At 41.7% G+C, this 288,358-nt stretch overlaps 1 protein-coding gene and 1 long non-coding RNA gene across 6 annotated transcripts; both read right to left on the bottom strand.

Moving 5' to 3' along the window:
- Positions 1-8,326: 8,326 nt before the first annotated feature.
- KCNJ3 (potassium inwardly rectifying channel subfamily J member 3) lies at positions 8,327-199,701 on the bottom strand. 3 transcript variants are annotated; one of them, XM_054044564.1, is made up of 4 exons: positions 197,781-199,701; positions 185,435-185,651; positions 130,854-130,888; positions 15,602-15,664 (listed from the first exon to the last, which is right to left on the bottom strand). In XM_054044564.1, the coding sequence occupies exons 1-4, from the start codon at positions 198,465-198,467 to the stop codon at positions 15,659-15,661; spliced, it is 945 nt and encodes a 314-aa protein (XP_053900539.1). In that variant the 5' UTR covers positions 198,468-199,701; the 3' UTR covers positions 15,602-15,658. The 3 variants fall into 3 exon arrangements, with proteins under 3 accessions (XP_053900538.1, XP_053900539.1, XP_053900541.1); XM_054044563.1 differs by lacking the exon at positions 130,854-130,888 and having other exon boundaries at positions 8,327-15,664; XM_054044566.1 differs by lacking the exons at positions 15,602-15,664; positions 130,854-130,888 and adding an exon at positions 102,170-102,218.
- A 29,452-nt stretch (positions 199,702-229,153) lies between these two features.
- Positions 229,154-285,478, bottom strand: LOC128845062 (uncharacterized). 3 transcript variants are annotated; one of them, XR_008446608.1, is made up of 10 exons: positions 281,889-281,943; positions 279,900-279,971; positions 277,428-277,502; positions 266,586-266,654; positions 265,593-265,968; positions 261,216-261,402; positions 253,383-253,961; positions 246,851-247,164; positions 234,718-234,922; positions 229,154-230,171 (listed from the first exon to the last, which is right to left on the bottom strand). It is a non-coding gene; the product is annotated as an uncharacterized LOC128845062 (long non-coding RNA). The 3 variants fall into 3 exon arrangements; XR_008446609.1 differs by lacking the exons at positions 279,900-279,971; positions 281,889-281,943 and adding an exon at positions 285,341-285,478; XR_008446610.1 differs by lacking the exon at positions 234,718-234,922.
- Between the last annotated feature and the right edge of the window lie 2,880 nt (positions 285,479-288,358).

A 288,358-nucleotide genomic window follows, 5' to 3' on the forward strand; every position in this document is an offset into this window, starting at 1 on the left:
ATAAAATACAGTTTTTATAAGTCTTAAATTTTGCTCAAATAAAACATACAGGAATTCGTTAGCTTTGTTCTTTTATTAGCATATTTCTGTGATATTTAAAAAATATCGAGTGATAAAACAGGTTACCTGAAGTATGATATTAAGAAAAGGTCATTCTGCTTATATGAAGGGAACAATGACACATTGTTTGCTACAAATGGCTGACTGGTGAGGGTCAAAGGATGCCTGGCACCAAAAGTTTTAACTCACCTCTAGCAATCGATGATATTTAAGCAGGAACATTTATAAAATCAAGACCAGGACTCCTGTAAAACACAACAAGCCTGATTCAGAAAAACAGCATGCAGGAAAGTGTAAATTACAGAGTCCTGGTTCCCTGCACAAAGCCCATGTGAATGGGCAGAAAGTTCATAGAGAAGAAACAGGTGTTGGGAATAGTTTGGATGTTAGGGGAGGGGTAAAAACGTGACACCAAAATTGAAAGTTTGAGTGTTTGGAAAATGGAATTAACAATTTTGACAGGGAAAGTTGGGTGATCTGACAGGGCATTGGGCTTTAGGGTGCCTGCATGCATCCCACTCTGCCTATTACTGATCTGAGGCCATTTCAGACTGGGAGCTATAGTTGCAGGTCATTTGCTTGCTCCTAGTCATGTGTCCTACAAGAAATTGCATATAGGCCTTCCTGCATCTTAGGATGGGGAACCGAGAAGGCTCTCTACACCAGTCACGTGGAAAACTTTGAGAGGGAAACACCTCCAGGAGAACAGCTGGGGGAAGCGTCAGCCCTGGAAGAAGGGCTGTAAGGATGGTGAAGCCCTGGAAATACATGCTAAGAAATGAGGGGCAGTGATACTGTTCCATATTGTGATGTTCTGAATATTTTCAGTACAGCATGCCCAGGGAAGAGAACTGAAGCTGTGCCATTGTTTGGAGTGTGATTTCGCCTTCCCCAGCTGGTGAAAGGAAGAGGAAAGTGGTCTGAGTATTGACTTCAGTGGGCTTTGGGTCAACCCCCTGCCCCTCCCTGAGCATCTAGTACAATAATGTATAAAACATGTTTACAATGGGGAAGCTTACAGCCTTAAGGAATATATAAAAATAGTTATCTTGCATCCTGGTTTTATGGTTCCAGAGCTAGGTGTACCTTTGACTTCCCTCCCGGCATCCTTTCCAAGTGCCAGGCCTTCATCTGCACTTCTCTCTCAGTGGAATCCTGAGATTCACCCCACTTTTAGAATTAATCCCCAGGCTTCAATCCCTTGCTTACCAATTGTATCACCTCAGTATTTCCAACTGCCTTTGGACCCAGCCATATTCTTCACTCCAGGAAGTATGACCAGATTGAAAATGCAGTGACAGGGAACAGTTTGCTCAAAACAAAATATTATTTATCAATAGGAACTTAAACAGAGAGAAAAGGCTTAAAACAAGACCACAATATTAATAATATGTATTTAAGGATTATCTAAGCTTAAATTTACCTAATGCAGTTAGATAGCTTTGGTGCCCCCCACTCTGTTCTCCTTGCTATTGAGCTGCAAACCTTGTCTTCTCATAAGATCTGCTTTTTAACTGCTTTCAAACTCCTCGCACCTTGATTGGACCAACCATGGGCTGATTTCACATCAGCGGAGGTAAACCTCAAAGGAATTATAACATCCACATTTGAGTACTAGCCATTAGGACTGTCTACGGCCATTGATATTTGGTTCCTGCAAACTTAACTAAGCCTGATTTAATTCTCATTTATTCTTTTGCCAGAAATATAACCACCAGCAAGCCCACAGAGATAATTTTATGAATGTTATAAATCTAAGACAGATCGCTCCCATGTTCATCACAGGTGGGCACAATTGATTATCTTGCTAAGTCTAATATATATGCCTCAAAGTCTATTGCTCTATAATCTCTGAAGAATTTATGGTGTTTAGATACATCTTTTGTTTTGTCTGCATGTGACTACTTATTGTACACATTTTCTTTGTATTTCAGGTGTTCTTTTTAAATGTAACTTCCGATTTACTGCTGTATGATTATGGAGTTTAATACTTGTGTGTATATATTATTTGTAGGTGATAGGAAAAGAGACATTTAACAGAAAAATGTCTGAATATAAACCTTTGATTAAAAAAAATTACTTTCATTAGAAGCACAACTTAAAAGTTAACTGCTCATTCCATCATCGGAATCCCAGGAAAGCCTTCTTGTTAATAAAATTAAAGAGTATTAGAGTTATTTATATGGAGTCATCCTGCTGGTTATAAAGCCATACCATAATAGAGTAGGCTGGGCCTTTTCACCTCTTGATAGGAGATGATGCACAGATGTTTATCTTTGGAATAATAATTCAAGTTTATTTTCATAGCAATCATAGAGTACTTGGAAGTATTGTAAACTGATTAACAAAACCAGTATTGCACTTGTGTTAAATAGTACTTATAATCATACAAAAATTAGGCTGTCATAAAAGGATCAGTTTTCTCTTTCTTTTCTCTTCTTGAAGTGGAAATGTGAAATGCATAAACATAAGTTACCTTGAATCTATGAAAATTGTAATTTTGTTTATCATAAATAAATAGTGAATGTTTTTAAAAGCATGAGACTCTACCCGTCTTTCCCCGAATAATTGGTCTATGAACACAGGCAGTGCTTGGGGAAAAATCGGTATTATCAATGTAGCATTGACATGCTACTGGCCTCATGTGGAGCTCAATAGTGTCCCAGAAAGCTAAATCACCCCTTCACAGCCTAGAGGCAATCCTAATGCACCTCCCTGTTCTCCTAGACAGAATCAAACTCAGCCCTTATTTAAAAGTTGTTGGATTCTTTTCTACTCTACTCTCTGCATCATTCCATCCTCATACCAAATATGAGTGATTGTACACATTTATGTAAAAAAAGATTTGGATCTTAGAAATATTTTAAATATATTTTAACATCCGCATCCATAAGATGATCTCTTATTCAGAGTGCTCATTGAAACAAATATTAGATCTAAGGTCAAACATCTTTTCTAGGATAATTAAACAATTTTGAAAATTAGGGGCCCAGTACTGTTCCAACTGAAGCTAATGGAGCAGGATTGGGCCTATTACCTATGGTTTGGCTTACTATTTTACCAGGTTTTGTGGTTCACCTTCACTCCAATTTCCTTCACATTCACCTCCCAGGCTGTATTCTTCTGAAATAAATATTTTTAATCCTTCAGCATTTTCTAGTTTTTTTAAAAATCTGAATAAATGTCGCCAATTCACTTGGTAATGTACATGGCTGAGGAAATAGATTCCAACATGTCTTATGTTTTATGACACAAAATGACTGATACCATTCTGTAGCATCATGATATCTTTTTGTCAGACATCTGCCCATTTCAACAACGGATTTTGCTAAACAAATAATCTTGATAGGATCATTCAATGTGTTTTTTCACTTCATTCATAATGTTACTTCAAAGACTGTTTTCCAGTTCCACATATGTTTGCATTAGAAGCCTCAGCTCTAACATTTTTTCCTGAGGTAAATCTGAGCTGGGCAGATACCTATGAGACGTTACAAAGAAGCTCCACGACACACTGATCATCAGATCTTATCATGGTGATACAAATGAACTTTAATTGATTTTGTATTGGGAAATAACACCAGTAAATAAAATAATGAAATGGGTACATTCCATTCTTGGTATGCCCTGCTTTATACAGTTGATGATCTACCTCAGGAAGGCATAGATCGTAGTATACATGTTGTTCACATCGGCCAAGATTTCATCCTAAAATAATGTAAATTTTGACATTAGCTGCAACAGGGCCATGATTTCACCTATAGTAACTAAAAATTGGGATTCTTAAATTTGTTGTACCCATCATTAGTGCACTGTTATGGCTCAATGATTGCCTAGGAATTGACAAAATGGGAACTTTGAGTTTCTTATCCTTTAAAAAAAAACAAAACAAAAAAGCAGACTCCAATGCATGCGTTGTGCACATACCTCATCTATGTAACTACATCTGCCTACCTCTGTTACCATGATGTTTGTAAATCATGTTTGTCACACCCTCTTCTTGTCTCTTGTTCTACGGTGAGATCTTCAGGACTAGAACTGTTTCTTCCAACATGTTGGTAAAGAGTCCAGCACACTAGAACCCAAATCCTGATTGGTGCAGATGGACTCTAAATTAACACAAATAATAAGAAACTGAATCTAGGAGGACAATTCTTCAGTTAAATCAGAAGGGCAAAAAATAACAAAGAAAATGTTTTCCCATTGAAACCTGGCATATCATCACTAAGTTGGACATGTCTTCATGAACCCAATCATTTACATTGTGAATCAAGCAAATCCTTCAGATCAGCTTCCCAACATACACTTCTTGCTATCCAATTCCCATTTTATATAGATGGTTAAATATTTATAAAGAGGTTTGGATGAAAGCTTTACTAATGACAATAATTTAATTGACCAGTGACTCGGAGCAGGGATTCATCTTCATTTATAAAGCACTATTTGTGTCCATGGCAATTCACCCGCTGGATCTATTCCTGCTCCTACTAAACCCACTCAACGTTTTGTCACTTACTTCTGTGGGAGCAGATTGTAGTCACTGAAGCTACAGCAGAGATGTCTAGGGCCTGGTTTTCAAAAACGGGCAAGTGCAATTGCCACTTTCAGGGGCTTGTGTGTGCAACTATGTATCTAACTGACTAAATGAACAATTTTGTTTATATCCACAAATTATGAACATGTTCTCTATTTTGTTCAGGTTCCTATGCTGTATCTATCACCACAATATTTGTTTATTTTTGACGATCAGGCGGGCCTCAAATATTTGCAATTGCCCAATGGTGTTGGCTGTCTTAGAACGTAGTAGGGACAAATTCTACTTTCAGTACACCAGTGTGAATCCACAGGAACTCTACTGAATCTAGCTCAACTATTATTCTAGGGCAAGATGTGTCTTTTTATTTGTTCTGTAGTGCACAGTGCATGTTTCCAGTATTATGTAATTACTAATCGGTAAGTCATAACAGGAGTAGAAATAGCAATTTAAAGAAAAATACTTCAAGATGAAATTTAAATGTAAGAATCTCTAAAATAGCACAGTGTGTGAAAACATGGGTTTCTCCTGGAGTCAGTTCAATCTCAGAACACCACATGCACACTGGCAGCACATCAGATTCAGCTGTAAGAGATGGTTGAGGAAGTAAGTATTGCTGGTATGCTAAAAGAAGCTATGGATTATAGGATTCCATTTTCAGTTCAAAATGGACTGACAATGGGGAAAAATAATGTAAAGCAAGATTGTATATAAAATCAGTTTTATATACATAGCACTATGAATAAAAATCAAAGTATTAATACTATACTATATTTATAAATGGAGAAAGGAATTTAATCTTTCATTTATAGATATCTTCAGATACCTGGATTTCTCAGGTCATTGAGCACTTGGCCCTTAATGAAGCGTTATGGATTGAATTCAAAGTGTGAAGGTAAATCATGACAGTCAATCGATTTACACCAGGTGATTAATAAGGGGATGTCTGTAATAACACCAAACTGCTATATATTCTCAATTTCCCTTACAGTGAAACTTTTCACTTGCATCTTGCAGAACAAAAAAGATCCGGATTTTTGAGCTCCAAACTTGCCTGTTATATTTTGCTGTTAGGATTTTATCTTTAATTAAAAGATGTAAACAGAACTTAAATGTTAAGACAAAATTTCTATCTAAAGTATTTATTGCAAGTGTAATTTGAATCAGGGTAACATTTACAAAAAGCTCCTAACTGGCTTAGGAGTCTAGGTTCCACTTTCAAAAAGTGACTATGGGCCATTTTTTTAAAGATATTAAGGCACCGAATGACACATACAAGTGCTTGCAGTGGGATTTTCACTTTCCAGTTGCAAAACTCCCATTGACTGCAATGAAATTGGAATGTTACCTCCAGATTATACACTCAGACAGAAGTTCAGTTTCCTTCCAAAGAGTTCATGTTCATGGACATCCAGTGAAAAATTACCATTCCCTTCATGGTGTACGTAAATGTGTCATGCAAAATTTCTCACCCACTCTCTCTTTCGGTTTGCCCATAATTTCCACGCCCTACCCTCCAGACAAGGTTATACAAACATTACCTTTACTCTAGGACAAAGCCTCATTCAGACCCAAGGCATTTTCTAGCATCAAGGGGATGAAAACACAAATGAAGTTTAACATCAATGTTTGTTTGTTTTTTCCAAAGCATTGTGACTATAAATCCTTGATGCAAATTGGGTTTTTCCCATAATAATGTGAAGATGAAACAGCCTCTGCCTTAAATACAGAAGTTTAAGTCTTCCCACAATGTACCTCAGTACAATTGTCCTTATATATCCATGGCCCACAAATATTGCCCTCACCTGTAAAGGGAGAAAATTCAGAGAAATTCTTCACAAAATATCCAGGCAGCCAAGATCTGACATGGAAAAAGTGGATAGGGCTAGAGGAGGCAGGGGAACTGCAAAAAGTGGCATGTTTTCCCCCAAAACTGTGACCACAGGAAAACTTGGAGTTAATCCCACCTGATTCCATTTATTTGCATGTGCCAATGGCTGTAGTGCTGGAAGACCCCACAACTTCCTCCGTGAGGCAAGAATGTGTTATTAGTCCCATTGTACTATTGGGGAACTCAGGCTCAGAATGCTTACATTTTCAAAAGTGGCCACTGATTTTTGGAGGCATCTTGTGCCTGATTTTTCAGGGTTAGGGGAGTAGGCCACAGAAGCAGAACTCCCCACTTCTTTGTGCAGATGGGATGATAGTTAATCTAAAGAAATATAGGACCTAACAATGATACCTTCCCACATGGTATGAAATGTATTATCATTTATAGCAGCGTGAAGCTTAAAGTCTTAAAATTAAGAGACTGGTAGGTATTGCTGGTAGGTATTTTGGACAGCTCCATTTTGTCTCAATGTTCTATGATGGATCATCCACATTATCAAGTCCACTAAACTTCTATTTTATTAGGTTCCTGCTCTCATCCCTGCAAAAAGAGAGTTTGTGCACCACCAGGTTAAAACATCTGGGAATGATATCAGCAGGATTTTTCTGAACATTAGGGTATGCTCACTCAGAATAACTGAACTGTGTTATAACTGAAAAATTCTATTTATTAAGGCCCTCCACACTGATGCAATGGCTGGTAAATCATCTGCAGGTAAATAACATCTGAGGCTGCATTAGGAAGATATTTTTGGCTTGGGTAGCATGGCAAGCGAACAGCTTGGTAGGTTTTGTGACAGTGCAACTAAAGTCGGATTCACAGATCCCTTCATATCAAAACTAATTCTCTTTCCTGAACCAGCAAATTTAGATGACTTGGAAAAAAACCACTACGATATTATATAGTAATGTTTTTTTTTAAAAAACAATTACAATAGTGGTAAGAGGTGTTTTGGTTCATTAGTGTAGAATATTTTTATTAAAATGAAACGAATTCTAGAAACTAGTAGGTATATAAATCCATCTCAGAAGAGAAAATGAACTATGGAAATGTCTGACATTCAAAGACTTTGTTTAAAATGGACCTGTATTAATCAACAATATCTAAGTTAACTGAAACCACATCCTGTATCTTCCTAAGTAAACAGCTTTATGAAGAAGGGCTGCATATTAAAGAAAAGTCAATACGAATATATATCAGGAGTCCACTTTCAAAACTTCCAAAGAGTATTTGGCTATTACTAACACAGGCTTGGGGAAAGAGTTTTCCTCCCAGAAAAACCTTAAAAATTACATCACATGTGGGGGACAGGAAGTAGCTTTTAATAATGCTCTTAAAGAGACATGATACACCTATCTGTGCCAGAGACAAGAAAAAGCAAGGTGACAGCCTGTAGCTGGTTATGTTTAGAACTTAATTTTGATCTTGACTCGTATGAGGTGCCATAGAGGGACGCATGTGGGTACAGAAGGTCAGATTACCTGGAGGCAATATCATACAATTTACGAGTAATAACTACTACTGAGCATAGTGTTTCCTTAGAACTTATGACTGCCTGGAATTAATACTGTTATGGGCCATCAGTTCTTCGCAGCTGGTTAACATGATCATAATCCAATATCCACTGAAGTTAGTTGAAGTCTTTCCACTAAATTCAATAGGAGATGGATCAGGCCCAAAGCCCCCCAGAATGTCCTTTGCTGTGATCACTATTGCTTAAAAACTGAATCACTTGAAGTCCCGTTCTTGTTTCCTGATTTGAAGTGGACCTGCCATTTTTGTACAGTATATGCCAAAACATAAGGCTACCACCTCATCATTTAAATAATTGTACAAAAATCAAAACCCTGAATATTTATTCATTTGTTAAAAAATATACTTAGGGTACATTTGATAAATGACAAGTACACTATGACGTTTAAACCCAACAATTTTTGAAAGTTTAATATAGCTTTAGATAAAACTGAGCTTGCAGTATTAACGAATACAAGAGTTTGTAATTTTGTATAATCCAAATAAACTTGTACATTTATACAATTATAGATTGCATGCCAGAAAATGCAATTAGTGGATTCTAATTTGAATATATACAATTTACAATATAATTCAAGCATAAATTCAGCAGTAGAGAACACAGACCTGCTGTGCAGTCAGAAAGAAATACTTTTTTAGCTTAAGCACTAGGGCTGGGCAAAAACAAAAATGATGAAATGAGAGAAGTGGCTATGCTAACAGAAATTAAATATTAACCCAGAATAACTTCAATTTCTTAAAAAAAAATTACAAACTAATTTATTATTCATGTTTGTTTGCACTTATCAATATTTTAGTTTTAACATACATTATATTCCAGTACATGCCACAGGACTCAGCAGCCTTATTCGCAGCAGGGAAGGATGAATGTTTTATATAAAAAATTAGGTATTTTGAATTAATCATAACTGAATATTTATCAAAATATTTTGCAGCATCAAACATAACATAATAAGGACAGTACTTTCCAATTTCAAAGCATGATTTCTTCAGATTACTAAGGCCTGGTCTACACTACAAAGTTAGGTCAACTTAAGTCCACTTGTGTTGACCCTAGTTGTGCACGTGTCTAAACCAAAGCCTATCTCCTACCAACATAAGTGCCCATCAGACAGTACTACCTTCCTGAGTGTCAGAGAGCCACGGTTGGCCTACTTAGGTTGATGCAGTGCAAGTGTAAATACTGAATTACCTCTATTGATCCTAGCAGTCCTCCAGCAACTGTCTCACAATATGCATATCCCCGTAACAAATTTTGAACTCCACTGCCAACGGTCAGAGAGACTGGAATCCCTTAACCATCCCACCTCCGCATCAGCACCTCCCATGTGATTCTGAAATGACTCTTCCTGATTGCCTACCTTGGCAAGCACACCTACCAGCTCACCTTTGTTGTGTGCATCTGGCCATGCTGGCTCTGCACACAGATGCTACTAGACATGCTCCTACCTGGAGTAAACAAGTAGTCTTGGATCTCCTTGGCCTGTGGAGAGAAGAGACTGTAAAAGCTATGGAAATATAGACATCTATGTGCAAATTCCACTGGCGATACTGAAACTGCAGCACAACAGAGATGACCAGCAGTGCTGTGTGAAAATGAAGTAACTTTGCCAGGGATACCAGAAGGGGAGGGAGGCAACAAGAAATCTGATGCTGCCTTGTAGACCTGCCATTTTTAGAATGACCTGCAGGTCATACTTGGCAGTGACCCTGCCAGCACTCTGCATTCTGTTTTGCAGGAGCCTGAATGCAGACCTGTTGGAAGGAGAAGGGGAAAAACCATGCCACAAGCAGTTTGAATTTCCACCAAACTCAAACCAGTCCCACCATGTGAACGCATATGAGCTGACTGATGGGAAGGGAGTGTGGGTAAGTGTGTACAGGCATTATTCTTTATAATCATTTCCCTTTTCATTGTCAGTAATCTCATCTCCCTCCCATCTAGCTCTTCTTCCCCATTTAAAAAAGGGTGCCCATCTCATCAGCAACTGTAGAGAACAAAAACTGGTATAATGTTAGAAAAAAATGATAGAGAATAAATTCAGAAAGAGTATTATGGCAGTCTGATTACACAATTCAAATCAGATTATTGCCCTGTGCTCAGGCAGAGGTAGAACAAACAGAGGTAGAATCAGCATCTGCTTTTTTATTCTTTGGTTTGTCGGGCTGGGCAGGGGGTCATGCAGAGAACTTTGTTAATCTAAACAGGGATGTCCATAGAGAAACTCTGCGATCCTCTCCCAAACCTTTCTAGGGATGACAGCCTTTTTTCTTCACCCCCGATATGAGATTTTACCATGACACTCTGTGTTGCATTTGGCTGGCACCATTGCAATAAATAAGCTATCTGCGCAACATACGGGCCCAGGCAGTTTTGGGATGCCATTTGCAGTAGGGTTGTCTGTGCTGAGATAATCAGCCAAAGTTATCACTGCCGGTGAAAAAAACTGCCAATATTCACTGCACTTTGCCTATACCCACACCCAGGGGCACCTAGCATTTAAACCTTCCATGCAAAAGAATAACCCCACACCCCTACTCACCATGGCTTGAGCTGCAGAGCGGTGCTGTAGCGAGACGCTCCAAAACTTAAGTGAAAACTAACATTTCTTATTACAGAGAATAACATATGAGAGATTTTAGACTTATCATTCCCTTTCCATTGTGGTTATAAATCTAATGCAATATCGGTCTGTTTTAATCAGCAACCTCTGACCTGGTAGTCTCGAGAGGTGCCCCACTCCAGATCTGCTGAATATTTGATCCTGATCAGGAGGAGAAAGTAGCGGACTCGGAAGAATATGTTCTGCGAGATCTTCCAATCCTCTACAAACTCAGACTGAAAACACAGGGCTTGGAGAAGCCATATGACCGTGACAATGGAGAAAGACCAAGAATGGAGAAAGCAGGTTGCTGCAGGAGAAGGAAAAGGACCAAAAGGCATACTTGGAAATGCATCAGGACATGATGGGTTTACTCTGACAACAAACTTAGATGTTACAGAGCATTACTGACCTATATGCCCAGAGACCTCAGACTCAGTAGCTTTTCCAGTCCTTGGAAAACACCATGGTCTGATACCCACCCCCCCCCCACATAACAAGTGGCAATATGGTATACATCTTTACTGCTGCTACTCCACACTGGGGGAAAACCAGGAGAACCATGGCTACACATACACTGACCTGTGAAAACCACAGGATCAGCCACACTTAAAAGTATACCTTTCTGTTGATGTATTCACTGGCAAGATATACTGTCCGTCACCCCATCACTGTTTGGAAACCCAATTGCTGAAAGTCCAGCCACTATTTCCTGCACATTGCCAAGTCACAGTCCTGTGCAGCAGGACACACTTAATGGCCTTACACATTTGGATGACCGTGGCTCCCCCTGTGGATTTTTCAACTGCAACATGATTGCCAATGATTGATAGCAATCTGGTATTGCAAGTTTCCAGAATGCAATTGCCACTTGCTTCTCCACTGTCAATTCAGCTCTTATTTTGGTGTGTCTGCACTGGAGGGTTGGAGTGAGCTTGCCACAAAGATCCAGGAACATGGCCTTTTGCATCCAAAAGTTCCGCAGCCACTGCTAGTCATCCTAAACCTGCATTACGATGCAATCTCACCAATCAGTGCTAGTTTCTCAGGCCCAGACAGAGAGATTCACCATGTGGAGTTGCTCTGGATCTCCCTCCCTCCCCCAGCTATGTCTATCTGTATCCAGTTATTGTGCTTCAACATCTCTGCATCTTCCTCACTACATGACCAATTGTAGTACTCATTCAAGTTCTGCAAATACTGGAGAATTGTTCGTCTTGTATTAGCAAAGCTCATGAGAATTGTGCTGAGCTGTGCAGGGTCCAGGCTTTTGCCAGAGATGGCAGAGACGGGAAAGCAGTTTGCAGGACTGTGGAAGTTTTTAAAAATGGTGCAAAAATTATGGGATTGGGGCAAGCACTACAGGACGAAGACAGTGGCATGGTGGAAAATTGACCCCTAGTTCCCAGAAATCCCTGGTATTTCACAAAGCCCAGTAAAAATATCCCACAAGGCATTGCACCAGATGGTGCCATGGGGCATACTGGGATACCTACCTCTGGTGCACCCCATTTTATACTTGGGTGCTTGTGTTGGCACTGTGCATACTCACCACAAGTGTGCGTGTGCCCAAGTGTATTCAAAAGTCTGCAGCTGCACGCCAATCAAACTGTCATGTAGACACGACCTAAGTAATTTGTGGTTCACTTGCACTTTATCAATAATTCTAATTCTCATACCATTTGTATTCAGGTTCCACTAGCATAATTTATTTACTTTTTTAAAATATACTTGATATTCTGGCACAAATTTTCTCTCACGTTTCCCAAAAGCAAATGCTAAAGTTAAAGCAAATATCTTAAGGGTAAGATTTTTTTTTAAAAAGCCCAACTTCCACACTGCAGAAACTTACACAATGGAATAAGAGGTGCCAAAAATTGCTTTGACAGGACATTTTCAGACTTTTATGGCACAGATGTCAAATGTATTTTGTAAGAAAGCCTGTCGTAAAGTATCAACAACAAGGGGACAACTAAGCTGTCAGAATTAATCTTTTAACACATCACAATTTTGCTCACCAGGCATTTACAGCATGGTACTACTACACACCCCAAATAATGTGCAAAGGGCTGACAGTTTAGCCAAAGGTCTAACAAGCATGCAATGTAGATCACAGATCATTATAAACTCTGAAAAACTCGGTAAGTAAATGTGAAATCCATAAGTACACAATTGGCAGATGGTGAACAGTGCTGAGTACCTAGCAGTGTAGGTTCCCTATTTTTCATTCCTTGCAACCAATTACAAAATAAAATAAAATATTTTTTCCAGATATTGGTAGATCTACTATTATTATTACTTCTTTATACAGTCCTACAAATGTGCACTCTCTCACTTAAGATGGTCCAAAGCCTTTTGAGTCAGAACTGCCAATACATGATTGAAATCAGTTAACACCACACAGTTAACACCATAACAGTGTATGTTCTAAAAGTAAAAAGATTCTTGTTCACTGCGGTCCCGAACTACCATACTTTTGGATAATTACATAAAAATTACATCCCAAACTTTGATATCAGGATTAGTAGTAATTATTACTACACCTCTACCCCAATATAACATGACCCGCTATAACACGAATTTGGATATAACGTGGTAAAGCAGTGCTCCGGCGGATCAAAGCCAGTTCAATATAACGCGGTTTCACCTATAATGCGGTAAGATTTTTTGGTTCCCGAGGACAGCATTATATTGGGGTAGAGGTGTATTATTTTTGCTGTTGTCTTATTTAATTACCCTGTTTCCAAAAGTGCACCAGCTACACATTTATGGTCAAATTAATCACACTGACCCTTTTATGAACAGAATAGAGATGAGCCAAGATAGAAATTCTCACTGCCTGAAGATACCCAGAAAGCCAGACCTATTCCTGAAACTCCAAACCAGATGCAGGAACTGTGCCAAAGCACCACTTCTAGTAATGATATAGCATCAACAAATGAGTGTTTTCAGATGCTGTGATGTACACTATATAGAAGTTCAACTTTTAGTGGAAGAACTGGGACAACTCCAAATAGAGGATAGGTACCAAAATGCTACCTACCCATGGTTGGCTGGAGGTACCTATACTATGCCTACCAGGCTGGCTCATCTCTGCCAAGAGAATTTAGAATGAAGTGAAATGAAAAATAAAACAAGTTCAAAAATACATTTATGAAGAATTGACCTTTTGCACTTCAAAATACATCTAAATGTATTTTTATCACTTTAAAATATTATCACCATATAGAACGCAAGAGGGAAAAATTCCCCTAAAAGAGAGGGAAAAGTTGCCTAGATGGACTTAGTGGACAATAAGAGAGCATTAACATTTTTTTGGTGTTTCAGTAAAGGATTTAGCAATTTTTGAAAATTCAGAAAAATAATTCTGATTGTGAGATTCCAATTTGGTTGGAAAACTAAAGCAAAAGATCCTGCAGACTCTTACTCAAATGAGTAGTCCCTAATCAGACAAGTAGTCCCATTGATGCACAAGTAACAGTTTGCATGACTGGGTCCTAAATGTGGAGGGTGAAAACCCAGCCCCATTGAAGCTAATCAGTATTTCGCCTTTGATGTAATTGGGACAAAATTTCACCCAGAAAGTCTAAGTAGTTGATTTTACATTTTCCTATCAGATTGATACTACTTACATTAGAAAATCAAGCAAATGTGCCCATTTTGAATGTTTTGTTACACTAATATTATTAGTCATGAAACAAAATGATCTCATGATTTTATTTAAAATTTTGTACTTAAAACGGAAACTCTGTTTGAGATATTTTGCCCAGCCCTAAATAGTACAATTTTTTGCTAACACCTCTTATGAAGTACACTTTAAATTCTCCCAGCATTGTAATGGCAGGAAAAAAAACAAAGAAATTATTAAAGCAAATTATAAAATGGCAAATAATTTAAGGCTAAGAAATTTGGTGTTTGGAATTGACTAATGCTTATAGCCTTATTTTAAGAAAGAAAACATGCACCATAACTACTTTGTTTGAACAAAACATCACAATCTACATCAGAAAAAATAAATACACTTTAAATTAAATTATAACTTGCCCTGAAAGTTTCCTACGCATGTTTTACCTACTACTTACCCTTAAGAAATATAGGAGAGAATAACACCCCCCTTTACATATTTTCAGAATATACAATATAAATATAGTAAGAATCATGCCAGAAAACTATATGCAAAAATTGCACACTATTATTGCATGCTTGTTGTGATACTACATGCCAATTAATATTTGCTCTCCTATGACCTCAGTCAGGACTTCAGGTCTTTTAATCAGAACATTACACTTACAGTACATCATTATCTGGGAAGAACACTGCTGTCCCAGTTTGCATGTAGTGCTTAGGAAACTTTCACCTTTTAGCTACTATACTCTTTTCAGAGAGTTTGCTTTCCTGCCCAAATTGGATTGACTAATAATTCAAACTTTAAATAATATCTAAATGTCTATTCTTGTTATGTAAAGCGATCAGAATTCATTTTCCTCAATTTGGGTGGAAGTTTTCCCTCCATTCTAGCTCCTCCTCCTGACAATTTTTGAAGCTTTGGTGGCAAATCAGCCACAGACTGACTCATAGGATCTGACATCATCTTTGTAGTTTTAGATACCAGTTTCTCTTCTGAGTTGCCAGGAACTGAGCTTATTCGCTGAAGTTTCATAGGTAAATCCCCAATGCTGTAGGCCTTTTCAGAGGTTGTAGAACTCATCCTTAGTAGTTTTTTGGGAAAGTCTTCCCTTCCAGTCATTTTCTGCAGTTTTGAGGGTATCTTTGTACTAATGTCATCTAGACCATCTAGACATTCTACAGAATTATTCCTTTCTTTACTGTTACTTACAGCTGATCCTATTAAAGGGGAAGATATAAGAAGCATTTCTTCCTGTTCTTTCACACTGTAGGGCGTAGTAGGGACTTCAAATGTTGCATGGAACTGGGAATAGTCTACTTTAAAAAATCCTTCCTCTAAGGAAATCACAGGGAAAAAACGGTGACCCCAGAGAACTTCATCTTCGGTATACGAAGTTCGGGCTTGACATGTCATCCCTGCAACAAAAAAGGAAACAAAAGCCTTGATAAATTATTAAGAAATAAAATTACATAAATCAAATCTAACCTGATTTTGATTGTATAGAATCTTGATTTGTAATATGTCATATAAACATATGTTATACTTTTTTCATGCATTTAACACACCAGTGCTAATTAAACTCTGAAATCATTGACTAGCTATTTTGGAGATATGTTCCTGTATCAGAAAGATTGCTACATAGGCCTTTTTTGACACTTACCTGCACATTTTGCATATCCCCAATCAAATAATTCTCTTGAATCAAAATTACGGTCGTTGCCAATATAGAGCTGGTCAGAAAATGGGCGGAGGGGGGGGCGGCGGGAGGGTGTCACAAAAAAATATCGGAACAACCTCAGTTCTGTTTTTCATTAAATTTTTACTTTTGTCATTTAATAAATTTAAATCTATAGCTCATCAGTGAACAGAAAACAAATTTCACAAGCATTTTTTAATAAAAACAATCAATCAAATTTTGTAGCCTGCTCTTCTCCAATGGGAGTCATGTGTAAACAAGATTGCAGATCAGAACCTAACTTGGTACCAGCATATAGATTTACCACTGTGACAGGTACACCAAAATGACAGATAGATTAGGCAGAGCTCAAACCTAGAAATTAATTTCTGAGAGCTCAGAGAATAAGTAGTTATTTTTCTCCATATTAACGTGATACTTTTTTTTTTATTTTTTGATTGCATGCTTCTTATACAGACTCCTTTCCCTTGAAATGGTGTTGGCAGGGCAGCCCAGCACAGTGAGCTCTGGAATTAACATCCCATTGAGATGCCAGTTCATACCGGTTAGAGCTATTGTTTCTGGCTGTCTACAGATTCTTGGTTCACATTTTAAAAGTTTTCTTTGCAACCATGAGGGCTATCAAAAATTAAACCATAAATTCTGATATTATCACATGACTCCTCAATGTTGGGCCCTAAGCTTATAGTGCCTAATCCATAACCCAGCCCTGTATAGACCCCAAATATCTGGGCTTTATATCAGTAAAGTAAATGTGGTCGTTCATCAGGAGTTAAGTACAGCTGTAATAGGGTTACACATACACAGGCATGCAGCTCCTTTGGGAATGGGGATAGCAGTGTGGAATAAGCAGATAGCTCCTTCTCTCTCTTCCAATTACGTTATGTATTTAAATTTGGCAACCCATCTAGCAGGCAATTTAGGCACAATACAAGACCCATTTATTTTGTTTAGCACTTGACTGAGTTTTGTTCTTAGTTGTTTTTGCTCATTTCTGTTTTGATCTCTGTAACTGAAGTATGTAGCTGCCGGAGAAGTGGACACTAAACAAAAGAACAAACTGCACTAAACATTGTCGTTGTCCCAAAAATATTAGCAACCAGAGGGGCAGATAGCACTCGGAGTTTGGGTCATGACTGTTAATGTATACATGGGTTTTAAAGGTCCAGAAAAATACTGTGAGGAAAAAAAAAATCTCTCATGCTGCCAATCATTCTTATATTATTGCTTTATATTGACCTCAAAGGAGTGTACTTCAGTTACAATGATTGTTTATGTGGTGACTGTTGTTTCCAAATTTGTAGATAAAATAGTAATGTGGTTTAATGACCAATTATTTAGATTCGAAATTAGAAAGTGACAAACATTAATGTAACAATATTAAGCTGCCTCTTCAGGGTTGAAATGAATAGTACCAAATCTTGAGGGTTTAAAAGTTCTTGTTTACTCCCAACTCAGCATAAAAGAGACTTTGTTTATATTTTCAGGGAGCAGACCATCTGCAATGCAGAACTAGACACCGATTAGTCATCTTGCCATCCAAGGAACACAACCTTCTTTGGGAGCCAAGAACTCCCATGTTTTGCACTGACACAGAATGTGGCAGGTCATTTAGCTGCCCTTTGTCTTAAATCCCCCAGAGGTAAAATGAAGATAATACATTGCCTAAAAATGCTTACATTAACTACTAGATGTGAGGATTAATCAATTCACATTTGTAAGCACCTTGAAGATAGAGTATGCTAAATAAATGCTAAGTATTATTATTACTATTTCTATGTAACATTTTACAGACCATATTTTTAACATGTTCCCGTTGGTGTGTCACTTGCAAGAGTATATTGGCACGATCATATGCCCACACAGGTAATGGGTTTTGCATATGTAAATTCTACCAACTGCACACAAATGATAAAAACCATATTTTTCTTAAAGAAGTTTTATATCTATAATGTTTTTATAACATATTTTGATGTATTGGCATATCCAGCATGATATATAATGTTGTTAGATTTTTAAATGAATTAAAAAGAAAGTTAAACAACCCCCCCAAAACTAGCAAATTCTTAGTCTTTTCCCACAGAATTTATATTCTCACACACACACACACACACACACACACCGGAACTTAAATAAATACCTGCACACTTCTGAAATGCATATTTGGCCAGATTATTCATAAAAAATAATCCCAGTTTTGCAGAATTTGCTCTAATATTCACTTAATTTCAAACATTGCTATCACTGAATACTTGATGCACCTGCCCTGCTCATCCAATTACAAAATCCACACAACCCTTATTAATAGATTATTGTGTTTCAACTCTCCTACTTTACTTTGAGAACATTAACTCTCCACTCTGTATTTTAATTTTTTTTTAATTAATGGAGATGGCCTATCTCCTAGAACTGGAAGGGACCTTGAAAGGTCATGGAGTCCAGCCCCCTGCGTTCAGTAGCAGGACCAAGTACTGATTTTGCTCCAGATCCCTAAGTGGCCCCCTCAAGGATTGAACTCACAACCCTGGGTTTAGCTGGCCAATGCTCAAACCACTGAGCTATTCCCCCGGGAGGCCACAGAGAGAAGTGTGAAATAGTGAGCAACTAGCAGCATGGGCAGTGTAGGGCAACAACAAAGGGGGACTCACTCCTGGAACTGGTTCTCCAGTCCCTTTTCTGGGTTACCACTGTCCATTTGGTATCTCAACTGGAGTCCTGTACCTGGAGCATGAGAATGCTCAGAGCCACAGTATTCTAGTATGCATTTGTTCCACTCCATCTGCTTTTGCACAGAAGTAAAGAATTATTAGCAGCTGCATGTTTTATAACAAAGACCACATATGAGCCAAAAGAGATTCCAGGCATGGAAAACCAATTAGAGGAAGTATAAAAAGAGAAGCACAAGTCATGGCAAAAACTAAAAGATGCAAAATTGAATCGCGGCTGCTAGAGAGCATGGTCACTTATATGTTCATGGAAGAAAACTAGCCACAATTCAGTCAGCCCATACATATTAAATATTTGTAAGCATGACATATGGTACCTCAAAATATGTCCTGTAACCCCATTATTAGTGTATGGTTATATTTTATGCAAAGAATGCCTTGTAAGGTATCAGATAAAAGGTCATGATCTTCTAAAACTCATTGTTCTGTGAAAAAATGCAGATCATCATTATATATGGAGTTATGAGATTTTGCTATATGGTTATTATTGAAATATGTGGTAAATTTGGGAAACGCCCACAGCTAGCTCACCAGTGGCAACAAAGGAGGTGACCCGTACCCAGGTTGGTGTTAAACAACCATCACCAGCCATTGACCAGCAGGGGAACTATAAACAAGAGATTTACAATTCAATAAGAGACAGTTATGCAAGCCCCACACAATGGGGATTTGTGACTCAGCAAAGCTCACCAGGACATGCCTGGGCCAGTATTTTTCCAGGCCCATGAACTGAGAGTACAAAAAGGGGCCAGTGGCATCATGAGATCACTTCCCCCATCTACTCTGAAGGCAGCAAGAACACTGGGAAGACAGAGATTTTGAACTGATGAGATTGGGCCCAGGCTGAGAAGGGAATTCAGCCTGTGTATTAAGAACAGTAACCTGCCTGAAACATGCAGTGGGGCGAGAAAAGGATTTAGAATGTGTGTTTACTTTTTATTTCTTAGGTAACTATCTCTGACCTTTATGCCTACCACTTATAATCTATCTTTCTGTAGTCGGTAAACTTATTTTAATGTTTTATCTTTACCAGTGAGTGTGTCTAAAATGTCTGGGGAATTTGCTCAGATTACAAGGCTGGTGCATGTCCACTATGAAGCAGCAAACTAATTAATGAGCTTTGTCTTGAACAGTGTAAGAGGGTACATTTCTGGGGTGCAAGGCTGGGAACTGAGGGGAATTTGCTGGCATTTCCTTCTGTACAGTTGGTGAGTGGCTTAGAGAGCATTCATGCAACTTCACTGGCTGCGTCTCAGCCGGTGGCTGTGTGATAACAGCACCTGGAGGAGTTTGCTGCTTTTCACTGGCAAAGCATTGAGAGAGACCGCCCAGGCTGGAGAGTTAAGGGACTCAGTGGCCCCACAGTTCCGGGTTGTATGCCAGGGGGCTGGGCACAGTAAGGCAAAGAATTTTCTGGGACCCAGAAAGGTGGGGAAAATAGTTATCTGTTCAACAATGGCTAAATTTTGTTTTGTAATATTCACTTTTATGCACTGTACAGTACTATATGGTAATTCACTTTTACGTACGGAACTTTTGCTAATCTCAAAACATTTGTATTGGCTCCTGTTATAAGTTATAATCAAGTGTTTAAAAATGGGGTTCCTCCTCTAATGTTTTGCTGCTAATGTCAACCCAACGCCTGATGTCATGCCAATTCACATACCTGAAAATTTGAAATAAAATCAGTTTTCAACCATAATACACTTTTTAATCAGGAGATTTAGGAGAAATAGGTAGAATTGAGTGTAAGGAACAGGCTATATTTTCAACAGCTACATTTTCATATCAGTCATTGTAATTGATTCCAATGGTGGTTTGATTTGACTTTTTTTTTTATTTGCGGTAATCTGTAAACATAATTACATTCTAAATCTACCAACATGTTTTGCAACTCTTAATTGCAATTTTACACTATTTATTATTACAAACAGTAGGAATGGCTGATTTGTTTTGGGGAACATACACATACATGAGCATAAGTCCTTGTTTTAGACAGCAACAAAGGACAACACTCAAAAATCAGAAAAAGTTAAAAGAAGCCTTTGAAAGGTAAAACAAACAAACAAACAAAAACTATTGGCAGAATATAATCTTTGATAAAGCCTTACTGAATCCACCATTTTGCTGATGAACAGTCTTTCCTAGAAACGCATCTTTCATTTTCAAATTAATTAACTATAATAATGCAAACAGATATGTTTTAGTGCATCATACTAGTATTATTTTTCCAGTTTTGTTTAATTCTTTTCATGGTCATTTCCGCTTTTTATGAAATAACGTGAAAGAAAGCATGATATTGAAAAGTCCTGCTGTACAACAAATCTTCAACCATAGACATCTTCCACTAGGTAAGCTATTATTTATACGCAGTGAATTTCTAACTATGTCTCATGTATATAAATTAGACCTGTTTTCTTTTTATCCCAGGGCGTTTCAATTTTGTTATGAAGTTATTGTGGAAAAGAATCACATCACACAACAGATCATCACGAAATAAATTTTACCAGAGTGTTAATTATGTTGAGTATGTGGCCCATCTGTGTCCTTTATTATGCAGTTGTTCATTATCTATAGAGGCACAGCCAAAGAACAATCCCAATGACAACCTTCAACTTCAGCTTCTTTTTATCTCATGTTAGCTAGGGAACTCATTAGTAGATGGGTGTTTGTAGGCAATATATGGAAAATGAATACAGCAGCATTGGAAATTAGATCTATGATCACTGTAAGCAACATGGTTGTTTAGCTCTATTGACCTTTGTTTAGTGTAGTTAACAAATTACATAAAATGAAAAGATCTCTTTATAAAAAAAGAGATAATTGACAAGACACCCAAACTGTGGGCTTTGATGACGCGGTTCAAATTATATCTAATTCACTATGAAAGAGGCACCTTAGTGAGATGCAAAGTAGGAACAGCTCAAGGGTTACTGTCTAGTGTACACTGATGACTAGAAAATAGCACAAATAATACAGCATTAATTATAATTAATATAATATAATAATTATCGAGCAAATACGATAAGTCTTTGCACTGTCTTAGCATCGTTCATTCAAACATCCTAGAGAGCTTTAAAAAAAGAACATTAAACTCACTTAATCCTTAGTGTTTGGTTCTTTTTTAAAAATGACTTTGCAAACGTGGTACCACAGCTTACAGGTTTGGTTGCTATCACAGATAGTTATAACAAGTGTGTTTAACTTACAAGTACAGTTTCTCCTCACCTCCCCCCCAGCTGTCATCCCTGTAAACTCAAGCTGAGCTCTATGAGTTAAGCAGAATCTTTTCCATCTAGCAGATCACCACCAGTAATGATGATTCTGCAGGCTCTCAGTTACACCTGTGTAACTCCACTGCCATCAATAGCACTACACAAGGATAAATGAATGGAATCTAGGGTCAGACTGTGAGGCGGAATGGTACAAAGAGCCACACACTCATTTGTGCAGCCCACATAAGGACCATCCACAATTGTAGTCCTCAACAGATCACGCTCTTCATACGCTCAAAGGGTGCACCATGCCAAAGAGGGTGAGGAAAAGATAGGACAATGTCTCTGTCCCCTTTTGGAACCCACTTGCCAGAGGTGTGAGGAATATGTTGAACACTATTACCCTGGTTTAGGCGTATGTAGGCAGTTTCTCTCCTGTTGAAAATAACTTCATAAACGCCAACAGAAGAGCAGAAAAATCCTTACTTTTTTTTTTAAACGTGAAACACTGAAAATAAATTAGGGATTTGCATGTGAGAGAAACTGAACCAAGCTTTAACATACAGAATGGTTGTGTGCAGACAGTACCCTAAATCTTAAGGGACAGAGAGAAATCAACTGATTCTTGTGGTTCTGAATTTGTTGTTTGTTGGCTAGTTTAATTTTTTATTTGTTTTTAATAAAAATCTGAAATAAAAGTTCCTGCATGAAAGTAATCCACATAACTATGAGGGAGTTCTATCTTCTCACAGCAGACAGTTCACAGGTAGCAAACTGAGCTGCAGATAAGCAGAGAGCTAAAAGACTACATGCAGTATTCACTGATTTGTACTGGCAGAAAGACGATGATAAAAAAATGTGTAAGACTGTCATCTGATGGATATCTTGGCAAGCATGCATTTAATCTAATCACTTAACGTAATCTGTTTTGCAACACTTGAAAAAATTATATTTATTTCATTGCTTTAGGCTACAATTAACAAATGTTTATTGCCTATGACTAAGGAAAAAGTTTTCCCAACTTGATTGGACTATAGCTACTGAAGATACTGGATGCTGAAGAATTATGGGCTAAAAATTCATTAATGAATTTCCCCCTCAAGTATCTACAGCTGCAACCACTCAGGACTGTAACTGAGTAACTAAAAAGAACATTGTAACTGAAATATGTAAGTGACCCAATTATAACCAAATGCATTGTTTTTCAGAATTTCCTGGAGCTACATTTTTTCTTTGCAATCAGATGGCATTGAAGAAAGCTGTGGTGAGATGGCACAGAGGTTCTTCTCAATGGTTTCTTTTGTGCCATTATATTATGTAATTGTGCTATTGCACATTCTGTTCAGTTGCTTACATGGTGTGACAAAGTCTTATACCAGTACATAAAGTGGCCAGATGTAACTTAGGTAAATACAGTATAATTCCAGTTATCCCAATTCCTTTTATCTGAAAATCCTAGTTATCTGAATCCATCAGTGCGTCCCCCATGTAGCCCTACCTTAGTTAATCAGTGCTGTTCATTGGAATGCCTGGATATCTGAAACTTGTTGATGTCCCCCAGGCCATTTGGATAAATGGGAGTTTATTGTAGTGATTTTGTTAGACACTATTCTACAGGACAAGGAAAGCAATTATCATATGTAATAGAGAATCAAAAGCAACCGGTATTCAAATGTGCAAAAATGGTCAAATAATACATTTTGTAAACTAGCTTTAATAGACATCTTGTTCAATAGTACAAAATGTTTGAGTCTGTTCCCTCATGCAAAGTGTTAACAGTGTCACCAATGTGCAGAAATCTTGGCCAAAGAAATCATGTCATTGGGTTCCTGTACATGTATTAGCGTTCTTTGTGTGATAGCAGATCTCTAGACCTGAAGTCGTTTTATACTGAGATGGGGAATATCATCTCTGTGCTGAGAGCTGGCACATGCCCTGCGTATCATTTAATTCCCTCTTACTTGGGACTAATGTATGTGCAGTCGGCCTTGTGCTGGTCTACTGCACAGAGGTGAACTTCATTCATAATGAGAAAAGGCTCTAATAGTTTATGGACAACATGATGCAACTGGAATACAATATCCCGGGAGGTTCTGTGGCTCACAGCTTTAAAGAATACAGATACCTTGAACATAAAACATATTTCTCTTGCATTTGTACCCAAAAGGGAACACTGCAAAATGCCATTACTTTGAGTTTTAAACAACAGTTTTACATTGTTAATATTTGATCATCTGTTTGAATATTTATTGACATCAATTCTCCATCATATACAGCTCTATCTTTACATGTAGGGTAATGAAAAAGCCCAGCTAAATCATTTATCTCAATTCAGTTTTGCTGCTCTCTAAACTATGATAAAACTTGGTTTATACCTATTGTAAGGAAAAGTGTGTTAACAACAACAATGTGCAATCAGGTTACCATGAGAACAGACATATACTGTAACATCACAAGGAAATATCTGTTTATGAACATCTAGCCTCTAATAAAACAGAACAGTTTTAAGTGGTCTTGGTTTAATCATGTTTGAGGTCATTTTTATAGTTATAGACTAGTAAACATTTTTAATTGTTGCCTAAGGGAATAGTATAAATGCAATTTTTTCCAGTGTAACAAAATTAGTTCAATTTACTTTATTAAATTATAAGACTGCTAAAATACCCATCAAAGTCCAGTATCACAAATTCATTCTTGATAATCTTCTCCCCCCCACACACACTCTCCCTTCCAGGTGGACAAACCAATGAATGCTTCCTGAAGGCCCCAACTGTCAGCATGTTACAACCATTTAAGATGCACTCAGATACAATACAGGTGCTCAGACCCTATGGTGATGAGCACCAAATGCATATCCTCAATCGTCTCTTATTTTTCCGTGTTCCATTGTCATATATACATAGCTTTATGTTAATTACATACCAAGGCATAGTCCTGTTCCCACTGAAATCAACGAGACATGAATCAGTCACTAAGGATGTGGAGACATATAGAAGTGCTACCTCTCATTTCAGGAGGGTTAACTATTCTCTGAACCATACATACAAATCCCCTTGAATTCCATGGAAGTAGCATGCACACTCAAGAATTTATAAGGAGAATTTGACGTACAAAGTTCTATGTCCATTGTTAATATGGTTTAGATTTTCTTCAAGTTATATATGTTAAGAAATGTAGCCCGAATATTGCAATTAGTAGTCAATCTTGCATAAATTACTCTAGAATGTATAGCTTAAATTTACCAGTATATAACAGATTACTTAAAATTTGCATATGTCTGTGTTATCTTTATTATCCCCCAAAATAATAATAAAAACAAATGGCTCAGTAAAGTAGTCTGCATGCTGGATAAAACTATTCAGTGTGAAACGGTCACATCATATTATTTACAGTCTTTTAAAACTTTCTTGCATCACAACCAACAGCAGAACTGAGGATTGTATGGCCTAATTCTATCACTGGCCCGGTGTATTCTGTCATCGACAGATGTGATTTTTATTTAAAATGATGTTTTGTTTCAAAATAGAGGCAGTTTTTTTTGCATTATTTTTAAAATGGTAAAAAAAAAAATAAACATCCAAAATCATGACAAAATGAAGACCTGAAAATTAATTTCAGGTCAAATTAATTTTAATTAATTAATTTGTTTGGTTCAATTATTTGCTCAGCTATAGGACCAGGACCCGATTGTGCTAGGCACTGTACAAACACAGAACAAAGATGTTCCTATCCCAAAGAGCTTACAGAATAAGCCAAGACACAACAGATGGTGAGACAGATAGACTCATGAGCATAAGGAAACAATGAGACTCTAGTGGTCAGCACAACAGGCAGTGGTCTCGGTACACCAGCAGCATAACCACGGTTGTTATTTTTGGAGACATCACAGCAAAGGAGAGTTCTGAGGAGGGTTTTGAAGGTGGATAATGAGGTAGCTTTGTGGATGTTTATGGGGCGCTCCTCCCAAGCATGAGGGACAGCATGGGAGAGAGCAGGAAGATGCTTGTTTGAAAATTTAACAAGTAGATGATTGAGGCTGCTATCATGGGCTGATTGGTAGCCAGAGTCAACATCTCTATAGCAAATGAGAGATGTAGGGATTGACTGTTAAGGGCCTTGCAAGTAATAATCGCAGTCTGAGTAGCATGACAAGAGGTGTTAGTATTGAAGACCTACAAACAGTTTCAATTTTACTCTCAGAGCGGTCAGTTCCTTGTATATGTTTGCAAATAAGACAAATTACAAATAAAGGCCCTGATCCTGCAATATTTGTATATAAAGTACTTTTCCTCTTAATTTTTTCAGTTGCTCAGGTGCTGAGGTACTGTATATTCATTAGACAATTCCAGTATTGCCAAACTTCAGAGATCAAAAATCATGAAATTGGCCCAGAAATCATAAGACTTTTTGGGGGGCTTTGGTCTTTTGTATGTTTAAACTCCCCTGCCCATCCTCAGTATGTCAGTGTGTGACAATTAGTGTTGCCCATTCTCCCAAATTTACTGAGTAAGCTGATTGTGGGCCAGGCTGAAGGAGCTCTCACCCCCACATCTGCCTATTCCCTGCCCAGTAATTCATTCAGTCCCATCAGTTCAGCCCCCACCTCTCAGTCCTTCCCCTCAGTTCAGTCCACCTCCACCCTTAGCCTCACCTCCGCTCCTTCAAGAGGTTCTTCACCTCCCTCTCAAACACTTGGGCAAAAGTTGCAGCAGGATCCTCTTTCCCACCTTCCAGACTGGTGGGCGCAGCTCCAGAGTACTTCACCCCCTTCCCAGGCCACGTACTGCTGCTGGGAGTGGAAAAGGAGCAGTAGTGCTGTCCTGCCCCCATCGCTCACAGGAGGGGAGCTACCCTGAGCTGTTGGACTCTTTAGCTCCTTCTTGCCCCCACCTCTCATCACTCCAGTCCCAGTCAAAAAAATCTCATCACTGGAGAAGAAATCATAAGAGTTGGCAACACTACTTTGTTTACAACTTGTCATTACATTTAAATATATTGGAATTACTATTTTTCATTACCGTCAAAGCTTTCTTCTAGCCTCCTCCACTGACAGAAATTCAGATATTCTTTTTATAAGTCTACAGACTCAAGAGAGATTAAATAACATTGGTAACTCAGCAGTTGTTTAGAACAGACCTTTTCCTTTCTAAAGTCACAGGGAGTAAGCATACTATTTCACGGTTGTGTTACTTATATACATTTAAACTGCAAATAAACCATATCAGAAAATTTTCTACATTGCTTCAGAATTTCTCTTTGCTATGCACAGGAAACAACAAAATATCATGCAGAGAATATTCTGTGTTTTAATATTTTTATTTACTTAAAATATCCCTGTTATGCTGAAACAAAGACTATACTGACCATGTTAAAGCCAATGTGTGTGCCAGGTACTCTCAAACTCAATTGAATGACCCATGAAACCCCTTTAGTTAAACGGCTTCAGACAGTGAAGGCTATTACCTGAGGGACTAAATTTCATGGCTCAAATGGGGCTAACCCAGGCTGATTAGATTAACCGGGGCTAGAATAATAATTGTAGGCAAAATGCCAAGAGATGTAGCTGTGAGCATGACCCCTCGAGGAAGCAGAGACAGAGCTTCTTGGGCAGAGAGGTCAGTGGAGTGGCAGATTTAGGGATGTTTGAGCAAAGAAAATGCCTACTGTTTATATGTTTCTGTGGGGTTCAGGGAAACAGGACTTCGTGTGCATTTTTTGTAAACAATGAAGATTACATCAAAAATTTACCCGATTCCTTTCCCCAATATCTCATCCTGACAGAAATAACTCTACAAAGCCACCAATACTGATTAACCACTCAGGCCAAATACACAACATTGCCTATCTGAGCACATGTACAGAGTTAAATAAAATCCATATGAATTATAAACTAATGTCTATATCCAAAACTGTCCCAAACTGACACAATCTAAAAGTCTTCCACAAACTCACCCCTCCTTTGGGTTTAATATTGCAAGAACAGCAACCAGTATTTCTGTGCTATCAAATCTGACCCTGGATTCAACCTCTAGCCTGTGACCTAAACCCAAAATCCTAGACTAAGCCTTGGTCCAAATGAAAACTGCCCTGCTCATCTCTGGTAAAAAACTAATCATCTTTCTTAAAATAGAACACTTCATTGAGACTGTAACAATCCGCTGCCTCCTGAGATCCCCCTACTGTCTGGGCGAAATCGAAAGAGATAATTGCAGTGTCACTGTCCCAGGATTGTCTGTCTGTCTCAGGGATTCCCACGGCTCAGCCCTCTAGCTGGTTCTTTCTCTGAATTCAATACCCTTTCAGGGCACTGAAGTGCAGTTGTAACTGCTCAGGCCCTAAACTGCCTTTTCCCAGATGGCCTCTTCAGATTCCCCTCACCCAGTTCTACCTGAGCCAACAGCGAAGTCTTTCCAGGTTAAACACTCTCAAAACAGAAGTCCTCTTTGGCCTTGCCTTTCTCCTCCCTGTCTCTTCTTTAATCACACTCTTCTTTGCAGAGTAGCTGGTTCCAGGGCTTCTCCATGGAGTCCCTCAGTAGAACTCAAAACTGCAAACAAATCAGACACTTCTGAAATCTCTGCCCACTCTGAGCTTGAGCCTTCCATGTCTCTTGGGATCCACTTCAGTCCCCCATTCCTCTTCAGGAACACTGGTCCAGGGATGTGTCTCTGGGTCTGGCCCTTGTTCTAGGATCCTCTACAGGTGCTAATTCCACTGCTATAGCTGTTTCCCCCAATGCTTCTCCAGACCTCTCCTCTTATTTACAGACAGAGATCTCATTTTAGCCACATGACATCACTCATTACTAAGACTAAGATTTTGTCACGGTTATTTTTAGTAAAAGTCATGGACAGCCCATGGGCAATAAACAAAAATTCACAGAAGCCGTGACCTGTCTGTGACTTTTGCTGCTGCGGCTCCATGGATTCCTCCTCCTGTGGCTGGGAGCTGTGGGGTTTCCCCTCTGCCCATGACAGCTGGAAGCTGCAGGGCGGCCCACCTTCACCCACAGCAGCTGGGAGCTGCAGGGTGACCATATTTCATGAAGAGAAAATGGGACCTCCCCAGCCACTCTCCCGAGGCGTCCCTCTTCCCCCCACGCAAGGTTGTCGCCCATTGCTGGGCGGGCCCTCTCAGGAGTCTGTCACCTGTCGCTAGAACCTTGCAGGGAGCTCTGTCGCCTGCCAGGGCCCCACTGGCTGCCAGCTCCAAAGTCCCACAGCCCCTGGGGCTGAAGCAGAGAATGTCACAGAGGTCTCTGGAAGTCACGGATTCCGTAACTTCCATGACCTCCGTGACATAAATGTAGTCTTACTCATTACTACTTATTCTCCCTACTTAGGGTGATGAGGGAAGTTTCTCAGAGGTCAATTGAGGCCCATATCCCCTTAAAGGGATCACCCACCCTGTGACAGAGACAATGCCCTCCCCCAAAACAATAGTCTAAGCCTGATTCTTAAGATCAGTCAGTTGTAAGGGTCTGTATCAAGGAACTGAGATTAACAGAAATATATCTATAGTATTCAGGTTCAACCCGTTTAAGCATCCCCTTAGTCAAAGTTTCAATTAATTTACAATTCCAAGGAATATATCAAACTCCCTTTTTCATGCTGGGTAGGAAGGAGCTAGAATACTCTAACAACACAGGCCTACCTCAGCTACCAGTTTGCCTTTCTCCACAGTGGCAACCCACATTTATAGGATTGCTAACTCCATTCCATTGGATGGAGTGAAAGAAAAGTACCTTGTGACGTAACCACAGACACAAAAGGACAACTGATCATACTGTGATGCAAAGTCCAAGTTAGGAAGCTGACTCAGAGAGACTATCTTTCTTTGAAACTGAAGCCACAAACACTCTGATAACTGTAATGATCTCAGAGTTCCTTAAATAACAAATGAGAAAGGAATAAAACTTTTTGGTAAAGAAACCAGTTTAAATGTGAATTTATATTTTAAGTAGGGCTGTCAATTAATCACAGTTAACTCACGCAATTAACAAAAAATGTTCATCGTGATTAATCGCACTGTTAAATTTCAATTGGTATTCTATTGTTTATTAAATATTTTTGGATGTTTTTCTATCTTTTCAAATATATTTATTTCTATTACAACACAGAATACAAAGTGTGCAGTGCTCACATATTTTTATTACAAATATTTGCACTGTAAAAATGATAAACAAAAGAAATATTTTTCAATTCACCTCTTACAAAGTACTGTAGTGTAATCTCTTTATCGTGAAAGTGTAACTTACAAATGTAGATTTTTTTTGTTGCATAACTGCACTCAAAAACAAAACAATGTAAAACTTTAGAGCCTACAAGTCCACCCAGTCTTACTTCTTGTTCAGCCAATCACTAAGACAAACAGGTTTGTTTACATTCATGGAAAATACTGCTGCCTGCTTCTTATTTACATCTCCTGAAAGTGAGAACAGGTGTTCACATGGCACTTTTGTAGCCAGCACTGTAAGGTATTTACATGCCAGATATGCTAAACATTCGTATGCCCCTTCATGCTTTGGCCGCCATTCCAGAGGACATGCTTCCATGCTGATGATGCCCGTTAAAAAAATAATGCATTAATTAAATTTGTGACTGAACTCCTTGGAAGAGAATTGTATGTCTCTTGTTCTGTTTTACTTGCATTCTGCCTTCTATTTCATGTTATAGCAGTCTCGGATGGTGACCACCCAGCACATGTTTGTTTTAATAACACTTTCACAGCAGATTTGACAAAATGCAAAGAAGGTACCAATATGAGATTTCTAATAATAACTACAACACTTGAGCCAAGGTTTAAGATTCTGAAGTGTCATCCAAAATCTGAGAGGGACGAGGTGTGGAGCATGCTTTCAGAAGTCTTAAAAGAGCAACACTCCAATGCGGAAACTACAGAACCTGAACCACCAAAAAAGGCTGGCTATTCCCTATTACCTTACCACCTTCCAAGTGTTTAAATAAATAAATTTAAAATTTTAAATTAATGGAGATATCCTATCTCCTAGAAATGGAAGGGACCTTGAAAGGTCATCGAGTCCAGCCCCCTGCCTTCACTAGCAGGACCAAGTACTGATTTTGCCCCAGATCCCTAAGTGGCCCCCTTCAAGGATTGAATTCACAACCCTGGGTTTAGCAGGCCAATGCCCAAACCACCGAGCTATCCCTCCCACCTTTGCAGATGATTTCCTTAATTACTTGCTCCATTATCTTCCCTGACACAGAAGTTAAACTAACTGGTCTGTAGTTTCCTGGGTTGTTTTTATTTCCCTTTTTATAGATGGGCACGATATTTGCCCTTTTCCTGCCTCCCATGATTTTCCAAAGATAATAGCTAGTGGCTCAGATATCTCCTCTATTAGCTTGAGTATTCTAGGATGCATTTCATCAGGCCCTGGTGACTTGCAGGCATCTAACTTTTCTAAGTGATTTTTAACTTGTTCTTTTTTTATTTTATCTGCTAAACCTACCCCCTTCCCATTAGCATTCACTATGTTAGGCATTCCTTCAGACTTCTCGGAGAAGACCAACACAAAGAAGTCATTAAGCATCTCTGTCATTTCCAAGTTTCCTATTACTGTTTCTCCCTCCTCACTGAGCAGTGGCCCTACCCTGTCCTTGGTCTTCCTCTTACTTCTAATTTATTGATAAAAAGTCTTCTTGTTTCCCTTTATTCCTGTAGCTATTTTGTGCTCATTTTGTGCCTTCGCCTTTCTAATCTTGCCCCTGCATTCCTGTATTGATTGCCTATATTCATTCATCCTTTGTAATGTGTCCGAGTTTCCATTTTTTATGAGACTCCTTTTTATTTTTTAGATCATGCAAGATATCGTGGTTAAGCCAAGGTGGTCTTTTGCCACATTTTATAGCTTTTCTACCCAGCAGAATAGCTTGCTTTTGGGCCCTTAATACTGTCCCTTTGAAAAACTGCCAACGCCCCTCAGTTGTTTTTCCCCTCAGTCTTGATTCCCATGGGACCTTACCTATCAGCTCTCTGAGCTTACCAAAATCCGCCTTCCTGAAATCCATTGTCTCTATTTTGCTGTACTCCCTTCCTTAGAATTGTGAACTCTATGATTTCATGATCACTTTCACCCAAGCTGCCTTCCACTTTCAAATTCTCAATGAGTTCCTCCCTATTTGTTAAAATCAAATCTAGAACAGCTTCCCCCCAGTAGCTTTTTCAACCTTCTGAAATAAAAACTTGTCTGCAATGTAATCAAAAGAACTTATTGGATAGTCTGTGCCCTGCTGTGTTATTTTCCCAACGTATATCTGGATAGTTGAAGTCCCCCATCACCACCAAATCTTGGGCTTTGGATAATTTTGTTAGTTGTTTAAAAAAAGCCTCATCCACCTCTTCCACCTGGTTAGACCTGTAGTAGACTCCTAGCATGACATCATCCTTGTTTTTTACCCCTTTTAGCCTAACCCTGAGACTCTCAACGCTTCCATCTCCTATGTCCATCTCCACCTTAGTCCAAGAGTGTACATTTTTAATATATAAGGCAACATCTCCTCCCTTTCCCCCCTGTCTATCCTTCCCAAGCAAGATGACCCATCCATACCAACATTCCAATCACGTGTATTATCCCACCAAGTTTCGGTGATGCCAACAATGTCATAGTTGTATTTATTTATTAGCATTTCCAGTTTTTCCCGCTTATTACCCATACTTCTTGCATTTGTATATAGGCATCTAAGATACTGATTTGATCTTGCCTCCCAGTTTTGCCCTGACCCTCCTTTCTCTCTGCCAATATAGCCCACACTCCCTCTTATTTCCGACCCATCTCCCAGGTCTCCATGTTCTCCACTTACCTGTGATGGAAAATCTTCAACTGAATTCAGTAGCCAGTTCTTTATATTCACTCTTCTTACTATTAAGAACAACAACATTCCTGAAACCAAGAAGTCAATAGACAGAAGGTGCTCATCACCTCTCGAGATCAGGGCTGCAATATCGAAGTTTTCCTTCATGCTATTTCAAACCGTAATTATCCCTACTGGCACTACTTTGAACAGTTTCTTTCACCTTTGATGTTGACACCTTTCAGATATTTACAGACAGTTATGTCACATTTTAATCTGTTTATTTCCAATCTATACATATTCACTTCCCTTAATCTTTCCTAACCCGTCAACTCCTAGAAATCCTTTATCATGTACTAAATAATATAAGAGGAGCAGCCATGTTCACTTAGAAGTAAATCCAAGCTACCAGAACTAGACCCCCCCTCAGTCTTCTCTTCTCCAGACTAAACAAATCCAGTCCCCCCCCCCAATCTTCTCTCATAAGTCATGTGTTCTAGACCTTTGAGATCAAGTACATAAAAGGTTGTTAGCTTGTGATCCACTATGACACACAGATCCCTTTCTGCAGCACTTCTTCCTAGGCAGTCATTTCCCATTTTGTATGCGTGCAACTGTCCCCCCAACCTGGCTTTCTGAGAGTGGGAAATGAAGGCCATACACTCTGCAAATCCACACCTGGGTAGAGGCATTCATGGTTAGGCTCTCTGTCTGGATCAGGGGTTCTCAAACTGGGGGTTGGGACCCCTCAGGGGGTCGCGAGGTTATTACATGGGGAGGAGGGCGTGAGCTGTCAGCCTCCACCACAAACCCCGCTTTGCCTCCAGCATTTATAATGGTGTAAAATATATAAAAAAGTGTTTTCAATTTATTATGGGGGGTCACACTCAAGAGGCTTGCTATGTGAAAGGGGTCACCAGTACAAAAGTTTGAGAACCACTGGACTGGATACAGGTGCAGGCAGAGGAGACAGGAGCAGCGTTGGCACTGGCGATGCGACCTTTCCTAATCATAGCAATTGTGTGTGTACAACCCCTTCCTATGTCTGTTATCCTTACTTTGACAGAAGAGAGCCAGGATCTGCTTTTGAAAACCTTGACTCAAATTTATCACTGGTGTAACTCTATTTAATTAAAAGTAAATTCACTACAGATTAATTTAGTCCCTTGTGTCCAATCATATTGATCTTTTGTCCCTTTGTTCAGACTGGCACATAACACAGTAGTTAGTAACAGGGAAGTCATGCAGGAAAAAATATCATTCAATTGAACAGAATTTCCATTCACCGTTTTAATTTAAGAAAATAAAAAGAATTCTGGAAGACTAGTGTGGGGTTTTGACTAGCTTTTTTGCTTCATAGATGATTATGTTATTTACCTTCCCGGTAACATTTATGTATTTTTCTGTTATGTGCTTTATTTGTAAGAAACAATTTCATTACTGAATAATGCCTCTATTTGCCAAATTATAAATGATTAATTACAAATTATTACATCTAATGAGGTAGAACTTTTTGGCTTCAGAACAGAAGATCTATGAGTCTAGTCATGACTGAAAAACTGGATTTAATTACTTCAACCTCAGCCAGGCAGTAGACTGTCTAAGCCTTTATCTTCTTGTGTAGTTAGTTAAGATTTCATGGCATTTTGGCACCACTGAGATGCAGTATCTTATTTCCCAGGGGCACCGATAAGCAGAAAACAAGTTGGATTTTGCAAATATTCCAGCACAGCATATTAGAATTAGATTTCACATGACACTTTATACAAATAATTAAATAAAAATAGAAGAGGTAACTTTGACCAAAGTCTTGACAGTGTATCTATCCTAACTGCTTCTAAGTAAAATATGAGCTAAGTGCCTAATAGAAAAACAAGAGCTTCAAAATTATTTGAAAATTTAATAATCATTAGATTTTAAAATGACTGTAATAAAAGTGACTGCTAAGAAAATAACCTAAGAATCATTAAGATTATATGAGTTACCATGACCATGAATCATCATTTTTATGAGCAAATCTAAAAAGTTTTAAACTGTCTGTAAGTGGATCTAACTTCAGTGACTCTAATGGAGTGGCACCTACTTACCTGAGGTCTGATTTTTGGCTCAGCAACTTGTGCTAACTCTAGTTAGTACAAGTATATTAAATAGTGTATTAGGTGGGGTCACTACAGTGATGAGTATTTCACATGAACTGATCAGATATGATCCCAGATTAAAATGTCCAGAGACAAGTACTAAAAACCTAACCATGGAATCCTAAAGGTGGTTTGAAAAAAATCTTAATGCTTTCCCCTGGAAAGTATTTCTTAGGGGGAACATTTCTGCGAATGATATCACCATTCACTGTGCTGTCATTCAGCAAATACCTATTTTCAGATGCAGTACTTTCTTACAGTTGCAAAAGAATAAAAAAAGCAACATCCCAAAAGCTTGAATGGAGTCTCTTGGAATTTTGTCATTGACTTTGAAGGGGGTAGGATTATGCCAAAATTTGTAGATAAATTAAGTCAAAATGCTTGTCTTACTATGAGCCTTAAAACATTCCTGAATTCTGAAGTATCCACGTAGAGCTGAATCTATTCAATCAATCTCTAAAACTCATAATACATTATTATATGGATGGTATATGTATATCCCATTATTACTGAATTTAGCCAATATCTTATCATTCATTAACTGCCATTTCTGTTTTACTAATATGTACTACCTTTCATCAGAGTATCTCAAAAGACTTTACTAAGTTTTCTTTACCGAGATTACTTAGGCAGAAGAATACTCCTAATGAGGTAGGTATGCCCCATTTCACAGAGGAGTTTACCAATGTTCAGAGATATTAAGGGACCTGAGCAAGGCAAAACAGTGTGTTAGTAGTGAAATCTGGAATGAAAACTAGGAGTTCCAACTCCTACGCTTTGTACCACACTTTGCCCCCATGATACATTTCCCCCCCTCCCCTCCTTCAACTACCACTTTCAAGTATGCCTGTTTTGCTTCTCACCCCCACCCCCACTCCAGAGAGGTGCCACCAACATTTCAATTTCTATTTTTGGTGTTTCATTTATTAACCACAACCTCTGTTTCTCAGTGTACTTTCAGACTCAGCAATTGCTTTGCTTCAGCCAAGTAATAGGATTGAAATGCATCTAGTTACAAATGCTTGCCAGGTCCTCTTCTTGCACACTAAAGCCAACAACCAGAATTATCTGATCACATTCACATTCTCATACATTTTGAATTAATTAAAGCAGACCGAGTTTAGGCACTGAAGACTGAATTGTGAGATAAGCCAGGAAAAGGCATGCACTCGATTTTTTCTTTTTAAATTTCAGGTGTGAATCCTCACTGCTTGCAATGTCCTAAGATGACATATAAAATACTTCCTAGAAAATAAAACCCTACGATGGCCTATCATATCTACACACATGTACACGGGGAAATAATTGATTTAGAAAACAAAATTATGGAACTAGATAAAAAGCATATTATCACAGCAAATAGTAAAAGGGCAGGTGACTTATTTGGCCTAGATGGTAACTTTACCATCTGCGCTAAGTAAGCATAGCTGCACCCAGGAACAGAGTGGTGAATAAATTATTATAAGTCCTCCTGAATTCCTCCCTTGATGTGTAGAGGAGAGTGAGTTGCTTCTAGAGCTGTTTATTTCCCTCTGAGCATCCAGCCACGTCCTCTGGCTGGGGACTGAGCATGACATTGGGAAGGAGAGAGGCCAGAATCCCCTCCCTACTCACTCACTTGCATGGGAGTATTAGGTGAGCAAAAGTCATAAGCTGGACTGGGCTGAGCAGGGCAGCTAGGGTTAAAGTCCTGCATTGCCGGGTAATAGCCTTAACAATCTAGTCCTTTATTTGTAAGCCAAATACTATACTGAAATTAACAGACTAGATTCTGTGTTAAAGTATTTGACATTCAAACAATCTTGACCCAAAATCAGAACTCTCTCCTCTACACTCAAATACCACAATATCATCGACAGCAACTAATATTCTCATAGAGATCGATGTCCTTGCTGGACTCTATGGTGAGCTATGCCCTTTGCTTCCACCAGCTATGGCAGTATTCACTTGTATATATTTTGTTTTGTGTTATGTGGTGTTGGCCACAGAAAATAGAGACATTGTAAATAGAGGTAGAGAAATGTAAATTCAAAGTCCCTGATTACTCAGATGAATATGAAAATTTTCCATAACCAAGAGAACATTTTAATAGGTCAAAAACTTTTCACAGAGCTTGGTCTTCTAAATTTAGAATGGCAACCCATAGAAGGGGTTATTATGAAGCATATGCAATCTGTCTATCTAGCCAAGGAATTCTAAGGTGCTAGACAGTATCTAAACTGTAAAAGTTTTCCATTTATTTTGATGAAGTTTTGCTATTTCTAGCATTAATATTTTATCATAATATGTTATCCGAACATGCTGTGTATTAGATTGAGAATAATCAGAGCCAGCATGGTGAAGTACTTTGGGTTAAATTGTGGCTGCCCACCTAGGTGTGCTATACTTTGTTAAATGTATCATCTTGCTGTGCTTTCATTTTCATAACTTGATTCTTTTCAGTAGAACGGAGATAGATAACCCACCCTCACATTGATGGCTACCTACCGTATGCACTGATGGATAGTGTATGAATGTACTGATTACTACTGGAATAATTTTTCAACGTATTTACAACACAGACTTTTATATATGGGGAAGATTTAAGAAGTTTACTGAAATGTAAGGGACAAAAATCATTTTAAAGATAACAGAAGCTATCTGATAACTGTACCTAGTTATGGTATAGTGTCTTCTGTTATGTTCCACTTACTAGGAGGAGATGGAGAACAAACATCCAATGCAGTGCTTATACATATGAAACTCACCAAATCATATTATAATTATCTGCAATTCACTAATGAAACTTGCCTAAGGAAACAGCTGCACTCACTTATGCACTAGATTTTCATTTGAGATCCTTTTATACCAGATTTTTTCACTACAGCTGAACAGGTGGATTCAACCCTTTTCTGTTTATTGTAAAATAAAACAGTAGATAAATGATTTGTGAATTCTACTTAATTGGAGGCTACACCTATCTTTGAGCTTCATAAACCAGCAATCATGTTTTGCTTTTACTAGATTAACTAGCCTTCATTAAGGCCGAGTATTCATTTCTCTGTTATATGACAGGGAGCATTAGCTGTATTCACTACTATACTGCAGTTCTTTGCTGGTACTAAATATAATTTAAATTATATCACATGATATACAAAGTTGTTCTAATTCCCATATAACGCCAGACTTCTAAATGCTGTGAGAGCAAGATGAAAACACTGCACTAGCTCCTTTTTTGTTTGCCTTGTTTCCATCTACTGATATTTTTGTTAAAATCGTAGTTGGGAATTTGCGATGTATAGCAAAGGGTAACAAAGCCTTTTTATGTTGTTTTACTCCAAAGGGGTATGCATTTTATAAAATTAATAAATTGTTTTTATGCAAGAAGATTTATATGTAAGCTACATGGAGACTCAGTCCCTGTACCACTGCCAGGAGAGATGCAAAATAAAAATTACTATGATGAATAGGACATCAGGAATAATTAATAATAACTGTGATTTAAGTGAAAGCTATGAGAACCTGAAAAGACCTCCTTAGAACAGCTGATGTTTTATATGCAGGGAAAGGGGTGGTGGTAATGGAAAGACTCACATAGTGTGCAAGACTACTGACAGATTAAACATAAAATAGATCTGTCTACACCACAGAATTGCACCAATTAAACACTATATGTTCTATTGTTCTATGTACAGTTCAAACACAGAGTCAGGTTCCCTGCCCTGACGACCTTACTGAAGAAAGACACAACATGCAAGCGTAACAAACAGTAAGAGGGGAAGCAGTGAGGGAAAGCAATATAATGGTAACAAGATGCTTTTTCACAACTTGATGGTTATAAATCATTTGAATACCCTCCTCCCCCACTTCAATAAATAAATAAGTCAGCTACCCCCATTGTGACTCAACCTAGACATCATTGGTTGGCTGATTTCTTATAAAGGCAGAAGTAGATCTTGAGAAGAGGAGATCTGAAGGACAGAAGTAGTGGCCTTATGCCTATGGCAGCAAAAGTAAAAACAGCAAGTAATTTTATGAGATGCTGACAAACAAGTGAACAAGTCTGGCATCATTGGTGGACTGGTGGCATAAAGGCAAGGCACTATGAGACAAGACCAGGTAATATAGGTAGATGCAGGGTTGAGAACTGAGGACATGAAGCTTTATAAAAAGGCAATAATGAAAAACAAAGACTCAAGGATTCAGAGGCAGTGTTGATATATTTAGGGTGATAGATATTCTTGACAGAGTATTTGCATGGAGTGGAGAGCAGCAGTTTGGGAATCAGAATGACCAGGGAGTACAGGAATTAAGATATAAGGGCAGGTCTGGATAAGAATATTTGCAATCTAAGTTTTTGCACTGTGCCCAATTTATTACCATATTTGAGTTCTTTACAAAGAGATCATTGCCACAGTTGGCTAGTGGACAAATTTCCTCCCTGTTTCATCCCTTTCCCTTCTGACCATCGTCCTCTTTCTCTCCTTACCGCTATTCATCCACCTTCTATGTTCCTCATTGCTTCTTTTATTGTTCTGGGCAATACTTGTAAGTGAATTGCAGCTCACCAGTGGCCCACAGACCAAAACTTGAGAACTAGAGGATGAGGAAAAATGGGATGGTGTGGTGGGGCGATTACCCCACACCTAGAGAGACTGGGCTGCGGCAGGCCTAGGCGCCTGCGTAGACGCGTGGCCAATCAGGAGAGGGCTTACTGGGAGCCAATAAGAAGACAGATTGGAGCCAGCCAATCAGAGCCCGGCTTAGCCATATAAAAGGCTGCCCAGAGCAGGATCAGTCAGTCTGTCCCAGGCCTTCAGAGGGGAAGGTCTGTCTCTAGAGCTGGGAGGCCAGCACCACGGACAGCGCAGTGCAGGCCTGCCTGAGAGAGTGGGAGAAGGCCCTACTCCATAGCCTGCTAGGCGGCAGGCCTGGGAGGAGGAGGCCTAGCGTAGTGAAGGGCTGTTGGGGAGGCGGTCCAGAGGGGTAGTTAGAGGAGTAAGGAGTAGGAGGACAGTGAGACTGTCACACGAGGGCCTCTGGACCGGGACTCAGAGTAGTAGGCGGGCCTGAGTCCCCCCCCCCTTTTTCCCCCTTTGTTTGCTGTGCTACCCCATGCGCAGCCACGGGCCGCAGGGAGCGGCCGGTCAGAACCACACCAGATCCTAGACGGTGAGGATCGGACTTGAAGGTGTGGGGCTGTTGTTTACCCCCCCCCCCGGAAGGGGGTGTGATTGGACAGAGGGACACTGTCGGAGGGCAGTGTTCCAGAAGAGGACGCCGACGTCGGGAGCAACGCAAGTCCGTGCACCCCACAGAGGCGAGACGACAGGCGGAACGCCACCCAAAGAGGGCGCCCTACTGGCGCAAAACTAATTCCCCGAAGCGGCCAGGAGGAGGCGCCACAGCGGTGAGCTACCGACTCTGTCACACGTGGTGGAGAATGCGGGCATAGCGGTCCGCCCCTGATACGAGGGGCCAGCGCCAAGACTGCGGACTATTACCCAGAACAGTGTCTTGTGCAGACAGACGGTCGACCCAGATTGTGGGTACAGACCCGGACCCACCAAAGGGGTACAGAGTGAGGGGATTGAACCGGGAGTAACCCGCTGAACCCCAATATGGAGGCTGAGAAGTTACTAAAATGGCTGCTAGAGAAGCAGCAAGAGCAGTCGGCCCAGCAGCACCAGCAGCAGATGCAAATGCTGCAGCAGATGACCACTCAGCAGCAGCTGCTGATGACTCAGCACCAAGAGAATCAGCAGCAGCTCCTCCGAGAGTTGGCCACCCAGCAGCGGGTGCAGCAGGAACATTTGGTGCAACAGATGGCCGCACTGTTACGGCCGGCAGGAGGCACCCCTGCCGCCCCCATGGGAACCGGACTGGGGGATACCCCAGGGGCACTACCGATACGCCTCACCAAGATGGGGCCCGAGGATGACCCAGAGGCCTATCTGGTCACATTTGAACGGGTGGCAACTGCTGCCCGGTGGCCCTCAGAACAATGGGCCACGTTACTAGCCCCTTATTTGACGGGCCAGGCTCAGGCCGCATATCGGAGCCTCGACCCTCGGGAAGCCCTCGAGTACGCCCGAGTCAAGGCGGCCATCCTAGACCATACCGGCATTAGCCCAGAGACCTACCGACAGCGTCTCCGTAAAGAACAATATCCTCCAGGGGCCCGACCCCGCGCCGTGGCCCAACGCATCCGGGACCACTGCTGGAGATGGTTGGACCCAGAGGGCCTGACGGGACCCCAGGTGGCGGAGCTGGTAGCCTTAGAGCAGTTCACCCAGATCCTACCCCCGGGAGGGAGGGCCTGGGTGCGACGGCATCGACCGGCCACCCTCTCCGCAGCAGTAGCCTTAATGGAGGACTACTTATCCGCCGAGGGGGCAGAGGCACCACCCCGAGCAGCCGAGAGCCTTGGTCGCAAGGGCGGCGCAGAGAAGGGGAATCCTCGTGGGGCGGGAGCCTCTAGACCACTGGCAGGCAACAGCCATCGGCACCCGAGACCTTCCAACCCTGAACCCCGACCCAAGTTATTGCCGGTGGCGACTCGAAGGGAGCGACAGCCCCCGGAGCGAACAGGCCCCCCTGGAGGAGGCCCAAGCCCGGCCGAAACCCGAGAGAGGTGCTGGGGCTGCGGTCAAGAGGGACATTTCCGGCGAGATTGCCCTTTTATGGACTACGGGCAGGCCTGGATGGCCGGACAACGGGCACGGCAGAAGGGGGTAAGAAAATTGATAGTCCCGGTCCAGGTTGAAGGGAATCCCACCAATGCCCTCGTAGATTCGGGGTGTAGTCAGACCCTCATACGAGAGGGGCTGGTCCCGAACCTCAATCTTTCGGGGCCCCCGATCTACCTGCAGTGTGTGCATGGAGACATCCGCCAGTATCCCACAGCCTGGGTCAAGATGGGAGTAGGCGGCCGAGAGGAGGGTCTCCGAGTAGGAGTGGCCCCTAGGCTGGCCTACCCGGTGGTGTTGGGACGAGATTGGCCCGGCTTCGGAGAGGTCCTCCTAAGATATCAGCCACCCAAGCCCCGACCAGACAGGACTATAGCACCGGGAACGGGGCTGCTTGGGAGCAGGCTAAGGGATGACCCCGGCGAGGGGACCTCCTCGACGGCGGAGACCCCTGCGAGTTGTCCGGGAGACAGACCCCGTTCGGTGGAGGACGCCCGGGTAGAGTTAGAGCGCGACGGGGACTTCTTACGTGAGCAACGGGAAGACCCAACCTTAAGCCGAGCCTGGGAGCAAGCCACCAACCCTGTCATTGAGGGGGACGGGACGCAACGGATTCCGCAGGGCCCCCGCTTTGAGGTATGGCAGGATCGCCTGTACCGAATAGCGCAGGAACCCCAGACCCGGGAGACGTTCCGTCAGCTGTTGGTCCCCCGGAGACTGCGAGCCGGTCTCCTCCACTTAGCCCACGCGAACCCTTGGGCTGGACACCTCGGACGCGAGAAGACCCTACAGAGGGTGGCCCGCCGGTTTTTCTGGCCAGGCATCCACCGGGAAGTGGCAGACTTTTGCGCCTCGTGCCCAGAATGCCAGCAAGCCGGACCGAAAGGGGTAGCTCCTGCACCCCTGGTACCCATGCCAGTCGTGGGGGTACCCTTTGAACGGATCGGGATGGACCTCGTCGGCCCCCTTGAGCGAAGCAAGACAGGGAACCGCTTTATACTAGTAGTCGTGGACTACGCCACACGCTATCCTGAAGCCGTTCCCCTAAAGACAGCGACGGCACCGACCATCGCGGGTGAACTGGTAAAGATTTTCGCCCGGGTGGGGATACCCGGTGAAATATTGACAGACCAGGGCACCAATGTGTCCTCCAAGTTAATAGCTGAGCTATGTCGCCTCCTCCATATCCGGACCCTCCGGACATCAGTGTACCACCCGCAGACCGATGGCTTGGTAGAGCGGTTCAACGGTACACTAAAAGCCATGTTGCGGAAGTTTGTGGAGGAGGACCCCTCACATTGGGACACCTTGTTGCCGGCCCTGTTGTTCGCAATAAGAGAGGTACCACAGGCCTCGACGGGGTTCTCGCCCTTCGAGCTCCTATACGGCAGGCAGCCCAGAGGAATACTGGACCTCCTGAAGGAGGAGTGGGAAGCACAGGAAACACGGGTCCTTGGGACCACACAATACGTGCTACAGCTCCGGGAGCGACTCCAAACGTTAGGGGCCTTCGCCCGTGAAAACCTGGAACGGGCCCAGGCAGGTCAGGAGCGCCTTTATAATCGAAGGGCTAGAGGGAGGAAGTTCGCCCCAGGCGATAGGGTGTTGCTGTTACTGCCCTCTTCCGAGTCGAAGCTCCTGGCCAAATGGCAGGGTCCCTACGAAGTGATCCGACGAGTGGGACCAGTCGATTACGAGGTCAGACTACCTGGTCGACGCAAAGAGACCCGTATTTACCATATTAATCTCCTAAAGGCCTGGAAGACCCGGGAAGCCATGTTCATCGGCCCGTCCACCCCAGAGTCAGAACTTGGACCCCTAGCAGGAGATCTTCCCAACCCCGGACCGGCTGTGGTGGGGTCAGGCCTCAACCCCAGACAGAGAGGACAACTGCAACAGATGGTGGAGAAGTTCTCAGATGTATTATCGGCCCGCCCAGGCCGGACGACCCTAATGAGTCATCATATTGCCACAGACCCCGGGAAGAGAGTGACGGACAACCATCGACCGTTACCCAAGAAAATGTGGGACACCGTCCGGCGGGAGGTGGAGACTATGTTGGAGATGGGAGTGGTAGAAGAATCGACGAGTGAGTGGCGAAGCCCTATCGTCTTAGTACCGAAACCAGATGGGGCGACCCGGTTTTGCATCGACTTCAGAAAGGTCAACGTTATCTCTCGTTTTGATGCCTATCCAATGCCGAGAGTGGATGAACTGTTAGAGCGCCTCGGAGGAGCCAAGTACCTGTCAACTTTAGATTTAACTAAAGGATATTGGCAGATCACACTGACACCAAACTCCCGAGCGAAGACGGCCTTCCCTACGCCCTTCGGCCTCTTCCAGTTCGTAACCATGCCGTTCGGCTTGCACGGAGCAGCAGCCACGTTCCAACGCCTGATGAACAAGGTCCTCCAGCCCCACGACCAATACGCGGCGGCGTACATAGATGATATCGTGGTTTATAGCCTTGACTGGGAGAGCCATTTACACCACCTGGCAGCAGTGCTACAAGCCCTCAGAGCGGCCGGCCTAACAGCTAACCCGGCGAAATGTCACTTAGGCCAAGAAGAAGTGACCTACCTGGGATACACGGTAGGAGGGGGGAAACTAACACCCCTGATTAGCAAGGTACAAGCCCTCAGAGATGTACCCACCCCCACGACGAAGAAACAAGTGCGTCAGTTCTTGGGCTTAGCTGGGTACTATCGTCGTTTTGTACCAGACTTCGCATCCATAGCCGCCCCCCTGTCAGATCTAACGAAGAACTCCCAGCCTCGACAGGTACAGTGGACTACACAATGCGAGCGAGCCTTTAACACACTCAAGGAACGGCTCACTCAAGAACCAGTACTACGGCACCCCGACTTCACGAAAGAGTTTATACTCCAAACAGACGCTTCGGAAGTCGGCCTGGGCGCAGTACTCTCCCAGGAAGTAGACGGGGAGGAACATCCTGTACTGTATTTAAGTCGGAAGCTGTTCCCCCGAGAAAGACACTTCTCAACAATAGAGAAAGAGGCCTTGGCGGTACGGTGGGCTATCGACGCCCTCCGTTACTATCTGTTAGGGAATAGTTTTAAATTAATCACGGATCACGCCCCTTTGCGATGGATCCACAGCATGAAAGACACGAATGCTAGAATTATGCGGTGGTACCTCGCCCTCCAGCCTTACGACTTCCAGGTGCTCCACCGACCGGGTAAGGCCCATACTAACGCCGATTTCTTCTCCAGGCTAGGGGAGGAGGGCGAAGAATCGGATCAAGGAGGGGGATCCTTAGCGCAGGGGGTGGTCCGTGAGGGGGCTGTCAGGCTCCCCCCCAACTGCCGAGGCCCTAAACAGTTAGCCCTGACGGCAGAGGATCCGTCACGCTTGTACGGGGTGTGTCTCAAATGCACAGAGAGTGCGAGAGGAGGGAACATACCCCAGCCTAGGCAGACGGCCGTGGGAGGAGAACCCTTGCGGGAAGCCCTGGTGGAGGACCAGCCCACACTCCTGGAACCGCCGAGGACTGCGACTTCTCCAGGTCGAGAGGGAGCCTCACTCTGGGAGAGACCAGCCGAGGCGGTGAACCACGAGACCTGTGGAGAATCAGGAGACCCGTGGAACACTCCAGCAGTGGAGCAGATAGGAGGCAGCTTAAGGGACGAGACGGACTGGTACGTCGGACCCGGTAAGCCTCAGCGTGTTTCGGTGGGACCCCCCCGCTGAGACGGTGGATAAGCCGGGTTGCCCATAGGCAAAGACTAATTTCCGGAACTTTGGGGCCAGTAGGCCATAAGGCCCAGTGACAAGGGCTAAGTTTCTAGACTTTGAGCCGGTAAGCCGAGCCGCTGCGGGACAAAGATTGCTTTCCATGCTCTAGGCCATTAGGCCGGTTAGGATAACCCCCCCCCCCCCCGGAGGGTTCTTAAGGGGGAGGGTGTGTGGTGGGGCGATTACCCCACACCTAGAGAGACTGGGCTGCGGCAGGCCTAGGCGCCTGCGTAGACGCGCGGCCAATCAGGAGAGGGCTTACTGGGAGCCAATAAGAAGACAGATTGGAGCCAGCCAATCAGAGCCCGGCTTAGCCATATAAAAGGCTGCCCAGAGCAGGAGCAGTCAGTCTGTCCCAGGCCTTCAGAGGGGAAGGTCTGTCTCTAGAGCTGGGAGGCCAGCACCACGGACAGCGCAGTGCAGGCCTGCCTGAGAGAGTGGGAGAAGGCCCTACTCCATAGCCTGCTAGGCGGCAGGCCTGGGAGGAGGAGGCCTAGCGTAGTGAAGGGCTGTTGGGGAGGCGGTCCAGAGGGGTAGTTAGAGGAGTAAGGAGTAGGAGGACAGTGAGACTGTCACACGAGGGCCTCTGGACCGGGACTCAGAGTAGTGGGCGGGCCTGAGTCCCCCCCCCCCCCTTTTTCCCCCTTTGTTTGCTGTGCTACCCCACGCGCAGCCACGGGCCGCAGGGAGCAGCCGGTCAGAACCACACCAGATCCTAGACGGTGAGGATCGGACTTGAAGGTGTGGGGCTGTTGTTTACCCCCCCCCCGGAAGGGGGTGTGATTGGACAGAGGGACACTGTCGGAGGGCAGTGTTCCAGAAGAGGACGCCGACGTCGGGAGCAACGCAAGTCCGTGCACCCCACAGAGGCGAGACGACAGGCGGAACGCCACCCAAAGAGGGCGCCCTACTGGCGCAAAACTAATTCCCCGAAGCGGCCAGGAGGAGGCGCCACAGCGGTGAGCTACCGACTCTCTCACAGATGGACTTAAAGGATATTTTGGATGAATATCAGATCTATTAGGCTGTCAAATAATTTTCAAAAGTGGCAGAAACACAACTGCTTGAGTCACTTAAAACTGCAATGGCCAACACACTATATAATATTGAGAATTATCCTAGATAATACACAGATGACCTAACACATAGCTCATTTTGCTCTCTAATTGTTTGGGAAAATCCTCTTCACAGGACTTAGATTAAGTAAATGTGCTATGTGCTGGGGTGGGGGTGTCCGCAGGAAAAAGGATAAGAAATCCTCTCACAGATCACCAAGCCTCCATCATGGGGGTACACACATGAAGCCACAAGAAACAGATCCATTGGCCCTGACCATATCCCAAACTTCTCTCCAGTAGGGTGCACAGAGCTACTGTAAAGCTTTGTTCTGCTGCGCAGAGCGGGTCCATATACTGTATACTCACCACACTGCTTGCAGCAGAACTATACTGATTATATTGCATTACAAATTGTCTGTAACCCTTAGCTGGACTACAAGATTTAGGCCTCATCATTAGGAATCCCTCAAAGTCCAGGATGATTGTCTTCTATGGATTGTCAATTTTAAATTATCTGTGGGTCTGCTGATGGCTAATATGGCCTCATCTAGAGCCAGAGACTCTGCCACATTGCAGACATGCGTTTCTGATCAGGGTAGGTGAACCTGGGGTATTGGTTCGAGCCACAGAATGTTCTGGCACTTTGTAGTGGGGCAGCTGCCCCACTCCCTGAGAATTTAGGCTGCAGCAGGCCAGTGGGCCTCCGCAGACGCACAGCCAATAAGAGAAGGGCTTATTGGGAGCCAATCAGAGCCCAGATTGGAGGCAGCCAATCAGGGCCAGGCTCAGCCCTATAAAATGGCTGCTCAGTGAGGGAGCAGGCAGTCTATCCCAGGCCTTTGAGAGGGGAAGGTCTGTCTCCAGAGGTGGGAGACTAGCACCTGGGACAGTGCAGTGCTGGGCAGGCCCGGGGGAGCAGAAGGGAACTCCAGCCTGGTGTCTGCCAGGCTGAAGGCCCTGAGGGGAAGGGCCTAGCCGGTGCGAGGGGCTGAAGGGGAAGCGGCCCAGGGACGTGGACAGATGGAGGGAGAGAAGGAGGGCAGGATGGCTGCCACTAGAGGGTCCCTGGGTTGGGATCCAGAGTAGTGGGTGGGCCTGGGTCTCCCTCTTCCCCCTTGCCTTACAGCTGGCTGACGGGAGTGGCCATCTTGGGCTGCACCAACCCCCTGACAAGAGGGGTGTGACTTTGGAGGTGCAGTTGCCCACACTGGCCAGGGCGTAGAGAGACAGCTGATTGACCTGCCACTGGAAGGGGATGAGGATGGACTAAGGGGCACTGCCGGAGGGCAGTGGCTCGAAGAGGACACTGCAAGCTGGTGAGTGACACGGGCTCAAATGCCAACCAAGGGCGAGACAACAGGCGTGACACCACCGGGAGAGGGCGCTCCACTGGACTGAGCTAATTCCCAGAGACAACCAGCAGGAGGCGCCAGGTGGTGAGTCCCAACACCGTTACACACTTCCATTTCTCCATTACATGAAGTAGCATCTGATACTCGAAATGCTGAGTTCCCTGCCTCAAGTAGTTCCTCCACTGTTGTCGGTTCTGTGTTATACATTCCCACGAGTTGATATCAATGTTCCATTTTCTCATAGTGACCTTGAGGATGTCCCTGTAGTGTTTTTTCTGCCCTCCTGTAGCACGTTTATCTTGGCTGAGTTGAGAATAGGAGACTTGTTTTGACAGTCTGGTATCAGGCATCTGGACAACATAGCCTGCTCAGCATAGTTGATGATAAATAATCATCACCTTGATGCTCGTAATACTGGCTTGCAAGAGGACACTGATGTTAGTGCATCTCTCATCACCTTTGATTCAGAGAATCAAAGTATATAGAGTTGATGATACTTCTCCAGTGCTTTAAGATGTCTCCTGTATGTTGTCCACATTTCAGCCCCATACAGTAGGGTAGGGATCACCTACATACAGCTGTATGGACCATGAGTTTGGTTTTGATGTCGTAATCTTCAAACCCCTCTCTCAGACTTGCATGTTTGAGCCAGTACTGGATTTCTTTATCAATACCAGCTGTCTGTGAGAGGAGACTTCTAAGATATGGAACTTTCTCTACAGGGTTATCATGGATCTATATTGCTGGTGCTGGGAATTGTCCACCAGGAGCTTGCTGATAGAGGACCTTTGTCTTCTGTATTTTAAGTGTCAGTCCCATTTTCTGATATGCTTCAGCAAAGACACTGATAATCACCTGAAGTTCTTTTGCTGAGTGAGCACACACTACAGCGATGTCAGAATATTGAAGCTTGACAACTGAAGTCGGCAATGTTTTGATTCTGAATCAGAAGCAGCCTCCATTTGGTAGATTAGCTGCACTCCTACCAGGATCTTATCAGTGATCAAAATAGAGCATTGCAGCAAAGAGTATCGGGGCAATGACAGAGCCCTGCTTGATGCCTGTCAACCTTAAAAGGAGCTGTAGTAGGTCCATTACAAAGGATCACCACTTGCATGTCATCATGAATGAGATGAATTGTGACAAATTTCAGTGGCTTACTTCAGAAGGATTTTCCACAACACTTCCCTGTTAATGGAGTCAAAGGCTTCTGTGAGGTCAATTAACCCCAGGTATAATGGTGTGTGGTGTTCTCTACATTTTTCCTGCAGCTGATAAGCAGTGAAGATCATGTCATTAGTGCCTCTAGATGTTCTAAATCCACACTGATTCAGGAAAAAATGTCTTCGGCAAGATGAAGACGACGGTTCCGGAGAAGTGTTGCAAGGATCTTTCCTGCAGTTGCTCTACAACTTCCTCAAGATTTGGGCCTACAACATAGTTGTAGGATTCTATGAAATTCTGTAACTGCTTGGTAGCTCAGTTGAAAGATTTTAAATTCACTATTCATTTTGAGCTAATAAGGAATAGCACTGCGCTTTCAAGCTTGTTCTTCAGAATTCAGTGTCGATGAGAATCTAATTGACAGAGATCTTATCACTCTAGTGAAACCCCCTAAAAAACCCAATTACTATAATATTCATTATGTAGAATTCATACTAGACCCATATAGTCACTGCTGATCACAGAATCATAAAATCATAGAATATTAGGATTGGAAGTGACCTCAGGAGGTCATCTAGTCCAATCCCCTGCTCAAAACAGGACCAACACCAACTAAATCATCCCAGATATAGATATACTGTATTGAAATTTGAATCTAAATTCAGCATTACAGTGAGATACATTGATTTATGATTAATTACAATATTAGGGCTACTGAATGCCCTATGAATCTTTAGGATGAAAAAGGAACAATAGTTAAACCTAAAAACATGGGGAAACTATGGCAGTTTCCAGATTATCAGAAAAAATGTTTTTTTTTTAACTGCAGTGAGTAGATCATGTTTTATTTCTGCCTCTTCCCATGAATCAGTTTATCATGTCTCAGGCATGGCGCTGATGTGGCACAATGCCTCAGATAAAATGGCTTACTGTTTGAGAAAGAAAACCTTATTAGTTCTCTTTGGAATTTAAATCTTCAGCATACTGCTCATAGAAAGCCTTGCCTAGCCTAATCACTTTTTATTAATGAAATCTATAAGATGCTCTAATTTAATTTCCTACCACTTTTTAAGTGAATAAAGTGCAAAAAAAAAAATAGACACTGTTCATCAGAAAATAAAATACATACATTCAAATTCCTAACATTTAAACATCACAATATGCTGCTACACTTTATTTCCCATCATGCTGCATAACAAATTGAATCTTTTATTTTGCAGCTCAATTTAGATGCTTTGTTTATGCTCCAGTACTATGAATACATTCCTAGCTTGTTCAAATTACAGTGTTCTCCCAGGAATTCTCAGTTCTTAAAAAAACCTAGCAGTGACAGCCAAGATATTTTTGATCAAATATATTATTCTCTTTTTAAGACCATTTTAATCACTCACTAAATATAGCCATCATTTTGTGGGGCCTTGAAGATAGCTGGTCTTGATCCTTATTAGGGAAGTAACTAGCTATTATTAGTGTTTATTATAATACATTAACACCACGTGAACCATGGTGCCTAGGGCAGCCCTCACTGCCAAGGTCAGGGCAGGCTGCAAAAGGGAGAGCAGATACTCCCAAGTCTGGTGGGTAACACTGAAGTTAAACGCCCCAACCAGTGTCAAAGTGTTTCTGATCTCCCACCTGATCAAAAAGCAAAAAAGAAATCACATAGCCCCCTTTATTGCATTCCAGTTCTCTGGCTCCCAATCAGCACCTCGGTCCAGTACAGTGAGAAGTTATTTTAAAACTCTACTCACATATACAAAATGTTCTTCTGACCCCAAAGGGTCAGCCATGTTACCAGGTCAGTATCGGTTTGGATCTTACCCAAAATGCCACACTGCCAGCCAATCCTTTAGTATCTAAAACTAAAGGTTCTTTATAAAGAGAAGAAAAAACAAGAAGAGATGTTAAATAGTAATACAGTCACACACACAAAAAAATTCAAAGTCCATATATCAGGTTCTTAGCAGTATTGCTGAGTTTGCTGGCTTGAAAGTCCCTCTGGAATACATCCACAGCTTAGATGGGTCATTCAGTGCTTTGTTCAGAGCTTCAGTTTGTAGCAAAGTTCCTCCAGAGGTAAGAAGCAGAATTGAAGACAAAATGGAGAAGATGCAGCTGCCTTTTATAGTCTTTTGCCATGTGGCCTGTGCTTCCTTTGTTTCAAACAAAAAGCTGCCCAGCACATGGTTTGGAGGCCTTAGAGTTCTGTCCGTAGGCATGTCCCTGCGTGCCTTGCTGAGTCATAAGGTGTATCTGCTTTCTCTCAATGGGTCAATTGTATAGCTGATGGTCCTTAATGGGCCATCAAGCAGGCTAGGCAGAGCTGACACCCAAACTGTCTGGGGATGACACTCAAAAACACAAGTTTGAAATACAGACATACATATCTAAAACTTATCATACAAAGGTGATACAAACACGTAAGTGAGATTATCATATCTGGCAAGTTATACATTTTTGCAGATACCTTACATGGCATATCTGGCATAACTCATTACAATTTTACAATATTAATAATATCAAGTGCCCCCAGATTCCATACAGCATCACACACTGAATATTAGTAATAGTCAGAAAGCTCCAGTGCAGATTTAAGTACTGTTCCTACAAAAGAAAAACCCAGGATTGGTTATTACTAAGGCTACGTTATGTCACTGAAGTCATGGAATCCAGAGACCTCCGTGACATTCTCTGCTTCAGCCCCAAGGGCTGTGGGACTCTGGAGCTGACAGCCAGTAGGGCCCTGGCAGGATTCCAATGACAGGCAACAGCAGAGACAGGTGACAGACTCCTGAGGGGGCTCTCCTCGGGGTTCCAGAAATGAGCGAGAGCTTCACGCGCAGGGAGAGGGGGAGGAGAAGCCTCCCGTGAGCAGCTGGGAGTGTCCCATTTTCTCTTTGGGAAATATGGTCACCCTGCAGCTCCCAGCCATTGTGGGTGGAGGGGGGCCCCTCTGCAGCTTCCTGCTGACACAGGAAGAGGGGGAATGCCACAGCTCCCAGGCACCACAGTGGCGAAAGTCACAGACAAGTCATGGCTTCTGTGAATTTTTGTTTATTGCTGTGACTTGTCCATGACTTTTTTATTTAAAATAACCATGACAAAATCTTAGCCTTAGTTATTACTATCAGAGTTACCCTCACTTACCACTTAATGATCAACTGTAAAAAGAACACTCTATTTTCAGGACTGGCACTTTTCAGTAGCAGTTTCCTCACTTCTAAGAACATAGGACCATACTCTCTCAACTGGTGTAAACTGGCATAACATCATTGGCTTCAATGGAGCTACACCAATTTATTCCAGCTGAGGACCTGTCCCATCATTCCTCTTATGTAGAACGTATTAAACACAAATGTTGTTTTCTGGGCCATTTTATCGACTTCTCTGGTTTACCCCTCACCTTCCGTTTATAGGGTTGAGGTTCAAGGCTCCTTCAATCGCATACTTGAGCAGATATGTCTAAAGGCCCATTTGTCCCACTCCAATTTTTGCAGTTTCCCTACTACTGGTATGTTACTCAAATGAGTGGCAGCACCAGAGTGAAAAGTAGTTAATGTCCTGATCCATAAAGATCTTCATCATGGATCCCTCAGAGAAAGGGATCTTAGTTTCTTCCTGCTAGTACCAACGGTAGACTCACATTGTAAAAAGACAGAAAGCAACTAATGCCGAGGCCAGTGGAGGGGAAGGGAGAAAAAAAGGAACATGGAGAAGATGTAGCCATATGCCCGAGATCAGAAAAGAGGCACTATCAGATATATCCATATGCCAGATATCAGGCAGAAGTTACAACCCATGCTATCTTACATGATTTTTATTTTAACCGATAACTTCTTGGTTATACTCTGAACGTGCTGTTCTCTGATGCAGAATGCAGTCAACTATGGAGTGAGACAAAATTAAATGTTTTTCATATCTTGAATCACTCTCACCCAAATGATAATTATATCCAGAAGCATTAAGAGTGGATGTTTCTTTTTCATATACCACTCTAATAAAAATCTCTGAAAATATCTATTCTCATATTTTCAATACATTTTAAGATCATATTTTAAATGATAATGACATATTCCTGGCACTGTCCAAATAATAGTCTGACACATCCATGGCACCAGCACGATGTAATTTGTAAGGACTATGAAGTGCATATCTCTCTTTGACTGACAAACACATGCTATTTAAAAAGCTAACAAATCTGCACATTTTAATATGCAACATATTGATACTTTGGAGAGCTTAGACATTAAAAATAAATTCAGCTTCTTGACAGATTACCAGCAGCATTCATCCCTTTATTTTCCAGTCATTTAATGGCGCTATCATTAGGAATCATTGTATGTAGAGTAATAGGAGTTATAAATTATTTATCTCTACAATGCAGTTATATTACATAGCATAATATTTTCTTTCAAGGAAGGTCCACTCAGCTATGCCCCAAAGGAGTGTGATTTCAAAAGGACAGAATCCCTCAAAAAGGAGACTTTCATTGATCTAAAAGATTAAAACATACTGAATACAGTATGCTCCATTTTAAAAAAATATCAAAAAGATGACTGAATAAGTTATTGAAGCAGTGAAAAATAAATTATTATAAACCACCAAGATATGGAAGGCTTATAATTAGATGAATGGAAGGTCCAAGTCTCCCCAGAATTTTTATTTTTGTTTCGCGATATTTCTGTCCATAGCTCTTTTCTAGTATTAACTGCAAATGGACACAATAGCCAAAAGATGGCATGAACATAGGCATCATTTAGCATAAATTATAATGGATTTCCTCCCTCCTGCTTCCCAGACAGCCAATTACTATTTTTATTTATAATAGAACTAGAACTGCCAAAGTGTCATCATATATACAGAACAGAATTAATGATACAGTAACTTCTGAGCAGTGTTACATACATATAAGGTTTCTTCTCTTTAAGCTGTTGTATGTTCAATCACATAAGAAATCCAGAAGTAAAAGAAAAAGGGGTAAAAAAAATACATCTTTCAAATGTGGGCACGCTGTGTTCACTTACGTCACTTAGGAAAATAGTAATCGTGAGAGCTCAATAGCAAACAGCAAGACATAAGGTTATATTATGTGTTGCATTGTTTTTGTTGTAGTAAGGATTCATTCATTATTTATTTATTTTACTGGATTGCACATATGATCTAAGGGACTGCACCGACACTTATGCCAAAATAAATCCAAGCATAATTATTTAAGACAAGTAATGGAAAATAAAGCTGGAAAAGTTAATCTAATCTGCCATATTCCCCTGTGAATTGCAATGACTCTATGACTGTACAGTTATTTATAGTGCACACTGTGGCCACAGTGTAATCACTAGGAATACATGAACACAACTTTCTCCTTCCACTCAAAAAGCCCTCAGGCCTTTAACTGCTGAAAAAAGAAGACTTTCCATTAACTGAAGTGGTCATAGGTCTTATAGCTACATAGAATCACAGAAGATTAGGGTAGGAGGAAAACCTCAGGAGGTCATCTACTCCAACCCCCTGCTCAAAGCGACCAACCCCAACTAAATCATCCCAGCCATGGCTTTGTCAAGCCGGGCCTTCAAAACCTCTGAGGATGGAGAGTCCACCATCTCCCTAGGTAACCCATTCCAGTGCTTCACTACCCTCCTAGTGAAATAGTGTTTCCTAATATCCAACCTAGACATCCCACTCTGCAACTTGAGACCATTGCTCCTTGTTCAGTCATCAGCCACCACTGAGAACAACCTAGCTCCATCCTCTTTGGAACTCTCCTTCAGGTAGTTGAAGGCAAATCCCCCCTCACTCTTCTCTTCTGCAGACTAAATAAGACCAGTTCCCTCAGCCTCTCCACATAAGCCATGTGGCCCTGCCCCCTAATAATTTTTGTTGCCTTCCTTTGGACTCTCTCCAATTTGTCCAAATCCTTTCTGTAGTGGGGGGCCCAAAACTGGATGCAATACTCCAGATGTGGCCTCACCAAATAGAGAGGAATAATCACTTCCCTCAATCTGCTGACAATGCTCCTACTAATGCAGCTCAATATGCTGTTAGAACTTCTTGGAAATAAGGGCAGACTGCTGACTCATATCCTGCTTCTCGTCCACTGTAATCCCCAGGTATCATTAGAGGAGGTGTTGGAACAAATTGATAAACTAAACAGTAATAAGTCTCCAGGACCAGATGGTATTCACCCAAGAGTTCTGAAGGAACTCAAATGTGAAATTGCAGAACTACTAACTGTAGTCTGTAACCTATCATTTAAATCAGCTTCTGTACCATATGATTGGAGGATAGCTAATATGATGCCAATTTTTAAAAAGGGCTCCAGAGGTGATCCCGGCAATTACAGGCCGGTAAGCCTGACTTCAGTACCGGGCAAACTGGTTGAAACTATAGTAAAGAACAAATTGTCAGACACATAAATGAACATAATTTGTTGGGGAAGAGTCATAGTTTTTGTAAAGAGAAATCATGCCTCACCAATCCACTAGAATTCTTTGAGAGGGTCAACAATTATGTGGACAAGGGGGATCCAGTGGATGTAGTGTACTTAGATTTTCAGAAAGTCTTTGACAAGGTCCCTCACCAAAGGCTCTCAAGCAAAGTAAGCAGTCATGGGAGAAGAGGGAAGGTTCTCTCATGGATTGGCACCTGGTTAAAACAAAGGGTAGGAATAAATGGTCAGTTTTCAGAATGGAGAGAGGTAAATAGTGGAGTCCCCCAGAGGTCTGTACTGGGACCAGTCCTATTCAACATATACATAAATGATCTGGAAAAAGGCATAAATAGTGAGGTGGCAAAATTTGCAGATAATACAAAACTACTCGAGATAGTTCAGTCCCAGGCAGATTGTGAAGAGGTACAAAAGGATCTCTCAAAACTGGTTGACTGAGCAACAAAATGGCAGATAAAATTCAATGTTGATAAATGCAAAGTAATGAACATTGGAAAACATAATCCCAACTATACGTATAAAATGATGGGGTGTAAATTAGCTATTACCACTCAAGAAAGAGATCTTGGAGTCGCTGTGGATAGTTCTCTGAAAATATCCACTCAATGTGCAGCGGTAGTCAAAAAAGTGAACAATGTTGGGCATCATTAAAAAGAGAGAGACAGGAAATATCATATTGCCTCTATACAAATCCATGGTACGCCCACATCTTGAATATTGCATGCAGATGTGGTCGCTCCATCTCAAAAAAAGATATATTGGAATTGGAAAAGGTTCAGAAGAGGGCAACAAAAATGATTAGGGGGATGGAAAGGCTTCCATATGAGGAGAGATGAAGACTGGGACTTTTCAAGCTTGGAAAAGAGATGACTGGGGGGGAGGGGCGGCGGGATATGACAGAGGTCTATAAAATCGTGACTGGTGTGGAGAAAGTAAATAAGGAAGTGTTATTTACTCTTCATAACACAGGAACTAGGGGTCAGCAAATTAAATTAATAGGCAACAGGTTTAAAAACAAATAAAAGGAAGTACTTCTTCATCCAAAGCACAGTCAGCCAGTGGAACTCTTTGCCAGAGGATGTTGTAAAGGCCAAGACTATAACAGGGTTCAAAAAAGAACTAGGTAAGTTCATGGAGGATAGGTCTATCAATGGCTATTAGTCAGAATGGGCAGAGATGGTGTCCCTAGCCTCTGTTTGCCACAAGCTGGGAATGGGCGACGGGATGGATCACTTGATGATTACCTGTTCTGTTAATTTCCTCTGTGGCACTTGGCATTGGCCACCGTCAGAGGACAGGATACTGGGCTAGATGGACCTTTGGTCTGACCCAGTATGGCTGTTCTTATGACTCAAACACACTAAAGGGAAGAAAGGATGGAGCAGTGTTTCAAAATTCTTCTTCCACAGACACTGAAGCAGAAACCCAGGCTCACTCAGCATAATCCTTCCTCCCTATGAGAAGAGATCAGGGAGGTATTATCAGTTCTGGATTTTCTCCTCTGTGGGAGATGTAGCTTCTTGCCATTAGAGTGTGTCTGGCTCTGAAATGAGCCCAAGTAATCCGAAACAAACTTGATGTGAATAAAGATAAAGAAAAATACCAATATATTTAAGTATAACATATATAGAGGAAGAAAAGAATGTAGAAAGAAACATGAAGCATCCCAAGTATATAAATAGCACTAGCAACTCTGCTTCTGTATAGAAGAAGTAAAAATCTTTATGATGTGACAAATCATTTTTCTTCTCTTAAATTTTAGAGTTTTTTCACCCCCTGACTAAAACATCCTGTATTTAGTCTTTTCAGATAAGAGGAAACTGACATACTATTATATTCCATGCTTGTTTTTCCCTGAGAAAACCTAAAAGCTTTAGGCTTCAGGTTTTTCAAAGACAAGATTTCTCTGTAGATTGTACTGAGTTGCAATCTCAATGGAAACCGCTCCCTTTCAACCTGAGAAACTCTTGGGGAAATTAATGCAAATCTTCAAAGAAAAGTTACTGGGAAAAAATGTTACTCATGGAAGAGGTTGTAAGAAAAAATATGAATTGGTTTGAAATAAGGACTGGACAAACTCTTTGCAATAAAGTTTGAACCCACAAAATGTGATTTTAGGTTTTATTCTGAAACGTTGACAGCTTTGGCTGTCGTGCAAAATAATTAATTAAATATTTTACATTCAGAGGACCTCTGCACTGGGCCTCAAGTCCTCATTAAGGCCTGCTGCATTGCCTCTCTAAACCCAGGTTTGTACTACATCTTTTTCTCCATTTAAAAAGACTCTCATGCATGGTTTACCTGGTTATGAAAACTCTATGTAGTAAAACATGCTAGATAAGGCTCTGTCTGATCAATGGGACTAATTACAGTACCAAGCACTATGACAGAAAATGCTTGCAGGATTCAATCTGCTGCCAGACTAATGAGAAGGTGTTATAATACAGGGACATACCTCCTTGTGATAGCAAAATACTGCAAATGTACTCCAACTTTTTTTTTTTTTTTTTTAATTTGCAGGTGCTCTTGAATTGTGTACAATCTACATTGGCTATGAAAGACCATCACTATACCAGTAGCAAGTTCTGATTTTAGCAGTGAGCAGTTTTAAATTACCCTTGATCAATATCAGAATATCTGGAGGGAATAACCTAAATCACCATCTTAATTTAATATTGGAAGTGAACTCCCTTTAAACTTGAAGCCTCATAAATCATTTGTTTTCTTTGACTCCTCATAGGGAAGCTAAAGGAGTATGCAGTTCTCTGCTGCATGTCCTTTACTCTGCAACCAGTTTTTATTGGGACATTTAGTTGGCCAAATTGTGCTCTGCAGTTAATAGAGTTGCTTTGGATTTACACCAGTGAAGAGAACAAAATATGACTCATTACAGATTAGCAATGCCGCCAAAAATGCAGTACTTTTCTGTGCTTTTCCAGATTTTCCATCTGGAAGAGTTTTTGACCAGAAAATGCTGTTTCAGGTCAGTTAATTTATCAAGAACTTTGGACCAGATAAACACTTAGGGTGACCAGACATCCCAATAAAATTTAGGTGTTTGCCTCGTGTCCCACCGGCACAGCACTAGGCTTTTTTTCCTTCCCCCCTCCCCCCCCATCCACTGGCAGCACTTTTTTTCTTTTTGCGCTCCACTAGTGGACCCCCCCTCCCCATGTGTCCCGATATTTTCTTCCTCTCATCTGGTCACCCTATAAACACTTAACAGAAATTCATCACTCATACATTCAGAAGCGGAAATTAAAGAGAAGTTCTTTTAAAAAATCATGCACGAAAAATGTTTTAATTCTGAGGCAAGAAAAACGAAAATGAAAAACAGCCCTTTACGTTTGAATAAATCGATTCTTCAGTCATTCTATACACCTCTAACCACCCACTGGCCCGTATGTTGCTGGGACAATGAAATACATTGATTTTAATATACAGCTTTTTGTTGGATTTAAAACAATCTAATTTGAAGAAGTATTTCAAACAAGTGATCACCTTTCTGGGAATGACAGATTCTCTATTTACCTATATGTTGAAAATTGTGATTTGCTAGTACTGTGTAGCACTGCCACATATGTAACCCTTTTTTTCAGGTCAGAGAAAATTATAAATTTGCTTCTTAATTGCTTCGTTTCAGAGAAAGTTTTAAGCACAGGAATAAGGACAATCTGAGGTCTATTCCTGGCTCTGACACTAACTCCTTGTGAGCTTGAACAAGCTAAGGAAATTGAGAAAGAAAAGCTACCTGCAAAAAGAGGTATGATAGTACTTCTTCAATATACGGTTGTGGGGATTTAATTAGACAATGTTTTAAAAAAACTCTGAACATGAAAAACACTATGAAATTAGTATGTATTACTAGAAAATAATCTATCACTAGGTACAATAAACTGTGTCTGTAGAAGGTATTTTCCTTACCATGTACTTGTGTCCTACAATAAGCTTCCCTTATTTAGCGTAGACGGAAGCATTATTTATATCTTTGTAAGCCAAATTTCTCCACAGTATTGCCAACCTTAAGTGTCCAAAACATGAGTTACACCCCTGCCTCCCCCCAAAGAAAATCATGAGATTTACTTTAAAAAACAGCAGGAGTATTGATGTAGCTTTAGATTTGTTAACTCCCACCCCTAATTTGTATGTGGTCATTACAGGTTGAAAATTCAACATAAACAAGAATGCAAGTCTCTATCCTGGCTGGTATAAGGGGGAATCCACTGACCCTCTCCTCTCTCCAGTGGTGGTGAACTGCAATTTATTATTATTTATAGCAACAGTGTGTTAGTTGCCTCCCACTACAGAAAAGAGATGGTCCTTGTTTCAAGGTGTTTACAAATTAATTTAAGACAAGGCAGATAACAAAACAGTAAGAGGCAGAAGAGGAATGACAATGAGCTTGCACTTGGCAAAGGCTAAAAAAACAGAACAGAAAAATAAATGAGATATTTAAATTGGCAAGTCTTGGGTAGGCATGTGGGAGGGAAAGTTAGGGGCTTTGAGGATCGGCTTAGGAAGGGCAATTCCTGGGGAAGGGGAGACTTAAGAATTGTACAGATGGTTGTGGAAGAAGAGGACAAACAGGACACTGAGGTTAGCATTATTCTGATGGACTAAGTGATCAGGATTGGGAAGAGTAATAAAATTCGTCCCTACGCAGAGGGCCAGCATGTATTTATACCTAGCAAATAATCTAAAAGATTGTTCTAGTGTGAATTTACATTAAATGTCAGATACTGCATATATGAATTGGGTCATGTCCAACCTACAGAAGAAGGTATATTTTTACAGAAAGTTTATCAACCTGAGGTTGAAGGAAGCAGAGGACAAGGCTGACCTAGAATGAGGTTGGAAGATGAAATTTTGAGGGATTTAAGAAACCTAAATCAGTGGTTTTCAATCTTTCCAGATTACTGGACCCCTTTCAGGATTCTGATGCATCTTGTGTACTTCAAGTTTCACCTCACTTAAAAACTACTTGCTTACAAAATCAGCCATAAAAACACAAAAGCCCTACAGCACACTATTACTGAAAAATATGTTTACTTTCTTATTTTTACCATATAATTATAAAATAAATCAATTGGAAGATAAATATTGTACTTACGTTCACGTGTATAGTATATAGAGCAGTATAAACAAATCATTGTATAAAATTTTAGTTTGTACTGACTTTGCTAGTGCTTTTTATGTAGGCTGTTGTGAAACTAGGCAAATATCTAGATGAGTTGATGTACCCCCTGGAAGACCCTCCGTACCCCCAAGGGTACATGAATCCTTGGTTGAGAACCACTGGCCTAAATCCTCCCATTCCAACTCTTGCTGAAGGAAGACGACTTGCAAGGCACCATTCAAGATGGAAATCCATTTTACGTGCCACTAAGGCTACGTGTTAGTCACGAGTATTTTTAGTAAAAGTCATGGACAGGTCACGGGCAATAAACACAAATTCATGGCCTGTGACCTGTACTACACCTCTACCCTGATATAACGCAACCCGATCTAACACGAATTCAGATATAATGCGTCAAAGCAGTGCTCCGGGGGGGCAGGGCTGAGCACTCTGTTAGATATAATGCGGTTTCACCTATAACGCGGTAAGATTTTTTGGCTCCCGAGGACAGCATTATATCGAGGTAGGTGTATATACCCCTCACTAAATCTTGGGTGCTCTGGGGCGGGGGGCAGTCCAGGGGCACCGCGGGTGCTCTAGGGAAGGGGTGGCCCAGGACCCCGGTGGTGCTGGGGGCGGCCCCCACTGCTGCTGGTGGGGGGTTGGCGGGGCTGGCAGGCTCCCTATCTGGCACTGTGCGTCTCCCCAGAAGAGGCAACAAATTCCTCAGCTCCTATGCACAGGCGTGGTCATGGTGGCTCTGCATGCTGCCCCCACGCTAAACACTGGCTCCGCAGCTCCCATTGTCTGGGAACTCCTGAGCCCCCTCCCACATGCAAACTCCTGCTGGGGTAGGGGGGTGCGGTGGCCTGAAAAGTTGTTGCAGAAGTCATGGAGGTCCTGGAAAGTCACGGAATCCGTGACCTCAGTGACAGACTGGCAGCCCTAATCATAGCCATGTGAACCTGCTGCTGCTACTGCCACAAATATGTACAAGTAGTATGTATAACAAAGGATAGGCATAACTTTGTGTGGGAGGGTGGCACAATTGAGCTATGAAGGGGGAGGCATAGTAATAAAATTTCTATAGTTTTTGCCAGTAAATAACAATTTCAAAGATTTAATATACTTTGAGCCATTATCAGCCTGCACTCCAAAATAAAATGACAAGAATGCCTCTATTCTGATGATAGGTGCAATTCGCTATTTACCATTACCACAACAGACCTAAGAGAAATTTTACAAATCATACATTTACATGACTAGCAGACCAAAAGCCTTTGTATTCATGTCAGAATGAGTGCTTTTCCATTTTTTAAATAGCTTTAAAATAGGTGGAAAAAAGCCAGATGGATGCCACAGATACAAGACTAAGAATATTTATTGTACATACTGTTCATTGTTTGTGTTTTTTGGCAGCAAACTTTCTATAAAATAAAACCTCTGCCAACTTTGATTTATGTTTTATTCCCTTCCCCTTCACTATACTTTTTGTTTCCTTCTAAAGGTTGCCATATTCCCCCTCCCTGCACAGGGGGAAACTGGGGCATGGCTAAGACCCCAGCCAAAATTAGGGAAACTGAGGCACGGGATGTGTGCAGCCCGTGGGAGTCTGCACTCTATAACAGAGGACTCTTTACAGAAGGTGGTCATGGATATCACGGGACACCTCAGTCAAGACACTTGCAGTACACACTGAGGCAGGGCAGAGAGAGGAAGCTATCCCTGAGGAAGGAACATACTGTTAACCAAAAAGAGGGGAGATGGTTTCCTCAGATACACACAGTCCATGGGCAGAGCCAAACCCCTAGGAAGGCATGCCAAAGAGTGGGGGGATAAATCCCTTCCCCATCTGAGACCGGGTAATTGAAAGCTGGGTGTAACAGTTTGCTTAAGATCAGCTTTGCACGTGGTAGTGGGCCACCTGGATACACGTTTGTTTGAAGCAAAGAAGGAGTTTAAAAAAAGGATACAAGCCTGTTTCCTTTATTGCACATTGGCTGATAGGTGAAGAGTACTGCCAGCAAAACTAAATACAGAATGTTTCACCCCACCAGGCTCACTTGTCTGGAGAGAAGTTAGAGAAAGGCCAGTATCTCTGAACTGGCAGGATCACGGGCATTAGCTAGGAGGACTGAAGCATCCAAGATTATTTTGCATGAACTAAATGCTTGGTCATTTCAATTTCAAATCCTTGGAATGGGTGTTTTACACTTGGCAGTTGCCTGCCTCCTCAGTCCTGGCCAGACCCAATTTAGTGAGGAAAAATTAAGAGATGGAGATTTTACTGAGTGTTGGGCAATCCTTCAGTGCAATAGGGTTTCCTCGTAGGTAGGATGGGGTGCCAGACTCAGACTGAAAATTGAGCCGGGCTCATTGGATCCGTGAAGAGACAGGAACATAATCCTGTGGGAGCTATTTCCTGTCCGAGTGGTGGTGACTACCTACAACAGTGAAGCTAGGGGCAAAGGATTCAAGTCTGGCAGGGATATACATTGGTAATGGCCAGGTCTTCAAGTCACTCAGACTATGAGGTGGGTGGAATTTGAGAGTTGGTACAGGGACTCAATAAGGAACCATTCAGGTACAGTAAGATCTCAGGAAGCCTGGGTCTTTAGCAATAGAGCCCTGCACGGATACAAAAAGGTGCATCTGTATCCGATCCACGACCCGCAAAAATTGTCCGCAGATATCCACGGATACAAAGCAGATACCCATGGATTTGCAGGGCTCTTTTTAACAACCAATTTTGCCTTAATGAAAAAACCTAGACCATGGAACATTCACTGGTACACAGAGAGGGTGGGGGAATTTACTCCCCTTCACTCTCAGTAGGCTTGGAGAGGGGAACAAGCATGATGGATCATTAGTGGTAGTCTGAAGAGCAAGCCCACCCCACACTCACCCAAAAGCAGAGGCTCCTGTCTCACTGCGGGCATTATGACCTAGCACATGGGATTGCAGAGCCATTCAGGGTTGATCCAGCTGCCTCTCCATTATGATGGAGGCAGATGGGCAACCAGGCCCCATTTGAGCATGTGGTATTGCAACATTGTGCATCGGGGCGCGGTGCTAAGCAACTTGTGCACTGTGTCACAATGCTCAGAGAGGGGAACCAGGCACAGCTGCGCAGGACAGGAGCGCCTGCTGGGGGAAGGTGTTGCTCTCCAGGACTCTGGGGAAGGTGCCACTCGTATACTGAAAAGCTGCTGGATGGGGGGTTGCCCCACCCCCCATTAGTTCCACCCCACTGGTACTCCTAGACATTTTAAGTGAATAAAGTTGCAGCTTAATTAAACCACATCCATTGTTTCCTGTCTGTCTTTTGATGTGGCCAATGTTTTCTCACATCATACTGCTATGACCCCAGTCAGTCCAAAGAGACTTTCCACCACATGCTAGAGCGAAAATTTCCCCCTCTCCCCCATCTGCACAGAACATGAAGGCCACTGTACTACTAGATCCTCCATCCCACACCCATCCCCTGAGAATCCAATCTCTTCTAGCTGAGAGCGGCTGAAAGGTGGAAATGCATCAATTTATCTAATTTCTAGAATCTATGCACTGCAAAAACTAATTTTTTAGTATTCTATTAACTAAATACATATTAAAGATCCATGACTATAGAACTTTTGAGTTTTCACCTTTGTCCCAGAGGATCAGGGTGAAGGTCTGTGAAGTTGGTAGAAATTCTTGTAATCTTTAACAATTTCACTTACGTTAAAGATAAAAGGTAAAAAGTACTTTTTGCTTCCCTGCTTTCCCAACCCCCACAATTCTGAATAAATCAAAGGTTGCAGAGCTGATACCCTACAAGAATGATCAAAACTGAAAGTTACTGCATCTAAAGTGACAGTACCTTATACTGAAATATGCACGCAACTAAACTCATTTTGGATAATACAAATTATTATTGAGTTATTTTACTAATTTCATCTATCTTTAGTCAAGTCACAACATCCAACACAGACATGGCAACACACAGATTTAGAGATTCTCTTTTGTTTTATGGAGCATGAGCATAAGTGTTTTTTTCCCTGAGTTGGTCATTATAGCTCTGATCCCCCAGTACTGAATTCAACAGGAATATGTGAGTACAATTAATTGCACATTTAATTGTTTGTAGCATCAAACCCTGAAAAGTCTGTGTTAAATGATGCCCTTCTCTGTTTTAAAAAAAAAAAATAGCAGACACATATAGAAAGAAAGAACAGCAATGTACATTTTGCTACATCAGGACCTCAGATACACACAAAAAGAAAATTATCAACCACTAGTGGGCCCTGTTTTAAATAAAGTGCAACTTGCAAGAAAATACTGAAATCTGTCTAAAATGGTGTCGAATTTTTACCATCTCCTTTTCAAGTTTATCTAATGGCATAGTGTAAAAGTTGCGCTACTGATCTGTTTACCATACATATTTTGTCTGTTTTTCTTATTTTAAACACAGTCTGGTATAATGTGATGTAACTACACCTCTACCTCGATAGAGCGCTGTCCTCGGAGCCAAAAAAATCTTACTGCATTATAGGTGAAACTGTGTTATATTGAACTTGCTTTGATCCACTGGAGTGCGCAGCCCCGCCCCCCAGAGCACTGCTTTACCGCATTATATCCGAATTCATGTTATATTGGGTCACGTTATATCAAGGTAGCGGTGTATAATAGGACTCAATCCTCTAAGCCTGTACACACAATTTTACTCACCTGAGGCTCTCCTGACTGCTAAATGCCACAACTCCCCAGGTCACAAAAGTGTATAACAGAACTATATATATTTCATATAAAATGCAGGAAGAAAAGACCAAAAACTGAATACCGCAGAGATAGTTATGTGTACTACAAATAAGTAGTTTTTTTTAATATAGCATTTTCCATGCTAGTGCAATTTTGAGGCTCCTGGCATGAAAAAAAACCCACCTCTGGAAATATATGTTAAAGAAACACAAAATCCATCACAACATATTATTGATATTCAGGATTGAAAGATGTAACAAGGATTTAAATATCTGAGTTCCAGTTTACTTACAAGAAGAGAGTTCTGATTATTATTATTATTACTATGACGACTGCATTATCATAGTTATTTTAAACTGACATATCTTTAATTAAAAAACATTGAGTGAGTAATGATAGAGAGCCTGAATTCAGCAAAGGGAAATTACATGATAAAGAATTTTCTGCATCAGTTATGCTAGTTTAGAGATCAAGAAAAAAATATTTTTTGTACCAAACTGAAGATCACTCTTTTTAAATCTGCTCATTATTTAATCCTTGTCATGTAAAGTTGTGAAATCAGGGCCGGCTCCAGGTACCAGCCCAGCAAGGAGGTGCTTGAGGCGCCAACAGAGAGGGGCGGCACGTCCGGCTCTTCGGTGGCAAGTCCCTCACTCCCTCTCGGAGCAAAGGACCAGCCGCCGAATTGCCGCTGAAGAGTGAAGTGGCGGCAGTAGAGCTGATCGTGGCTTTTTTTTTTTTTTTTTGCTGCTGCTTGGGGCGGCAAAAACCCTGGAGCCGGCCCTGGTGAAAATGACTTACTTTTCTAATTACAGTAGAAATATTTACTAAATTAATATTTTAGGGATATGCAATACACATTTTCCACACACAAGATCAGTTACAATCAATGAAACTGAAAAAGCTGAAATTTCAATAGTGATCTTGAATAGCAAGAGATTAGGATATCAAAAATTCATATAGTAGTACAGGTCTGTCTCATCTTACGCGAGGGTTCCGTTCCACGGTTAGCGCGTAAAGCGAAAACCCCATTGAGTTCAATGGCAGGCAAAATTGCCCGCACTACAGGTATCGTATTAAAACTGTTTTTCTCTTTTTTTGTTTTTGCCGACCGCGTAAAGTTGAAATCGCGCATGTTAAATGTGCATAAGATGCGACAGACCTGTACAGTGTTTTGATTATATATGCACGCAATTATGTGTTCAAGGGGAAGGTAGCATCTTGTATTATGTTTTGAAAATCTCTTCACTCTGATGCAGACCCTGTGGAAGCATATATCCTCAAGACAGTGTATAACTGGTTGAATTCTTCTCACTGAGGTTAAAGTTCAACAATTATTGAAGTCAATGGACTTATACTAGGGATGAATTTGGCTAAAAATTATTAAAACAATATGGAACAAAAAAGCAGTAGCATATGCACTTATGACGACTTTTTCCTTCATAACAGAAATCTACAGACTATATTTTTCCAGCAATATCCAAATGTAAGCAAGCTTATTTATAGTGGCTAAAATATTGTTTAATATGAGTTTAGCATCTTTATCAGCCATTAATTAGTTCTGAAAATTCATCACTTATTCCTGTGCAAAATAATTCCTGCATAAAACAGAGACAGATCATAACTAATGTTTGATACTATTATTTTGACATTGTGCCATGTTAACTATTATATTAATATGCACACTTTCTCTAGAATACAGTATTATGAAGCAATTGTGCAAATCAATCTTCAAATTCATTGTTAAAGTAAAACATGCTGCTTTTATCATTTTACAGTATATTTTCTTCCATGAAATTCTGAGGTGAATAAAGCTTTAAAACACTGATTATAATAAACAATTAGAACCTTAGGAGGTTTGGAATTCTGGATGACATAAATCACACTAATAAACTCCATAGGCTTCAATGCGAGGAAGAGAATAGCTGATCATAATGTACTGTGCTTGTGAATCTGACTCTAAAAATAAATATCAAAAATCTTAATCTGAAATGCATAATTGTCTTCACAAGTTTATTTTTAAGGGATAAAATTAGATATTTTAAGGAAGTTCATGAACTCAATCACATACCATAATCACATACCAAGGAAAATTATAATAGCTCCTTTAATACATATTGCATTTAATTATTTAAACATAAGCCATAAGATTTCAATGTCTATTTTGTATATTTTTGCATTGCTTCAAATACGGTATTGAATTATAAATATTTAGTACAAGGCAACCTTTTAGCTCTCCAAAACTGTAAGATGGATTTCAACCCAAGAAACTAGCATTCAAAATCTGATATCCTGAACTAGAAATATAGAACCTGAAGTACTGTGCAACAAATCTCACTGTATTTAAGAACCATATATCAGTTTTTCTAATCTAGTTCGATGGCTTGCAGGCTATATACCCATGTCCAATATCTCTGGCTTCATAGTAACTGAGGACTGAATTTGGACTTGCATGTTTTCCCTCCTTCCTTAAGATGATAAACATTACAGATACTTAGAAATATTACTGATCATGCAAAACTTTAAGATTCTCAAGTTCACCTTCACAATTTAACCTAAGGATCCCAAAATAGTAATTTACATCTTGAAGGGAATATTCTATTATCTCCTGCTACAAGAGACCGATAAATGTCTGATCTTGAGTTTCCACTAGCTTTTCATCTGCAACTATTTCATCTGCATCTACCATATGTTCGGATGCTCTTTTTCTACTTAAACGGCATTCTTAACTACCAGTTCTATCATAACGAGCATCTCCCAATAGAGTACAGCTTGGGTCATGTTTTTAGACTTCATTCTCAGTACTTCACAGGGGATCCTTTGAACTGAACAAAGACTTTGCAGCATGGTATTCAGTCGTCTGATATTAATTGACAAAACTTCTTGAAAATACTATCAGGCACACAAGTTCTTCTAAGAAACTAATGCTCATAATGACTAAATTGGCTCAGGTTCTGTCAATTCTGGTCATGCTGGGTATTGGAAAATAAAGCACCATCACCAGATTGTAAGATGTTTGGGGAAGTAACAGTGCTCTCCTTTATATATGTACATTATGGGCATTGCCAGAAACAAAGCTTCCAGACAAAATGGAAGTGTACCTCATCCAAGGGGACTAATTTGATTTGTCAAACTTTCATAAAACTAGAGGATATGAACGGTTAGATGTGAAGCAGTAAGATTACTAGTAATTCTTTAAAAAAAAAAAAAAAAAGCAGTCCAGCTAATTTATACTAAATTGTTATGCAGTGTTTCCCAAGTTCAAATGCCAGTGCCTGGGCTGGTGACTCAGACTTTTGTGACTGGTAATCCCCTTTACTACTTTAATGAAGAGTCCCTGTATTGGTTTTGGTGTCCTATTGCCCCCTGCTAGTCAAGTGTGGGTGCTTGTTGCAAAGCTTGCGATATACTTTCCACTTACCTTTGAGTAACTGATATATTGCACATTAGGATCCACTCTTTTTATTTTGAGTGGGATGTCATGGAAGAGAAGGGTGTTGTCATTAAAATGATAGGTTCAGTATCTCGCCCTATAAATCACATTTGTGAGCAGTAATTTATATGAGCAACTCCATTGCCTATTTATGTTAGTAAATGCCCCCTGTTGGGAGTTGGGGGGAGGGGGAGGGTGTCACATTCTAGCTAACAGATTGCTAATGGGATATGTGTATTAAATGTAAATCCATTATATATTGTTAATGATTACACATACCCTAAAATTACACCAAACACATACCACCATTGTTATGGGTTCAGCTTTTCAAAAGTGTTCAGCATCCTAGGCTCTTCTTTAGACACCTACATTCGTGATCAGATTTTCAGAAGAAGCCAGCTCCCGTTTTTGACACTTACATGAATGTAATAGATTTTCAGAAGTCATCCATACCCATCAGTTCCCACTGAGAACAACAGTGGCTTGATCAGGAAATGTAGGAGAATGATAAATACATATGAATGGATTAAAAGCAGCAACAAGGCAACAATAGCATTGTTTCAGAGTAGCAGCTGTGTTCATCTGTATCCGCAAAAAGAACAGGAGGACTTGTGGCACCTTAGAGACTAACAAATTTATTTGAGCATAAGCTTTCGTGGGCTACAGCCCACTTCATCGGATGCATAGTTATTAGTGAAAATAATTTTTAAACAGTTTTAGCCACAAAAATGATTAAAGGTCTAGAAAACATGACCTATGAGGGGAGATGGAAAAAATGGTTTGGTTTTTGTCTGGAGAACAGAAGACTGAGGAGGGACATGATAACGGTTTTCAAGTACATAAAAGGTTGTTACACAGAGGAAGGAGAAAAATTGTTCTCCCTAACCTCTGAGGATAGGACAAGAAGAAATAGGCTTAAATTGCAGCAAGAACAGTTTAGGATGGACATTAGGAAAAGCTTCCTAACTGTCAGGGTGGTTAAGCACTGGAATAAATCGCCTAGGTGGGTTCTGGAATCTCCATCGGATCCTGTACTGAATCCAGTTTCTGCTGTGCCAGCGCATCCTTTGGAAGACTACTCAAACAAGTCTTCAATTATAGGGATCTGCAAGCAGCAGTAAACCAAGATCTTGGTTTACAAGGCAGTTATCATCCCCATTCTTCTCAATGGGTGAGAGGCCTGGGTAAACTAAAACATCTCAAGCGGTTGGAGTGGTTCCAGCAGCGCTGCCTCAGGAGGATTCTCAGGATCCGCTGAGAAGACTGACATACAAACATCAGCTCTCTCTCTGCAGCCAACATCAGCAGTATAGAAGTGCAGGTCACGAAACACCAACTTCGCTGGGCTGGCCACTGTGTACGTATGCCTGACACCCGCCTCACGAAGCAAGTACTCTTCTCTCAGTTAAGTCAGGGAAGAAGGGCTCATGGAGGGCAGCAGAAGCGCTTCAAAGACATATTGAACGTACTCCTTAAAAAGGGAGGAATCAATCCAACAAACTGGGAGGACTTGGCGCAGAACAGAATACAGTGGTGCCACACCACACACCAACCCACAGCTCACTTTGGGGAGAACAGACGTGCTCATGAGACAGAGAAGCGACAAAGGATGAAAGAAAGGGCATAACAGTTCAGCCAACAACTATGTTTCCTCCAAGATTACACCTGTTACTTCTGTGGGAAAATCTGCAGGGCACAAATTGGGCTAATCAGCCACCTAAAAACCCACCAATGACCCCCCTTGGCAGACATCATCCTCGCATTGAGGGACAGCTGAAGAAGAAAGAAGAAAAGTAATCTCCAGCATTGGAGATTTTTATGAGCAAGTTAGACAAACACCTGTTAGGGATGGTCTAGATAATACCGGTACTTAGTCCTGCCATGAGTGCAGGAGACTGGACTAGATGACCTCTTGAGGTCCCTTCCAGTCCTACAATTCCATGATCTGACAGGAGTCTGTATATCCTATTATAATGCATTAAATAAAGTACATTTAATTTCCAAAAGAAGAGAGATCTTTCCCACAAAATTGTATCTTTAATATTTCTAAAATGAAAAATAAAAATAAACACATTTGATTTTAACAGGAGATCTTGAACAGAATTTTCTTATCTTTAAATCAATAATTTTTACTGGTGTTTAATTTCCACAGCATGAATGACTGCACCAACCTTATAAAAATCTGTTTACATTATTTTAATTCATGATGATTGTGAACATTTCCTCATGGAAGCCTGCCTTACATGCCACACCACATACTTAGTGTAACTTGAGATGAATCAGCTTTTTGTTTCTTTGATCATGGCATTACATTTTCTTCTTTTACAAAATCAGCTAGATTACTTTAAAAGTCAACATGTGAGATGAGGTTTGGATCCGTGGGCATGCCTATTTGAAATGGTGCATGTGTAGCAATGACAATAAGAATGCTAAACCTGAAATATGGGCAAAAACCCCTAAAACACAAAAACAAAAAACCCACCAACCCTAGAAAAACACCTCTCACTTTTAGGCAAACAGTTTGCAAAGCCTGCCACTTCGGGAAGCAAGTCAACCAGGGCTTTGCATCCACATTAGGGCCGAAGGCTATCAGGGCCAGATCCACCAAGGTATTTGCACTCCTAACTGCCTCTTTAGGTGCCATTATTAAAATCACCGCCAAACTGACTAGATGCCTTAGTTTTCACCAGTAGGCAGCACAAAGCTGCTAAAGCCCTGGTGGCCTCAAAGTGGGGTTCTCAAATGAGGTATTCCCCTGCTTATCTTGCCAGCTTGGCCCTACCCTGTAGGTGTGCATTTCGCTCTTGGATAGCTTAGGTGGCTCCCTGCTCTTTTGCTAGTTTCTGAGGATCCCTTTCATAGACACTTAACTTTTCCCATACAATGCTCAAGGAGCCTTGCACTTAACTCAGGGCTGACGATTTCTGTAGGTGGCAGGGCACCTAGGGGTTAGGTGTTGCAATGTCTAAGTACCTTTGTGGATCTGGCCCCTAGTCCTTAGGGCACAGAGAGCAATGACGAAGGGATGAGACTGCTAATACAATTTCACAATTACACTTTCACTTGGGGTTTTCTCCCTTTCCAAATTCTCTATTCTCCTTTTCCAGATTTCTCACTGATACATTGAAGCATAAATCAGTGAGAATATGACTCAAAATGTTGTCATATTTTTATCAAATAAAATACGAATATACAAGTTTCAACTCTGCTGTAATTTTTCAAGTCTATTAATAAAGGAGGCAAAACCTATACATTCTCATCCTCCTTTTTGTGCCAACAGCTCCACATATATTTGAGTCCAAAAACAACAATGCATGCTATCTGAATTGAATTATCAATTTTGCAAGGCAGACTTAGGAGAAACTTAACTATATGAACATGGCTCAAACAGAAGATGAAGTTAAGATTTTTAAGGATACCTTTTAATATTAATATAAGTTGAACTGCTGTAACTTTTCTAAGAGCCACAGCTGAAACCTAGCAACCCAGTGGGACATAATTAGTAGTAGTTCTTGGTAGCTATGACTATAAAAAGTAGCATAATAAATTGCCCTATTATTTTGTGTTAGAACATGGAGTTCATTTCTCAGGATAAAATACTAGTTCCTACCCTAAGAAGAGAAGGAAACAGGCATATTTTCCAAGAAAAAAATAAACTAGAATGTTTTCTGTTGATTCTTCAAGAAAATAAATAGTTTTGGTTACAAGGTCTAATACACACACACTTCCTTGAAGAATAAACAGAAAGCTAATTGAATATAATAATTTAAAAACAATATTCAACTAGTACTGAGTTTTAGAGAAGATAAAAAGAATTGCATGAATTGGGTAATATGTAGATAGACTGAATTTGTGTTAGAATTTCTGCTGTGTAATGGGGAAGAGGGATAAGACGACAAACACAACATTGCTAAGTAATTTTCTATTGTATAATACTCCATTTCAACCACACCTTCAACCCACACCACCTGCAATATTCAGCATTTACTTTTAGGGTGAAACTGCATTTCACTTATTACCTTAAGGAGGACTTAAGGTATGCATAGGTCCTTTGCTAGAACTTTGAAAAGGGTGAACTTCATCTGTAATGGGGCTATGAGCTTGCCAGACCTCATAACTAAGCAAGGTAAATGTTGATCCATATTAGGAGGGAGGACCTTAAGGTAGGTTGCACAGGATATGGTGGTGCTGTTTCAGTAGGTGCCTTCTTTTCTTTGAATCCATAATTAAACCACCTGCGTGATTCTAAGTACTGTGCTACATTTTCAAAAGAGAAGTACAATCAAAGTCTTGATCACTTGTGGTCATTTAAGATGCTTTGAATTTAACATCTAATCTTGAAAAAAATACCACACAGTCTTAACCAATTCTGTTCTGGGCCTTTATATTCTCCCCCTCAAATTTAATCTCCTACCACCAGGATGAGATACAAAACATGAACCCACAAAGAGGGTAAATACAAATCTCACTCTCCTCTCCCTTTCCAGTGAGCTGGGCTTCTGCTTGGAAAGTTGTCCCAGTACATTCTCATTCTTCTCAATTATATTCTCAGGGCCAAACATTCAAACAGATCTCTATATTTGCTTTCATATATTTACCTTAAGCAAGCAAGGTATAGGTATGCTTAGCTTAGCTACCCGATTTCTACAGACAAATATGAGGCTTATTCATATACACCGCTGCACTGTCAAAATGTGTGGACTCCTGTATAGAGGTCCATTTAAAAAAAGACTAATAGTTTACAGTAAACCCCCAATTTCTAATGCGCCATATAGTTACTTTTAATTTCTCCAATACTCTGTCACCAAATATTTTTCATATTATGAAATCAAGGTTTTCCTGGTGCAAACCTGGACAGGGAAGAGCTGAGTCATGGGTTCTTTAACAATATTATTTTCTTTATGCAACCTCCTTCCCCATTATCATTAATTCATGCAAAGGGAGAACACAAAGTAACTTACTACAGTGCATGTAGGTGCAAAACTATTATAAGAGCCTGCATTTAAAAGACTCAGGGCATATGTATTTGTAATATTAATCATAGCCATAATGTTGCAATATACTAGAACTCCCTGAAACAAAGTGGCTAAAAAGTGATGGCCTGTATATTCATTATCTGCATTTGTATATGAATGTATGCAGAACAAATATGTGCAATTCAGATCTGTGGTCCATAAAAGGAACATGAAATGTGTGTGAGACCTAATGCATTCCACTTCCTATGGTGATAAGGACTAGACACGCCATGCACGGGTGATGTACTTATTGTTATTGTTTTACAGTGCCCAAAGGTATACTAGACAAAGAAAGACACAGGACATTGCACCAAAGAGCTGCCAATAGAAATTCAGACATGCAATGAACGACGAATAGGAGGGAGGAAATGGTGCAAGACAGGATGAGGATTACAGCAATCTCATTACATATGCACATATGTTGGATATAGTACTTTTTTCTCTTTTATAATACACATAATAAAGCAATAAGTTAGTGAAGTTCTTGACCCACAGCAGGCATCATTGAACAGGTCTCTGTTCAGAAGGGATTTAAAATGAGGAGTGTGTGATGGATTTTTAGTCCAGAATCAGTAAGTGTCTTTAAAAGTACTTAGAATGGGGTATGTGTCATAGTCAGACCAGAATAAGAAATCCCCTTATAACATATGGAGACTCTGTGCTCCATTTCAGAGGAAAGAAGCAACTTTTGTTAAATATATTCTCCGGGCACACATGCCACCTTTGTTAGGCAACGCAGTTTGTTGAGAAAGTGTCAGTGAGATAAATGGGTAGATGACAGTATGCTAATTATGTACTTCTTTTTGTAAGAAAGTCAATAAACAAATGACTGCTGTTGATTGCTGGCGAATGGGAGTAGCAAACAAGGGAGTTTTGTGAGGGAGTTTTCCAGGTGAAAGAGGAGAGACTACATAATGACTGGGGCAAGAGTGTCTATTTGTTTATTGTGTGTCTGCTTGCTTGCTTGCTGTGTGCTTGCTTGATTAAAGATTATAGTGGTCTGTTGTGGGGGCTGTATGATGAGCCAAGCAGCCTGCCAGGCTAGGCTGAGAGTTCACTAATGAGGACCTAGCCCGCCATCCTTTGATCCCTAACCCCTTTAGTGTCCCTTGACAAGGGGTTGGGGCTAAATCAGGGAGAACACAGGATTAAAGAGACAACTCCTAAGCAACCACAAGAGGTAGCGAACCCTGGAGTTTTGCAAGGGAGTGCAAGAGGCAGCTACACCTAACAACCATACTCTAAACTTAGGCCAATAATGCCCCCCCCCCCCCGCCCGCCAAAAAAACAAAAAAACCACCACCACCTCACAAGCCAGCAAGAATTAAAATAATGTAGGCAGGGTAAGGGTTATCCAGTCTATCACACTGAATGCAGCATGTACAATTACCTGCCTTGTGGACAAATGGCATGTGTGTACATCCAGTGCAAGCAGCTCAAAGACACAGCACCAGCTCTTGAGGCCAGAGTGGCTGAACTGGAGGAGTTAAGGGAGACAGAGAGGTAGATAAGGAAGACTTGCAGGGACAAAACAGAATGGTCCCACTCCCAGTGTGACAGCCTCTGTGTTATTAAGGAGGGTTAAAGTCCCAGCAAAGGAGAACATTAAGCTGGAGTGGAGGGAAAACAATCCCATAGCTGGGAGCCTCGTTCTAGATGATGTCATGATATCCTCTTGCACGGAGGATACCCCTCCCGGGGAGGTAGCCCCAGTTACTAGGAAGAGCCAGGTAAAAGTAATCAGAAACATCAATAGTTGGTATCAAGTATCAGAGGGGTAGCCGTGTTAGGCTGAATCTGTAAAAAGCAACAGAGGGTCCTGTGTCACCTTTGAGACTAACAGAAGTATTGGGAGCATAAGCTTTCGTGGGTAAGAACCTCACTTCTTCAGATGCAAGAAGTGAGGTTCTTACGGACGAAAGCTTATGCTCCCAATACTTCTGTTAGTCTCAAAGGTGACACAGGACCCTCTGTTGCTTTTTATCAATAGTTGGATTTGTGATGACTGGGAGAACCATGTGGTAAATTGCCTGCCAGGTGCAAAGGTTGTGGATCTCACGAGACATCTAGACAAACCTATGTGCAGCACCAGGGAGGTCGTGGTACATGTAGATATCAATTATGTAAGAAACTATAGGAGAGAGGTTCTGGAGGCCTAATTTAGGCTGCTAGGTAAGAGACCTTCATGGTAGGATTCTCGAGTTCTGCATGCAGGGCCAGTTAGACAGGCAGAACTGCAGGATCTCAATGCGTGGATGAGCCTATGGTGTAAGGAGTAGAGAGTTTAGATTTTTTAGGAACTGAGGAACCTTTTGGAAAAGCCCATACAGGAAGAATGGACTCCACCTAAACTAAAACAGAACCAGATTGCTGGCATTATAAAATTTAAAGAAAAGATTCTAGAAAACTTCCTAAACTAAAAGCTGTGGAAGAGCTGGTAGGTGCAGAGAAGCACATGGTTAAGGCCAAGACACCCTTTAAGGATAAATTTAATTAAGGAGGAACTCTATATCCTAGAAAAGAGGTTAAGAAAAAAGTTGGTAAAGTACAGGTAGGCGCAGGTGAGGAACAGTCAAACGTAAGAGAGTCCCATTTAAATATAACACATGAAGATAAGCAACTGAATATTGGCAAAGTATTCATGTACTTATATATAAACGCTAGAAGTCAAACACTGAAATAGATGAACTAGAGTGCACGGCATTAAATGAGGATATTGATATAATAGTCATCATGGAAACTTGAAGGAATGGAGGATAAAAAAATGGGACACAGTAATACCAGGGTACAAAATATATAGCGATGACAAAGTGGGTGACACTGATGAGGGACTGGCAGTATGTGTGAAAGAAAGCATAGAGTCAAATAAAGTAAAATTTTTAAATGACTCAAACTGTACTAGAGAATTTCTATGGATAGAAATTCCATGCTTGAACAATAAGAGTATAGCAGTAGGAATATACTACTAACCACCTCACCAGGACAGTGATGGCGATTGTAGCCCCTCTAACATTTCACACAGACAGAAAAAACTCAATAATAATGGGGGATTTCATTTCCTGGGTACATATCACCTCAGGAAAGGATGCAGAGATAAAATTTCTAGGCACCATAAATAACTGCATCTGGGAGCACCCACAAGGGGAAATCCAATTCTTGATTTAGTGCTAAGTGTAACACAGGATTTGGTCCAAGAGATAAATATAGCTAAACTGCTCAGTAATAGTGACTATAATGTAATTAAATTTAACTTCCTTGTAGGGGGAAAAATGCCAAAGAAACCCATCATATTATCATTTAACTTCAAAACGGAGAGCTACACAAAAATTAGGAAGCTAGTTCAACAGAAATTAAAAGGGACAGTCATCAGGATGAAGTGCCTTCAAACTGCATGGAGACTACTTAAAAATACCACAATAGAGGCTCAATTTAAATGTATACTGTAAATAAAAAAATAGTAAGAGAATAAAAAAAAGACACTGTTACACAGCAGAGTAAAAGAGATAGAGGCAAAAAAGCATCCTTTAACAAGTGGAAGTCAAATCCTAGTGAGGAAACTAGATAGCAGCATAAACTCTGGCAAGTCAAGGGTAAAAGTATAATACAGTAGGCCAAGAAAGTTAGTTGCTCTTGAGATTCTAAGGACATAAAATTGCTGCTATTTTTAAGTACATCAGAAGTAGGAAGCCTGTCAATCCGTAATTAGGGCCACTGGACAATTAAGGTGCTAAAGGAGCAACCAAAGAAGACAAGACCATTACAGAGAAGCTAAATAAATTATTCGCATTGGTCTTCTCTGCAGAAGATATGGCAGAGATCCCAACACCTGAGCCATTCTTTTTAGGTAACAAATCTGAGGAACTGTCCCAGACAGCGGTGTCAATGGAGGCGGTTTTAGAACAAATTGATAAATTAAACTGTAATAAGTCACCAGGACCAGATGGTATTCACTCAAAGCTCTGAAGGAACTCAACTATGAAATTGCAGAACTGTGGTATGTAACCTATTGCGTAAATCAGCCACTGTACCAGATGACTAGAGGGTAGCTAATGTAATGCCTATTTAAAAAAAAAAAAAAAAAAAAGAAAATCTCCAGAGGCGATCCAGGCAATTACAGGCCAGTACACCTAACTTCAGCATCAGGCAAACTGGCTCAAACTATAGCAAAGAACAAAATTATCAGACACAGATAAACACAATATGCTGGGGGAAGAGTCAATACAGCTTTTGAAAGGGAAATCATGCCTCACCAATTTATCCAGCATGATCCAGTGGATATAGTGTACTTGGAATTTCAGAAAGCCTTTGACAAAGTCCCTCACCAAAGGCTCTTAAGCAAAGTAAGTAGTCATGGGATAAGAGGGAAGGTCTTCTCGTGAATCAGTAACTGGCTGAAAGGCAGGAAACAAAGGGTAGGAATAAATGGTCAGTTTTCACAATGAAGAGAGGTAAATAGGAGGATTCCCAAAGGATCTATACTGGGACCAGTGCTGTTCAACATATTCATACATGATCTGGAAAAGGGGGTGAACAGTGAGGTGACAAAATTTGAAGACAATATAAAACTACTCAAAATAGATAAGTCCAAAGTTGACTGTGAAAAGTTACAAAGGGATGTCACTAGATTAGATGACTGGGCAACAAAATGGCAGATGAAATTCAATGTTGATAAGTGCATAGTAATGCACACTGTAAGAAGTAACCCTAGCTATAAATACAAAAATGGAGTCTAAATTAGCTGTTACCACTCAAGAAAGTGTTATTGGAGTCATCATGGATAGCTCCCTGAAAACATGTGCTCAATGTGCAGCGGCAGTCAAAAAAGCTAACAATGTTTGGAACCACTAGGAAAAGGGTAGATAAAACAGAAAGTAGCATAATACCACAATATACATCCATGGTATGCCCATACCTTGAATACTGCATGCAGTTCTGGTAACCTCATTTCAAAAAGCGATATATGAGAATATGAAAGGGTGCGGAGAAGGGCAATGAAAATTATTAGGGCTATGGAACAGATTCCATACGGAGACTGGGACTGCAGATTAGAAAAGAGATGACTAAGGGGGATATGATAGAGGTGTATAAAATCATGAATGGTGCTGAGAAAGTGAATAAGGAAGTGTTATTTACCGGTTCTCATAACACAAGAACTAGGGGACACCTGATGAAATTAACAAGCAGCAGATTTAAAACATAAGGAAGTACTTCTTCACACAATGCACAGTCAGTCAATATAACTCATTGCCATGGAATGTTGTGAAGGGCAGAAGAATATCTTGATTCAAAATAGAATTAGGTACATTCAAGGAGGATAGGTCCACTGATGGGCTATCAGGCAAGATGGTCAGGGATGCAACCCCGTGCTCTGGGTTTTCCTAGACCTCCAACTGCCAGAAACTGGGACTGGATGACAGGAGTCGGATCACTAGAAATTGCAGTATTCTGTTCATTCCCTCTGAAGCAGATTACTGGGCTAGATGGACTAGTGTGGTCTGACCCGGTATTGTCAATCTTATTGGTTCATGTTTTCAATGAAATAAGTCACTAATACTAACTCTACTAGTATATCCCATGCCACTACTCAGAATGCATCCACATTTGTGTATGTTGTAATGTCTTAACATTTATTATACATTTTATGTTGTCACTGTTTTGCCTCTTACTATAATTCAAACTGTAGTCTAAATGTATTTGCAAATATATTGTACTTTACAATCCTTAAAGTTACTTGAATCAAGAAACATTGTTCGAATACAAAATCTGCCTCCCTTTATAAGGTTCTCAACAAATCATTTATGTAGGTACTTGTTTTCAGCCAACAGGAAAAACACATCAATAAATATGTATTAGCAGCAACTCAAGTTACACATTATTGTACATTCTGAACAGAACATAGGATTTTTCAGTCTATATCCGATATACTGATCAAGGTCTGCTATAGCCATTAAGACAACATTACAATAAGATTTACTTAATTTTAAACATGTTTTAGTAGAAAATCTGCGATATTTCCATCACACTGTTTTCAGAAAAATATCTGTATATTTGCATACTGTATAACCCAAGTTGCATTAAAGAAATGCAATGCATAAAAGGTTTTGCAGTAAATCTACCCTTTTGGACAGATTGAGGCCGTCCTGAGATCATTTAAACTATGACAGTAATTTTAGTTATTTGTTCTAAAAGAAATGTGGCTTGATGATTTCAAGTCAGCCACAATTTGTACTGCTGCTGTGTGTTTTCATCACCAGACTAGCATTTTTTTTTTTAAGTGCATTACAATGGGCTCTATTTGGTAAAGAAATAATTGCTAGAAGCAGACTGATTTTATACCTTTCAAATTAGGACAAATGCTGGTTTACTTTAAAACCAAGTCCATGACTCACTCCCACTCTAAAGTAACATTGAGTTATTTCTTATTAGACAATACCATGCAAAGATGAGTAAGCTTACCATGGAACTGATGCTGCTTTCTGTGAAATCAATAGGATGATTTCAGTGGGAGTTGGATCAGGCCCTATGACAAGAGTCCCTTTTCCCCCTTCCTGCATATAGCTCACTGCTCTAAAGAAGACCTGCTTTTTGGCACAAATCTGAAGTGCTGATTTCTGCTTCACAAAGACTTCCTATTGAATAGAGCACTTTGCTAATATTTTATTTCTAATTCTGCAATTTTTTCAATGTGACATAACTGATACCACCTGAGACGAAGGGCAAGTCTACAATACAGCGCTATATCAGCGTAGCTGCATCGATGCAGCTGTGTCACTGTAGCATATATGGTGAAGATGCGCTATACCAATGGGAGCGCGCTCTCCTGTCCGCATAATTCTCCATCTTAGCGAGAAGTGGGAGCTATGTCAGCAGGAGAGAGTCTCTCGCTGACATAGCGCCAGTGTGGACAGCACAAAACTTGCATCACTCGGGGGGTGGAGGAGGCTTTTTCACACCACCGAGTGACACAAATTAGATCGACTTAAGTGGTAGTGTAGACCTTCCCTAAGAAATTCTGGTAAACAAACATACCAAGAAAATGATAAGGCTAAAGACAGTTAAGGTACCTGAGCAAGCAGACTATCATAACCTCAGTGACTACTCACTACATACATTTTTCATTGCTGTGTACCCATTTAAACACTCGTGAGATAAATTTCACATTGGGCCTGAAGCCAAACCACCTTTGGTTATGGTTCCATCAGATCTCACAAGTTAAACAGGGTAAGGCCAGGTCAATACTTGGTTTACTGAACTCCAAGAAAAACCTGCACATTTTTTAGATGAAATCACAAAACCAAGGTCCAGTCAATTGGTAACAGAAGACCACATTTTCCAAGCTTCTACATTGCACCAGTCCTTGTTCTTGGAAAAACCTGCATTTGTATACCCAAATCACAGAAGCTAACTAATTTACATACCCAAAATTAAGGTGCATATATAAGGCCAAGTTAAAGCCTCTTTGGAAATTTTGGCCTACAGATCGTATGGCAGTTTTTGCAATGGTTAGTATTATGGCCAAATTCAAAATCAAGTGATTGTTTTCTACTTACCTAAATTTTTCTCTTACTCTTCATTGCTAATCCTAAAATGTTACGTGCTGTTATTCTATGCTGTTAAACACCAACTTTATTACCCTGCCGGGTGAAGTAATGCTAAGTTGCCTATATTTTTCTCACAGATGTTATGAGGCTTAATTAATGTTTGTGAAGTGTTTTTAGATGCTTAGGTGAAAAGCACTACAGAAATGCAAAATATTTGTTACTCATCAACTCATGTTCAAAAGTAAGTTACACTCTGCATGGTTCCATATGAAGAATTCCATGCTACACTCCACACCCTGTAGAATTTGCATGGTATGACTTCTAGTGTCTCGGTCCTTGATCTCTCTCTCCTGCCTGTGCTTTATTGAGCCTGCCTGTGAACTCATTTACGCTATTTCATACACTCCTTTGGCTTCTGATTTACACAAGTTGTAAGATTAGAATCAGGTTTCTTGGTTCTAATAATCAGGCAAATGTGACTTATGACATCAGCGATAGGTGCTCTGTTCATTTAGGTTCTAATTCAGTCTCACTTACTAATGCTGACCAATATCTTTCTTCATAAGTAGTTAATGGGATGACCTGTAAGGGTGGCATTAACTTAAAAAAAAAATATATATATATATATATATATATATATATTTTTTTTTTTTCAAGATGGAAGATGTAACTAAAATCTAATGCAATTCTCAAATCTAAATACCTCTCCTGATCCTAGTGATTTGCTAAAAATAGCAGATATGTTTGCATACCTCAGTTTGAAAGCATATCCTGTTTACTTCCCTTTCAGCAAATAATCTCTTTCACAAGAGAAGAAGAGGACCTCCAACTCCTATCAAAGCACTGCAATGGGTGCAGAGTGGGAAAAGGAGATATGGTTCCAAAGTGGTTGTTAAATTTCCCTTCTTTTCCTTCTCAAATGATGACAGAACAAATTTCTTTGTTATTTCTGAACATCTCACTCTTGCTGTTGAATGACGTCGCTGCCTTCTATCTTCTTTACTTTTGCCTTGTGCAGGGCCGGCTCCAGGCACCTGCCAAGCAAGCTCGTGCTTGGGGCAGCAGATTCTAAGGGGCGGCTTCCCTCCAATCCTTTTTTTCCCCCCCGCTTCGCCGCTCTGCAGGTTTTTCTTGTATTTGGTTCGCCGCTCCAGCCACCCTGTAGGGGGCGGCAGCGCAGAGGAGGGGAGCATCCTGTTGGGAGCGGACTGCGCACTCCGTCTGCCCCAGCTGGTGCCAGGTCTGCAGCAAGCCCAGCAGGGCAGTCCGCATCCTTCCCTCCCTGACGACCGGAGCGGCACGGAGCCCTCCCGGCAGGCGGCGCAGCAGGAGGGGCCATGTGGTGAGCGTCCCAGCTGAAGGAAGCCCTGGCCACCTCCCTTCTCTCTCTCCCCCCCGCTCCCTCTCTCTCCCCCTGCTAGCCGGGACGTGCACTCCACTGCCCAGGGCACATCTGCAGCGCAGGGAGTCCCCCTGCACCCTGGCTCTGGCCGCCCCGCATGGTTTTTGTTTGTTTGTTTTTGCTTGGGGCCGCAAAAAAGCCAGAGCTGGCCCTGGCCTTGTGCCACTTAATGTGCAATGATATCACAAGCATAATCTCAAGCTATTTATGCCAAGAAAAGGGAGCTAAATTTTACTCCTTTGAAGTCTGAAATTTTAGTATAAAAGAACACCAAACACTTTTTGTAAGTAGGCCAGATCCATCAGAAATAGTTACAGAGTTCTGAAGCCTGTGAGTGCCAAGAGATATTATAGAAGGTCTCAATGTATACAAATCTCAGAACTTTATAAATTCACCCTGTCCTGGAGACAGGGAAAGTTGGTATTTTTAAAATGGGGACTTAGTGTTAAATCAATGAAATTCACCCTGTGTGCCAAGAAGCCATACAGAAAAAGTGAAGTGTTAGGCTCCAAGACCGTATGAAAAGATATTCATGAAGCAGTGATGAAGAGAATTACATAGAAGACTGCTTTAATGAATAACATGAGTAAAATTTAATAATAGTGGCAAGTACAAAAGAAGATACCAAGAAAAGATGTTGACCTACAGTAGCAAATGTTATAAACATTTGGAGAAGGGGTGTTTACTAATGTTAATAAGACACTAACAATAGCAAAGGTATGACTTCACTCACTTTAGATGACATTTTTAAACTTACATAATAAATTCAGGGAAGCCCAACTGAAGTCCTGGCTAGAATTCAATAGATGTCCAAAAATATATTTCTCTCCGTTTGTAATGAGCGAAATTTTGCCCCTGGATATACCTACATGGCCCTTCATTGCAAATATGATAGGAAAGACATTTCTCTTTGGTTAGTCCTGACTGTATGCCCTGTCTCCTGCATATCAGTGAAGTACTCACTGAATTTCTTGAGAGCCAGTGTATTTTCTTCCTTCTCAATTAAATACTAGAGCTGGTTTAATAAAATTATCATAATCAAATAAGAATGTTTAGCCAAACACACAAAATTAATCGAACAATGAATCTGAAGAATATTCAACCAGTTCTAACTATGAATTTATAATTATGTTTAAACACAATCAAATGCATTTTACCTTTTTCTGCTCTTGAATCCATTGAGTGAATCCATACATATACCTGTTGAGTGAATCCATACATATACCTATTTCTGCATAATATATTGTGTACCCAATAGACTAACAGATTTAACTAAAACTAGTAAAATAGAAACAATAGGAAGAAGGATTACCTTTATAACAGATATGCGGATACAATCTTAAGCAAAAGTTGGAAGCAATGATATTAATGTATGATGATAAATTAGAAGAGTTAACAATAAGTAATCCATTTATATGTCAATAGAATTTTTTTACACCACCACCAGAATCCCAATTTTTCAATTGTGACACTTGCGTTAAGATGGTTAATTCTACCTTTTGGTTCTTAAATTAGCACGCAGAAGCAATTTTCTGCTCTCCATTACATAGATGTAAATTTGATTTCAGCTTCCAAGATTTCAATAGTTATTCTGGATTTATACCAATGTAACAGCAGTACTTGACCGTATGTCTAATAGGATTGTTTGAGCATACAGGTCCCAATGTCAGCATCCAATGTGAACAGGTGCCCTAAGTTAGGCATCCAAGTTAGAAAATAGTGCCAATAATATTTACTGGTCATTTATGAAAATGTGCATTTCAAGGATTATCACAAGTGACCCTCAAAATACAGGTATAATTCCCCTATATAGGCTATGGTCCCCTAAAAAACCTACGAATGCTAATATCATGTTTTCTAAATCATGCTGCTCATCACTTAAACCCAAGAAAAATCTTTTGTGCGAGTGCCATGAATGCTGTTCAGTTGGCCTGTGTGCAGAGAGAGTCATGAACTGCTCAGCAAAGATCCAACTACCCCAAGAGCTCATTAAAAAGCAGTCCTGACTGACTGCAAAGACAGACTTGTTGCTGTTCAGTCCCCCTATGCCAGAAGAAGAGTGCTACAATTCAAGGCAGAGGGTAGGCTTATTGTGAAAACTGGAATTTTTAGAGGTGTTGGCAGGGAGATTGAGACCCCCCCCTCCATCCTGCAGGGGAAAAATGACATATTTCACATCATGCATAAATAGAATCAATTTACAGCAGCAACCAAAGACCCTACATTCTTGGGTTGCCTGAGGGCATTCACTCTGAGAACGTGTGTTTTGAGAAAAATTGGTGCAGCGAGGCACACAGATGAAAAAGCAAATAGGTTCCCTCCCCCCCAAAATGGTAACTTTCATGATAGCATTGAATTCTGAAATTAAGCACAGCAGGTAGAAAATCCTTGCATGGTTTCCATGAGATACTGCGCTTCTCTCTGCCAAAGCATAATTTTAAAGCCAGAGGATTTCCCCTCTGAAAAATACAAAAAAGCTCACCAGTATATATACAGCCTGTGCTATGTAGCTGGACTAATTATTAATGCACCGATTTAAACTTTATTTTGAAAATGGGAGTCTGAACTCCAGGACCTCCGGTCATCTTCAAAGAAATACAGAATCACATTACAAAAAGTATTCCCAAATGCTTCTAGATACAATAAACTTGCATTACAGCCAATTTAATCAATATGGTTTTGAAGGGCACATAGCCCCCAAGTTAAATCCTTCACAGCAGCAATAGGAATTACAATACTGATGTGAATTATGTTTCAACAGAAATATTACATTAAAGAGAAGATTTCAGCATTCTGGATGCATGTGAGAAAAGAAACAAGGTTACAAGAAAATTAAGGACTCTGGTATAGTTTTGAGAGCTTGAGATGGGGAGCTGGTGTAGCACATGAGTGGGGGCCCTACGAGGCATTAACCTTGCAGAGACATGGAGCCTCAAAGGACCAACAACTAAGACACTTCCTGTTAATCCTGGTCATACATGTATTTTAGATGATGCCTACACTCTTTCACTTAGTGAAGCCTCACAGATGGCCAGTGCTTGTCCCTAATTCTTTTCTCCAGCTCAGCTGGAAACAGAGTTTAAATATTTTTAGGATAAAATAAAGGGGGGGGGGGGAATCAGTGTAAGGAAACAAAAGCATCAAAGAGAAATCAATAATTGTAGATGCTCTGTCAGAGTAATCCAAGTCTAACTGAATCATGAGAAGAAGAACAGGAGTACTTGTGGCAAAGCTTATGCTCTAATAAATTTGTTAGTCTCTAAGGTGCCACAAGTACTCCTGTTCTTTTTGCGGATACAGACTAACACGGCTGCTACTCTGAAACATGAGAAGAAGAGTTGCTGCTTTGCTGGCCCAACATTATGAGTTTATTATAGTAACTGCATTTTTGGTTCAATGCCACAGCAAAATACAGGCCTCAGACAGGAAGAGCTGGTTGCAGGTTCCCGGACTGAATCTAAAGAGGTTAAGGACATCAGAGATAAGTTTAAAATCTATTAGGAAAGAAAGCCCAATGCCTAAACCGGTATCAACCCATACCAGGTTGACTAAAGGGAAGAAGAAGATCTTCTCTGCAGGTCAGCAATGAAGCTTTTACTTCAGAAAAAGGAAATTTGTCCATTTACAAGGTTTGTGTGTGGCACCTAGAGTGGAGCAGGCTAAGCATTGTAAATACTACATGACCTAATTTAGCCCAATATGCAATTATCTGTTTCTTCCCGGGGATAGTTAAGTGGAGAGTTATCTGCTGTTGAGCAGGAAATTATTGGCGAATTTTTATACTAGTTCAAATACTGTATCTATGTTATTTTTGAAATTCTTATTCTTAGGGAAGTATGACTTTTTATAAGTAAACATGCAGTATTATTTTTATTAATTACTAATGCATCCTAAGAACCTATACAATTAAACAAATGTTCAAAACATAGACAGTACTTAGAGATCTCCTTTCCTATTTTTTCACACCTTTGCTAATTATTCACTTTATTTTCTGCAAATTACCATAAATGACTAATTTTCTAAAGAAAGTAAAAGACAAAAAACAAAAAAATAGAGACATTACATCCAATGACAAAATCATGTATGCAGATCAGTTTAGACAAAATAAATTATTAGACCCCAGATTATACAAAATATACATTTTAAAACTGAGCAGAGAAAACATACAGAAACCCAAGAACCCAAAGTCACTCGAGGGCTGAATTTGGTTCCTATCTATAGAAATGCATTGACAAACAAAAAAAAAAAAAAAAAACACACACACACCACAAACCACACACAAAAACAACACCACACACTGGACACAAAAGTAGAATTTAAACGGTTACTTTGTTCCCAGCTAGGTTTGATTCACATTCAGCTGTCTACTTCCAGAGCCAGATAGTGGAGTGATACAACTCCTACCTGCCTAGAAAGTGCAACATCCCTACCGACTCTGATCCTTTATCAGTCAGAGGCCACTTCTTTGAAAAACAGTCAGGACACAAAGATTCTTTTTCAAACAAACATTCAGTCTTGCCATTAGTATGTTTAATTCTTCCAGTGAATGTTTGATTTTAATCACTCACTTTACTGGATCCACGTAATCTGTTCTCTGTGGCTCCTGAATGAAATAATTTCTCCCTAGGTACTTAGGAGCAATGGGAAATGATACTGACTGTACCCAACAGTGTTGTTCTGAATTGGGGGTAAATTTCAGAAGTACCTCAGGGCCTGTCAAGGCTAATTCCCCACTCTGGCACTTTGAGTGCAGAAAGTGGGGGGCCGCAATGATTCTAAAAATTAATACTGGCCATTTACAGCTTTTCTCTAACCTTGGATTGGTAGATGCTGCCACCACCCAAGTGCAAAACCCCTTTGAGAGCCCAGGAAGGCACACTTGGGAATTCCTTCCTGTGGGGTACCCTCAAGCCCTTTCACACACACCCCCTCTGGGGAAGAGCTGAGAAAGAAAAAATTAAAAGTAAATCAGTTGTTGCCACCAGCTAATTAAACAACATGTGCACAAACCTCTTAAGACACAAAAATCCAATTCTGTCCTTAAAAAGGTAAATTTTATTAATAAAAAACAAGAAAATAAATACATCTGGGAACTCAGGCTATTGCTAGATTTTAAAAGAGCAACTACAAGGATTAAGCTTTCTGGAGGTCCAGCTTAAAGTTACAAGCAAAACAAAAGCACCTGGGGTTAGCACAGAGGAATCCTCAAGCCATAACGAAATAAAAGGGACAAGCCTAATCGCGTCTTCCTAGACATTTCCTGATCTACTTACATATCTGGGATTTTAAATGAGTAGTTTCTAGGTATGATACTGATGATTTTTTTATACCTGGCCCAAGCTTCTTACAACATAGCTGCTGCCCTGTCCCCTCTCCCCAGGAGAACAGACAGACAGACAAAAGGGGAGTCTTTTCAATTTTAAAAAGTTCTAGCCTTCCCATTGGCTCTTTTGGCCAGGTGTGCACTCACTTCCTTTTACCTATGCATAACAGTGAGACTTAATCCTTTACAGGTAGAGCACTTAGAGAATAGCTACTAAGAGGGATTTTATAGCTACTGGCTGGCCGGGTGTTCATAAAAGGGAGCTTACTCCCCTCCCCCTTCATTTATTACAGGGCCAGATTTTCTACAATATTTAGATGCTTAAGATACAGACAGGTGCTTTTGAAAATCCCACTAGTCACCTGTGCAGGTTAGCCCTTAACTCCAATAGGTGAAATCTATCTGCACCTTTAGGTGCCTAAATACCTCTGAAAAAAATATAGGGCCATAAGTAACTTAGGAGCCTAAATCCCTTTTTTCTGAAGTAATTTGGATGCTTGAAGATGCAGATAGGGACTTAATAGAATTGTCAAGGCACCTGAATAAGTTAGGTGCTTACCTCCCATTGAGGTCATTTGTGCACTTTTGAAAATTTTATTCTGTGTGATTGTTTCCCTGACTCCCTACAGCTTTACACATTTCCTACAAATATGTACACAAATGCATCCATAAATGTATGCAAAATCTGCATGTGCTACTATGCTATATTTTACAATGATTTTGAATAAAACCTGGGATTTGTCAGTGCTAAAAGAGACCTCTATCTTTTCATCCATGTACTCAACTGCGAAAGTTATCTGAGCACATTAGACAATATTTGTTGCCTATGCATTTGCACACCTCAGATTGTTGAAAAAACAGGTTAATATTAGTATCTATATACATAATGGAATTATATAATTACTATTTACATTTGCATGTCCTTATATTATCTTTTGTTTCACAAATTCAATTTTTCTTCTTGAATGGGTTTAATCAGGAGACCCAATTCTATCATAGAGTACAAACATTGGATGTCACAGTACATCATGATACTTTGCTGGATATAGATTAAAGCATCTTTATGAGTGGGATAAATGGTTTCTAGAATCTGATCTAAATTGATTGGTCCAGACACAGCAATCTACTACTGTGAGTGTGGTCCTAACAGTGTAAAATTTCATTTTGGACAATGAGAACCTCCTTTAAAATTACTACATAAAACAAAATCATACAGCTGCACAGCCCTCCACTCATCTTTGCCATCCTAACACTTCATAATGTGCTGTCAGGTTGAGCTAGGACCCTCAACAGACTTCATATATGTAGTTACTACTCTGGTCCTCTCTATGTTCGCTGAGAACTGCTCCTTTCAATAAGCTTCTCTGCAGGTCTCTGAAGCTGTGTGTTCATGAGACAGAAAAAATAAAGTCTGTCGTAAATAGTAAACACACTTAAACATTTACACAACATCTTAGATATGCACCATGGTCTAATGATAACAGTGGGCATGGAGTGTGATCACAGCCCTGGGTAAAGACCAGAACGTAATTACTAATTAGCAGCTATCATGGTACTCACTAGAGGAAAAAATAGGAAGTAGGTCAAGGAAAAGATACAGCCATCCATCTCCAAATTGATGATATTAAATTTACAAAGTGCTGGGAACCATTTGCGGCACTGACACTTGTCTGGTTACTGCAAGTAAGGATCAGTCTGTGTTACATGACAAATATCACAAAGAAACTACAAAAAAAACTGTTGTATTATACAGTGTATGATGCAACAGAGAAGAATAATTTCACATAAACCAAACTAATTACAACTGGAAAGTTAGTTAAGACACCAAGTTTTGGCAACTTCTGATATGTACAGTCTTGCAGAAATTTGCCATTAAAAAGGCTATAGTCATTGATGACTTAAAAACAAAAAATATTAAACATGCCTGAGAATAAAACTGAAATCCTTCACTGCCAACAGAAAAACAGAATTTGAGAGCACATGCAGGAAATTCTTGCCTTTCACATACTGAAAGGATTCAACAAAATGTGGCAGTGTTCCTAAGTTTCCACAGTGTCTTTATATAATGGTCACATTACCAATGATGTACTCCTTTTAAGAATAAAAACTTAAGGCTGATGTTAATGTGTGGAGGAACAGCTTTAAATAAGTATTGAACCAAAATAAACTACAACTGTGAGCATTCTTTTTAAAATCTTTAAATATTTCTCATCTGAAGTTTGTCCTGAGTCTTATTCATTGACCTATAATTACTGTATCTACTTGTGGTGGTGTATTCTTTTTTTAAGAAGCCTCGGTAGACACTCAATGACAAGCAGAAAGTGAAGATACTATATAGCCTGCAGTTGTGCTAATTTGTCTGCTCTTTCTTTTGCAGTTGGCATCTAGTGCTTGAGGGAACTGTAGTGTGTCTATGTCCTCAGTTGATTATGTTGCATTTCAAGGCAGTATGACATTTTAAGGGAGTCACCGGCTAGGTCTTTGCAGAGCAAAAACAGGTGAGAAAAAGCCCATTTTCATTTCGCAAGAAAGAAATGCTAGTATAAAGTTACAACACACTGTTAATACTGTTCTGACATGGAGTTTTGAAGGGATAAATCCTTTCTGCAAAGCACAAAATGTGGAATCAGACCTTAAACTAGATCAAGCTCCATACGAGTACAAGTGAGAACTTAAGACTTAAGTGACTGGCAAATCTCCTGTTCAGGCACCTAGACAAGTCTTTGCAGGAAAGGCAGTTAAAAAAAAAAAAAGACCATCAAGCTTTTAGTTGGTGATACCCAGAAGTCCCACCAAACAAATCTTTATCAGCATTCTCAGAAAGTCACCAAATTCATATTATTTTGGACTAAGCCTAAGTTATTCTAACTGTCGAATATGCTTTTGTGAATAGCAAGCTTCATTATCTGAAAGTCATTATTATTTACTTTTTGGTGTTCTCAGGTTGATCTATTCAGTACTAATGAAGCATTTAATCTGAACTAGAAAACTTTTAGAATATAGCTTTAATTCTGGAAAATTCTGCAAATGAATTAATTACAGTATCAACATTCAACCATTTTTGCTGGAATCTATTGTTGTTTTTTCCTTTGAGCAATGAAGTCAGATTAATTGGATCTTATCTTGTTTTACTTGTATTTTTTTTTATTTACATAGGAGATGTGTAAAGGCATTGGACTCACCCCTGCAGCACCTCCTGCTGGTCATGTCAGGAAATTAGCTCTTTTCCAGCCTGGGCACCCTCTTCAGGCTGGTGTCCCCCCCAAACCCCGGTGCCTCTTTACCCTGGGGCTGCCCCCTGGCAATACCCCCACCAGTCTCTGTGGGTCTCCCCTCTCTGGGAAGCCCCCAACCCTCTAATCTCCACCTTGCCTCAGTCTGGGCTACTCCCAGTCATCATCAAGCCCCTGTTCCCTGGGGCAGACTGCAGTGTAAAAACCACTCAAGGGGCGAGGGTGTTCGGACCTGCTGCCTTCCTCTGCTTCCCAGTATCTCTATGGGCCTTGGACCAGGCCCTGCAGCCTGGGGAGTTGCCAGCCTGGAGCTCCCCTGGTTCTCCCCAGCCCTGCTTCACTGCCAGTACCCTTTCTGCAGACAGCCAGGCCCTGCTCTCTCCCAGCCTGGAGAGAGACTTCTCTTGGGCCTCTGGCTCTCAGCCTTATTACATAGGCCAGCTATGGCCTGATTGGGGCATGGCCCAGCTGCGGCCGCTTCCCCAATCGGCCCAGCTTAGTAGCTCTCAGCCACAACCTTCTCCCAAGGCTGACTTTAACCCTTTTTCACGGGAGTGGGGGAGCTGCCCCACTACAGCATAATATAGGTTTATAACTATGCACTGTTGCTCCTAGGGTAGAAAATAATAGAAGGGAGGGGGGAAAGCCTTTATGGAAGGCTGTACTTTTAGCATACTGTAGGTGAACAAAAATTGATGTTCAGCCATAAAGGCACAATATAAAAAATGTGTTTCTACAGATGCACATGATGCTTTACCACAGTAAATATGTTCTGCTAGCAGACCAGGTGACAGCTTATGCCAAGGCCCAAGCCTTACTGAACACTGGCAAATGCATAGTTGGAAACCTGCCTGGCTCACCTGTGTTTTAGCATTGTTAAAATAGATATTAGAGTTATAAGACTGTGTTTAGACTTTATGAAATGCTTATAGCATGGGGCATGTATTAATCTTACTTATAACACCTCTACACCACGTTATAAGGTGATATTAAATGTTTCTTCTAATCAGACAGTAGAACCCCAGAATTACAAACACCAGATTTATGAACTGACCAGTCAACCACATACCTCATTTGGAATCAGAAGTATGCAATCAGGCAGCAGCAGAAACCAAAAAAGCAAATAGAGTACAGTACTGTGTTAAACGTAGACTATTAAAAAAATAAAGGGAAAGCAGCATTTTTCATCTGCATAGTAAAGTTTCAAAGCTGTATAAAGTCAATGTTCAGTTATAAAATTTTCAAAGAACCACCATAATGTTTTGTTCAGAGTTATGAACATTTCAGAATTATAAACAACCTCCAGTCCCAAGGCGTCCATAACTCGGAGGTTCCACTGTAAAAGGATTTGCTCTAAAACCGTGAATTCCCACTGTCAGGAGAGAAGAATTACCATGTGTGAAATGCTAGTTTACCACAAGAGGTGTCATCTTCTCGCCAACAAAAGGTGGCCAGTAGACATCAGACAAGCCATTGTGGAACATCAGTGGACAAGAGACTCTGTTGATTGCTTCCCACACCCCCATGAAGGGGAGACGTGCACAGACACTCATCCCATCAACTTAAGCTCTGAGGAAAGGGAATAATAATCATCACTGTCAAGAAGAAATTGCTGTCCTTAGGCTGCTTCGACTTCAGGGAGAGGGCAAGATTTTAACCATAAGCAAGGGATCCCCACGATGTTTAGCTTGGGTTAGCCCTAAAGGACATATAGAGCTTGCACCTTATAGCAACTTTATTACCTTTCAGAACCTAAGACTGTAACTCATTTGTGTGTTTATGTTTACCTGCTTTAACCTTGTAAACATTTTTCTTAGTTAATAAATCTTTAGTTGGTTTATTATGGGATTGGCTACAAGTGTCTTTGGTTTGAGATCTGAGGTGCAGTTGACCTAGGGTTAAGTGACTGGTCCTTGGGACTGGGAGTAACCTGAATATTATGATGATTTTTTGTATAAGGGGCCATCTATAATGAACGCAAATCTGCACAGGTGGCAAGATAGACCAGAATAGCCAAGGGGACTCCATGTTAAGGCTGTTATAATGCCTGAAGAATTCACACTTGATACTAGGTTGGTGAAATCCAATTACAGACCCCACAACCAGTTTGGGGTTTGTGCCCTGGTTTATAACAGGCTGCCGTAAGGTTGGTACTCACATTCATGGTACTCATTACTCTAGACAGCTGGACAATATACACATCATTATTTTTGTCACTCGAAGCTAGAGAACTTCACAGAATCTAGGAAGACCTAACAAGACTAGGTAATTCAGCAGCACCAGTTAATTTGTCCCAGACCTAGCCAAAGTAGGCAACCCAGATCTGCAAGCTTTCTTTACCTCCTCAGCCCCAAAAAATCTCTCGGGGGCCCCATGCAGTACGCTGCATCTATTCAAGGAGCACCTCTCACTCTCCTTCTGGTCCCAGTGATCAGCTGGGCACTGGGAGAAGGAAGGTTAGACACACTGCTCAGCCAGGGTAGACTACACAAATCCCTTCCAGCTCCAGACAAACTGGCCAATGGGAGGTGAATATGAAGAATGGAACTAAATGAATAATAGCCCACGAAGAGAGTAGTAGATTTGTGAAACAAACTAGGAAGAAATACACTTAATGTTTTAATCACACTAGGATTAAGACCAGTTGACACGTATGCCATTCAGTGTTTTATGACTTTTATGACTACACTGAAAGTTTTTACTGTAAGAGGACTATTTCTTACAAACAAAAAGGTCTGATTTTGGGGTCTACATCATCAAGTGGAAAAACATGTAGAAAAAGCAAACCTACACAGAAAAGTATTTCTCGTTTCAGCGTGCTTGTGGAGGAGCAGTTGCCTTTGCACTTGTTCTTGGGCCTCCTTCCCCCAGCAGCATAGCGGTCACAGCCATACTGCCACTCCTTTCCTCTCTGCTCCTACTCCCAAACAGGGGGATGTCATAAAACAGGAGCAAAATATATAGAAAGTATTGATAAGGTCAACATTAATTCCTATAGGAATTCAATTTTAGATTTGCTGAGAGAATGCTGTGGCCAAGTAGCTGTCTCGGGCCATTCTCTTCAGACATGGTTCCTTTAAAACGCATAGACCCCACTGAGACAGAGGTGCCTCTGTTCATTCAGATGGAAACAATAATGTGTTGTTGTCGATGGCATTAGAGATGCTAGATCAAAATTACAGCTTTCATTCTCTTTGTGTCACGAAGCTTAAGGGAATTATATGACCCCTTTTCTTTAATGTTAGTGAGGAGATCCATTTCTGTATCTCTTTCTTCTGTTTAACCTCTCAAAGCTGTGGCACATGTAGGGAATACCTGAGTAACTTTCAAAAATTGTCACATGATCATTCATTAGTCTTTGTACCCTTCTTCTAACCTTTAACAGGAGCCATAAAAAGGGCTAGTGGAGTAGGTGTATAAATGGTAGACATGCTTTGCGTGTTTTAAAAATCCAAAAGCTCTTTACTGTGATGGTGATTCAGTCATAGAAAATGGCTGACTGAAGACATTATTAAATTTTTATCTTGAGATTACTTTTAGTGAAAATTTTATATTGTGTATTAAATATATATTGTATTAAAATAACTTGCCCCAGACATATATGAAAAGTGGATAGATTATGTCTTTCAAGGAGAAAGTAGCCTTTGGATTAATCAAATGCCCTGGGAAACATATTAGTATATTTTTAATGTAACTATTTTTTTCTAGCAAGGAGTTTAAATATAGCTCTAATGCTATTTCATCATGCAATGTTCAATTAACATTGAAACCAAAGGAGATAAGTCAATTTACACCATGTGAGAATCTAGCAAAATAAGAGAAATAAGAGCTATAGACAAGATTCCTGAGAGTTTCTCTAAATATAAATATATCCAAATTATGCTTTGGGATGTTATTCTTTTACCAGACACTTGAGAAGTATTTGATTAGATTAAGTTACTGCATAGGACACACGCTGTTGTGCTATCCTTGACTGTTTATTTCATTGTGGGATAATTCATCTTTCTTGTTACATTTGCAGTTTGAGTTAGAAGCCTAAAATTCAAATTTGTATGCAGCAATGAGGATTACATTTCCCACAGTGAAACAACACTGATTTTGTCTTGCATGATGAAATAGCATAGCTTTATATTTAATATTTCTTTTCAAGCAGGGAGACCCTAGGTACACATATGAAGTGGCTAGCCCATCCCACCAACCATGCAGATAGATATTTACCTAAAGTAGGTAGGTATATCTACCCAAGCTGGAAATTACATCTCCAGACCCAGTGTAGGCATATCTCAAAGGTATGTCTGCACTCCATACTCTTCAGCAAAGTATAGAGTACATACACTACATGCCCCCTTCCCCCCCCCCAGAACGGGTATAAATAGCTGTGTATATAGTGAGGCACTGCTTAGGCGAGTAAAGACATGCTTGAACTCTATGGGTATGTACCCTACATGCACAAGCAGTGCCTCCCCTATCCACATTACTGTTTTTAGCTGTGTAGTGACGGTTACCTCCCCGCTGCCAGAGCCTTCCCCCGCTGCAGGGAAAGGCTCCAGCGAATCCCTCAGGTGTGGAAAGGATCTGGCATGAAGGAGACAGCAGGGAAAGGCTTGTGTAGCTATACACCACACATGGAAGTGGCCTGCTTTTCACTGCAGCATGTAGCTACTCTTGCCCTACATGACACCACTAGAGGTGTGCAGTGTAGACATACCATAAGAGGAAATACTTTTTTTGTTTATAGTCTGGTAAAAGCCCTATTACCTGAGCACTGGAAAACAGACTGGACAAATCGTCAGATAATTTTATATGATGAACAAGCTGGCATTGGCACGGAAATGGACTAGATGATCTAACAGTTGACAATTATGCTTAACTTATCCATAACTTATCCATAATTCCAGTCAGACTGTTTTCATGTTGTATATCTAGGGTGAAGTCCTAGCCCCACTGAAATCAAGCCAAAATTCCTGTGACTGCAATAAGGCCAGCATTTCACCCATATAGCATATCCTAAGTTATCTTTGTCTTTAAAGAATCAATAGCCACATATATACCCTACCACTTAATCAACATAATATTTTACTTGATGTAAAATTATTTAATTAAAATCTGAATATAAAATATTGTGAAGAATAAAAAATGGCTTTTCAAAAAAATGCCTATGCAGAATCTTGCAACTTATTTAAATTCTAGTTAACAGATGCTCCTGAGTCTTTCAAACAGTGAAACTCACTTTAATCACATCAAATGAAGAAAAAAAAAGTGTTAAGGTAGGTAATTAAACATCAGTTTGCTTGACACTTCTCCAACCATTTAAGATAAACACAAAGGAAGCCAATACTGATTAAACATCTTTAAGTAATTCTTGATGCCTAGAAATGAAATATCTGAACAGTTTCTTTATGAGGAAAATTCCTGAAGGCAAAGGAGACACCACTTTAATAGTCGTCATAAAATATGGTTTGCAAACGATGTACTGAAAACAAAGGAAATAGTTGTTAGGAAGAAATAGGAGTTCATGTCATTACATGATCAATATTTCTATAAAAATATGATAAATCTCCAGTGCATGATGTTTGAAATAGGAATAGCTTTATGGACAGTTCTACAGTAGTTATACTTAAAATGTTTATACTATTTTTATTTTAGGGGGATAGGTACTCATAACTTAGGCAACTCCCAATCTGTAGAAAGGTCCTTAACAAATCCCAAATCTTAACAAGCAAAACTTTGGCACAGGAGGTTTTAAAAATCTGAACCTGCATCTGGACTCAAATTTCACAGCTGGCCTATATTTTTTATGATGAGCAAAAGCAAACTGGTGGATCTAAATACCTACAAACAATGTTGTGTTGAGTACTGAGGCTTTAGCAGACTCCATGCTGAGGCTCAGTCCTAAAGTGAAATCCTGGCCCCAGTAAAGTCAACAGCAAAACTCTCATTGGCTTCAAAGGGACAGGATTTCACATGTAGAATTCTATAAACAGCACTCCCATTTCATTCCCTCTTCAGGACTACATCCAGCTAGATATCCTCAATGTGCTAGGTTTATATTAAAACTATTTTTGGCAAAATGTGCTGTCTTGAAAAGCTAATTTTACTACAAAACAGACCTTTGCTTCTCTCAAGTGAAATCATTCTTGCGTACTATTGCCCCATAATGCAGACGCAATCAAGATTATAACATTCATAGTCTTCTTTATTAGTATGTTAAGTTTCCAGGAGTGAAAAACACTTACTGTAACTACTATAAATCATAAGAAAATGGGGATAGACATGTTTACAATAGTAATCTAACTTTTAAAATATAAATTTCCCATTGGGGGGGGGGGGTAATAAAAATTGAACTGCAAGGTCTTGACCAGGGAGTAGGCCCCTTTATAAATAAAGCAATTGATATACTCTCATTTTCAAAATTTCAGATCAAGGTTGCCCTTTGCTCTCAGTTACAAAACTAGAAAGTGTTTGCTAACGGATTTTTCTATTTCGTTTCAGCTGCATGTTCTGATTTGTTTATAAATAATTTTAATCTTATTTTCTGCCTTCCTATGCTCTTTTCTTCCATGTCAACAAAATTGGCAGGTACAAGATGAGATCTGTCAGCAAAATTTCCAGAAAAATCCATGTTATCCATCCAATGTTATCAATTAGAGGAGTGCATCAAATTCACACTCCAGGAACTGTCTAAAATCTTTCTTTTCCCCTAGAGGCATAAGAGAAAATGTACAAGGTAGAGTCAATGACACAATCCGCCATCCCAAGCATCTGAATTATTTAGAATCAATATGGATGAATTGAAATTGAATAATTATTTTGGGTTTGAGCCATTTCATTGGCTAAAGATTTAAAAAAAAAAATCAATCCAGTCTGTTTTTATGTAACTTACAAAAATCCATTTAGAATTTAAAAATTTAAATTATGATATTTAAATGAAATAAAATTTCTTTTTAAAAAATAAACATAGGTTGTCATAACTTTAATCTATGTTAAGGCCTATTACTAAAATCAAAATCATTTAAATGAAATATGCTGCATCAATGAGCACTCTTCAAATTTTAATAAGCTAAAGAGAGTGCTACTTTTTAAATTGTATATAAAATCAGGGGAAAACAACATCTTTAACTCTTGAGGTCAACTCGAGCTTTAATGATGTCCAGAATATCACTTGCACTAAGTAAATATCTATTATTTGCAGGCTTTACAATGGACGAAATACCAGTGTTTACCTTTCTCCAAAGGCAAGCAGTTTCAGTTTGTCAGGCTTTAATTTGTTTCGCTTTAATTACTTTTTGTTTCAGTGTAGCTATCAGATACTGAGAGAATATATTCTTTATTTGGACTAATTCATTCAAAGTTGGGAATTGAAAAAGCAGGAAAGCTTGTTTTCCTTTTCCAATCTATGAGAAAAATCCAGGAGGGAGAGGATGAGAGAGAACTGTAAAGTCTTGAGGGACATAGGGATGTCTGATTTCAATGGGAGTTAGACACCTAACCTGCTTAGGCACTTAATGACACAGATAAGAAATCAAAGGGACACAGGCCCCTAAGCTGCTTGGATGCTCTTGAAAATTCCAATAGGCACCTAACTACCTTTGGAAATCTGGCCCACAGTGACCAGAAACAATCCATCCATCCACCAACAAGAAGTGGGCAGCATGATCTCCTGCAAACGTAAACAAACTTGTTTGAGTGATTGGCTGAACAAGAAGTAGGACTAAGTGGACTTGCAGGCTGTAAAATTTTACATTGTTTTATTTTTGAATAGGTTTTTGGACATAATTCTACATTTGTAAGTTTAACTTTCATGATAAAGAGATTGCATTACAGTACTTGTATTACATGAATTGAAAAATACTATTTCTTTTGGTTTTTTACAGTGCAAATGTAATCAAAATAAATATAAACTAAGCACTGTACATGTCGTATTCTATGCTGTAACTGAAATCAATATATTTGAAAATGTAGAAAACAACCAAAAATATATTATATTCTATTATTGTTTAACAATGCAATTAATCACACGATTAAAAAATTAATCGCTTGACAGCCCTAGTTCAAAACAGAAACATCTTTCATTTTTCCTAAAGGTTTTACAATTTCCCAAAAATATTAAAAGAGTGTTCTAGAAAGGGTTACTGATTTTTTTTTGTTTACTAAAAACCTAATTAAAAAGTTATCTATATCAGTCAGTATCCATAGGTGCTGGAACTAGGGAGGGTAGGGGGTGCTGCCGAACCTCCTGACTTGAAGTGGGTTTAGTGTTTGGTTCAATGGCTCTCAAGACCCCCACTATACACATTTTTCCAATTCCAATATGTCAGTATCCTGTATATATCAATGCAGCATCCCACTGAGTAAGTAAGTGCCTGTCTGTTGGGTCAATGGATGATCTGTTTCCAGCAGCAGCCATCACTATAGTAACTATGAAGAATTGTGTCTAGTTGTATTTGTTATTAACGGCATGTGTCTTTGTGATCTAGGATATATTTACAATATTAAAACAGGTGCACAATCTAACATTTCAATTTATATTCAGTCTGGAGCTCCAGCTCAGCTGGTATCACAGCAGATCTGCTCCTTTTGACTTTAATTCTCCAAAAAATAATAGGAATAAATGCACTTACAGTATTGGGTGTACCCATACGGCATGGCTAATGAGAAGAGGATAATGGGGGGGCAGTTGTACCTGGGCCCTGAGCCTAGGCTATTCCCCAAAAACATATGTAAAAATAAAGTGAAATGGAAGAAGATGGGGCGCAGGGAACATGCTGCTCCAAGGTACAATTTTATCTTGTCAGTCCTAGCGGTTGTAACATCTTAGCTTTGTGAAAATGCCTTAATTACTAGAGAATACTTCACTCTGTGAGGACTGAGCACTTCACTACGAATGAAAACAATACTTGTGAATATCTTGGTATACAAAAGAAAAATAAACTTAACAAGGGAAAATAATGTTGATGTTTATTTGTTGCCTGTATCCTCATCTTCATATCCTCAAAATACGTCTTGTAGAAAGCAAGCACTGAGCGAGAGGAATGTCCTTGGAACAGGCAGAGCAAAGTTCACTAACTTATGGAGTTACATAGGTTAACAGCAGTGGGAGAACAGGTTTTCTAAGCATCTCAGATATTTTATGGACCAAGCATCATATGAAGCTTATATTTCAGTTCTGCCCAGGCGCTACTTATGCCTCCTTCAAACTTCTCTGTATTCTGGGATCAGCTGCTCATATTCATTGTAAAAGCCTTAGGGCTGCTCTAATTTACAGTGAACTGCCCTGGCCCCAAGAGCACTCAGACAGCTGAAACTAATTGGAAAGGAGCCACACCTGCTAGGAGTCCCATATACCAATGGTAAAAAAGGGCTTGGGGAGCCCATGGAGCCATTTTGCCTGCTGTATGCCAACCAGGGAAAAATCAGTCTACATCTGGGCTATTTTATGGTCGGATCTGCTGGCTTAACAGCTCGTTTATGCTACTTTGGCTGTAGGTCAAAGCACAGTCAGGCCCAATATATTTACAGGCTTCTGAGTGTAAAATTTGCTAGGCAATGGATGTTGGCTCCATAGCTTATCAGGAGAAAGGTTATGCATCAGAATTACCAGAACACCACAAAAATAAAATCTAGGTTGCTTGCAAATTCAAGTATATTCTCCCCAGAGAAGCCACTCCAGGCGTTGCACCTCATGCTGCAGAAACCCTAGAACTGCTAAAAGCAGTTGATGCAAAAAAGACTTACAAGCTTCAACACAAACACATACCAATTCCACATGGAGATATAGGCCTGGTCTACGCTAGGAGGGTTATGTCAAATTTAGCAGCGTTAATTTGAATTAACCCTGCACTCCACACAACGAAGCTATTTATTTAGACACAGAGGTCTCTTTAAATCGATTTCTGTACTTCTCCCAGACGAGGGGAGTAGCGCTAAATTCAACATGGCCATGTCGAATTAGGGTTAGTGTGGACGGAATTCGACGCTAATAGCTCCGGGAGCTATCCCACAGGGCACCACTCTGTTGACGCTCTGGACAGCAGTGCGAGCTCGGATGCTCTGACCAGCCACACAGGAAAAGCCCTGGGAAAATTTGAATTCCTCTTCCTGTCTGGCCAGTTTGAATCTCATTTCCTGTTTGGACATCGTGGTGAGCTCAGCAGCACTGGCAACGATGCAGAGTTCTCCAGCAGAGGTGACCATGCAATCGCAGAATAGAAAGAGGGCCCAAGCATGGACTGATCGGGAAGTCTTCGATCTGATCGCTGTGTGGGGCGATGAGTCCGTGCTTTCGGAGCTGCGATCGAAAAGACGGAATGCGAAGATCTAAGAGAAGATCTCAAAAGCCACGATGGAGAGAGGATACAGCCGGGATGCAACGCAGTGCCGCGTGAAAATCAAGGAGCTGAGACAAGCGTACCAGAAGACCAAAGAGTCAAACGGACGCTCCAGATCCCAGCCCCAGACATGCCGTTTCTACAAGGCATTGCATTCCATTCTAGGTGCGTCCGCCACCACTACCCCACCACTATCCGTGGACTCTGACGATGGGGTATTGTCGACGGCCGCTTCCTCGGAGCTGTTCGCGGACAGGGAAGATGAGGAAGGAGATGCAGTGGACAGCGCTTTCAACGCTGCTTTCCCCGACAGCCAGGATCTCTTCATCACCCCCACGGAGATCCCCTAACAACCCTCCCAAGGCAGTAACCCGGACCGTGAATCAAGGGAAGGATCAATAGGTAAGTGTTTTAAACATTTATTTTGAATAGAATAGGCATGGTATGTTAGCAATGGGTTTTTAATGATTAGTTGCCCTAGGCGCTTAACATTTTAGTCCTTGCCAGTGCAGCTACTGGAAAAGTTTGTTAACATGTCTGGGGATAGAGTAGAAATCCTCCTGGGACATCTCCACGAAGCTCTCCTGGAGGTAATGTGAAAGCCTTTGCATCAGGTTCCTGGGGAGAGCGGCCTTATTGCCTCCTCCATGGTAGGAAACTTTTCCGCGCCAGGCTAGCAGCAGGTACTCCGGTATCATTGCCTGGCAAAGCATGGCGGCATACGGCTCTGGTGTTTGCTGGCATTCACGCAGCATGTGGTCTTTCTCTGTCTCCGTAATCCTCATCAGAGTGATATCACTCATGGTGACCTGCTTTGAATTAGGGGAATTTTAGTATGGGGACTGATTGCCTGTTCCTTTAAATAACTGTAACCGGCGGTTTACAGCCAAGCAGTGGGGGCGGGGAGGCGAACCATTCATGCTGAGCGGTTCGCCGGCAGCGTGCAGGGATCTTTCCCGGGGACAGCCATGCGGTGGGGGCGGGGAGGCGAACCGTTTCTGCTGAGCAGTTCGCTGGCAGCATGCAGGGATCTTTCCTGGGGACAGCCGCGACGGGGGTAGGACAGGGGCAGAGTTCATGCTGGCCGGATTGCCGGCAGCAGGAACTGGCCAATGCTAGGAGCATTGCTTGGAACGTGAAAGGAGGGCACTGCTGTAAATTAAGCTTTAAGCAGCCAAAAGTCTACAGCTTACCATGGCCGCCTGCTAGCAGAATTCTGTTGTCCAGCCTCGCTTGTGTGATCTGTACAGCAAGACCCCAGGCACTCAACGTGAAGACAGAAAATTCGACCTTGTACTGAGTGCACATGTGATAGGTACTGTGCATGGTCTTGTTCACAGAGAAAGACTATATTCATTGTTTGCAAAAATGTAACTTTTTGAGGAATTCACTGCCTTTTTCCCACCCCACAGCTGCGAGTGTCTCCCAAGCTACCCCGGCATCCCCCTCCCAGAGGCTGGCGCAGATCAGGCGGCGAAAGAAAAGGACAAGTGACGAGATGTTTTCAGAAATTATGGTCTGTTCCCGAGCCGAGGCAGCACAGCAGACCCAGTAGAGGGAGAACATGTCGCAATACCAGCGATCACACAGCAAACGGGAGGACAGGTGGCGGCAGGAAGACCAGCAGGCGACTCAAACGCTGCTTGGACTAATGAGGGAGCAAACGGACACGCTCCGGCGCCTTGTAGATGTTCTGCAGGACCAGAGGCAGGAGGACAGAGCCCCGCTGCATTCTATCTCTAATCGCCCTCCCCAGCCACAAAGTCCCATTCCCCCCCTCACCCAAAGTCCCAAGAAGGAGGGGCGGCAGGGGCCATGAAAACAGTCACTCCACCCCTGCAGACTGCTCAAATTGCAGAAGGCTCTCATTCCCAAAGATTTGATACATCCTTTCCTTCCCTCCAAATGCACCTCACCCAAGCCCCGGTCCCAGTTTCATCCCCTAACTGTGTAGTTCTTAATAAAAATGTTTCTGTTAATTACTATTTCCGTCATGTTCTTTTAGAGGACAGTGTGTTTGGAGAGGACAGTCACCTTTACCAGGGTACAGACACGGGAGCAGGTTCAGCAGAAGGTCACACACACATTGCAGTCACTAGCACCCTGGTCAGTCTGGGAGGTGGTTTTCATGTTCTGTGTGGGGGAGCTATGTGAGTTTGTGGCAGGGGAGGGCGGTTACAGATCTTATGCAGCGGTCCTTAGCCTGGATGACAGAGCCATGCAGCAGGGGATCTGTAACCGCCCTCCCCTGCCACAAAGTCACATAGCCTCCACACACAGAGTCCTGAAAAGGAGCGGTGGCAGGCTCCATTGAAACAACCAGTCCACCACTGCAGACCGCTCTAGGAGCAGTGGCCTGTCATTCCTCGAGTTTAGAAGTGTCCTTTCCATCACTACACCCGCTCCCCACCACAGTCTGTGTCCCAGTTTCAACCCTTTACCGTGAAATCCTTAATAAATAAAACGGTGTTAATGAACAAAGTTTCATTTATTTTATTTTTAAAGGTTTGTTGGAAGGGGGGAAGGGGGTTGGTAACTGGAGTATACTCAACATTAACTGGGTAAAGAAACGGGGGCAGGTTCAGCTTCTGTTTAAAAAAACGTAATAGTCACAGGTTACCCTGGTCACTCTGGAACCTAGCTTTCAAAGCTTCCCGGATGCACAGCGCATCCCGCTGGGCTCTTCTAATCGCCCGGGTTTCTGGTTGGGCGTAATCAGCAGCCAGGCGATTTGCCTCAACCTTCCACCCCGCCATAAACGTCTCCCCCTTGCTCTCACAGAGATTGTGGAGCACACAGCAAGCTGCAATAACAATGGGGATATTGGTTTCGCTGAGATCAGAATGAGTCAGTAAGCTTCTCCATCTCCCCTTCAGACGTCCAAAAGCACACTCCACCACCATTCTGCACTTGCTCAGACAGTAGTTGAAGAGTTCTTTTTCCACTGTCCAGGGCGCCTGTATAGGGCTCCATGAGCCAGGGCATTAGCGGGTAGGCTGGGTCCCCAAGGATCACTATAGGCATCTCCACATCCCCAACAGTTATTTTGTGGCCCGGGAAATAAATACCTTCCTGCAGCCGTCTAAACAGACCAGAGTTCCTGAAAACACGAGCGTCATGAACCTTGCACGGCCATCCGACGTTGATGTTGGTAAAACGGCCCCTATGGTCCACCATGCTTGCAGCACCATTGAAAAGTAGCCCTTTCGGTTAATGTACTGGTTGGCCTGGTGGTCCGGTCCCAGGATAGGGATGTGAGTTCCATCTATAACCCCACCGCAGTTTGAGAAACCCATCGCAGCGAAGCCATCTATGATCACCTGCACGTTTCCCAGGGTCACTACCTTTGAGAGCAGAAGCTCAACGATTGAGTTGGCTACTTGCATCACAGCAACTTCCACGGTAAATTTGCCCACTCCAAATTGATTCACGACTGACCGTTAGCTGTCTGGCGTTGCAAGCTTCCAGAGGGCTATGGCCACTCACTTCTGGACAGTCAGGGCTGCTTGCATCCGGGTGTCCTTGCGTTTCAGGGCAGGGGACAGCAACTCACAAAGTTCCAGGAAAGTTCCCTTACGCATCCGAAAGTTTCACAGCCACTGTGATTCATCCCAGACCTGCAGCACTATGCAGTCCCACCACTCCGTGCTTGTTTCCCGGGCCCAGAATCGCCGTTCCACAGCATCAACATGACCCATTGCCACCATGATGTCCACGGCGCGGGGTCCCGTGCTTTGTGAGAGGTCTGTGCCCCTCTCAGACTTAATGTCCTCACCGCGCTGCAGTAGCCTCCTCGCCCGATTTCTCAGCATCTGCCTCTGAAAAAGGTGGATGATAAGGCACGAGGTGTTGACAACGGCCATAACTGCAGCGATGATCGCAGAGGGCTCCATGCTCGCGGTGCTGTAGCGTCCGCGCAGTCAATCACCAGAAAAGTGCGCGAACTGATTGCCTGCTGGCGCTTTCACGGAGGGAGGGAGAGAGTGAGGGTTGAATGATGACAGTTACCCAAAACCACCCTCGACACATTTTTTGCCCCAGCAGGCATTAGGGGCTCGACCCAGAATTCCAGTGGGCAGCGGGGACTGTGGGAACTGTGGGATAGCTACCCACAGTGCACCGCTTCCAATGTCGATGCTTGCCCCATTAGTGTGGACTCACAAAGTCGAATTACTGTCCTTAGTGTGGATACACACGTTCGACTTTGTAATATCGGTTCCACAAATTCGCTTTAAGTAAAATTGAACTACTCTCGTAGTGTAGACATACCCATAGATGAGCCCTAGTCACAAGCACAGCCTGACCAATTTTGCTTGTGTTTAATTACCCAAGAGTGAGAAACTCTTATCTTCTCCTGAATCACCCAGTTGCAGCTGCAGGATTCCTTTCTTCTGAAATAAGAGTATAAAAGGGTCTACTTTCCTACAAAATTGACAAATAGTACAGGGAAACTCCCTCAAGCAACAACAACAACAAAATATATCACTGACCAGGAGACTTTACCTCATTCTTACAGACTCTCCTTCCACTGCTAAGCCTCTGTGTCGTATACTCCAGGCAACCTCCCCCTGACTAACCTCAAGAACTGACATGTCAGACAGTTTGGGCATTGTGTTAGGACAGGGGTTCTCAAACTTCATTGCACCATGACCCCCTTCTGACATCAAAAATTACTACATGACCCCAGGAGGGGGACCAAAGCCTGAGCCGTCCAAAAACCCGCCACCACAGGCAGGGGAGGGCCAAAGCCAAAGCACAAGCCCCGCCACCCCAGGTGGGCAGAGAGGGGGCAAAGCTGAAGTCTAAGGGCTTCAGCTTCAGGCAGGGGGCCTGTAACCTGAGCCCCACCACCCAGGGCTTAAACCCTTGGGCTTTGGCACCAGGCGGTGAGGCTCAGGCTTCAGCGTTGGCCCCCAGCAAGTCTAACGCCAGCCCTGGCGACCCCATTAAAACAGGGTCGCGGCTCACTCTGGGGTCCCATCCCACAGTTTGAGAACCACTGTGTTAGGACATTAGTGGCAATGGACTCCCAAAACATGCTCAAAAAGGTCCCTCTAGAAAGCATTCTGAACTACCCATTCTCCATATATGGGAAAGATGCAATCACTGCATTCCACAGCTGCAGTAAAAAAAAAAAAATCACCAAGTTTTAAAACAGGGGCCACCATTTTTGACAGCCATACAGACTATAGTTACTGTGTCCTCTGCTAGCTGTACAGCTGCTATTCTCCATTCCCAGAGTTGTGCTCAGATCAATTGATGACACTGGTTCCTAAAAAACAAAAATGTTTTGGCAGGAGAATGTGTTATGTAACTTGATCGTTCTGTTTATTAAAAAAAGACAGCAGTGTCAATTTCAGCTGTATGTGACACAGGAAAAATCTTGAGGGTTATCAAGTGGGAAAATGACAGGATTATTAATGCAGTGTGGTATTTCTGAGCACTACAGACAGCAAGTAACTGATGAAAATAATAAAATAAAAATCTATATACAATTACTTGACACTGTCCCTTTTTGCAGGACTCATAAGAAACAACTATTCAGCTCTTTTTGCTGGCTCTTAAACAATGGTTATCAAATCAGTACCGTTCCTAGAACTGCACTGCTCTCAAAGATGCTGATTTACACCACAGGAAAGTACCAGGTTAATTTACTCCTGAGGGAATTCTGCGCCAAAAAAATAAAATTCTGTGCCAAAAATTAAAAAGTATGCACACGTTTTAGAATTCTGCAAAATTTATGTCAATAAATAAACGTGGCTCCAGCATGACAGTGCGGAGCACAGATCACTGGCTGCATTGAGGTGGGAGACCACCCTGAAGCCCTCACCTCCCCCAGTACAGAGACTCGGCAGTGAGGCTGCACTTGACCCTGACACAGTGCAAGAGCTGGGCCTGCACCAGAAACACTCCAGGCCCCTGTCCCTCTGCACCAGGTGTGGGTAGGGAGGCTCAGCCCAGCAGGATCCAAGTGTGGAGGGGATTAGTGTGGGGGGATCCAGGTGTGGGGTGAGAGGTTTGTGTGGGGGGCAATCTGAGTGCAGGTGGCTCAGTGGGAGATCTGGATGCACAGGGGCTCGTTGTGGTGGTCTGGGTGAAGGGGCAATGGGACTCCGCAGAGGATCCAGGTGAAGAGTGGTGGAGCTCAGGCGGAGGGGCTGGATGTGGGGAGATGGGGCTCACGGGGGGCGGTGTCTGGGTGTGGGGGCTCAGGTGCTGGGGGGAGTGGGGCTTGATGGGGTGGGGGTCCAGGTGCAGCTGGCTGGAGATCAGTGGGATGGGGGTCTGGAGGACTCATCGGAGGGGTCCAGGTGTAGCGGGGTAGGGCTTGCCATCATGAGGGTTCGATAGGCCTGCTTAACAGGGGAGCTCCAGCTGCTGCTGAGGGGGAGCCGCATGCTGGGCTCCCTCTTCCCCCCGCGATTCCCCTATCCCCCCTTTCTTCTCCATTCCCCTCCCCTCACTCCCACATGCCCCTGCCCTATTCCACCCACTTCCTTCCCCACTGCCTTTTCCCCCCACCCCCCCTTACCCAGCCCCACTGAGGGCACTCACTATTTCACAGAATAGAAAACAGGACGGCTTCCACACACAGAATGGGAACACGACTGGCATGAGGAACCAGGAGGCGGCATTCAGCTGCAGTCAGCCTCCTTCAGGTGGGCAGCTCTGTGCTTACAGAATGCGGGGGGGGAGGGGCAGTGGTATATAACCCCATGTGCCCCCCAACATGCCTCACCTCTGTTTGGAAGGGAGAAATCCCCTCCCCAAAACTGCGTCCATGGTCGTTGCCGCCCTCCCCCCAGGCGCAGTTTCCCTTTGCTTCCCTGCCATTTTCTGCAGGGAAACAGGAAATCTGCAGGGGTTCCCTGCCTTTCTTTTCTGAAAACATCGTCTCTTAGAAGAATTGGTCAGTTTGATAGTAAAACAACTAAGAAGCTGGTCTTTGCCTCAAAGTCATCTGAGATTTGAATTGTTTCCTCCTGTGTGATGGGCAGAGAGCCCTAAACAATGGTGGGTTGATTGTGTATCCTTCAGTGATTAACACCTCATTAGTTTTTGAGCTAAACAAATCACAAGTTCTCTATTGTTGCCTGGACTTCTTTTGGAATCTCAGAAGCAACCAACCAAGAGGCGCTCTGCATTATGACACTGATCTTGCAGTTAGGTCAGTAGCATCTAGTGCTGCCTGCAAAGTTGTCTTAGCAATTAATTATCACCACCAGCCATCCTGGGGCAGGATGAGCATGTGTATGTACTTTGTTTTACATTTTTATACTCACACTTTTGAGAGTATAAAAATGCTCATATCCTTTTGGTGGCACTTGATATCTATGGTCTGCTTGTTTCATCACAGCAGACCTCAAAGCCAGGGTCTGCCACAATCCTGCCTCACATCCCAGTCCCCACTTCTCTCCTCCAAATCCTCCCTGTAAGACTCCCTTATTTTTGTTATGAGTCCAGGCTACAGACAGACAGACACTCTTCCTACAGGGTCAATTGAACTACTGCCTACAAGATTCCTTTGTTTGTAGCACTAGGCATCCTAGGGGCCCTGATTTTCCTGTGAACCAAGCTGGTCCAGAGTTCTGATTTGCCCCACAGTCAGTAGGGTTGTGCTCACTGATGCCCATAACATTACCTGAATGTATTGGATGTTGAGTTCAAAAATTACAGATTAATCAATACTGTAGACAAGCAAACCTAGGGGAACTGTTAACCTCATATATGGTGGGGCCTACCTCCCAGCCTCTTGCTTCCTGGAAATTAAAGACTTGGAGTCTTGGAGCTGCATAGGCAATGAGCTGAGCCCTTATGTGTGGCATGTCACTCACACAGTTCACTTGTGACCCTCTGGCCAATTATGGAGTAGTATTGAAAGACTATGAAGCCCGGTTTTCCTTAACCAGGAGGTTCAGCTACCGGCCCTGAAGGGCTAAAGGGCAAGGGGGGAAGCCTCAGTGTTCCCACAGAAGGCAAATAAAGGGAAACCCAGTTAACAATTGACAGCAGCATTTTAGAACGCCTCCCCAGGTTTCACTTGAAGTGTTTCTAGACTTCAGCCGGGATCAAATTTAACTGCCATACTTGGCAAACTCAAAACCATTCAACCGTGACTACCGTGTTTTCAGCTGTGCAAACACTGGTAGTTATCATGGTTATTGCAGGGGTTGTGGTTGAAATGAAAGCATCTGTGAATTCTGGACTAGCATCTGTATCAACCTTGTCATAGACATAATGCTTAAGGAAGTTCACATCCATCAGCACGGTCTGGGTGCAGTAGGCTCTGCCAATAGATGCTGCTTTTATGAGAGTGGCAGGGTGCCAATATCCATTTTGTTTTTGGATGAGCACTAAATCATCTGACTAACAGAACAAGAGATGTGGTGGTACATTGTAAACTATAAATCAATTCATAATTTTATCTCTGATGGTTTTGTTTGCAGAAGAATAGGTGCTGAGGTGTGGTGCTATAGGTGGTAACAAGGCTCAGATTCAAGTGTTCATTAATAAAATTGGCCTGAAGATCAGAAGCAATAAGTAGGTGAATTGCAGTGTCCAGAGACGGGCTTTTGTTTTTTATTTTTTTGTGGGGGTTACTTATAATATAGCCAGTTTTTCTTATACAGAAAACTCAATGAAAACTTACTCTCTTGCTATACCCACCATTGCTCTGAACACAGCAGCTGCTGTGGTACTCTAGTCTCTGTTCCTCAGAGAATCTGCTGAAGCATGTACTCTATGTACTCCTGGTTATTCAAACCCAATTGATCAAGTGGGTATCATGTACCATGAATGACACTGAACACATAGCAAAATCACTGGATCTTTGATACATGCTTCATGTTTTGAGGCAAACAGAGAGAGATTCAACTAGTGGCTGCAGCTTGTTTTGGTAAAGTGACCTTCCAGTGTAACACTGTTGAAAAAGAAGAAAAAAAAAAAAAAAAAAAAAAAGAAGCCAACATCATTCTGGGATGCATTAGCACAGTGGCTCTCAAACTTTTTTTTTTTTTTTTTTTTTTTTTTAAACTGGTGACCCCTTTCACGTAGCAAGCCTGAGTGCGACCCTGCTTAAATATATAAAAAAGGGTTTTTAATTTATAACACCATTATAAATGCTGGCGGCAAAGCAGAGTATGGGGTAGAGGTTGACAGTGTGCAAACCCCCCATGTAATCACCTCACAACCCTCTGAGGGGTCCTGATCCCCAGTTTGAGAACCCCTGTATTAACAGGAGTGTTGTAAGCAAGACATGAGAAGTAATTCTTCAACTCTATCCGCACTGATTAGGCCTCAACTGGAGTATTGTATCCAGTTCTGGGAGCCACATTTCAGGAAAGATGTGGACAAATTGGAGAAAGTCCAAAGAAGAGCAACAAAAATGATTAAAGGTCTAGAAAACATGACCTATGAGGGAAGATTGAAAAAGTTGGGTTTGTTTAGTCTGGAAAAGAGAAGACTGAGAGGGGACATGATAACAGTTTTCAAGTAGATAAAAGTTTGTTACAAGGAAGGAGGGAGAAAAAAATCTTCTTCTTAACCTCTGAGGATAGGACAAGAAGCAATGGGCTTAAATTGCAGCAGGGGACGTTTAGGTTGGACATTAGGAAAAATTTCCTAACTGTCAGGGTGGTTAAGCACTGGAATAAATTGCCTAGGGACGTTGTGGAATCTCCATCACTGGGGATTTAAGAGCAGGTTAGAGAAACACCTGTCAGGGATGGTCTAGATAATACTTAGTCCTGCCATGAGTGCAGGGGACTGGACTAGATGACCTCTCAAGGTCTCTTCCAGACCTATGATTCTTTTAGGCATGTATGTATGCATGCATGCACGCAAGTAAGTAATCTCTCTGAAGCTACATAATTATCTGCTAGATAATGGGTAATCTGTGGGAGGTGAGACTCCATGGAGGTTTATTAGTGCCCCAAATGGTGCATACTTACCTAACTGAAAGGGTTTAATCAAAAACAACAAAAGAATATATTTTTGAGAGTCCCTCATTAACATTTTGGCAGCACATCACTGGCTAATCGCAATATGCTCAGTCTCTTGAGTTAAGCAGAATGTTGATGCTATCACTAGTACAGTGTTTCAATAGAGTGCTAAAGACTAAGGATTGAGAGTTTATCCAATTTATTTTTATGTACAAAAGTTCTGCATTGTTCCCTTAAGCTTCTAATAGAAACCTAGAAGTATAGGAGCAAATTTCTGACCCAAGTTACACCTGTGCCTCCATGTTAAGTTTCATTGTGGCTGCAAAGGGTGAGTGCAGAATCTGGATATGTTAATTCATTTTAAGGTTTAGAAAATAAATGCATGTTAACACAGCATCTATAACAAAATGTTACCTTTTGTATACATTTCAAATGGGGGGTTGCATCAGTTTTACTAAAAGTATGCACTATTACAAAATGCTGTTGTAATTTTTATTAACATTAAATTGACTTGTTGACATCTTAAATTATTAAACAATGACAGCATTCAATATACTGGGTAAGTACAAGTAAGAAAATAGATCAAGAGTTGAGGTAGTTTACATTATGGATTAAATCTACTCTTAAAATTTATATTTTTTTAAAAAAGCAGTTCATCTTGCTCTGACTGTTCTCAAATACTTCAGCAATTAAACTAATAGAATGACTACATCTTGCCAAGTTTTCTGTTTATGCACCGCACATAGTAGGTATTTGTATTCAGCCACAGTGATAAAACATTTACTGTCATGCAGTCAAAAGGATTTTAATGAGGTGTTTGTGATTGTTCAATTTCATTAGATCAGGACTTTGCTCTAAAATAACAGAGATTTGGGTTATTAACTCCTGAAATGATTTTTCTGACATCAGATCAGAATTCTTTCGATTTGCAACATTCCTAGAAACTATGAAGATGGATCCCTTATGCCATGCATGGCAATCCTTCTGTTTTGTTGTGAATTTTGTATGTATTTTGTTGTGTTCAGCATGTGAAAAATCTGGTCATATTCTTTCCATGTAACCAACTTACACATGCCCTGATCCTGCAAACACTTAAGTATGTGAGCAGTTCCACTGAGTTCAGTGGCCTACTCACATAGGTAAAGTTACTTATGTGCCTAAAACCTTGTAGGATCAGGACCCGAATATTTATCAGTGGAATAGTATAGAAAGGAATGCAGTACCTTTCCATTTCAATATACTGGAAATTATGTCTACTCATGCAATAATGCTCAGTATTGTGTGATGCTCAGGTAATTGAGAGACCACTGTATTGAGAGGTAGAATTAACATTGCTAAGAGAAACATAACTGACTTTTCCTTACATTATGAAAGTAAATTTAAACCTTTGTGCAACTTTGCCTTTTTTATATTTACTTTCCCTGGCTGTTAAGAAGTATAGAAAAATAACCTTAATAATGACTAACTAGGTTAAGATTTCGTCATGGTTATTTTTAGTAAAAATCATGGACAGGTTGCGGGCAATAAACAAAAGGGCAGGGGAGCTGTGACCTGTCCACTTAAAATGTACTTAAAACTGGGGGGAGGGAGGAAGGAAGAGGACAGCTGGAGCCCCATAGACGGGGGACTGACAGCCCCAGTCCCACCATCCGTGGGGGGATGAGGGGAGGGCACGCAGCCCCAGTCCCACCATCCGTGGGGGAATGAGGGGAGGGCACACAGTCCCAGCTGGTGGGGGGGGGGGGCAGCTATGGAGCCAGGGTGCACAGCCCCAGCTCCAACCCAGGCAAAGTTGCAGCGGGTGAGTGTGTGTACATGCGCAATCCTGACTCCGGCCCTGGCCGCAGCCATTGACAGCTGTAGCACTCACAGAGGTCTGATAAAGTTATGGACTCCATGACATCCATGACTAAATCGTATCCTCAGTCATAATGTGCCTGTTTATGTGATCTTTATAAACAGCTAAGTGAATTTTCTACCAACTTTAAAAAAAAAAAATTCTAGGTTGAGAACAAGCATGAGAAATTTCAGACTAAAAGTAGTTGTATTGGAAAGTATAAATCACTGAAAGTAGGGGATTAGAATTAAAGTACAATTTCAGCCACATATACTATAAAGGAAAAGCAGGGAATGAGTAAATATTCTAGGAAGAAGAATACAAGCCGCAAAGCCTGATGTGTTCAGCACTTTTCTACAAGGGTGATCAAGGACATAATCAAAAGCAGTTAGTGACTTGAGCTAAAGAAGAATTTACTTTTCCTCTTAGTATTAATTCTATTTTGAGGCCTGGAACCCAGAGTCTGGAACACCAAAGGATAGAAGTGCTCCCAGATGCCTTTCCATACGGAATCATAGAATATCAGGATTGAAAGGGACCTCAGGAGGTCATCTAGTCCAACCCCCTGCTCAAAGCAGGACCAATCCCCAGACAGATTTTTGCCCCAGGTCCCTAAATGGCCCCCTCAAGGATTGAACTCACAACCCTGGGTTTAGCAGGCCAATGCTCAAACCACTGAGCTATCCCTCCCCCAAGACTCCAAACAAAGCATTATCTGGGACTGAGCATCAGGCTGTTTCTCCCTCTGTATCCCTAGGCTCGGGGGCAGGGGGTGGGTGTCTGGGGAAGGGTGGGGCCCTGCAGCTGGGCTCTGAGGAGAAGGTGTTAGATATCTGGGCGGGGGGGGGGGCACGGCTGGCTCTGGGAGCCTGTGGTGCAGGTATCTAGGCTGGGGGGACCCCGCATGTGGGCTCTGGGGGAGAGGGGTTGTGGGTGTCTGACCCCCTGGCTGGGCTCTGGAGGGGGAGGAGAAAAGGGGGCAGAGAAACAGGAACTGGGTTATCTTAGGGGTTTCTTTAACTCTCTATTCCTGGAGGAATTTTTGTTAGGGTTTTTGACCGGAACGCCCGGTCAAAAAGAGACCCTGGTGGTTCGGTCAGCCTGCTGACCAGGTTGTTAAAAGTCCGGTCGGTGGCACAGTGGGGCTAAGACAGGCTCCCTGCCTGCCGTAGCTCCACGTGACTCCTGGAAGCAGCGGCATGTCCCCACTCCAGCCCCTGGATGTAGGGGCAGCCAGGAGGCTCCATGCATTGTCCCTGCCCCAAGCACCAGTTCCGCAGCTCCCCTTAGCCGAGAACTGCAGCCAACGGGAGCTGCGGGGGTGACGCCAGCAGATGGAGCAGTGTGTAGAGCCGCCTGGCCATGCCTCTGTGTAGGAGCTGGAGGGCGGACATGCCACTGCTTCCGGCAGCTACTTGAGGTAAGCACCGCCTCGAGCCTGCACCCCTCAACCCCTCCCACACTCCAACCCCCTGCCCCAATCTCCCTCCTGCCCTCCAAACCCTTCAGTCCCAGCCCAGAGCACCCTCCTGCACCCCAAACCCCTCATCCCTAGCCCAGAGCCCTCACCCATTCCCTCACCCCAACCCCCCAAAGCAGCCTGGTGAAAATGAGTGAGCGAGGGTGGAGAGAGCCAGTGAGTGACAAAGGGAGAGGGGATGGAGTGAGCAGGGGTGGGGCCTCAGAGAGTGGGCGGGGCTTTGGGGGAGCGTTGAGGCAGGGATGTTTGGTTTTCTGCAAGTAGAAAGTTGGCAACCCTAATTTTGGTGTGTGTCTGGATTGTTACAAACATTAGGTATTTTGAAATAAATTACCAAAATTATTGAAACTGGCATGATTATGCAGTGTTATTTTGACAAATACAATTTGCAGAATTTTTAGGCACTGAATGCCCCCAGGAGCAATATTCAGAACAGCACAGCAACACTCTTAACCTCTCAACTATTATCTCTTCAACGGTAACTCTATGAATCCCACAATTATTCATCTCCAGACACACTTGGGCACCTGATATACTACTGAATTTGTTATTCCATGAGCTTTACAATTTATTGAACTACCTCACAAACAACATGAAGGCCTATGGAGAGTTAACAACTTAGGAAAAAGATGAGGAGTAACGCCCTCCATGAACTAGGGGCCAGTTGAAATCAGGACTCAGTCCCTTCGGGGGGGGGGGGGGGGGGGGAAAGCAAATCACAATACAAAGAAAATTCTTAACACAATCAGGGTGGGGTAACTCCCCAAATTCTTAACCATTTAGTCCCGGTATAAAGTGGCATGTCAGGAACAGGTCAGATCAAAAGCTTTCAGTCCTACCATAATGCAAACCTTTCTTTACACAGAGCCAGCTCTGCAGTTCCTCCCAATACATAACCTCTCTTCTCCCTCTTCCCCCGCCTCCCATGTTTTACCTCTTTATCTTGCCACCACCTCAGCCATTTTGTATAACTGATATGCAACTGCATCTCCTCCCCTAGGATGATCTGTACAGATATAGCAATCAAATATGGAAATATCAGTCAATCACTTTTCAGGATACCCTTTATCACCCAGCGCCTGGAGCTTCCCACTAACCTGCCTGCCTTGCCACCCTACACTGACACTCAATCCTTATGGCCCTGATATCCTAACTGTGTCCGTAAAACAGAACAGTTCTATCCAAACTGGGCAGAACACTCCCTACAGCCAAAAATGAGTATTAGAATACTGATATAATTTAGCATAGACATTGCTTTCTTATGCTGATAGCATCATGTAACATCTGGGCAATCCCCAACAAGTAATGAAGTAACAATTAATATTACTATGCAGCTCTCGCAAGAATATTTAGAAACTATTCTAAACAATGGATGTACTGTTAACTGATTATTCTTCTGGTATACTCTACACCTTTATGAAAGCAATAACTCATGGGGAGGGAAGGATAGCTCAGTGATTTGAGCATTAGCCTGCTAAACCCAGGGCTGTGAGTTCAATCCTTGAGGGGGCCACTTAGGGAACTGGGGTAAAAATCTGTCTGGGGATTGGTCCTGCTTTGAGCAGGGGGTTGGACTAGATGACCTCCTGAGGTCCCTTCCAGCCCTGATATTCTATGATTCTATATTAAACACATTTATAATAAAATTTTGCATAACAATATTATAGACACAAGCAGAGGCCTATTGCTGCACTTTGCACCTATCTACTATGCATACCTTCATAATAAAAATCACAGATTGGCTCATTTGAACATTTTTGTTCAGTCAGATTTTTGGTTATAAAGTCATATTGCCCATCAAATAAGATAAAAGGTTAAAACAGGTTTTGAAATTTGTACATTTAAAAAAAAAAATGCAAGTGTCCCTGAAAGTTTAACATATGTAGTTAAGAATTTAAAGCTTAGACCTTAAGCAAGTACCCTTAAAATTTCAGCACAAATGGTGGACCATAATAAAAAACATCTGACTAACCCTTAAACCAGGTCAGTTCTGGATTGGAGATAATAAGATTTATCATTATCTCCTTATGGCACATTTCTAAGGCCTCATTTCCAGTAATATTAATGTTTGAGCATAGCAGTGTTTAGACTCAAATTATTTTCCTTACTTTGCTTAACTACACACAATTCAGTATAACAACTAATATTAAAACTTGTTTACTTGCTTCTAGAGATGTTTTCAAATAAACAAATCATTTTTAAACTCAACTAGCTCATAGTGTGTTCATTATAAAGGTACAGAACATTTAAAGCATGCAGCAAACCAGCAGCTTTATTCCAAAAATGTTTTTGCTGAAAATTACAGACATGCAACTGAGAAGCCCAGTCAGGACCATCATGTTAAAAATGCTATCCGAGGGAGCGGGTGTTCAGTCACATTAAACCAATATATGCGGGATCTATGTTGTTGCTAGAGTACACGAGCAGCATTTTTCATCATTTATTTTTATTGCTTACGTTTCAAGAATGTGACATAAGCATGAATAATATATGCAACTACAATAAGTGAAAGTTATAAAGCTTGTAATTGATTCTCTTGCACTCTGCGGACCTGTCTAAGGGCAATGCCATTACAATTAAGAAGTTTTCTGCATTCTGATTGCATAACACATTTTGAATTCACTTTCGCTGGAACTTGTTGGGAAGGCTCTCAGCACAAATACATCTCACCCCCCCCCCCCCCCAGAAAAATTATATTTAAATTGATTTAGCCTCCAATAATTCCTCACAAAAATGTCGTAACAATTTTGCCAAATTAAGATTTTTTTCATCTTTCTCTTGCCAAACAATTTAATTATACAATTAGTTGCCTTGTTTAGGCTCTGATCCTACAGTGCCTTCAAACGTTTTTAAGGCTAGATTCTGCAAATTCCTGAGTATCCTCAATGCATACTGATTTCAAACAAGTAGTAAGAGTGCTCAACACCTTGTAAAAGATGCTCAGCACTTTGCAGATCAAACCCTTAATAGAGTTTTTCATTCAGGGCTTGATTCACTTCCCAATGAGATGAATGGGAGCTTCCCCAGTGCTTTGAAATCAGATAAAGATCAGGCCCTCCAAGCTTCTTCTCTATAAAGATAGTATAGTCCTGCTTAGGCTTTGGATAATGTTTACATTATTCAAAGTCTTTACAAACATTTTTCTTCAATAATTAGTGGACTTGAATTTTCATTATTTATTTTGTTCTTTTTGTTAAAGTGAAGCCAGATGAGAAAAGCAAATATTTTCCAGTTTAAGATGTACTCTCTTGAAATCCTGCCTCCTTCCCCTCACATAGCCAAGCAAAGGTCAAAATGCAGAGGAAAGATCTTCACCTACACACTTTTGTACAGTGCCACAAAAATACCCCTGGGCAGTTCTGTGCCACTCAGCATAAAGGAATGGTGGTGGACCAAAAGTATTCAGGCCATAATAGTGGTGGATGAATCTACAGACAGTGCTGATACACCAGCTCAAAACCCCATCTGCAGAGTGAGGGTGCAGGAGCGGGGACAGTCAGTGGGCTCCACCATTTCTTCTGTTCATACCAGTAGTAGTAGATGACTGGTTTGAGATGAAAAGATAAGTGACTTGAGGCTGGAAATGGGAATTAAGGGCACTGACCAAGTCACATTTCCCATATGGAAGGCCATTTGGCCTATATCTCACCAGACAGTACTCTATGGGCAGTAAAATGCATCTATTCCTGCTGTAGTACAACTGAGTATACAGCTATAAAGAAATCTACATTCTTTCAATGCAGTCACGAAGACACAAGTAACCCTAGTGGTACATGAAGCAATGGTTCCATAAACTAGAGTATTGCAATGACTGAGCATGTGAGGGTGGAATATGAAATCCCAACTCCTCTCCACATCAATCCTTCCCTATGGAAGAACTCATAAAATGATCCTGAATATTAAAAAAAAAATAATCTAGAAGTTAGGGTGTAATCCAATGCGATCCAAGACCGGGTGAGGATTCTTACCTCAAACTGAAGACACTGGCCCAGTAATATGGAAGTGGTGCTAACTTTAGAACTACGATATTTGAACCAAACTGCCAAGACTGTTACATCTATGGCAACATTTCAGCTGATCTCCTGAACCAACAAAATCAGAAGGAACATGAGGAGGAACTCCTGATTCTAGTCCAAGAAAAGGGAGTTTGCCAATGACACTGGGTTTTGTTTGACCCCGAAGCAGAGCTGAAGACAATGGGTGTTGTGCTTAATATTAAAGAAGCTTAGTCTAGGCTTGCTTGATTTACAATACATAATGCCAGGCTGAGACCCAAGACAGACATTTGTATGATTCCAACTTACTGGTCCTTCAATGGTTAAAGAACTAGAGGGCAGTTGGAACCACTCTCCCTTTCGTACCCTTGGAATCCTTCATGAGGGACGTGGAGGGGCAACTGGCACCAACAGATACCGCTCACTAGAAAAGTTCCACAGATTGATGTCAGAGGCACCAGATCCCAGACACTGAAATATACAGATACCACTTGAAGAAGCCTGTTTAACTCCACCAACCAGCTCTTTCCACTACAGGTGGAAACTGTGAACTGTCTCCTTTCTCTTTTTCAACCCCTGAAGAACACGTGGGGGGAATAAGACCATGTGCATTCCCATCATCATCCCTGTGATAAATTGCCAAAGGTAAGGTGAAAGGGGGAGGGATTATATCTCATCTTTCCCACACCTGAAGAGAAGTCTGTATCATTTTTACTCATTCCTAATTTAAACTTTGTAAACTACAGTGCCACACACAGGAAAAAACAACCAACCAACCAGTACAGTACATCCTTAATGCCTTGCCATCCAACCTAAACAAAAACCTTGTATGCTCTACCACAGTATTTGGAAACCAAAAAAAGCATTTCACTACAAAGTAACAGTGTGGTAATCTGTATTTGAAATGTATTAAAACTCCAATTTTGTATACATCTTAAATAAAAGGGGGATTTCCCCCCCATCAATTATGTCCAAATAATCATATTAACAAGTTATTAGATATAAAAATCATTTAATCTAGCTATTCTCATTTTGGCATTATCTTTAACGAAGACACAGTTCAGTCAAATATTTCAAACTTCACTCAAATAACAGACAGTCATTTGATGAATCATTACATTTCTACTGTTTATTCCTAGAAAGGTAAATCAGTGATTGAAGTATGGAACAAGATACCCAAATTAAATCTCACAGATTGATAGATATATTATTTAAGTATAAGAATAGTTCACTGTATTCTTCTGTACATTCAAGTCTGTTTGATCTAACAGAATAGTTTATTCATATACGTGGAGGAAAAAGTTTGCTAGGGCCTAAACTTTAGTTGTCTCGGGCCTGAACTTTGGTTCAGACCTGAACATTAGTTAAGTCTATTGTAGGTGAAAGGTTTTTAGAGGCAAAATAGAGGAAAAGTATAAAAGCAGAACTATCTATAACTATAAGACCTGTGATTCATAGTACTGCATTGACAGTTTTGGGGAAGTCTGGAAATCGCAGTAGGACAGACTGTGAAAAACAGGAAAGCTTAGAAACCGCAATAAGGCAGACTGTGAAAAACAGGAAAGCTTGCTAAGCTATATTCCTTTTATGGAGAGTGTATTCCAAATATGGCAATAATGCTGATAAGAAAGTATATATCATATAATTGTGGTTTTATGCTATATAAGCTGTGCAAGATTCTGTAATCAGAGGGGATTGCTAGTTTACTGGTACCCCCCATGCATGCATGAAAATAAAAAGGCCTCAGGCGATTCTGATCTAAACACAACGCGTGGTCATTTTTCCACAACATATACATGCTGATTCTGTTGCAGCTAGTAAAGTCTTGTGGCACTATAGAGTAAATCCATCTGTCTAATGGAGGGATGCTAGAACCAAAATGGTTTTAGATTTTTCAGCCCCATGTGGACTTTGGGTATTTATTCTCAGAAGTATATAAATTACTCCTAGGTCTTTAGCGATTCTAGGAAGTTAATTAATGTGTGATCTTCTGTAGCCCAATAAATTAATTCTGATCAAATGAAAAATCACTAACTCTAAACTACAGACAGGAAAGTTGAATTTGCAGAACTGGTAATGATAGAAGAGATAATTCAAAATACAAAAAGCAAAAAGCAAATTTTGTAGATGCCTTCTTTTTCTAAAATGGTGTGTGAAATGCTGCTTGTTTTAATTACTTGAGTAGTCCTGTCTGAAGTCTTACAGGGGCTGTCACCTAGCCTGGTTGGCCACTTTCCCTAGTACAGGGGTCGGCAACGTTTGGCACGCAGCTCGCCAGGGTAAGCACCCTAGCGGGCCGGGCCAGTTTATTTACCTGCTGCCGCGGCAGGTTCGGCCGATCGCAGCCCCCACTGGCCGCAGTTCACCGTCCTGGGCCAATGGGGGCGGCAGGAAGCCGCGGCCAGCACATCACTCACCTGCGCCACGTGCCGAACGTTGCCAACCCCTGCCCTAGTGTCTCCTGCTCTATGGCATTAACAGTCTTAATGAAGTCCCTATAGATTTGGAGAAAGGAGAATGATACTGCAAGGGCAGCACTCTATCCATTCCTCCTTCCCATCACGCTCTTCACCCCATTAGGTATCTCCTACACTTATGGAGGAAGACCGCATAAATACAAAGAAACAATTACATTTTTCCATACAGTCTCCCTTTTTAGTGCCTGCAAATATTTTTAAGACTAATTCACACCACTTAGATAGGTCCAGTTTCTCATGTATATTGCAATAAGATCAGACCCCAGAGGAAAATTAAGTCCAAAGAAGAACTATACGATGTCCTAGATCATTATCCACGGTCATTTGTGAAGAGAGGATTTAATTGATCACATGAGCAAAATAAGCCTCTCATAACTTAACAGAAGGTGCCACACAAACAAACGAGGCATTTCCAAAAGAGAACAGCCTCACTATGAACCGTTGTAGAAAAACAAGGCATGAAAGTTCTATGTGGAAATCCCTAAAGGTATCCTACTTAGAAGTGGTATTTTTCAATATACCATACTCACTTTAGTTCGGTTGTTTTAGTCATTTCAGTTTAATAAAATTAACAAGATAAGACTAAGCAGAGGTCTAACATCCGATGGAATTTTCCACTGTTGTTTTAGCTTTAGCTTGCAATTACCCATCTTGTCCATGTTATAGTTATTAGTAGGGCTGTCAAGCAATTAAAAAAATTAATCGCAATTAATTGCTCTTTTAAACAATTTAATACTATTTATATAAATATTTTTGGATTTTTTCCACATTTTCAAATATGCTGATTTCAATTACAACAGAATACAAAGTGTACAATGCTCACTTTAGGTTTTTTATTATTATTATTTGAACTGTGAAAATAGAAGAAAATTTTCACCACCATTCCAGAGGACATGCATCCATGATGATGGATTCTGCTCAATAAAGATCCAAAGCAGTGCGGACTGATGCATGTTCATTTTCATCATCAGAGTCAGATGCCACCAGCAGAAGGTTGATTTTATTTTTTGGTGGTTAGGAATCTGTAGTTTCCACATTGGAGTGTTCCTCTTTTAAGACTTCCAAAAGCATGCTCCACACCCCGTTTAGATCAGATTTTGGAAGGCACTTCAGATTTTTAAATCTTGGGTTAAGTGCTGTAGCTATCTGCAGAAATCTCACATTGGTACCTTCTTTGTGTTTTGTCAAATCTGCAGTGAAAGTGTAAGTGTTCTTAACACGAACAACATGCTGGGTCATCATCTGAGACTGCTATAATATGAAATATATGGCAGAACGCAGGTAAAACACAGAGCAGGAGACATTAAACTCCTTGGGGGAGAATTGTGTCACAAATTTAATTAATTAATTCTTTTTTTAACGAGCGTCATCAGCATGGAAGCATGTCCTCTGGAATGGCGGACAAAGCATGAAGGGGTATACAAATGTTTAGCATATCTGGCATGTAAATATCCTGCAATGCCGGCTACAAAAGTGACTTGCGAACATCTGTTCTCACTTTCAGGTGACACTGTAAATAAGAAGCAGACAGCATTATCTCCTGTAAATGTAAACAAACCTGTTTCTCTTAGCAATTGCCTGAACAAGAAGGAGGACTCAGTGGACTTGTAGGCTCTAAAGTTTTATATTGTTTTGTCTTTGAGTTCAGTGATATAACCAAAAACAATCTACATTTGTAAGTTGCACTTTCACAATAAAGAGATTGCACTATGGTACTTGTAGGAGGTGAATTGAAAAATAATATTTCTTTTGTTTATCAATTTTACAGTGCAAATATTTGTAATAAAAATAATATAAAGTGAGTACTGTGCACTTTGTATTCTGTTGTAATTGAAATCAATACATTTGAAAATGTACAAAAATATCCAAAATATTTAATAAATTTCAATTGGTATTCTATTGTTGAACAGAGCAATTAAAACTGCAATTAATCGAGATTAATTTTTTTAATCATGACTAATTTTTTGAGTTAATCGTGTGAGTTAACTGAGATTAATCGACAGCCCTAATAATTAGTACAAGTTAAAGTCTTTTTTTCATATCTGAGTCTGTATACTAGAAGAAATGTTCAGTCCTCCTGACAGTATTGCAGATTAAACTGACACCTGGACTATGCAAGAAGAATCATGGGAATTAGGAAAATGAAAAGCAATTGTTATAATTGGTTCAAACATGTATTTGGAAATTTCTCTTTATTCTAGGATAAAGTGTTAATGTTACATGGAAAAAGGGGCTACATTCCTATAGCGTCATTACATTAAAAATACAGTTTCAAGGACTTTTCCTAATAGGCAGCAATTAGAATTATTATACTTCATAGCTTCTATTTACTTCATTCTGAGAGGTTTCTCTTGGTTTGTATTTATACCTATGGAAAAATACAAATGTGGTACCTCTCAGTGAAAAACGACTAGATCCTCAACTGAGCCAAGGTTTCACTTGGCATAGCTCAGGGAGGAACAAGGGGAGGAAGAAAGTGGCTCTAAGATACCTTTTTATTCTCCCCAAATCGGAGGCCACTGACAGCTCCAAATTATGCCAGTTGGAGCTGCCCTATATATGCTCTGCTGGCCATGGATCAGTCTGAACAATGTGCACCCCAATCCTGCTCTCTCCCGCCATTTCTCCCCTTTGCCAGTAAGTGCAAGGGTAGTGTAAAGCTGGCTATGCCATGTTTGTACCACCAAAATATTTCTGTTTCCAGCATTTTGTGAGTATGTGTGTGTGTGTGTGTATATATATATATATATATCTGTGTGTGCATGCACATGCAACTATGTTGTATGCGCCATATAGACGTATGGATTTAAAATACTGCTCCCCAGCCTCCATTTTCTAAACACTGTCACATTTTCTTTTTTTAGTTTTTAAGACCAATACATATTACCAGCTCTTGCATTTGATGCATAACTCCCATTAGTGTAAACTGGGGGAGCGGGGGGAAATAGCTAAAGCTCAATGTGTTTAACTAAGAATATACCTTCCAACAATGTGGCGGTCAATCATTAACACCTCAGAAACTATTTAACTGCTTCATCAACAGAAATAGTTAAAATTTATTATGTGAGATTAAATGAGGGAATTGTTCTATTCTACCAAAGAGTCTAGTTCTATCAAAGTCACTGCCCTTCACATGTATGTGTGTGTGCCTGTACTTTGGTTTTAAATTGCCATTTTCCCGTGGCACAACTGCTGCATCAACAGGACATCATGCAAGGGTTTCCTCAAATGCTCAAGCTTGTAGAATACTGATCTATGAATAGAAAATTCATTTTAATGCATCATTTAAGTTTTTTTTTGCCACATAATCTACAACTGCCCAGTCTCAGATGTAGGGATAAATTCTGTGAGCCTTCCACAGAATAAGCATCTAAGGACTCAAAAAATCAGTAGAACCACCAAATATCAGCCATGCAGAGAGCCATGCAAAGCCATGCAAATAATACAGATTACAAAATTTGGTGCCGAGTGTTTACATTCTTAATCAAGTAACAGGTTCAGAGAAGTAAAGCATGGAGCACCCTGCTGAACACTGCTCTGCAGTGGCTTGGTCCACGGAAGCACAGAGGAGTGTTTAGGGTTACCATTCGTCCGGATTTACCCGGACATGTCCTCCTTTTTGTGCTAAAAATAGCGTCCGGGGGGAATTTGTAAAGCACTCACAATGTCCGGGATTTCCCCCCCCCGCAGAGCAGAGCGAGTGGCTGGGAGGGCTGCAGGGAAGTCCCGGGCTGGACTCCGGAGCAGCTGTAGAGGAGCCGGATCCGCCCTGCATTCTGAGCCGGCAGCTCCCTTGCAGCCCAGTCCGGCAGCACTGTGCAGGGCCAGGGACCGGGTTTTGTTGTGCAGGGCCAGGGACCGGGTTTTGTGTTGTGCAGGGGAGCTCAGCCATGTGTCCGGCTGGCACAGAGCCCAACACCCTGTTCTGAGCAGCAGGGTAAGGGGGGCAGGAGAAGGGACAGGGAGGTTCTGGAGGGGGCAGTCAAGAAACGGGGGGGGGCTTTTTGGGGGGAGTGGAGAAAGTTTTGGGCAGTCAGGGTACAGGTAGGGGGTAGGGTCCTGGGGGGCAGTTAGGAGCAGGGGTCCCAGGAGGGGGCAGTCAGGGGACAAGGAGCAGGGGGGGAGTGTTTGGGAGTTCTGGGGGGGGCTGTCAGGTGGCAGGGGTGGGGAGATGGATCGGAGCAGTCAGGGGACAGGGAGCAGAGGGGTTTAGATGGGTTGGGAGTTCTGGGGGGGGCTGTCAGGGGGTGGGGAGTGGTTGGATGGGGCGTGGGAGTCCCAGGGGTCTGTCTGGGGGTGGGGGTGTGGATAAGGGTTGGGGCAGTCAGGGGACAAGAGGCAGGGAGGCTTAGATAGGGAGTGGAGTCCTGGGGGGCAGTTAGGGGCAGGGGTCCCAGGAGGGGGCAGTCAGGGGACAAGGAACGGGGGGAGGGTTGGGGGTTCTGGGGGGGCGGGAAGTGGGAGGGGCAGGGGCGGGGCTAGGGCGGGGCTCCTCCCGTCCTCTTTTTTTCTTGCTGAAATATGGTAACCCTAGGAGTGTTGAGAGGAGACCACAAGAGAGACCGTGTTGGGGTATCATTAAAAGCAACTAAATATCAAAGCCCTAAAATTGAGACATGCTTCAAAATGCATTCACAAAATAATTTCTAATGACGTTTTTGTCATGATGCACGAACAAAACTGAACTTTGAATGAAAACCCTACGTTTAAAGAAGATATGAACCATTGACATTAAAGAATCATAGCACGTTCTCCAAACTCCCCTCCCCAAATAGGTTAAGGGGATACATATACTGACTTATAACACTGAAATACAAAAATGAAGGATTGCTAAATGGTAAAATTAAAAGCTTTGTCAGTTATATTTTAATGATTTGTAATTACAGGTAGTGAATGAGTACAGATCAGGTAACACTTAGACCAAGGCCTTGCTGGCATAAATGCGGTTTTGCCTATTTACATAGAATTGCTGCGTTGTTTAAAATAAATGTTATTACTGACAGAACAAAAGTAACATTGTGCTGGAGGTTTTGAGGTAAAAAAAAGCCATGCAAACATGTAACAACAAAAATACCTTTTTCAGGGACAACCCAGGGCAGGATGATATGACCCAGAAACTGCAAAACCAGCAGGAAAAATGCAGAAGTTGGGTAATTGAAGCTCGCCTATGTATAATGACAGGTTTCAGAGAAGCAGCCGTGTTAGTCTGTATCCGCAAAAAGAACAGGAGTACTTGTGGCACCTTAGAGACAGAGACTAACAAATTTATTAGAGCATAAGCTTTCGTGGGCTACTGCCCACTTCTTCGGATGCATATAAACTATATATGCATCCGAAGAAGTGGGCAGTAGCCCACGAAAGCTTATGCTCTAATAAATTTGTTAGTCTCTAAGGTGCCACATATGTATAATGTACTGGTTGCCTAAAACCCAAAGGGTTACTGTGTTAAAAGCCAATTGGATAAAGATTAAGTAGTCTAATGTAGATAAAAGGCCTATGTGAACATTGGCCCAAACAGAGAAACACCAGACTAGAAACTGAAGGGTGGGACTAAAGGACCAGAGCAAGGGATCAGAGAAGGCAATAACTAGCATGGAAGATGGAAGGACTTCCAGGTGCCTTGGAATGTAGTGACCTGGGCCCGTTTACCAATTCCATCTCATCTGTTATTTGTCTGCAATAAACATGTCTAGACACTGTAAGTGACAAAAAATCTGTCTAAAATTGTATAAATAAAGGCAAAGAATGATTAAGCCTACGTTAGGTGGACTTGTGACTCAGTTTCCCACTGTTACTCCCCAACCGCCAGAAGGTCAATACACTACACAGATCTAGGGACAAAAATACCAATGTGGTGGGAATTGGGGCAGGGAGGGAGAGCAGAATAGCTTGCTGATTTCACTACTTCATCCTGAAGACTGCAGTATGAGCCACAGGAATGCACAGCTGCTCTATGCCCTGGACTTGGTTGGGGGCAGAACGTGTATAGATGCAGGGGTTCTCAAACTTCACTGCACTGCGATCCCTTTCTGACAACAAAAATTATTACAGGACCCCAGGTGGGGGACCGAAGCCTGAACCCGCCCGAGTCCCGCCGGGTGGGGTGGGCGGGAGGGGGAGAGAGGGAAAGGCAAGTCCAAAGCCTGAGGACTTCAGCCCTAGACAGGGGAGCCTGTCTGAGCCCTGCCACCCAGGGCTGAAGCCCTTGGGCTCGGGCTTTGGCCCTGGGCATTGGGATGGGGTTCAGCCCCGGGCCCCAGCAAGTGTAACTCCAGCCCTGGCAACCCCATTAAAACAGAGTCGTGACCCACTTTGGGGTCCCAACCCACAGTTTGAGAACCGCTGGTATAGAGGATTCCCACAGGCCACATAGAGCCCCTTTAACTTCATCTTTACATGCAGAATGAGCATTCCACCCTTAAAGTATTAAAATCCTTACTCTTATAATCATCTTATTTAATAACCACCATCCTTGATAAATAAATAAAACCACCACCAGAGGTTACAGAAACAGTGGAAAACCCTCTCTTATTTGTTCACATACTAGGGTCCAAAACCTGCAATTTTCAGTTCAAAGACTGAATAAGAATTAGGAAGTTTGGTACCATTAATTCATCTAGCGCAGAACTGGATACTACATATATTGCTTAATTAAAACAGTTGTTTGGACTTGTTAATCTGTGCCCAGTCTATTATTTTCCCCCACTGATATTGTTAACTGTGAGGTAAAGAAACTATCAGTCTATGAACAACACACAAAACATTTTGCTATTAAAAGACAGAGATTTTTTTAATCTTATATAAAATATAAGAGAAGGTGGGTGAGGTAATATATTTTTTTGGATCAACTTCTATTGGTGGAAGAGAAGCTTTCAAGCTACACAGATCTCCTCAAGTTTTCCACATATCTCTCTCTCTCTCTCTCTCACACACACACACACACACACTTGCAGTGTTGTTGTATTGCACTGTTCATTCACATGTATATAAAAATATGAAACACTGAAAACATTTTTATACACACACTATTTATAGTGAATCAGATAGCCACAAAACAGAAACATATTGGCAGGGCCGGCTCCAGGCACCAGCCCACCAAGCATGTGCTTGGGGTGGCACCTCGAGGGGGGCGGCGCGGCGCTCCGGCCCGACAGCGGGGCCACGACTGGGCTCGCCGCAATCCCCATGGCGCTCCGGCCGCCGGGGAGAGCGGAGCCCCGGCCGGGCTCGCCGCCCTCCTCCCAGCGCTCCGGCCGCCAGCAGAGCCACGGCGGGCTAGCCGCCCTCCCCCCGACGCTCCGGCTGGTCGGGGAGAGCGGGCCCACGGCTGGGTTCGGCGCCCTCCCCTGCCGCGCTCCCTGCGGGGGGTCGGAGGGGTGGGCAGCAGGAGACTTTTTTGCCTGGGGCGGCAAAAAAGCCAGAGCCGGCCCTGCATATTGGAACCACTCTCAAAACACAGTAGCACTAAAAATGAACAAAGGGCTGATCATCTCAGAAGAGACACTCAACACATTTCAAACACTTCAAGTTTGTTCACACTAAAAGAACAGTGCTTCAGGCTGGAGAAACATTTAAGCATATATGTGCCTGAATTGGAGCCTGTAGCAAAGTTACCATTCAAGCACACTCCTTTCTAGCCACACAGTGATGTAGCAACACTACCTCAGTTTTTCCCACTGACTTTGGCCTTCTCTGGCCATAGGAACAACCTGGATCACCAGCCAGACCACTTTTACAGAGACCAGCCCTTTCCAGGGCAACAGAGTTTTGTTTTTGTTTTAAATAAAGGGCAATAGAAACATACAAACAATCAAACCTTCATCCTGGCTGGGCTCAAATCGCTGCCACCCCATTACAGCATGCCACTGCTGCTAAAAGCTGTCCTCCTGTCTAACCACAGGCACCTGTGTCTCAATCAACCCCATGGACCAGAAGCTGGCACAATCTCCCCCTTACTCAGAGGTTCAGGCAGGCTACAGCCCACCAGGGCCCCACACAGGCAGGCTTCCAGATTACCCCAGGCTGCAAAACCTTGTCTACTCTTCTCCCCCTTCTCCTCCCAGCTTCCCTCTCTTTTAAGTCCTTCACCCAGACCTAATAGCTAATATAGGTGCACTTGGGAAGGGTTAATTGAGCCTCTGCCAGCAAGATAACCCCTTCCAGACCAGGAGGGGATTTATATACCCCATTACAGGGCCTTAATGATTTCTGTGTATCATAATTTATGTAATAGCTTATGTATAAGAATCCAATCCTGCAAACACTCATTCGTGAGGAATTCTGTGCAGGTGACAAACACATAATAATAATTCTATACACATGAGCAGCTTTCAGGGCCTAAGGACCAATATACTGTAACTTCATGGAAACCATCATCATTAACTTTATTAGGCTTATATCAGATTATGTCCCTCAATGCATCGTCTTAATTATATAAAAACATAACAAGCAGATCCTCAGCTGGTGTAAATTGTCATCACTCCACTCAAGTCAACGTATAACAATTTACACCAGCTGAGGATCTCCTGTCCCACTTTTGCCTCACATTTTTTTAAACACAAGTGTTTGGCTTTGCATTAAGTATAGAAAGGCTGACATATCTTCAGCAAGACTGTGCTTGGCTATGTTGAATGGATTACATAAATATTTATCATAATAAATAAAACATTAAGAACAGCAGCCAAATTTTTATTTCATTCATCTAAGAAAATTAATGTACTAAAAATAATTGTGTTCAAAAAGGATCAGAGAAGCGAATAATGCTTGCTCTGTAAGTTCTTAGACATTACAGCATAGTAATTTCTAAATTATTGCATCAGGTAAGCTACAGGTCAAATATTTTCCAGAACATACATTTAGCTTTTAAACAGTTTGGATGAGGTGGCAGTTTAGACATTTACTGAAGAATGTGGTTATGAAAAAAAAAAAACAGTCAATAATAAAAATGAGTTTTAGGAGCTCTGGTTTCACACTAAACAGTTGCATTTAAAAGGCCATTAGAGGGATAGCCTTTGCATCAGAAAATTATAGTGTAGTGTTCACAAATGAGCTAGTAGTTAAATGTGGTTTTAACCTTTAACAGATACTACTTTTCTTCAAAAGCAAAACATCAAAAGGACAGATGTAATCAATGCATGAGCTCTCAACACTGCACGTTCACTGTGCTGGAAGCCCATCTTCTCAGCAGCAACATTTTAAAAGCAAACAATTGCTAATGCAGTTGTTACATTGCTATATCCCCTATTCAGGAAGAGTTTACTTTACCCCCAAAGCAAATCATTGTAGGCTTTAATGACTATAAATATTGACTGCAATTTTCTTCTTATGTTGATGATTAAAAATATACACATGAAAATAAGAAAAAACAGAGACAAGAAACAAAGATGCTCAAAAGTGAAAAGTTTGGACTGTTTGTGACTCAAGCCTTTTTCAAAATGGTACATGAGGTGTTGGCACTGAGACACGCATTTATTAGCAACTGCATATTTAAACTCCCATCAAACATTCTGAAAACACAATATAATGTTGGAATTCAACAACCTTTCCACATCCGGAAACTCACACAGCAGGTTTATTCTACCAACCTCTTTTCAAGAAATTCAGCAAAGGCATGTAAGCTTGTTTTAACTTATTCCATGAAGGAAAAACAGGGAGACTTTTTAATAATAAATAATATAAATAAATAAATAAATAAATAATAAAGCTTTACATCACCATTTTGAAAATCAGGACCTCTTCAAGCTTATGTGCTGTACAAAGCAAGAAACTATAGTAAGAGAGAATCCATGCTCCAAACAACTTACAATTCTAAATTTAAGACCAAAAGCAACAGGTGATGCTAACGAACAAACAGGATTGGAGTGTGGTGATGAGGTAACTTTAATCTGAACACATTTTCTACCCAATCTCTAGTTGGCAAGGTATTGTCAGTTTTTACTGAAAAGCAAATACAGCAGTAACATTAGTCCCAGCTTACTTCTTTCCTACTCATTAAGGACTTCATCCTCCTCCCATTCAAGTTAATAGGAAAACCAGTATGCTGCCTTATTTCAGATGACTAAAACTTGACCCTGAGTATCTTTATTTTTGACAGAAAAGGCATTTTGGTTTTAGATTAGCAGCTGCACACTACAACACATTTCCTTAGCCATAGAACCATAAAGATCAGAATGGACCCTCTTTTCCTTTGAAAACCTTGGCTAGATGCCACCCACCCTCATCACCAGGTGGAGGAAATTGAGGGGAACAGCGGTGAAAGAGGGACAGTCCCAGTAGCAAGACAGGGAGACACTCGCCAAGGGACAATAGGTAGTTCTTCCCCCTGGGAGTAGGGTGACTATGTGTCCCAAATTGGGCAGGACAGTCCAGAAATGTCTTGATCCCGGGTTGAATGACTCCTGGACAGCATTTGTCCCAGATATCCTGCAGCGCCAATCCACGTCTCCACAAGACTCATGGGCAGCACCAGCCCAGCCCCCTGCCCAGGACAGGTGGAAGGTCCTGGGCTTCCTGGGCGGTTCTTACCACAGCCTGGCTCTGGCTTCTGGCCTGGCCAGAGGACAGGGCCTCACGGAGAAGGGGGAAGGGGCCACAGAGGATGGTAGGGCTACTGTATGTATCCCACTTTTGCCTTTTGAAAAGGTGATCACCCTACCTGGGGGGTCTCTGGTACCCATTGGCCAGCCGGAGGAGATGGATGCTGATGGGAGCTTGGGAATGCTGGCCAAAGATTTCGTCTAGCGCAGGGGACATGCGGAGCCTCTTTTGCCTCCATTCCAGCAGCCCACCCTACCCACTCTGAACTAGGAATCACTTACAGTACGTATATTACTGCTAATAGGTTAGGCAGCATGGTGTACGGACACAAATGAATCATCAGACACTGGAGCAGGACAGGTTTTAGCCAGATATCCTTCACCATATCTAATATAACATATCTTTATACATTCTCTCTTGCAATTAGCTGAATGCAGCACAATTGGAACAGTCATAAGATAAGATCAATGGCCCAGCCTCACTTGACCTAAGAAATTGTCTTGCCCAGATTAATTCATGGTGATTAAACTGGCTTCTTTTCCTCAGAGAAAAGAAGCTATTAAAAAAGAGAGAGAGACCCTTCAATACTTTGAACTTAAAGATAACATTAACAGGGGCCTGTTCACTAGACTCAGAGAAGGCTGTAATGAGAGGTCAGTTAATTAGCAGATGCTCCCAATTAAAGAAGACACAAAAGACAAGGTAGATTGATAAGAACATACTTAATCTGGAACAGTTATATAAATAAAATGGTTCAAAGACATTTTTTGAACAATTACAAAATACAAGGATGAAATTAAATAGCAGACTGAAAAAGAACTTTGATAAAACAAAAACAAATCAAAATAAATGGGCAGACTTTTGGTTTGGAAGTTAGTGAGTTTTGCAAGAAAAATATAATGCCCCAAATAAAAATATCTATAAGTAGGTAAAATTTATGCTAGGAGGTGAGGGGTGGGCCTCCAACTCAGATACAAAACCAGGTAAAGCCTCTGCCTCAGCTAGCCTGCTGAATTTCACAAAACTTTTCAAGAAGTGTTAATAGGTCCACTGACCGACATTTGTAAATACTATACTAATGGGGGAGAAGCTTGCAGCATTAGTGAGAGTAACTCTAAAATAATCCTTGCCACAGAAAAATGCTACTATATACCCTCCCTATTGACCTATTAAGTTACCATGTAACCATAATAACCAAGGTTTTGGCTAATACAGTAAATAACATACTAGCTTGGTTAAGGAGGACTATCAATAGTAAGAAATACAGAAATCACACACAACCACCTCTTTCTTGGACAAAGAAGAAAGAATAGGGTCTGTTGTCAATATTCAAGGACTATAACCAAAATACCCCAAAACTTGACATGAAAATATTAACTTTACAACTCTTTGCAACAGAAAGCATCTTACTGATTCAGGCATTGTAGAAATACCATAAGAATGCTTTATTGTAATTTGATAATCATTCTTGCTTTATAAGACATTTAGAAATAAACAATGTTATTAAAAAGGGAGTTCAGGAACAAATTCTCTCCTTGAATGTCTGCAAAGCTCCTGCTGACATCAGTGGGATACATCCATATGCATTCAAACACAGAACTTGGCCCCAGTACAAGCAGGCATAAAAATTAAGGAATGTGTGAGCACCATTAGTACATAGATTTCTTCCACTTTGTGAATTAAAAATGTAGAGCAGTTTGTGGAAAAGATAAATAAATGCAATTTCAGCAGTGTAAGAGTGACATATTTCACATACTATGACAGTTTAAGGTCAGGTGGAAGAAGAAAGGCCACCTGTTCTTTTTAAACAATTTATTTTTTTAAAGTTAATACTACTGATGGATTCTAGTCTCTGTCAAGCACAATTCTACATTTAGATTAGGCTGTGAACATGTCTCTTCCATAGAAAGAGAAAGTTTGCATTGCCCATCTGTATTCATCTGTATGTCAGAAGGTGCAAATGTGTTTAATAAGTCCTAGATGTAAAATTAAAAGAACTCAGATACTGCAACATAAAAAATATTTAAAAGTTACAACAATAGGTCATTAGATTAGAAATGACTAGTATGGATTCAGGCTCTTTATGTAAAATATTTAACTCTTTCCAGTTGGAAGAAATGTTTGGTTCTTTTTTAGTTAAGTTTTAAACTGAGTTTTAAAAAGTTAAATTGAGAATGAATAAAGATAAAAATGAACAATAAAGCACTAAACAAAACTTCAAAATAATAGACTTATCAGAGTGAAACCATTGCAGGGATTACACACACTTCTTCAAAGAAGGCTGGAAATTCAGAGAAAAAACTACTAGTCACCCTTGCAGTGATTTTTAAAAAGACCTGCCTAATAACTTACGCTAGAAACAAACACTAAGCAGCAGCAGCATTCTACCTCACTTATATCATCACTTCTCTTTCCAAATAAGAAAAGCCGAGAGCCATTTTCTAGAGGAATAAAATAAAATAAAAAGTGGAGAAGGTATTTGGCAAAGCCGGGTTTATCTGAAATCCTCTGTTGCCCAAAACAGGGTCATAATGGGTTTTAAGGTAAAGTAGGTTCAGATATTTATAAAAAGACTGACATACACTTTCCAAGGTTGGTGGTTAAGGGCATAGTTTGGATTGGGGCACTATCATGTGCCTTACTGTTACTGTGCCCTTGAGATTGTCAAATTACAGCCTTCAAAAGTTAAAGCCATTAAGTGTCTAAGGGCCTCAGCACAAAGTTTTCTTTTGGGGGAAGTTGCCCAGTAGTCTACAGTAGAAATTGTCAGCTATGCAAAATAAGCCTAAATTCAATTTGCAGAGCTGGCAACCTGGCTATCTGAAAGTTTTGGATGTCCCGTGAAACTGCTAGCTAATTGAAGCCATACTGTCAATAAAAAAAATTTCAATAAAAACTATATCAAGTCTTCTTTATCTTTACTTTATTCCTCTCTCACTCCCTCATTTATTCTCCCCCTCCATGTGCACCTTCTTTCTTTTCTTTAACAGCTACTGATTGGTTTCTTTTAAAGATTTATTGATGTTCCTATTTTATACGATTTTTCATCGTCTTTATTTCTTTCACCTTCATTTTAAGTTGTCTCCTCCTCTGGCTTGTTCTAACTCCATATTTGAAAACCGAGAGAGAGATTGAGAGAGAAGCTGTGTTATGAATTCCACTGGCCAAGTGCTTTTCAAAAATATGTGCTCTGCTTGAGAAGTACCTGCCCTGAAAACACAAATAGGAATGTCAAAGCCCTTGCAATATATGCTGCCTATACAAAATTCTACCCATTTCCTAGTGCTCGTAATTCTCACTGTTCTTTCAGACAACACCATTTGATTACACCATAAAAGTAGACATTTTAGTTTGCTGAGACTCTATATATAGACCAAAGTTGCTTGCACGAGTTTATATGCATGAGATTCTTCAAAAATAAATCAAATACTGTCTGCATTTCCCATATGTTCAGTATCTACTTGGATTGGCTTTTGCTGATAGTAACAACTTTTAATCTTGTGGTTGTGGAATGGGAATTAAACTTGCGTTTTTAAAAAAATCAAACAAACAGCTGCTTATCTTTCCCTACAGCACTTTTAGCACTGCTAGGTGAGGTCAACCTATATTTTTATTCACGTTAGCTGGAAAAGCCTAGCTATATCACTCTATACTGTTTGACCTGAATCTCTCTGCCCAGCTCCAGGAAAGTTTTAAGGCTACTTTGAGGCACATTTTTTTCCTCCAAAAGTCTTATTGACAAAGATGACATTTACTGCTGTCAGCAATAGAATTCAATTACAGAACAGAACAGAATTTGGTTTTATACAGTGCATTGGCACTCACAATATCTCTAAGTTCTATATAAAGTATTGACTAATAAATTCTGGAGGTGCAGTTTATGTGTAGACAAACAGAGCAGCCATGAGCTCAGCAATAGCTCATACACCGTTTGACAGACTGATTTAATAAGCGAGAGATTGTTAGCCAAAATACCAGTGTTCCTGGACACATTTCAAAAGACAGGAGCAATACTAATTTGAGGTTTGGGGAGCTCATCACATAACCTCAGCAAGGAGAGGTTTTGTGATAGTGGCAGAGAGAGGCATGGGCTAAAGCGCTTTGCTCATTATCTTCCTTTTCCGTCAGTGAAAACCCCCAGTCCAAAGCTCAGAGGTCCTTGCTGGGGATGCTCTTCAGTAGCTGCCAGGTGGCCATCTGACACTCATGCAACACATCTGCTGCTTCCCAGCTCCTTTGTTCCTTTACTCTGTAAGGTCTGCTGAATCTGGGAGCAGAAAGGCCTGGTTTTACTAATTGCAGCAAGAAGATAACAACAAGGAGAAGGATACAGCCTATTCAAACAATTGGGCGCTTTCTGCTTGTTCAGCTCAGAACAGTGTGATGACATTAATGCCAAATCAATGGTGCATGTTTTAAATGCATAGGATTTGTGGTCTGTGTATCTTTTGGTACTGAAGACGGCTGTATGTTTGATACTATTATTTTTTGCTTACATAGTATTTGCAAACTGTCCTCTCATAAACTTAAAGATTTTTAGTCTTAGCAGCTTTATGACATTGTGGTGTCTTTATTCCAAACTGAAGCAACTCAGGGTATGTGCATCCATGACAGTCCAAATCTGCATATTTATCTTGTGTGTTATTACCCATAAACAGGAGTTCTGCTGTCAAAACAGACTGAACCCGCTCACTATTCCTGCTGTAAAATGGAATTATAGTGATTATACAAGTACCCAAAGTTTAGTGGGTTACACAAGCTCAAAGAGCGCTGATGGCTGATGCAAACAGCAATTGCAAGAGTCAAGTCCCCGTGTTAAGCTACTAAGGATGAATTAAGAGAAAATGAGTAGCTTAAGGACCCCTGCTACTTGTCTTCCTCTTCTTGACAACAACAAGAGGGAAGCTGCTGCTAACACTATACCTAGTTTGTTGTATGGCAAAAGAATGATGTTGGCCTCTCCTGCCTGGGGATAAAGAGCGTTCCACTAGTGAGTCGTCCCTAGAAGATCTATTGCTGGCAAACTCCCCAACAAAGACAGGGTGTACCAAAGGGAAGCTGGATTTGATAGGGGCCAGGAAACCTAGCTCGGGATAATAATTAGTTGGTGGAGCAGGGTTTAAGGAGTAAGTTCAGTTCCTCCCCTGCAATCAGCTCATCATCTTTTATTTGGACAGCACGGGACAGATAGAAGGAACCTCAATTTAATATTTTGCCAGATGTAGGGTCACCTCTTTCACCCCTCAACTTTGTGGTATGAGCCTTGGCAAGTAGCTCAAATCCTGGGATGAGACATGACAGAACAACTGTTCCTCTTCCAGACCAAAAACTAGTGTTATCAACTGAGCCTTACAGGAAGTGAAGGCAATTTTTAAAATTCCCTAAAAGCTACAGTATGCTGCATACAAAACACTTCAAAAAATCAGGAATCCCCCTTTAAACAGAACATCCATTTTCTACTGAATTAAAAAGAAACTCTTCTCCCCCCAAATCAGAACAGAAATAAAGATTGCTGGTATTACCATTATAACTTTTGATTACACTCTTTGCTCATGAAGTTTGGCTCAGTAAAATAGCAACATTCTAAATATTTATTTTTTCCAAAGCAGCAACCTACGAAGATTGCTCAGGTACCTACTGACTGATAATTTGTGAATAAAGATAGAAATTATAAAACGTTACCATTCCTCAGAATGTTTACAAATATGCTTGCATGTTTAAAATAACAAATTTACTAGTGCTTAGATTAATATTTAGAAATGTAAACCTTGGACCCTTAGACTAGAGTGCAATTTTGGAGTCAAACGCGTTCTTGTGACGATCTATGCAGGAACATCAAAATATCAGTAGATCTGCTACCAGACTCTGGTACTTAATATTACAATTATTACTGTGTGCATATTTTGATGATAGAGGGCAGATTCCAGATCCATAATTCTGCTAGATATGATGAGTATTTTAATATAATTAAAGGGTCTATTTGAATCTGTACTTACACACTTTGTCCATTAACTAAATCAGTGGTTCTCAACCAGGGATCTGGGGCCTCCTGTCCAGGTTTCAGGGAGGCCACCAAGCTGGACCAGTATTAGACTCACTATGGCAGAAAGCCAAAGCCCCGCTACATGGGGCTGAAGCCCAGAGCCCTGAGCCCTGCCATCTGGAGCTGAAGCTGAAGCCTGATCAATATAGGGCAATTCTCCAGCTTGCTGCCACCTAATACTGGCCCTGGCTTTTATATGCAGAAAAAGAGTTGCTGTGGTACAGGTGGGCCATGGAGTTTTTATAGCTCAGGGAGGCCTCAGACAGAAGAAGGCCGAGAACCCCTGAACTATATTGATCGTGACATGCAGGCAAATGAAGACAGATACAGGGATGGATTTAAGCGCCAGGCCATTTATTAACTTCATACTAGAAGGAGGTGCTACATGCCCAACCCTCCCATCTCTCGCATACTAGGCATTTAACCAATAGCTTGGGGTAGACCAGAGATGGGCAAACTACGGCCTGCGGGCCACATCTGGCCCACAGGAATCTCCTGCCCAGCCCCTGAGCCCTCGGCCCGTCCCCTGCTGTTTCCCCTCCCCCGCAGTCTCAGCTCACTGTGCCTGATTCGGTGCTCTGTGCTGCGCAGTGGCGAGGCTGGCTCCAGCCGTGCGGCTGCCTGTCCTGGTGCTCTGGGCGGCACGGCTGTAGCACTGCCAGCCACCAGTGCTCCAGGCAGCGCCGTAAGGGGGCAGAGAAGTTCGGGGTGGTGGTCGGGGGCAGGGGTGTGGACAGGGGTCAGGGTGGTCAAAGGGCAGGCAGTCAGGAAAGAGAGGGGGTTGGATGGGACGGCGGGGGGCAATCAGGGGCAGAGGTTCCGGGGGCAGTCAGGGAGAAGGGGTGGTTGGAGAGGGCAGAGGTCCCGGGGGAGCAGTCAGGAAGGAGCGGGGCTTGGATGGGACAGCGGGGAGCAGTCAGGGGCAGGGAGTCCCGGGGAGGTCAGGGAGGGAGCGGGGGGGGGGGGTGTATGGCGCAGAAATCCCGGGGGGGGCGGCCATCAGGGGACAGGGAACAAGGGAGGTTGGATAGGGCAGGAGTCCGGGGGGGGGGGGGGGGGGGGGGAACTGGCAGGGGGCGAGAAGCAGGGGGGGATCAGATAGGGGGCGTTGGCCAGGCCACTCCTGGCCGTTTGAGGAGGCACAGCGTTCCCTAATCGGCCCTCCCTACAATTTTGGAAACCCGATGTGGCCCTCAGGACAAAAAGTTTGCCCGCCCCTCGGGTAGACCATACTCTGCCAGCCCATAGGACTGAGCTCACTTTTGAACCCAAAGAAGTACCTCAATCTGCAAAGACTTCAGGTCTCCCTTTCGTTCATTCCCTCCCTATTCATTTGTCCACTGATCATAATGAACCACCACATAAAAGGTACACTGTCAGATAAAAAAAAAAATCATATTCTAAAAATCCTCTTATATTATGGATAAGTTCAGTCCTGGAAGAGTTAGTGTTCCATCTGCTCTACAGAAAGGGCATGTCTTTTACAGCAGGGGTTCTCAACCTTTTTTCTTTCTGAGGCCCCCCCAACATGCTATAAAAACTCCATGGCTCACCTGTGCCAAAAGAACTGGTTTTCTGCATATAAAAGCCAGGGCCAGCGGTAGGGGGTAGCAAGCACAGCAATTGCCTGTGGCCCCATGTAACCCACACACCTCCTAGGTGTGGTGTTCTGTTCCTCTAGTGGCACCAAGACCACTAAGAGAGAGAGATTAATGAGTCTGCTCTACAGCCTTAGCTAATGGCCTTATGGCTTTTAGCTCATGCAGTAGAGTTAGACACTAAGCTCCAGAGGTCCCAGGGTATATATCTGACTCAGCTCTGCTTTTCTTCCCACACATGCACAGACACACACGCGCACACACACACACACACACACGCTCTGCTTCACCCTTTCCTTCTCCCATGTGAACATCTCTGCCCTATCAATGTGTGGCCCAAAGGATAAATCTGACTCTCACTTTCTTTTTTTTTTTTTTTTTTAAAGCTAAATTAAGAGCCTACATTTTATTTTTTTCTGGGAAAAAAGATGTCACCTTCATGGAGGTTGCTAGGCCACAGGCTGAAAGGGAAGCCAAACTAATGGAGAAGAGGAAGAAGAAACAATTTCAAACTGCCACTCTTTTCCTCCTCTGCTTCCCCCTTTCCTTCTGTATTTTTATATTAATTAACTGAGCTTCCTACGGTAAACTTTTATTTGAAAATAGTTCTCAGTAGTGTCAGGATCCCAACATGAGCAGTCGGGGCCAAGGGTCAGAGCAGGGGCAAACTCTTGGCTAGGAACAGCTGAGGAGTTCATAGTCAGGTCCTGGCAACGGTCAATACCAAGGGTCAGAGTCCGCATCAGGTTTCAGGGTCTGAGTCAGGAGGCAAAGTCCAAATGGAGCCGAGGTCTAGCCAAGAATTCAAGAGCAAGGAGCAGGCATGATCATGGCAGCTACAGAAAATCCATGCTGTTGCCTGGACACTTCCTGTAGTGCCCCTTGGGTTTATATGAGGAAGGGAGCTAATCAGCCCCATGGCAGCTGTCTGTCAAACCCTTGAGGCACATTTTCCCAGGGTCTGTGTCCACAGAGTGTCATGGAAAGTGGAGCACCAGACTGAATTTAAATGAACATTTACTGTAGAATCATGAACTGGTTCAATGCTCCAAATTCAGTTTAAGATGGAACATTTGTTAAAGATGGGAAGAAGCTGGGAGGAGGAGAGAAGTGCAGTGGAAAAGGAGTTGGCATGCAAATTGTGGGATTATAGCCTTTGGCTGCTGATCCAGATAAAGCATGTACAGTTTTAAACAAAATGCCTACCCCAGAATGTTCAGGGGTAGGACAAGGTTTCAGGAAATAGAGGTAAACTAGAGTAATGTGTATCTTTATTTCTCCTTTCTTTTCACCAATTTAAAATAATCGGTGTAGGCATTTCTCTCTCCTTTATCCTCCCACTGATGACGTCATTGGGAAATGCATGAACTGCATCACTGGGAAATGGTCCATGCCTATGACATAACCATAAGGCCCCAAACCCCTATGAGAATGTAGTTTAAAGCTATCAAGATCCAAAGCCATGCACCAAAACTCTCCGACACCTCTAGCGGGGAAACCCCATACTCCATCAAAGAAACAGATCTGTGTTAAGTTTCATAATGAAATCTTCAAATTAGGTGGGCAGAGGTGGCAGGTCTGAATCTAGCTTACCTACAGCGAAGGAATATTGAATAGCTGAAAAGGAAGGAGAGCAGCTGCTTATTTAAACGTTTTCAAAACTAAACATGTTCTGGGATATGGCTGTGGTTTTAATATTTTGCAAAATGATTGGTCTCTCTCTCCCTACAGCAGTATTTAATATAAATAATGTACCACTTAGTATATTCTATGTAAAGCATATTATCAACATATTTAGGGATATATCTAATTAACAGGTAATTACGATCTATCTATCTAGAGATCTATATCTAGATATCTATATCCTGCATAGTTTCTGTCAAATAGACTAGTGCTACCTAAAAGCTCCAGCACATCAGAAGCCACTTTTCTGAAAGAATTTGTTTTCTTTATTGTTTAAAATGACTGAAGTGTACAGAATATTTTAGAACCACTTATCTTCCAAATTTGTCACCCAATTTCCAATGCATTCAGAGAAACAGACATTTATAAAACTACACTAGGCAACAATGTCAAGAAGGATATTAAAAAGTGCATATTATGTGCAGAGTTCACAGCACCGCATACCCTGAAGAAAATGCATGAGGATCATACATAACAAAGGACACCATTTTGTTGTTCCACATTTTCAAGTGCAGTATCCTCTGTTTACATAATTGAGCAATGTAGTACGGGGGGGGAGGGGGGAAGAAAGCCAGTCTGAAGCTTAGCCCACAACTGAAACCAAACTGAACCTATCATATATTGGTAACACCCTTGCCCCTAAATTGATTCCCAACCAGGTACCTATGCTAAAAATCCATCTCGGGGTCTTAACCAAGGACTGGCTGTTTCTACTGAGCTAACTTATGATTGTAAATCAATTTCACTTGGATGAGAGAAGAAACACAGGAGTCTGGAGTGGCTCTGACTTTGAAGAAGCACAAAAGCATGCAAAACTAAGTATTGGACAAGGCACAGTAGAGAGGTGCCAGACCCTGTGTCCTCGCCAATTCTTATTCCTACCACCATCACTGAGACATGGGTCAGGACTTGTGGGATCTGCGGAAAAGAAATATGGGATGTGGAAAGGAAGGACAAGGGCAACTTCAAAAGGTTCAGGTAAGCTCACTTCTCTAAGCTTATCTAAGCCAAAGCAAACCTGTAATTGTTGAGGGGTTTCCCCATCACTAGGGGCACTGTGAATGCATGGGGCCACAATTTTTTGCCCTATTTAAATCAATGGCGAAACTCCCATTGACTTCTTTGTGTGGCAGAATATTACTGAAGATTCTGCATTTTGCTGCGGATTTGGGGTTGCTTCACAAATGTTATTTTCTGCACAAAATAAGCTGTTTAAAAAACAAACAAACCAACCTTCAGCCCTTCTGTTGATGAAGCTATCCCTGGGAATGTCAGTCAATGTAGTATACAAGGTACTGGAGGAAAGGCATTCTAAGTGAAGTGTCCTCTCCCCTGGAACTTACTTTCCCTGCTCAATTTGCTGAAGCATAAATTTGTTGATCTTGAACTCATGCAGCAAAGCTCATTTTCCCCCAGGCTTTTTCCTGGAGAAGTGGGTTGCCATGGATGTCAGGAAGTCCCTCAATTTGGGTAGGCTTTGCAGGATTTTATATTTTGGACAAGGTCACGAATGTGTGTTGGTTAATGTTTGTCCCATCATATACAAACATCAGACCACTAATTTCTGGATGGGAACTGTAGTAGAGAAACTTCAATATTTAAGCAATAATAATAATTTTATTTAATAACTTATTCTTATAATATTAGGTTATCAAACTTGCCTGTGACTTTACTAAATTTCAGGAGATATTTGCTGTTACATATGATGCTTGGAAAATATAATTTGCATGCCTATTGTTTTGGTGATTAGTTTATTAAACAATAAGACTTTCAGGTTAGTTAAAGAAATTGCAGGCGATTTCTGCTTTCTGTCACCCAGTGACAAGTCAAATGTCAGGAAGATAGTGCACCTTAGCCATAAAACTACGTTTATTACACCCAAGTATGTTTATACAAATCTAAAATGCAGTTTTGAATTTTACTTTGCTTTAATTTTTATACTATTTTCTTTTGTTCCATGTTTTAAAAGATGTATTGGTTATTAAAATTTGTGCTTTGTACAATATTTTACAGAAATTTAATTGCTGCAACAAACAGGAGATTGGGTCATAAGCCAACATTAACCCACCAAAAGAATTTCTTATCGAGAGCAGGATATCTCCCTCTTATATAAGATACAAGATTGGTATAGGTACAAGCTTTATCTCAAGAAAACAAACGTTGCAAAGATGATGACTTAAGACAGTGTTTCTCAAGCAGGGATCCGGGGCCCTTTGGGGGGTCACCAGCAAGTTTCAAGGGGTCCATCAAGCAGGGGCAGCATTAGACTCGCTGGGACCCAGGTCAGAAAGCTGAAGCCCCACCTCATGGGGCTGAAGTCCGAGGCCCTGAGCCCCAACACCCAGGGCTGAAGCCAAACCCCAAGCAGCTTAGCTTCACGGGGGATCCCAGGCAATTGCCCTGTTTGCTACCCCCTAACGCAGGCCTGGCTTTTATATGCAGAAAACCAGTTGTTGGGCCAAAGTTGGGCCGTGGAGTTTTTATAGCATGTTGTGGGGGGGGCCACAGAAAGAAAAAGGTTGAGAAGCCCTGATTTAGGAAATACCTGGTCATTAATAAGAATGTGAGGATGCTCCTTATTCTGCATTTACTAAAGACGAATGTAGGGATGTGTTATCTGCTAAGCCATAAAGTGAGCTCTTCCCTCTCCCTCTTTGTGAAGAAAAGCCACTAAGAAAAACATGTTTATTTGAAAATGTTTACAGCCTTTATTAATTCTTAGATGGGAAATAGTGAACACCTTTGTGAAATGCATACTTGCAAATGTATGATATATTAAAAACTTCCAGTGTAATTTCCTAATAGCATTGCTATGTAAATAGTAAAACAGTTTATGTACCAACCTGAAATCTAATGACCTTGCTAAACTGACTATTAATATAAGAAGTCATTTAAATATAGAATATTGATATGGATGGGGAATTGATTAGTTAGTTATCCGGCAAACAAGCAACTACTTCACCCACTTCAGGTAAATAGCAAGCATAATTTCCCCAAAAATTGTTAAAGAATCAACAACTTCTTTAATAACTATTTAAGCTAAAAGACTCTCTAATAGTTATTTAATTTTAAAACCTGTTTTGAAAACTAAAAGCTTTTATATAAAGAACAGGTGTGTTTGGACTTTCTGAATATATTTCCTTTCCTATTAAAGCCTAAGGAAACTGGAGAAATCTCTTAGAAAATTGATTGAATAAGAGAGTTAAAAATCTATATTTAAAGATGTTCCGAGACGCTCCCACCAGAGAGACAAAGGAAATATAAAACTGTCAAGGAAGAATTACAACCCTAATGCACACAGAGCGGTAACAAAAACTATATATTCATAAGATGAAGACACTCCATGAAAGTACTGAGTCAGTGAAAGGATGACAGCAACCAACAATAAAACTAAACAAGCCTGGAAGAAGTTTGTTTTCCTATAATTGCATGAAAGTCGGAAGGAGAAGAGTACAAAGCTTTGAAGTGAGCCCCCCTCACACACACACTCTGCTACCCTACTCAGACACACAGCACTCAACACAACTCACTATGTCCATCTCCATAAGCAAGCTGCCACAGATAGCTAAGAAAAATAGAGAAAACTCTAGAAGAAACCAACCCAAGGAAAGCCTCTTCAAAACTTCCTTTTACCAGTTTATGTGAAGTTAACTAAGACACTGCCAGTGAACTACATTTAATAACTCTTGTAATGATTTTATTGGAATATTGAGATGCTATTGTAATTTAAGATACTAACAATTTCTGTTGTTAATCACGACAATGTTAGACCATATATTCCTGGTGAGGAGGCCGGGGCTACTAATCACTGGTTAACACAGAAATAGTGGTATTTAATTGGACTTAAGACTCTTAATATTTGTTAATTGGTCTGTCATAAGACAGCTCCTTGAATGGTTTCTCCTAAGTAACTGATTAAAATAGCTTTTGATTTCATAGGATTTAGTTAAGATTGCTTACTTTGCTCATCTATCAACTGTCTGGTGACTAACAATAAGCAGACAAGCTCACCTGCCCTTAAACTAATTCTTTTGCTAATTAATAAACAGCCTTTGCTTTTCTGTGGTACTCTAAGCTTGGACTCAATCATTTTGGGCAATCAGACCTTGGTTTCAGCGTACCAATAGGGTTGCCAATTCTGGTTGCATATATTCCTGGAGATATCACATGACAATGTTTAATTAAATATTAATCTTTAATTCCTGGAGACTCCAGGCCAATCCAGGAGGGTTGGCAACAATATGTACCAAAAGAAAAGTGCTTCACTAAGGGCAGGCCCATTCTCAAAGATGTAATCTCTGGCTACAGCTCTCCACAGAGACAAACAAAAGAGATTTCAATATAAGTAGCAATAAGGATCCTGGAATTCACTAAATAACAAACCAGCGAAAGAGAAAGGAATAAAACTTTAATAAAACAAACTGGAGAGGGTCTCTGGCAAACTGCTGCACATGCACACAGCCATGCGATGCTCCCAATCCCCACCTTCAGGACATATCTACAAATTCCTATGTTCATAATACTGTCCCTTATGAGGGAGTGTCTAAATTATAATCTTCTACAAACATATCACTACAGGTTTCAGAGTAGCAGCCGTGTTAGTCTGTATCCGCAAAAAGAAGAACAGGAGTACTTGTGGCACCTTAGAGACTAACAAATTTATTAGAGCATAAGCTTTCGTGGACTACAGCCCACTTCTTCGGATGCATCCGAAGAAGTGGGCTGTAGTCCACGAAAGCTTATGCTCTAATAAATTTGTTAGTCTCTAAGGTGCCACAAGTATTCGTATCACTACAGTAACCACTTTATCATATGTTTTGTTTAATATTTTCTTTTTCCTTAATAATAGCTATAGTTAATAATTGTGATTATTTTGCTTGGTTTTAGTCAGTGTTCCCGAAGGTATGTAAAAGAACCCCCGTGACTAAAATAGTGGGAGTCGCATCCCTTAGCTGGCAGTAAGAGACACAATTAGAGCTGGCCTACTATTTCTTGTTTTTCTAGCCCTTTTACAATAAAAATTATTTCGTGTTCAACAATTAAAAATTTACCTTTGTCCACCCACAGCACATTTTAAGGACATAGCTTTTGTAAGTGCCACTGAAGTGAAAGTAGACAAATATTTAATTTCTTTATCAATGAGCTTGACGTTTTTATTTTACTACAGCTGAAACAATAAATACTAAGCAAAGAAAGTTAATCTGTATCTACAGCAAGACCTTTTAAAATACATCAGTACAGACCCATTGTCTCTCACCAACTGTTATTTGTGAATTAGCCTAATTTGGATTGTGGTTATAATTATTATTTACACAATGCTGGATTTGCTTGGAAGCATACAGATGTGTAAGAAAAGCCAGCTTCTCTCTCAAAAAGCTTAGCTTAAATATTATACAGATAGTTCAGACCTTGCAGATACATGTCTGACATACACAGAATATGGATGAGAAATAGGTGGAGGATTACATCATTATGTAGGTTTTCTGTCTCTTATCCCTACCAAATTCATGGTCCATTTTGGTCAATTTCACAGTCATAGGATTTTAAAAATAGTAAATTTCATGATTTCTGATATTTAAATCTGAAATTTCATGGTGTTGTAATTGTAGGGGTCCTGACTCAAAAGGAATTGTGGGGGGGTTACAAGGTTCTTGGGGGGGGGAGGTTTGCAGTACTGCCTCCCTTACTTTTGTACTTACTGCCTTCAGAGCTGAGCGGCCAGAGAGCGGCAGCTGCTAGCCAGGAGTCCAGCTCTAAAGGGTGAACCGCCAACAGCAGCGCAGAAGTAAGGGTGGCATGGTTTGGTATTGCCACCCTTACTTCTGCGCTGCTGCTGGCGTCGGCTCTGCCTTCAAAGCTAGGCGCCCGGCCAACAGCCGCCGCTCTCCAGGTGCCCAGAACTGAAGGCACCGCAGAAGAGTGGCAATACCACAATCCCCCTAAAATCTCCTTGCAGCCCCCCTGCAACTTCCTTTTGGTTCAGAACCCCCAATTTGAGAAACACTGGTCTCCCTTGTGAAATCTGATTGTATAGGGTAAAAGCACACACAAGACCAGATTTCACAAGGGGAGATCAGATTTCACGGTCCATGATGCGTTTTTCATGACCATGAATTTGGTAGGGCCCAACTTATATTGTACTAGTTTACCAATATGTCTTCCATACAGAGTTCTCACCAGGAAAGTGCGTAACAGATTGAGTTGTGGGATTTGATTGTGATTATGGAATTTTGATTGTGATTATGGAATTTAAGATGGTAAAGACATTTTTGCATTTGTCAAAAGGTATGCCTATATAATCTTCTACTGCAGTAGTGGATTGGAGGATCTTCAGAAATGTAAAACAAGGACTTTCTCTACATGTCCAATGCAGATTTTGGAAGTTTTGGTTTTAACCCAAATTCCCAGATGTAAACGAACAAGCATCAGCACTGTGGGGTACTACAAGGACACACCACAGCTAAACAGCTGTGATGAACTAGAGAAAGTAATAACACATTGTTCAGCTGCACCGGAAAAAAGACAGGAGGCAATGGATGTGGTTTAAGTAGGCTACACCTTTATTCACTTAAAATATCTGGGAGAGCCTAGCTGTGACATTGGTAAACCAGGTACCAGCTCTTGCCAAGTCTGTAGGCATCAGGTAAACAATTATATTCATAGCTGGAAACCAGACCAGCTCACCTATATCTTACTAATGTTCAAGATAAGTGCTAGACTCTATAACATAGGATGTGTTTACACTATAAAATGCTTGTGAGTTGCTGCATGCATTGCATACTTGTAATGTCTGTATTCCATGCTAGAAAGTAAAATATAAAGTTTGTTTTATAATTGTAAAAATGCCTGCTCTGAACTTGTGAGCTCATATAGGAAGAATAGCTCCCCCTGCCAATCCAGAAGGACTATCAAAATTAAGTGGGCCACTGAAAGACAAAAGCTTTCTTGATTGCCCCATCCACCCATGGATAATTACATGCAGAAGCCCTAGACACATCAGTTTGAATGCTGGAAGAAGGAAATCAAGATAGTTGGCAAGATTTGTCATCTCTTTCCTGTTTGGACTCTTACATGTACAGGAGACAAGAAACAAAAAGCAGAGATCTCTGAATCAACCTGAGTTAAGCCCTAAAAAGACATTCAATGCTGACAGATTACTACATCTGTCACCTTTTGGAACCATAGACTGAACTCATGTGTGCATATATGTTGCCTGCTTTAATCTGTAAATAACTCTCTCTTTTTCCTAGTTAATAAATCCTTAATTAGTTTATTATAGGAGTGGCTACCAGTGTTGTCTTTGGTGTGAGATCTAAAGGTACCAACTGACCTGGAGTAAGTGACTGGTCTCTCGGGACTGGGAGCAACCTGAATATTTTGTGATTTTTGGTGTAAGTGACCATTTATCACTAAGTCCAGCTTGCCTGGGTTGCAAGATAGACTGGAGAGCCTAAGGGGGCAGTCTGTGACTCCATAATAAGACTGTTACAGTGCTCCAGTAGTCCACATTTGTTACTGGTTTAGTGAAAACTAATTATAGAACATGCCACTAGTTTGGGGTGCCTGGCCTGCTTTTGACAGTCTGCCCTGAAGTTGGCACTCTCAGTCATGAGCCACTCCAGACATCATAACACCAGTAACAAATTGCACAGTGAAGGTCACCCTCCTTTCCTTAAACATTTCCGAATAATCCCCAGCCAGGTCCCAACTACAAAGGTGCATAAACTAGGGGTGCCACCGCACCCCCATCTTGAAGTGGTTTCCAGCATATACTGGTCTAATGGTGTCAGCACTCCCACTACACAAATTGTTCCAGCACCCCTGCCCAGCTATCCTGCTGCTGGGTGCCTGCTGTCCTTCCCTTGCATAAGGTGAAAGGGCAGTGTAAGAGGAAGGGGTTGGCGACCTGCAGTTCCAGGCATAGGAACCCTAACCCCCCCTTATTTAGCTGCCTTAAGGGATGCTTTCCTTGAAATCCTTTTCTAATCCATTTTATCCAATATCCATATCTCTTCCATACAGACTACCTGAACTGGATATCTGCCACAAGGTTTTACATACTAAATTGCAACATCATAACCCAATCCCTCTGCTTCCACCCACTGGGTCCCAGACCTGCTATGGGGAAAGTGAACCCTCCCCTCATCTGGCATTGTGGGAAAAATTCCTTTCCAGCCATACAAGGAAAAGGGCAACTAATATAATGTCCGCAGTGGATCAAAGAGGAACCAGATCCTCCTGCCAAATTTGAGAGTGGGTTGCTGCTGCCAACCCGATCCCAGTAAAAAAGGGCCTTGCCAGGACTTCATGGGATATTATTAACCCCCCCACTCTTCTGGTCAGCAGGAAGCATAATTCAGTACCTTCTCCTTACCTGGCCCCAACTGCTTCCTGCCCTTCCTGTCCATCCCTGTAAACTTTCCCCCTTCTCCCACCTAATGTAAGGGAACCTCTAAAGAGGCAATACCCCTTTTCTTCTGGCTAGCTAGACAAAGACCCCTTTGCTTGAGGGACATACTCTAAAGGCAGTAAATAGTTCTAGAAGTCTGATATTAATCTAAAACAAATCACTCAAATTATGCTACTATGGTAAATTGTAGCAAAAAGTGCTTGTTGCCATCCTGCCCTTTTCAATCTAATATACCTTGATGACTAAAAGGCATCAAAATGGCTTAATACTGCTTTAATAATAATCATCTATTTGATGAGGAGGGGAGAGTCATGCAGGTTCTTCTCCTCCAATTTCATCCCCTCAATGCTCCCATGACAGATACACACACACCCCTCCCCCCATAGCTGCCTAAAACCCTGCATCAGGATGTGACCTTGTCTACACCCTGTCAATACCACCCATAAAATCAGCCAGAGGGTACATTGGGTGTGACGTAAATCAGTATCAGTATGTTGAGTGCGACAACTCTCTCCCCCACCAGGACTGATTTCATTATATTACACAACCCAAGGTTTGCAGTGCAAAGAAACACAGATAAAAATACACTTAAAGGCCCTTGCCCAGGCATTGGCCACAGTGGTCAGAACTCCTTCTTCCCAAGGCCATGGAATATCAGAAGAGCCACTCTGCAGCTGCTACTGTTCAGAACCCTGGGTTTCTACTTTCCCCTCTCTAAGCAGAACGTTTTACCCAGTGGATCAAAATACATGATGATCCACTGGTTATACCCTGTGCACAGTAACATAAAAGAGAGCACACATTCTGCTCTGCACTGTATAAGTTGCAGAGTATTTGTATTTCAGCAACCACCAGTTTTAGTTTTGAGTGGAAGCAAAAAATGCTCATATCATCAGGCAAATTGTGGTCAAAGAAATAGAGCAATGAGAGTTTCTTCTTTTGAAATAGAAAACTAACTTTCCCCAAACAGTCAATATAGTCTCTTCTGCATAGCAGAAGATGTAGTATCTATCTTAGACACCAGATGAAAACCTAACATAAGCCTGAAGAAAAACCTCAGCATGTAAACTCCATACAGCAGCACAAGTCTAAAGAAAATTAGAAATCCTGTCATGTTCTGTTACCTTACCCTTCTCCCTGACCTACCTTGCTCCTCTTATAGGTCCCACTGCCACACAATAGCACAAATAATTGCTGGAGACAAAGTTCTGTAGGTTAATGTCCCCCAATGGATGGTTTCATTTTTTGCTTTCTTTTAGCCTCACTCCATAAGGCTTACAAAACTAGGTTTCACGTGCATTTCTCATGAGCAAGGATTACTTGGGTGAAATTCCACAAAAACTACACCTGTACCCCTATATAACACTGTCCTCGGGAGCCAAAAAATCTTACCGCATTATAGGTGAAACCACGTTATATCGAACTTGCTTTGATCCGCTGGAGTGCGCAGCCCCTCGCCCCTCTCCCCCCCCTCCCCCCCAGAGCACTGCTTTACCGCTTTATATCAGAATTCATGTTATATCGGGGTAGAGGTATATTTTATTCCTGAAAGTTAGAGTTTCACCCATCTCCGGACCAAGAACAAGCCTTTCAGAACAATATTTCAATGTTTGTTGTATGGGCGATACCAGCACGGCTCTGAAATGGGCTCCCCAACAACCTCAGTACACTCATGTCTCCAAGCACCTTGCGAGTGATCACAGATTCATTGCACCAATGTGTAAAACATTGTCTGAATTTGGTCATTTCAATACGGATATTAAAATATTTTCTGAAAAATTCTCTCTCAAAAGACCCAACAAAAATATTCTAAAGCATGTTAATCTGAAAATGGTAAACAGTAACTAAATATCTACATTAATACTGAGAGCATATGGAAAAAAATCTTATTTTCTTTTCAGCAACACATAAAAAGCCATAACAATTCTAAAAGCATGCAAACACCTGAAAGATTTTAACATGGGCTTCCCTCTTCCTGTTCAAATGAAATTGCCACTATCATTCTAGTCAATAACAATTCAGGTAAATCCCCAGTATATGATTAATATCTCAGGCAAACATAGACCTCTTAGAAGTCTGGATGCTCTCTTCTAACTCAACTATCCTCCAGTGTTTCTCCCTTATAGTTGGATGGAAATCATCAGTGCCAGCGACTGCTAATAATAATTCAGGTAAACACCAGGGGAAGTCACAGCAATTCAGATAGACATGTCCCATCCATATAACGTGGCGTTCTTGGAACTTCCTGCAAATGATTCCCTATTATGGTTCACTAAGTACAATATTTAGAAGAATACTAACCAGTTGAAATACAACAGGTATAGCATTTTTTAAAATGGACAATTAAAAAAAAGACAGACACCTTTACTACAATCCAGTACTATATTTTCTATACTTACGTATTCTACCCATAGCATTCTACCCATAGCCAGTTCAGTAAATAATGTTAAAATACACTATTTTTTTTTCTAAAAATATACACAACATATTCCTGATTCAGCCAAGCAGGCTCCAGCTCCTAGGCCTGGCTGGGCGGTGGGAAGGGAGTGATCAGGACTTCATTCTCCTCTTCACGGGCCATTCTCAAGGCTAGGACTAGGGCTAGGGCTAGGGCTGGGGCTGGGGCCAGGTCAAACTCACTCTGGGAACTTCCCCCAGCTCCAGGAAACTTCACATACCCCTCCTCCACTTTCTGCCACCATCGCTCCCCTGCCATGGTCACTGTATGAGGACCTGCCCCCCCCCCATCACCCAACCCCCATGCTTCTTGACTCCCACACAAATCCACACCACCCCCGCCAAGCCCCACCCTCTTCATCCAGACCCTCACCCCCACACCCTGACCACCTTCCCGCTAGTCCCCCCTGCACTGAAACCCCCACCCTGCCAAACTCCACCCCCCTGCATGTGGACGACTCCACCAAGTCGCCTGAACCCAGACCCCCACCCCACTAAGTCAAACTCCCGCAGCACCCAGACTGTAGAGTGATGGGCTGGAGCCCAGGCTCTACGACCCTGCAGGGTAGGAGGGTCCCAAGCTCCACCTCTAGTCCGAGCCCAGAAGTCTGCACAACAATGAAACAGCCCCACAGCCTGAGCCCCAAGTTGTCTGGAATGGGCCAGCCACAGGTTTTTCTTTGCTGTGTAGACATACCCTTAATATCTTCTGTGCTTAACATAGATGGAAATATTAGTATTGCCATCTGCTCTATGAAGCCATATAGATGTGCTAAGATGCCTAGTAAGAAATCTATTGGTCAAAAAACATTCCCTGAATCTTCTGTGTTGTCTGTATTGCTACAGACATGCTTGCTGACAGGTATTTTGAAAAAAAAATACCAGAATAATTGAAAATCAAATATTTTGCAGAATTTTAAATATTGTGCACAGAATTTTTAATGTTTTGGCACAGAATTCCCTCAGGAGTAATATATATATTATATAAAATCCTAAAAATGTACATTCAGGTAATTTGGCATCTAAATTCTATCTCTGAGCTCATACTTCTTTGCAGGGACAAATTTGGTAGTCAAGTTGAGGTTTCTTCAATGTGGTCAATCAGTTGCATACTGCAGAGTTTGAGCTTTTAGATCCAACGATCTTCCTTGGATATTGTACATTAATATGAAACAAACATCTTATGGCAGGGAGAAAAATATTTTTCACAAGTAATAACAGTATCTATCATACTTAATAGAACAGTTCAACAACAGCAGATAGAAAAACTCAAACAGTGTATATCCTATTTCAAATCTAAGCTATAATTATATGCATAAATTAGAAGGCCAGAAGGAACCATTGTGATAATCTAGTCTGACCTGTATAATACAATGCTTCTGAAAACAATTCCTACAGCATATATTTCAGAAAGACATCTGATCAGCCACAATCCTTGGTAGATTGTTCCACTGGTTAATTACCCTCACTGTTAAAAAATGATGCTCTATTTCCAGTTTCAATTTGCTTAGCTTCAGCTTCCAGTGATTGGATTGCGTTATACCTTTCTCTACTACATTAAAGAGCCCATTATCAAATATTTCTTCCCATGTAGGTGCCTTATGTATGTTTTTCTTTTGAAATACATGTTTCTATGCTATTTTATCCCAGTTAGTTTTCATCTGTTAATGAAGAAGAGCTACAGTTTTAATTAATGAGTACAGCAGACTCTCCCTGAGGTGTATACTTTGACTTTACACCCAATGACAGGATTTGCATTCCTCCTGTTGTAATAATTGGACTTAAACATTTATTCTAATGGTGAGCTCAATTGTGAAAAGTGAAAGTTTATAAAATGTCACAATAATCTATGACAACAAACATTAATGAGAAAAGGTGTGAAAGAGACAGAAAAAATGAGTTAGTACCATCCAAAAGGCCTACTGATACAATTAAAGGACTGTGTTAGGATCATTCCTGGTAAACAAGAGTTGAGGACTGAAAATTAATTGGCAGACAAAATGATGAGTGAATGGGCTATTCCACCCACCACTCCCTTTTGGAGTCCTTAAAGATAGAGATTGGCTACTGGAACGAGCTTCACCATCATGGCTACCACCCCAACCCATCCGGGGACTTTGGCCCCTCTTCATCTTATTTGCGAGAGCTGTCCTGACAAGACTGGGCCAGACTGAGAGACTCATATGACGTTGCACCTCCATGGACTCCAACTAAATCCCTAACACCACCTGGGATGTGAGACTTTGTTTGCCCCTCTCACCACAGTGTCTCTCCTTTTCCTTCCTATCTCTCTTGTTCTTCCTTCTCTCTAATAAGAGTGGCTTAGCAAGCCAAAACTGCTGTGAGCATGTGGTCAGAAAGAGGCAGGTAAAAGCACAATGCTGACACAAGTTTGCCAGGTCTCAGAGTGACTAATAAGACCATGTGCTGTGCCTGTGTTTTTCCAGCAGTGAGGTTACAAGTGACAGTCTACAACAGACATAGACGCTGCATTTTCTATCTTTGCTATACTTTCCTCTTTTTCCCCAAAAGGACAGTTATTATCATCTTTAAAATAATCTAAAAGGTTAACAAGGAGGTTTTTTCCCTTCTGAAACTTCTCTCTAGCTAAAAAGATGTTAAAATTAAAGCCTTATTTAACACTTCACATTTCAAATGCTTTAAATTGTTCTTCCTTTTTTCTCCCCCGTACTTTTATTAAAAGGTTTAAAGGATTTTTAATGGTGTTTGCACCATATACTAAGCAGGCTGAGATCTCTGTTACCAAGCCCCAAACCTTGTTTAAATGTTGGAAAGTGAGGGGGTTATGTTAACACTTTTGACTGTTTGGGCCCATATATTTTCCATCTAAATTAATACAACATGCCATTAATACTTCACTGGCTTCCATTGGAATCTTTGGCTAGCACTTGCGTTTGTTCTGAAAATGCAGGAAAGAAAGACAAAATGCAAGAAATGTGTTATAGTTAGGTTGGAGCCTTATTAACTAATATATCTGGGAACTATCCAACAATAACTTGTACAGGTCATGATTCCTTCCTTAATTGTTTCCACCAGCTGGAGGGCTGCTGTCAACCCCCCACCCCTCCATATGCCGCTCCTATGAGACTTAAGAGTCTGGGGAGAGATGGTTGTCTTCCCTAGCAACCCTAACCCCCATTGCATAGCTTTTTAGGAAATACCTTTCCCTAAGTCCACTTCTAGTTCTGGTTTATCAGGAAACCAGACAAGCACCTGCACTGGACACCTACCACCTGCTAAGTTGCAGCAACTTGAACCTTACCTCTTGGCCTACCCCACTGGTCTCCGAGCTGCTGTGGGGAAGGCAAAAAACACCTTCCCCTCTGCCAATATGGCCGTGAGGGAAAATTTCTTCCCAGTCCCCAAAAAGGACACTAGTGCAATGCTCACAGCAGACCAACAAATGCTCCTACAATAGTACCTCAGATAGGAGCTGATAATCGAGGTATGAGAGGGGGCTCCAGCTGGAGCGACATTGTTTATATACCCTCCTCCAGGTGCCCATTGGCCCAACCATTAGTTCAGGTGATGCCTTTCCCTGTCTCCCAATTCCTAAGCCCCTGCACCAGGTCGCAATGCCTGGAATGGGAAAGCCAGGCCCAGCCTGTGGGACAGAAGCTGCTGCTCACTCTCAGTGATGGGTTAATCTGACCCTGGGCATAGTGACCAATCTAGAACCTTCCTAGAACTCACCATTAAGGAAACACTGTTACAGATGACTCCTGACCCTCCACACGCTGTAGTCTATGTGGTGCATAACATATTGTATGCACCAGCATGTGCGAGATTCTGTAGGCTGTGTCACACCAGAACAAAGGACTCAGAAATATTTCCATAGGAAAAAAAGGCAAAGTATAACTGACTCCCTGTTCACAGCAAAATGTTACGGTTCTATCACCACGGATAATACTACTCTGTTACTGATCAACAATATACAAATAAATCTCTTTGGCCCGTTACCATGCACAGCTGGTGAAACCTGACTTTTGAAGTTCGCAGCAATAGCCCTTGGGATTTGGCTTCACCATCCCTGTCAAAAAGGGATTGAAGGTTGACAGTTCTTCAAACAGTTTTCACTTGGGCATAGCATTGTCAGTTTTCAAGCTATTGCTTCTGTTTGATAGATGACAGATACCAGAGACTTTAACTACTGAAAACACCAAATCCTTAAGAGCACCTAATGCAAAGTTTTTGCCAGGACATACATCCACATACAATAAAAGATTTACTATTTCCTGCTGTTATATAACTCAAGTTTGTTAATGCTAAACCTGGCATGCTCTGCAACATATTGAATATGAGCATCTGTTCTAATCAAAGACTCGTCAATGGACACAACTAACTGTGCTACCATATAAAGAGGTACATCACTTAAGAAATTCAATCTGGCTCGTCTATGCAAGAGGTCATAACACTGTCTCTACAGTTTCTCACACCTACCTTAGTCATGTGACTGATTTTTGTTTAGAGATGAACAACATTATTAAGCATTCTAATTTCAACAATGGAAACCACCACCACCCAGTAAAAAAGGAGTGGTGAAAGAAAGACTGGTTCTGTGCAGAAATGGAGAAGCTAATGTAATAAAGCTCAAATTCCTGAATCACCTATCTAGTCAAGATGGTTTTCCCCATTTCTTTGCCAGGATGTGGGAGGCAAGGCACCGACAAAATTGCATCACTGTACTTACTACAGTTTTATTTTCTGTATTTCTCAACGAAAGTCTCATGAAAATTTACAAATCAAAAGAATACTGATACACTGGCATTACCCCATTACAAAAAGGGAATAGGGCGTCTGATCCCTGCAATGCTCACTGCTTTTGTAAGATTGCTAGTGGTCAGTGTCCATCTCAATGGAAACCTTAGGGTATGTCTACTCTGGAGTTGGAAGATATAATTTCCAGTTCAAGGAGACATACTCGAGTTCTCTGTGATTGAGCTAATATGCTAAAAATAGAAGTGTAGCCATGGCAGTGCGAGTGGTGGGATGGGCTAACATTCCTGAGTATGTAGCTAGGGTTTTGGATGGGATCATATTTGAAGACGCTGGCCCCTCCCATCACTCGCACTGTCATGGCTACACTTCGTGCTAGCAGGGTATGTGCTTGCCAGCTCAAGGAGACACCTTCCACTCCAGTGTAGGAATACCCTTAGTATTGTTATGCCTTTTTCCCGTGCTCACATAGTGAAATCTGTAACTCATTAAGTCATTGGGAAACCAAAGACTAATTAGGGGGAACTGGTCAAGTTTTTAAGTTGACCAGCTGGTATCCCATCTCAAAGATTCTACACCCACATTGCTTTATTGAAAGAAATGTTTTATTTTATCTGTTTTATTTTATTAAAATTCAAAACAGGAAAACAAACAAAGCTAATGTTAATAATATTAAACTAAACTAAAGGTATTACAGCTATCAGATCAATTCAACAAACCAATGAAGTTAGTCTCAATATAGGATTGGAGTTAAATCATTAAATACCAAAAAAATCAATATTTACAGATTCTAAAAAGATGGCTGGCCATTTGATTATAAATTCCAACTAAAGAATTTTACCAAAGTCAATCTAATCCAGAATCTGAATGGTTAAGTACATTAACATTGAAAACAAATTACTATATAATGGCTGGACACAATCTCATAGCCAATTATAAAAAACTTACTTGTTAGAGTCAATTCCTACATGGTGGCTAACCTATTCCACCCTGACCCCAACAGATGGTATAATAAAAGACTTTAAAAGAATACTTTTGATAAACAGAAGTTTAACAACTCTAGGGTTACCATATTTCAACAAGCAAAAAAGAGGACGGGAGGAGCCCCGCCCTAGCCCCGCCCCTGCCCCTCCCACTTCCCGCCCCCCCCGAACCCCCAACCCTCCCCCCGTTCCTTGTCCCCTGACTGCCCCCTCCTGGGACCCCTGCCCCTAACTGCCCCCCGGGACTCCACTCCCTATCTAAGCCTCCTTGCCTCTTGTCCCCTGACTGCCCCAACCCTTATCCACACCCCCACCCCCAGACAGACCCCTGGGACTCCCACGCCCCATCCAACCACTCCCCACCCCCTGACAGCCCCCCCCAGAACTCCCAACCCATCTAAACCCCTCTGCTCCCTGTCCCCTGACTGCTCCGATCCCTCTCCCCACTCCTGCCCCCTGACAGCTCCCCCCCAGAACTCCCAGCCCCCTACCCCCCGCTCCTTGTCCCCTGACTGCCCCCTCCTGGGACCCCTGCTCCTAACTGCCCTCCAGAACCCCACCCCCTACCTAAGACTCCCTGTTCCTTGTCCCCTAACTGCCCCCTCCTAAGACCCCCCCCCTAACTGCCCCCCAGGACCCTACCCCCTACCTGTACCCTGACTGCCCAAAACTTTCTCCACTCCCCTCCAAAAGCCCCCACCCGTTTCTTGACTGCCCCATCCAGAACCTCCCTGTCCCTTCTCCTGCCCCCCCTTACCCTGCTGCTCAGAACAGGGTGTTGGGCTCTGTGCCAGCCGGACACATGGCTGAGCTCCCCAGCACAACACAAAACCCGGTCCCTGGCCCTGCACAGGGCTGCCGGAGCGGGCTGCAGGAGGAGGAGCTGCCGGCCGGCTCAGAATGCAGGGAGGGGGGGGTGGGAGGAGGAAGCTGCTCCGGAGTCCAGCCCGGGACTTTCCTGCAGCCCTCCCAGCCGCTCGCTCTGCTCTGCCAGGGGAGGGGGAAATCCCGGACATTGTGAGTGCTTTACAAATTCCCCCCGGACGCTATTTTTAGCACACAAAAGGAGGACATGTCCGGGTAAATCCGGACGAATGGTAACCCTAAACAACTCTTATTTACCTAAAGTTACAGATGACAACTGCAACAAAAATGGACTAAACTAAAATAAAACTGCATGGACACTGATGAATGATTTCCTGCAGTCAACAGATAGAAGATATCCTCCTGGACGTCTCTGCAGCATTCAGCACTGCTGAACATAAGATTCTGCTGTGTCACGTGAGAGAGGTGGCTCGGGTCCAGGGTCAGGCACTAAAATGTTTTAAGTCCCTCCTGGAGGGTTGCACCCAACAAGTAGTGAGGGAAATTTGCACCTTCACCACTAGGCCCCACCCAGCTGGTGAGTGAGCAAATGGGGCCAGTGACAGTGGGGTTCCAGGGGGCTCCCTACACACATGTGAGGAACAGGATACTATATCCATGTAGGTGAAAGATGCAGAGAGCGGGCTGTGCTCCCTGATTATACTGATGCATTTTTGTTAATTTCCGCACGTCAGATAAAATTGACATTTTCTGACGACTAACCATTTAAATTGAATCTTTCCAAGCCTACATAGAAGCTATTCTCTTTATACACATATTAGGGTTTTCATTGGATTTGCAATAGGATGCCATTTTAGCCAAAAATACTCTTTCTGTATTTTTTGCCCAGGAAATCTACAGTTCACACTTGTGAAAAGCAGCAAGAAACACAGTATACAAGAAGAGTGAGATAATGATTTCAGGTTGCTCCAATTTATACTCCCATCAAGGACAGGATGATAGAAGAGAAATTTCACAGGGAACTCCTTGTGGAGTTTTCCTTTCCCTTGAAGGGAGTAATTCAATACTTTATTTGCAAAGTAGAATCCACACCTTCAAGACTATTCTCAATGTTAATGTGATAAAAATGCATCCCACACAGAATGTGACATGAGCATTGAAGCACCACAGAGATAACAATAGCCACTATAGCATTAAAATCACTTTGTGAGGAAATGGAAGTATTCTTCTCCTCTATACAAATGTCTAAACAATGTTCATGGATTTTGCAGGATGCAATAAATCAGTGCCTGCCATGACTGTTCTTTCATTTTACTACAATTACCTAAAGGTTAACTTGCACTCACTCCTTCTAAGCTACATTTAAGATACAATATTGTAAAAAGAAAATAAAAATGCTTCACTTGCACAGGGGATATAAATCACATGTGCTTAGGGATCTGGGAATTAATATTTTTCCTGTTAGATATGGTCTACTTGCTGCAAGCATTGCTCAGATTTATGATACAATCAGAGATCACAGTTTAGAGCCCCTAAGTTTTCTGGATCATTGCACAAGTCAGTCCCACAGTGATTACTAACTCATGCTTATTACTTCAATACATGTTCATGAAAAGACTGAAATACATGTATACATAGACCACACATGGTCAATGTTATGTATGCCTCCGAATCAGTAAATGAAGGCTAGTCCCAGAGGGTTGAATACCACTGGATTAAAGGATGCACAAAATGTTTTTAAATGACATGACTGGTTTCCAGGCATTCAGGTTATGTAAGGTAAAAGGAAAGCTCCAAAAGACTGTAACTCATAATATTAAAACCTCTTTGCTATCATTTCTCTCCCGTGTCTCACCAGTATTGTTATGGCTATTCCCTACCCAGGAAAACAAGCCAAAACATCAGTCTGAGGGGGGGAAAAGTGAAGGGAATAACCTACACATGAACCTTGTATTAAGTGAAACACAAAACGTTATCTAATTCACCTTGTTAGCATATTTATGCTTCAAACATTAAAATGCAAACACTGTCCAAAATGAAAAGCTTGCAATTCTGTAAGTAAAACACAAGATAACAATAGGGTTACCATATTTCCACAAACAAAAAAGAGGACACTGGGGGGGGGAAGCCCTGCCCTAGCCCCGCCCCGCCCCATCCACTCCCTCCCACTTCCCACCCCCTGACTGCTCCCCTCAGAACCCCAACCCCCCCTGCTTCTTGTCCCCTGACTGTCCCCTGCTGAGAACCCCCTACCCTACCTGTCCCCTGACTGCCCTGACCCTTATCCACTCGCATGGGTGGCAGGGTTGTAGAAATTTTGGTGGTGCCCAGAACCCCCCACCCCACCTGCCTAAGGCTCTGGGAGGGGGGTTAGGTGGGGGGAGGAGGTCTGGGGTGCAGGTCCTGGGCTGGGGATTAGGGTGCAGGAGGGGTGCAGGTTCTGGGATAGAGTTTGGGTGCTGGGTGCAGGCTCCGGGCTGGGGCAGGGGGTGGGTGTGCAGGAGGGGGTGAGGGGTGCAGGCTCTGGGATGGAGTTTGGGGGTGAAAGGCGGTGCAAAGGGAGGGGGTGCAGGCTTTAGGAGGAAGTTTGAGGGCAGGAGGGGGTGTGTGGGAAGAGGGAGGGGGATTGGGAGGGAGTTTGGGGATAGGAGGGGATGCAGGGGTGAGGGCTGTGGGTCTGGGGATGAGGGGTTCATGATGCAGGAGGGGGCTCAGGGATGGAGCAGAGGATTAGGGTGTGTGGGGATGAGGGCTGGGGGGTTTGGGGTGTTGGAGAGGCTCAGGGCTAGGGTGGAAGGGCAGGGTAAGGGCAGCCTGTCTTCCCATTAGTGGATGGGGGCACTAGGACCCGGGGGCAGCAGACAGCAGTTGTCTGCGTGTACTGCCAGAGCCAGCACAGCAGACAAGGGAGAGGCAGACAGGGACGGGGGACCCACCGAGGGGGGGATGCATGGAGGCGGGGGTGGCAGGTGGAGGCTGGGGACCCATCCAACACTCCCCCACTCCCTGACTGCCCCCCCCCCACTCCTCTTACCATTCTGGCTCCACGTGGGTCGGTTTGTGTGTTACACAGGACTACAGAGAGAGGGAGGGGGGAGCAGGGGAGGGCTCTGGCTGCTGGAGGCCAATGGGAGTGGGTCAATCGGCCTAGCCGCCCAATCAGCAGCCACACTCTGCATGGAAGGGAGGGAGGGAGGCGAGGGAGAAAAAAACCCCGGACATTTTAACCTTGTTACCAATTCCTCCCGGACGGCTATTTAGAGACGCAAAAGCCGGACATGTCCGGGGAAATACAGACGGATGGTAACCCTAGATAACAATAAAGTCCTGCATCTGCCAACTAGATACTACTGTTTTTGCATCTGCCTCTAGATAACAATATACTTTCACCAAATTATTTGCTTTTTCAGCACCTACCCCATTATATATTTTGAGCAAAACAACTGAATGTGCAAAATACACACTTAATTGATGCTGAGCTGGCTTGACAGGCATGAAAGTAATATAAAACCCCCAAAATTCTGAATTCAACTGTCCTGTCCTCCATGATTTTACTTTCCCATTTTCCTCTATTTTAATGCAACACACTGTGACATACCCTTTTTCACAAACATAGATTTGAGTTAGAAATCTGAAGCTTAAAAAAAATATTCTGAACCAGGAGATAAGGAACTAGATCAGCATTAGTTTTCATCTGCCACATTTCATCCTTTTCTTCTTGTTTGGTGCTCAATCTATGGCCTTTGCATTTGAGATCAGTTATGTTAGCTAAGTTAGAGAAGTTTTGGAAATTCTCCGAATCATTTTTTATTATTTTAATCCTTGTTTGTTATTGCTTAAACTAGTTTTCCACGGTGAATACAACAAGTGTTTTCAGCCTCAAATCTGTCAAATCCTCCCAAAATCTCCTTCAATTGTTTTAGAAGTTTAGTACTACACTGGAGAGTCCTTAAACTTGTGTAAAATATTTTCTCTGTTTTGCATAGTGAAAGTTTTAAATCTACGTATAGTAGTTGGAGGCAAACAGAATCTTCCTGAGAGCTCCATCAGATAACCAGGAGGTTGATGGTAATTGTGATTTTTTAATTTGAACATGCTTTAGGACTGTGTTAGGTGTTACTTCTTTCAAATGATCTTTAAACCTATGTTATTTGCTCAGACATCAGAAGTTTATGATGACTGACTGACATAAGTTCTTTTGTGTTTATTATTTGTTGTCTGGCCTCAGTTACATTTTTTCCTCTGTATTCTCGGATGGCATCTTCAGAAACTCAGACAATCTTATATGGTTTTCTTTTCAGATGTAGAAACAATAGCATTAATTAGGAATACATTTTTCCTTCTAAGATGGTTTGTAACCATTATTGAGTTGAGTTCTTTCCCATTGCCCAACCATTTGCATTAAAATGACAATATTGATGGTTAGCATTCTTTCTTTAATTCTCCTGTACAACTTCACTGGCATCATCTAGTAGCACATTTGTAAGTATAACTCCTCCTGACAGATTATATGCAGGCAAAGTGCACCAATCATTTCTTTAGAATGCTCATTCTTTGTCTTTAAAGTTTCAATTTCAATTTAGCAGTCTTATCGAAGTCAGGTCTTTGCCTTTTTGTAGTTTTTAAGGAATAATCGCTAATTGCCCTTGCCAGTTTTGGGGTGTTAAAAATGGAGAGATTACACATGAATGCTGCAGAGCTCGTCGAAGGCCCGGAACCGGGACTTAAATTATCATCAAGGCCACAGGGTACCACTGTGATCATCTAGTCTGACCTCCTGTATAACACAGGCCATAGAACTTTCCCAAAATAATTCCTACAGCGTATCTTGCAGAAAAACATCCAATATTCATTTAAAAATTGTCAGTGATGGAGAATCCACCACGATCCTTGGCAATTGTTCCAATGGATAATTATTCTCATCATTAAAAATTTACGCCTTATTTCCAGTCTGAATTGGTTTAGCTTTAAATTTCAGCCATTGGATCGTGTTATACTTTTCTCTACTAGATTTAAGAGACGATTCTTAAATACTTATTCCCCGTGTAGATACTTATGGACTGTAATCAAGTCACCCCTTAACCTTCTCTTGGTTAAGGTAAATTGATTGAGCTCTTTGAGTCCTTCAATATAAGGTATGTTTTCTAATCCTTTAAATCATTCTCATGGCTCTTCTCTGAGCCCTCTCCAATTTATTAACATCCTTTTTGAATTATGGGCACCAGAACTGGATACAATATTCCAGCAGCAGTCGCCCCAGAGACAAATATACATGTAAAATATATACAGGTATCTATTCCTACTTGAGATTTCCCTATTTATGGATCCCAGGACCATGTTAGCTCTTTTAGCTACAGCATCACAATGGGAGCTAATGTTCAACAGTAAAAAGCAACAGAGAGTCCTGTGGCACCTTTAAGACTAACAGACATATTGGAGCATAAGCTTTCGTGGGTGAATGCCCACTTCGTCGGATGCATGTAATGGAAATTTCCAGGGGCAGGTATAAGTATGCTGGCAAGAATCAGTCTGGAGATAACGAGATTAGTTCAATCAGGGAGGGTGAGGTCCTCTGCTAGCAACAGTTGTTGTTTCTAGCAACAGTTCTGCTGCTAGAAACAACCCTGACATTATAATCAAAGAGGCTGATAAAGGAGGTGCTGTTGTCATCATGAACAGGTCTGACTACCAGAAGGAGGCTGCCAGACAACTCTCCAATACCAAATTCTACAGGCCACTTTCCTCAGATCCCACTGAGGAATATACTAAAAAACTGCACATCTACTCAGGACACTCCCACACTAACACAGGAACAATTCAACATACCCTTGGAGCCTCGACCGGGGTTATTCTATCTACTACCCAGGATCCACAAACCTGGAAATCCTGGATGCCCCATCATCTCTGGAATTGGCACTCTCACTGAAGGACTATCTGGATATGTAGACTCTCTGCTCAGACCCTATGCCACCAGCACTCCCAGCTATCTCCGTGACACTACTGATTTCCTGAGAAAACTACAATGCATTGGTGATCTCCCAGAAAACACCATCCTAGCCACCATGGATGTGGAGGCTCTCTACATAAACATCCCACACCCCGATGGAATACAAGCTGTCAGGAACAGTATCCCTGATGATGACACAGCACAACTTGTTGCTGAGCTCTGTAACTTTATCCTCACGCACAACTATTTCAAATTTGGTGACAATATATACCTCCAGACCAGTGGCACCGCCATGGGCACCCACATGGCCCCACAATATGCCAACATTTTTATGTCTGACCTGGAACAATGCTTCCTCATCTCCCGTCCACTCACGCCCCTCCTCTACCTACGCTACATTGATGACATCTACATCATCTGGACCCATGGGAAGGAGACTCTGGAAGAATTCCACCACGATTTCAACAGCTTCCACCCCACCATCAACCTCAGCCTGGACCAATCTACATGGGAGGTCCACTTCCTAGACACCACAGTACAAATAAGCGATGGCCACGTTAACATCACCCTATACCGAAAACCCACCGACCGCTATGCCTACCTTCATGCCTCCAGCTTCCACCCCGGACACACCACACGATCCATAGTCTACAGCCAAGCACTGAGGTACAACCGCATCTCCTCCAACCCCTCAGACAAAGACCAACACCTACAAGAGCTTCACCAAGCATTCTCAAAACTACGATACTCGCACAAGGAAATAAAGAAACAAATCAACAGAACCAGACGTGTACCCAGAAGCCTCCTGCTACAAGACAAGCCCAAGAAAGAAACCAACAGAACTCCACTGGCCATCACCTACAGTCCTCAACTTAAACCTCTCCAACTCATCATCAGTGATCTACAACCCATCCTGGACAATGATCCCTCGCTTTCACAGACGTTGGGAGGCAGGCCAGTCCTCGCCCACAGACACCTGCCAACCTTAAGCATATTCTCACCAGCAACCACACACCACACCATAACAACTCTAACTCAGGAACCAATCCATGCAACAAACCTCGATGCCAACTCTGTCCACATATCTACACCAATACCACCATCACCATCACAGGACCTAACCAGATCAGCTACAACATCACCAGTTCATTCACCTGCACGTCCACCAAAGTTATATATGCCATCATGTGCCAGCAATGCCCCCTCTGCTATGTACATTGGTCAAACTGGACAGTCACTACGTAAAAGGATAAATGGACACAAGTCAGATATCAGGAATGGCAATATACAAAAACCTGTAGGAGAACACTTCAACCTTCCTGGCCACACAATAGCAGATGTAAAGGTAGCCATCTTACAGCAAAAAAACTTCAGGACCAGACTCCAAAGAGAAACTGCTGAGCTTCAGTTCATTTGCAAATTTGACACCATCAGATCAGGATTAAACAAAGACTGTGAATGGCTAGCCAACTACAGAAGCAGTTTCTCCTCCCTTGGTGTTCACACTTCAACTGCTAGCAGAGGACCTCACCCTCCCTGATTGAACTAACCTCGTTATCTCCAGACTGATTCTTGCCAGCATACTTATACCTGCCCCTGGAAATTTCCATTACCTGCATCCGACGGCAGTAAGAAGGAACTGAGTGGCAGCTGAGACCACTCCAGTCTTTATGCCCACAGCTAAAAGGGGCAAGAAGGTACCTAGGACATGCGCACAGCCATGAGGGAAACTACACCGTACCCCAATATAACGCGACCCGATATAACATGAATTCGGATATAACGCGGTAAAGCAGCGCTCTGGGGGGGCGGGGCTGCACCCTCCAGCAGATCAAAGCAAGTTCGATATAACACGGTTTCACCTATAATGCAGTAAGATTTTTTTGGCTCCCGAGGACAGCGTTATATCGGGGTAGAGGTATATTTTAAAAAATCCAATCTCGTGCACACAGTGTGCATGCACACCAAGGGTAGAATCTACGCAGAAACATCACTCAAAGAACTGTGTTTATCTCACCCAACACATATTAAATCCTGTGTGTTATAAGTGCAGAGGCCATCACAGTCAACCCCTCATGCTTCGGTGGCTTAGGCAGCTTTCAAAATCTCTCCTGATTTGGTGACCAGATATTGGATTTACTCATGTATTGAGCAGGGGAGATGGCATCCTTGTCTATGGTCTTTCTACTATACAAATAGAAACCACTTGAATTCAGGTATAATGATCCTCCCTATTAAAAGACAAGAGTTTAATATCTTTGGTTAAGTGTACATCAAGTTGGAAGGCACTAAGCTGCTGAGGTGGATGAGTCTGCAGTGGTGAGACGCTAGCTCATTCAAATGGAAGAGCGTTCGATTGATCTCAGATATGATTTCTAGTAATAAATGCAAGTTTCATATCTTTGCCACAATAATTAAGGGTTGTAAGTTCTGTCCCTACTCCACTGTATTGGGTAGGGAAAGTCTGATATCCCTCTCTGACTGTGTAAGGTTCTGGAGATTGCTGGGGGATGGTCTAGGCAGAGGGTGCACCAATTATAAGCATGACCATACTGAGTCAGACCAATAGTCCATCTAGCCCAGGATCATGTCTTCCAACAGTGGCCAGGGCCAGATGCTTCAGGGGGAATGAACAGAAACAGGGCAGTTTTCAAGTGATACATCCCATTGTTCAGGCCTAGCAACCGGCAGTCACAGGTTTAGGGACTCCCAGAGTGTGGGGCTGTGTCCCTTACCATCCTAGCTAATAGCCAGGGATGGAGCTATCCATCATGAATTTATCTACATTCTTTTTTTTACCCCACTTATACTTGTGGCCTTCACAACATCCCCGGCAACAAGTTCCTTAGGTTGACTGTGCGTTGTATTAAGAAGCACTTCCTTATGTTTGTTTTAAATCTGCTGCCTATTTATTTAATTAGGTGACCCCTGATTCTTGTGTTATGTGAAGGGATAAATAACACTTCCTTATTCGCTTTCTCTACACCATTAATGATTTTAGAGGCTTCTATCATATCCCTCCCTTCATCATCTCTTTTTCCAAAGTGAACAGGCCCAGTCTTTTTAATCACTCCTCATATGGAAACTATTCCATACCCTAGTCATTTCTGCTGACCTTCTCTGTACCTTTTCCATTTCTAATATATCTTTTTTGAGATACGGTATTCAAGGTGTAGGCATACCATGGATTTCTATGGTGGCATTATGATATTTACTGTCTTATTATCTATCCCTTTCCTAATGTTTTCTAACATTGTTAATTTTTTGACTGCCACTGTATATTGAGTGGATGTTTTCAGAGAACTATCCATGATGACTCCAAGATCTCTTTCTTGAATGGTACCAGCTAAGTTAGACCCCATCATTTTGTATGTTTAGTTGGGATTATGTTTTCCAATATGTATTAGTTTACGTTTATCAACACTGAATATAATCTGCCATTTTGTTGCCCTGTCACCCACTTCCCTTTGTGATATCTCTTTGTAAGTCTCCATAGTCAGATTTGAATTGAACTATCTTGAATAATTGTGTATCATCTGCAAACTTTTCCACCTCACTATTTACCCCTTTTTCCAGATCATTTATGAAGATGTTGAATAGCGCTGGTCCCACTACAGATCCTTAGGGGACCCTGCTATTTACCTCTCTCCAGTCTGAAATTGACCATTTGTCCTTCTTATCCCATGACTGCTTAGTTTGCTGAAGAGCCTTTGGTGAGGGACTTTGTCATAGGCTTTCTGAAAGTCCAAGTACAGCCCCACTAAGAAAAATTGTGTAAGCACTGCAATCTCTCTATTCAATGAAAAGATGTACAGCTGTGCATCTGCATGCTGATAGTATCACAGAACAAACCACTTCATCATCTCCCTAACAGCCTCACATAACATTAAATAAGACAGGTGACAGCGGGAATCCAGAAGAACCCATACAATAAATCCTACATAGCAAGAAACATCACTGATGTCAGCACCATTTTTGAAAGGTAGGATGAAAATAATCAAAGCTGATCCTATCCTCCCTATCATAGTCCTCATTCAAATCAGACTGATGTCAGACTACTAACAGATATAAAATAATCAAAAAGGATATCCAGTCATTGCCTTTGTGAGATCATCAACCACAGAAAACATCGCAATCTCCGTCCCATATTCTAGGGCTGAAACATACTGACAAGAATCAGTGATATTCAAGACTTTCAAATTATGTGGTTCCTCACAACTATCTCCATAACCTGGCCCCCAAAAAGGACAGGCTGGAGACAAGGCAGGTAGCAATACCACCATCCCCACCTCCTACTAGGGATCAGCCTGCAGAGAACAGCAGCTTTGATTTCTTTCTAGGACTCAGGGAAAATGCTGAATCAGCACATCTCTTGGTGGGCATAGTTTCACCTCCTCCTAAGCCAGTTCTGCCAACTTTTGGGACTTCACTAGCCAGACCGTATCTCTCTGGTCAAGTGAAGTTGCAGGTGGCTTGGGCTGCCTACTATGTCCCAACTTCTTGCAACTTTCTGCCACCAGGACAATGCGCAAGTAACATCACTACATACAACAAAAACCCTAATGAGGAACAATTTGGTCTAGTGGATTGCATACTGGGCTGGGACTCAGGATGCCTGAGTTTTATCCTTGGCTATACCAGTGGTCTGCTGTGTTACCTTAGGTAAATCACTTCACTGTGGTGCCTCAGTTTCCCCGTCTGTAAAGTGAGGACAATGATAGTTACCTCCTTTATAAAGCTCTTTGAGATTTACTAATGTAAAAAATATTTGTGTATGGATATGTATGTATGTTAGTGCCCAATGTCTATTAAAAAGTAGAGGGACAAAATAGAATTTATCTAGTCTTTGAGACAGCTGGTGGCACAATTCTTACTATACTAGTTAGCTTCTCCATGGCCACCCTTCCTGATTTAGCTCCCAAACTAACAATATACTGGGTATTTCTCAAGAGATACTCAGCACCTGGAAGGCTCAGAACCCTCTTAGGATTTATGAAGTTGCTTACAACGTATGCGTCTCTTTGTGCCGAAATCAATAATAAATATTTAGCATTTATTATATCTGCAAATCTCCAAGTGCTTTACAAACTTCCCCATCCCTCTCCATCGTGCCTGAATCTGTGCTGGATCATAAAATAGAAACAATGGGAAATACGATTTGTTTGTATTTGCTTATCACCAGTTTATCTTTTTATTAAGTTCCTTTTAAGCAACAATATGAATAGAGTAACCTTGAGGACAATACTTAGTATCTTACACATTTTAAAACAAGACTAGTACTTATATAAATTATACGCAGCTTTCAAATTTGCACTGCACTTCATTGATCACTTAAGCATTTTTTTTATTAGAAAGGAATTTATATTTGAGAAAGCTTTTTGAAGGGGATATCTAAATTTTCATCATTCAGAAAACACGTTTTTATATATCAACAATGAAAAATATGCTTTCTGTTATATTCTAACTTTTTTGATTAATGTGTGACAGGTAGTTTGATTTCTGTGCTCAGAAGATACTGTTTAAACATTTTCAAAATAACATTTAATAAGCTTTAAGAATGAATTCATGAACCAATTTCCTACTAGGTGCCTACAAGTTTCAGATTCTGATTAAATGCTCACTTTGTAACAGTTTCGGTAGCTTATCAGTAAGTTGCAGGATAATACTGCAATTTATAAAGGAAATGGGCTCCTAAGTATACGTAGCAATTGAGGTCTCTGATGGAAATCCAATATAAGACTCAAACATTATTTCTCTCTAGCAACAATTTCTTGAAGTTTTGCTATTCCTATATTAACAGCAGATTTCTAAAAAAATCTTTATTACAGCAATGTTTCACAAAAATGGGACAGTACTTCAGTCAATTTTGAAAAGAAATGCTTTGCGGGCACTTCAAAAACTTGTACATCATCATCTATAAGGGTATCTTAATACTTTGGAGACTATATACATATCAAATGATGATTTTCAGTCCTTAACTATTAGCAATTACCCTCACGAGTCATAGCCACTCCTGAGCACCTTAGCTGATCTTCAAATACCAAAAAGAAGAAAAGAAAAGAAAAAATGAAGGCAGTATTAATCATTCAGTTACATCAATATAAACCTAGAATAACTCCATAACTTCAATGGCGCTACTCCAGATTTACAGCACTAATAGCAAAATTTGGCCCCAAACACCTCAGAAGTAGGTATCTGAAATAGGGTTGATGAACCCGGCAGAGCCACATGGAATTGCTTTGCAGCTTTCTTTGAATAATCCAAAAATGTTGGCTACCTACTTTTTCATGTTCCCAAAGCATTTCCTAAGCATAAGCTTTTATCCACAATTTAAACATGTACTGTAACATGTGGGATAAGGAACAGAATTGGGAGATGAGTAAAAATTACACAAAAACATTTCAAGGACAAAAAGGATTACATCCTCTGCAATATGAGTGTCACATCATGAGACCACCAAATATTATTGTGATGTGCCAGATATGATTACATACTCAGAGTCTATTAGTCCTTTCAATAAAGGCGATCACAGTTCAGCACTTTCCAAATGCATTAACATTAGACAGAAGGTAACAGAAACAGACCCTCTTAAAAAAGTGACAGACTAGGATTTAGCAGATGGGAATAAAGAAATGGAAGATTTGCCTAATTTATTTTGCTTCTGTCTCACAGATGAGTGGGTGGATGGAAAAGTACCTGACAAAGGGGTTATATTTCCCTGCATGACAGGAAGGAATTACAGTAAATTCATAATTCAGCTATTAGCTGAAGAGTGCAGTGGATTTACAGAGCTGCCACACAAAGACCACCAACTTGGATTTTCTCCTGATAATTCATAACTTAAAAATTGCAGATGGGAGAGACATAAATAAGGTCATCTAAGTCCATTTCCCTGTGCATCTTCCAGTGTTCTATCCATTCTGGTTATAACCTTTAGAACAGAAAAGGTATACTGATATGTACTGGTCTGCACAGAGGTTCAAAAGATACATATATTTGTACTTAGTACTTCCTATGCTCTTTTACCCCCCCCCAACCCCCCATAATTGGAGTCCTGCCTCCCTTCCCAAAGAGAAAACTCTTCTAATTTTTCTAACCCTCCCTATTTAAGTGCGGGCTTTCCCACCTATTTCCATCACCTCTTCTCAAACACTAGCCTAGCCTAGCCTTCTATAACAGCATTGTGCCGAGAGCAACTGTGAGAAGTCTTCTGTTTTGTTTGTACTCTCTATTTTTTGGATCATAAAGCTGTTCTCTGATGTGTGTGTTTGGCTACAATTATTACTCAATATATGTTTAAGTAGGTAAAAATACCCCTTAAGTTAAAGCTGTTGCTCTTATAAGCAATATCTGGTCCTTTAAAGAATTATGGCTTTTAAGATGACCTATACTGAGGAACTCCTAGACCCCCCCGCCCATACTTCTAAAGTGATAATGTTTTAAATTCTTATGAAAAGTATGGACATTTTAAAAATATGCTAAATGTTGCGGCCCTTAGTTTGTTCAGATAATAACTAAATTGTAAGATGGTGGGAATAAAATCTTACTATGCATTTCCAGAGGTTTGCAAAGTTCAGGTAAGATGCATGAGAACTAAATAGTGGCTTAGTTTAATTCAATTTTGAAGCAACAATTCTCAAACACCATTTGATAAGGTTCCACATTAAAGTTTACTGACTAAAGCAAAAAGACACAGAGAATGAAACAGTTGTATGATAACTTGATAAACACCAGTGGCTATAAATGGCTTCATGGTCACTGGAAAGATGTTGTTTCTGGGTTTCGTTGGTAGTTGTAATTTATAATATATACAGGCCTATGTTAGAGTAAGAAATGTAGGGTACATTCTGACACTCATTTGTAATGCGGTTACACTCAGGCCGCAGTCAGATCAAGGTGCCATTGTGTTAGGCATTGTGCAAACATATAGAAAGACACTGTCCCTGCTTCAAAGAGCATACAACCTATTCTACTCTAAACATAGAGGGGGAGGCCTGGAGAACGTACTCTTGCAATGCTACAAAGGACAATTTTCTCTCTTACATTCCCAAGGTGGCAAGAGAGGGCTGAGGGGCCCAGGATTAACTGTCTGATTGTCCCTTCTCCTGATCCATCAAAGGACTGAGAACACACAGTTCCTACTCCCTCCCCTGTAACATTCATGCCTACAAGCAACATGTAGAAGATATTTCTCTACTCCTCTCAGAGACGTATAATCCTATGGAAGATTTAAGCTACTTTAGAAGAAGAAGAAGAAAAATAAACTATGTGCTATCCTGAAGACAACACACTAACATCTCACATATTACTACCCAGCCCAACAATTCAATAGCCTGCAGAGCATGGACACTACAGCAATACTTGGAGGTTGGTGCATACAATAACAAAAATAAAATATCTACAATTTTTATGACACAAATGCAGATCTACAAGCTTTCTCATCACCTCATATTAGGAAAGATGTTAATACTCTGCAGAAAAGGCCAGAGAGTAAAAAAAGTGCAAGTGGCCAGTACTTGAGAACTTCAATAGCTACTGGGTGAGCAATAATAAATTAGTCATAAATCACATTTTGATAAAATGTCACCATCCACTTCTTGACCTGCAGCTCAAGCCATAGCAGTTTATAAAGGAAATAAAGAGCGTGTACTTGCCCAACTGTAACTGTGGTTCTTTGAGATGTGGTGTCCACGTATATTCGACTTCAAGGGTGTATGTACCTCATGTGAATGAGACTGGAAATCTTTTTGAGCGGCAGCGTCTGTAGAGGCTGCACCTGCACCCTGTATGCCCTCTAGCACTCTACCACCAAGGGCTTAAAGGGTGGTGTAGCTGCAACTGTTCGCCAATGCCTTAGCTAACACAGAACCCAAGCAGACAAGGACTCCACAGTAACGGGGAAGGAAGATGCGTCAGGGAATACATGTGGACGATACATCTCAAAGAGCCACAGTTGCCGTAGATTAAATGACCATTCTTTCTTTCTTTGAGTGATTGTCCACATAGATTTCACATCCAGAGACTCACAAGCAGTAACCTGTGTCCTGCATGTGGTGCTCACAGTCTACTAGAATAATGACTGCAGGACAGCTCTACTGACACAAGCGTCTGACCTCGAGCCCTCCAACAGGAATAGTGCAGGGTGAAGGTGTGAATGGAACTCCAAGGAGCAATTTTGCAAACATTTTTGAATTGGGATGCCTCAAGAGATGCAGCAGAGGCTGCCTGGACTCTGTTGGAATGAGCCCTAACTTGCACAAGTAGGTCTAACTGGGCCAGCTCATACCATGTCTTGACAGTCTGAAACCAGTTTGATAGTAGGACAGGGGTTCTCAACCTTTCTCTTTCTGAGCTGTCTCCCCCCCACACACATGGTATAAAAACTCCACGGCCCAGTTGTGTCACAACAACTGTTTTTTCTGCATATAAAAGGCAGGACCGGCGTTAGGGGGTAGCAAACAGGAAAACTGCCCCAGGTCCCACACCACAGGGGGCACCATGAAGCTAAGTTACTCAGGCTTCAGATTCAGCCCGGGATGGCAGGGCTTGGGGCCCCGGGCTTCAGCTCCATGCTATGGTGCTTTGGTTTTCTGCCCTGGGCCTCAACAAGTCTCATGCCGGCCCTGCTTGGCAGACCCCCTGAAACCTCGTCAGAATCCCACAGGGGGTCCCAGACCCCTGGATGAGAACCACTGGTCTAGGAGATTTCCTGAAGAGCTTTGTTCAGTAAATAATGAGAGAGGCACCCGGCAATATCCAAGGTATAAAACATGGCTTGTCACTACAGTGAAGCTTGGGGAAGAAGACAAATAGGTGAATCATCTGATAAAGATGAAAATCAGAAACCACTTTAGGTAAGAACCTTGGGTGAGGTCTCAGAGTCACTTTGTCCTTCTGGAAAACAGTGTGAGAAGATCCCAATATGAGGGAGCTAAATCTCCCCTATTCTTCTGCCCAATGTAATGGCAATTAAAAGGGCAATTTTAATAGACAGTTGGTAGAAAGGAAAGTATGCCAGCAGTTCAAAGGGAGAACCCATCAGATCTGTTAAAACAATACTGAAATTCCAGCAGGAGGGTGGGTATCTCTGATTGGTGGGAAGTCTTAAATAAACTCCATAAGTAACCTAGTCATGGTTAGATGGAAAAAAGCAGGTTGGCTTTTCACATGAGGGTGTTGAGCACAGATAGTCACCCTCTGAGGGCACTAATGGAGACACCTGAGTGTTCTAAGGTGAGCAGGTAGTAGAGACGGATGACAAGAGGAGCCCCCACAGGGGACAGCCAATTCTGTACAGCTCAGATGGAGAATCTCCTCCATTTGGTAGCATATGTGGGTTTAGTGGACTCTTGCTGCTCTATGGTACAATATTTGGAACTGTCAAGGAGGAGGATCTATCTGTAGACATTAGCCAGCCAGCATCCAGGCAGTCAGAGGGAGGAAAGCAGAGTCCAGCTGAAAAACTTGTCCCTTCAATTGTATGATCATATCTGGATATGCTGAAAGCTTGATTGGAGGCTGTACTTACAAGTTCATAAGGTCACAGTATCAGAACTACCTGGGCCATGCTGGGGCTATCAATAGCATCAGGGCTGCATCCTGTCTGATCTTCCTGAGCACTCTCAGTATCAGGGGAACAGAGGGTAGGCATACATGACCCTCAGTGATCACAGAATGAGAAAGGACAAAAAGCCATGACCAAGTTCCCCTATGGAGCAGAATCTGTGGTGTTTCTTGTTTAGGTCTGTTGTCCAGTCCCCCCCTCCAGCACAAGATGTCTTGAAGGATAGAATCCTAGAAAGACCATTTATGGTTGTCTGAATATTGTCAGCAAGAACTTGTAGGTAGTCCACCATAGTGTTATGTAGACCAGGAATGTGAAGGGTTGCATACTTGTGTGACTTGGTGATTGATGCACTGGTCCCAAAGATTAATTGTTTCCTAATGCAATGGCAATGGCCATGCCTCTCCCTGTTTGTTGACGGTATATTGTTGTAGTATTGTCACTGAGCATTTGTACTGTGTCACCCTGAAGTAACAGGAAGAAAGTCATGCATGCCAGTGGCATAGCACTCAATTCTAGATCATTTATGTGGACATTTGACTCCAGGGGAGACCAGAGGCTGACTCTGAAGGTGACCCAGATGAGCTCCCCATCCTACCTTTGATGTATCTGTCATGAGTATCATGCTCGGATGGAGTCATTCAAGGAGGGAGGGGGAGAGAAGGCAGATAAGGTGTTCATCTGCTATCCGGCCTTCTCCCCAAAACATGCTTCTGTATAGGGAGTTAATAGCTTTGCTCAAATTTCACTTCTCAGAGACACAAAAACAAGGGCAATCAGGAGTAAAATTTGCTATTTCACTGAAAGAGTAATAAGCTGTCAAATCAGCCCATCAAAGCAAACGGTAAAGTCTATGTGAGCTTAACCTTAGAACTGAAAAACCAAAGAGATGTTATAAATTAATTAGGGTCTCAATTATACCTATGCTTATTTAACATTAGCATAAAATAGTGTGATATGTCCTCCCACTTCTAAATACCATTTTTACATACTTTAACTTAACATGACGCTATTTTGGTGTGACACGCAAAATGAGTGCACTCCTCTTGCAACTCTGAGTGTTCTATCAAAGATTATTCCACAAGCAGAGCCATTCCCAATGATCTAATCATGATGTTACTAATTCTGTTGCAGCAGAAACACTCAAAAGGCAACCAAATGTGCTTCTATTATTTAATTTCACATTTAAAACAGTATTATTTCCAACTATGCTTAAGCCCGTGTATTAAAGGAAAACTTTTCATTTTTAAAGATCTTTTCAAATAAATGTCTGTAGGAATTAAAAAAGGGAAAAGTCTCAAAATATAAAACACAATGTTAAAAGAAATTGAGTGCTACATTGTTTCCCTGATACTTTTCTCATGACTCCAACTCTCTCAAATTTTTTCTTAATATAATTGGAATTCCATATTTTCCTTCACACAGGTTTTTGTTTTGCCTTTTTTTTAAAAAAAAAAGGAAATAAAGTTCTTCCTTTCAACCTCATATACTAGATCTTTATATGATGCAATATCTGGCATATCCGTATCAATGAGATGATAGAGAATGCTGAAAACATAGTTGAAATGAAGATTCTTCAAATGTTGACTAGAATTCTTGACTTTAAAAACAGCGCAGTAGCTTTAATAATTTACTCTCTCTCTCTCTCTCTCCACTAAGGATTTTTTTTTACTTTATTCATTATAATTAGATTATTAAAGTGGGATGAGTTTAAGAGGTAGAAGTATTCCATGGGCCTAATCCTATAAACCACCCATTTATAGAACTCCGTAAGCTTTCTTTGTGCTGGGAGACTATAGGAGTGGCCCCTATGTTCACAGTACGTTTCAAGAGTGTACTGAGACTAATTTACCATTAAAAAAGCAAAAACTGAGTTTAGGCAGATGGGTATTGAATTTCCATTTAAACTCAAGCTATAGAAACAATAAGCACTAAGCAAGGCCTTTTCTGTTCATTCTGTCATGTTAGTATTAACAAATGCACTGGACTAAGAGTCTAATATGAACCACAAAGGATTAGTTTGTGAGCTCTTCACAGCTGAAGGGGATAACACAACTCCCCCATGTGATAATTTTATTATTTCTGAAGTGATCTCTTCTCCATGGTAATGACTGTCTGCAAGTCAATTTTATAAAAAAGAGAAAGCAGCTTCAGAAAACTGTGTTACAGGGTTGCTTAATGTTTTGAAATTCAGATATATTATGTTATCATATCTTCTGTGCTGACATGTAAAATCAGTTTGGAAAAAAAAAAGGTAGATGTAAAACAGAAGAAAGGCCATATACTATTCTAAATATAAACTCACCCCTGTGTTGATCCTCCGCAGAGAGTGAGGTTCACCCCTACTGAACTAAGGCACCTGAACTAACAATAAAATATTTTGATACTGAATTTGAAATTAGAGTCAAATTTTAAGTTTTTAAAAAGCAGTTCTCTAGGCAAACAATAGTTTATTTAATGGCTACAAAGAAGATCTTTGTCTACAGAGAGAAACACCAGAATAATAAAAACGCATTATGTAACATGTGAACAGGTGCATACAGTACATTGTTGCATAGGTCTTAAATTTGACTTTTGGATATGCCACCTTAGGAAAAAGGAACCAACCATATGCCAAGATAGATGGGGTAACAAATTCAACACATCATCATTATAATATTGGAATGTACAGTAATTTGAACACTAAAAATTAAATTTCAAATCAGATTTAAAAAAATAAGTTAAAACATTTTAATAAATGGTTTTCCCATTACAGCAAAAAGATAACAGCCCCTATCGTTCCATCAGCTATCAGACAGGATGTGGCTTGGACAGAGAAGGATGGGAAGGTTTGGACTCTATGGTTAACACCATGCCCTGCTTTCTTCCTTCAATCCCACAGAAGAGCTTGCATGGGAATAGGTTTTGTGGGAGATCTGCTATCTGAAAGTGGATGGGGGGCTTCTTTCCTAAGTGGCAGAGACACCCACACCTAGATTAAATGCAGCTTCAAAAAACACTATCCCAATCCCTTGCTTGCAACTCCTTCAGAAAAACCCTTGCTCACTTTTAAGGCAGCTGTTCTCCAAGAACACTTCCCACATTGTGGGAACTTAAAAGGAGGAAATAATGTTGGCCAGAGTAGCAACAGAGAGAAATCCTAGGGAATAAGAAATTTTACTCCCTTGCATATCCTCAATCATGCAATCACTGTGGAAATTAACATGTAGTAAAAAGCAGTCTCTTCTACATGTGCATTTTGAGATATGGGGCATATTCCTGATTCCACTGCAGTCAATAAGACTTTTTGCTATTGAATTCAATGGGGCTGGGATTGGGACAATTGGGATTATCACTGAATCATTGCTTCTTATGTGTTCATTTGACATAGCAAAAATGTTTCATCCTTCATTACATTTAAAATGAAACATTAAACTACTAACCTTCACCTCATATTTATTATCACTGAAGATTAGTAATGGAATTCACAGACTTATCATATATATGAAACATGACCAACATCAAAAATAAAGGTCTTGAATTTACACTAAATGCAGACTTGGAATGAAACGTTGATGCTAACCAATTAAAATTACTGATCTATCAAATGTATATTTTTTAAAAGGTTAGGATTTCTGTATTCTTTTTAACAAGAAAACTTGGCATACTTTCCACCTTTCTTTACTGCAGGAGTAAAGTTTACAGGATAATTAACAAATTGGATAATCAATAAACTCCTTCATCAACCAAGTAAGGACTTCTATGAAAGTAGAGGTGAAAGTATTAAGCATGAAAAGCTACTCTTGGACGTCATGAAATTTCATTTTTATTGAAGGGTATTTGTTGAGAGGAGACATTTGTAACAGTTAGACCATATTTGGTTTCAATCGGCAAAAACTGCACATTAAGAAGAAGCACACATTTTATGACAAAGATAGATAAGTAGTGAAAGTAAAAATTATCTAAACTGAGCCACAGCCTAAATAAAACAAAACAAAACTTTTCTGAACTAGAGCTCTGTGAGAGATTCAATTTAAACTCTCATCAAAGGGGAAAAAAGAGAGAGGGAGGGGACACTCTTTGGTTCAAATTCTGCCACCAATGCCATTCACAAAAACTGCTGAAGTTCATCTGAGCTTCATCAACACACATTGCCATTTTTTCCCATCTAAACATTCACAAGCATTGAGGTTGTTCTGTGCTATCTGTAGAGTCTGACAAGGATTGATTAGGATAGGTCACATGAGGCATATCACAACCTGTTTTCCAATATTGCCATTAGTTCCATCTAGTGTGACCTGCAAACCAGGTTCATTCAAACACAAAACTTAATGACCTGATCACTGAATTTCACAAGACATGTGAACAAAAACTGAAAAGAAGCTTTACTTTGCATATAATAGAAAATTAAGTTCTAGACAACAGGAACCATTCCAGCTGTTTGTTTAATATTCCATTGGCCTGATGCTCTTTTCAGTGTGTATATTCATAAAGAGACAGCACATTTTAAAACTTTCATTGAGTATTCCTGCATCATTTAAGCAGTACATTGGAGGCAACTAACACTATTTTATTGATGATTCCAAATAGCCTGACAACATAGAAGACTGGGTTTTCTAAAAGCCTTTTGTCTGAAAAATCCTGCAGGGAGGATTGCAAAATATATAAAATCCTACAGAAATCTCCACTTCCACTCTGAAAGACCTGCTAGCATTTAGAAGCAATTTCTAGCCCTAGTTGCCAACATTTACATTAATTCCTTAGGAAACAATTTATGTAACTTATTCTTTTTCTCTCATTCCTGAGGCAATCAACCCAGTCTGTATGAAACTACTGAGGATTTTTCCCTAATAGTAAATGTACATATTTAGAGGTGGAATAATACAAGAGCCAGGATAGCTAAAAGCCATCCTTGATACAGAGCTCCAATCCACTGTTTAGGCTTGTTAGACAAGGATCATGTAAGGTAATAATAATGTACTCTCAAGAGAACACAGAAATCCATATGAAAGTGTGAGGGAGACCAAAAGGTGAAGACATTATGTAAAAGCTAATTTTTCCACAAAAAAAGGATTCATTTGTTAACTAATTGAATTATTTCTAACAAACATTACAAATCATCCTGCAATAACAAGAATATTTCTTAACCTGTCTGGTCATTCAGTGACAGACCTGCGGGTGGCTATATTACAACAGAAAAACTTCAAAAACAGACTCCAACGAGAGACTGCTGAGCTAGAACTGATATGCAAACTAGACACAATCAACTCCGGTTTGAATAAGGACTGGGAATGGCTGAGCCATTACAAACATTGAATCTATCTCCCCTTGTAAGTATTCTCACACTCCTTAACTGTCTGTACTGGGCTAGCTTGATTATCACTTCAAAAGTTTTTTTTCTCTTAATTAATTGGCCTCTCAGAGTTGGTAAGACAACTCCCACCTGTTTATGCTCTCTGTATGTGTGTATATATATCTCCTCAATATATGTTCCATTCTATATGCATCCGAAGAAGTGGGCTGTAGTCCACGAAAGCTTATGCTCTAATAAATTTGTTAGTCTCTAAGGTGCCACAAGTACTCCTGTTCTTCTTTTTAAGAATATTTCTGAATATTATGATTCAACAAACATGCATGTAACAGTCGAGGATGTAGTCTTCTTTTCTATCAGAGATACTTGTATCACTTTATGGACACCTACAATTTATAGCACTCATCCTAAAAGATGTGCATCATTAGGTTAGCAGGACAACCCACCAAGATATAGGTCAAGACATCTGGTGAGCTTTAAATTGAGAGAAGGTTCTGAAAGTTTGAGAGGGTTTCTAGTGGAATCATGTTTTGGGAACCTGCATGTCACTGAGAGATAATTTCATGGACGAAGGAGTGAAGTCCATGCCTGTCGATCCTACAGAAGGCACCAAGAACAGCAATGTTTAAATAGGGACCATAAAGGGAATTGTCTCAGACATTCCAATATACCCGCTTACACTAGCACTGTTTGTCTTCCTACACTCCCTTAGGGCCATCATTGTTCAGCAAGGCACAAAATGTCAGTTTGTTGTAGGTGACTATATTGGGCTGAGGCTTAGGGACCAGTTCACCCAAGAGTGTTGTTTGCCAGAAGGCCACTTCTTGCCTAAAGGCATTGCTCCTACACTACATGAGGGAAGAAGCAATTAGAATAAACCCCCAGATGATACACTGCTGACAAGGAAAGCTGCCCAAAACCCACAGCAGAAAAAGCTCTAGCCAGGCTGAGTCCTGTGAAGGAAAAGTGGTAGGCTGTTTCTTCACAGCCCCCATCCACCTGCAAGTATGTCCTCTTGCATTACTAGTGATATTATAGCCACTAATGTAGCTGGGAGTGGAGCTGCTGCCTTTCACCTATATTCTCCTTTCTGCTGTTACATTACATTCAGCAAAATTTAGCAGGCATGTGTCTTAGTGGGAATGGCATTTCTCCAAGGCCACCTCATACATTTACTGCTACATGTGTCGACGCCAACCTATACAGAAGTACATCCTCCTCTTCATACCATGAAACCATTACTAGCAAAGTAGGCAGTGACACAGGAAACTGCTATTTGTCTTTGGTGTCCTACTTCCATGTTGGGGCTCCACGTGATACAGGCACACCTAAAAGCTGGGTGAGTAACATGAACATTGACTTTAGATGTGGCCTCTGGGGATATGTATGTTAGTAACTGGTAGCATTTTGTTGCAACTGTTATTCAGAATATACAGAATACATCACAGATTATAATTTTACTATAGGAATGTTTGTAATATACAATGATGTTGTTTGTGGTTTGTAGTTTTTCATGGTTCCAGGGGTTGTTTGGCAGGAAGATTTTAATCCTTCCAGATGGGAATTATTGTTCCTCAATTCTGTATGGACTGATCCTGGCAGATGCTATACAGCTGCAATCCACTTTGCTCAGCAACTCTCAAGATCAGAATCATCAAGAGGGCTGAGTTGAACAGCTAAGGGAAGCGCTTAAGCAACTGCTAAAAATAACAAAGGAGCAAGCAGAAACCTAGCTGTAGCAGTAGGTTATGCCTGAGCTGAAATCCTGCCCTATTGAAGTCAATGGGAATTTCGTCATTGAAATCAGTGAGGCCAGGAGTCTTAATGCTTGTTTGAGCTGTAGATTAGCAGATCACTTTTAACATAGATAGAAAGAGTATTTTGTAGGCGGGGAAGGTTGGTTTGTTTTTGGCCCTTTTTTTTCCCTCTACTGAACTTTAAAATTAAAGAGTAGTTTTTATATAACCCTTACCTGGTTCTTCAAGGAGATATCCCAACCTCTCACAATAATGGAAGGTGGGCAGCAGGGCACTTAGGAATCATAGTCATCATCATTTACATCATATTAGTTAGGAATACCACTGGAATAATGGAGATACTCTTCAATTTAAGATACACTCATTATAGTAAACATACATCAAGCTGCACCTCCTGTCCAAATTTGGAGGAAAAATTCCTGCTTCAGACCATATCTGCTGGGAAGCCTCATGAAAACACATATTGCAAGTGCAGACGGAGAAATCTGTCACTTTTGTCCTAACCCATATTGTTTCCCTAGAACTGCTTTTGTACATTTCTGTGTTGAGGAAATACAGTCACTCTTCCAAAGGAGTTTGGATACTAGTTTCCTGCGTCTTTGTTATGATTCAACTGTGACCATTAGATGACATTGCAGAAGTGACATCTATATGAACAGAAGTCATAGCAACATAATTATTACATTTTCAAAAGAGGATCCTCTCCCTTAAAGTTATGCTCTTAAGGCCAAATGCTCTTAAGAGTTGATGCTGTCCCCAAATCAAAGCAGAAAAGGAGTTCCTCATTAGCCTCAATTTACCATATGAAGGCAGTAGGATATGTTGCCAAGTGTACTGAAAACATTACATCAGTAACTTCCTTGGAGCGAGGAAGAGCTCACACTGGTGAAAGATGATCCAAGGATCTCAGTTAAACTTATAATGAACACACCATTTAGAAAGGCCAGTAAATGGATCCAATAAGTAAAAAAGTCAGCATGCAGTATTTAAGGCTATGTGTTGTGGGGGGAACCCAAATGGTGTGGAGAAGCGCTCCAAAATGTGAAAGAGACTGAGTAGTGTTTCCTGGTCTCAGAGATCACAGAAGCCTCTCTATGTGAAAACTATGTGGTCAGAGTGTGACAATCTTTCCACAGCATCATCAGCCCAGAAACCCAGGCAAAATAATACTGAACCAGTTAGTGTTACCTTACACAGGTAACACCTTCCACTGTAAGAACTGACCTCTTTCCCAAGGAAAGATTCAGGAGCAATCACAAGACAAGTGAGCCTAGAAACTAGTGCATAGGAAAGGATGTCCATGTGCACAGTCCTGGCTCCTGAGATCCATGGGGGTCCCAGAGATTTAGAGGGGTAAGCCCTTTTCAAGGACTGTGTGGGGGCAAATCCTGCCTTCCATCCCAAAACAAACTCAGAAGACAGTCTGAGTGGGAACTCTCAGTTTTTCCCAGGTAGGTGACAATCTGGTCCATAGAGAAGATCAGAACTGGTATGTTTAAAAAGAAGGCTACAGGGCAGTTTTTAAAATAAAAACTTGTTTAATTTTTATCTTGTAGTATATTTTTGGGAAGGGATAATAGGAAGGAAAGGAAGGAAAAAACTGGAAAAAGATTTTTTTAAAATGTAAAAGACAAGAGAGAAACTTTCTAATTTTCACTTAAATCTAGTGAAAACACAGTTTATTGTTCAATCCAGGAACATGTGGTAAATCCCTATAAGTAATATGTTTGGCACCAGAAACTAGACTAGACTGCCTTTTTATTTCAGTTCTTTATTTGTATCACTTGTATTTTTCTTCTCTATAGACCAGATTCACAGTAAAAACTGTCCACAGTGCAGATGTCAAATGTATTTTGTATGAAATCAGCTCTCCCTTTTTTTCTTTCTTAGTCCTCTTACAGTACCATCCTTTTCCCATTTAATTTCTCACAGCCTGCTTTCCCGGCTGCATTCCACTGTTTCTTCTCCATTCTCAAACTCTAATAGTCTAATTCTGCTTCATCTCTCACCAGTTAATTGAAGAATTGGGTTGCTTTCTCTCTGAGTTTCTCCTGTTCTATCTTCTGTTCACATTCTCTCTATTGTACTCTAAGCTCTTTCGTTTTTTTCATGCTTTATCCATATATATTATTTTTCACTTCGTTTATCCCATTTTTGTCTACTTCTATAAATCTCGCTCCTGATCCTGCAAATTCATGTGAGTTAGAGTTTTCAGAATAAGATCCTACTCCCAGAAGCTTATTTTTGATAATATGAAGACCATTTTAAGACTAGAATATTTACAAACATTGAATTAAAAAGGGGGTGAAAACACAGCCAAAGCAAGTTTAAAAATTCCAATGATTATTTGCAGAATTCTTTTCCCAATATCACCAATCTCTAATAAATAGCATATGCATAGTAATTCTGTTTATATAAACATTCTGAGTCTTAGTCCTTAAGATTTTACACAAGCAAAACACTCACTAACGTTAGCAGGAGTTTTAGTTAAATAAGGGCAAAGGACCTACTTCTGCTCTCACTGACTTCAGTGGAAGCTGTACTGAATTTATTCAATGACTGCGAGCTTAGGCCCTCTCGCTTCTATCCTGCCACAACCTCTGTGCATGTTGACTCTTGTCCACATGCTCATGGCCCTATATTATTCAATATTCCATCCTCAAAAAACTGGTATTTTTTGGAACCGAAGGTGTATTCAAATTACATTAGTGCGGACAATGTTCAGAATTAGAACAGTATGTTTGGATTAAAAATACAGTTAATGGCATAAATTCTTCATAAAATATACTCCCTTGTTTATGTACACAGTGTACTTTTCTCCTTTAGAAGGAATCTAATATCAAAAGTTTCTCTTTATTTTAAACATTTTCCCCTATTACATTTGGGTACTACAAAAATATTTAAAAACAAAAATATGAACTGAAAAAATAGTAAATAGAATATTTTCCTAAATGTATTATCTCTAAATATTCTCCCATTGAAGTCATGCTTATTAGCATGCACACAAGCCTACTGCTGAGTCTGTCCACTAGTAACTCCAACACAATCATGCATGTACCTTGCAGCAAACATAAAATACATTATTCTACAGTAAAGACTGCAATGAGAACAGACCTGCATGCATCTGTCATTTATTTTCTACATTCCAAAAGGCCTGATACAGGCACAACTGAGCAGCTGAATCAATTTCTACAGATATCTACTGTTATTTTATTAGCTCACCAACCCTCTTGAGCATGCAGATGCATATTTATAAAACATACGTTTTAGTTTTCAACACAATTGCTCAAATAATATGTAGTTCACTTGAAAATAGGTGTACAGTCACCTTGTATGCATTCATGACATTCTACTACAATTGAGTAAAAGCCATTGTAAAAATCTATTTCACCTTTGGAAAAAGCAACACAATTATAAACTATATACAAACATATGTTTTGCTGGGTTGTTGTTTTTTTTACTCACCAGTTGTTTCCACAATGCCCTCGAGGATGACGACAATCTCAAACTGTTCAGTTTGCATGCTTCGCTGAGAGAGGTCATAGAAGGGGCTTTTGGCATCAATCACATGGCAGATCGTAAGTGGGGAAACAAGAAAAAGTTGATCTGCCCCTGTGCTAAAACCTACATCCAGTTCAAGTTGATCAAGAGGGAGGAACTCGCCCTCAGGTGTCTGCCGAGACTAGACAAGCATGCAGAAAAAAAAAAGAGAAAAAAAATCACCACTAGTACAGCAATTTTCGAGACAGCCTGACAGCAATTCACATCATTGCCAACACTTTGCACTATCAATCATCTGAGACAAAATCCAAACAAATCATTATGCAGCTATGTTATAGAAAACCAGGCACAAACCCAATGTTGTTCATACAGAACATGCCTGAATTATTTACGATATACATCTTACTATAATTACAGCTCACTAACTCATGAGCTTTGGAAAAATGCCTGGCCCCAAAATGTCTGTTAACACAAATTACAGAAGTGGGTGTACATCAGTGGTGGTTCTGCCACCAGGACACCTGGGGCACTGCCACACTGAAAAGTTAGGAAATAAAATCAGAGTAAAATAAATGTGCCTTTAATCCAATTCTGCAGCTCATTCACAGCCTTCATTTTACAGAACAGCTCAGTCAAAAGAAGTATTCATGCAGGGGCAGCTCCTCCCATGATAGCTCAGGCGACAGAGTGTAAATGGGCATGTTTGACTAGGGGGCCCCAGAGAAAAGCAGCAAGAGTTCATTGAAAAGCCACAAAACCAGTTGAAAGGAAATTTTAAAAGTACCCTTAATTAGAGCCCTGCTACTATCAGGCAAGTGGTTGCAATCAAGTCCATGGGACTAGTCACATGTAAGGGACTACTCCCTGAGAGTCAGCGTGGCAGATTCAGGCCATTAATGAGTATCTGTGCAGCCAGAGAGAGTTACATTGCCCCTCCAACAAGTTTAACCTATTGCCACTGGTGTATATATGTTAAAATGTAATATAAAACCTGCATGCTACAGAATGTATCCAGATAGGGTGACCAGATGTCCCAATTTTATAAGGACAGTCCCGATTTTTGGGTCTTTTTCTTATATAGGCATCTATTACTCCCCACCCCCGTCCCAATTTTTCACATTTACTGTCTGGTCACCCTATATCCAGAAGACCAAAGAGTCACAAGGCCACAATAGGCCTTCTATTATAATAAACTTATTACATAAATCTACTGCATTTAAATGTATTAATGGGCTGCTCAATGACATGCAGGTGTACGGAAGCTGATTAACAATGTTTAATGGCAGTGCAAAAGTGAGTAGAAAACGTATTTTAAAGTATTCCCTTACAAGATTTTATTCTAGAATAACTACATACTCAGTGTGCATAACTGCATAATCAGAGTAGAGAGTGGCGTTTGTTGTTGTAGTTAATGGTTGTCAACTTCTTTCCTATAAACTGTATTTGAAGAACCTCATAACAAATCTGTAAAAATATTCTGAGCTGAATGTTGAAGTTCAAAGTGTCAGCTCAAATAAACCCTGTTTAAAAAATCTGCATATTTAAGTTAAACTTTGCAGGTCATTATTATTTCAGTACCTGAACTAGCATCTGTATAATCTCAAGCGCACTAGCTAGGCCTGCCACCAAAACACCACACCCACACTGCCCTTCACAACACAGTCCTGGTGCCCAATTCTATTGCATGCAAGGAGTATGGAGTCCTCTTTCCTTGTCTCATGCAGCATAACCATGGCAGTTCTGCAGTATTAGGAACTTCTGTGTCTCTGAAGAAGCTGGGTAAATTTCACCATATCTAAATGTACACTGGTAATTATAAGTTGCAAATAAAGCCAGTGGGGTTTATTATTATATGATGTATAGATTCTCAGGGCACTTCTACACTGCCCTGCAGTTCAGACTACGGTGGCCTGAATAGCAGTATACACCAAAGTGCTGCACTCAAACTCCCTCATGTGGATGTCGCAGGTGTGAGTGAAAAGGTTCCTCATTCACATTACTGTAATACAGTTTGAAGAGGATTACATTAATATGAACTAGGAACCTTTTAGTTTGCTCCAGCAGCATCCACACAGGGGAGTTACAGTGCAGCACTTTGGTGCGCATTGCTATTCATAGCCCCATAGTTCAAACTGCATGGCAATGCTGACAAGCCCTTCAATTTTTCTCTATGCTTTGTTTTATATTTAAAATATATCACAAGACTAACACAAACAGCTAAAACTGCCTTTTATCAAAAACAGGTCATATGTCCTCCTTCATGTTATTCTTTTGCACGACTCTGTTTGTTAGTGAACAAGGGAAACAGGATGCAAGCTTTCTAGGTTTAATGTCAAGTCATTATGAAAGCTATTCGGTAGATAGCAGAATTGGAATATCAAAGGCAATCCTGAAAATCAAGCTTCAAATGGAATCTATTTTAAAGCAGTTTGGAAAAATTCACAGATTTCAAAATGTTGATGACAACTGCCACTTTTTTTTTCCATTTTTGATCATCTTAATCTACCTGTATAAGGCAGCAACATTACGTTTTTTTTAACCAAACCTTTCGAGTTCTACACTTCAAAAAAAAAAAAAAAAGGTCATATTTTATGGCTGTAACTATAAAGATGAGAAATATCATTCCAGTACTGTGAAAGACACTTTTTAATCTGATTCAACTGAAACTTTTGCTTTATCGGCTATATTGTGTGTCTAGAACTATGCTACATTGTGTGTCTATTATTCAAATGTACATATTTCAAAATTATGGGGAGATTGTTTTTCTTTCAGTTACAGTAAGCTTAGGTATTGTAGCAATTATTGGTTAAAATACTGCAGACCAGAATGTGATTTTCTACTTTGTTTATTTTGTCCATTTGACAGCATTTTGCGTACAGTCAGTTTTACTGTTTCACATGTGATCAGGCCCTTGTCCTACAATGGGCTCTGCATGGATACAGCACTCCTCTTGTGCAAAGGCAGGTTTGGAGCGTTAGCTTGTCAGTTTTCTTTCTGTTTGTGAAAATTATTTACTCTGCAACAGAGGATGGGAGGAAAATGTTTTGTTTTTTGTTTTTTTAAATAGGAAAATGTGATAGTAAAAAACACAAAAATTAGCAGAGGGATTCAAGGGCAGGTATAGAATCAGAAACCACTTTTAACACGTTTATTAAAATTTGACTAGATTTCAAGTTTATGGTACTCATTTAAGGTTTGTTCTGGAAAACCTTTTTGCTGAGTCCTTACTCACACAAGTAGACCCTTGGCCTTACTTTCATGAGTAAGAACTCATGTGACTACTCACATGTATAAAATTTAAATTTAAGCAAGACCGGAACACTTTCAGATTAGAAATACAGTGCACAATTTTAAAAGAGAGGATAATTAACCATTGGAACATCTTATCAAGGGCTGTGTTAGATTTTTTGTCACTGGACATTTGACAATCAAGATGTTTTTCTATGAGATATGTTCTAGTTCAAACAGGAATAATTCAGGGAAGTCCTAACACCAGTGTCATACAAGAGGTCAGACTAGATGATCACAATGGTCCCTTCGGCCTTATAATATATGAAGGAATCTTCCATTTTATTTCCAATTAGTTTTAACCTTATAAATTACCAGGTCATAAAGAGAAAATTATCCTACCTCCAATAACTAAATACAACAACTTTATGTACTTAATTTCATCAAGTGGCTCAGGCAATAAACTGAGTGACATGCAAATGATTTGTTAATAGAGCCATGATCTCGCACAAAAATTAAATCTTTATATAGTTTTTGGATTACTAATTTACATATGATGTATAGTAACAAAGGACACTTTGCAATTCTGTTACCATATATCACCCTCCTTCTTCTCTTCCTATTGACTCAATACACCTCCTTTCCTGCTGCTCTGCCATATTTTTCCCTCCTTCTCTCCCACCTCCTGCTGTTGCTGTGATTCTTGATTTCCCTTTCTTAGTGCTCGGACTATGCTGCTAGCACAGATCACTGTAGTCTTTGCTGGTAACCACCATTTATTTCAGAGTAGCAGCCGTGTTAGTCTGTATCCGCAAAAAGAACAGGAGTACTTGTGGCACCTTAGAGACTAACACATTTATTAGATGCATCCGAAGAAGTGGGCTGTAGCCCACGAAAGCTTATGCTCTAATAAATGTGTTAGTCTCTGAGGTGCCACAAGTACTCCTGCTCTTTTCACAATTTATTGTTGACTTTACTTTATAAAACAGAGAAGTTATTTTCTCTAAGTAAATGTGAACTACCGGTAAGTCAAAAACTGGCACATCTGCCAATACCAACTTTTGATATAAGTGACCAAAATGAAGTTTCTGGTTTCAAGTAATATTGTAATACTTTTTTAAACTTATTCATTGCTGATGTAGGCCAGATCTTGCATGCAACTTTACTAACATGGATAGTCTTATTTAAATCAAGGGGATTACACACACTGATAGAGTTACATTCTTAAATGTTGGCAAGATCTAGCTTGTATTATTTCCTCTAATTATGTCTTTTGTTGTTATAATTCAGAAGGCATCTGTAATTAATTATACTGGGACTGTTAACATTTACAAAAATAAAACTGTATCTGCATATATTTAAAGTGTGTATGTGTATATACACCTCTACCCCGATATAACACGGTCCTCGGGAGCCAAAAAAAATCTTACTGAGTTATAGGTGAAATCGCGTTATATCGAACTTGCTTTGATCCGCTGGAGTGCGCAGCTCCACCCCCCCGGCGCACTGCTTTACCACGTTAGATCCAAATTTGTGTTGTATCAGGTCACGTTGTATTGGAGTAGAGGTGTGTATATATATATCTATATAGATATATGTACACATGTGCCCTTGGATTGTAGTGTTGATGGTATTATAGTCAGCATAGCAGTGAATTACAAAATCCGACCAATTATGGTACCAGAGGAAGTCATACTGGTTGCCTTGAGAGAAAGATCCAGCTTTTAAGCAGCAGAGGAATCTGCTCTGGCGGCTGTATATTAAAAGCCTCTGAAACCGAAAGACCCTTCCAGATAGGAAGCAGAACAGAGGGTCAGAAAAGGGAAACAGAGAGAAAGAGAGAGAGAGGACACACAAATGCCAAAAACATACAGGTGTGCCACCGGACATTTTTGGAAGGGAATTGTTTTTTTGTTAGCAGTCTTGTGGTCACTTCAATAATGTAAAAAAAAACAATGCAACTGAAAACAGTCTTGTACTTAACTTGGTGACATGGTTACAACACGATGGCATATAAATCAATAGCTGCCAAAATTGGTGCTGCTCCACTGTGTTTTGTATGCACTTTGAATAGCTGAAAATACTTTGCATACAACCATAAACTTCAGTTTATAAGCAACACAACCTGCCTTAAGCACTTAAGGTGGGGCACGGAGCTACACAAAACTCAAAAGTCGTGGATGAGGGTGTGTGTGTGTGGGGAAAGAGGGGGTGCATGCTGCAGAAAGTCTGGGGGATGTTAAGGTAGCTAAGATGGGTGCTGAAGGCTGTAGGGCAGTGCTTTTTAAACTTTTGTACTGGTGACCCCTTTCAAATAGTAAGCCTCTGAGTACAACCTCCCCTTATAAATTAAAAACACGTTTTTATATATTTTACACCATTAAAAATGCTGGAGGCAAAGCGGGGTTTGTGGTGGAGACTGACAGCTTGTGATCCCCCATATAATAACCTCATGACCCCACCCCCTGCTGTAGGGGATAGTTTGTTGCTGCATGGAGCTGTCTGAAGTAAAGCTGGGCTTTTCCCCTCACCTTCTGCCACTGCCTAAACCCTCCCAGTGGCATCTCCCCCTGGATCCAGTAGGGGAAGCCAGGAGGAGAGTAGGTATGGAGGCCTCCTGGCTGCCTGCTTGGCAAGTTATACAGCAGCCCTTGGTGGCCAGCAGCAGCAACTCCTATAACCCTGATGGACAGGAGATCTCAGCTGAGCTACATCACAACAAGGGGCAGCTGAATGAGAGTGCAGTATTGCCACCTCTCTACATTTTATCATGACTAGAGATTCGGGGGGTGTTCACTTACCTCTCTCGTGAAAAAATAATGAAAGGCTGACATTGACAACATCTTAATTTTCATAAATATTCAAAATGGCCACCATCTCCTATTACTGCCAATGGGGCAGGAGATGGAGGTATCAGATGGCAGCTCTCCCAGCCTGGTGGTAGTGGTGGAAAAGGGGAGTCCTCCCAAAGCAGCCAGGGGAACGCAGTGTTGCTTGGGATCCAGACAGAGAAATCCTGGGGGGCAGCAAGGCAATGAGGGGGAGAGCTGAAGAAGTCGTGCTGCTGGGTCCAGGGAAGAAGAGAAGCATCAAGGCAGAAGGAAGTCAAGACATTAAAAGGAAATGTCTGGAAGTTCCCACAGCTTAGGGGTGAGGAGATGGTAAGTGGAGTCTCCATCTGAGCAGCCAGGAAGAGGCATGCATTTTGTGTGCATTAAAGGTTGACTTTTCAACCTGAAACTATCTCACACACATACCCAGAAGAGTAGAGGGGAATTAAAAAGTCACAAGACAGACTAAAAAAAAACATGGTTTAATGATGTTTCTAAAAAAAATCTCATGATTTGTGGGGCAAATCTCATGAGGTTTTGAGCTCTGCTTCATGATTTTTGATCTTGAGAGGTTCAGCTCAGGATTTTTGATTTACTGAGATTTCCAGGATATTCTCAGTATTCTCCGATGCATGATACTTCATAGTCTTGCAAACCTCTTGATGCTTTACTGCATTATATGTACATCCCAAATAAGGAGTAGTATGTAATAGCACCAACCCATGAATAGAGTCAGAAGCATCCCGGTTGTACTGGAAGTGGGGAGCAATTTGTTGCACCCTTTCAATACATAGCATGCGCCCTCCTCCCAAGTGGTCGACCAACTCAGTAGGCTGAAGGAGCAAGAGCCATGGTTCTACCCATTCCCTGTCCCTCCTCAGCCACTTGTCCTAATGGATCAGCAGCTGGTCAATGGAGATAAAATCATGACTTTTAAAAAATAATGTAAAACTTGACATTTAAAACATTTTAAATAATGATTTTTTATTTAAATTGATTATATTTAAATCAGATTTTTTTATTTCCCTGTTTCTAGTTCTTTACCTTCTTACCACTTTAAACTGCTAATGTAGATGTTTTGTGGTTGTTTCTTTAGTTAGTTTCCAAACTGGGTTTAGTGTTAGTAGAATTTCGTTAGTCGTGGTAGTAAATGTTAGTGGAATTTCAGATTTACATGGAGTGTTCTTTTTTTTTTTTTTTTTTTTAACTAATAAGTGTCACACTTCAAATCCTCATCTGTTGTGAAAAGGAAAAGTCCAAGGTTCCTAATTTTAGGCTCCTATTTTTGAAAATTTTGGCCTATGTGCATAAAAAAAGTTCACCAATAACTGATAATATATTGAAAGTCAAAATAACTTTTCATTGTTAATGCTGAAGCTCTTTTATTCTGACATGACAATATTTTATGCTTCAAAGACTGGTTTTAATAAAAATGCAATTTTAATGGCTACTACTGCAAACATTTTTGCACATGCTTAAACTTTAAGCACATTATGAGTCCAACTGAAGTATTCATAGGAATAAAGTTACCTATCTACTCACATGTTTCCAGGATCAGAGATCAATCTGAACAAGAGTATAGAGTCTGGCCCCTACATTATTTTAAACAATAGGATTGTAGTTTGCAAGTGATCTCAAATGAACCTTATGATGATGGACAGAGTTAACCAGAGAAGACTGGGAAATATATATTTATATATTTGAGGCAGAGGATAGGGAGTGCGGAGATAAAGGAGTCAACAGAAATGACATGGTTTTCACTTTTGTCAAAATTCTTCAAAATTTTTGGAGTTTTGTCAAAAAACCTCAAAACCAAACATTTTCCAGAACTTTTAGTTTGAGTTTTTTGGTTTTTTTTTTTTTTTTTTTTTTTCAGAAAAAAAACAAAAAAAAAAAAACTTACATTTTTGTGAAAAATTCTAATTTGTTGAAAAAGCCATTTTCCATCAAATAAGCATCTTAATAGAAGGTTTTCTTCAAACCAGCTGTAGAGATAACTTTGAAATTCCAATCTTATTACTTTGTCTTGGGATAAAACAATGTTTCACTAACCTCTAAAATGAATGTCCTGTGTTCCTCAAACAAAGAAAATCCAACAGAGGTCTCACAAATCAGTGAAAAATTTTCCAAGTACTATACTGGAATGGAAAACTTTTTTAAAAGACTATTTATACATTTCAGTACTCTTTGTTAAAGTTTTCCTTTGCCTACAAGATCACTCTCACTGCAGAATTTTTTTGTCAAATAATTCTATCTAGGAGTCAAGTTTTGTCCAGCATGCTCTGGGCTCAGCTCCCAGAACCTGCGCATGTTGGACGATCCATGGTGAAGAGAGATTCACAAACTTTTCAGAGTATACCCTGCAGAGCTAGTTGGGGTCAGTGTACATAGCTTCTAGCCATTTTCTGGCCCCTAACTTACCCTTCTCCTTTAGCTCACTCCACACACACATCCCCATCCTCGCAGAGAGCTCTCCACCAGGTCTGAAAAATTGAGGAAGGACACATTTCCACAAAGCCTAGGGAGACATGTGTGTGGGGAGAGCACCCTCTATGCATGTCACCTCAGGGACACAATCCAGTTCAAAATTACCATAATGCACAAACTCTCATACTGTTACTGTTTGTGTGGCACAGTATGCATAAACATTCTACAGTACAATTTTTAATATAATGCCTTTAATTGTAGCCTGGTTTTATGTGATTTTATTTCTACATATTACGATGCATTTGGTGTTTTATTTAAATTGATACTCACACAAGTTTCTTCACAGAAATATTTATATTCAATACTTTTGCACAATAAATCTCACTCATGGATTGGCTCACTTTTCCAAACCAAGCATAAAAAGTGATTACAGAGTCATGCACTCAGATCTGTAATATTTGCTAAGTTTTGTGGAATCATGGCAAGTTCTAAAAGCAGCTTCAACTTTTATAATCCTTTGCAGAGGCATGCCAAAATTACTCAAAGGGAGAACTTTTTAATTCACAGAGCAGCATTGTTATTGAAATGTACCACAGGGCTGAACGCCTTAAAATAATTAAATATAAGGTAGACTACTGATTTTAGCCCAGACCTCTAACTGGACAGTAGAGCCTAATAATGTAAAGCAGTTCCATGGTTTAGTTTGCTGCCCTCTTAAGATTAGATGAACACCAACCTGGTTATTTCACACACAATTTATTTTAGTAATTTAAACCACTGATAATAGAAAACAATCCCCTTTAACCAGATATGGAAAATATATAACTAAGGTCTGATTTCATTATCAAAAATATCAAAATAGCTGCCAAGGGGGGAAAGTTAGAGTACCTCCCTTAAGTAGTTCAATGTTGATCTATGGAAATTATCCTGGCAGGGTAATAAAGAAGCAACTTAATTTCTATAATTTCTTTAAATTTTTCTATCCTATGATGCGTATGAAAAATTCACTGAAGTTGAGGAAAATGTGTGGGCTAACACACTATGGACCTGGTTCTCCAAATACTACTGAAAACAGAATAATCTCATTTGGAAATGTTTGTTCAGGTCCAAATGCCACAATCCTGCCACTGAATCCATGTAGTGAGACACTTGTACCGGTGCTCATCTGGATAGGCAGTGTGCACCGCTGATGGGTCCAGGAGCAACAGGGCCCCCCCCCACAAGTCGGGGGGAGAGGGAAAGATCTGAAGCAGGAGCAGCTGGGGCACAGCTCCTGCACTTCCCCAGGTTCTCCCTCCCCATAGCATGTGTGTCTGGGAGAGGGGGAAGGTGCTGCTTCTTTCTCATTTCCCACCCCCATTCCCTGTGTTGTGGGGCCTGTCCTGCCTACTACTGCTGCTGCCATTGGACATGGAGGGTAGGGATGGGCCAGCTGATTATCTCTCCCCTACAGGGCAGCAAGAAGGTGGACGCTGTGTCTGTTTGGTGCTTGGGAGCAGCCACGTTGGGCTCTTTTCCAGGCTCACCCTTCTCTAGTGAGCTAGATCTCTTATGATGCCAGGAGAAAGCTGATTGCCAAGTTTTCTTCGGGCTCTGGAAGGGATTTTTCCCCATATGACAAAACTGTCAAATTTCTATGTGGGATTTTTCACTTTCCAGCCATCATCCTGGAGGTCCAGATTTAGGGTTTAAATAACATCTGTCATGACTTTAAAAGTTTCTAGTACAGTTGGGGGTTCAAAAGGGTTCGAAGTGAGGTCCATGTAACCCAAGGGGCTGCTTGGGCAAGGACCCCAAGCATAGCATTGCACGATAAGGGGGTACGCTCCTGTGTCTCTCACACTGTGAGGTCTCCTCATCTCTTCTACCTCCTGCATGGAGGAGGGGAGAAGAGGTTGGGACCTTGGCTTCCAGCCAGGGTTCCTGGGCAGGCCGGAGCGGGCATTGCCCTCACTTCCACCCTCACGTCTGCCAAGCTGGAGCCATTGACGACCAGTTGAAACCTTCTCTAGAATAGCCCTGCCAGGTAATTTACAAAGTTTTAATAAAGTTGCAGCCTCCGCATTTAACCATACCTGTGGCATATATGCCTCACTGTCTGGAAATCAATGGGACTCTGCCAACACTTTTCAAATTGCAGGATTGGGGCCTTAGTTAAAACCATGGAACTGCCATGATTTTAAAGGACTTCCACAGGGATAATTGAGAGCAGAATTTGGCTTGGGAGAGGGGGAATACCTTAACCTTTGTTACCAATAACCCTCGAGAATATTTTAAAAAATGTTTTTAGTTTTCAATATTTTAATGTACTGAATATCCATTTTCTAGAGGATGAGTATTTATAATCAAATTCTAGTCAATTTCATTTGCCGACTACTATAATCTAGGGGCTTCATCCAAAGCCTACTGAAGTCAATGGGAGTCTCTCCCATTGACTTCAATGGATTGTAGATCAAGCGCTATAAAAATACTGAAATGTCTGAGTTGCAAACACTTCAGGTTGATATTTTAAAATATGTACTGTTTACCACAGAATTTTTCTTTTAGAGCACCATAGAAATATTTCAATTGTTTTTAGGTTTTGGACCAAATTTGACTTGAATCTAAGTTTATTCTAGATCATGTAAGGATGTTAAATTATATTTAGCATGTCAGTCTAATGGTCAGTTTTCCTTACAAATCATCTATACAAGTTTAAAACCCACTATCTTGAGATTAGGCCTCCCATGAAGTTAATGAACTGTATGCACAAATTTCCGTGACTGGCCCTCAATATTATTAAAAAAAAAGATACACCAGAAAATTGACAAAACAAAAACAAAAGTTAAAACAATAACCAGAGATTCTGAATGGAGATTGCTTTCTTTAAAAACAGACCCTGTTTACTTAACAGCTCAAAATGTAGGCTGTATAATGTTAAGGGCAGGAATCTACCTATTCTGTCTATAAAATGCACACATATTACGGTGCTGAATAGACATAATAACACATTTCCAGTTTGGTTGACAGCAAACTATAGTGTAAAGGGTGCTGAGACCAAAAGTTAAAGGCCAACTGTAGAAAATACTCTTGTGCTTGCAAGATACTCCAAAGACTGACACACAAAGAAGCAAACAAAGAAAAATGTTGATTTAAAAAACTGACCTGGATGGGGGAGAGTTTAAAAGTTAACTCTGACTTGGGAATCTAATGCTTTGAAAATGAAGATGATTGAATGAAGATGAGTTCTGATAGAGTTGGAATGCAAGAACTCTGGAGAAAGAAGAGGAAGGTTGAAATTGGAGAGCTCAGAAGGAAGGTGATGGAGCTGAGTGCGCTGTAAAGAAAGAGGAGAAAGGAAGGAGAAGCAGAAAAAAAATATGGAAAAGCTCTGGAGAGAAGAGGAGGAAGGTATTGAAGTCGGAAGTGGTAAGGTGGAAAAATCATCTTGAATGCTCTCTGAAAGAGGTGGGAAAGTAGAAGGGGAGCTGAGAGTGGTCTGGGGAGAAGGAGGTTGGTGAAAGGGGAAGAAAGTGTGAGTGCTTCAAGGGAATGGGGAAAAGTGCAGGAAAAGGTGAGAGAATTCTGGGGAGAGGGTAAAGGGTGAAATGGGAGTGCTCTGTGGAGGAAGAGGCAGCATGAGGACTACAGGAATGTGCAGGAGGTGTTAATGCAGAGGAGGAGGAAGAGATGGTGTGAAGGTTCTGGAGAGAAGAGGAAAGTGAAGGAGGAGTTGGATGAGCTCTGCGAAAGAGACAGCAGCACAAGAGCTGTATGGAGAGATGAATGGTTCATGAGGATGTTTGACCGCCAAGGAGAGGGCAAGAACAGGACCATGAACTTACTTTAAGTAGCTTGCAGCGGATCTGCGCTGAGACCATGTGGCTGTTGCGAAGGTTGCCTACCCTGAACATAAGGGTAAGTTTGCCGTCCCGCATGGAGATGACAGCATGCTCACTGAACATCAGTGTCTCTGCCCGCTTCTTAGGCTGGGACATCTTGATAAACATGCAGCCAATGAGGAAGGCATCCACGATAGAGCCCAGGATGGACTGGAAGAGGAAAAGGATGATACCCTCGGGGCATTTGTCAGTGATATAGCGGTAGCCGTAGCCAATGGTAGCCTCAGTTTCAATAAAGAACAGGAAGGCAGAGGGGAAATTGTAGACATTGGCCACACAGGGAGTGTAGTTATCATCATGGGCTTTGTTCAGATCACCCCGCATGTAGGCAATGAGCCACCACATGGAGGCCATGAAGAGCCAGGCCACAGTGTAAGTGAGAATGAAGATAAAGAGATTCCAGCGCCACTTGAGGTCCACCAGGGTGGTGAACAGGTCCGACAGGTAGCGGCTTGTCTCGCTGCCCAAGTTGCCATGCTGCACATTGCAACGACCATTCTTGTCCACAAATCGCTGCCTCTTTCTTCTAGGAGCAGCTGCTGCCGCTTGCTGCTGGTGGAAGCCTGAGCCACTGGAAGAGGTGGTCACTACCTGGTAATCGTCCCCGAATTTCCTTCGGAGTGCAGACATAATATGGAGGGGCTAGCCAGAGTCACCAGAAAGGAGGCACCACTAGGCTTGCACAGCACAAGGGGGCAAGGGTCTGCCTCTCCCCTTCACTCTCTACTTTTCTACTCTTCTCTCTCCCTGCCTCTTTCCTTCCCTGTTTCTCTGCCTTTCTGCACTTTTCTGTCTCCCTTCCTCTTTCTTATTCTCTCTCCTTACCTCCTCTTTTCTTTCCCTTCCTGCTTCTCTCCTCACTCCCCTTTTTTCAGATGCTTCCTCTTTTTCTTTTTGCAACCCCTTACTTTCCAATCGCTCCCCACTTGACAGGCAGAACCTTCCCTTCCTTCCCCGCCCCCCTTAAAACCAGGAGCCACACAAAGACATGCAGTCCCGTTTTACCTTTGTGCAGCTCGCTCGCTCTGTATCTCCCTGATTCCACTTCCCTCTGCTGCACCTGTATGTCAGAGGGGGAAAACCGATGTATTCCGAGTAAACTAGCTGCAAAGCCTGCAATGAGAAGGGCAGATGCTTGCCCCCTCCTCCCTGTCTTCCTGCTCCTCCACGGCGCTATCCTTTGGCGAGGACCGGGCACAAAGGCATCTCTTCTCAGGCTCAGTGCACCCCTGGTAAGGCGGGGAACGCCAGCGGCAGCCCTCCCGACCCCCTGCTCTTCCTAATCCCCCCACCCAGCAAGGGAGTCTCTTTCCAGCCGGGCTCTCTCTATCGACTGTTCAGCTGGACACAAGTCAAGCACATGGGCGGAGAGGCGATCGGCGAGCACCAGGCACCCCAATCCCCGGGAGGAGGCAGCTTCCTCGCTGCGTCTCAGGAGCTGCTCCTCTCTCCTCAGCCCCGGTTCTGCTGCTTACAGGACGGCTTGAAATACGGGTCCCTCATTATCCCCCGGCGGCGGCTGGTAGCAAGGAGAGACCCCAGGGAGCCCGGCGCGGGTAGCTCAGCAGGGAGGACCCCTGTTGGGCTGGCAGCTTCTCCCCTTCCTCTGCAACCCGTGGGGTGGGGGTTACAGCCGTTCAGGTTTTTAGCTGGAACAGAAATTATGCTCCACGGGTTTTTTCCTCCTCATGCTAGCGGGCGGCGCGATTCGCGGCGTGGCGAGGCAGCAGCAGCAGCCCCGGGGGTGTGCGCGCGGCGGCGCGTGCGAGGAGCGGCGGAGCTCCGCTAGCCCCGCCTGCCCCTGCCTGCTCTGCACCTCTACTGCTCCTCACTTGGCTCTGCAGTGCCGGGCAGCACCGCCACCCCAGCGCCCCCAAAGCAACGGGCTCCCCCCAGCGGCTCCCAAACCCGCCTCCCTCCTACGCTGGCTTCCGCAGAAGAGGCAAACGGGCTGCGGCTTATGGCTCGCGGATCACTGGCTCGGAAGCCGACAAATTGCTGTGATTGTGGCACATCATCGACAGCAGAGGCAGCGCTCCGTGCAAATGAGTTGTTCTCCACCTAATGCAGAACATATGAGAGAGTCGCCACGTGATTTTGCCCACACGTGAGTGGCGCAAAGACCCTCACAGTACCACAGTGGTGCACCAGGTTCCCCAGCAATATGTTCCCTCCCCGCTCTATACACCGCCCTCCTCCCCAAATATTCCCTAACTCTCCCTCCTCTCAAACCCTCTGCTTCCCACACCCCAGCGCTGCTCCTTTCCCTCAGGTCTCTCACCTCCTCCCTCCAGTCCAGCCCAGCCCTTTCCCCAAACACCCCTTGCTGTAAGCAAATTAATGGAGATATCCTATCTCCTAGAACTGGAAGGGACCTTGGGGTCATCAAGTCCAGCCCCCTGCCTTCACTAGCAGGACCAAGTACTGATTTTGCCCCAGATCCCTAAGTGGCCCCCTCAAGGATTGAACTCACAACCCTGGGTTTAGCAGGCCAATGCTCAAACCACTGAGCTATCCCCCCTGCCTACCCCTTGTTCTTCTAGCCCTGTCTCCCCACACTCCTCCCACTACCTCCCCTTCATAACCCCACCTCTCATTCTCCCTTCCATCTAAATACCCCTGCCTCCCTAACGCCCCTCCTCCCAGTCCCCCTCAGCCAAAGCAACCCCCCACCCTGCACACGTCCCTCCAGTTCCCCTTTGTGCCTTGCCCTCTCCAAGGTCCTCCCAGCTCTCCTCTCCCAGGTTTCAGCTCCCCCCTCCTACCGGTCTTGTATCCCACCCTGGATGAACTAGGGGTCACCAAATGAAATTAAAAGGCAGCAGGTTTAGAAGAAACAAAAGGAAGTATTTTTTCACACAATGGACAGTCAACCTGTGGAACTCTTTGCCAGAGGATGTTGTGAAGGTCAAAACTAGAACTAGATAAATTCACGGAGAATGGGTCCATCAATGGCTATTAGGGATGGTGTCCCTAACCTCTGTTTGCCAGAAGCTGGGAATGGACGGCAGGGGATGGATCACTTGATGATTACCTGTTCTATTCATTTCCTCTGGGGTACCTGGCATTGGCCACTGTCGGAAGACAGGATACTGGGCTAGATGGACCTTTGGTCTGACCTAGTAGGGGCATTTTATGTTCTTTTCACGTGCATGGGGCTATGCATGGGCCAGCTCCCCTTCTTTCCCTCCTTGCGGTGGCGGGGAATACAGGTGTGCCTGGGACTGGCTCAATCTCCTCCCTGGATCTAGTCTAGCTCAGTCTCCTGGCTGGCTCCTCTGCTCTGATCTAGCAGGATTGGCTTGGGGAGGGGGGGTTGGAAGGCTTTTCAGCTGCCCAGCAAGGAGGCAAAACAACCCCTAGAGCAGGGATACTCAGACTGAGGTTCTGGAACTGCAAGTGGATCTTTAATGTGTCTCCTGCAGCTCTTTAGGGCACATGATATTATAACGCTGTGTGGTTGAATATATAGTATGGGAGTCGGCAACCTTTCAGAAGCGGTGTGCCGAGTCTTCATTTATTCACTCTAATTTAAGGTTTTGCGTGCCAGTAATACATTTTAATGTTTTTAGAAGGTCTCTTTCTATACGTCTATAATATATAACTAAACTATTGTTGTATGTAAAGTAAATACGGGTTTTAAAATGTTTAAGAAGCTTCATTTAAAATTAAATTAAAATGCAGAGCTCCCCGGACCAGTTGCCAGGATCCGGGTAGTGTGAGTGCCACTGAAAATCAGCTCGCATGCCATAGGTTGTCTACCCCGATATACTACTATAGTGAAGGAAACAATGAATTCACAAGACTGTGTCTCTTTCTGGTAATGCTGATTGCTAATTTGGTTCCTGAACCACCAGGGCCGGCTCCAGGGTTTTGGCCGCCCCAAGCAGCCAAAACAAACAAACAAACAAACAAAAAAAGCCTTGATCGCGATCTAAAAATAGCCGTGATCGCGATCTGCAGTGGCAATTCGGCGGGAGGTCCTTCACTCCCAGGCGGAGTGAGGGACCGTCCGCCGAAATGCCGCCAAATACCTGGACCTGCCGCCCCTCTCTGGAGCGGCCGCCCCAAGCACCTGCTTGAGAAGCTGGTGCCTGGAGCCAGCCCTGTGAACCACTAAGGTCTATGTATCACTGCCTTAGAGTCAGGAGGGTGCATTCCACTGAGCCCAAGGATTCAACAGTTGATGGGCAACAAGCACGCGCATGCTGCAGCCCCCAACAGTGAATTTTCCCAGCCTCCCAGCCCCCCATGAAAGGTCAGGGGAGGGAGAACAATACACCCCCCTCCAACATTATGCTCATGCAGTCACTTGGTCAATATACCCACAGCACAGAGACAGACACCATTGAGCTTTTTTACTTTTCTAATAAAAAGCTGATGTTGGGCTCCAGAGATAACACTATGGTTTGGGATTGGACTGATCAGACACTTGCTATTCTAGGGACCCATCTAGTCCAGTTGAACCTTTTCAGCATGAGGGCCAACTACTGTCAGGGGGCGTGAGTAACCACTGCCTGGTTATGGTTGCATTGAAAGAAACAGTTAAAGCAGCAGTTTGCTCTGACATTTATTTTTATTTTTTACAACTTAATAGCTGGTTGCTTAAAGTTTAAACGTGTGTGGAGGTGGCAATAAAATAATTTCCGGCATTCATTCCTTTAAAAAATACCCTCTTTGTGTTTAAAAAAAGCACTTATAAAATTTCCTATTGATGAACTTTTACCAGTGTCACTATTTTTTGCCGTTCCATAACTTTTGGAGGGAATCCCATTAACCCCTCACATTTTACACAGCTGTCCCTTCTGGCACCTACTCGTCCCCACAGCCGTTCGTTTCCTTTCTTTGGCTTTCCCCTTATTCTCCAGAACACGTTTCTTTAGGGAGGCTGAGGGAGAGCCTGGTATGCGCTGGCTGCCGCTGGTCATCCGGGCTGTGCGCCTGCTTTCCTGCCTGCAGCTGTGATCAGCCGCTGCCTGCGGACCCAGTGGGCAGGCTGGGCAGCAGAGGGGTGACTGCTTGGGGCGCTGCAGTCGGAGTGCAGCTAGCAGCGGGGCTCCTGACACAGCTGAGGCTGTAGCTCACCCCTCCAGACACACACGGGCCACTCAGGGATCTGCCCCGGGAGGGGGGCAGCCCTGTGCTACGCGACGCTGAAGCGTGGGAAGGCGGGGAACGGAGGAGAGAAGCACCTGGCAGAGGGAGAGCAGGGCGAGTGTCACTAGGTTGCGGTGGAGCAGGGCTAGCAACCCACTGGTGCCCCCGCTGAAAAGTCCTTTAGGCGCCTAGGTCGGGGCGGGTGGCTGTCAGCACCCAGCGACGCTTCGCTGCTGCAGCGCAGCCGCCGCTGCTCTTCCACGCCCCCTGCTGGCGGAGCTCCGCCCGCGTCCGGAACTCCAGTGGCCCGGGGAGCTCGCCTATAGCGGGTGCTGCAGGTTGAGCGGTCATAGCCGGAGACCCTGGCTTCCTCAGTCTGCATTAGCAGCAGCCCTCCCTGGAGCCTAGAGGGCACCAGGGTGCCAAGAGCAGTGCTCATCCCGTCCCCAGATCTTTTCCTTCCCCTTGTGGCAGCCTGGCAGGCAACAGCAGCTTGTCCCCAGCCTGGCTCTGAGCCAGGTGTCCTGTGGAGACAGAGAAATCCCCCTCTCTGCCCCCTGGCATGGTGATGGGCAGAAGCTCGGAGCGAAGGACCGCCTGCTGAATTGCCGCCACAGATCGCAGCTTTTTTTGTTTTGTTTTTGTTTGGCTGCTTGGGGCAGCCAAAACCCTGGAGCCCGCCCTGGTGATGGGAGCCTTTACCCCCGGCTGTCACGGGTCATGCCTATTCCTACTGTGCAAAGGAGTGGCGAGGGGACAGGCACAGGCTCAGAGATGTCACAATCTGCTTCCCTGGCCCTGGAGCACAACACCCAGCTCAATTGTCAGCTCTTTGGTGCAGGGACCATCTTTTTGTCTGAGTTTGTACAGCGCCTAGCAGATTGCGGTCGTGGTCCATCATGACTGGGGCTTGTTGTTGATTCCAGTACAAATAAATAACATTAGCCGACTTCTGTAGAAGAGCCTACCTTCCCCTCTCCCAAGGACCTGTGCAGAGACCTCCTGGGTAAATTCTCCTGAGCCTTCCCATGGAGCATGGAAAAGAGGAACATGGAGACCTTCTTTTGTTTAAATATTTTAACATGAGTAAATTTGAGTTTGATTTCTATGTACTCAGTATATTATTACACATTAATTACAGACATATTAAATAAAACGAACTATCAAAACACAGCAGGAAATTAACAAAATCTGCATTACATTACAGATAAATTTGCTCCAAAATTGAAGACAGACAATTACTTAAAGTAAAGGAAAATAAAAATTAAGTCTTCATATCTACAAAATTACTAATTTGAAGAATATAGTAAGCACATTTATTTTCAATCAGGATTCCAAGGAGTTATGTGATATAATCACATGTATCTATTTCTTAAAAACATACTTTATTTCTCACCTCGGCTGTCATTTTCAGCATCCTTTAAGCACAGGTTGAAAGATAAAGATGATTTCCCATATATGTAGTGTTACATAGACTAAGGCTATTATGTGGGGAAAATAAAATATTATGAATTATTTTAATGTATATCGTTGCTGAGAAAATTGCATATATTCAATGTATTTATGTAGAGACTTAAAATATTTTTCTAAAAAGGTGTACTATTTAATTTTGAGATTATTTTGTAAAATAGTTTTGTTAATGTTAAATATATGTTTAAATTGTTTACTACTAATAACAACAAATATAAGTGATTTCAAAGTATTTTGTTGTCTAGTTTATTGTCTAGAGCTATGGCATACTGACTAAAATCACTTTGCCTTTTAGTAAGTAAGTGTTCACAGTTAAGGCTGTGAAGAATTTTAGCATCCTAAGTGAGGAATGAAGTACTTGGGTAAGTATTGTAACAGCTAGTCAGTCTTTTTGGGCGAATGTCTGTGAAGCACTTTACAATACAGTCATGACAGGATTCTGTGAAGACAGTGTACAGTCCTCATGAAAGTCTATCAAGCAGTGATTGATTAGGCCATCCAGCCCTTGCCACTCTAGATTGTCTCTATTATTTTTTCCCAATGTTTTGTGTAGTCTACTTTTAAATGTCCCAAGTGATGGGTTTCCCACTACCGTTGGGACACTGTTCCAAATGTAATTCAGTTCACTGTCAGGATATCTTTTCTAATATTCAGCCTGCATTCTCTCTTTAAGAAATACATTTTCACATTATTCCTACCCTGTTTCCCCGAAAATAAGACATCCTCCGAAAATAAGGCCTACTTACAGTTTTGCCTCTCGTTGTAATATAAGGCATCCCCCCGATAATAAGACCTCCCCGATAATAAGGCATCCACCGATAATAAGGCATTTTTCATTTCTGAAAAATAAGACATCCCCTGAAAATAAGACCTAGCGCAACTTTGGGAGCAAAAATTAATATAAGACACTGTCTTATTTTCGGGGAAACAGGGTAACAACTTTTGCCATCCTATATAATTCCCTTTTTGCCCCCTGGCACTGCACTTTTAAAATATTTGCACAATCATATCTCTCCCCCACTTCCTTTAATTACTTCTTAGATAAACTATAAATATTCAGCTGTTTTAATCTGGCCATTATGGGGTCACGAGATTGGCCAGTGCAGAGGGGGGTGGGGGTGCAGGGGTGGGAGGAGAGAGATGTCTGAATACTACTCCTGGGGGAATTCTGTGCCACTGCGTGTGTGCAGAATTCATGGCCCCTGCAGATTTCTTTGCTTCCCCACAGAAAAATGACTTCTGACGGGGAACCAAAGGGAAGCCGGAAACGTGGTCATGCACCCCGTCCCCATCACTGCAGACAGGTCGGTTTGGGCACCCAGAGCAGCCAGGAGAGACATAAATCACTGCCGGGGGTGGGGGGAACTGGGCAGTTGTGCATGTAAAAGAGAGAGAGAGATACTTTGTCCCTCTCTCTCGCTATTGCGGCACACTCGGCATGGAGGGGTAGGGCTTTGAGATGTTTCTGAAGAGGTAGGCATGGGGCAGGCTCTGTTCCCTCATGCAGAGCAGAATGTAGCAGCCTGCCTGCTTAGTGAATTGTTCCCATTGGTCTTAGTGAATTGCCTTAGGAATATAAAACAGGTGTAAAAAATTTAAGGTTCCTTTACATTGTCAGAGTAGTGTAAAGGACAGTATGGCCTTACAAATGCTTATGGTGCTTTAGTGATTAGAACTGGTCTAAAATTTTAGACTGAAAACATTTCCTATCAAAATGTGCTCCATGAATTGTTTGCTACTGACCTTTTTGGAGATGGTCAGTAGCCAGTATAAATTGTGAGTTTGAGTCCTCAGCCCTCACTTGCTCTTCAGTTACTTATGATGTAACACTGAGCATATGGCTGCATATATTTGTTGACTAATAATTAGAAATAAAGGCTCAGTACTAGCTACATTACTTTTAGACAGAGAGGGTTTGGTGATTTCCTCCAATGCTTCCCATCCATTGTATTGTAGTTTAAATAAATTACCAAAATAATTGAAACCAGCTTGATTATATTATGTTATTTTGACAAAAAATGAAGAATTTTTAAATATTATGCGCAGAATTTTTAGGTGCAGATTTTTAATTTTTTTGGCACAGAATTCCCCCAGGAGTAGAGTACCTATTGTAGGACTAGGGAAAAACAGTAGGCCTAAGCCCACCCATAGCTAAGGCCAGGGGTAGGGTGAGTAGATGAGGGCTACAGCTGATTCTGGAGGACAACAAATGAGAAACCAGGGATGGGAGTGAAGGTTATAGGGCAAAAAACAATTGACCAGAAGAGGAAACTGAGCAGAGAGACCCTGACAGCGCCATTGCTCCTCAAAGCCATGTAAGGACGTGACTCCTTACTGGCCAATCACATTAGCCCCTAATAGTTAAAAAAGAAAAAAAAAAGTGTATACCTCTAACCATCCCCTGGATCAATTTCATTTGTCCCTTTTCTATTCTCCCTCCAGTAAATCTGTCATTTTGGGAATAAGGCATGTATGTAATAGCAGAGCTCTATGGAGAAAGACTATCTGCCCCATAATATAATGCTAACTGGGCATGCAGCACAAACATTTAGTGATCTTTTTGCTGCTGTGTCATAATGCAAATTAATATCTAATTTTATCTAATGGTTTGACACAGATCTCAGTGGTTCCCTCCCAGAAAAATCCTCCAACTTAATACACTCAGCCCCTGGAAAGCAAAAGGATTATACTCTGAGTATCTAGCCCTCTCCAGTTACTCCATACTCTTCTATATGGATATGCTACTCAATTTAATTGTCCAGCTGAAGACCTTCAGAGAGAGACCTCCACTTCTTCTGATCACCAGCAGCAGGGAGTTCCATAGGTTCCAGCAGCTGTCATGTCAATGTGGAATGTAGCTGTTGCAGTGTGGTCTGGGATGAAAGGCAGTCCCTGAGATAGCTAATCTCTAGTCCATTTAGGGCTATAAAAATTTGGATCAGGATCTAGGGCAGGACATAATATGATCTCAGCGCTTTTGCCCAGAAGGCAGGCTGTTGTCTATTGAACAAGTAGAGGGCATTGCAGAAGTCTAATCTGGGGGTGAAGAAAGCATGGGTTACTTTTATTTGTCTTTCAGTAGGAAAGAGCATAGTCTTCTAGCTAGCCCAAGACAGAAAATGGCATTTGATGCCACTGCTCTTATTTGGACATCTAGGAGCAGCAGTGACTCCAAGAGGATCCAGAGATCACATGCCCCACCTTGCAACTGGAATGCAAAAACCATCATAGCTTCAACCAACTTCCTCAAAGTGCTTTCTTCTTCTAGTCAGCACCATAGCATTCTTTTTCTAGTTGAACTTGAGTCAGCTGCTTTTCATCCATGCATTTATATCTCCCAAACACTGGGACACCTATTTCCCTGTTTTCATTAGCCGTGAAATAAATGTAAAGTTGAGTGTCGCCCGCATATTGCTGACATCAAAGCCTGTTGTGTCTCATAAACTCACTAATGGAATAAGCCATGTACAATAAACCAGACGTGGGACAGGATTGAGCTGTATGGAAATCCACATGCAAGAAGAACTGCCCATTGCACTCCTTGGAAATCTGTCTGAAAAGAATGAATGAATTCTATGCAATTCCACGCAACTCTGTCAGGTCTCTTAGCTGTGTCAACAGCAGACCTCATCACTGGTTGTGTCAAAGGCTCCTCCAATATGCATAAAAATATCATCATGGATTTTTTTTTCAGTGGCTATGAAGAGTTTATCCAATGGTGCCATCTCTGCATTATATCCCTGTCTGAAGCCTGAATGTAAGGAGTCTGGTATACTGGAAGATGTCAGCTGCACCTGGAGTCTGTTCAGAACCAAATTTATTGATTACCTTTGTCCAAGAAAGAAATATTGCGGCCAGGGCAGCAGATGGCATCATCATTTGCCTAGTTGCTTGAGGAAGACTGAATTAAATTTGCACCTTTTTGGTCCCAAATCAGTGGGCCTATTTGTGGATGGAAGCCAGAATCAGACCTTTGGATGCTTTGTCTTTTGGTCACTGTTCCTCTGTCCTGTCCAGTCTTCACTAGGTCCTGATAGTTCTTGTCTCTCTTTCCAGCACTTCCTCATTCCCTGTGCTGCTCTCCTGGCATATGTCTTTGGGTATAACACATCTCATTGCCATTCTGCTTGGCACGGCAGAGACTTTTGATTATTATATAAACAGCATTTATACTAAGGAGAGCCTACTTCGCAGGATTAAAAGTGCTGAACATCGTACCTAGTTACTATAACTGTTATAAGAGGAAGTACCAATTTTCTCACCTGTAAGAGTATTCCTACATTTGTTTGAGCTCCTTTCCACATCCATTTCATCATTTCAGGTGGTAATAGATGGGTTGATGAATGTGTATATCTGTCTTACTACGTGCAGAAAGGTAAGCATGTCATGGGAGTGGAAGCCAAGACAAACTCATAAATGTATAAGAATTTCCATTAGCATTCAGATGAGCTCCATGAAAGAAATACTTTGCTATTAGCAATGCCCTGGAAAGAATTCTCTTTTTCCAACCTCTTTTTCTTTTTCTGCAGTTAATGGAAGTGCTTGGGAAGTCTATCATGCTATAAATTGAGAGACAGAACACCACCACCCTGGAGTTCACTTGCTTTGGATCTTAGGCCTGGTCTATACCAAAATTTAGGCTGACCTCGCTACGTCATTCAGGGCTGTAAAAAATTTCACATCCTGTGCAACGTAGTTAGGTTGACCTAACCCCCACTCTAGACACAGCTAGATCAAAGATAGAATTCGAGGGGGTGGATTTATTGCAGTGACAGAAAAAAACCCTTCTGTTGTAGTAAGAGTCTACACTACAGCAGTGTAGCAGCTGTAATGTTCCTAGTTTAGACATACCCTTATTCTTGAGCTCTTAATTTCTGCTGATGCTATACATAGTTCCTGCACATACATGAATGAAATTCAGATTTCAGGAGACAGACAATTAACCATCCCCCACAAAACCACAACCTACACCATGGGAATTTCTCAGTGGCTGGATCTGCCAACGGTACAAGCAACCCCATTGTATTAGGTAATTCAGAGCATAGTGTTGCATTCTGGCAGTACAAAATAACCCCATTGTCATGCAGTCACTCATGATGCATGAAGGGGTTTTCTAATTTGAATTAAAATTGAGTCTGTAGAATATTCCAAAAACTAACATTTTAGGATGCAGGACAGACCATTCCACAATGAGGACCATCGGGACTATGAAAAAGTATTAATAACAATTTCATACACAAAAACCATGAAAGATCCCTGAAACTTTGGGCTGCCTGAGTTTGAGCTTCTGCTAATTGAGTCTGGAAGTCTTTTTAAAAAATATGTTTTAGTTCAATCCCAAATAATTGTTGGACTAGATGCAGGAGTTCCTGGGTAAAATTCAATGATATTTGTTATGCAAGAGGTCAGACTAGATTATCTCAATGTTCCTGTCTAGCCTTAAAAATCTATGAATCACCAAAATCAGAAAGATTTATTTTTTGTCAATAGTTTTCTATGTGAGTTCCTCTTGAAATACTTATTAATGTAGACAAATGTAATACAAAATTGGTGCATCAAATCTGTAATCAGGTCCTTGCAAGCAGATTCCTATTCATTTCAATGGCTTCTATTTGGACACAAGGGCCTCTCCTCATATACCCAATTACAGGATCAGGATTCTGGGCCTGATACAAAGCACACAGAGATCAATGAGAGTCTTTCCATTTACTCAGCAGGGTTTGGATCAGGTGCCTAGGCAGGAAAAGACATGCGGCACCACCACACAAACATATTCACAGTATTTTGTGAGAGTGGCAACATACTGTAACTCAAAATAGTCTTCTAAATATATTTATAGTATGGTACAACTTAACCATAGAATCATCACCATTTTGGTTTGGCTTGGGTTCTAAATCATGTTTTTCAACTGAATTTCTTGTGTCTATGAGGAAGAATCTGAGAGAACAGAACACCATTGGACAGAACAGAACAGAAATCTGGCTCCTATTGAAGTCAATGGCAAAACTCCCACTGACTTTAGTGGGATCAGGATGTCACCACATAGATACAAACATGACACAAAATATAGGAGTAGATGTTTAATGTTAATATTTAAAAAGATAGAGTGAATATAAATCATCATCATGGCAAATCCCAAAGATTGAGTGCCACCCAGATCAAGTGTGAATGTAAAGAACAACTAGAAATAGCATTTTGAGGTGCATTCCAGGACTGGGCTAGGCCAAGTGTAAAAATAGCACATGCAAACCATTACCTTAAAAACTCCATGAATACATTTCGAAGTAGTCTCTTTAAAAATCAGACATACTACTTTGCATATCATTTCTTCTAGATTAAATGGAAAGCCATAAAAAATAGCAGTAGTAGCAATATCACTGATAAATGAAATTCTTTGTACATTTTCCCCAGAACAAGAGCTAAAAATCTCATTTAGCACCTAAAATGAGGCAAACAGCTGTTGCACGGATAAACTGAGGTTTGTTTATATGCAGTGCCTACAAATAAAGAGCACAGCTAATGGTGCTGAGAGAATCTTAACTCAAAGTTTCCTCGCCTTTCAAAATGTAAGTAAAAACTTTAAAATTAATTCAGAATTAAAACATAGCTTCTCCGTTTACTTAGGGAGCCTCAAATTTAGTCACTTGTTAATTTTTTGGCATTTGATAAGTTTTGCAACTATTTTTTATGCACATGAAAGCTAGATTTTTCCTCAATAATTAGTGCATTTGCACAGAAAAAGGCTAGAAAAGCATTTGTTAAATAAAAAAAATATTCAAATTATGTCTCACTTTTTTTTTGGTGCCTTATTTTGTTTTCATGTGTCATCATTTTTTATTTTTATTATGGCTAGGGGCCTCAAAAGCTGGAAGTGGCCCAGACCTCTCTGGACCTCAAGAAGGCCCGATATAGCCACAGGTGGTGGCATGGACTAACTGCCTGAGTACGTATCTAGGGTCTTGGATGGGATTGTACTCAGGGGCTAGCCCAAGCCACCGCCCACTGTGGCTACACTGCTAGTTTTAGCATGCCAGCTTGATCAAAGTTAGCATGTGTACATCCATCTGAGCTGGGAATTACACCTCCAGTAGACATACCTTTAAACTTGTTTTAAAGTGCTATAAGTTCTGTCGACTTCATGGAGTTATTCCTAATTTACAATAGTCCTTATCACTAATAAATCTGTATCACTAATAAGTGATAGGAGAATTAGGCTTTAAGATACCAAATGCTAATAGCCCACTACGCTTGCACAACTATTCTAAGAGAATGTCAATATAACAATTATCAGCAAAACCCAACAGGGTTCAGGGTGGCCTACAGTTCAACAGTTCCAGTCCCTGATTCTAGCATATTTTATCCACTTTCTAAGTGTGATAAGAACAATCAAGTAAGCAAGAAGGTATGTAGTTCATGCCTCTGACACAAGGGCTATGCACTCTTTAAGTCTTCCTCTGGCTTGTTTTACATCTCCAGTTTTCTTTTTGTGATCACTAGGTAGTACTCATTCAGGAGACAAAGAATTAATAAAATAACTTCCCATTTAAGGATTGTTTTGTTCAAGTGCAGTACTAGTAAATTGGTTTCCCAAAGGAGGAGTCTTAGAGATGCATCATTTGCCCTGCACTGTCGTCAGAATGACTGCAGCAGTTCTGTCCCTGAAAGATCTCACTGACACATACTGCTAAGGTAGTGGCTTCCTTTGGTTTTCTGGGTTCTGCTGCAGAGATATGTTGAGCCAATTGATAGGCTCATAATCAACAACAACTGTGAAGCTGGGAGATGTGACAATATTGAAAGAGGAGCTTATTCCAGCTAAATCAGGCAGAGAGGCAGAAAAATATTATTTCACAAAGGAAGAAAACCTGACATTGGCTCTGGTTTCAGACCTCCAGATTGAATAGGTGAGGCAGCATTTGTAACAGTCTCCAGCAGAGTCATAAAGGATCATAAGGCTATCATAGACTCCCGTGAAAACCAAACACACTGTCAAGCCAAAAGTTAAATATACATATACAACAGAGCACTGTGCAGAGATGCAAGTAAGAGGCGTTGGCTCCAGAGCTTTGGGGTCACACATAAACCTTCAAGGAACTTGCATCTCTCTCACTTAGAGTAGTAAGGTAATGTTGGTGACAACATTTGTTGCTATTCTTTATTATGTATTAATAAGGAATATAATAAGGTATGTGCCTTGCGTCAGGGTTACTGTTTCCCAAATGAAATTCTTACTGTTAGGAATTGCTCCCATATGCTTAGTGTTCTTTGCTATACAGTGCCACAAAGCTATAATAATAAGAAGAAGAATGTTGTGGGGTTTCATAACTACTGGTTTTGTTGTCTATAGAGAAACCCTTGGTAAATGCCTTAGTCCCACTGCCCCACGATCAGGGAATAGATGCAGTGCTTTCTTTAGACTTTCCCACCATTTGACTAGCCCTTAACTAATTGTAAGAATGAACTAATCATATTTTCTCTAGCCTCTACAAAATACGTGCTTCTGCAATTTTCATGAGCATTGATGAGTGGCAAGGGATGAATAAAAATATCAGGTATGTCAAATCTCTCTTTGGCTTAGCCTTTATAACGACACACTGTTAAACTCATGATGTCCATCGCTGCCATTAAATCCTGGTAGACTTTTTGAATGGGCTGAATAGTAGTATTTGATATGCCAGGAGGTGACAATTTATTTTACTGATTTCACATTATGTAGGGAATGTTGCCCATGCTCTTTTTGGAAGACTTGCTTAAATCGCTACATCTTCTTATAGGTTGAAAAAATCACTCCATACGCTTAGAGTATGAGTTAAGGAGGAGAAATTCACAAGCTAAGGCAAGGGTGATGAGGCTGCAGTACAATCTCATCCCATCCCATCCCTCAAAGATGCAATTATTGTAGACTTGAATAGCAGCTGCAGCCCTTCTGTCCCATGTGCGTAGGGTACTGGAGCTACTGGATCCATGTAATATCAATCTGTACTTCCCACCAAGCCCATCCCCAGATCACCCCTATTGTGCTCCTTCATATTAGTGTATGTGTAGACTCTTCCCATAGCATGCAGGGGGTGTGCAGCCACACCTGTGTCACGCAGTAGACAGACACTGCTTGCAGCTCCTCCACCAGGACTTATATGTTGTTCCTGGGATTGGCATTCTGCTCCAATGATAAATTGCACCCACAAATAGGGCACCATTAGTTGGGCAGAGGGGGTGTCCACAATATGATGTCAGCTCTATTGATTTGATTCTGGTGGATGCATTTGTACTGGCATTTAGGAACCATTGTTTTCATAATCAACATCAATTTTTCTAGTCTCTTCCCACGAGGTCACTCATAGATCAAATTCACCCAAACGCAGAATGGAATAAATAGGTGCAGCTCCCAGGAAAGCCTTTGGGTCAAAATCAGAAATGGGGTAAATTAAAATGTAAAATGTTATGCTGGGAGTACATTGATCAGAAACCAGGAAACAAGTACATGAATGGCCAACGTCATATAATTTGCATTCATTTAGCATTCAGTGAGTGAATGAATATGGTTATTGTGATATTGGGAACTGTATATTTCAGTGGGTTAGCCTCATAGACTGCTCCAGCAGTACAAAGGGGTCCTTAAAGTTGTTTCAAACTGTTGGAAATGAGGCTGTCATTGATCACGAAGAGGAAATCCATTTTTATATTGTTTGAAAGCCAACTAATGCAATGTTTCCCTCCCACAGAAAAATTCTACAAGAAGAGCACCCTGTGGGGAGGAACATCATGAAATTTTCTGTGAATTCTTCCACTGGGGGCAGCATTTGTCTCCCTGTGGATGAACCAGGCGTCTTCTTCCAAATCCTGCAGATCACCCAAGAGCCACATGGATCTCTAAGACCTGATTGAGGCACAGAGTCATACATGGGTGTCCTGTGCCGTCACACCACTCCAGGCCCCACTCTCCATGTCAGAATCTCTTCAATGGCAGTTTGCACAGCACAGAGGAGCACCAGAGGGAAGTGAATGCAGATTTCAGGCTCCCACCCTCTTCCCATTCCCTGGCCCACTGCCTCCCACTCACTGATCCTCAGCCCTGTGAAGAGCCCTGCATGAGTCTGGGGAAGGGAGGGATAGTACCGCGGAGGTGGCTGACCTCTCACTTCTGTGAAGAGGGAGAGATTTAGGGGACAAAATCTTGTGCATAGTCCTTGCTAATGCAGTAATATTATTACACACACCCAGACCAGGAAATGTCCCATCTCTCCCATGTAGTTCTTGATATACCTGTCTTTTGCATTTTTCAGGTAATACCAGTTGATTTCGTAACTTGGTTTTCCAATAAATTATTCCACATGTATCCAAATGCAACCAATACCATTCACACATCAGGGCTGAGATCTTACCACATCCTCGTGTGTTCTCTTAATTATTCAGTTTGTGCCCCAAGGACTTATAATGAAGAATTTTAGCAATAGCTGGATCTTCCTTCTGAGCTATCAAAACGTCTTTTTGTAGAATAGGCTTTACGGTGGATATAATGCCCATGGAGAAGTCTTCTACTGCCGAAGAGTTGGCAGTAATACCTGCTAACCAAGATATCTTGCTATCTCTTTGTACATCCAAGGACTATAAGACAGGATCTTTGCTCATCTCTTCTGTGCATTCTGCCACATATTTTTCCATATCAATGTCATTCTGTATAAAACATCTGCCTCCATATTAGATTTCTCTGGATAATATCTAACTTTGAGGTTAAAGTCAGCTAATTCTGCAACCTACCAATTTGCTGTTCATTCAGCCTGGCAGAAGTGAAAACACAGATTAGTGGGTTGTTACTACTTTAAACCATGAAGGATTGTGCGTAATACAGGTAGTCACAAAATTTGTCTACTACACCCCATTTCAAGGCTAAAAACTCCAGTTTTCCTGAAATAAGGTGATAATTTTTCTTAGCTGCAGTTAGAGTTCTTGACCCTAAACCAATGACTCTTCCTGACGTTGGTATAAAACTGCACCTGATCCCTTATTGGAAGTATCTACATAAAGGCTAGAGGGTAAGGCAAAATTGGGATAGGATATTATTGATGGTTGTACCGGACAGTTAATCATCTGGTTTAAAACTGGTTTATATTGCTCAGTCCAGGTAACTGGACTGTTGTTTCTCTACCTCCTCACCTACAGCAGTGTGCAGCTTCTCAAACAAAGTCTAATCTGCAACCTAATTATCTTAGAGGGCTATTTAAAGGGTCTCTCACCAAATCTTTTTACTTGCCCTTTGACTTCCTTCTTTTTCTGACTAACAGAAGTATTGGGAGCATAAGCTTTCGTGGGTAAGAACCTCACTTCTTCAGATGCAAGAAGTGAGGTTCTTACCCACGAAAGCTTATGCTCCCAATACTTCTGTTAGTCTTAAAGGTGCCACAGGACCCTCTGTTGCTTTTTACAGATTCAGACTAACACGGCTACCCCTCTGATACTTGACTTCTTTTTCTGAGTCCACGTTTGACAGTGTTGTGTGTCAAATTCCAATGGAACAGTCAACAAGTCATACAATCATAGAATCATAGAATATCAGGGTTGGAAGGGACCTCAGGAGGTCATCTAGTCCAACCCCCTGCTCAAAGCAGGACCAATTCCCATCTAAATCATCCCAGCCAGGGCTTTGTCAAGCCTGACCTTAAAAACCTCTAAGGAAGGAGATTCCACCACCTCCCTAGGTAACCCATTCCAGTGCTTCACCGCCCTCCTAGTGAAAAAGTTTTTTTCTAATATCCAACCTAAACCTCCTCCACTACAACTTGAGACCATTACTCCTTGTTCTGTCATCTGGTACCACTGAGAACAGTCTAGATCCATCCTCTTTGGAACCCCCTTTCAGGTAGTTGAAAGCAGCTATCAAATTCTGCAGACTAAACAATCCCAGTTCCCTCAGCCTCTCCTCATAAGTCATGTGTTCCAGACCCCTAATCATTTTTGTTGCCCTCCGCTGGACTCTTTCCAATTTTTCCACATCCTCCTTGTAGTGTGGGGCCCAAAACTGGACACAGTACTCCAGATGAGGCCTCAGCAATGTCGAATAGAGGGGAATGATCACGTCCCTCGATCTGCTGGCAATGCCCCTACTTATACAGCCCAAAATGTCATTAGCCTTCTTGGCAATAAGGGTACACTGTTGACTCATATCCAGCTTCTTGTCCACTGTAACCCCTAGGTCCTTTTCTGCAGAACTGCTTCCTAGCCATTCGGTCCCTAGTCTGTAACAGTGAATGGGATTCTTCCATCCTAAGTGCAGGACTCTGCACTTGTCCTTGTTGAACCTCGTCAGATTTATTTTGGCCCAATCCTCTAATTTGTCTAGGTCCCTCTGTATCCTATCCTTACCCTCCAGTATATCTACCCCTCCTCCCAGTTTAGTGTCATCTGCAAACTTGCTGAGAGTGCAGTGCACGCCATCCTCCAGATCATTAATAAAGATATTAAACAAAACCGGCCCCAGGACCGACCCTTGGGGCACTCCACTTGATACCAGCTGCCAACTAGATATGGAGCCATTGATCACTACCTGTTGAGCCCGACGATCTAGCTAGTTTTCTATCCACCTTATAGTCCATTCATCCAGCCCATACTTCTTTAACTTGCTGGCAAGAATACTGTGGGAGACCGTATCAAAAGCTTTGCTAAAGTCAAGGAATAACACATCCACTGCTTTCCCCTCATCCACAGACCCAGTTATCTCCTCATAGAAGGCAATTAGGTTAGTCAGGCATGACTTGCCCTTAGTGAATCCATGCTGACTGTTCCTGATCACTTTCCTCTCCTCTAAGTGCTTCAGAATTGATTCCTTGAGGATCTGCTCCATGATTTTTCCAGGGACTGAATGCTTTGCTAGATGAGAAAAATCTTGAATGTACCTTCAATAGAAGGTGAAGAAGCCTAACAGCTTGCAAAGTCCCCCTCTGGTATTTGGTGGTTTTGCTGCAGGAGCACAAACACCAAATGTGTCAGCTGAATCCACCGTTTATCTTTCAGCACATCCCACCATTCCCATGTAATGTATCTCTATCTGAAAGAGTTCACTTTTAGAAGCTTTCAGCTTAATTCCAAGCTTCTTAACTGTTTCAATACTCTCCTTACATTCCTCAAATGTTCTTCAATATTGCCATTGTACACAAGGACATTGTCTAAGTAAATTCTGCAAGGCACTTTGCATGCACTGCTGGAAGGCAGCAAGTGCATTTGTTAATGTAATGAAGGCTGTGTGAGGTGACAGCTTTCTTCAGCCACAAAACCTGGATGGAAGGTCCTCCCTTAATCTAAGGCAGAGAACCAAGATTGATCACCTAATCCATTCAAAACATCTTGGATTTGAGGGATGGGTTGTCTGTCTGGTATTTATAGTAAGGAATGGTATTTCTATTAAATTTTGATAGTCGACTGAGAGTCATAAACTGCCATTTCTTTTCTGGACACACATTACTGGTGAAGAATAGGATGACTTTGATTTTGTGATGCATCCCCTGTTCAGGAGATCTTGCAGATATTCCTTTACCTCTTTATATAGTGGATGAGGCACTGAGATATAAATCTTCTGTACAGGCTGCTGGTCATGTAACTTGCTATGCATCTGCAGAGTAGGGATCTTTCCCATGTGTCCATCACCTCTGGAGAAAACTTTGGACTCCTCTTTCAATATCTGCTGGGCCATTTTCCTTTGCATCTTTGATAAACTGCTTAGGTTGTTCAGACAGATCTCGATCATCACCTCTGCTTAGAGGTTGTTCTCTTTGTTGGCTCAGTCCTTGATCCATGATATCACATCTCTGCCTTTTAACATTGATGCCACCAGTGAGGATTTTATCTGTGGAATGTTCCCTGGAATTTCAGATTTAATTTGCTGTAAATTTCCCAGCACAATCTGTCCTTTCAAAATGATGTCATGTTTTAATAGGTTACTCACAGGGATATTTATCCAGCAAGATGATCCTTTGGGTATTTTGACTAATGTTTTTTTTATGTCCAAATCCTCAGAACACTGAACAGCAGCATCTAGCTCAAATATTGCCATTAAACTTTCAGAATCGAGGCCTGCATGAGCCCAACATGTTACGCTAGTGGTTTTTCCTTCAGGGATAATTACATTCCTTCTCCCTACTTTAAACACACAGTTCATCTGAATTGTTGTTTCTGATGATGTTCCATTCTAGGGGCTGGTGCCTCATCAAGTAAATTGCAGTGGTGGTATTTGACTATGTGCTCAGTAACATCATAGCTAATGATCAAGTTCTCTAATCTGTGTGAGCAGACCAGCACAGGAAAAGTCAAGATTTCATCATCTTTCCTTAATTGGAATTGGACTTCAATCCACCCTTTGTAAGGAATTTGGCAGCTTTAAGATCAAGCCCATCTTCTATTTCCAATAACTCTTCAAGCTTTTTAAGGCCTGTCCTTGGGAGATTATCTTCCACCCACTGACTTGAGACCATGCACACCAATGTTCCAGTGTCCCATCAATCTTGAGTGTTTACTTTATTGAGGAAACACCATGTTTTCCATACATCTCTTTCCAACTAAATTAGCCTCTCTGGTTTGCTGCTTGGGTATTAGATGGCAAATGAAGGCCACTCCTGGTAAATCAGATGCAGTATCAGTTTGATCTCTGCTCTCTTGTGATTTTCCTGCATGACATCCTGAGTGGTAGTGGTCTTTCCTGCCACATCTGAAACAGTGGTTACAAGTATTGCCTCTGCCAGATTGCCTGCAGCTAGCACATCCTGTCTGCATGCCTGTTCATACCATTATCAGTTCCTTTGTCGTGCACCTGGACAGCTTGCTCATATATTAATTTGGGTTTTCACACCTTTGCTTTAATCAATTCTAGCCTATAGTTCCCATATCTCATTCATTAGTTTTCTCTTGGGAGGAGGTCCTGCTTTATTCTGTGACTTGTGCTCTGTGTAGGGTGATTGCACAGAGCTACAAGTTACTGCCTTAGTACATGCTCTATTCCCCAACTTCTGTTGTTTCTCTACCTCTTCACCTATGGCAGTCAGGGCCACCCAGAGGATTCAGGGGGCCTGGGGCAAAGCAATTTCGGGGGCCCCTTACATAAAAAAAAGTTGCAATACTGTAGAATACTATATTCTCGTGGGGGCCCTTGTGTGGCCCGGGGCCTGGGGCAAATTGCCCTACTTGCCCCTCCCCCCCCGGCAGCCCTGACGGCAGTGTGCAGCTTCTCAAACAAAGTCTCATCCGCAACCTAATTATCTTTTTAAGTAAGGTCGCATTACAGTCCGAATGTTGTCATTCTGCAGGCCTGTCAGGCCTGAATGGAGGAACATGTTTTATACAAGGACAGAGTCATATCTTGGGTCAGAATCAGCTTCTTGTGAGGCAAACAATACTTTCTGTCTCAAATCAAGTGCTCAGGCTAGGAAATTCTGAGGTGTCTCTTCTGGCTCTTGAAATCTGCAGGAAAAGTTGAGATGCACCTTTTTCCTGGTAATAGGACCTTAAGATGCACCTCAGTTTTGGCAGATTCAGATCAGTTTTGCCCCTTCAAGTAGCCCCTGAGGTTCAGTCCTGGGCAAACTGTGCTGATCATAGTTTCCATGATCTCTGCCTCAGGGTACTCCTTTTGAATGCCACTTTCAATCTGATACACCAAGTTGCTTAGGTGGGAGTCCTCACTCTGTCCTGTTATTTTAAAGTCTTCTTTAAAATTGGTTCTGTTTTCTGGGGTGGTGGTGACAGATTTTCCGTAATTTCTTTTATGCTTTCCTGAAACAGTATTTCAAGCAATCTTCATTTTTCAGCATACCATTTCTGAATTGTCTGTCCTTCAGTTGTTCCAGTTTGCTCCTTTTCTGATGTAGTAACAAGGTGCAAAATCTTATCTTTTAATGCCAGCAATGTAGACAACCTCTGATCTTCCAATTTTTCCTGCCTATTTAAGTAGCTTCTTATATATTTAATTAAAGAAAGATAGTTTTTTGCTGCAGTTTCACTGCAACTTGTCTCAGAAATGCACAGAGAGTCAGACTTCTCTTAAATGCTCATCCATTAACTGGTATAAAAGTCCTCCTACCTCCATATGCAGGTCCTCTCTTTCCCAGCCATAGTGCTTGCAAATAATTAAATTTCCTCTGGCATCTTCTCCTGGAACAGTCTACAGCAGCTGCAGGTAGGCTTTTCTTTCGGAGAGGTCAAATCATTGCAATGTAGCCTCTCCTGCCTGTGCTTGCCAAATATTACACTGGTGTTAAAACTAGAGTGTTATTAAACTTAGTATTAAAAAACCAAACAAATACAGCTTTCACAAGCCCTTTTGCTGCTCAATCCTTAGAGCAAACACAACTCTGCTGCTGCAACCAGAGCCATCCTCTTTTACTCCTTCTCAGCAGACCTTCAATCCTTAAAGGGGCTGGGCACAGGCAAAGATAACCCTGACATTTCCTTATGAATGCTACAATACCATCTGGTTCAATGGGTCTGATCTCTCTAATACTAATATGAACTATTTTAACACTGCACATTTAAGTTACACTTCATCAGCAAAATTAATGGAATGTCATTTTCAAGCCCTGCAGTGCTATTTCACGCGGGGTTCATCAGCACAGTTCTTTCCCAGAGGTCATCAGCGCTGTTACATCCATTTTGGAGAAGTTAGAGGTCAGACTGAAGTGCAGTATCACATTTAAAGAGTCTTATCCAATTTTTTGACAAGTGATGATTTATTCCAACCATAGCACATTCAGTTCATTATCCAACAGATTACCAGCCTGTCTCATGATTTAGAGAGTCTGATGGATGGTAAGAAGTACAGCATTTACTGTACATAGAAATAAGTTTAATGAAATGAGCTAGCTTTTAAAAGACAAAGAACAAAACACAAGCAAGGGTAGTCAGTGGAGGAAGAAGACCCCATTCCAGTAGGTGCTGTGTTTATTTCCAAACAGCCAGTGGTTTATATGACAGCTAAATAGATTGATACATACTCTCTTTTTACATTTATCTTTTTCTCTTCAACTGTTGCATCTAGTTTAGATTAATGCCTCTCCCCCCTCCCCCAGTACACACATTCTTCCTCTCCCCCTTTCTGCCCTATTGAGATCTTGGATATTCTCACTATTTATTGCTGATTGCATAGGAATATTCTTGAACAAATATACTTCCTGCTAACAAACTAAATCAGTGTATATTCTACGAGTGGGACATTCTTGTACATAGCGGCAAACTTATACTAAAGAAAAATCATGTTGAATTTAATATTTTTAACAGCATAGGATGTTTTCAGACACTTAGTTTAGACACCGCCTTGTTGAATAAGTGAATATTATCCTGTGATGGGTTGGATCACAGAAACCCTCTTGGGAGCTGCCACCCAATGTTTCAAGACTACCCCTGCTCCTGTTTTCCCTGCCAGGTCAGGACTCCAGCACCCTGTCTTGCTGAGCCAGACACTCCATCTGTTCCAACACAGACCTAGGGTCTGAATTACTTGCCCCAAAGCTGCAAGTTTACCTGAAAACAGCTCACAAAAATGTGCTTGTCTTTAGCACTCAGATGCTCAACTCCCAATGGGGTCTAAACCCAAATAAATCCGTTTTACCCTGCATAAAGCTTATGCAGAGTAAACTCATAAATTGTTCGCCCTCTATAACACTGATGGAGAGATATGCACAGTTGTTTGCTCCCCCAGGTATTAATACATACTCTGAGTAAGTTACTAAGTAAAAAGTGGTTTTATTAAATACAGAAAGTAGGATTTAAGTGGTTCCAAGTAGTAACAGACAGAACAAAGTAAGTCACCAAGCAAAATAAAATAAAATGCACAAATCTATGTCTAATCAAATTAAATACAGATAATCTCACCCTCAGAGATGCTTCAGTAAGTTTTTCTCAGACTGGACACCTTCCAGGCCTGGGCACAATTCTTTCCTCTGGTACAGCTCTTGTTCCAGCTCAGGTGATAGCTAGGGGATTCTTCATGATGGCTCCTCTCTCCCTCTGTTCTCTTCCACCCCTTTATATATCTTTTGCATAAGGCGGGAACCCTTTGTCCATCTGGGTCCTGCCTCCCCCCCCACTGGAAAAGCACCAGGTTAAAGATGGATTCCAGTTCAGGTGACATGATCACATGTCACTGCAAGACTTCATTACCCACTTGCTAGCACACACATATACAGGAAGACTAACAGGTAAACACAGCCATCTGCAGACAATGGTCCTGGTTAATGGGAGTCATCAAGATTCTAAACCACTATTAATGGCCCACACTTTGCATAATTACAATAGGCCCTCAGAGTTATATTTCATATTTATAGTTTTAGATACAAGAGTGATACATTTATACAAATAGGATGCTCACACTCAGTAGATTATAAGCTTTGTAAGGATACCTTACAAGAGACCTTTTGCATGAAGCATATTCCAGTTACATTATATTCACTTATCATATTTTTATAAAACTATTCCAGTTACATTATATTCACTTCTTATTATGTTTTTATAAAACCATATAGACTGCACAACGTCACATATCCATCTACATTATCTGGTTTTGTGTTGTGCAGTAGTAGACAGATGTTAGTTTTTCTTTAGTCAGATGATTGGCTATATTGAAATCAATGTGCTTTTGTGGCACATTGCTAGTCTTATTGGAGCATCAACACATGCTTTAATTATGAAGGGCAAACAAGTAGCCATCTGCATCAGCACACGTCTCTCTGTTTACAATGACTTTTAGACCAAATTCAGTCATATTTCAGTGCTAAATTTCCCTTGCATTAAAACTTTGTTGCAGACTAAATCAGAAGTATGATACGGGGGAACACACCACACACTGAACCTGCAATTTTTTCTGTGTATCATTACATTCTTCCTCAATAGACCATAAAAATTGCTTCTGAGATAACATGGTAATAAACTGCTACAGGCTGGAGAGAGTGGGCCAATTTTTCCCTTAGCACCTTGTGTAGTCACATGGAACTCAATTTGATGGAACTACCCAGGATGTCAGTAACGGTAGAAATTGGCTGTAAACAATAAAGTGCCTTGATGTCTACCAGGTCTAAGTGTCTGCCCCATAGCTATGGCTCTATATCATACTTTTATTGTGCTTTCATTTTATAGTCATGCTTAATTTTTTTTAAACATTGTGATTTGCTATACTAGGAAAGTTGTTTTGAATATTCACCTATGGGATATGGGCAATCTTTTATGCAACAGAAGGTCCTTTTTGGCTTAAATAAAAGATGTCAGCTGTTCCAGTTTAGTATCTCATATAGAATACTAATCAACAGCTCATAAACATCAGTGCTCTGAGCTATTTTGAATATGGATACCTTCTGAGGATTGCCTAATGCTGGTCAGCAACAGTAGGCAGGCAAAATGAAGGCCAAGAATCCAAGAACCACCCGAGAGGCTTGAGCTAAAAGAACATCAGTCATTCTTGGAGCAGTTATATAATTTCCATATAGTTTTCCATTTTATAGACAGTATTTCACATTCAAGCTCTTTGATTCTGCCTGTTTACAGGTATAGAGCACCATGAATTGAATAGTACCAGATTGTGATTTTAGTTACATCCACATAAAACTGGAATAACTCCACTAGTGTCAATGGAGTTACTTTGGATTTACACTGCTGTAATGGAAATCAGGGTCTAGCAAAAATAGAAATCTGGCAATTAGTACGTCCTTTCTTCAGTTGCCGTCACCACTTCGTTACGGGCTTGGCTGAGCATAAGCTCATTCCACTAGGTCAGTTTGTATAACTGCACCGAACACAATGCCACTCAACAGTAAAGACAGAAAAATATTACAAACTGCAACTTTTGAAGAGAATGGCATAGACCACAAGGTCTGGCTCAGCTCCACTTGGAGCAGCACCTGGGGAGGGGAGGGGGGGGGCGGAAGACACGGCTAGGGACAAAGATATGCCACTTTCACACCTTTCATACCTGCTTCCCCATTTCAAGTCTGCTCTAACTTGCATTTTCTGTTGATGGCCCCAACAGGCTATTCAAGCAGCTGGGGATCACCAGAGAACAGCAGCATTCTAACCACTCCTCCTAGACTGGTTCCAGGAAAGAGAATAATGTAGAGCTGAGTATGCCATTAGTGAATTCCACTATACCAGAGGAATCAACAACTAGCTGTTTAAGCTGATTTTCCCCCTGCAATGTACTCTGTGCAGTGCACAGAGGCAGAATCTGGCCCCAAATCTCTGATGCTTTAAGAGGACAGACAGCATAAATGTTGGAACCCTTCATACTTCAACATGGAGCAGGACTCCTTCGGTGACAGACGAACAAATTAATTTTGTCACATAAATGCATATCACTCTTGGTGATATAATCCATCTTGTGTGGGAACCCAAGTTATGCCTGACTGGTCAGAAGCTCACAGCCAAGATAAGTTGAGTGGATTTATCCAGCAAGCCTGACAAGGTTACATTTTCTTTCAAACAAAAGTATTAACCATCACTGAATCTACATAACTTACCTTGTAAAATCTGCATCACTGGCTCTAAGTGAGGAAAGGGAATGACTCTGTCACTCAGAATACTAAACCATGTTCTGACATTTGCACAGAAAAAGAGAGAGAGGCAGTCAGAGAAAGGAATCTAACATCAACACTTGAAGTATTGTCCTTTAATATGCAAGCCTCAATACAATGTAATTTATCCTTTAAGCATGCAGGATGGTAAATAAATTATCTTAGATAACAATGTTTAACTGTGTTTTATTTCTAGAATGCAATGACTTCTATGCTGTGAAAAGTAAATGGCAATGCAAAGCCACTTTTCACCTGCAGTCAAGCACAATTTCCCCAATCTGCTTCAATTTAGCCAACTGTAACTAAAGGGATTTCCCTCACTCTCAGAGACAGGTCCCTGTATGCATTGTTCCAGGTTTCAAGTTCATTTTACTTGTGCATCATAGTATAAAATTCTACAAAGACAAAAAAATTAACACAGCATATTACAAACACAGAGAAAGACAAGTGTCCCACCTGAAGAGCTTATGGAGAAAGATAAAGAAAGCAAACAGACTGGACAGAGAGCAGCACAAAAAGTCACCGGTGAGGTGCTGAAGACAGCTAAGTCAGAGAGCCAGGACAGCACGGAGTTGTGGAAGCTAAAAGAGGGGAGGAAAAAGAAGAGAAAAATGATGACAGCGGAGAGGCTCAAGGACAAGACTATGGAAGTAGGAGGACATCTATGATCTTAAGTCAAAGAGTTTTGGTGAACTGGTGAGGTCAGAAGCCATATTGGAGAAGATCTAATATGGAGTTTAAAAGACTGCAGTATTTTCCAACTGTGAAGGCAAAAATCACGACAAGTTACAACCTATGAAAAGATTGGTTACATCCTTAGCTTAGCTGAGATCTGCTTGGTGCAGGACCCAAGGCACGGTGGTGATCAGGTTGTATGCTGCCTTTACTTTCACCCTGTAAGGAGACAGCCAGGGGCTCACTGCTGTCATAAATTAGAGCACTCTCAGGTCTGACAAAACTTGAACCCAGATGCATACTCTAGAACTTTGGAAAAAACAAGGTTGAAGAAAAAGGATGGTGTCTAGCGAGACAAATGAGATTGAAGCACAACTTTCCTCCAGGACAGGTGAAATAAGACTCTAGCTATAATACTTGTTTTTTCTACAGCATATACTAATACTGTAGCTGTCATATAAGTTAAAAGACAATTTAGTAGCAACTTCTTTTATGTAAATTCTGCTGCTGCATGAGAGTATTGGTCATTACTACAGCCCTGTTTCAAACTAATAATTCAGATTGTTTCACAAACATTGTTATAAGAAAACCTGTTTTTGAACTTGAACATCATTGAACTTGATACACACACTTTACATTTGTATTTAGAATTTCAAAACCTATACAGAAATTATACTGAAAAAATATCAACAAACAGAAAGCTGAGCCTTTAAAAAAATAACAACATTGGTTTAGGTCTGTGAAAGCAGTATGTCCAAACTCCATCAGGCGAAGCAGGCCAGTCAAGAGAAAATTGCGGCCTCAGTACATCATGTTTGCTGGGGCTTCACACCCTTCCATTTCACTTTATTTACACAGACATTACAGATTTTTTGGGGGTGGGGGGGTGGGGTGCTGTGCTCAGGGACCCACTACTATTGTTCCCATTTCACCCCTCTCATCAGCCCGAGTAAGGCTTAAAGAGATGGTTTTGCAGTTCAGATATGTATGAATCTTAATTATTTCTTGATTTAGCAACTTTTATATTTTTCTCTTTGAGAGGAGGTTTTATATGAGGGATTCCTCCCATTCTCCATATTTTACCTCCTCTCAAGACCCTGGTCCAAGTCATCAAGTCTGGCAGTGCTGCTTTCAGCCCCAAAACATGAGGCAGGTGAGGGGATGAGGAGGATAATGGTGGAATTAGCATTTTAGGGCTTCTCTACCTGGGGATACCCAGGAAAGTTAATCTAAATTAGCTGAAGGTGTGAATTTGAAGTGGACTCGTTAAACTGGATGAAATCCCTGTGAGGACACTGTTATTCAGAATTAAGGTGGCCTTCATTCAGTTTAGCTGAATTAATTTCCAAAGTGAGTTATTTTGGTGGCAATGGAAGAATTGTAGACAAAGCCATTATAGTGTCAGTCAAGAGTTATTAGGAAAAAAGTTTTCATCTGTATTTTTTTTTATTGTGAATCTGAGCTGATAGAAAGTCAATAGAAATGGCTTCAAAGAAACAACTGCAATGTCAGAGCAAGTTCCATTTCAAAAGTGTCTTTCTCTCATTTTTGTCCTCTAGAAATGTGCTGGAGAAGGTGTACTCTCTTCATGCACAAAAACAGGATAGCGTGGGCACTGACTGTGTAATTATCCCGCACAAAACCCTACCCATCAGTCTCATTCTTAATATAAAGGAACCATATCTAGGACTGAGAAAGTAGTTCAGGTGTATTGCCTGTTTAAAGCCTGATCTAATGCCTATGAATTTAGTTTTTTTCCAATAATTTCAGCAAGCATTGGACTGAACCTTTAGTCCTCATCTTGACTGACACTGCTGACAAGGTTTCAGTTGGTACCAACTGGGCTGATGTGGATGGCTGTCCACCAGGAAATCGACATAGCACCAAACTCTTTCCTTACAAGCCAGTGAAATGTCAGCAAGAGGTAACAATTTTCTGCTCAGGATATGATGTGGTGGTGAAAAGGTCTATATCTCAACACCAATTCAAAACAAAAACAAAAAACAAACAAAATAAACAATTCTTCTAACTTTTTATTAAAAAAAAACTTTAAATGTCTGTTTAATTTTACCTTAAATCAGTGAAAGTAAAGACAGGTTTCAGAGTAGCACCCGTGTTAGTCTGTATCCGCAAAAAGAAGAACAGGAATACTTGTGACACCTTAGAGACTAACAAATTTATTAGAGCATAAGCTTTCGTGGACTACAGCCCACTATATGCATCCGAAGAAGTGGGCTGTAGTCCACGAAAGCTTATGCTCTAATAAATTTGTTAGTCTCTAAGGTGCCACAAGTACTCCTGTTCTTCTTTTTGAAAGTAAAGAAAATCTCAGTGTTGCTAGGACTCTGGCTTTATTACACTCAGTGGTACCTACGTTCGCAGGGCAGGCTGCAGTGTCCAAGGTGAACCACTGTTCTGGGCTTGATTCTGATCTTGCTGACAGTGGTGTAAAATAGAAGTGTTTGCAATGAAGTAAACAGAGCTTCAGGGTATAAAACAAAAATACAGTACGCGAGATCAGAATCAGACTTAGGGCTAGATTGTCAGAGTATAAATTGTTCAGAGTAAAGGGTTGTGCACTGTTGTGCTGCTTCTGGAGCAGCTTGGGCTGGGAGACTGTGACTCAGGAAGTTACAATCTCCCTCCTAGTCTCCTAGTTGGTCTGGAGACTGAGTGAACTGCACTAAGTCTCTATTCTACACATCTGACATAACTATGGTAAGGATGAGGAGCTACCTCCAACCCTTCTGGCCCACTTCCAGGAGGTGGGATGTAGTGGCTCTTCAGAACCTGCTCCTTCTCATGTGCTGCAAACAACATTAGAGTACAGAAGCACAAGGGAGCAAAGAGACACTTTACACCCAGCTCTATTCCCTTGCACCAGTAGGTAGGAAGGTTCAACATCTGGCTAGTAGTGAGTTGAGGTAGGGACAGAATGAGCAGCTTAACCTGGAATTTCTTTGGATCTGCAAGTTGCAGTTTTCTTGGAAAGAGATTTTAGTTTGGCTGCACAATAATAATCTTTAACTTTGGCTCCTGCATTTAAATAACTTCAGTTTCTTTTTCCTAGTTATATCTTCATTGTTAGATTCCAATTTGTTTATCATTTCTGTTATGTCTGTGGGAGACAATCTATCTTTCCCAGTATATGAACTGAAAATAAAAAAGAGAATCCATGACACAATGTACTGCAAAACAAAACAAAATATAAAACAGCAACAAAAAACCCTTTTAACCCCTCCTGCATTGTTTTATTTATTTACTTAAATCCTCTTTTGTTTTCTGGTCAGCTGCACTGATTACTGTTCTATATAAGACTCAGAGCATCAGTGTGTGCCCTTTACACATTACATTTCTAATAGTGAACAAAGGACAAGTTTCCCAGTTCCAACTCTCATTCTTCTGAACTCCTGCCAAGTGTGCCATCTTTATAAATGAAATGGAAACTACAGACAAAACATTACTTTTTTCTAGGCTACAGCTCAATAAGACATATACGACCATATTAGTAAATTAGTCTCTGAATGGACTTCAGTAGAGTTTTGATCCATGTTTATTGGATAAAACCAATGTCTTTTACAAGGGCAGGGAAGAATTTTTACTTGAAGTCTATGGAGTTAAGCTAGCAAAGACTCTGGTTACTAAAGTTTTGTTATCGTCAGTTATTCTTACTCATGGAACAAATGAGAGAACAAACACCACATGGCAGATGTGTTGTCATGTTGCTGAACACATTACTGGAAGACACTATAGTAATGAGTGCAATATAAGCACCTATATAGAATACAATAGAATAGAATAATGAAGAAATAAGTTTAAAAGTTTAAAGTGAATAATTATAATTAATTTATCCATTGATGTTCATGGTTTAATAGTTGTAAATTTCAAAGTAGGTCAAACTACAATTTGATTTGAAAGATGTTAGTTCTGATGCAAAAATTTAATCTGATATAAAGGCATAGATAATTAAAATCTTTCCATCTCTAACCCTTCTAAAAACACATCCTACAAGTTTTGAGGCTGCTCTCAGTTGTTCCTAAGGATCAGAGAAGTACAAACGAGGCTTTAACTTCACCCCACTACACAAGCTGCATTGAATATTTGCCCAATATTTTGACCCCAAAACAATTCTAAAAATAATTAAGTCACAGTGTTTTAAAATTAGCTACTTGACATGCACACTAGCTAATTTTTGGAACATTTTTGTAACTACATAAATCTCTGCTGAAACAGACATGCTGGCAGTATTCATTTTTGAGTGGAATTAATATACTGGTTGTCATACAACAATCCTATTTACAATGGATTTTCTCCTGACACAATGGGCTTTCAGTTGAGCTGGAAAGCACTATAACTTCAGTAGGCATTTTAATAATAAAAAATATCATGTAAGCAATTTAATGTAAGAAGCAACCTAAAGCGAGTCAGATATAGTCCAGTTGAGAGAGCACCATACTGGGAGTCAAAAACCATTGTTTTGGTGCAAGTCAAGATCTGTCATTGACTTATTGTCCTCTTTGCTTCTATTGGCCTCTTTGCTTCTCCATTTCCTCATCTGTAAAATGAGAATAACAATACCTCAACATCTTTATAAAGTACTTGGTTATCTAGAGTTGAAAATCATTGCATAAGTGCTAAACATTTTTATTATTAAAGCTACTTTAAAAAACGGCATAGGGAATTTCATAGTAAGAAATATTATTTCTCATGAGACCAAAGAATCAGTATAAGCAAATAGATTCTAAATAATGATGACACATACATGAGTGTTTCCATTAGAGAGGACTTTAACAAATAGAGATGAACATGACCTAGAATCCTGGATCCTAGCCCCTCCCCTAAATTTCAGAAAAAATCCAATCTAGATTTAAATTTTGCATATTGTATTAATCTTTGCAATAACTTCAAACCAGATCAAAGGATGCTAATTCCTGATCCAAACTCTGTAACTCAGAGTTTCCTAATTGCTACATATCCTATGCACTTCAGTGCACAGTGCAACACAGCATATATTCGTCCAAGTGCTACAACATTTTGATAGTCTGGAAATAGCAACAGATAATTAAGAAGAGAGACCTCTGTTACTGTGTTCAGCTGCTAAACAGTGTTTCTTTACATTCTCAAAAATGAAGACCTCGGCAAACATTGTGACAATGTCTACCTGCAATATTTAGTAATTATTGATCATGTTTGAAGCCGTGGCGCAGTTCTGAAAAATATGATAGAATCTATATTGCAAGTCACAATATTTGGTTAGAGTCAGTGTAATATACTAATACAGCTGTCAAGCTTAGGATAGAAATAGATACATGGAACTACATTCTGATCTCACAAAATGTAAATCATGAGTAACTCTATTGATTTTCAGAGTTGCTGAGTTTGTTCCTGCAACAAACATTTAAAACAATGGATTGGTGGCTATGGCTTCTTTGTCACCACTGAAAATCAGCTCATCTATTTAGGTGCCTAAATATGGACTTGGATGTCCAACTCTAGGCACACTCAAAATTTTGACCTAAGTGCTTGTGAAAGGTTTATTATTAATTATTATTTATATTGTGGTAGCATCAAAGGTCTTCAGTCATTGTGTTAGGCGCTGTACAAACACAAAACAAAAAGACTGTCCCTGATCCAAAGAATTTATAATCTAAGGTTGACTTCCTGTCTTCCTCTCTGAATCTGCAGGACCGGTAGCAGAAACAACAACACTGCAAAACTTCTCCATAATGTTCCTCCAATGTATCTCAATCATCACCTTAATGGTGGGCAACTGTCTCCATTATCTATACACAATGTAGAGAAGACCTCACTTAGCCTATGTCTACACTCTGGGGGTAAGTCGACCTAAGTTACGCAACTCCAGCTACATGAATAACGTAGCTGGAGTTGATATAGCTTAGGTCGACTTTCTGAAGTGTCTGCACCATGCTAGATCAATGGGAGACACTTTCCCCTTGACTTACCTTATGCTTCTCGTTCCGGTGGAGTACTGGAGTCAACAGTAGAGTGATATGGGGTTGATTTAGCAGGTCTTCACTAGACCTGCTAAATCGACCCCTGGTGCATCGATCACCACAGCATCGATCCCCAGTAAGTGTAGACATGCCCTTAGACATGCACAATGCACTTAATTTATGTGTACATATAAAACGTGTGTACCTTTGGAAGTCACTATGCTCTAAACTCATTCAAAAGAATTCTCTTTCATTCCGTTTCATTTGGTTATATGCACATAGCACATTTCATTTACTTGCTCATAGCAGAGTTTGTGACCCAGAAAACAGTGCATTTACAGCACAGCAGCCCTGTCACCTATCGTTTCATGTAGCAGCTTGGACTGGAATAAAAAAGACTCTGTCCTTGGGCCTTCAGATTGTCATCTGTTTCTCTCATGGTTAGTGTGCTAGTCCCTAGCATACTGTGTCCTCTCTTTAGACTCTCCCTCTGTATTTAAAAATAACTAGCCCTGAACTTGGGCATTCAGCTGGTCCTGTGTTTCCTTTTCCTAATCCCTAACTCCTTATGGAAATCTTTCCTCTAATTCAGGACCTGGATTTATAAGTAGAATTTGAGCCCACGTACCCTCAGCTCCTTCCAGTTTGGCCTCAAGTTTCCTATGGAATGTCATCATGGATTTTGGATGATTCCCTCAATAAACAAATAAAGGCTTTGGCCTCGCTATTCAGCCATGACACAGCTCTAATAATTGTAGCTGTGGCGAGAGAGATCAAAGGTGGCTTTACATCACTGTTACACTCCCCTGCTCCTTGGGACTGCCAAGGATCAAAATGGGTTCAGTTCAGTACTCAGAGCTCTTAATTTTGCTGGCTTGAATGACTTCTAAGGAGTTGTTATATTGTTCAGGGATTGCTGGAGTGCAGCGCACTCTGGCCATACCCCTGAAACACCCTTCCTGGGGGAAGCCTCAGTTATCCAGTTAGGACAGCTTTCTGGCCTCTTTGCAATGCCAGAGTGGGACAAAATGGCTGGAAAGGGAGCCAGAATCTGGCCCCTTGACTTCTAGTCTACTCTGTAGATAGCTAACATGCCACAGAGTTTCCACATTTTACCAGAAATGGCTGGGTTGTTTTTGTTTACCAAAATCATGGCACACACAAGTAAAATGTGAAAAAGTTGCTGAAAATAAAACCAAACAAACTTTAAAAAAACAAACAAACTATCTTTAGGATGTCTAAACATCTCCTTCCTCAATGGACACCGCAGCCTACCACCCTCCATATCAACACAAATGCAAGCGCTCTTCTGTACTGCCTACTGGGCCCAAATGCCTTCAAATATGCAAGACCATGAGCATGCATTTCAGTGTGCACTCAGAGTACAAATACACATCCTTACAAACTGTAGAGCACTTAGCCTTGGGAGGAAGTGGAGTGCTTTGGTGATTTGGGGGCTAATTTGCTTCACGGGTACCCCAGAAATCTCATTGCATCTTATACAAGGTTTCTGCATTATACACTCTGGATCACTGCTGATAGTGAAGCCTTTGAATGGAGCTGCAGAAGCAACATCAGCTGCAGAGAGAGAGCCCGTCAATCAAGAGTAGGGGGAGAAGTGTTCCTTTCAAAGTAAGTGCAAATGTTCAGGCTAGTTCTTATTTTTTAGACAAATAATCTTGGCCATTCTTAAATGTAACGTATATGTACCAAGGGCTAACACGGTGACCCCATCTGATTATTTCTTGGTGCCAGTCTGTGCGTGTTTGATTTGTACCAGTAACAAGTGCCTCTTCCGTAACTATGAATCCATTTTCTTTTTGCACTGAGGATTTCAGTGTATGTTACGGCTGCTGCTATTTTCTAAATCAGAACTTTTAGTAAAATTCTATCTGACAATAACAAAGAATTAGGACCTATGTTTTCAGAAGGTTTACTGTAATTTGGGTATGTTCTAGAATATTCAGTAAAATTATTGCTCTTTTCATATTATTTTTAGTCCACATTAGGAAGGACTGCTTTGTTGTTATCCATTTCTTTCTTGCCCTATAGCATGCTGAAAAATGACATCTGGTCCTATTGCTCTCAAGTGGATTGCTTGACATGTTCCAGAATGAATACAATTATTTAAACATTTCTCATTCAAGCTAGCATGAGGTATTGTTAAATGTTTTGCTTTGTTGGTCCTTTTAAAAATGAACTTAAAATAAGCCTTAAATTCCAAAGCAAAATTATTTTCAAAAAGCATGCCGGAAAGCCATCCACAGCAATGTCACATGAAATAAAACTTTATAATATGAATCTATCAGCAAAGTAGCAAACAGGTCACCTTATGCAATCAGATTTTGTACTATTTACAAAACCCGCTCAAACAAATACAGCATTAGGAAGGTAGTGTCAGTGAAGTGAGCATAGGGCTGGGAGCTAGCGACTCCTGAGTTCCTTCCCTGGTTCTGTGGACTTTGAAAAGCATTGACTTAAATGGGAGCAGGACTAGGCCCTTAATGTTTGTAAAGTGTTTTGAGGATGTAGACAGACAAGCGCTCAGAAAAACAAATATACAAAAAGCGCCTAAAGTGCTCAGATATTTACCCTGTATCACCATAGTAAGTAGATAAATGGCTTGTGAGAAAAGGGGAGGAAAGGTCATATCAGAAGATAGATGAAAAAAAGAGTGGGTCGAGAGAGTGGAGCTAGTCCTGATCACACTTATCCTAGTAAGTTCACTGACTTCGGTGCAGGGACGCCTCATTTATACATGTGTAACTGAGATCAGAATCTGGCCCAGAAATTGTAATGGGAAACATACACCATGCCAGGTTCTGATCTCAGTTACATCCATGCAATTGCACTGAAATCGTGAGGGTGCACAGGAGTAACAGAGGCCATAATGCGGTACCTTGGTTTAAAAAAGGTGCAAAGCTAACTTGGCCCCAGCAAGTCTTTGAAGTTTCATATCCTTAGGTATAGGTCAATTTTTAAATTCAATCTCTCTGAAACAGTCTTCTTAACCATTTGTTTTCATTTGCAAATGCATCATCCATTGATCTATCTGTGTATTTATTTTGAGGACCAAATTCTACCTTATGAAAAAAGACAAGGCTTAGAGAGAAATTGAGAGGTATGTACATGGTGAAGAAGTAGTACCTTTCATATTCTTAGCAAAGAAAATACAATTTGTTGCTCCATCTTCAACATCTAGAATATTTGATTTTTGTTTGTAGATACAAGAACCATTTTTCAAAGAAGCTTAGCTATGTGGATTTTTCTTCTCTCTCTCTTGGATAGGCTCAAAGCAATGCACTGTACTGTGTGTCTGACCCTTTCTCACATAAAACTCAGTGAACAGACCCTGTAAAGAACATAAATATTATTGGTTGCCAGTACAATGGAAATGGCAGTCAGAATCTTAATTATTTGCAAAGAATAGTTAAAAATGAAAACAAAGCATTAATAATGTGGGAACCTAAAAATAGGCACTTCATTCCACATCAAGGCATTCATTGTTAGACACCATTTGTGTCTGGGAGTCCAGAATCTTTGAATATCAGGTCAATTAATTAGTAGTACATTAATAGATTGTGTGTTTGTGTATATACAGTTGGAGCTTAGCATTAGAAACAAAAATGTGAGCGTCACTTGGTTTTATATAAATACATATTACCAGGGCCAGCTTTAGAATATTGTCTCTGCACTCCACCACAAACCTAGTGGAGAAGGACACACAAATCGTTTATATTACTCCTCCTCCTCCTCTTCTCCCTAAAAGTAGGTCTATGCCTAGTTCATAGCATGCAAGCCTGTATGCTCAGACACAGGCAATCTCACATTAATTGTGTCATAAAAATGTGTTTCATTGCCTCCCAAACTGCCTTGGCATAGGACATAGAATTTAATTCTACATGTACACAGCCAGATTTTGACCACTGCAAAGCAGCTTTAAAGCTAACTTAACTAGCATCCTACAGCTTTCCACAGCATGGAGACATCTCTGGATGGTGCAGGACCTGCTCGAGTAGCTTTATGTTATGCCCTTTGCATCCTCCTTGCATAGCAGATATTTTGAGGGAATGGCTTTGGGGAAAATGAGTGTGGCCAGTGAACTGCAACCTCCAACTGATGCCCTGCTGTGAGAATAGCCTAAGGAGTCAGTAAGGGGATGTCTACATGACAATTAAACACCTGTGGCTGGCCCATGTCAGCTGACTAGGGCTCAGGCTGTAGGGCAGTTTAATTACTGAGTAGACATTCAAGCTAAGACTGGACCTTAGGCTCTGGGACCCTTCCCCCATCCCAGTCCTGGGGTCCCAGAGCCTCTCCCTCCCAGGGGCCCGAGCCCAAACATCTACACTGCAATTAAACAGCCCGCTGGGCCACGCCCTGCGAGCCTGAGTCAGCTGACACGGGCCAGCTGTGGGTGTTTAATTGCAGTGTAGACATACCCATAGAAGGTGTAAGAGACCAGCTCTGAGACTCGCTCAGGACTTACACCCGCCTTTCTTTCGGCCCTTGGGCAAGATGGTGAAGGAATTCTCTTTGCCTCCACTTCTACAGCTGCAATATGGGGTTAATAATAGTCCTCTACTTCAATGGGGTGTTGAGAGGCGAACTGTATTGCACATTTGTAGAGATGCACTATAAAAGGCAAAGTATTATCCTATCATCCATATCAATAATATGAGACTTAGTGTAAAATGGGAAAGCCTGTATCTTCTCATATATTGTTATCTATACTGTTTGGGCAGAGTGGCAGAATGCAATTTATCCTTTTTTACAGACTTTTTCTCAGCTTGGTCTAAGGAAAATATGGAACCCAGTTCAGTTTTCTGAAGGAACTGAATAACGAGATGGTTTTCTTTAGTTTTGTGACTATATTTTAGTTTTGACATATTTCTCCAGAAACGAGGAGGTGAGGTAAGTGTCAGTATCTTTCGGAGTCTGTGTTTAACACTTGACAACCACAGTACAAGAAAGCATGGGATCAGATCCTCACTGGTATAAACTGGCTCAGTTTTCTAGAGCTCAATGGAATATACCCAGCTGAGGATCTGGCCCAGAGTGTCGATAAAAGAGGCACTAACCTAGCAAAGAATTTTACTTCCTAGATAGTGCCAGCAGAGTACCTGCCAATTTAATCATTTCAGGGGGCATACTTATTCTTCTATTCATAGTAAGATTTTTTCCTCTGGTCTGACTTCAATTCAAAGCTATTTTAATATGGCTCTGCTTATTGTGTATTGGCCCAGACCAGAGGTGCTGAATGCTTCCTCTGAGATGTGATTTGACTTCAATGGGAGTTGAGAGAACTCAGCAACTTGCAAGAGGAGCTCAGCATCTCCCAGAATCAGACCCTGAGTGATCCAGGGCCTAATCCTGTTTCCATTAAAGTCAGTGGAAGTTTTGTAACAGACCCCATGTCACCCAGAGGGGCTGTTTTCAGAACCCTAAGTCATCCAATCTGTTTGTAGTTGTTTAAAATGTTCAGAAGATTATTTATTTTGATTTGTACATTCAGTGAAAAGTATCCTGTAGCCTTTGCTCTAGGTGTTCCTTGAGTACTCTAAAAAATATAGTTATAAAACCAGGCTACTCCCGTAACCCCACTTTTCATTAATAATTGACACATATCAGAAAATATACATATGATCTTTACAATCTGCCACAAGATCCCTCTTGAATGGGTCTTGACGAATGTACTGAAGGTTGATAAACTGTCAGTGTTTCAGACTGGGGGAGCAAGTTCCAAAGCCGACAGGGCCTTAGGGAGATCACCCAGCCCCCTGCTCCCTCTTGCTAATTCTGGTGGGGATCTGTCTGGGGTGCCTCTGCTAATTACCAAGATGTCAGTATTGTACAGGGAAGAGAGGTAGTCTTTCCACTACATAAATCTCAGGCTATTTAAAGCTTTATAGGTCAAAACCACTAATCTATGCTAAGCAATATAGGACTTAAAGTAGTATCTATATATTTGTCTATCTAGATGCTTATATGGTCCCCTATTAGTGTCCAAGTATTAGAATTTGGGAGGGTTTCAAAAACAAAATAAATGTGGAATATAAAGGCTGGTGGTGATTATCTCCTCATTAACATAGTGATAGATAAAGACACACAAGGTGTGTTATAAAACACCTTACAGAACTAAATGTGTGCCAACCAACATTACTGCAGTTGAGCATTGGTGAAAATGGGACTTCACAGGCCATTACGTCTACATTTTCCCACTGTATTCAGAGACAGAAAACCTGTGCTATACAACATTGTATTGATTTACTGGGTAAATTCATACAGCTGGCTTCTGTTCTCAGTTACACAGGCTCAGAATTATGCAAGATCTACACTCATTAACTGAGAACAGAATTTGCCTCTTAGTGTTCAATAGTCCTCCAAACGTTTTCATGCTTACCTGAGAATGGATGATCTATCATTGCATAGTCAGATCAGAACATAAAACACGCAGCTGCATTTAGGCTGTGATTCAGCAAAGCACTGAAACACAGGCTTAACTTCAAGCATGTCAGCAGTGTCGTGTGCTTAAACACATGTTTAAGTGTTTTGCTATACTGGGGCCTTAGTTCAAGTCCCCTTAAATGAATATACTGTTGGTGAGGTACATGTATAATTAAAGTAACACTGTATATTATGTCTCATTCCTTTTTTCAAACAAATCTTTTGTGATGCTATTGCTATATTTATATAAGAACACTAAGGTTCAGAAAAATACTTAAATCAGGGAACAAAAATACAAGTGCTGGTTTAGAGCCCACCCAGTGATCACATTTGCCTCTTCTGAAATGAAATAAATAAGGCTGTCATAGCTTGTCTGTTCCTGGCCTTTGTTGAACAATTAAGACAAGGGACCATAAGTTGCACCTGGGTTACCAGAAAACTGAGGGATAATTATATAATTTATATTGCAAAAACAATTTTCTGGTTTCAGTCCCTTACATTCTTTGTTCTGTCTAGCTAAGCCATTCCTTTCCATTTAATCTTTTTCCTGTTTATCTGGAATAGCCAAAAGAAACAGTTACAGTTATGTGTCTGTGCCAGAAGGATTCAGTCACTGCTGTTCAACCTCCTCCGCAGGCTTTATAAGGTATCTTGCTTTCAGTTTATATTTTCCCAGTCCAAAATTGAAAAGCTGCTCAGGTTTTTGGTGACTAGGTCTCTTAGCACAGCCTCATCATCACTGTTCTAATTTTAATGAAAACAGGTATTGCATCTTTATGTGTAGATAGATAGATAGATAGATAGATAGATAGAGAGGAGGCGTATTTCACTTACAGCTACCTAGATAGATAAATAAAAAGTGAGGAAGCATGTTCCTGGACATACACCCCATTTGTAATATTTTTCTATGTTGAAATATCTTGATTGAATAATCCAATGATTTATCTAAATATGCACCACCTTACTTCTAGTTCTTTTCTACCTATGACTCCCCACAGAACAAGTTTTAGACACGTTGCTGGACCCCATCAGTGGTTGGACAACTGGACAGTGATGCTCTCATATGGTGGAATCAGTTTTACAACCAGCCTGAAAGCCAGACCCCACAACTGCACAGTGTCACACAAACAAAATCTGCATTTGGTAAAACAGACAGGGCTTGGCATATGAAGATTGGTTACTAAGCTATCTACAAACATATGGATTCTGTGCCCATGAACATTTGTACACACACAATTTGGGGGGTTAATTTTGAATACTGACATTGAAAATTTAATTATCAAATTAATCTGGAAATGTAATATAAACAATGTTTGAAATATTTTACTATTTTACACATTAACCCATACTTGTACAATAAAAACTTACCAGTAATATTTCATACTGTATTATCTCATCATATTATGAAAGGAGTGCATATGCAAACAGCAACAGGCTTATAAAACCATAGCAACCTTAACTCTGAATTTACTTTATAAATCACAACTTGGCTACTCCATTATAATAGCTTTTTCCAGTGAATTAGCGCTGTATGCAGATCATCTTAGTTTGTAATGGAAATGCTAATACCAACTGCAAATAGTTACAGTTAGGCCACAGAAATTAGTTCCTTATGGATACTTGGCATCTTTTGGATTATCGGGGGCGAGGGGGTGGGGAATAAAATTTGAAAAAAAGTTGATTTGGATAGGTTGGTGTTAAAAGGCCAAAATGTGAATAATTAGCAGATGAAAAGCCTGATTCTGCTGTCAGTTGCACTGGTGTAAATCAGGAGTCGCTCCATTGAGTTCCATTGAGCTGCACTGTTATAGAACCAGTTTAAGTGAGATCAGACTCAGAGGATTCACTAGAGAATGAAAGTCTAAAAGAAATGAAGTCGACCCCCAACTCCAAATTAGGACTGTATTCCTTTATACAATACACTATCATATCCATTTTGGAGCCATTAAGATCTAATGCTTTCATCCTAATAAGCAGCCAATCAGAGCTGGTAATATTGTTCTTTAAATCCTGCCATTCATTACTGAGAAGACATATATCTTTGTAGTTAACAATTGCTGCCTGTGTTGCAATACATTTGGTATATATGGGAGATCTTGAAAATGCAAAAGTACAACTAGGAGAAAAGCACAGAATGACAGAATTAATTGAATTTCTTTGCTTTCATGAGTTTAAGTTACAACTTAAGCATTAGACTGTTTTCTGCCTGTAAAACTGAAAGACAGTTATAGTTGTTCCTTAGTTGAGCCATAAGAAGACACTCAAGTCTATATCCTGTCCTGAAGATACATGAGCTGTAATTATGATTACATCTGTATTTGTTCTGTAATTAGAGGCTCAGAAAGCAACATTCTTTCTTCTACGTTTTAAATTAATAACTGTGTGTCAGAAGGATGATAGAACAGTAGTCATTCATGGAGCATATGAAAAAACTCCCTAAAGGTGCTGTACTGAAGGTACTGTTGTAATAATGGGGATGAAAAATTTACCCTAATTGTAAGCTCAACTGTAAAAAGTACATAAAAGTTAATAAAATGTCTCAATAACCTATAACAACATAAGGTACGAAAGGGAGACAGAAAAGCTGAATTAATCTAAACAAAAAGGCCTACTGATATAACTCAATGTCTATCTTAAAATCCTACTTGGTAAAAAACCCAGAAGATGTGGAACTGGAAATTAGTAAACCAAAATTAGTGTGTCAGATATTAGGACTAATTGGTGGACAAAATAATGAGCGGGTGGGCTATTCCACTCTCCACTCCCTTTGTGGGTCCTTAAATAAAGACATTTTGAGGGGGAAAAAGATGGAGGCTACTGGAGCGAGATTCACCATCTTGGGGTCCTGGTTGCTACCCCCACTGTTTCCTGGGATCCTGGGCTTTCATCATCCTGATATTGAGAGATGTCCTGGCCAGACCAGGCATGAGACAGGGATCCAGACAACATCACCACCTCTACCAGTGCCGGCTGAGTTCCAAACACCCTCTGAGATCATATGGAATTGGGCTTTAACAGCAGCAGCAGCAACAACAGCTCCAGTTTATAGCAACTAACTTCTTCTCTTTTACCCAAAAGATCAATTATTACCATCTTTGATACCATCTAAGAGACTGGTCAAACAAGGGAGTTTTTCCTTCCAAAACTCTCTCCAGCTAAAGGGAAAGGGGACAAGAAATGTTAAAATGAAAGCCTTATTTAAAATTTTACATTTCAGATGCTTTAACTGTTTTTCCTTCTGTTCTTTATCTTTAATAAAAGATTAAAAGGATGTTTCATGGTGTGTTTGCCATGGTGTTAAGCAGGCTGAGGTCTACGTATACCAAACCCCAAATCTCATTTAACACTTTTTAAGGTTGGACAATGACTAGGTTATTTTAATATCTTTGGCCCGTTTATTTCATCTAAATTAATACAACAGTACTACCCCCTAATTACCAGAAACCACTACCAAATTCATATTTCACAGCTAGCATGGCTTCTGAAATTTTTTATTTTCTTGACAAAGTATTTTTATATCTTTTTGTGATCACTTGAGAAATTGCAACTGACATACATTCCAGTAAATCAGTAAATGGGTTAGTACTTTATTACAAAACAGTGCATAATATGGCATATTTAAAATAAAACATTGTAAGAAAAGAATCACTTATGGGAAGTGAAAAGGACCAAGTATGAATGGTGTAAACTTTTAACCTACACAAAGTTTAGGGTACCATTTCACTAATGTTTACAGATAATCAGTGGGTGGATGGGGGAAAAATATACCTATGTTGTTGAAATCAGAAAATGGAATGAACAGAGTAAATGTTCTACAAACATGGTAGTAGAATTAATATTAGTTGATTCCAGTTGAGAAGTTAAAGCTGAAATGCAGTGAAGAATTTTTACCTGGGAAAAGTGGGGTGTAAAAGGCTATTATCTGAGTGCAGGTACTCAAATACTCTCCAATTTGCACATCTGGCATATTAGTAAGACAGCATTTTCCCAATTTACCCTAAGATAACAAGTGCGGGTACTGAGAGATCATCTTATCACAAGAAAATGCTGTTGGCTAAAGGAAGGTTGTTACTGAGGCTGAAAATAGTAGATATTTTCTTCCAGTGACAGTAATAGGAACCTTGTAGATCATGTACAGTGCAAGGCAACATCATTTCAAGGCAGTCTTGACATTGCTTTGACAATGATGCCTGAGCAGAATACTACCCTTTGAAGTCAGTTAACAAGAATGACCATTGCCTGAAACGAAGCTGAGACTAGCTTCGTATCTGTTAGTCTCTTATTTAGCGTCTGTAGCTAATTCCTGAAAATTAAAATTAAATTGCTAGAAGTTAAGCATAAGCAAAAAATTTTCCGATAAAAAAATACAAAAAGAGTAACAACTTTTTTTTTTTTAATTTTAAATTTTCTAAATTGACTAAGTAGCCTCTGGTCTCTTACAATTTCGGTAAGTCAGCCTGTTTCATGACATTAACAATAAAAATATTATCTTTGTAATAAATGGGTCTATTTATCTGAAAGAAATTCTGTAATATTTTAAAAAAACTCCCCCAGTGTGCAGCTACTGGAGGTTATTGCCATGAAAAAGTCACCATTTACCAACAGTTACCAAACCTATCTGGTTATTCAAGTCTGAGAAACACCGATGGTGTCACGGATTCCAGCATGTGATGGTGAACACGCCTTGGCACCCTTACTACTCCATCCAATAAATAACCTCGTGTTTCCTTTCGTACGAACTTTAATCATAAAGCTACATTACTAGTTTAAAAAAATCCCTACATAAAAATATACATTGGTTGGAGAGGCACAGCTGTGAATATATTATGGATACATTACACCCTCCCAGTCACATGCTATGTGAGCTAGTTGATGCACTTGATGGTTGTTCAAAACCAGATTTATTCCATTATATTGTTCATACATTTGGTCTCTCTGTGTAATTCCTTAGCTGTAATCCCTCTCTCTGTGCTTGTTTGCTGTGTTTGTTAAGTATGATGGTTTTTGAAGAGAACTTTGTCATCAGACTTTTCCATTCATTGAAATAACGTAACAGTTTACCACATTGTCTGATGTGGCCACATTCTGCTTTTAGTTGCGCTCATGGTAAATCTGGAATAATTCTAGTAGTCCTGATTCTCTTTTCACTTAAACCAATTTTACATCGCAGGAGTTATTCCTGAATTGCTTTGGAAGAAAAAGGCCTAATACTTAATGTCCCCATGAAATGTAAAAATACCTTATAAAAACATATTTTATGGATATTCCCCCTGCCCCCTTTTTAAAGTGGATAAGTGCATCTGTGCCCACAAAACTGAGGTATTATCATTAGTTTGAGCCAGGTATAGTGGGCAGGCAACATAGGTGAAATATCCACCCACGCTCAAAACTATGTAGGATTTAAACCACAGGCCAAATTCTCCTCTCCTTTACATTCGTGTAAATGTGGAGTAACTCCATTGGAAGCAAATAGATTAACTATGTGTACACACAGCTGAAAACAAAAGCAGGATTTGTCTCCATTTCCAAATATAAAAGGCTAGTGCAAAAGTCCATTGCATGATCTAGACCTTGATTCCAAAAAAGTTCGTTCTTTCTTTAATAGAGTATGCAGTTTTACAGATCCCTGGAAATAAATATGCACAGCTATCAGGAGTAATCTTGCTTTTTTCCTCATGAAAAATAGAACCTAGGATTAAATTTCATTTTTATTATTTTGTTTTCTTCTAGAATAGTCTCAAAGAAACCTCCCCTGGGGTACACCTACAATAGAATATACCTAAGTATTCCCTTTTCTCTTTTATGGAACTGTACAGTTTTTGATCAAAAATAGAAGTAGAAAGAATATAGATGGTTGTATCCCTGCAATGCAGCTACGTTAGTTTCTTCCGGAATGAGAAACAAAGAGTAGTATTTGAGTGATGTCTAATCTAATCTAGGGATGCCAGGGGGCATGCTACCCTAGAATTTTTTTAAGTAGTTTCTTGTATTGTGAACTGTAAGTGCTCATTTTAAAGCAGGCTACTTTGTGAACTAGGACAAAAGCAGATGCTTTTTTCCCCTTTGTGTTTATATGGTATTTGGTCTTCTCCATCACTTTTCTATTCTTCTAGTCTCCTTTTCTTTGTTCATTGAGTTCTGATCTCCCAGCTTCATTATGCATGCAGCCCTGGTTTCAAGGATCTTATTTACTTTTATTTCCTTCTCCCTTTCACTTGTTTCTCTTTTCATTCTTTCTGGTGTTCTTCCTCTTAATGTTCTTCATTTTTTTAAAAAATGTCCCAGATAAGTTCTTCTATTTGCTTTTACATTTCCTCTGTCACTTAGCAACATTAAAAAATTTAACTCCTGTAATCTGTAAATCTAAACCACTAACTTTTCTCATATACAAGTAAATTCACAGGTAAGATACTCAGTTCAATATATGGTTGGGACATCTGAATATATGTATGTAGACAAACATATGAGCCACATGACCTTTGGCCACTCCATATTCTATCTCTCACTTGAATAATGCACAACCAGTTTACTATATATACCATTACACTGCTGTATTTTCAATATTTTGAAGTAATTCCCATATGTTTGAGCACATTGTACTAGGGTTTTGTCCAAGTCAAATAGCAAAACACTTTACATTTAAAAAATAAATGTACTGTTATGGCAAGAGTCACTAGAAGACGCATTACACATAATTGTCCAAGTTCTTTTTCTTAGAGTGTGAGCAAATGTTCAGTTTTGGGAAGTTCTCCTGTGTGTTGTGGTTATGTTATATTATGCTATGTTTTGTCAAGGATCTGGGTAGAGGGATCAGTGTGAGCAGAAGAGAGTTTGCCTTCTGCCTGGGCATTGTTGTCAGGCTGAGGTTCCTGAAAGAAGGGATTGCTCCGCATGTTATTTTTGAACAATTCCCTGCTTTCACCCAGCAGCTTGCTACCAGGTGGAGAGACCATGAAACCTTAAGCTACATTTGGAGGCTTCCCTTGGGCCTTGATTGGAGGAACAGCAGGACATCTGATTGGCCAGGGCTTCCTACTTAAATCCAAAGAGTGGCACAGGAAGTTGTCTGCACAACTGGGCGCTACTGGGCTGATGCTCAGACCCCTTACCTGGACTACAGACTTTGACCTGCCTGATTCCTAGTATTCTGACTTTAGCCTGACTTCTCATGCCCCAAATAAGTGCCTGGCCCCATGCGTATTTCCCAGGAATGTGAACATGACTCTTCTGAAGTAGGTTACAAACCACTAGACTAAGGCTCCAACATGCTGGCCATGACATCCTATCCCTTAAGAAATCAATAACAATACTCCTAGTTGACAAGGAGTTTAAAGTCCAGAACACAGGAGGGAAAAAGGTAAATCAAAGACTCACTGAATTGCACTCTGTCTCTCACAGCGTGCAAACTCAAACTCTCTTTCTTTGTTTCTAAAGTCAGGCTGCCACTTCTCCCATCAACATGCTGGGGCTGTGCAGCCCTGACTTGTCATTGGTCCAGTGGGCTGTTCATCCTGATCACCCCAGACAGAAACCTTTCTGTTGGCCCCGGTAGGGATTTCTAATTTCTTCTTTCCCCACCACTGACTCCAAGCATGCTGAGAATAGGGTCAAGGGGCTTTGGCTGCTATCTTAGTTGTAGAGAGCCCCCTACACACTCAGACTGGAGCTCCAGGAGATGAGAAATCCCATGTGGGGTTACAATACTACCCACCCTGATCCAGCACAGCACTGAATTGTCAAACACAGAAGTAATCCCCTTGACGTCAAAGCCCATAATGTCGAGTACTTGCCAATGCAAAGACTGCCAATACCATATGTGTTAGTAGCATTATTGTTATGTGACTACAGGAACTGACCTACTTGATCAGACCACATGTCCATCTGGCCCAGTATCCTGTTTCTGGCAGCAGCTAGCACCAGATGCTTCAGAGGCAGGTGCAAGCAACTTCACAGTAGGCAGTAAGCCCTGAGGCATGAGGTTCACCTCATGACAAGGAACCAAAACTAAGGCCACCAAACTCATTGTACATAGGCCACCAAAAGCCAGAATAATGGTAGGCTTTTAAAAAGTGATTAGCTAGATTCTCTCACTCCATTCATTTCCATAGATCATGTCTAAAAATAGCACATAACAAGGAATATTTTATTGTGAACTGCCTTGGAGATAATTCATTTAAATATAAGTTTGAAGAAATGAGAATTTCAGCATTTCAGCAGTGATGCAGCTAATATACATTGCATCCTTGTTAGGCTGTTACAGCTGCAATGTTGACAGACCTTTCTTCCTGGCGTTTATACAGTGAGCTGGCTGTAATACTTTATATTAGGACCAAACGTGGGATCTAAGATTTCCATAAAGAATGATTTTGGTGGTGGAGGGAGGATTATATTTGGGGTTTGTCAGCATCCCTCTAAGCTAATTATCGTATTTCATTTTAACAAAGGGATCAGCGTACCCTGAGTACCCTTGAAATGTGAGGCTGGAATTAACAAAAGGGGTGTAAGGCTGTTGCATGTTCAACTCCTATTAACTTTGATTGGGACTTGGGCACCTAACTCCCTTAGGCTCCTTTGGAAATGCCAGGCTAAGCCATTAATAAAACACTCCAGCTGCACTCCCTGGCCACTTTACAAGATTCACCTTCTCAAAATAAGAAGTCAAGTAGGATGGATACCTAAGACTGTGTTATAAATATGAAATCAACTTAACAGCAATCTAGGATTATTTGGTCCTGCCTCAGCACAGAGGGCTGGATTTGATGATTTATCAAGGTCCCTTCCAGCTCTACATTTCTATAATTCTATGACTGGATAGCTTACATTATAAACTTACCTGTTCTCAGAGCCTTCAGACAAACTATTAATCTATATCGTATTTTCAGTTTTCCGAGGTCAGTGATTTCTCTTTCCTTTCAGTTCATATCTTGTGCACTATATGTTCTTTGTACTTGTATCTCATTTTGGTTTAGTTTATTATTTTTTTCCTTTTTGTTTGTGTTGTATTTTGTTTTCATACTTCATTTTGATTTCTCTGTATTTCATTTTGTTGTTCCTTTGTCTTGGTTTTCTTTTTGCCCTTGAGAAGCAAACTGAAATGGAATCTGATGGCATGGACGAAACAATTCAGACTCTAAGTTCTTACATTCTCTGAAATTAGGAGACAGCATTGTTAAACTATGAAAACAATTATTGGAAAGAGAAAAACAATATTTAGATATTCCTGATCAACTAATGGAATGAGGTCACAATATTCTCCTACACTATGATGAGAAAACAGATTACCTCAGGATTTTACACTATCACAACTCTTTGTGTGGTTCACAGGGAAAATATATAAAAATAATAAATAACCCCAATTGGATATTGTAAGGTGATAAGTCACTCCTGTGCTGGGCTTAAGCCAATCTGCAAGCCAGGAACTGGTCTGGTGACTCCCAGGGTAGGTATATCAGCCCCACAGGAGGAACAGCAGCTCAGTCTGCTCAGTGTCAGTCCAAGGCTTGGAACTCACACCTGCCAGATGGTGACAACAGACTCCCCAAGCCTTAGGCTGCTCCAGCCGTGTTCTTGTTGCTGCCCCGCTCCAGCCTTGCTCTCATTCCAGCCTTGCTCCAACCCAGTTCTGGACTCCTGATTCCAGCTCCAATCACTAAGCCCAACTGCCATGGCTCCAGTCACTGTATCTGACTATCCCCGTTATGGTTTCTGACAGATATGATGCTGGACTATTTGATAGAAGCAAGCAAGCTGTGTGGTACATAGCAGGAATGAGAAGAATGTGAACAGTGGTGAAAAACATGGATATTAAATATACATAAATAGTAAAATAGAATAATTTAAAGAACTTGAGAAGATTGCAATAGAACCATCATTTCTGCTTGGCCATCAGGCCTGTATGAACAAAATATTGCCTGCTTAAAATGAACATTATTCTCATCTTCCTGCAGCAGGACCAAGGATATAGTGTCGGTTAAAGGAGGCAAGTCGCCTTTCTATTTATCGCTGTTCCCTCTACCTCTGTTTAATGCACTCTGCTAGGAGACATACTTAAAATCAAGCTAGTTAGAAGCAAAGCTGTAGTCATGAATAAATATTAGTAGTATGAATGATCACAGCCACAGCAATACTTTGAGGCACAGAAAATTTATTTTAACATGAAGCAGGAGGGCTCATTATCTCTGCTTCCCTCTCTCTCCCCTAGTAAATTGTCTTAAATTAGGCAAATCAAAATCTTCTACTGCCAATTTTATACTGAACTCATACTTCTAAGTAGCACCATGAGCTGCCTCTCCTAGTCTGTGCAGTTCAGCCTTGTCCTGATTCCTTCCTCTGAGTCTGTAACTAATTATATGAATTAAAATCAACATACTGCAGTGAAGGCAAGAGAGATGGAGAAATTAATTCTGCAAATACTGGATTAAATGATCCCACTTTCAGTCAAGTGAAAGGGAAAAGTTAAAACAAAAATAGCCAAGGCTTGGGAACTGTAGAATTGCCTCCCACTGAGGGGAGTGCTTTAAGGCCCCATTGAGGGGCTAGAGGATCTGCCTTAGTGCTGTGGGTAATTCAATCCCCATCTGCGAAGCCCATGGCCCATGCATGGAGGGCCATTCTCTTCATGTGACTCCTCAGATTCCCTGCCCCCAACTGAATGACCCCGTTAAGTGGAGTAAAAAGCTGCACATCAGCATTAATGCTGAATCTACCAGCATTAACTACCACAGGAAACTTTGTCTCCTTGGAGATCTGCAGGACTGCAGAGAGAGGCATTCTTACCTTGCTAGTTCTGCCCCCCAGTAGCTGGCCATTTAACTCCCCAAGCCCCACAAGAAACTCTGCAGTGTTAACAAGGAAGGGTGATGCCACACTCTCCCATTATGTGTGGACCATTTGCCATACCATCACTAGCATTACTTTCATCTATGCTTTGCACATGTACAATAGGAGCAGAGGATCTGGCCAGTTAATTCTAATTTCTTTTATCTAATCCAATATTGTTATACTTGGTGTTGAAGCATAGGTAGCACATTTCCAGTATATTTTATGCAAGAGTCTCCTCTTAGGTTTTTTTTAAACTCAGTCTTATTTTTTATTCTTATATTCACAAAAATCAAAATATCCCCTATAAACCTGCAAGAATTTGACGTGCAGAAAGGTTTTTGGTTTTTAACAAAGGCTCAAGATATTTCACTGCTTGAGGTTAAAAATTATGATTACGGTCTAATAAACAAATAATTATATTTACCACAAACAAAAACAAGTTATATGGGATAAGACATCATTGTGAAGTGAATACAAAAAACATAGCCACTTTCCCTCACTTAATTGCATGGTAGTGATACATTGAGGTCAGTGTTCTCCTTGAATTACTCTTAAAAACCAGCACCACTGCACAAGATTGTTGTAAAAATAAAGCATAGTGATAAGTGCAGTAGATGCATATGTGAACAGTAATATGCTAGTAGATGACATCCCCTAAATAAGACATATAATGATTCTCCAGTGGCAGATTTTGCCAAAAATACACAGGGTGGATTTGATATAATTTTGCAAAACAATAACTATTTAATGTTATTTGAATATTTGTATAAAGCCATACTAACAAAGATATATTAAAAGAGTTTGCATTTCTTTAATGAAAACAGGCAATGGACAACCTGCATGTAATGAAAATTCACACATGAAAATGGAAATCTATTGCATCTTCAGATGCTTTACAAGCATTCATTAATCCTCCCAACACCCTGGGGAGTCACGGTTGGTACAATAGTGAGCACTATTTACCCCATTTTATATTTCATATTTCCAAAGTGCTCAGTGAAATGTCCAAATTTAAAATTCTAGGTACCCATTCTGCAACGACCAATGTGGGTGCACCCATGGACCTGTGTGGAACCCCATGATGTAAACACTGCTGCACTGGGAAATAGAGATCTGCCTGGACAGAACTTGTTATAAGGTTGTGGGCCCTATTTCTTAACTCATAACTACAAACCACCGATTTGATTGTTTCAAGCACCATTCACACCCTGTGACTGAACAAAGAGGGTACAACAGGTATTTTGCAGTTCCTCAGGTAAACTAATACATATGTTTATTAAATAAATACATATTTAGTTGCCCTAGTGCAAATCTCACAATTTTCAGAAATACTGATTTGCTGCAAGAACAAATGTAACTATCTGTCATTGTCCACTGGAAGCCTGAGATAATTATTATTGTTACCACCACTGTTGGAATAGTAACAACTGAACACACCGTTTTCCCCCACGGAATATCAAATCACACTTCTTCAGCAACAGAGTTGCAAAGAACAAAGATTTAACTTGTTACTAATAGCAACTGTATATGCCTGTGCCAGACACTATCAGTGCTATGTTCATAGATGCTTAGAGTATATCTACACAGCAAAAAAAGGCCCTGCAACAGCAAGTCTCAGAGCCTGGGCTACAGATTGAGACTTGCACTACTTTGCTAAAAATAGCCATGTAAATGTTTGTGCTTGGTCTGGAGCTCCAGTTTTTTTACAATCTTTTAAAAATGTGGACATGAGAATTCTATGCAGCATCCCGGTATTGGCGTCGCCAACGCCATATACAGAGGTAAAAATCACCTCCCTACTCCTACTCCCGTTTATACATCCAAGTATCTCCTTAGCTCTTTTTGCCACAACATTGCATTGAGAGCTCCCACAGAATTGCTCACCCACTATAATCCCTAAATCCTTTTCAGAATCACTGCTTTCCAGGATACAATCCCCTACTCTGAAGGTGTAGTAGTCCTCAGAGGGCTGGGGGTGGGGTGGGGGGCTAGTAGTTAGGATCCACTGAGGAATAGGGTAATGGTAGGAGAGCCCAGGCCCACCCACTCCACCAGGCCCTGATCCAGGGCCCATGGAGAGTGGGGGTGGATCCTTTCAGTTACCCTCCCTCTGCTTCTGGTCCCAGATAAGGAAAAAGAAAAATGGAAAAGGAAACTAAACCACCAGCCCCAACCAGGCTCAGCACACAGACGTGGTACTTCAAGGAGGTGACTCTAGCCCCTTTTGGCAAGAGCCTGCAGGGTAGGGCTGTACTCCTCCTGAGCCTCCATCCTTCTGAGTTGGGTTGCTCCTTTATCAACCTTGTCTCGAGTTGGAGCATGCTCTGCAGAGTTGGAGGGGCAGGGCTAGCTGGGCCCAGTACTGTCCTTTAACCCCAGTGTGGGGTTTGTAGCCCCATCACAATAGGTATGGCCTGCATTCCTTGTTCCTAACTTTTTATTTGTCTGTATTAAAATGCATTTTGTTTTAATGGGTCGCTTTTCCTAAGTGATACAGTTTTCTCTGTATGACAGGTTAGACAAACATGTCAGGTACAGTCTAGGCATATTTTGTTTTGTCTCAGCGCAGGTGACTGGACTAGATGACCTCTGGAGGTCCCTTCCATCCCGCCATTTCTAAGAGTCTATGACTGCAAAGTTGTGGTCAGCATTGTTTATTAACTTGGCACAACAAGGTCATGGTCTAACTTGATGAAATTTTGTAAAGAGAAAGAAACACACTCGGCAAGAACATGACCCTGTGGGTTTAATCATAGGCTAAAGGGGAAAACTTTGCATCTTGATAAAACATTGGTAGCACATCACTACAGTTTACTTACTTCACAGGGTATTTGAGCACTGATTAAGTATTGTTTGAAAAGCACTGTTTAAATGTTAAGCATTCTCATGATTCAAAATATCATATTTGTATTATTAATATGTACACTTGGCACATAGATGGAGGTGCTACCCATGTGATAAATTGCACAGTCAAGTGATTAATTTCTTTATCATAGACTTTGGGCTACTTGCACTGAAATTTCTGAAAGTCAGGAGAAGCCTAAATGAGTAAGCTGACAAATACATGGAATGTATTGTGAGGAAGAAAACATCTGTCTCCTGGTTGGGAAGTGGATATTCATTGCCAAGACCCAGAGATACAAGATTATCTACACCTTAATTCCCACTAATCTAAGAGTATGTCTATGCTGCTATGAAAGACCCGCAGCATAGCCATGGCTGGCCTGGATCAGCTGATGGGGGCTGATGGGGCTTGGGCTTTGGGGCTAAAAAGTGCAGTGTAGACATTCAGACTTGTGCTGGGGCCTGGATCTGAGACCCTGCAAGCAGTGAGGGTCTCAGAGCCTGGGCTCCAGCCTGAACATCTATACTGCAGCTTTATAGCTCCGCAGCCCAAGCCCCGTGAATCCAAGTCAGCTGACCTGGGTTTTGAACCTTAGTGCCATGGGTTTTTTCAATCATAGTATGGACGTACCCTAAGGCTATGTCTACATCACACTGCAGTGCACACTACAGGGGTCTGAATTGCAGAGCAAAGCAAGCTGTTGTACTCTAACTGCCCCATGTGGATGCTGCTGCCACAAACTAAAAAGGACTTCACATTAATGTACTCTTCTGGTCTATGCCAGGAGTACCCACATGGGTCACTGTGTTCATGCCAGCAGCATCCACTGGGCAGCACAGCACAGCATCACACTGTAATTCATATCCCCATAGTGCAAGCTGTGGGACCGGGTAGGCAAGCCCTTACTTTCTCTAGTGTCACAGCTGATGATTGATTGTTGCAGGATGGTGGAGGAGTACCAAAAATCAAATTAGAGCAATCCATTTTGGACTGACAGGTCCTGTGGCTTGACCATCTAGGTACTAGAAAGAAGATACTAAGGGCCTGTTTCTCTTCTCACTTAACTCCATTTATATATATAAAAACTGTATTTCTTATATGTTCTAGCTCTCTCTTCTTAAAATCAAAGGCAAAAATTCCATTGACTCCAATGGGAGCAGAATCAGGCCCCAATTCAAATTGAGTCAATTTGCCAATAGTTTCTTATTCACATTTTAACTTCAAGTTAAACCTCAACTGATTCAGAACTGTCACAAAAATCTACTGAACTATGCTTTCTATCTAGAAAAAGTTCTACGAACAAGTCATGTCCCAACATACATGAAGACTTTGTCAATTTGAGGAATATAGGAATTGCCATACTGAATCTGACATCCATCTAGCCAAGGGGCTGGTACGAGTGCTTCAGCAGAAAGCGCAAGTAGCCCTGCTGCAGATAGTTATGGCAATGTGATGGATTTTGCTTGGGGTGGTTGCTAGGGGAGTGCTGCCTAGTGGTCAGGGTGTAGGCCCATGATGTGCAGGGAGGTTGCTGGCAGGGGAGCTTGGGTCCTCCCACTCCACCAGGCTCTGAGCTAGGGCCCTTTGAGGACTGTCAGTGCTCTCACAGCCAGAGCTGCTAAAGGCCGCCCTCTCTAGGCCACTTTCTATCACCCACCCCCCCCCAACTCTCCCAAAGTCACCATCTGGGTTTGCTCACCAAAAAGCATCTTCTGGCATCTGCACGTGTAGCGAGGTCACTCTCTTTTCTCTCTCCAGCAGCAACTGCCTCCTCCTGCAGTATGGCCCGCCCTCCTGGGCCAGCTCAGTCCTAGGGCTTTCCTCCCGCTGGGAGAGTCCAAACAAAAATAAAGGGGATTAACCAAGTCCAGAATTTGTATGAGAGAGAGATGAGAATGCATCCCATCAGACTGTCTCTGCAGCATGCCCTCCCTTCCCTCAGGGAGGAACCTTTGGGCAGTTGATTAGGGGGAGATTCTGCTTTCTCTCAGCTCTTCTCTTCTGAAGCTGCTGGTCTGCTCTCTTCTCTTCTCTGCCACCAAATGAGCTGCTCCCCTGCCCCTCCTTCAGTTGGTGCATTTGCTATGAGTGTGGCAGGATGGGTTGGCTGGACCCAGAGTAGTTCTTTAACCCCTTGCTGTCCAGTATGGGGTTTGAATACCCCATCACAGGCAACTCTTAATATGGAAGTTTATCCATGTCACTAATATTTCTTGTTGCTTGTCTCTGAGCCTCCTCTAGTTTCAGCTATATCATGTTTGTGATAGGAAGGTCCAACCTGAAAACAATATTCCAGATAAAGACATAGCATATTAAGATATGATGGCATTCTAGTATTTTCAGTATTATTTTTCCATCCTATTCATTATGCTTTGTAACATTTTGTTTTGACTGTTGCTGTCCGACATGGCATTTTTTGTGCTCCCTTTAAAAAAAATGTTACTAAATTTTGTAAGTACACTCCTTGTACTTATTAACTGATTAATAATAAAGATACATACGTATTACAGAGAAACTGTATATTTTCAACACAAAGTTTGCTGTCTGAGTCATATAAATTTATTTTGTAAGTTACAAAGTCAGCAACTGTGCCTTAGGTTGTCCCCAAGCCTCTGTAAGCCTCGTTTTTGAAGCTTCAATTCTTTAACTCTTTGTCAGATGAACTTAAGACTCTGACAAAGACATGCAGTTCCCTTTTTTCTGGAATGTATGCTGCTAAATATATATCCAATTATGTTTGTCTGTAAGTGTCAGCACAAGTGTGTCTGGACATTATTCCTTTCTTGTTCCACCTTTTCTTTTCAAATAACCTACCACAGTTCTACTGTCTGGCAGAACTTGTATTATTTGTTCAGGAAACCTAGAAGTGGATTGATTGAAGATCTTGCCACAGGTTTGGTGTCCTTTGAAAAGTATTTGGGAAGAAAGGACAACTCCTCTTTATGTCAAATACAGATTAAAAGGGAAGTTAACCTATCACTGGTTCAGATCACACCCTTAAGGCCATGCAAGAAGGCCATGCATATCCACGTGCGGATCTTACCTCTCCTGTATCGGTTGGAGGGGTACAAGGAATGGAGTGTAGGTTGCTTCCAGGTCACAATTTCCACAAAGGGATCCCCACAGGGTCAGGATCCATCCAGGGTTACGGACTGGATAGGTCACGGTGCCGGGGTGCACATTGCAATTCCCACAGAGATTATGTAGAATAACTGCTAATGAATTTATACCATCTCTGTAGAACCCCTTTTATGCTGGAGAACCTGTTTAAAGGCAGCCTTCCAGAGACAGCCATGGTTGGGAAATCCCTGGTTAGTGGGATGCCAGCCAAGCTATCCTGTCAGGGAAGGGAGTGGGGCATGGAAGGCAAGGGATGTGGGAAGCCCCAAAGCCAGAACAGAGCACAGGATCAATATGCAGATGTCTTTATGCACTTGTCAAGCAATTCATGGAATCTGCTGCGTTCATCCTGGACCCATAGCTCATTTGACAGGGGGACAAATCCACCTTGTTGGAATTATTTGGATGGCATTGTGCAAGTAAATCTTCATGCAGCTTCTCTCACACCAACTCCTTTCCGGCCTTTGACCCTAACATCTTTCCCCCACTATCAATTACTGTATCAGTCTCTGCATAAGCTGATAAACAGTAGATTCAGGATTCCTAGTTCTATGACTGAGTGATCATCTTGCAGTCTAGCTGGCTTTATAACAAAACTATATAATACTTAACTATCCACAAAGAAATCCACTCAACCCAGATCACAAAGTAGCACAGCTTTGGAGTTTTGTATAACACCTTGTATTTCCACAGTACCTTTCTTCTAAGGCCCTCAAATCATCTTACAAACATTAATTAAGCCTCATTTTACCCTTGTGAAATAAATAAGTATTATTATATACAATTAATAGATGGGTAAATTGAACCACATCCTTTGATTTTGTGTTTTTCCTGCTCAATGTAAATTACTAACATTACGTTAAGGAAAGGGTTTGCGTATTTTCATATGCTAATAAATGGGAGAGGACAGGAGAGACAGGCTCCCTGCTCTCAGTTCATGTGTCCAGACCCCACATGGCCTGCTGCGGCTCAGAGCTGCAATTGCAGAGAAAGTAATGCTCAGTTCATGCTCAGTGTGAATGGAATCTTTGGGGGGAATTTATCTGCTAAAATTGAAGTCTCTGAGCATGTGTGAACTGTGATTTTTCAAAGGCTTTGGACAGATTTTTCATGGGCACAGCAAAAGGTACATCCCTGACAAAAAGATCTCCCCTGGAAAATTTCAAGTCTCTACTACAAAGCATCTCAATGAAAAGATTGCCAGAATTTGTTAACATAAGAGAAACAATATATTTGTCCCTAGCTTTGTTCTTAGAAGTGGCTGAACCAGTTTGGCTGAAATTTTCCAAAATTTTTTACTCAATTTCAAGAGAATTTTAGAACTAGACATTGAAGATTCCATATAGGTAGCCCGTTTAAACTATTTTATATGATTCAAAGCTTGCTGGCATCTCTGAGTCATGTTCAGATTAATGTGATGGTAACACTTTAAATTAAGTGTCCCATGTGAAAGTATTTAATTTAGATTTCATAGATTTTTGGGTGAGTTCTTTTCTTTGAAAGCCTCACAGTGTAATGTTCATTATGAAATGTGGTTTCTGAAGCTTACAGCTAGCATTCAATCTTATATAATATGCCTCAACATACCCTGTTTAAAATAGTGCTTTTACTTTGACAGTCAATACAGGAATCTTATACAGCATGTTTTGCATGTATGACAGTAAGAGTATTAAGAATTCTTCAAAACCTGCAATTTCTCTTTTCGGTGCTACTGCAACTCCCCCCTTAAGTTTAAATAAATTATAGCCATGACTCACCCTTAAAAGCTTTCCTTTGTCCTTTGAATTATAAAATAAATGTACATCACATGGAAGAATAAAATGAAATAAAATGTTATCACTGCTTATACTGATAGAAAAATGAGCAAAATAAAGGTATTCTTTACTCTGGGTAGGATAAATTTAAAATATTTTGAAACTGCAATTTTCTTTAACTATTATTTTGGTGATTCCCCATTAATTTTGCCTAGCATTTCTTTATGACTGTGGCTGAATCTCTATCCTTCACTTAAGATTTAGGTTGTAATAACCTATTCAAAATATTTTAGCAGTTTTTTCTCTTGAACAATCTTTCATCTGCCTCCTTTCCTTACTCAATGCGTTTCAATAGTATTCCCAAGAAAATAATGCCATAATAAAGCTATCATGCAAATCTGATATATCGTTATTTTAGTAACCACATAGTAACATTACAGACAAAACCATAAAACATTAGAATGTGGAACTATTATTGTAGTAAATTCAAGTTGTTCATGGAAAGAATGCAGTCAAAGCATTAGGAACTGGTAAAATTGTATAGCTTTATGTAGACTATGAGTATAGATATAGCGCCATCAACTGAAATCAGTGGACAGCCCACAGCAAAAGCTAAACATTTTGTAGGTGTAGTCTCCATTAACTGAACACAAAATGCCACAGAAAACTAACATGGACTTTTATGCCCAAATCCAGCAAAACACTTAAATGTATGCAAAACTTTAATCACCTGATAGCTTCATTGACTTTAAGGGGACTACACACATAAATACATTGATAATTTTAAGTAAGTCTTCATTGGATCAAGGTGGAGATTTTCAAAGGTGAAAATGGCAGTTAGGTCCTTGACTCCTGTTGACTTTCAATAGGAATAGGTGCCTAACTACCATTTGTGCCTCTGAAAAAAAATCTGTCCTCCAGGCCTTTGTCAAAGACTATGTGATGTTATAGGTGGGGCTGGTAGCACCCCTTATTATTAAGATTGCCCGACACTTCCCATTATAAATCCTTGTTTCCAGTTGCTTTTAACTTTGGAAACTTTAACTGTTTCAGGTGAAATTTTATGTGCTGGATGTCTTCCTCAGGCTCAATTGTTCTGAAAAAGTTCAGTCAAAACAATTGAGTAGTTTCTGAAAACAAGACTGGGGAAAAATACATTGTTTTGGCCATGTTAACAAATTCTGGAAACCTTTTCTTTGAAAAGCTCTCCTGCCCCCAGGGCTAAGAATAGGAACTATAAACCTGTCAGGTTGTGGCCTTTGTGTCAGGCAGGTGTCTTTTGCCATCTCCATGAAAATCTACCCAAATTTGGTCAGGTCAGAAGACACTGAATAATTGCAGTTTGCACATGCTTAGTAGAGACTTGCTAGCACTTGCTGAAATCTCTAAATATTCCATCCTCACTGAGCATGTTCAAGCTTCTCACAGCTCCTATATGTGACTGCACTGTGCATGTGCCATCCACACCGAGTGACTGACCATGTTCAGTCCTGGGCTATGGGGGCTCAAAAAGATTTTCCCTGTAATGACTGCTCCCACTGCTCCCAGCTGCTCTAAGCCAGAGGGTGGGTCTGGGCACTGGCCCTGAGGGCACGGAGCATGCATCTTCTGTGGTTAGGGTGATCAGATGTCCTAATTTTATAGGGACAGTCCCGATTTTTGGGTCTTTTTCTTATATAGGCTATTACCCCTCACCCCCTGTCCTGATTTTTCACATTTGCTGTCTGGTCACCCTATCTGTGTTCTCAATGATCCTCCTGCTAGCGCTCAGACAGCATGGAGAAAGAAGCCATCTTATTCAAATGCAGAGGGGACCAAATGGGGGAGGGAAAGGACAAGGAGTCTAGTGGGGGGGAGAAACTCGGATTGGGAGTTTTGGGGGGTGGGAGACTGGGACTGACTGGGCAAAGAGACTGGGAACTGGGGGGGGGGGTGGCAAACAGGTTGGAACTGGTTGGGCAAGGAGACTGGGATTGGGAGCTACAAGGGAGGAGACCAGACGGGGAGCTGGTGAGGGAAATGGCAGGGAGGGACTGGGAGCCAGCTGTAGGGTGGTGGTAGGGAGAGCACTGAGATTGAACAGTGAACTGGGTTGTGAGGGGAGAACTGGGACTGGCTGGGCAAGAACACAGGGAGAGGCTGGGGGTATGAAGTGAGAGAATGAGGAGCCCAGGGGTAGAGATTCTTTTGGGAGCCAGTGAGGTAGGAAGGGAGAGGAAGAGAGATTGGACAAAGAACCAGGAGGGGGCAACTGTGACTGGCTGAGCAAGGAGACTGGGGGCAAGGGCAAGGACATGGGATGGGACTGTCAGAATTGGGAGTAGCTGTGCAAGTTGACAGGGATTGGGTAGGTAAGGAAAATGGATCTCGGACAAGGAGTCAGGTGCAGAAGAGACAGAACTGGGACAGGGACAGGTTAGGGAGGATGGGGCAGAAGGAGAAAGCTTGGAGTACACTGGCAGAAGTGTCTGTGCTCACTAGAGCTCACCCTCCTCAAGAGCCTGGAATAGAACTCAAGATTCCTGAGTCTCACCATTCCTCAGATGCCAGCAAATATCTTTGAAACCCACTGACAAAGTGTCTCTCTCATCCCCTTCTAGTGTTGGTTCACAGATGATGAAATCCTGCTATTGCTGTCAGTTATTGTTAGCTCAAGTGGCAGAGGCCTGTTAAAGGGACTTAAAGATTCCAAGCCAGCGGACAGACCATGTGGGTGGTTTGCTTTTTTAAAAACTTAGAAAATTACACACACAAAAAGAGAACATGATTAACATACATTATAAAATATCATTAAAAACATTATTAAGCTTGTAAAGTCAAACACTTAACAGTTAGGAAATTCCAAAACTAAGTTTGGTTGTTCAACCATAACTTGGCCTCCCTTATAGATTTATAGATGCAAAGGCCCGAAGGGACCACTGTGATTATCTAGTCTGACCTCCTGTATAGCCCAGGCCACAGTACATCCCCCAAATTATTCCTCAAGCATATTTTGTAGAAAAACACTCAATCTTGATTTTAAAATTGTCATTGATGGAGAATCCATCATGACCCGTGGTAGAGTGTTCCAATGGTTAATTAATCCTACCATTAAGAATTTATGCCTTGTTTCCAGTCTGAATTTGTCCAGCTTCAACTTCCAACCGCTGAATCAGACTATCCTTTTTCTATTAGATTGAAAAGCCCATCATTACATATTTGTTCCTCATGGAGATGGCTTGGCACCCCTTTACCTTCTGTTTGTTAAGTTAAATAGAATTGAAATTGCATTTAGGTCTGTAGCACTGTTAAAAATGTGTGGAAAGAAACAATGACATGGCTGAATAATTTAAAACTTTTGTTTGAAAATTGAAGCTTATAAATTTAAAATAAACATCCATCCCGTCCAGTAGATGGCAATCTAGAGAATAGCAAGGTTTTGAAAAGAATGTCCACCACTTTTTGGAAACGTAGTAAAGAAGATGAGACTTTAATGCTAATGTTCTAGGACTGTGAAAAAGTGGGTTTTTTTTAAATCTCTCTAGAGGATAAACTTATTTGCAGTTAATATTTTTGTTTCTCCACACCAGCCTCTGCTGCTGAGAATAATGTAATTTTTTCATAGGAAATGTTATTGCAGTGGTAACATTTTTTTGTCTGAAAATTTTCTTCAGTTACATACAATAATGAGTAAACCATCATAACATATTCTAGTTTTACTGCAATGCTTTTTCCTTCATGACACTTTCATATGACCTAAGTGATATTATCACAGCAGGAATCTATAATGTTTGAATTGCCAATGTAGCTTTACATTTGAGGAATCAATATGCTAGCTCATCATTTTCTGATTGCTGGGATATCCTTTTTTCTGAGCTTTCCACTTTTTAAGTAGTAATTGGTTGAGGGAATGATCTCCATTACTTAGTGTAGAACTATCTGGTGTTTTTCTGCTTACTGTACTTCCAAAACTTAAATTTGACCAGCACAGACCAAAATTAATTTGATTTTCTTTAGAGCACTGTATTTTTTCAGAAAACCTCATCAAACTGAAATCCCTTTATGAGCTGTAGTGTATGTACATTCACATGGACTTCCTGAACAATTACAATTCAAATAACTGTGTTTTATGAAATATTGAAATGGTCAGTTTTCTGTCTTTGTAATTTAACCAACTCTTTATTTTGGCTAGACGGATCAGTTCAGAATTAATGTATGATATTATATCTTTGCAGTATCACAGTACCAGAATTGAAGGGCTCATCTGTTAGAGTACAATAAGCACTCAATAAAATGGAAACATAATAAACAAAAATAGCATTTATACATAAATATACACACAGTATATTATAGGGAAATATATATTCACACTACCTCTGTGAAAAAGAGAAATAAGGATCAAGTGTATAGGTTTAACTCTTTTCTACTAATTGCTATGCTAGAAATATTTATACTGTAATGAACTAATATACCAAATTGTGTCAAATACTGTTCCATATACAAAAGTGAACTGTCAAATACTGTTCCATATACAAAAGTGAACTGTAAACATTTTTATAACTGCATTTTAAACCTCTTTAAAATTCTAAACCATGAACACAGTTTATGTGAAGCCTTTAAAATTGCACTGACATTTGAAAATAAAATCATATTTGAGAAGTAATTTCATTTTTACTCACATCGAAAGATCTGCTCTCAGGACAAGATGCATCTGCCCCCATCTTGTATTTCCTGATGGTTTCCCTGGCAAATTTCCATTGTGTCCATGAAAAAATTGGTGATTATTGATGGATGGGTTGTTGTGAATCTAATGGACATTGTTTTGTATCAGGATCCAGTAGTATTGTCCCAGTTTCTGTGGGCAAGCTGTTTGGGAAAAGGCCTGAGAAATCATAAAGGGTTTACAACATCCATTTTTGACCTTCCATGCTTAAATTCTAACACTCAAATGTCAATTTACCCTCTTTAGTCTATAAAAATGATCAGTATATTTGTTTATTTTGTTAATTAGTGTGAGCCAGCAACTCCACTTTGCCACACTGCTTCTGAAATGTGTATCTGCAGTAACCCATACGGGACAATATGAAACAGTGATTTGTTGTCGCCTCCAGCAACGCAGAGCAGTAGCTGTGGCACCTTTACATTAGGGTTATAGCATTTCACTTAGCCATTTGTTGTGTAATTGCTTAAAGAAAGAAGGAATAAATGCAAAAGGACAAGGACAACAGAGCAGAGGCGAGCATAGCCTCTTCCTTCCTTTCCCCTTGTTGTCTGACTCATTCCTCTTCTTTTCTGTATCAGCAAAGGGACACTCAGGTTACTTTTGATGGGGGGGAGGGGTTAAGTCTTCAAAATGGGTTACAATGTCTTTAGAAGGATTAAATGTCACTCTGGGCCTGACATATTACTAAACTGCTCTTCTGGATAAAGGTCTCCCTGTGACTAATTGACAGGAGTTTCTGCTTTCAGCAGGGCTGATTCAGTGATGATTAGGCCAGACAGACAGATTGGGTCATTACCAAGAAGAGGATTTTAAAAGGGCAAAATGCAATAGTAAGAGAAGAAACTGTGTATTACACTGGCTATAACTGTACAGTTGGTATACAGTGTCTTGCCTGCTGAAAGAGAAAGTGCTGCATACATATCTGGGTGTGTCTACATCTGGAGCTGGGGAAGTTATTCCCAGCTTGAGAAGCCATACCCATTCTAGCTTTGATAGCGCTTACTTGCTAAAAAAGGAGTGTAGCTGCAGCAGTGAGAGGAGCTAGCTGCCCCAGGTACTACTCTGTGTGAAACCATAGGCACATACTTGGGGCAGCTAGCCCCTCCCGCTGGTGGCCACTGTGGCTACATTTTGTTTTAACCAAGCTAGTGGGAGAATGTCTCCTCCACTTGGGAATAAGACCCCTAGCTCCAAGTGTAGACATAATGTCTGTGTGTTTGGCAAGTGTTGGGTCGGGAGGAAGAATAGTGGTGGTAAGCACCCTGGAAGAAAGCAAACTAATAGACTAGAGCATAACAACATGTTTTGAGAGTACCTTCACAATTAATATGTCTGTGGATTCCACTAGTGTGTAACTTACTTTCTATAGGAACAATGCAGATAAAAGACCAGATTCCCACTTAGTTGCACCTTAGTCTTCAAGTAATCTCATTTCATGTAACTACTTGAGCAGTAAGCTCCTACTCAAGGTGCATAAGGATATTAGAATCTGGATCAGCAGAAAGAATCTTTTTTTTTTATTTTTTGTGTGCTTCCCTTTGTTGCATCTTAAAATAAGTACTATGTGTGACAGATTGGGGGTATGACTGTGTTAATCATGAAGCCAGGTTTGTTTCAGGGCTCTGCATTGTATTGTAACTTCCTGTGACCCTCATGTTGTATTGCAACTTCCTGTGTGGATTAGAGCAACCATTTTATAGTTGGGCTTGACACCTAGTGGAAAAAATAGGTCAGAGGAGATAAAGCCATAAAAAACCATCAACATTGAATGACTGTCCCCTATTGGAACAATGAGTTTGCTAGAGGTAGGGCCATTGACTTTCTTTGACTCTCCACACAGAAGCTGACGGGGGAACTGGAGCCCAGAATTTCCCCCAGCAGAAGCACCAGGGAAAAAAAGAGGACAGATGCTGTTTTCAAGGTGGGTGTTTATCTGAGCTAAGGGGAATGGACCGATGACACATGCAAAAAGACAACGTCAATGAGGCAGGAAGAGCTGCCTGGCCTAAGGACACTGACCAAACCCAGGATGCACCAGCAAAGTGAGATAAGACATGGGGACCACTCCACTCCTATCCGTACTTCCTCCCTTTTCAAACCTTGGCTACACCTTTAGGGCAGCTTTAAATCTACTTCACACCACCAGAGTGGCACAAAAGGGACCTAATGGAGCCAATGGTCTGGCCATTTGATTCAGAACTCAAATATCTGTAACTAAAGGAAAATGCAGAGAGAAAATTCACTTCTGTTTCCTCCCAAGATGTTCTGGCGTGAAAGCCCTACTTTGAAGGGGTATTCATTGACCTTAGCATCTGACTCATGAAGAATTAGTCTAATTTTTCTGGAAAGACTAGCTCTTTCCAATCACTAACAACAAACAATCGTATTAAACATACAGCAATGTAAATGCCAAATCTTGCAAAGAACATCTTGGATTCCTCCCCATGGCTATGAATGTGGACTAAATAAGAATGCTTTTGCTGGAGATGTGGGAGAGCAGGCAGCATCCTGACTAATATTATTGGATCATGCCCCAAAGGAAATGATTAACATAATAGAAAAATAATTGGATTATAAATCTCCACTTTACAGCAGATATTCTTACAACTTTTTTCAGCACTACTAGATACAGCTAAATGATGGATTTCATTGCTCTCTCTCAATCTTGGAGGTTTAGAGTGGTACTTTTCCTGTAATTAAGGATTGGTATCTGGAGATGGCTGAGTTGTCTCCTTATGAGCCCTTGATATAGAAAATGAATGATAAAATGTCAGATTTTGCATGTATATAAGTCATCCTGGAATGGAATCATGAGGGGGTCAGAGTGTGAAGCACAGAGGAAAATGGAGTCAGGGCAACATGCCCTCTATTTTCTTCTTTCCTGTGGGCTGGAATGAAAGATTGCCAAGAGTTTGAGTTTAAACCCAGGAAACACAGTTTCGCCCACTCCAATTCCCTCTCCCCTGGACCCCCCTCATCCTCCATTCCATGTAACTGTATTCATTCATTCCGTCTCTCCTCTCACTCATTACATACCCCATATTTGTAACTCCTCCTCTTAACCCTCATTCTCATCCTCCTTTTCAGTTTCTGCCTTTCTCCCCTTGCTACATAATCTCCCTCTGTTTGGGTAGGAAAAAGAGAGAGAAAGGGTGGAGACTAGAGAAGAGGAGACAGGAATTGAGAAAAAGACAAGGGACAGAAGGAAGAATAGTTCTGGACGCCTCTCTTCTACACCAGCAGCATGATAAATGGAAACGAGAACTCTTGATCCCCTTCCCTCTATCCCCAGACCACCAGCAGCAGAGCTGACTAAGAGAAATGTGGTATCTCCCAACCCGATCAGCAACACCAGAAGTCGCGTGGTAAGGAGGAACTTTGAACCCTTGCCAGCTGTGGTACAAGAAGCTGCTGTGAAAAAGGGACCCCTAGAGCTCTTTACCTTCTTCCTTGATTAATGTCACCCAAGTGACAGTAGGAAGGGGGTCCCCGTGAATCCAATAGCCAGACTCTCCCCTGTGTGACAGAGTCTTAACTGTGTGATGGTGAACTGGGATTACCTTGTAGGAGGAGTGCTATATCCTGGGCAGTAATTCTGGGGCCATCTGCCTTGTGGTTGCTAAGTGTTTTTCCATTGTCATCCTTTACCTGTCTGTCCTGACCCCTTGTTGCATTAACATTTTTCAGACTGTAGCCCTCAGCTGCTGCTGGGCCACAGGGGTTGTTCTGGGAGTGTGGACTCAGCAACACAGCCTCATTGGGGAGTGTCACAGTTCAGGGCAACTGCACCTTTAGACCCCTTCTTCAGCTGTTTGTAATTCATTTCCCCCGTCTCTCTTTTCACTATACAATTCCCAAGCAGACAGTCTTTTCTCTGTGCTTTTCCCTTCTAAAGTACTTGCTTCTGGCCTTGGTATTAATGGCAATTCACACTGTCAAAGATCCACACATGCTCCCACCATATATATCACACATCAGAGCAGCTGCACCTGTATGCGCCCTCTGTGGTCAACCAAGGGCACCCACTCTAGGCTCCCATCTCCTTATCTGTCATCTCTGTTGGGCATAGATCTGCATCTCTCCCCATCCTGACTGGGTTTTTTCCAGGCTGCACAGTTCTGTGCTGACACTGAGTTCCCCTGAAAGCTAGACTGCCTAACCAGGCCTGTGTCAGTTTGCTTTCTCCTCAGAGGCTATGAACAGCTGTAATTGCCCACAGTTAAAAGTTACCACACGGCTCTTTCTAAGCAAGCACATTTATTCTTGAGATGAAAGCTTTACAGTGAAAACATTAAAAACAATAGAAAATCTGAATGCATGGTAATAAGCTTACCAGAGATCACCCGCAACTCCAACAAGAGCCTTGGTAGGTGAAGAGTCCTTCAGCCCTCTCACAGCGTTCTTCTGTGGTTACCAGTTCGTAACAGCTTTTGCTTAGAACACGAACACACATGAATAAGTCAGTCTCTTCTTTATACAGCTTTGGCTTCTGGTTTTCATGTTGAAGAACAGGTAATCAGCAGACAATGGTTTTCTGTTCAGAGCATAGCTTCAAGAGGTGGGAATTTGCATTCACCTCCCCCCAGGTTTTTCCTTAACTTTGTCCCAAAAGTTCCTTCTTGTCTGGCACATTGATTAAAATAGTTTTTTGAAGCTCATAACACTTCCCAAGGATAATGCTGGCCACATCTCTCTCCTAGAGAAGTTACCTGCAATCCGACAATAATATATAAACTTTGCATTCAATACAATGGACTCCAAAGATACTTAAACTTATTCAAGTATCAGGGGGTAGCCGTGTTAGTCTGTATCTACAAAAACAACAAGGAGTCTGGTGGCACCTTAAAGACTAACAGATTTATTTGGGCATAAGCTTTCGTGAGTAAAAACCTCACTTCTTCGGATGCAGCTTTAAACTTATTCAGTAAGGTGTTTGAAGGATATTGAAGTAAATTGTCCTGTCACATGGGGAGAAAGGCATTGGGATGGCTGCCTTCAATACCTATGTATGGCTCTATACACTTCAACTTCCTCTGTGTGTTTCACGCTCACTATCCTCACCGGATCCTGTCTCATGTGCTGGCTGATAACTCACTGCAAATAGAATAGAGATATATAGGAAATATATCAGATGCAATTAGTGATCCTATAGTACAGTGTCTTGTCTCCTACAATGTCCACTATCTGATGATTCACAAAAAGCTCTGCAGTGGACAATTGTGTAATAACCTGCCCATAATGGAAGTCTCTTCCTAACCAGTGTGGTTAGAGATTGGTTTATATCCTGAACCATAAGGTCCCCATCTTATTTATTTTAAAATCCTACCGCAAGTGCCCTTGAGAATGTTCTCTGCAGATGACGTAACTACCCATTGTTGCTCTTTTCTCTATACACCTGCAGAGAGAAAAATGTCCTTGTTATGTGACCATTTCACGGCATCTCTTATTTTTGAAGAAAGACTTGGAGAAAGCCATCTGGGACTGTAGAATAGGAAATCCATGTATTGTAGTTGGCATTTTACCCACCTCTGTGCCCTTATTTTAGCTGCACACACCACATATATTTTTTATGAACACAGAACAAAACAAAAAAATTCCAACCAGACAAGATGCATGTGCACTTGTATGCATCACCTCCTATGTAATGTGATGTGATAAGATTAATTTAAATTCAGCATATATGTTTGAGACAGAGAAAGTACTCTCTCTACATGTAGATTTGAATTTAGGAACTGAAACTAAAATGCTGATTTGACTATTGTGACTTGTATACAACACATCAGTTTAACTGAGTTTCAATACTTCCAGTAATCAAACTAGCAACATTTTGTCTTAAAACTGGTCTCCTTATAGTGGAGTAACCACATTAATCTTCTAATCTTTCTCAGAGAGCCAAACATTATTAAAATTGACCTGGTAATACAAACTCAAGGATACATATAGTATTCTTACAAAACAGGGATTGCATACTATATAAAGAAGGAAGAGTACTTTGCAAAAATGCTACAACCACCTATATCATAGGCCACATTCTGCCCTTATTTACTGACTAGTAGGATTGCATAAGTATAAGTGATGACAGAATATGGCCCTTTATCTCTTTCATTCATCTGGTTTTGTTTCCCTGGCCATGAGAGAGAAACTTTTACAGTATATGTCCTACTGGCATCCATGGCCTAGGTCAGTGTTTCCCAAACTTGGGACGCCGCATGTGTAGGGAAAGCCCCTGCAGGGCCAGGCCGGTTTGTTTACCTGCCGGGTCTGCAGTTTCAGCCGATCGCAGCTCCCACTGGCCACAGTTCGTTGCTCCAGGCCAATGGGAGCTACTAGAAGTGGCGGTCAGTACGTCCCTCAGCCCACACTGCTTCCAGCAGCTCCCATTGGCCTGCAGCAGCGAACCGTGCCAGTGGGAGCCCACAAATTGAACCCTCCAGCTGACAATGCTTGTTTGGCAGCATGGGATTTGCTAGAATTCAGTATCTAAAACCATCAGCTAATGGATACGGTGGGGAAAATATACTGTTTGCTTGGTGGTACTTACCTTCACTTAGTGGACCTGATTCACTTCTGCATTACTCCAGATTTATGTAGGTGTAACTTCACTGAAATCAATAGTTAAACTTGTGCAAAACAGAAGTAACACAGTGGTGAATAAGGTCTAATATGTTGTTAAAATGGGTCTATTATACTGCAGCCAAATTATTTTCTATGCGTTTTCTCCTGTAAATTATGCAGTTCATCAAAATTAAATCATTTAAAGGCTATTACTAGAGATGTTTTCATGTAATATTCATAAGACTACATATTTCTGAATTCCTAGTCTAAAGGAAAATACATTACCTGCAGCACTTACATTAGTGAAGTCCTGAAGCCTTAAAATTCCACCTGACCTGCAGAGTGAATGCCTTTGAATAAGAACAAATTCCTGTAAGAGATACTGCTAACTGGAAGGTGTAGTTTGAGGGCTCCAGGCCTACACAAAGCTTTTCTGGTGTAATGGGACGCAATGTGACATTGGGGGTGGGGGGGAGTCTGTTAAACAAAATTAAAAAACCTTTACACTTTTAAAATTCATTGTTTATTAATACAGTAACTGAAAATATTAACAAAGAATCTCCAAAAATCCTGTTAGGATACAAGAAACAACGATGTTGCACAGTTAGGACAAATAAAGGTTACAACAGAAGACAGGAAAAGAGAATGGGCCTATTGCTCTGTTGTACTGTAGTCCCTTCACATCACTACAGTGGTCCACAGTATTCATAAAGCCAGTGGATATGGCCACTAGGGAATTATTTGGGGTTGAGGTTGAGATTGGCTGGGAGTAAGACTGGACTCCACTCCTTGATCCATTAAATTCTGCTTCATTCCCAGTGTTTTATCTACATAATAGGTCTAAGTGTGTGTGGGGGGGGGGGGGAGAAAGGAGGACAAAAACGACAACAACAACAAAAACAAAAACCCACCAAATGATCGTCCTTCCCCCAGAGACAATAACATTCCCCCATGAACTATATCTTTATCTTGACTCTTCAAAGGGATAAGACTTTTCTGTTAATTATCCACTAGCTACCACAGCAAGAGGGCCATTAGAAATGCATACACAGATTAGATTAGAATGATAACTTGGATGTAAAATCCATGTAATACATTCCCAAGATAACTAATGGCTTCCATCAATATATCAATACCTATCATATGTAATTTGCAGAAGAACTCTCTAATATTCACTCTCTAATATTTCTACCTGCCTTCCCAGCAAGATATTATCTTCAGATTTGTGAAGTAATACTCACCAACAAAAAGTTAACTCCTGAACCTTTAAATCACCTTGCTCAGCTGTTTGTGGGGTTCTGCCAATTTTCCCATCCAAAGTATTTTCATGCCTTCAATTTTTTTTCTATCACAATGCACACTCAGAAGGGGGGCTGGATTAAGGCTGCACAGGCAACCTTACTTCTGGCATTTCCTAATTTGAATGTTTGACTTTGCAACATTAATGTTCTTTTAACATAGCTTGTTTTGTGTGTGATATAACAATGGTAACACTTCTATAATGCCTGAAATGGGAGGATTGCAAATTGCTTTGAAAGCAAGTCTTACAATCCCACAGTGGCTCATGTAAGTGTTCCTTACTTTATAGGTAGGTAAACAATATGGAGATGGTAAGTGGCTTGCCCAAATCACACAGCAAGACCGTATCATCAGGGACAGATTCCAGAATTTTTGTTTCTCAGTCCTTCGCTTTATCCACTAAATCATGATCTCTGGACCAAGTACCTGAATCAGTCATAGACAGCCTGAATAGGGCAATTCATATTCAGACAGCTGGGCGAGGAACACAGAGGCTGAAAGTTAATTTGGGTTTTAATTTAATGTGCTGTTAGAGATGCACCAAAACATATCAAAATGGCTCACTTTTAATTTCCTATGGGGACAACTTGCCAATTTAGCCAATACAGAATTATCATCTCCTATCTTTCTTCTGCTTTTACTTGTTCCTTCTAAGCAACACTGCAGTAGTTGCTGGCTAGAAATGTTAGCTGAGGGACCAGCTTCCCTGTCGCTATTCTCCTCATTTTGTTCTTATTAGGCTGGTAAAAATATGTTAGGCCTAGAGGCATATGCAAGTATTAATAGGGGGATGGGGGGAGAAGTTTATCTGTCACTCTTGCATACATTCATGATTAGCAGGGTAGTGGTGCAGCTCCTTTTCAAGTTCTCCTTCACAGTAATAGAATGGATATGAACAACATGCTGTTATTGCATTATTAAAATTCTAGTAAGGAAATTTATTAATTTGATTTCTGCAAGAGCTTTAAGCTTAGATTTTTTTGTAGAAAAATGAAACATCTCTTTTCTGCTTGTTGGTTGAAAAACCTCTGTGTGCATAGATGACGTGGAAATTTTTATAACAATAATACTTTATAGCTTCACTTGGGCCACTGATCTTAGTGGTAGAGTTATTCAGCACTGAAAACTTTGACTATACAAGTACGTGAATGGCCATTGTATTGTGTATTTGATATGTTCCTACAGACTGCATTGACTTTTGACTCTACACGAGTTTCTAATTTTTTAAAATAAGTTTTTTGACAATTAAATCACTTCTTGTCCTAATCAAAATCTCTCTTCCCTCATTTGGTTTAAGCCATTTGACTAAAGAAGATGTAATAAAATATACTGCTTCAAGTACTTTGCCCTTCCCTTTTCCAATGTAAAGTTATCATTAGTGACAAGTAGCCATTAGAATTGCAAACAAAACAATAAAGAAACCGGAACATAATTTCAGGCCTGGAACCTTATACAAACATAACCATCAATATTATTCCATCCGCACCATCAAGAAGCACTATACGATGGGATCTTATTGTAACAAGACAGAGAAACCATTACTCTTCAGAAATCCAAATGTTGCAAATGCAGTAGCAGCAGTCCAGGCACCCAAGCTTTGCAATGCAGTTGTCCGGCAGAAGCAGATCCTTTTGAAACTTGGCCCTCCATTCTTACCAGCACTTCTCTGGTTTCAAAAATTCAGAAGAAATGGTGCATTTGATCTTCCACTTGGGCGCTGAACTCTTTGTTCTACTTTTGAAACATGAAAAATTGTACAGCTAATTTGTTTTTAAAAGTGCAAGGTGAAAAGGGTGAGTGTGCTGTGACTGTACATCACCTTTTCTACTTTTAATAAAGAGTTATGAAAAGGTGTTCATGGTGGCTTCTCTTTCATTAATGTTCAAATCCAAAAGCATACACATATATCTTTAAGCCTCCTTTGTGATTTCCCAATCCCATTCCTGGGCTATTCTGGGGCTGTAGGGACCCATGGCATAATTTAGACCAGGGGTAGGAAAAATTTTTGGCCTGAGGGCCACATCTGGAATGGAAATTGTATGGCAGGCCATGAATGCTCACAAAATTGGGGGTTGGGGTGCAGGAGTGGGTGAGGGCTCTGGCTGGAGGTGCGGGCTATGGGGTGGGGCCAGAAATGAGTTCAGGGTGTGGGAGGGGGCTCCGAGCTGGGGCAAGGGGTTGGGATGCGGGAGGGGGTGAAGGCTCTGGCTGGAGGTGCAGGCTCTGGAGTGGGGCCAGGGATGAGAGGTTTGGGGTGCAAGAGGGGGCTGGGCATGGAGCAGAGAGGTTCTGAGTATGGGAGGGGGCTTCAGGCTGAGGCAGGGGTTCAGAGGGTGGGAGGGGAGATCAGGGCTGGGGCAGAGGGTAGAGGCATGGGAGGAGGTTAGGGGTGCAGGCTCTGGGTAGTGCTTACCTCAAGCAGCTCCTGGAAGCAGCGGCATGTCCCCACTCTGGCTTCTATGTGGAGGTGCGGCCAGGTGGCTCTGTGCACTGCCCTGTCCGCAGGCGCTACCCTTGCAGCTCCCATTGGCTGCAGTTCTCAGCCAATGGGAGCTGGGAGCTGATGCTTGGGGCGGGAGCAGCATGTGCAGCTGCCTGGCTGCTCCTATGTGTAGGAGCCAGAGCGGGGAACATGGCACTGCTTCCAGGAGCCATGTGGAGCCACAGCATATGCAGAGCGGGGCAAGCCCCCAACCCTGCTCCATGGCTGGAATGCCGGAGCTTGAGGGCCAGAATAAAAGGTCTGACGGGCCGGATGCAGCCCCTGGGCTGTAGTTTGCCCACCCCTGATTTAGGCCTAAGATATGACAACCTCCCTTGGCTGCCCTGAAGACCATGGAGATGCCCCAAATTTCTGTAGTACTGCATGCTGCAAACCCATGCCCAACACACCCTTTATGTCTGTACTTGCAAGGGGGTCCTCAGAAAGCAGCCATATTGCTACCTTCTGCAGTGCCTGAGCCTCGGGGATCTTCACATGGCCAGAGCCAGCACTTTGAAAGCCCATTTGCACTGTTCTAGCCCTTTTATCTGGTGTAAACGTGCCAGAGTAGGGGGTACCGACCTCACACGTAAGGTTGAGTATGAATTGTCAAAACCTAAAACGAAACCCAAACCCCTTCCAAATATAGATATATCAAAGAACTTTTTTTTTCTTACTTTATCAAAGACAAGACAAAGAGGACATGGTCTACTTAGAAATACAAAGACAAAGTACTTGTAGGCTTAACTTACAGAGGCAGTTCATCAGTACAGGAAACATTCAATATAATTACACTTTGGAATGGATAGGAAATGGGTATTGATACAAGGCTAGATTGTGAATTGGAGGCAAGGTCCAATGAAAGACAAAAGCAACAGATTAAGGTGTCATTAGTGGAAGATAGAGTGAGAAAGGTGGACTGGGAAGAAGAATCTAAAAAAGCAGAAACTAAAAAGGTATGAGCCACATTAGTAAAGGTATCCACACCGATCACTTAAGTAGCTTCTGGAATAAATGTAATATTGAAATCCCTTGAAACAGACCCTTTAATTCTCACTGAAGTCCCAAAGTGACTCACCAACTGTATTACAAACAACATTTTGTCAGATGAATTTCAGTTTAAGAAGCTGTTCTAGATACTTGGTCCAAATTCAGCCTAAGTGTAATTCCACTTCAGTAGAGTTATACTGGAAATGAATTTGATAGTTCTTTAAATATCCCAAAGGGTCTATTTGTAAGTGACTCATGTTTTTTATATAAGATTTTTCATGTAATTTACATGGGGAAAAACCTTTTAAATTGCCTCTACCAAATAAGCTAAATAAAACCAATTTTCATCAACATGATTGCTACACAAAAGAACATTTTAGAACATACTCTAGAGGCCCTTCAGTCCATTTAAAGATGGACAAGAAGGAGAAAGGGGAGGAATTATAATACACAGAGAGTGTTGTATTGATTTATCAGCGTGACATTCACTAACTATGAGAAGAAATTCATAAGAGATTTAAACCTGTTAAGACATTGAAATGTGGATGATCACAATGGCCTCTTCTGACCTTAAAGTCTATGTGCTATTAAGGCAATCAACCAACCAAAGTTAACTGCCCTATAATTATACCACAAGCGAAATGAAATAATCTAATATATGATTGTGTCTTTAAAATTAGCTAATCTGGGACTACAAACACTATTAACCATTATTATAAATGTATGGTTATTACATGGCATCATTACAATGCAGAGCTATAGTTGTCTGAGTACCTTGACTACCTGGACTATTCTCTTCCACACTTGAATATGTTTGAATTTCTTTTAAGTTTAACCTTCGCTCTGAATTTCGTATATTTATAACATTTTTTTATTTTTTGATAAAGGTACAACTATTGCAGGGATGTCGCAATTAAATTACTGATATGTACAAAACTTTATGTTAACACAGTATAATTCTAGGACAAAAACTAAGGGTCCTATGTTTTGAGAATGTGTGTGAATTGTAAATTCATTTTAGGTATATAGTTATACTAGGTCGAGCTTTTGATAGTTGATATAAAAAGAAATTTTGTCTCAGATGCTTTGTAGGGGTCAAAAGCTGGTCTGGTTGAAGTCAATGGAAGTTTTATCATCGAATTCAATGAGACCAGAATTTGATTGTTAGAATTCATCCCAAAATAACCTAACAAAAAAATATAGAACTGCAGGAGTAAGAGCAATAACAATGTAAAAATATGCAGGTATAGTGAGATCATATCAATTTTATCTCATTTCTGAGGCATACATGAAGAGAAATGCATTATAGTGTTGCAGATTATGAATAGTGAATGGAATGCTGCCATGTAATGATTATGTAAATTAAGAATTTTGCACTAGAATTATTAAGCAATTTTCTCTGATGCTAATGTTCAACACTGGGAGGTAAATTTTCTTTTCTGTGTTTTGACTAATCAACATTAACTTTCATACTTTTTTCAGCCTTTTGCTCAAATTGTAATGAAGCTGGTTAGTCACCACAATAAACGAATGCGATCCTAGTTATGAGGCAAGGTAAACAGAATGACATATTGCATAAGACTTGCTGATTCAGATACAGATACAGCAGGGCTCATATTTAATGCAGATTGATTGTGTTCACTGCAAAGACTTTCTACCTTAGGGTTCATTTTTAATGCAACAATATAAAAAAGAATATTGTACCTATTTATGTGTAAGGAATGTTCAAATCAGCTGATCATTTCCCTACTTAGTTTTCTTTATCTAGTAGTAAAACATTATTTCATTTCCTGGGGCCATAATATGTGTCATTCAGTTAAGATATAATTGGAAAGAGCACACATATTCTGGCTTCCCCCCGGTGCTGAGGCCAAGTCTTATTAGTTAAATTATTAACTCATATTTCCCCTTAAGAAAAATCCCTTTTAGAGCAACACACTGGGGGCGGTAGTTGTGTCCCAAAAGTTGTGAATGCCAAGGGGCATTAAATGCTACTGCTGCTTCAGTCCTTCCTTCTGTTTCTTTAGTATCCCTTCCCCGGTATTGTAGTGGGGAGGAACAGTGCATGTTATCTCTGAACTCTGCTTTCATTTAAAATTTTGAATTAGTTTGCCCAACTACATAGGTTGACGTGTCCACAGAGCTCCAGGATTTTCATGAAAAATTCATTCATTTTCACTCTAGCAATTTGATAAAGCCCAAACTGGCAGCAATACCCATCACCAACAGTGATGTTTTTTGCAGCAACAGCAAATGGAGGATAGTTTGCAAGAAAGGCATTTGTAATCCCTGTGCAACATAATGCTTTATCTTTTGGTCTTCAGAACAGTTCTCCGTTGTCTCTGTGTGTCTCCCCCCCGCTCAGTAATTTGAAATAAAGGGACACTTGAATATAAGTGCATTGGTTTAATAAACATTCAATTGAAATAATTAGTGTGTTTTTTCCCCAAAAATCAAGGTACAAGCTGTTCCATCTTAGCGTAAACTGCATAAAGCAACAAAATTAAACTGAGAGCACAGACGGCAAACCTAAACCAATGGGTATTAAAATATTCTGCTCTCAGAAGTGGGAGTGGCAAGGCTAATTACATATGATCCTAAGTGACAAGAACAGGCAGAACAGAGTGATGAATAAGGAAAAACAATTTTATATTCACTACAGCAAAACTAAGCACAGGCAGAAGGGAGCATTGCCAGTGGATAATACCCTGCTGATCTTTCTGGTACTCAATTGTTATTCTGAGGTGTTGGCCCAATCTCACTGAAGCTGGTGAGCATAACCACTGCCCTTCATTCAACATGAATGTATGAAACAATCAAGGTTCTTTATGTAACCAGGTGGATGAAACAATAGAAGCCACCACCCAAAACACAGGAACATGGCAAGGTTTAAGTAGAAGTTGATCCACATGGCCCAAGAGGTTTCCCTGGAGGCTGATATACCAAACACAGGAACTGAGGCATTGACTGGTGGAGGTATGTGTGTGAGAGAGACAAAAAGAGAGCAGAAACACACAGCAGCACTGAGAAAAGGAGCGAAAAATCCCAGACACATGCAGACAAGCCCTGGTAGAATAACTCTGAGGAATAAGTTGAGAGTGTATACTTTGGGGTAAAGTGCTGGCTTAAAAGGGCTTGGAGCTGTGAGCAAAGACACTGGTTCCTGCTGTATTCAAGGAAATAGGATTTTGTGCTTTCTTTGTGAATGAAGAAGATTGCATCAAAGAAATATCTATTCCATCATCAATTTATCCTAATGGAAACAGCCTGCTAGCCCTCAAATTTGGCTAGCCACTGGGGTTTAAAACGGGTAATAATAAGTTGACCAGCAAGGGGATACCAGCAACAACTTCCTCACCGTGGGCGACTTCACCCGTTTTGCCAACTGGCGGTTCATCCACCGTGCCTGGCTCAACTGCATCCCACTTAATGGAGCCGTCCACCATGGGAACCGAGACAAGCATTGCAGGAAGTGCGGCTACTCCAACGAGATCCTGCCTCACATCCTGTGCATCTGCAAGCCCCACTCCAGAGCCTGGCAGCTGCACCACAACGCCATCCAGAACCACCTGGTGAAAGCCATTCCACCACACCTGGGGGAAGGTTCCATGGACTGCACCATCCCTGGTACCGACAGCCAGCTGCAACCTGACATAATTGTCACCTACAAGGCCCAGAAAAAGATCATTCGCGTCGATGTCATGGTCTTCTTTGAGAACAGGACCCCGGCCTTTCGCGAAGCCCAAGCTCGTAAGCTGGAAAAGTACGCTTCCCTGGCCAACACCCTGAGAGCGAAAGGCTACGAGGTGCAGATGGACACCCTGATTGTCTTAGCCCTGGGTGCCTGGGACCCCTGCAACAAGCGTGTGCTACACACGGCTCATGCGGCGCCATGGTCTCAGACACCATCCGATAAGCAAGGGACAACTACACCGAACACATCACTGGCCACTGACAGTAGCAGGAGGCATGAGCCGGACTGACATCATGCATCGATTATGAGAAAGGGACTGAGAGACTTTGTTCATTGCACCATATGAAGTGGAATCATAAACTCACTGAACGTTAAATCTCACCAAAAGAGGGTCAATTCATCCTCATCATCGTATCCATTCATTATTCTCCACACCTGAACATAGCCATTATATGAACAACATACCCTCATATCTCAATGTCTGTATGTTAACCTGTTGACCTTTTAGCCCCAATCGGGGATATTGCAGATTATGTATCCTTACGCCATCCGATCTTAAACTGAACTTCGCACCCCTTGATAATCTGTACATTATTCCCTGATAATCAGAAACTTCTACACTAAAACTCTGTACCGTTCACATTTTTTTAAAACATCATCTTAATAAAATTTTTAAACCCGTTCTTCTTAGTGGCCACCTCTGAGAGAAGCTAGCTAACAGCCAAAAATATTTCTGTCCCGTACACCAGATTGTTTTCTGAGAAACTGGACAGTGAAGTGGTCACATGACAGCTTTGAATACTGCTCTGACAAATATTGGCATTGCCAGCACCCACTGGCCTAGCTCTAGACTAAAAAAAAATCACTTGAAGGCATTAGTAGCAGTAGTGCCGCAGCTGCTCACAATCTCAAACTCACTGTTAAAGGATTCCCTTCTATACATGTTTAGTTGAAAGACAAATTAGGTGTTTTTGATACTCTTCCTTACAATTCTGAGCAGGATGAGCAAAGCAGCCATCATCATGCTGATGGCCAATTGAACGTGACAATAAACAGCCATTGTTCAGGTGACATTGTTACAGTCAGTCTATGAAGTGGGAACTACATTTGGTGTCTATGTGCACTAAGAGAGTTTTGATACTACTCACTTTCAGTCAAAAGACCAGGGAACAGCTCTTTTATTCCAGTATTGCCAGCATAATCCTAGACATGCAGAAGCAGCCCTGAAATAAAACCAAAGGAAAAGTTAGCTCAACTTTTCGTTTTTTAAAAGTTCAATTCAAATTTTAACTGAAGATTTGTATATAGAGGCATTTATAATGGACACATGATAGTCTCTATATAGGTGAGAGAACTTTACCTAAACTTGTTCATCCATTACTAGTGACATCATTGTGAGGCTTGTAAGAGCTAAGAGGTTTTGGCACCATTCAAGTAACAGGTTGATTTCCCAGCAAGGCCATATTTTCAATCATCATATCATTATAATATATTCAAGTAATGCAAATATATTGTGAAGGGCAGAACAGGCTCTATGGGACAACAAAGGGGGCTAGCATGCTCCTGGTGCACCAACATCACAGGCATTGACTTTTGTTTTTGCCGGTGGGTACTCCACCCTCGCTCCACTCTGAGGCCCCACTCCTGCTTGGCCTCTTCCTCTGAGGCCCACTCTGCCTCTTCCCACCCTCTCTCTGCCCCCTCCCCTGAGGCTCCCCTTGCCTGCCCACTGCTCACTCCTCTCCGCCCCCTCCCTCGCCTACCTGCTGGGGAGGTCTGGGCATGCCTGAGTCACAGGCCCTTTTTCCAAGATGAATTGTCAACAGCCTTCCATACTTGTAAAGTGAGAAAGCCACATGGTGTTGTTAAAACCTTGTGCTTTTAGAAGTGGATAGAGGAGTTGTGTGACCAAGTAGCTATAACTACTCTGTGACTGGTCCTAGTAACAGATTTCTGTTCTTAGGAGGGGGAATTTCCAGACAGGATACAGTCATTCTAAAGTTTGGAAGAACTAGCATGCACATGGGGCTGTCATCAAAATCTAAGCATGAAGACCAGAGCTGTCAGAAACAAAAACGGAAACACAAGGGGCCCACTGAAGGTGCCTCTGGCGAGATCGTTGCTAGCTGTCAGTCCCCAGGGAGGGGACACTAGTCGGACCAGACTACTGAACTCATTGCTGAAGGAGTTAAAACATATGCCATCAGCTTTGAGGTGCCACCTCTTTTGTGCCTTAGGAATAACAATAAAAAGTTGGTCACTGATGAAAGTTTTCTGCCAAAGTTCACTTTATAGACAGCACCTGAGGTGCCTGAAGAACTGTGGCAAACCAGCTATAAAATTAAAGCATCACAGTGGTAAGTATAAAGTATTATGTCCATTATGATGATTAGAAAGAAATTGCTATCTTTTTCTCTTTTACTTTCCACTTATGTTATAGGAATTGTCTAGAAGTGGGTGACTATTTCACGACATGTTCTAGGAACATATAGTCCTATTTGAATACTCAAATAGTAATGTATTCTCTTTGGCTATGTTTGTCTTTTTGTGTTTGCTTCCCATGAATAGTCTAATGAACAAGTTTACAGGCAGGAAAGTTTGCCAAAACAGCAAATTTTAAGAAACTATTAGAAAATACCATATATACTCATTCATAAGCCGAATTTTTTTTAGTAAAAAAGGGAAGCACCAGAGAAGGGGGTCAGTTGATGAATGGGTATAGAGAGGGAGAGGTGGGACACAGCCCCTCCCCCCAACAGAGGGAGCAAGGAGAGGCAGCACAGCCAGCAGAGCCAGAAGGGAAGAGGTGGGGCCAGAGTCTCTCCCCCCAGCCTCCGAAGCAGCTGCAGCTCCGGGGCTGGCAGGCTGCAGACATGCGGCTTGGCCCCGCCCCCCAAAGCAGGCTGTGGCTGTGCCGCCCGGCCCACCGGAGCACGCTGCAGCCATGCCACCCAGCTCAGCCTGCTGGAACATGCTGCAGCTGCTACGCCTGGTCTGGCCTGCCAGAGTAGGCTGCAGTCGCACTGCCCAGCCTGCCGGAGCAGCTCAAGCAAGGCCAGAGACATCCTCCCCTGGCCCTCCCCAGATACGGTGGGATGGGATGGGGAGAGTGTGGGAGTCCCCGGCTAGGGGTGGAGTCATGTGAGGGGTGGTCATAGGGGTTACTCCCCTGACTCCCAGCTTCTCCCTCCCAAAAAATTTCCCCACCAGTTGCTCTCCCGGCTCATCAGAGTAAGCAACTGGCACGCTGGAATACTTTGTTTACTTAGGTTTGCCTCGGTGCCTGCGGAATCTCGAGGTAAACAAACCATCTCGGCCTCCCAGCGGCTTATCCTGATGGCCTGAGAGCCAAAGTTTGCTGATCCCTGAATTATAGGGTCGGCTTATGAACGGGTTATAAAAAATTTCCATTTTTACTTATCCATCTTTGGGGGGTAGGCTTATAAACAAACCGGCTTATGATCAAGTATATACGGTACTCTGTGAAGACAAGTTTTCAACCCGTAAATGTGAGTATTTCACACCAGAACAGTGATTCTGGCCGAGGTTCAGCAAACCAATTAAGCTATGTCTAACTTTAAGTATATAAATAATGCCACGGAAGTTAGTGGGTTACTCACATGCTTAAAGTTAGACATGTGCTTAATTGCTCTGCTGAATCAGGACCTCTAATGGAGTTATGGTCATCCAATCTGGGAACAGAAACAAAACAAAATGAACCTATGTTCTCAGTGAAAACTAACCAACACAGATTTAATTTCAAGTATAGAACACTCACATGATCAGTCATGAAATTATTTGGTGAACAGTATGTCATGAATAAATTTGAGACAACCACAAGCTGTTCATAGATAATGTACGAGTAGAAAAAGATAGTTATTCAGCAAATGTAGGCTATTTCCTACAAGACGCATAGACTTTGAGGTCAGAGGGACCTTCATGATCACCTAGTCTGAACTCCTGCACATTGCAGGCCACAGAACTTCACCCACCCACTCCTGTAATAGACCTTTGACTTCTGGCTGTGTTATTGTCTTCTAGCACGGACCATAATTATTTGCAGGGGAGGAAAAGGCAAGAGCTATGTAGGTTTCTCACATGAAGTTTTGTCAAAAGAAAATCAAGGTCTAAATTTTGTATTATATTGTGGTAAATATCTCCCAGACTGTATTGTTATAGAAACAGAAAGGAGAGGGAACAAATGGAGTTCTACAGAACAGTACTGATCAAAGGAGAAATTTCACCATTTATTCTCTTGACTATCGCTACCTCACCTCATAAGCCCACACTGTGATGACTGGCACATGAACACAATAGCTTCTGCTTTCGTTGCCATGAGAACATTGATTATATTTGTTGTCTATTACATATTGTAGGTTTCTCACTGCACTGCTTTAAATAGTGACAAAAGAAAAGCCACAGGACTGCATATTACTCATTTGTCCCCGAGTTCACAGCAGGAAAGGTGGTTGGCCAATGCAATGAAGCTTATGAGTCTGTAATGAACAGTTGTTCCTTTGAAATAGTTTATGCATCATGTTAAATGTTGTCTAGGAAACAGTGATACCTTGAAAACCCTATAGAGAAGTGAGCTGACCTAGTACCAAAAAAATACTTAATTTCCTGTCTGGGAGTTTATGAGTATGTGTCTCGATATAGGTTTCTGAGTTACCGGCATGTATCATAGCTAGGTGTCTATATCAGGCCTCAAAACAGGCAGGGGAGAGAGCACAAGTACTTTCCCAAACCCCGTCTTTTTGAGACAGATACTAAAATGGGACATATGATACCCTAGGCTTTGTTGGGCTTAGCTCTCCAGGTGTGTTCTTTCTAGGTAGTGTTGGACTATGCTTACCTTCAGTAGAGCTTGGATACCCCTCAGCTTGGCTCCTCCATGGTGGGCTGTAAGTGCCCCCACCCTCAGCTCTGCCAAGCTCAGCTCCTCCTTGAGGAAGTGGGGGTGGGGGAGCTCGGAGGCCTTGCTGGCCTCTGGGTGACGTTCTGGGTTGCTACCTATGCAGCTGCTCCTCATCCTCCTGCTCTGGCTCAGCCACTGTGGCCCCTGATCCTTCTTCCACCCCTCCGCACTTCCATTTCCCATGCTGCTGCCACCCCAAGGTCGTTTTTGTTCCCTTTTGGGGGAGGCAGCCTTTGGGAGGTGGTTTTTGCATTTCCTTTCTCTGTCCCATCTGTGGTTGCTGTGTTTCCTTCATTGTCGCCCTCTTGCCAGGGGTTGGGGTAAATGAAGTGGTGCTGAAAGAACAGGCATCATGAACAGGGTCTGCTACCCTCGAGGGTGTGGCATGCCCATCCCTGCCTGAAATCTGCGGGGGCATCAAGGAGATCTGGCCGGCAGATGACCAGGAGTTCATGGACTCGGTTGAGTCCACAGAGATCACGACTCCCAATATGCTACAGAATGAGCTGCGATGTTCCTGTCGGACACCTGTGGCTCCAGGGGAAAGGTGCAGCTTGCTCTCCAGTGCTGGGGGGGACTTCCATCTGGTCCTTTAGGCCATGAGAGCCATGTTAGGGGACAGCAAGGGGACCAAAAAGCAGGATGCTACAGTCTTCCAGAAGGCCTGCAGCTTCAATGATTCCCTGCTCACCTTTGAGGTTGACCACAGACTGCTGTTCGGCTCTGTGGGGATGGCTGGCATGCCATGAGGATCCTTTATCCCACTCCCCAATGAAACACACCAGCTTTGCCTCCCTGAACACCCAGGGCCGTAGAGTGGGTCTCCATAGGTGCCAGGTGCTCTTCTTCCTTTGGGTGGGGGCCAGGGGGTACTCTGTTATTTTCCTGTAAGAGACCCACACAGACCCAGCTGCTGAAGGTGGCTGGAGTGAGGGGAAAGGGTCTATTTTGGCCATCTCACTGTGCTGTCTGGTGGGATGGCCACCCTGCTCTTCCTGGACCTAGAGCCCAGGGTACTAGAGGCAGGGGCAGCAGGTTTGTAGAAATTTTGGTGGTTCTCAGAATGCCCAGAGCCTGCCCCCCAAACTCCGTCCCCCACCTGCCTAAGGCTCTGTGAGGGAGTTTGGGTGGGGGGAGGAGGTCTAGGGTGCAGGCCCTGGGCCGGGGCAGAGGATTGAGGTGTAGGACAGTTGAGAGGTTGGGCTCTGGGATGGAGTCTGGGATGCAGGCTCTGGGAGGGAGTTTGGGGATGGGAGGGGGTGCAGGCTCTGGGAGTGAGTTTGGGTGCAGGCTCTGGGAGTGAGTTTGGGTGCAGGAGGGGGTGTGTGGGAAAGGGGTGGGGTACAGGCTCTGGGCTGGAGTTTAGGTGCAGGCTCTGGGCTGGGGATGCCAGCTCTGGCAGGGAGTTTGGGGTCAGGAGGGGGTGCAGAGGGAGGGGATGCAGGCGCTGGGCTGGGGGTGCAGGCTCTGGGAGGGAGTTTGGGGGCCAGAGGGGGTGCAGAGGAAGGGGGTGCAGGCACTGGGCTGGGGGTGCAGGCTCTGGGAGGGAGTTTGGGGTCAGGAGGGGGTGCAGAGGGAGGGGATGCAGGCGCTGGGCTGGGGGTGAGGGGACTGCCATCACATGTGGCTTCCTTCCTCCCCTGCTGCAGCCTGCTGCCCCTCACCCTAGCCTCATTGGGAGGTGGGGGATGGGGCTGCCCCTTGCCCAGTGTGGGGCAGGAGTGGTGGCTGCTGGGTGGGGGGAGGAGGTGGATCACAAGGTCAAACACTCACCGAAGCCCCAGCAGCTGAGGTGAGTGAGGTCCACTCCAGATGTCTACCGCCAGAAGCCCCCTTGGCATCAGGGCCGGCTTTAGGAAGTGTGGGGCCCAATTCGAACAGTTTCGACGGGGCCCCAGCAGGGATGACTAAAAAAAAAGCCACTTAAAAAGAACCCTTTCATTTCTTCCATGTATTATTTACTTTCCATGACTATATAAATAATAACAAAATTATATAATAATTAGCTGATTTTCACTTTCATATTAGGAAAATAATTCATGTTTTGATAGTTGTACAACTGATTTTCTTCAATAATGTTTATTTTATTAAAATTTATAAAATATTTCCTTATTAATATAAAATTATGCCCTCCTCCCCCCCCCCCCCCCAGCGCCTCCCGGCCCACGGAAACAAATTCTGCTTCCCCAGTGCCGCCCCGCCGAAACAGCTGTGGGCCAAAAAGGAAGAAAAGGAAGGTTTGGGGGTGGGGGGTGACATAGGGTGACCAGATCACAGCAGTAAAATAGGACCCGACCCCTCCCCGCTCGGCCCCACCATCACACCCCTCTTCACCTCCTAGCCCCCCGCTGGCTTGCTGTGTCCCTCCTAGTCAGTCGCCCACCCACCACTTGCCTCCTTTCACCTTCTCCCTCCCCTGCCAGAAACCCCCATGCCCGCCCCTAGAACCCCTGCTGGCTCACTGCTTGCCTCTTTGCCCACCCGCCGCTTGCCCACCCGCTCGCAGCTCGCCCCCCCACCCAAGTATAAAGCCTCATTCAAAGACCCAGGGGTCACTTTATTACTGCACACAGCAGTCAATCAGTGCAGTTGAAGATAAATCTCTGCATTATACATTTTTGTATAACTTTTATATGACTTTGTATTGAACCTTGGTAATGTTATAGCTGGCCCCTAAGGTAGTATAATTAAGGTAAAAGAAAAATGTCTTTTTGCTAGAAGTAGAATAAGTTCTTCCCCCACTTTGTAATCAATTGACCTTTTGAATGAATGAGGTGTGAATGAGGAAGGTGTGGAAGGCAGGCACTTCCAGACAGCTGCAACCCTTGGAGAGGGGCTGGGAGCCAGCCAAGGAGAGCTTTGCCCAGGGCTGAGTGGGACAGAGTTTGGGTGCAGGCTCCGGGCTGGGGCACGGTGTGGGGTGCAGGATGGGTGGAGGGGTGCAGGCTCTGGGAGGGAGTGCGGAGGGGTGGGTTCAGGCTCTGGGACAGAGTTTGGGGGCCGGAGAGGGGGTGGTGGGTGCTGGGGGGGAGGGGACTGCCATCACATGTGGCTTCCTTCCTCCCCTGCTGCCCCTCACCATAGCCTCGGTGGGGGATGGGGCTGCCCCTTGCCCAGTGTTTGCAGGAGTGGTGGCTGGGGGGAAACCCAGTCAAACTCTGGTTTTACTCTTTCATTGATGGGTCACTTTAATCCCTTACAAGCCCCTTCCCGCCTCTCAACCCCCTTTTCTACTGGGCTTGTTTGATCTTTTCGGTGGAGCCAGATGAAAACCACAAACCCCAGCGAGAGCAACACGCTGGAAGACTAGACTGAACCCACCACCCACCCAGTCTAGTCCATCCCAGAGCCCAGGACTGAGGGCAAATGTCCGTCCCCCCCGGGCCACCTGCTTCTACTCCTGGCCTCTCCCAGCGCCGCCAGCAATTCTGTGTGGCTGCATTGGGTGGGATTTCAACCAGACCCCCCCCCCCCGCTAAATTCACCCCTGTTTTGCGACCACTCTGCACCTTCCTTCCTTGCCCTAGAGCTGCTGGATGGCTAGAAGGCTGATCTGGGCGTTTGATTGATCTGGAATATTATCGTGCCCCCCCCCAAAAAAACTTAATGTCCACACAGCTTTGGGGGGGGCTATTCCTCCCCCCTCAAAGCCGGTCTATTTTATTGTGGCAGGGCAAAGGAAGGAGCCAGAGTTTAATGGAAATATTCAGCCCCTACAGCGGTCTTGCAGCAGGGGAAGCAGAGTTGATGGGAAGGGAACTGGTTTGGATAGGAGCCCCCATCCCCCTCCTTTGCAAAATAATTTGGGGAAGGAAATCAGATCACTCTGTGCCTCGGTTTCCCCTCTCTCGGGGGGGGGGGGGGGAGATAAAAGTCTCAGCCTGACGTGTTGCAGACCTTTCGCATTCTCCCCTCTTGATGTATTTGATTTCCTCATCCAAACCCCCCTCTCTGTCTCACCTGGAATTCACAGCACTAAGTACTGGCTCGGGGCTTTCTTCCTGGGTTTATTGGGTTTGATCCCGAGTTTAGTTTTGAAACAGACACAGGCACAAACTCACCCTCAAACAGCAACACCACCAAAAACCACAAAACCAACCCAATATTACACACCTAGGGGGAATCACGGGGTCAAACACTCACCGACTGAAGCCCCAGCAGCTGCTCAGGTGAGTGAGGTCCACACTGCAGAGATTCCTGTCTCCCAGTGGACAGGAAGCCCCCTCAGCGTCTCCTCCAGGTGAGTGCTGGGGGGAGGGGAGGGGAAGGCTGCAAAGCACATGTGCCTTCTCCCCCCCGCCGCAACAGCCGCGGCTGCCGCTGCCTCAGCTCTAGCCCTCTGCCCGCCAGCACAGCGTCTCCGGTTTCCTAGCAGCAACAGCTGCTACTTCCGGGAGAGCTTTGGTTCAGGCAGAGACGCTGCCCGATCTGCGCGGGGCCCTCTCAGGCGCGGGGCCCAATTCGGGGAAATCGGCCAAATCGGCCTAAAGCCGGCCCTGCTTGGCATCTCCTCCTGGTGAGTGCCGGGGGAGGGGAGGGCTGCTAAGCACGTGTGTGCCTCCTCCCCCTCCTGAGGTGCAGCAGCAGCCAGCTTCCTCAGCCAGCCGCGGATGCTGCTCTTGTTCAGGCAGGGGAGCTCAGGGAGTGGGGGGGAAAGACGCTCCAGAGCCCAGGGGAGGCAGGCGGGGGCTGGGGGCCACTCCAGGCAGGACCAGGGGAGAGACCCAGCTCCAAGCATTGGTGGAGCAGAGCCCCCGGCCCTGAATATTCCTGGAGCCCGGGCACTACGGGCCCATATAACTCACCACCCTGACTAGAGGGGTCATCGAGGTTGTGCTAACTCCCCTGCTGCACCTCCCGTCCTGCATGGAGGGTCTGATACTCAACCTCAACCAGGTCCAGAATGGGTGTGTTTCTTCTGGCAGGCATCTGCCTCTGGATTCTGGATTCTCTGGACTCTGGATTCTCACCTGGTCCTGGGCAGGGACTTCATTATCACACCAGATGCGTGGGACCCTCTCAGAGCCAAGGGGGATATTAGTTGTTGGCTCCTTCACAGAGATGTGAGCACGGGCATGTATCTAATGTGGTTCATGACCTCCCCCCACACCTGCCTTTCTGCATCAACACAGAGACCCTGGGGCACATTTATGGAAGGTGTGCTAGACTGCAGCCCCTTTTTCCGTCTCTTCCAGAACCTCCTCCTGAAGACCCAACTGCACTTTCCCCCACACCTCTTGTTCCACACATTCCCCGTCCATGGCCTCACAAAGTCGTAATACCGCCTCATCAACCTCCTCCTGGCACTGGCCAATGTGGCCAACCAGGCAGGTTGATGAGGAGGAAGCTGAATGGGGTGGCATTGGTGATTGTGGGGCCTACTTCCAATCCCTCCTTAAGTTATGTCTCCAGGCAGAGTTCCTCTAGGTGGTGTCCATTGCCTCCCTGGATGCCTTCAAAGAACAGTGGGAGCAGTCTGGGGTACTCCGCTTATTATCCTCTGGCTCCCATGACCTTTATTCCAACCCCTGTTTTTTTCATTTGTTGTCCCCTTGGGGTTTGTTGGGGTCTGTAGCTCCTCTCCTTATGCTGGGGTGGGGGCTGTCTTTAGCAATGGGTAGGTTCACACCCAGCCACCCTCAGTGCCTCAATAGGTGCTCCTCCTCCTCTGCTGCCACCAACACCACCTTCTCCCAGGCAGAAAGAATGATTAGTGTATTGCCTAGCAATCAGCAATTAATGGCAGCAATGAATAGCAACCTCTACTGGGGTTGCAGCTAGTGGTAACAGAAGGACCTGGCATTGGTAACAGATACTTCTACATAGGCACTGCAGGCAACAGCAGGGGACCCTGCAGATTGTCAATGAGTGACGACCCTTCCCCCGCCCCTCCGCTCCGGGCTTACAGCTAGGTCTTTAAGCTCAGCTGTGTGTTTGTAGGCAGTCACCAGGCATTCTGGTGAGTCAAAGGCACCAACAAAATCATAGGATGGCTCCCGAGTGACAGCCAGGCAGTGGGGCAGGATTGGGAACAAAATAGAAAAGGCAGCCACCCCCGCAAAAAAACCAAGCTCACTGAGCAGACTTGAGTTGTCCCAGTGCAAGCTGTGACCTAGGTATGTGTAATGCATACATCACTGCAACACTTGTAGTAGCCTAGCATGAGATGGACTGGACATTGTAATAACTGTTCCACTGTGTCATAAACTGGACTACAGTCAAATCAAAATCCCTTACCCTCCCACTCTGTTTGGCTCCCCCACCCTTCCCTGTCTTTTTCTTAACCACGTCAGCACCCTCCCCTCACTCCTTGTCCTGCTCAGCTCTGGTTCTATGTCCAGTCTTTATTCCCATCCCACAGAGCTCTTCATCACATTTCTCCCTGCTGCCCTATAGACTGCGCTCCCTTGACCCCCCTATTGGGGGTCTTTTCCTCGCCCCCATGCAAACTATTTATGCCAGTTCCGGTCTTTTTACCCTCTTGCTAAATGTTTAGTCCCTACTCCAAGTCATAGAGACATTAGAGCTTCACAATAGCAAATGTAAGACTTTTTTAACATTGGCAAAACAATGGATTTTCCCCAACCTCATTCTGACAAACAGTTGAACCATTTTAAGCTTAAAAAAAAGTCAGCCAGAAGCAGACACCTGGCACAGAAGACATTAGCTCAAACATTAAAGTCTGTCAAAGTTCTAAGGAACTGAAACTAGGTTTTACATGGGAAATGTCATGCAACTTCAACTACAGGCATCTCTACCTGCTATGCCTATAATCGTGCTGGTTATCCATATACACAAGGTTTTGCATTTTGTTTCAACCTCCTCACCAACTTCCTCCTTCCACCTGAATGACAGCTTGTCTGTGAGAATGTGAGATGATGCTGTGTGAACTCTCTCATTCTCTCTAGGACAGATAAATCTTAACATACCTCTCCCTACCCAGTGAGTAAACAAGTTGCCAAAACATCTGCCCAAGCAGCTGGTTCTAAGTAATTGGAATTTAAGACCCAAAGAGAGTGCAGAGGACTTGAAAGCATGCCTGCTATATTGCAGCAACCACAGGAGAAGAAATGAATATGAGGTGCTCACCTTCACTCATTTTAGCTGAGTTATACACGGTCCATATGAAATTATTTTTCAAGAATGATGATAATCCAGGTA

This window comes from Malaclemys terrapin, chromosome 11 (assembly GCF_027887155.1).
Source record: "Malaclemys terrapin pileata isolate rMalTer1 chromosome 11, rMalTer1.hap1, whole genome shotgun sequence".
NCBI lineage: Eukaryota > Metazoa > Chordata > Testudines > Emydidae > Malaclemys > Malaclemys terrapin.

Excerpts from the sequence above, each read along its gene's own strand:
- KCNJ3 (XM_054044563.1), bottom strand. The coding sequence starts at position 198,467 with ATGTCTGCACTCCGAAGGAAATTCGGGGACGATTACCAGGTAGTGACC. Across the intron at positions 185,652-197,780 it reads TCCGCTGCAAGCTACTTAAA|TCTCGGCAGACACCTGAGGG; the intron begins GTAAGTTCATGG and ends ATGCTTGTCTAG. Across the intron at positions 15,665-185,434 it reads GGGCATTGTGGAAACAACTG|GGATGACATGTCAAGCCCGA; the intron begins GTGAGTAAAAAA and ends TTTTTGTTGCAG.